Genomic DNA, 287,425 nt, shown 5'->3' with positions numbered 1-287,425 from the left:
ATTTATTTAATCACACTCTCGATCTCAACCTGCCCCTAAAATAACAATGACAGATCGGGATACGGGTGCATGCACACACTTGTAATGAATAGAAGAGGTAGGAGTAAAAACATTAACTTCTGTGCTTACAAAGTCCAGCCAAAATTATTCTGGCCTGTCCAAAATCAGCCTAGGATGAATGCCAAAGCATTTGGCTGTAGCCTTACCCCTGCTGACCAAATCACTGAACTTGACCTCTTGATTGCGTTTGTGCTACAATATGGATTTGCTATGGGTTTAATTATACTTTAATTATACTAATAAACCATCCAAAAAGTCTGTGCTGCAAATTTTGAGTACTTTAATAATATTTCCTATTTCCTATCGGAAGCACCTGCTAACCAAGCTGTCTAGGGTTACCAAATTACTAAGGTGAAAAAAGCAAACAAGGTGGCAACAGCCAAAATGTTAAAAGATCGAGGTTTCAGATTGGGTTTCCCTGGAAAAACAACCCATAGATCAATTTCCTGTTTTTTTTTCCTGACAAAAACAACTCCACCACATGCTGTAGCCTCTGCCAGGCTTCCACCACACACACTTTTCTGTTCAATTCAATTTTTTTTATATAGCACCAAATCAGTTGCTTCAGATGATCACCTACGAGCCAGGTTTTGGCAGAAATGGGAAGGAAAAACTCCCTTTTACAAGAAGAAACCAGACCCGAGGAGGGAGACAGGACTAAAGACACGTTGTAGAAGAGAACCACAGATGAATAATAACTGATGATTAAATGAAGGGTGGCGTACAAATACATAGAGAGTGAAAAAGGTGAGTGAAGGAGAAACACTCAGCCTAAGCCTATTGCAGGCAGTGTAGACCTATCGTAGCATAACCATGGAGAGCCATGGGAGGAATCGGGGTCACCTGATGCAGATCTACCTGCATGCTTTATCAAAAAGGAAAGTTTTAAGCCTCTTAAAAGTAGGGAGGGTGTCTGTCTCCCAAATCCAAACTGGTAGCTGGAGAAATACCGTCTCTCTTTCTAGTCCCTGTCAGTACTCTTGCTGGAGCATTTTAGGACAACCTGATGATAATGAATTCAAGTTCAAGTAATAGATGCGTGAATTATTTTTTAAACATCACTCTGAGACAGGATGTTTCTGATGTTAGAGATACTGCACAATTGAAGGAAAGCAGTCCTAAATGTATTTGATTAATATATGCATTGAAGGACATATTCTGGTTGTTAGAAATTGGTCTTGGATAGTTCAATCTTAGTTTCATCAGACAGATGAGGAATTTGCCTCCAATGATCTCAGCTCTTTAGTGAGGAATATCTGGCCACTCTGTCATCCCAGCTTGCTTGATGGGTGGAGGCAGACATGGTTCTTCTGTGTGCGCCAATCTCCATCAGAGGGACCATTTGGTTCTTGGCTACCTGTCTGACCAAAGCCGCTTGTCAGTGAGTATTTTGTTTTGGAAAAGCTCAGAAAATATTTATGAACTTTTACATTTAAGACCAATATCAGCTACTTTGCTCTTAGGCAGATATTTTCTTGTATGCTCCACCACATCAGTACCTTCAGAAAACCCTGTTTCACAGCTTGGTTCTCACTTTCAAAACCATCACCTATGACACAGGTATGCGTTTCTTTCACATGTGTAGTAAATGTTATGAGGGCACAGGCCCCAGTCAGGCTATAGTATCATCTCAAGAAGCCTTTGTAGGAATAGGATGTCTAAGAGCTTTGTTGTCATGACAGAATTATCTTATTGGGATATTTCATTATTTTAATTTTTAAAATAATTTTTCCAAACAGTTTGAAAACCTATTTTTGTAATTTCTGATTAAACGTATGACTTGATGATTTAGAAAAACGAGTCAAATACATTTTAAGGTGAACAGGGAGCATAGGAAAACTTAAAAAGGTGTGAAAACGTTCTCCACTTGCGCGGGCGCAACATATAAAAGTTTAAACACTTGTAGAGAAAGTTAGCCACCTGACTACTGCTCAATACACGAATGTGTGTGTATACGAACGTGGTTTTAAATGTCATTGTGTGGTGCTCCAGTTCAATGTCTTTGTGGTTTCCTGAACATTTAACATCTCAGGCTTTGCTGAGATCACACACATAGGCAGCACATGAAACACTGCCAATTAGATGAGGCACGTTAGATGAACAGGTTTGCGGATAAACCAAAATGCAAGTTTCATATTAAACTTTGCGACTAATTGTGCAATAGTGTGCGTGCACGCAGGATTTTCTGCAGTCGTACAGCAAAAGCATGACGCTTGTGTGCACATGTGTTTTACGCATTTATGAGTTGGCTGCGTCATTAGAGTGTAGGAATATCACAATGGTTATATTGTGTAATAGGTACTCATCTTCAGTCAGACAAAGTTTGTGTGTGTGTGTGTGTGAAGCGAGCAGCTCTTTAGCTCGAAGATGTGCCTTCACGCCTCTGCAGCGGGGCATTTTCTCAGTAAAAACCACAGACTTTCTGATCACAGCTGGAGGCAGGGGGACACCTGTCGTCCCCTCATCAGCCCTGTGGTCACCCTGCCCTACATACAGCAAGAGGCAGACAAAAAACATGTCTAACACAGCAGACAAAACTCTATAATACAGATAAGATCTGATTAGAAAGGTTCACATCAGGGATATGAGCTGCACTGCAGGTGCAGCAAATACTGACGCCACAGGCTTCATGTATTCAAATGTTTGCAGCACGTAAAGATTTTGTACTTGTTTTTTTTTGTTGTTTTTTTGCACGTGAACACAAAAACAAAGTCAAAACTATTAGATCTAGAGCCTCTGCAGGCCTCTCCTCTTCACTATCATCTGAAGTGTCTCAAGCACAAGCGCACAGTGATATTTTTATTTCAAGTTTTTATTGGGTGGACAGAGTATGAACATTAGCATGAACATCCATATGAAGAACCCGATAAGTTTACTCACCTATTTTGTTTGCTTTAGTGTCCATTTACTGCTGAGGTAAAGATCACTTGTCTGAAATGGCCAGACGCTAATGGCTAACTTAATTTGCAGTGTGTGTGGTGTTTCACGTGTGTCCCATACGTGTGTTTCGACTTATAGGGGTGGGTTTTCGGGCAGCTGTGGTGCAGGTGGTTTGAGTCCCCTGGCTCCTGCTGTCCGCATGTTGAAGTGCACGTAACCCCAAATTCCCTCAGATGTGTCCGCTGGTGTGGACCCGTGTGTCAGTGGGTGAATGTGGCAGAGTGGAAAAATGCTATAATTAAGACCAGTTCGTCTTAAAGCTTTTACTCATGTCTGAAAAAGGTGTGAACGAGATTGGTAAGTGGAATGGAATAAGATGGAATAAAACCATCTACGAGTAATTCTGACTCTATCAGATCCCATCTGAATACTCTCAAATCAATTAATCTGCATGTGAATACGCAGAATCTGTACCAAAAAGGACGGGATTTTTGGTATCTCTTTGTCTGATTGTAGTTTAAATCCAATTCACAAGTCGTCTTTGAGGTGGCTTTGGTTGCATGTAGGTAAACTGATCATTTAGCTTAGTGAGTTACACAGTCACCTAACAAGGAAAAGATTCCCAGGTTGATCACAAGAAGATTCACTAATCCCTTTGGGGTCCTTTCAAGAAAGACACTGGCCATGAAAACACTTTTATGGCCCTTTGTGAATCGAAGAAGAAGCCAAATTAGTTTTCATCGGCCCGTTTAAATCTATTTACAGCAGAGGGTAGACCCCATTCTTGAAGCCACTTTTTGTTTAAGATGCACAATAAAGTTCATGAACATAAAAAAATAAAGCTAATTTAACGTTCCAAAGTCCTACAACCACTTATCGCAATTACGGCGATGAAGAACTGGGATTATGTCCGAGTCTTATCACCTAGAACGTTCACACGATAAGCTTAATTAATGGAACAAAGATCTGGAACGTGAGATCTCTGCAGAGGACTGGAAATCAGCAAGTGTTGGAGTTCATACTCAGACGGTGAATGCATGCCTCAGATCGCCACGCCATTATTAGTAATGCGAACAACTGTATGTAACTTCTGCCAAGGGAAATTGTTCACTAATTGCACAGATGTTAAAAGAACAACATTTTAGGTGCAGAAACATATAAAAAAAACCGTATCAGAGCAGATTATTTAACAGCTATTTCTACTTGATCACAACTAGAATTAAAAAAGAAGTTCAGTCTTTTAAGAAAAAGAAACTTAAACATTTGTGAATTGGTTATGATTTGTCATATAATGAAAAAGAGCATTTGTGTATTTTTTATTTTTTTTTTACTTCAAAATGAACACACAGTTGAATAAAAAGACTTGACTGACTTTGCGCATGACAGCCACTGTGCTGTGGTGGCAAGCGACACAGTTGCAGACAAGTATTAAGGTTACGAGACATGCAGAACAAGTACAGGTGGCCAGTGTGCATTTTGTGTTTGTTTGCGTGTATGTGTGTATATTGTGGTGACAGTGGGAGCTGCATTTCCGCCGGTGCGCAGGTGCATTGTGACATGTAGCCCCGGCACAACCTTGATCTCACACACACACTTTCAGATGGTGCGATAGGTGTCATCTCCAACCACTGCGATGGTGGTATTTTCAGTAGAGATACGGGGAGGAGGGGATTTCACAAGAAGAGAAGCCTCAGAGGTAAAAAAGCTCTCTAAACGAAGTGTGCACATGTGATCCAGGTGTGCGTCGTCAGTAGGTGTCAATTTTTCTGGAACGGCACAAAGAAAAGAAATGAAAACGGAGGCTGATTGATCTCCCAAACTGACTGAAATACTCGCACGTTCCTCTGCGTGCATGAATGCTTGTATCTGCGACACATGCGCTGCTGCTGCGGTCTTCTGGCTATATCTCATTATGTTTGTGGTTTTTTCTTGCTATTTTTTTTTTTTATTTTTGCTATTTTCTCCCCCCTCCACTCACCGTGTGCACACTGAGTAAAATGTAGCTTGTCTTCTGAAAAATGGGAGTGCCACAGTAAACCACATGCAGATGCTTTCTAGCATTAAAAAAGACAAAACATAACGTACAGATGTATATCTTGGCCACATCTGCCTCCAAAATAAATGGCGACGGTGCATAAAAATACCAATTTATGTGAATGGGCGCATAGCAAATGAACAGAGCAGTGCCAAAACTGGAGCCCAGAGACAAAATTAAATGGCCAGTACCCTCTTAGTCATGGTGACTTCATGTTTTTTTCCACTGCCTCCCACCTCCTCCCACACAAGGGAATCTGCAGTTTGTTGTCCTTGTTCATTCAGCCCCTTTCAGCCATTCAAGTTCCCAAGGCTGTTTCATTACAGAGAGCCCACTTAATAGGAGGCACATCCACACAACTGTGGATCAGTTCTGCAACAGCTGAGTAAAACATCTGCTGGGATTCCAGCCAGGACGAACTGGAGTTGATTTAGACCGACGTTTGACATAAACCAATAAATCTGTTGATTCCACTTCCAGAAAAAGTCCACCCTCTCCACATACTATTACTCTCAGAAAGCCCCCCCCCCATCTCCCGCCCCTTTTTTTTCATCATCTCTTCTGCGGCCGTACCTCCACCAGCCTTCTATGAATCAAACCCCCCCCCCCCACACACACACACCCTCCTGCTCTATACAGCTGTTCCTTTGCTTCATGTTGCACATTCTTTCATTCTTCAGGGCTCAGGCTGTCAGGGACCCATTACAGCCCTTCCTGCTGGGTGTTTGTGTGTGAAAGAGAAAGAGGCGATGTAACAATTTGAGAGGAATCTAGAGGCTGAAAGACAGTACAGCTGCAAGCAGTACACAAACACGCACACACACCTCCAGCTGTTTGCCTCTCACCAATTACTGTGGTCCCTGCTTGTCCTGTCCCCTCAAGTACTTCCCCCAGTCCCATGAGCACCTTCCCACTCTTGCTATTTTTAGCTTTAGAGACGAAGAGACACAGGGGCCCCTTCACGGCCTAATTACAGCATCCATCACGCAACCGCCGTCCTTTACCTCCCCCTCCTTTGCTTCCCATGCTCAGAACTTACCCTCACTGTCCTCTTCATCTTTTGGGCACAGGTTCAGGTAATATACTTGGGAATGCTAAACAAAGGAAAAGCGCAACACAAAAACAGGCACCGAACCGACAAACAACAAAGCAATTAGCTGGTGTTTGGTCTGGCTGGAACAACCGTGACCTTTCAGGAAACTCCCCCTTCCTGTTAGAGACGGGTCGACTCGCCGCTCAGGCTGTTTGAAAGCTGAGAAGCACAACAGCCAGCATTCTTGGAAATACGTGAGCATGTTTGACACAGTTGGTTGATGCCTTTTTTTTCTCTCTCAAGCAGTCAGCACAACCTACATGCTAACCTTTGTGGTCTAGGCAGGAATGGCATTGTTTAATTTACTTGTTGTTTTTGGTAATGAACCTCGATACTTTTCTCAAACCAACCAAGCATCAGAAAAAATCTGAACGCTGTGAGATTTCTAATCTTGTTTGCTTAGAGGATGAGTCTGTATTCAGTCATTTTCCAGCCAGTCAATCAGCCAGAAAATCTCAGAAATGTTGATGCAGATCAGATCGCTGTCTGTAAATAAAAAGTTCAGTGATTTTCCCATAAAAAAGACATATTTAGTCTGACAGCTTTTCCTTTGTAATGTGTTGCACCAGTTCCAGCTGCTGCTACATTGTGACAGTGCTCTCTCTAGTCCAGTGTGCATATTTAAGATGCACACTGGCTCTCTTCCACTGCAGGAAGAGCCAACACTAATCGTGAGTATTGTCTCCAGTGCTTAAACTGTTCAAAAAATGTTATGAACATTCAGTGCCACAATTCAGTTGGGGCCTTCTGTAGTTCGAGAAAACATCTGACAAAGTTAGAGAAGCTATTTCTTTAGACGTTCATCACAACCTTTACACCGACCTTTACAGTTTAGACAGCAACATCAGTGTCAAATCTTTAATATAATCCTCCCAACTCCCCATTTAGTTGGTACTTAAGTTGTTACTAAACAAATCTAATCCAGGAACAGTGTCACCAAGTACTTGGTTGAATAGTTATGTTTCTGTAAAATCTGTCTTGACAAAATCATAGAAAAAGCCCACAGATTACTTTTGTTGTTGCACTACATACAGCAAATCAGATGGAACTTAGCTGAACTGAATTGAAACTTGTTAAGCTACATGCTTACACTGTATCCTCTGAATGATGGGTAATATATTCATTCATACTGTAACACTCACACACGTCTCTCAGTCCTCGCTAGCTCGTTTTCAGTTGGTTCAGAACAAAAACTAGCTAAAACTACCACATCATCTCTATCCCTATTCTTTCCAAGCTCCTTAGATCCATGTTCTTGCTGAGCTTCACTGGCTTCCAGTGAAATTCAGAATTAATTTTAATAATATATAAAGCCCTACATACCCAGCCTCCTGTGTATACAGCAGACTTGCTGAGACGTTATAACTGCAGATCATCTGATCAGGGTCTCTTAACTTTTTCACACTCTTATTGTGAAATCTGAGGTTATCATGCTTTTTAGGTTGCAGGTCCTAAACAGCCTTCCTCAGCCTATACAGTCGACTGAAAAGCAAACAGAAAGTGAATTTCCCTCCCTGAGCCTGGTTCTGCCGGATGCTCCTTCCAATACAGGGGGTCGTCTCGTTCTCTCTATTACAGCAGCGTCCTAACTATAAAATATGAAGTGCCCTGAGTTGACTGTTGTTGTGATTTGGTGAAAACTAAACATTAAAGTTATACAAACACTACATAAAATATCTTTGCTGCCATAACTACTCAGATTATCCAATGTCTCTTAATCCAAAGATGAATATAGTCCCCGATGTTTAGTCAGACCGTTAAATTATTAAATATTTTCAGCTTTTAGGCAAACGCTATTTAACATTAATGGGGGGAAATGGTTGTGTCAACAATGTTTATGTTTTCTTTGATAAAGGATAAACTTTCTGAGGCGAGTGAAGACGTTTTGAAACCCTGCTGCAAATGCCATGCGGTGCAGTCATAATGTAGACAGAGTTAAAACGGATAACGTGGAAAAGCGCAGGCCAGTCACAGGGTGATAAGACGAATCCAGTATTTTCCTCTTATGTGATCTGCCTCAACTGCACTGGCAGATAAAGTCGCCCCCCTCCCTTTCCTTCTGCTCCTCCACACACTGATCTTCAGGGACTTTTAACAGCCAGCGTGGACCTCATGTTTCCAGATATTGCAGATCCCATTGTATTACTCAAGGACTCCCAACCTGCTTCTTATCAGCCTTGACGTCTATTTTTTCTCCTTTTCCTTTTCTGTAATCCAAAAGGAACAGGTCGGCTATTTGTATCAACTCAACCACAAGTGCCCAACTTCCATCTGAGAGGGTCGTGTTTCTGCAGTGCACATATGAACACATAAACAGTGCACCGCTCTAATGGGAATGAAAGTTCTGGTAAACTTAAAAGGTCTTAAAATGTTGGAATAGACACAAGTATTCATCCACTGTAGTTTTTCTTACAAAAAAAGCATGCACAACCCGAAATGTGTTGCCTTTTTCTTTTCTGTTTGCTTTTTTGCATAGATTTAAAGTTTGCACATCATAACGTTTGTTTGAGGAGAAACTGAAACCAGAGGGAAAGCCAGCCTCAGAATGTCTCTCGCTTGACATGAGGACAGAAGGTCATAACCCCCAAACATGAGTTTCCTTTGGTCACTGTGTTTTCCCAAAGGATAAAGTTACATTTGAACCAGTAAGCTAATCCATAGCTGCTAGCGGCAAACCGGAGCGAGCCAGACCACACAACAGTTCAGGTCAGAAGACTTGTTGACCTTTTAACTGCATTTCTCTCCCTCAGACAGAAGAAATCACAGAGAGTGCACCGCCTAAAATCAACACAGGTTAATGTGAGTTGGCTTAGTTGCAGTGCACTGTCTGCTACTGTCTGTGGCATAGTTAAGGTTTGTGGAAGGCTAGATAGTGAGTGAAACTATACATTTGTAGCAGACTCACTTTTACATTTCTATAAAAATGTAATGGGATTAGGCCTCCTATGTAATTGAAAGGTTTTGTGTATATTTTCCCTTCTGTTTTTAACAGAGCAAGAAATTTTCAACACAGCATTTCTAAACGTTCTTGTTTTCTTTAGAAAACATAAATTATTTCCATTTGCACGCAATTGCAGAATTTTTTTCACTAAAAAACACCCCAATTTTCCAGAGTCATTATAATTAGCAAGCAGACCTTTTTATTGAGCCACAGCACAAACCACCGCGGTGAAATGACATGCTTTAACTTTGTAATGCTCAAAGCTTGTGAAATCAAGTTAAACCTGAGGGTTATCTTGCAGTTTACACACTGTATAAAAACTTCAGCAAGAGTTTGGCAGTCGCACAGAAAGCATCGTGCCAAAACATAAAATCCATTTAGACTTGATAAAAAAGGTTGTTGATGTTCACAAAGCAAGAGATGGACGTATAAAGTTATAACAATGTTTCCAAGTGTCAAGATCTGTATTGAAAACTATCATCAAGAAATGAACAGAGCCACACAGTACAGAACAAGACTGGTAGAAGTAAGAAGCAAAACATTTAAAAGACTTTGGAAAAAATAAAATAGTGAGAGATGTGTCTACAGACCCCAGAACAACTGCAGAGGACCCACCTTAAACCCAGACTCAAGTCTGCCAAGGACAACCCAGAGAAAGATTATCCATACTGGAAGTGCATCCTTTGGTCAGAAGAGTTGGAACTAGAGCTCTTTGGCCAGAGAGACGCTTCTTCACTAAACATACCTCACTGCACTCTATCAATTTTAATATACGCCAGAATGTATACTTGTACACATGTGCACTTATTTATACGACTGCTATATCCTTCTGGGATTCATAAAGTTTCTCTGATTCTGACTCTGATTCTTATGTTTGAAGAAAGAAGGGAGCGGCGTACAACCCAAAGAACACTGTCCCCACAGTGAAACGCAGTGGTGGGAGTGTTACGCTTCAGTGTGTCTCAAACTAGGAATCTTGTCAAGATGGAAGAAATTATGAAGACAGAAGGTTATGTGAAGATTTTTAAAGGAAACCTCAAGCAGTCACCACCAAAACTGGGTCTGGGTCACCGTTTTGCCTTCTGTCACGACAACAACCCAAAATTATCGTCGTTCCTGGTGAAGAACATTACTGGCTGACCTGCACAAAGCCCTGTCTTTAATCCCATTGAAAATCTATAGGGTGAACTGAAGACCAAGCTCCAGGCCTGAAGACCAACAAAGCTGGAGGAGCTGGAGAGATTTGCCAAAGAAGGATGGACCTGGCTTGGTCAGGAGTCACGAGCGAGACTTGTTGGAAACTACGATAAACGACTGCAGGCCGTCATCCAACAAAAAGGCTACATAGTTGACTATTAGCACTGGGGGGCTAATAATTTTGACTAGTTTTCAGTTTTTGTGAAATAATTTAATTTCTGTGTGCAAAGTAAAATAATGTAAGTATCCAAAATAAAACTAGAATCTTTGGAAACGCTTTACATTTCACAGGGGAGCAGTTTTATGTTTCACAAGATTTTTGTGGTTATATGTGTTGGAGAATCCTGTGTATCCAGATTATTTAAACCAAGACTACATGGGAATTATAGGCTCAAGCTATGAATATGCTAAATGCATGCACTCATCCCGTGGCCTTTGTTGCAAGTGTAGCTATGAAACATAGGTTTGGCTTTTTTACGCTCTCTGACGTTGCAGTGCTATATGAATGAATCAAGTGATCTCAGCGGTGACAAATCAGACAAAACCACATTCACTAACGTGTCTTTTCCGCTTATATTTCTGGGGAAATGCATATTTACTCAAATCACAGCGCCCATATAAATTTATATCATATGTACTTCCAGCCTGTATTACACGGACTCAGTTACTTAAATGAATGTGAAAGCATTAAATGTTTTAAGCGAGCTCGTGAGTATATTTGTGGCAACACTGAAACTGCTCTCCACATACACAGACCTCGTGGATGCTTTTTTCCCCCCTTGATAATTTTACTCAGACGGAAATGCAATTGCCGGTTTGAAATGTGTTGCCTTACGTAAGTAATCACACTGAATGCTCCACTTGTGTTTAAGCGCCGAAGTAGGAGCTTGACTGGGTCACTGCATTAGAAAAAAAAAATCTCAAATACAAAAGTCATGTGCCTTTGATAAGCATCCCAAGTCAACTGATCCCTTTGAGGAACTGGTAAAAACGTGTTGTTTTGCAAATTTCTAACAAGATCTGCTCTGAGGCATCAAAGTTCTGTGGATGACCTAAAATCATTTGCAATCTTAAAAAAAAACCCCCAAAAAACATCCAAACTAGTGTAAATTGTGCTATGCCATCGAATACAAAAAAGTCTGAGACTCTCCGAGTGATAATCGTGCTGTTATTCCTTCGGTGTTTGCTTCACTTTGAGAGATAAGCACCACTGTAATGTTTAAAAGTAAAAATCATTAAAGTTTCACGCTTGTCGCAGTTTTCTTATTTCATTCTTGTGTACTTTGTGCATCCAAAAGCAACACTTCCTGCTATTGTCTGTCAGACGCAAGTGACTACACAATCTGTCGCTCTCTCTTTCTTTTTGTCTGCATGCGTGCACACACACACACACAATGTCCACAAACCCCATCCCCTCCCTCCTCTCTGGAGCTTCTGGTGCAAGGGGAGCCCTGCCAAATAAGTTAGTTTGTGTGTGTGTGTGTGTGTGTGTGTGTGTGTGTGTGTGCGTGTGTGTGTGATAGGGCAGAGCAACTGTGTCTTCTCTGAAACAGAGAATTAAGGGTAGCGACTTCGAAAGGGTGAGAGAGAAAAAGAAAAAAAACTACAGCGAGATAGTTCAGCTCACATGAGAGGAAGTGCAAGACACAGAAAAGTCAGAGGGAGCTGCTTGTGTCAAGCAGTTGACTGTGACTCGCTTTGTGAGCGCACGGTTGGGCTCCGGCGCTGCAGCACCACCACTCCCCTGTCAGAGCAGGAGCTATCTTCTCCCTGAGCTTTCCACTCCGTCCCACCACTGCCTCCTGTGACTGACTGGACTCGCTGTGGGAACACAGAAGGACCACTCGCTGAATGTCAGCGCAGAAAGCCGGTGAGCTTTTGCACATTTTCTATTTTCTATCTATCTGTGAAGGAATAATTAACAGCTGTGTTAAAAAAAAAAAAAAAAAAAAAAAGAGTCTTCTTCAGGGACTGAACGTAAATGTATCACCAGGAAAGTATGTCAGCCTTTCATGAACTTAGGAGTGGATTTTTAGTTAAACTTGCAGATGTGGACGTGGTTTTTTTGGTCCAGTTGTTGGACAGTGGTTTTAAGTGCTAAGAGTTTTGGTTTGGCTGTGAGTTTTGAGAAGATTGGGTTTGTTCTTAATTTATTACATACACTGTAATGTATGCAAACACTTTAAGATCATACATGTTTATCAAATGCCCGGGAAGGACACTGCGGTTGGGTAACAAGGATAAATGATTTCTTACTCCATTTGTTTTGTTTTTTTCTGGCTTTATTTGTTTGGTTTTGGACGTGCTGTTTCTCGGGATTGGGAAGGGGAGAAAATTGGAAACAGAACCAGGCACCCTGGAGACTTAGTGTGTCCACGAAAAGTATAAGAGCGCCTAAAACGAGTAGACAGAAAACAACAGTCCCTCGCTGCGATGAACTGCTGGAGGAGACAGAGCGATAGAGAAGAGACGGCGAAAAGGTGGAAAGAGATTTGTTTGACAGTGAGAGTTGACTGGTGGCACAGCAACCAAGGATATCACGAGTAAAGGAACATTGGAAATGTGTTGACATGACAAATCTTGCTTTAACATGGCATGCTTTTTTTGGGGGGGGGGGGGGGCTCATTTGTAGAACGCAGGTAAAGTTAGGGGGGCGCACTGTACAGCAGGTTTAGCTTTTCACCACCTCTTCCTTGTTTTCGTGCACTGTGACTCTACATACAGTAAATCTTCCTGCATAAGATGATACGCTGGCTTCAGCCTTTGGCTCCTCTCTCGCTCAAAACACTAAACTTTGGCTCTATTTTTACTCCCTTGCGCTGCTACACATTTAGAGACTCAGCTACGTGTTTTTTTTAGGACTATAAATCAGACTTTAATTGCTCTGCTGTCCTTAAAGTAATGGGGGACATGACGGCTCTTTACATAGTTTTGTTTGGCTGAATTAAAAGAGAAATTTAAAACTTGTAAATTGAGGATTTATAGCAACATGTGGAAATTCATGGACAAAATGATTAATTAATAATAATGGATATTTGTGGCCATTTTGAAAGTATATTGGAACGTGACAACCTATTTGATTTGATTGGAGAAGAACAAAGTGCAAAATGTGAAAGCAAATTTGAGAAGACAAACAAGTAGATGAACTTGGTAGTTTGTGTTTCTGGTGCTGTGATAAATCATCAGAGTTCTGGTTTGTTTGGTTTGTAAAGGTCGGGGGGCAACAAGTTAAGAGGCCACGGTCTTCTAAAAGTGGCCTTCTGGGACGTCACTCTCCCTCTCGGTTTCAGACTTTGTGTCTGAGGCCAAAGGAAGGACTGCTAAAAACGTTTCATTTTGAGATCTGCGACATTAGTCTTGCGGTCTGCTGTGGCTTTCTCTAAAGGTTTCACCTGAGGTCATTGTTTATTTTTGGAAATCTCCACCAATAATTTTTGTTTTCTGATCAAACCCACAACACATCATTTGTTTTTGTGGATTTGCACCGGCCCATTACATTTTCCGAGCTGCTGATTGAGAGTACCGTAACTTGGCTTTACGGCAGGCCAGAAGTGCAGCAAATCAGAGCGGCTTTCATCAGGCCGGCTCTGGTCTAAAGAGGGTTCTTCATGACAGGAGAGGCTGCAAACTGGAGTGAAGTGAGCACTATAAAGCAATGAGGAAGGACGTGTAGAGAGCCTCTAGTGAGTGTCCTTTTGTAAGCTCAGGTCGTCTTCTTAGGCTGTTGTTTGTTTTGATTAATAAAAACAAATGACCCAGTCATTAATATTTATACTACCATCTTGTGGAAGTGTACTTTTACTGCAAGAGCCTGATCTGTGGCGGCGTTGAGCTGAACTGGAGGAAGTAGTTTCATTTAAGAGCTTCAAAAATTTCAAGACCAGATCCAAAAAGCTCTCATAGCAGGAAAGATTATATATCTTAAGGGTTTTGCTTTCCTCTCTGTTTAAATTTTTATGTAGGCAACAGCATGGGTTATAAGCAGGAGGATTTTCAGAAATGCACTGTGGCCGCTGCGAGCACAGTTCCACATCTTAAGACCTTTCTTTCAAGAGCAGCAAAGTTTACAGAACCTTCAGTAAAATCACCACCTCGTGGGTTTGTGCAGCCTGATATGCAAAATGCGTTAAAAGCCACATTGAACACATTGTCAGAGGTTTATACACTGCTCCAAACTTTGAAATGTTTTTCACACGCGCTCACAGAGGAGTGTGAAGGCGTCACAAAGCGACACTTTCCAGTGTCACAGACAGTTTCCCAAGAAACCAGGCGAGCGATGAGCGCCGTCGCTCCCCTCTGTGGCTTTCCTACGCTTTGCTGTCGGGAATGGAAAGGCTTTAGAGGCTGCACCCGCCACTGCGAGCGGCCTCCAGCAGCCTCCCTTGGTTCAAAGTTACCACACAGCTGCTAGCTCAAGCTTAGCGAGGCCCACCTGAACACGTGCTATGGTTTATGACACAAGTTTGAAAACCACAATTTTACAATGAATACACGATTTTTGTCTTTTTCATTTTTACTGGCTTTCATTTAACTCGGTTTTGCAAACCACATTAACAGCTTAAAGCACCATTAATTATGCTAAATTTATCTTTTTAGCCACTTTGAGGAAACAAAGCAAGCTATAAACACAACACTAATATATCACACTTTACACTGTGGGCCATAAACAGTCCACTTTGATTTTAAGTGGGCCAGACCAGTGAAACTCCTTCTGTCAGTGTAAAGAAGGTGAACTAAAATTTAGTCTATCAGATTTCTTAATACAAGAAAAATAAGTACAATTTGGACAGTATGTCAAATTTTGGGGCTTAAATTGTGAGACATAAATGTGTAGAATTAACATCACATTTCTGTAGCAGATAGTGAAAAAATAGGAGGTTTTCTGTCATTTAATTGTTTATCTATCTATTTTCCAGTGGGCCAGCCTGGAGTCTTTGCCAGACCGATTCTAGCCCCCGGGCCTTATGTTTGGCACCGCCCTGTAAAGTGTTGAAGCATCTTCATTGGCTAACTTTTATCTATCTGATGCTCCTGCATTTGTACCTAACAGTAGATCATGTTAGCTTTTATGATAACATACAGCTGCACATGAAAAAGAGGCTAATGAGAGTTAGCGTTAATCTAAACAGGAAAGTGGTGCAAAACCAAAACAATGAGCCTAAAGACTGCAGAGGTTGGAAGTGAGCACCTCATTTGAGGTGGCACACAGCAAATATTCAATCCTGTGCTGCTTGAGCGCGTCCTGTTTACCATCCCCTCATGCACGCTTTCTGTCAGTTTACTGCGTCTGCTAAAGTCTTTTTGTGGGAAAACTGGAATAACTGGCACAGTAGTGAGAAAAAAAGGAGCAAACATAAAAAATAAACATATCAGAATGAAAGAGAAAACTGGATAAGTAAAACAGACTGCACATAGCGCCATCTGTGCATGTTTCCCTTCATGTCGAAGCACGTTTCTGTCTGCACAGATGTGTCTCTAAGGTAGGATGACAAAAAAACAATCATTTATTGTTGTTTATGGATCCTCTGCTTCCATCCATTTTCAGGAAATCTGTCCGACTGATAACTCCACACATTCCAATCCCAATCCCAATAATGTACTGAGGTATTTCCGTGCCTGACCCCTCCAATATCATGCACATTATCCGCATCCTGTGGTCAGTATCAGACAAAGAAGTTACACTTGCACGGTGAGCAACAACAAATTGCCACTGGGCGTCTGTTTTTGGTAAATGAGACGTGCCATTTTTTTCACCCTTTAATCACTTTTCACTCTTCCTATCTTTTCCTTTTTCCGTTCTTTCTGGCAATCTGCCCTGCAACTGCTGCTCCCTCCATCACCGTATTGCCTGACTGCATTCCTCTCATTCCTACCGGCTTCCTGTGACTGAATGAGGAGCGAGCCCCACCGGCCACAAACCTCCACCTTGAAGTCCTTCCCATGTATCCCGTGTGCCATTTCACTCTATCGCTCCCTACCAGTGTTTTCCGTTTTAATATCCTTTTGGGAATTTGGGGGAAAATTGAGCCCCGATACCTCGCTGACATTATCACTTTATGCCAAGGTGAGGATATTTTTACTGGAGGGTCTAGTCAGACCCCACTGTCCAGAATCCAAAAGGTTTGCATGGTGAAATCTAAATACTCAGTGCTACCAGCAGCCAGAGTGCTCGTTGACTGCAAAGGCAATAAAGTGATGCTGTGAGGGTGGAAAGTAAGAAGGGAGAGCTCTACTGACATCTGTAGACAATGTATTAACATAAATATTAAAAAATAAAATCATTACCAACCTTATTAGGCTGCAAATTCCAGCTGACAGTGATCACTGCCAGCTGAAAGAAGCCTGTTTTTGCCCTCCTTAATATGAATAATGATGTTTTAATAACAGCTCATGGAATGATTTAATACATCCAAAATAAGCTAATTTATTGGCAAATGTAATTTTAGTAGCAACCGTTTCCAAATGACCTCTATATCTGTAAATAGGAGAAGCTCTGTCTGAAGCATGTGCTGTTCAAACTCGAATCAAATTCAATTTGCTCGAACGCATCTCAAATGATTCAGGCCACAGTCAGCCCCGTGACTCTGGGATGGACTGGTAAAACCTGCCAAGAGTACAAGGAAAAGCACAAAGTGCTGTTGATAGGAGGTTTTTTTTAATTCTCAGGCCACAATTTTCCCTTTAGGTACATAATTTAACAACCACAAATCTACTGACTCCATCATAGGACCAGTCTGAGTCACATGAAATGGAAAAAAAATAGAACTGACCTAGTTCGCTGACAGTTATCAGTTGTTCTCTCTGGGATTAGTTTATGTTAGGTTTTCCAGTTATGCTGACTTAATCTGGATGAGCATGGATGCAAAAGAACGTGTGAGTATTTTTAGCGATAAAATAGCATATTGCTGTCCAGGAGAGGAGAGAAAGAGACATAACGGCAGATATTTCAAGAAAATTCTCGATAGTATTTTTTATGATATAGAGAAAAAACTTGCTGAACAATGTTTTATTGATGCTTACAGCTCAGGGACAGCAGCATTTATGGGTGAATGTAAATACATAAACTATCAAAATGGGAATCTACTGAGAATTTCCCTGGAAACTTTAAGGAGAGTAAGAACATGGCTTTTTAGTTTAATCACTAAAGATACTTAACTTTATAAATCTTAGCCTACACAATACTGTCGCATGACAAAACTGAAGAATATTTTCTACCTGGGATGTTGTGTGGGTCGAGCTCTTTTAACCAGTTGCTTAAACACGGCAGTAATTTCCATCCACCATTTGCTCGTCCTGTATGGAGTGCAACTATCGAGTGCAGCTAGCGATGCTCGGCTGAGTCATTTGTGTACTTTTGGGTCACACATCACCAGCTGCTAGTACAGTACTAGGCAAACGTCTTTAGTCATCCCTCATTTCTTTATATTCTGAAAGGAACATTGGAGATAAGTGCAGTGATTCATTGAAACATGAGCAATCATACACGGAAATACAGCAAAAAGGCAAACACAGATTTTGTACAATTGTAATGAGCTTGAAAGTCGGTTTTTCAATAGGCCACCTTTAGTCTTCCACACTGTCTTCACTCTCCAATCTCTTACACAAAACTTCTTATAATTTCTTTAAGTACTCTTCAGGAATAGTTCTCCAGGCTCCTTCAAGGACATTCAAAGCTCTTATTTGGATGATTGCTGCCTTTCGTTCCGTTAGACTTGTTGCCACTGATTTTCAGTCCTGTTCTCTTGTAATTTAGCATACCTCAGCCTTCACTCCCTGTTTCTTATCTATAAGAATGGCTTACTGAAAGCTTCTGGTAAGACTTCAGTGAACAGCAAATGCATCAAGTGAAGGGCCAGGTGCATATCTCAAGTCTTTGCTGGATTTTTATTTTTAACTCTTTTTGTTTTACCTTCACTTTAAGGACACACTGCACAACATGCTGAGATGCGTTTTCAGCTAATAGTTCTTTGGGAATCACTTTGTTGGTGCAAAATTATTATTTTATGCCTGTTAAACTGTTGTCTTTGGCATTTTTCATCGATTCAGCTAAAGAAATTGGTACAGATTGTATATTTTTCCAACAGGCTGCTAGTAACAAATGCCTAAAAACACAATTTAAAACCAGTTCTTTGATAAGTTGTCTGCAATGCGTAGAAACAACACTGGTTCATCTCTTGTGAAAGCTGCCTTTTTATGCTTGAATGGGTCAGTGTTAAGCGGCTTAAGAAAAAAAAAAACCAAAACAAACATTCACCTGAAAATGATCAGGACTGGATTGAAAATGAGTGGAAAAATCCGCCAATGTCCAAAGAAAAATTCTGAAAGACCTTTGAAAGCCTGGAGAACTATTGCTCAAGACTCACTTTAAAAAATTAAATAAAATTTTGTCTCCTTGGAAACAAAATAAAAACATTTGAGGGGTGACATATGGTATTGACTTTTTCATGGCTTCACAGCTTGGTGTGTGTTTAGCAGGAGTAATTTTCTTGCATATTTTTCAGAGTCCTGTGCATTGTTCAAGTAGCTCCTTTTTTAGGTACTAAATCATCATCGGAGGCTTGGCTCTTGCTGTCAGAGATACCTGGGCTTGTCCCATTGTTGTGAGGACCGTGGAGCACAAACGCATGGTGTTGCTGTAGCAATGATATCACAGTCTATTACTTTTATATTATACAATGTGATATATCTACTGTCCAGTGAGGTTCACATGGTGGTCAGATGACAAATTAAAAAGTAAAATTAGCAGTTAGCAGTTAGCTAAACACAGACTTTCATGGCTTCCAGGTCATTTCTGTGGTCAGATTTACATGTGAGATAACATAAAACTCCAGATGTGCACGATGTATTTGCTATAAAACTGACACATTCAAAATATCTGTTTAACTATTTGCACAATATGATCATTAATAAGGCAAAAACAACATTTGACCTGCATTCTCGTCCTGCAGCAAATCAGCAACTGCTGTGTCTACATAACAGCACATCAAACACAGAAAGTTATTCATCTTTATAGATGTATTGTGAAAGTCGTTAAGGATCGTGTTAATCAACGTTACGGTAGTTTCACTTTACTCATTGTTAAATTATGCTGTTGCTGAGGGGATGTGTAGTGTGGCTTTTGTTATGTCACCAGTGGTGACTCATCCTATTGTATTTCAGTCAACTGTTACCTACTGCGATACCTGCATTCTTCTGTTTTTGGAAGTGGAACTTAGTAACAATGCATGTGTGTATTTTTTTTTTTTTTTCATTTTTAGCCTGATGACTGTAGCTACAAGTCTTTTTGACTGATGACATGTCACAGTAAGAAAAGCACGGGTGTCATTATTAAAATCAGTCACTGCAGTGTTCACGCTGTCAGACTCTCATGTCTCGCACACAAAAATGTAAGTAATTCCTTTGCTTTTCCTGCCATGACATCTTATATCTTAAATACAAGTTATATATTTTTTGGTGGTTGGAGGGGGAGCTATGAAAAACAAAGTTCACTCTGACATTTAGAAAATACTGAAGTCTGCTTAGCCTACAATAGAATAGAGACCAATTCTACCATTTCCACAGTTTCTGAACAAGATTGTCTACTTTGGCTTAACTAGCTTTCACTCAGTGTACAGTAGATACACTCGTTGACCGGTTTATTAGGTATACATGTTTAAATGCTCATTAACACAAATGTCTAATCAGCCATTTGAATGTGAAGTGGTTGCTGGTGCCAGACAGGCTTTTCTGAGTATTTCAGAAACTGCTGATCTATTCCACACCATCTCTAGGGTTTACAGGGAACAATCAACAAAAATAAAAATAGAGAAAAACCATCCAGTTAGTCTTTGACTGAAAATGCCTCGATGATGTCAGAAGTCAAAGGAAAAGTACCACAATGTAACTGAAATAACCAGAAGCAGAAGACCACACAGGGTGCCACGCCTGAAAGCTAAGAACAGGAAACTGTGTTTACACTTCAAATAGGCTCACTAAAAGTGAACAAAAATAGAACATTAGAAAAATATCGTGACTTCCGATTTCTGTTGTGTTAATCTGATGGTAGGGTCAGAATTTGTTGCAAACAGCATGAACGCATGGATCCATCATGCCATGTGTTAATGGTTGCGGCTGCTGTTGGTGGCATAATGATGTAGAGGATATTATCTTGGCAACTGGCAACAGCCTATCAGAGTATTGCTGCTGACCAGGTCAGTCCCTTTATGACTGCAGTGTAGCCATCTTCTGATGGCTGCCTCCTGCCCCGTGTCACAAACTTCAAATCATCTCAAACTGGTTTCTTGGATATGGCAATGAGTTCACTGGCCTCCACACTCAGCAAACCTGAATCCAACAGAGCACCTTTGGGATGTGGAGATTGCGTCACGGTTGAGCAGCTCACAAATCTGCTGTGTGACGCTGTCACGTCAGTACGGACCAGGGAAAGTTTCCAAAACCTTGCTGAATGTGTACCAAGAAGAATTAAGGAAGTCCTGAAGGTAAAACAGGGTCCAACTCAGTACTAGCAACGTGTACACAGTGAGTGTTTCTTACTTGTAGCACAACAGTTTGCAATATAGCATAAAGTACAGGGACAACAAAGTGATTCAAACTGATTATAAATCTATGTTGAAATGGTCTGTGGCTATATTGGTACGTTTTTTTCACGTTTATGCCAGATGTAGAGCAGAAGACACACACACAGACACACACACAGACACACACACACACACATATCCGCATCTCCCTTACCCCGCGGAGTTCAGCAGATGGAGCCCGCACACCAGCAGCACACACGCGGATGAAAGTGAGACTTCAAGCTGGTTTTATCAGCAGTTTCAACACCGACAGACGAACTCGGTGAGGAGGAGACAGATAAATAGAAAGCAGTGCGTGCACACTCGCTTTCTCTTACATAAGTTGATTACCGAGACATTTCGGAGCGCGGAGGTGATGTTATACTGTACGTACGGACGTACGGCTTAGACAGCGGCGCGCGCTCACGGCTGGAGCCGTCGCTTTTGATATTTTTACCTCGCGCAGTCAGATAACTGTCACAATAACGGAGGAAAACCCCGGCGAAGATGACGAGGATAGGCTGTTGGACTGTGCTTACGTTCGCCCGACTTGGTGTAGCTGCCTCGTAACAGGATTTTTACTCCCACCTGCCTTTGAAAGTTTCAAATAAGTCGCTTTTGAACTTCACCTCCAAAAGGTAGGCGGTGTTTACTTTCTTAAAGTGTTCTGCAAAAGTAGCTAGAAAACGTGGTAAATGTTCTAATTACTTAAAAAAAATAACCCACTGTCACTTTATTACTTTCTTGTGCACGTAGCCGAACTACTTACTGTGTCCACACTGTTGTATTGTGAAAATGTGAATTCAATTTCAGCTCCTCTGTTTAAAAAAACAAAAAAACACTACAACAAAAATCTTTTGACTTCAGTCCAAAATCTGCAGGTGTAAATCCTAACATGAAGTTATACACTTCAAAAATCGCTGGTGTACAACTGTTTAAAAACTAAACTACTATTATTATTATTTTAAATAAAGTGAGTTTCCATGTCTCGAGATCATGACCCTACTATGGAAGTATTTAACAAAGAACTGAATGTGTAACAAAAGGTGGCCCGGTAATCTAATCTGACAGACAACATGACTATTTTAGGGCATTAAATGGGGCAAATAAGTGTGCAATTATGGCGTTAAGGCCTCATTGTGAGTGGTAGTGTAGAATTTCCTGTTGGATCTATATCTGCCCATAGCTGACAAACTCCACTGCTCATTCACTACTAGGAAACAAATGTTTGCTTGTGTGATGGACTGTGGGCTGATGTGCTTTAATATGAGAGAAGTCGTGGAATAAGAAAACAGTTCAATCCCACCCAAGCCCCTTCAGTCCAGGGAAAATAAAAGCACACCCACATATACACACCCACAGCAGCCATGCTGGTGTAATGGTCTCATGTGTCCAGGTTTGCTCCCTCTCTCACCACGGGATGAGGTCATAGCCTTTAGTGCTGTTACAGAGATACAGTTACATTAGTTTAATGTGGGCCGTGCCAGAGGAATAGACACCACCTACACCCCGCGGCCCCTTTCTGTTGCCTTTTAGATTTCTCTGCTCGCATCTATGTCCCTTTGTGTTCACAAAAGTGTATCCCTGAATAAAGACTTTGATCATATTGTATTTACCAGGCCTTGCTGTTAGCTTATCACCTTACCTAAACTATTCCCTTTGGCCCACAGGCTGTGGCAGCACATGGGTTAGTCACTATGACTAGGCCTTCTATGGCAGAGAGAACAAAAAGAAAAGATGATTCACGCTTACAATGCTGATGTAGAAATTGTGTTACTGTCTGCCTATGGTAGACCAAGGCCTTTCTCAGTCAACTTAACTTTAGCTTTTTCTCACACAGCAAACATGAACTGACAGTGACACTTTGGTCTAAGTAGCTTCTCTGTGGTGGGGGCTGATATCAGTCAGTGTTGTTTTGTTTGGTTTTACAGCATGAAGCCTAGTTTCACTTTGCATTGGGGGTCATAGAAATAAATGGTGGTTTAAAACATACTAAATCACTGTATTTATTTATTTAACCTAGCGATTAACCAGTTGGTTTGGCTCATCTTATAGGGGACGCTAGTCGTCATAGACTTGATTCCCACAAACCCAGTGGGACATACAGTATAATAGGAACCATTGGTCTTAATGAAAGCCTGATTTGAAGATCATGTGTTTGATTATCAAAGTAGATGTGGATACATTTTCTCTTGAATTCCTAATTGGTTCATTCATTTTGAGATGATGCCATAGAGATCTATCACGCAGAACAAAGGAACTGTTGTTTTCCAGTTGTTTATTTTCTTTTCGTGAATTATACGCACTGGATAGATTATCATGGTAGTCGCCAGTTTATTTTCATTGTCAACCAGCAAATAATTTATGGTGTAAATGGGAGCTGTAGTATTGATTTTATCGAGCAGAGATCATAAACTGACCATGTAAATGTTTTATTTTCGCTTTGCATGCTGCATTGATGACTAAGCTGACCAGTTAGGGATCTTCCACCACCAGCATTAATCACGTCTTTCCAGTATATTTCGTCAGTGGTTTAAAAACAGTTGAGCAAACACTGATAGAGAACCTTTTTCTGACCCCTCTTGATTGGAAATAAACTCATACATTTATAGTAAGAGGCACAACAAAGACATATTTAGTGATAGGGTCATCATCCGGTATCCATTTTGGGTGTCTCTTTGTCCTTTGTAGGGTAGTTATGGAGGAGAATATTAACCTTTTCCCAGGACAGATAACCTTTAAAAGTCCCGAGTGTTTTCCCTGTGTGAGCTCTGACAATAGGGACAGTGTTCTGGGCTGGCCAGAGCCCCAGATCACATTTCCTGTTCCTGATTTAAAATCAGCTCAGCTGACTACTGATACACTCTGCTCCTCAAAAAAAAACAGTAACAGGACCATCACTCTGTTGTTTATCATGTGAACTCGTGTTTTTGTTTGTGAGAGAGAACGGGCATAAAATGAAGCGTAATAGGGAAATCAAAGTTCAATCAAAGACCGTGAGCAGAAGCAAAAAGCTAGATTGTACCAGAAGACAGTAAGCTTATTCTTACTAACTGCAGGGTGTATTTGAAACAAAGAAGCCCTTCAGCGTACATAGTCTTCTTATTAGTGTGCAATAACAGTCAGCGATACATAGTATACCACAGACACACGAGCGAATTAGAGTAGGAAGTCAATATGAGAACCTGTTTTCTCAGTCAAATCAGCCTTATGCCAGGTGCTGGCTTTTACAGGAAAAAAAAAGATGTTTGCCTATATTTCTGCATGTGTGGGCGTGTAAAGGCCACGATCCGTCACATAACATCTGGTAATATCTGGATTACAGAGTAGGATGAATGTCTGTGGGTGGAGATGGGTTGCGCAGACTATTGATCTGAATCAGACCATGCTCAGATGATCAGTCACTGAAGTACTTTCTTTTGAAGTACGTAAAGCAAGTCAGTTGGTGCTCCCATCAGGTCAAACGGTGGTTCATGCCTTCATTTGCATGATTAAGGGCAGAGTTATGTAAACATGTGTGGTATGTATAGGCAACACCTTTCAGAGCTTTAAAGCCTCATTGTTAGTCCTAAGAGTGAGAGGTACATCGTGCATGCGTGCATTTGTGTGTGTCCTGTGTGTGTCCTCAGGCAAATTTCGGACTCATCCCAATCATATGAATGCACTCTTGGCCAAAAGTTATCTCTTTTTTCCCCGTCTTCCAAAAAACAGTGACCTCTTGGAAGTCTTGGAAGAGAAATAATGAAACCATTTCAACAATTGTCTGTCTGTTTGTCTGTGAGACGTCGAGTTGGAGAATCACACTATGGGAGTTATATCCTCCCATTTGCAGCGAACTGCTGACCCCTCACCTTTTCCACCCCAGTTCAGCAACACATCATCACTAAGAAAAGTCTTATGTTATGGTGGAGTGTTGAAGAAACAGTCGCCAAAGCAGCACTGATGGCCATGACAGAAAGACGCGCTCACATATTTGCATTTGCTATTGTCCTGTTGAAGTTAAATGCAGGTATGCATGACTTGTGTTGTGGTGTTCTAAAGAGCTGTTCATACTGGTTTTGCCAGGGTTTAAAGAGCAAACCAAATCACAGTAAGAGGAGTTAAGCCTGTTCTGTTTCTCAATCAGTAGCTATGCCTTAGGGGTGCTTAAAAAGTGAGCACGGGCTGTTTAAAATATCTGTGTCGAGCCGCACAGCATGACAACGCTTGACAACCACACAACAATGGCATTAATCCCACCCATGATGCCAAATGGCTAATCGTCACTCCTTCTGCTGTACTACTGATTCCAGATGTTTCCACCAACTCAGTTTTGTGGGCATGTTTAAATAATTACACACATCTCATTATGAAACATATGCCAAAGACATACAGAAAATTCATTGCAGACATTTCAACATGTTTTCCTTGGATTGAGTTATTAAATGTATAGTTGTATGGTTCCAGTTTCCTACATTTTTCATCATTTTCTATCATAGTAGGACTGAATACCCTCATCTTTGGGATTTAATTTAAATTCACTGCTGTAGCTTCTTGGAAATCTCAATGTTGACATGACAGCTAACAAAAACCAAACAACTGATCAACTAATCTAGAAATACACACAACAGCAAATTTATTTACTGCAAGCAAACTTCATTCACTAATAAATACCAATTATTGAACTTAAATCACAATAAGAGATACCTGAACGTATTTCTGTCCTATAAGACATCTATTTATTTTGATATTTAGACGTTTGTCTTGCAAAAGCTGCCAACTGTTCATACAATGAACCAATATTTTCAATCTGCTGATAATGTTTGGACATTTACTCAGAAATCACATTAAATCTATCAATAGGACTGATATAATTCAAATTAGGTTGAAGCTACTGACAGCAGGGATGCATATTCTGGACTTTATAAATTTGTGCCGTCCAAACTTTTCTCCCCCTACATGAACTTAAAGTTTTATCAGTTATCACAGAGTTCAACTGGGAAAACTGCATGTGGTGGGTATAATTGATAGCTGATGAAAAATAGCAGTAGCCAGAAAGAAGCATCAACATTGTGCTTAGAAATCATCACCTGTGTATTTTGACTTTTGTTGCCATGATGCCAGGTCTCTCTTGGAAATGAGATTTTTAATTTCAATGAGATTTTTTTACCTGGATAAATAAAGGACTAATAAAATCTAGTCCGAACATTCACAATAAAATCAAAGATAAAACTAACCACAGAGATTTGTGGGTTCTGCCTTTAGCATTGAGTCGATGTTCCATGCGACAACGTCCACAGCTAATACTGTGATCACAATTTCGCCTATCTCTAAGGGGAAAATTCTTGATATTGCCCAAGACATATGCTCATGTGACAAATCATCTTTCGGCCTAACTGAGATCCAGACGCACGAACGCCACAGATACACAGAAACATTTGTGGGCAGATGAGAATGCTATTAATACACATATAAGCACACACAGCCTCTCTCACACACACATGACACACACTCATTAAAGCAAGTGGTGCGATGCTATTAATATGTGGAGAAACCGGCACTGTCCTCAATCACATGCACTTGCTTGATTACACACAATAACACAAGTGTTAAATGACAGGTGACACTAAAAATAAACTGGCACGGTTACATATGCTGAAACTTGCTCAGAGAGCCACAGTGTTCCTTCAGCAGAAACAAATGGGCACTATTAATACACTTAATACACCAACACAAGCACTATTAGCCGTGTATGCACCCTCAACTGTCACACAAGCAGACTCTTCTTATGCAAACACAAAGACCTGCTGTGTACACTCAAAAGAAACAACTGCAAGCTATTAATATCTTAGGGTGCATAGGATGGACAAACACACACACAATGAACACATAAGGAGATTGATACTCCAGCTGCTCGGAAGTGGGGGACAGAATGTGTGCAGCAGCTGTGGATTCCTATGAACGTAAGGAAGAGGAAGGGAGGCAGTGGAGGGTGGAGGGATAGGTGGCAGGAGTGGGGGCTGCTAAAGGTGTCCCGCTTGGTGGAGAAGATGTCATTTTCTTTCCATTGTGAGTGCACAGGCTGGCATATTTGAGGCTTCAGTGTTTTCATATATATATTTTTTTGTTTATTTTATTCCTTTCGACGTATTTTTCCTCTGAACTTCTGCTCTTTCTGCTTTGTTGCTCTTCTAACGAAGCACAAACCTCACGCCTGCTGCTAGTGTTTATGTATATAGTAACAGTAACTAGCACTTAACATGATGTGTGACATCCAGGCTTAACTCCATCCAATACCACTGTGGAGTTCAGGCTAAACCAGCAATAAACAAAGCACATTTTAGCCACAGCGTGAATATAAATACTACTGAACGATATCTGTAGCTCTCTTGAGCTGCAAAGAAGCCATTCAACCAAAATAGCAGTTTCTGCTTGCCTAAATGAACCAAGAGGATGTTATGGTGAAGACTAACTTTAGAAACAGGAAGTCACTGTTTCTTTGTGAGTGTGTGCCTGTGTGTGTGTGCGAGCGTGTGCTCCAGTAAATTGTATGCGTGTGTGCAGGTGCGCGTGTGTGTGTGTGTGTGTCAGTGCATCAGCATGTTGCTGCAGTAGGGCCCACAGAAAGAGGATGGTGGTTGTGAAACGAATATGCTATTACAGAAACCAGAAGTTTGTCCCCTGTCTATTTTTAGCAGCACAACGCTGAAAAGAGAGACAGCGAAGCACGCACACAGATCTTATCGGCATGCACTTCTCTTTATTATAAAGTGCTCCAGATTTTTGTCTTGTAATTATGCAGCTCTTGCATTGTTTTAGGGTGAGAAATAAAACATTGCGACAAATGACGATGGCTAAAAACACCGTTATTCTTGCTTTTGTCATGCCAAAACAAGTGTGTGCTGTGTATGTCTCCTCTTTTAGGCTCTGTTGGTAATATGATAGAAAGCAACCACGAGTTGCTGGAACCCTTCAGGGTCAGCATAGAAGAAACCTTAACTGTTTAGGTAACTCTTTAAATGTACATTGCGGTTACTGGGGTGTTTTTTTTTTCGTCGAGTCAGATAATGAGTCACGCTGTAACGCTGCCTAAAGGAACAGCTTCAGTGTCAGTACAAAAAAAAACCCCACATTTGTTTGGAAATTTGGCTTTTTTAAGTTGTAAATGTTGTAAATATAATATAAATAACATTGGGGTGATGTTGAAAGTGAGTTGAAGCCAGAGATGTATGGCTGTTGCGAAATGAAAAATGTGCCACAGGTGTTTGTTTTCTGTTTAGAAGAGAGATTGGCTTCCTGATCATTTCCTCTTTCTCAGGGGAGCTCACTCGTTTGATGAGCATGTGTGTGTGTGTGTGTGCGCGCGCGCATGTGAGCGTGGGTGTGTGTACGTGTGTGCAAGTTTGTCTGAGTCTCCACCACCACCGCCGGCCCGCTCCTCCAGTGATTGTCTGATTTCCTTTGAAAACACACAGCCATTCTTCTTGTAATACATACTGTGCTGCAGCTACTGGTACTTCCTGTTGCACCTTTTGCTTTATTATTACAGTAGAAGCTTAAGAAAATAAGCCCCTTGAATTTTAACAGTGTTGCATAATGTTCTATTGCAAAGGTATGAACCAGATGACAGTGGAGGGAGGCCCAGATATTTCTGATTGTCAGAGATGAAGTTTTGTCTGATGTGTCACAGATTACTTGAGTTAACTTGCAAGGTAGGATTCCAGTAAGGCACGGACGAGAAGCCTGTAAAAATGCAGGCTTCATTTTTTTTTCCTAGAGACCTTTTTGTCCCATCTTTATCTCTACTGCTGTTGTGGGTTTTAGCCGTGACACAAAAGCTCATCTGTGTTTGTGTTGTCCTCTGCGTTACAATACAGCAAATATTAAAACCCAAGGCTGTCCCTGTGAACAGAAAGTGTTATAGTGAGCTCAGAGTTCTGCTATCAAGCAGGGTAACAGAACTGAAACCATTTGGTTTAAACTGTAAAGTACTATATTGAACTTACTGAATATTAATTCCCACCCTGTATTTGTTTGTTTGTTTTTTCCTTTATGTGTTAATGAGCCACATAGCCTGCAGTCATAAGAGTGTGGGAGTGTTTCTTTCTTCAGAGGAATTCTGTCAACTCAAAATACTTTTCACACACATGATTATTTTATTCTGAGTCAGGATTGCTGTGAGGAATGACAGCCAAACCACATTGTCTGGGCTGTCTGCAGATGTAGGGCTGTGGCTGAGAATGGAGGCCAGTTGAGAAGAACTGTGTAGCCTGTAGTTTTGTTTTGGGCTGGTTGGAGCTAATAACTGCAGCTGCTGTGGATTCTAATAGCCTAATTTCAACACACGCTGGAGGTTAAGACAGAGAAATCAGTGTTTCTGAATCTTTTAGGGTGCGTTATCAGTGTAGTAGATTTCATTGTGTGATCCTATTTGTTAAATTGACAACTCCTATAACAACTGAATAGCTGCAGTGAAAGAAGATCTTCTCACATTTTGTGACATGAGAGAAATTTGTTACTCCCTCTACTGTGCTTTCCACAAAAGTTACTCTAATTTAACACAATATACCAGTAAAGAAAGAAGGGAGAAAAATGTCCACTTACAGGACTTATGTGAGTAATATTGTGTAATATTTTAGGTTACAGTCATTCAGACATACGGGTTCAGTAAATTTCCTCATTCTTACATCCCTCCCATTGCTCTTTACCCTGGAGGGAGCAAGGTGTCTCCTTCCATACTGTATCTCTCTATGCTTTTGTATCAGTACCGAAACATTCCTCATCACGTTCATTGGTTTCATGTGTCAGTTGTATTGAAACGTAAGAGCAGTATGAAGTTACCTGTGGCCATGCATTGTGAACGCTTTTGTTTGTAATCGCAAAATGTGAGACAAACTTCAGCTTGGTGCTTTCTCACTTGTAGCTATAATTAGCCTCCATGTGTGTTTTATCTTTTCCAGGTCATACCATCAGGCCCACATTGGGCCATGCATGCTATGGTTAAATGATTTGTGGTGAAAGTAAAATAAGACATGATATTTATGTTTTCGGTGGCCTTAAGAGTGCATAAATGGATCAAAACATTTTTGCGCCGCCCCCCACCACACACACACACCTTTAAAAAGACATCTGTTTTTCATTAGGACACCGAGACCCGATTCAGATGTCTCGCTCATGCTAATTTAGGCTTTTATTTCTTTCGCTTTTAGCAAAACCTGAAAGGGTGACGACAGATTCATGTGCCTGATCCAAACGCCTTAACCGCACAACGTTAAAATACAACTTCCCACCCTGTTTCTTTCACTTCTTTTATGCATCTCCAACCCCAGCATATACAAGAATCTTTCATTTTTTTGCTTTCTGAATGTAATGTCCTCGGTATAAACCGGGAGGAGACACAAATTTGGAGCCATCCGCTGTTGCAAACCCCTTGTGCTTAAGGGAGCAGACAGAAGAAGCTTTAGTTTTGGATAATGAGCAGTTTACTTGAAGCGGGAAAGCTTGAATGTGGTGATGATCTCTCTATGACAGGCAAACTTCAGAACAAGTGATGCAGATGAAGCAAGAAATGTTAAAGAGAAGCCTTCTGATTTTTCATCTGCTACCTACATAACAGTATCTATTTGCAAAGTCAGCAACATAATATGTTTCTCTCTCTCTCTCTCTCTGCCTCTCTTTCTCCATCTTTAGTGGATGTGATCATCAGTAAGCAGGTTTCTTTGCCCGTTAATGGGAATCCACCCATGGACCTAAGTGTGACCCGCAGGTTGTTACATCCAGGCCCAGATTCGGCCATGCTGGCCCCCCGCCCTCCTTTCTTCATGGGATCCCTCACCGCTCAACATTGTGCCCAATTCTCCCAGCAGCACTTGCAGGTGAGGTCAAACTCAGATGTCAGTTCTCACCTAGTTGAGCTGGACAGTGACATAATGAAGCTTCAGCATGAATTGGACATAGCATGGATCAGTGCACTGGCTGAAATCAGCCAGTTTAAATCGTTACATTGAAAGTTTCTGTTTCTTCAAAATTCAGTGCATGGAAACAGAGACCAAATACCCTCATGACATTTTGCCCCTGTTCCAAAATTGCTACATCTGGCATTTATTTATGAGACTATAAGATAATGACCGCCTGCCACATCAGCCACAGAAAAAAGCAGCTGCTTTCACCGCAGACCTTTAACCAGGTACTGTGCAGGACTCCTCAGAAATGAGTAAGAAGCAGATTTAGGTTACTATAAACAAACCATTTTCTCGGCATTTAATTTGTTATTGACACTTGTCACAGATTAACTGACTGATGCAACACTTCAGTATCCTGTTTTTTTTCTTCTATTTTTGTAAGCTATCTTATTCGAGATGTGTGTATTTATGTGCTTGTCAGAGACTGACAGTTGCAGATTTGTCCTTTGCTTGTGTAGATTTTAAAAATGCATTTCTCTGTGTTTTTTCCGTCAGTATAACATCGAACAAAGGCAAAGAGAGATGAGTGAAGAGAAAAGAGAAGAGCTACATCAGCTGATTCAAAAGAGTAAAAACGAGCAGAGTGAGTCCTGTGTTTTCTGTTTTCTCCACACTGTCATGTGTTTTCATCAGTTCTTTAAGCGACCATAAGGTGGTTTACGTGCTCTTCTTCTGAGTCATAGCACACTGTATGTTTTACTGAAAAAGAGGGGGATTTCCAGCAGTACTGTGAGGTATTCTCAGATTCCAGGGAAATTTGCACTCATATCAAACCAAAGTCAAACAAACAAGCTTGTTTTAGGAAAGCGTTTTTATTTTTACAATGTAAAGGAAATGAAGAGTGCAAAGAGGATCTTGGCTCTTACTTCTGAATTTTCTTGACTGCTTCATGGGAAGTTGTAATAGAAAACGGTTGTAATTAGACTATTTAAATACTAAATCACTATTATTTCTTATTGTCATCCACACTCTTGGACATATATCTACCTGCCCTTTGACTGTGTATGATCTTTTTTTTTCTTGACAGGTGCTATAGCCAGTCCCCTGGTAAAGCAGAAACTTCGGGAACACATAATTATGAAGAGCCAGCCAACCCATGATAGAGTGACTCCCAACCACAGCAGTCCTGTCCCAGGATTCGGGTGAGAGACATCAATGATTTTTCATTGATACAAACACAAAACAAATGCAAACACAGCACACGCTCAGCAAAAACTTTATTGTGGTTACTTAAAATTGACACAGTCTGTTGTTCTGTTTTGGTCACAAGGCTCCGGGTTCCTGATATGTCCCCGAAGCCTCAGCCTACACCCTGTGACCAGCGCGCCTTGAGAAGAACAGGTGAGACTCCTGCGGCTGTAGCCGTGTCCGAGATTGTGGTTCTCACCCTGAGGTTAAATTTGTAGAGGTCATGTGATTTTAAATTTTAAGTCTGCTAGACTGAAATCACCTGCAATGCTAACACTTAATGTTTAAACAACCTGTCTTCATTGTCACTGACCTGTCCAAATAATGGAAAAAGTGAGGGAGAAAAGGCGTGTCCTTTGCATTGAGATGAGAGAAACTCATTTTTACATCAGCCCTGCAGGGTCAAAGAGAGATTGAACAGCCATAAATAAAACAAACAAAAAAAAAACAATAGATACAGTGAGACACAAAGACCTGAGCGGTTATATAACTTGGTACGGTATGTGTAAAATGAACTGCGTGAGAGTCCAGAGCAGTTCTCCATCACTGTGTGAATGAAAGCGAGCGTGGTCACGCCTTCCTCTACATTTCTCTGAGTACACGTACCATTATTTATTTGCGTTACCCTAGAACCATCAGCGCGCACACACACACACCCTCCAGTGCTTTTGTTGGCTCTGTGACAACACAAATTTTTCTTTTATCCACTTTGAGTCAGCCACTGATTGATTACTTTATTCAGGTTTATTGGAGACTGACCAATGTATACAATGGACATTTTGATTCTCTTGTCCAGGGCTGAGGTATTTGTTTTGTGGGGTTATGGTACAGAAATTGAGCACGTCATTATAGTGTGTGCGTTGTTGAGTCGGTGCTTTCCTGCCGGTGTAGCCGATGTATAAAGCAATGATATAGTAATGTGAGTTTGAGAACTACAAATACCTTTCTTTACTCTTGATGAGAGCTTATGGATTTTTTTTGTGTGTGTTTGCGTGTGCCCATTGCTTCACGTGTATGTGTTTGTGTGTGTGTGTGTGTGTGCAGTGTCTGAGCCCACACTGAAGTGGAAGTTAAAGAAACTCATCACCACAAGGCCAAACCCGCTGCAGCGAAAGATCAGTGCCCCTCCTGCAGTCAAGCACAGGACCGAAACTCTGGGTAAACTATTTACATTCACTTGGATCTCTGTCAGAGTTTTATTCTTCGGCTCTGTTAGCTGTTTCTTGTTAAAGTTTCTTTGATCTCGCCTTTCTAACCTTCCAGAAGCGCTCACCATCAGATTTCAGCACAGCTTGATAAATTTTCCATTATGGCGTAAGCAACTGATACTGGTGGGCCTCATAGGTTTCTTTCCATTCTGTCGTGCAGACTCTTCCCAGAGTGGCAGCAGCAATCCAGCATCAGGGTGCAGCTCTCCAAATGACAGCCTCCATTCAGATAATGGGTCCCTACCACTGGCTCATGAGGTAAGCCCTTTTGTATATATATAAGTACATATAGCAGGTTTTCTTGTCCCCCTTAGCATATAATGAATGCACAGTGAATCCTCAGTGAACTATTTAACCATACACAAGGTTCTTTTAAACTTTTCATTATGCATTAATTTAAACAGTACATCCAACTTCTCTCTGTTCTGAGAAGTAGAAAAATATACACTTGAAGTACTGAAATGCTTAATTCTGATCTTTTCGGTGCTCCATCTATAGCCGAATAGCCGATGTCAAAATAAATTTGTGCAGTTTTCTTTTCACTATGTTGAACATATTTATCCTTGACTTGATAGTTTTGATAGTACTGTATATATAGTACTTTATTTAACACTTTTACTACAATCAGGTTCAGGTTTAGATGAATACATATATTTAGAGATCAATAATATGTTAAAATGTAACGAAAATAACCTTCCTCATTCAGTCACAGAGGCTGTTGCTGAAGGATGGTAATTTAGCTCGATTCACCGTGCCTTCCAATCCCCCTGCGATCCCCAACATCACTGCTGGACTTCCTGCACAGGTGAGCAGTGCTAGGATTTCCTCCAGAATCAATGCATACAATATTGAGGTTGTGCTGCTCCTGTTCCTGAAACTAGCACCACTTTAAAGGACACAGCTTGCATAGATAAACATTCATACTGTTGATCTATTTGTATTCAAGTGTGATATCGTTTCTGAAATAGTGCCTGCACACATGAACACTTATAGAAACTTGTGGTTTCACTTCCTTCTTGAACTGTGTGCGGCTTCTATATTTTGTGAGTCTCTCTTGGTAATTTACCACCTTTTTGACTACAATAACACAGTTCAGCAGTCCATCTATGCACTGTGACAGACTGTCAAACCCCTAAACTATCCATTAATACTCAGCTTTTCTCATTTTTAGACTACCATAAGAGGGAAATTAAATTAAAGTAAATTACTAGTGATTGCTTTAGAATTTCCTGTCATCTCCTCTCGTCTTTCATTCTCTTCTCTTTCCCCAGGCTGACTTGCGAGAAGCAAGGCCATTGGCAGTATCTGGTCTCCATCAGGTTTACTTGCCTCTGGAAGAAAGCAGTCCAGCTCTTTCTCAGCGGCTACAACCTGTGTTCATACTGGATCCACACACCAGGCTTCTGCGCCCCCAGCTTGTCTCTCGTGAGTTGTATTCCTGTTATACCTCAATGTGCATATTGAACACACTGACTTGCCATTGCTTACTCAATGGCAAGTCAGTGGGATGGTTGTTCACAGACTTTATGTTTTTTTTTTTTATATAATGTAAGTAAATGTATGTACATATGAATTCTAGATACAATACAACAGCAGTGCATTTTACTTTTTTGAAAAATAGCAGTCAGTAAAAATACGAAATAATGACGACGTAACACATAAATGAGTCCAGTTAAGCCTGAATATGGTGAACTTGGAAACAGAGATGAGTGGAATTTAACAAAACAACCACAGTAAGTCTTGTTAACAAATTTAGAATGACATTTGCTAAATATATATATATTGATTGATTGTGTTATTAAAACTGGAAAGTGGGGGCTCTATAAAGAACTACATAACAGTCTGCACTTCACACTTTTTCACATTGTTTATAGTCAAACTCTTTATTAATTAATTAATTTCAACCTCTGACAGGATCTTTTGCTCTAAGCACAGAGATTTAATTACCTCTTTCCATAGTTTTTCTTTTATCCATGATTTCTGAACTGAGCCCAACAAATAAGCATTTCCTTTTCTTCTATTCCTGTAGTGAATCTCTCAGTTTCACCCTGTGAGAAATTGTGCTTCTTCTTTACTGTTATCTTAACCCAAGGTTTGTTTTGTTTTTTGTTTTTAAAAAGAGCTATTTCATATGCTAATGCTGAAACAAGGCGCCGACTCCGTTCATTCATGACTGATAATGGAAGAGGAAGTCGGGCTCAAAGAATGAGATATATAAAGTAGGGTAGTGTAGGCGCACATCTCTAAAAATCTGAGTAAAAGAATATAAATAAATGTCTGCCATTCTAAGTATACATAGCTTTAGTTATGAATGGACGCTGACTTGCATCAGATCCATCCTGACTCGCTCTACTGATGCTAAAACAAGTTCAAATGACTGCATTTAAAAAGGTGTGTTTGTGAGAGGTCTCTAAGACTCTATCGAGAGAAGATCGATACCTTGTCTGTGTTGTGCTGTGTTTCTGTTGCATCATTTTTCAAAATGGCACGAGGGCGCTCTCTGCTGTAAATGCTGCTCTACATGCAAGCAATGCATGGCTCTCAATATTTTTCTTTTTGAGTGTTTTTAATATGAAATACAGCTGTGGAATATTTCATCCTTCTACAATTGAGTCCAATAACAATAATCGATTTAGATTGGATTTTTTTTTTCCTGCATTCTTGTTTTTCACCTCTTCTAAAACATTACGTTTCTTCTCTTCTCCACAGTTCCTGGTTTGAGCACCATCTCTCTGCAGCAGCACCCTCACCTGTCTACTCTGTCCAGAAGAGAAGGTCACAAACCTTTGGAACGAACACGTTCAGAACCGCCACCCTACAGCCACTCACAGTTATCTTTGCAAACCAGCCATCACCCGCACATCCAGCACTCGCTGAACCAGCAGTACCACAGGAGCGGGGTGGAGAGATTCAAGCAGAATTCACACCTGAGCAAGGTGAAAGGAGGCTCATTTCTTAAGAAGTATAATCTAGTACTAACAGATTGACTAATGACCACTGTGTGCACCTGCTTGGATTTCCTTTTTCATGATCAGTCTTACTGAAATATGTCTTAAAGAGAGTCCTTATTTTAAGAATTGAAAACTGTAAAAGTTCTAGCTTACGTGAGCTGGGAAAAAATATAGATAATAGGCTTCCTCTGACACAGATCCCATCAGAGGACATGGACCTAGAGGAGACTGGATCGGGATCAGGTTCGGGGACAGGTTCTGTGTGCGGCTCAGAGCCCGGATCAATTTGTGAGGATGACTATCGGCGGAGACAGAGCAACGCCAGCACAGACTCTGTGTACGACACAGAGTCTACTACCTCCTCCCGGGAGAGCTTGATCGAGCCTTCCTACTCTTACAATCAGGTAAAAGTCACTCTTACATGTGCACACATAGAAATTATTCTTATTTTTTTTATTGCCTACTGGCGCATGAATCAGTGAATCTCTTCTAATGACCTTAATCAGTAACATATCTTATCATGAGTGCCCCTTTCTGGTCCACTAATGATTAAGTATTAGTTAGCAGGTTAGCAGACAGTATTATGATTACCATTATCTTGCATCCGTAACATAAATGAATTCTTTCGAATGGAGCGTCTTTTTGCCATCAGGAGGCACTGTTGCCTTGCTAATACAAGCAGAAGACTTTGATTTACAGTATCACTTCAGTATTCTTGGAAGAGCTCACTTTTCTTTATCAACAGTCTGTTTTAGAGAAGGAGAAATAAACACACCAAATAATAAGTCTCTTATTCGAGTTTAGCATATTGTGTATGTGACAGGTTTCCTGCAGGGAGTCTTTACTATGTGCAGCTGCTGATAAATCCTTACATATTCTTGTCTATTGTCTGTTCTTTTTTTCACCCACTGTTCTTGCAGAGGCAGGTGATCCTTAGACCAAGTCTGCAGATAGATCCGATGGGTGTGCCATCCTTAATTTGGCCTCACCAGCCTGTCAGTCGGTCCCGGTCCTCCCCCGCCTCCACCTCCCTGCCTCCTGCTTCACATCAACCCACCACCATACCTTCCATGTCATTATCCAACCCTGCTACAGACACCCAGCTGCGCTTCACCACAGGTGAGTGACAGTTGATCAGCAACATTAAAAGAAGCATTCCAACTACCTGAGGATGTAATTTGATTACAAGATATGACGATGGTATTACAACATTATTGAAGAGGGACAATATGGTCAAATGATGTGTTTCCATGTGTGTGCATCAAGGTTTAGCATATGATGGTCAGATGCAGAAGCACCAGTGTATTTGTGGGGACAACAGCCGTCACGCTGAGCATGCAGGAAGGATCCAGAGCATCTGGTCTAGACTGCATGAAAGGGGCCTAAGGAGTCAGTGTGAGGTATGGTGCACACACATTATCCTACAGATGCATACCCCATGACCATAGCATGCAGTCTAAATGTATATATCTGTATACTTCTATTTCTAGCGCATCCGCAGTAGAAAAGCAACCCTAGAAGAGCTGCAGTCAGTCCATTCAGAAAAACACGTACTTTTATTTGGCACCAACCCGCTCAACCGCCTCAAGCTGGACAGCCGCAAACTCGCTGGTAAGATCAATAACAAACATGAAGAACACAATGACTATAGCGCAATTGTAATAGTAATAATGATAACAATATGTTCGTGTTATACATTATCCTCTGCAGGAATCCTGTCTCAACATGTTTTTTTGATGTTACCATGTGGAGGGGTTGGGGTAGGTGTTACACACACACACCTAAGCACACAAATTAAACAAGTCATTTTGGAATCTTTTCACTTATCTAATTGCAATGCTGAGCAACAAAAGCTGCATGAGTGGTTATGCCTCATTACACAGTTAAGCTAAGAAGACTACAAATTGCAATTGCTATTGTTTTTGGTTACTTTAAAATCTAAATTATACAAATGTAGGACATTGCATACATCGTTATTGCTCATGGCATATTCATCTACTATAGAGATGTGAGAAAAAGGAAAAGGAGAGGGAAAAAGATAACATAAAGACTGCATAAAAAGACTTCCAAGTGGCTGGATGTGGGGGAAACAGAGTATCAGGATAGAGAAAAGTCAAATTTAAGAGAAAAACAATGGTAGGAGAGCAGAACAGATTAAATGGAACAATGCACTATGGGAAAAGGAACAAAGCGGAGAATGACATGGGAACATTGATTATAATGCTATAAGAACTGTTGTTAGGAGAGGAGAAGACGAAAAGCTGAAGGGGGCTGGGTGTCAGTTGATAAGAGAACTGATCTGCCTGGATTTCCGGCTCTTGGCTACTCTGGTGAAGAGGGGTGATTGGAACAAGATGGCAAAGTCTGTGATAAAAGAAATTCCTCTGATTTCATTGTTCCCCAGCAGTATAGCATCATACCACCAATAAATGACTTCTGACAAACAAGTACCATAGAAATTTTTTTTTAACTTAGAGCAGAAACAACAAAGAAAGAGTCGATGTACAAAGAAAAGTCTCTAAACAATGGTTGGCATAATGCACACAGAAGTTTAAGGTTATTTTTAGCAGATGAGCAAAATCTAATAACAGATTAAAATCTGTAGCTGACTTTTAAACTGACTGCAAGCATCTCCCCTCGTTTTTCTGTCAGGTGGATATTGATACAGTCTGGAATGAACATCACACATCAGCAGCCTCCCGCATTGCTGCAGGATGTGTCACAGACCTGGCACTGAAGGTGGCACAAAGAGAGCTGAAGGTGTGTCTTTATAACCAAATACCTCGATGCCATGGGCTTTGTCAAGAATTTCAAAACTGCAGTCTATCACCATAATGTGCTGCAAACCTTGGCAAAGCACCCGCTATTGGTTATAACGACATAAAGACGTGAACCTTTTTCACGTGTGGAGATCTGGCGTTATAAAAGCAGCAAAGTGTTGAAGGTTTTTCTGCCCTTTTTTACAGAATGGCTTTGCAGTTGTGAGGCCCCCTGGACACCATGCAACCCATTCCTCCCCTCTGTAAGTACAGCAGTGTACACGCACACACCACACACACACACACGGACACATACCAGGAGCCAGCAGGCCTGCAAAGTGTTTCAAAGGATTTATTGCAAACCAGCTATACTTCTGAGCAAGAGAGAGAGACAGAGTGCCCGGCTCTCTCTACCTTAATGTATGTGTGTCTGAGTCTGTGCTGTGTGTTACCTGCTCGACGCCCGAGGCAAACTTCCTCCTCCACTCAGTTTCTTTTAAGCTTTCAAGGCACAAAGCAAAGCACCTCAGAAGAGCAGTGTACATGTGCGTGCACAGTAAATGTGGGTCTTTGTGTGGATGTGCATACTTGCGTGCATGAATTTGTGTCAGTCTTTGATTAGAGGCATTAGCCAAGTAACCACATTCAGCTGGGACTCTATGTGTGTGTGTCTGTATCTGTGTGTGTGCTCAGCATTGCTTGTCACTGGTTATTTATGGGCTGATAATGACTTTTCTTGATGAGCAAAGTTTAGACAGCTTATAATATATACCGTTCACGGAGACAGTCACACTTTACGACCCATGCTGACACTGCCACTTCCAACATTCCTCCATTGTTTTTCCTACATCAACACTTTTTTTTTTTTTTTGCATACCTTTATAGCGGATAGTGAGTGTTTAGGGATCGGCTGCACCGAGTTGTGAGTCCATTTCTCTAAAATGATCTCACACGTCCTGCCCGCTGCTCTCGCTGCACTATCATTTGGAATGAGGAGTGGGTTGTTTTTTTATTTTATTTTTGATAACCTTGGTTGTCTATTTGTCAGAGAATTTGTGGGTTCTGCATTTCTCAAGAGTGTGAGATTTTCTACTCAGCATAACGTTTTTTGTTTGTCAGCAGACGAAACAACTCGAACTGAAACGTCCTCATTTCTCAAATATTTGCTGTAAACATTAACGTGGCAGGATCATCCCTCTGTGACTTTCAAGCTGGAGTCAGCGTTGTGACTGTCGCAGCCTGGACTAAATAGCCACCATATGATAACTGGAGCCTTTCCTTAGAGGTTCCTAAGGTCCATATGGTGGTTCTGTGATATTAATTTAGTGAAGATGTCGTGATAAAGACATGTGGCTGCCACTCTTCCTGTCTGTTTGTCCACAGGGGCTTCTGTTTCTTCAACTCTGTGGCCATCGCTGCCAAGCAGCTCCAGCAGAAACTCAGCGTCAGCAAGATCCTCATTGTGGACTGGGTGAGGACCCACCGCATGACCAGCATCACTGGTCTCCACATGGACAGGAATAAACACACAAAAACACAGATGCAAAGGCACACAAATGTGTTGTAGGTACAAACAAGGTCCCAGATGCAGTAGCACTGCTATTTATCATTTAATTGAATTAGACACCGTTATCTCTGGTAGCCATGTGTGAGCTGAACGCTCTCACACCAGGGTTGAGGTCTTCACTCAAAAAATGTAAAATATTAGACTTTGTCTTAAAGACCAATCTTTTGCATAACACGACAGTTATATATCTTGTCATATAACTGCCAGTTATTTGACAATATAGCTATACCATAACAATGTATGTCCACAAATCCCTTTATTAATAAGAGACATAGGATGATGTGGACCTGATCGCCGCACATCTCCATCTCCAAGTTATACACTACTTCTGTCCGGTACTCCATAAAAAGACATGAAAGTCTACATTTAATTTTTTTTTTATTCCACCCATTATACAGTTCACATCTGCAGATATTGATCCACTATCACATGGTCACCTCTGTTCAGCATGTGTGTATAAGATCTTGCATGCTCTCTGTCATTGTTAGTTACTATTAGCACTGACTAATACCTGATTTATTAAATACAATTAAAATGCGTCTCCTGTTGACAGGGAAAAGCATGAATGCTTTACAGATTTTTCTTCCTGCGTTAGGGGTCATATGTTTAACACATGCTTTTGACTTAAAAAAAAAATACACTGCTCAATATAAAACATACAAGGATTTAAATTGTTTTGAATTGTTTTGAAAAGGTTAAAATTCTGTGTGAAATAACAGCGCGAGTCCTTGGCAGCTTCATAACTAATCATATAATCACTCTCCAGGATGTACACCATGGCAACGGCACCCAGGAAGCCTTCTACAGCGACCCAAGTGTGCTGTACATCTCTCTACATCGCTATGACGATGGCAACTTTTTTCCTGGTAGTGGACACCCCAGCGAGGTAAGTACAAAACACTCCTCCACAGCCATGCTGTGCTTTTCTGCTTTTGCTTATAATCCTGGTATCAGCTTTCTGATTGATGACAGTGAACACATTAGCCTAACAAGACCACAGGTTCTTCTTTTTGATTGTGGACATTCATGTGGCTATTTCTCATTACTAACTTGGCTGCCTGAGATAGTTTATAACAATATAATCAAAGACATCGTGAAGACAGATATGCTGGCACAGAAATGTTTGGTAATTATGTGATTCCTTTAGGATATTAGGGATCTCAAACGCTTATGTTTAACATTTACTTGCTAAAACAGGAAGAATTATTGGCCATTCAGTCAAGGAATTATCTGCATAATATAAACTTCCAACTGCAAAATCAGTTTGGTTGTGACTGACTTTTCACGATTGCAGTCTGCACTATAGATCTGTTCTCCAGCAGTGTATGGATGTGAGAGTCAAATATATGACCAGTCAGAGTCGATTACATCACAATTACATTACATTACATTACTAATACAACTGGATTCATGACGCTATAATTTGAGCAACGAAGGTTACGGTTCACTTTTGTTAACTGTCAGTCCGGCATCGTCATGACAACCTATTACGGATACCCCAGATGTCTTTTGAATTCACCATGTGCTCATCTCATTGTGTTTGTGAGTGGTTTACGTCGAATTTCGAATGTATTTAAGCAACTTCAGGTCTTTGGATGTTGAAGCTTCCCAGCAGGATGTGCACGGTTTTGCATGCCTATGTTTGCATACAGGATATTGAGATGCCTATGAATTCTGCCTGTGGTCTTACCAGAAACCAAGTGTGATGACAGCCCTCAGGCAGATGTACTGACCCGAACCCACGCTGGCATTCATCGCCCGCTCAGTCACTCGCATTCCCTCATATATTCTCCCATCTCCCCCAACAACAATGCGGATAAAATAGTCAGTGTTTTCTCATAAAATCCCACGAGGAGGGGACGCGGCATAAAATGCTTTTTTGGCTTGGATGTGGCTTTGCCTTAAGTGGCCTCTCAACCTCTGGTGAACAGTGCGGTAAACCTCTGGAGTCTCGCTGTCCCCCGTGTAGGTATATAACACACCATGGGGTAGGGGGTGTGATGTCATAGGCATAACAGAGAGTGCCGAGTACCTCACAGAAACCAGCACAGGCCTAATCCAGTCCAGCAATTCTTGAAACATGAAAGAGAGAAAGAGGACAGAGGGGAGTGCAAGAAACTTGGAGCTATAGAAGGAGTTGCGTGTGTGTGTGTGTGTCCACGAGCACGTGCAAGCGTGCATGCGGGTACATTACCAGTTGGCAGAGGACAGGAGGCCTCATGTGTTTTTCGTTTGCCCTGTGAACATCCCGTCCACTGAGAGAAGAATGGAGACAGACGCTCTGCGATGCTCATCAGCATTCTTTTCTCTTTCAAGCATCCTCTCACACCCATGCACACACACACACGTACGCACACACAAAGAAAATTACCACACATCTTTGCCAAGTGCATGTCAATCAACCGCCTCAATCTCTCTTCAAACTGACACATTGACTGATGGTGAAAGGCCTAGAGAGCAGCTAAATGGCTGCTAGCAGGACTACAAAGAGAGAGGCAGGAATCCTTAAACCTTCTTTCCAAAGACCCGGGACTCAGTTCACTTTCTGCCCCAAAATATTTGAGGTCAAACTGACAGGAGATCCACTCAACTTTGTGTACTCTGCTTGGCAATTTCAAGTACACGCCAAGTCCAATACAGCTTGAAAAAAATCACTAAAATATTTACAACATGTAAAATGACCAGTATAGCGCAGTATGTCATGTCTTTTCATTTGACATGTCATACACATGAAACTCTCTAAACATCCATATAAAAAAGCACATTATGCAGTCATTTCAATTACATAGCTTTTCAGTACATAAAACAGTATGCAACATGCGGTATGTGACTCTTATTTGTAGTTGTTTTTTTGTTTTTTTTTTATATAACATGCAACAGTTGCCAAATGAAAAGTACTTCCCAGTATAGCTGTAAGCCTAAATCTTGGGAACCGTAAACGGGTGTAACTCTGTTGTGGCTCCGGGTGATTTATAAGGCCATTTGACAAATTGTATCAAAATCAAAATGGAGGGACAGGGGTGTTGAATTAACAGCCATCCGTCTTTCATTTAGGAATCATAATCACTCCCTCGTGCTGCCTTAAAGAGATGCAGCCACTTCGCCTCGGTTGCTGCAATGCAAAAGTTTTGCAACAGCGGTGCTGATTTTGTGAACATTTGACACAAATCTGTCAACGTCACACAGTTTCTCAACTTTCACTGGGACTCATTAACTTTCTCGACATTGACGGAAACTCTTTCTCTCTGACACACGCACCCCCCTCTCTCCCCCCTCTGTGTTTGTCTTCATCCAGGTGGGTGCAGGTCCAGGTGAGGGCTTCAATGTCAATGTAGGATGGACCGGAGGACTGAACCCTCCAATGGGCGATGCTGAATACCTGGCTGCGTTCAGGTAAAGAAGTTCCTATAATACTGTAGTAATGAAGCATTTAAAGGTCTATACTGGTGTTTGAGATACTTGCCAAAATAAAATGAAGGTAGCATCGACCTCAAAACTTGAGATAGGTGTTCACCCCCCTAGAACATTATATTTACGTTTGACTTCTCTTACGGTTAGCAGCACGTAATTGCTTGCCGAATATTCAGTTTTGAATCCAAGGTACACTTATCTCCTCCTTCGTCATGTCAGTGCGCCTATCAACCTTCAGCAGTCAACACAACAGCTGCGCATGCAGCTCAGCTCGCTTGTGAAAGCACTTTAGTCATTTAGCATCCTCCACACACATCTCTAATACGCAAGCTGATCACTCCCAGGTAAAGCACATTCTGTTCAAATCACAGTACCACGAATACACATGTTGACTATGAGCCAGTTGCTACCCAGTGTCAGTATACTTTGTATGGGAAGGGCTAAACAATAATGATTTTTTTATATAACATGTGTAATTACACATTATCGATATCATTTTTGAACTAATTCCAGAGGCCTACGTAGGCGTGTTACCCAGACACACCTTTGGTCTTGCAGCACTTTTCGTTTCATTCAAGCTATTTTTCTTGAATGAATATGCTTTGATTCTGCACCACACTCTCAAACACACGTAATGAACTCAGAATGTTTCTGTCAGCAACACTGGCTCGCCACCAGATGATTAAGCTCTCTACATGGTGCTGCATGCACCAGACACAGTGGGTGGGCCCCTCGTCAACGGAAAGATGCTAATGAGCTAACCCATTCTGGTAAAATCCATACAGCCAATAGGCATCCTCAGAAACACTAAGTCCAGTGTTTACTGGAGCCCTGGATACTAATTAAGAAACAACTGGTCCTTTCCTGAGCAGCCGTCTGGTTTTGGTATTTTTTATCCAGTTTGGGGAAATGGCAAGCTTTTTCATGTGTAAAACTTCCTTAGTAAACCGCAGTATAGTACTGTACTGTATTGTGTGTTACACATAAAAGCTAATATCAAATCATAGCTCTGTAGCGCAGGAGTGTCGTGGTGGTCCGTGGCAGTTGGAGGCACATACCGTGTAGCCGTGTCCGGGGCAACCTTTATCATATGTCACCACAGAGAGACCAGAATTCCTCAGTTATAATTGGTTGGGTTTGGGGTTAGAAACAAAGAACAACTTATATTAAGTTTGAATCATTTTTCTGTGAACTTTGCCACCATTCTGTGAATTAACCAGTGCGAATAAATGCGTAGCATGCTTTACAGACAAAATTTAATGCATCATGAATTTGTGTTTATGCAATTAAGTCTACCTAACCTCGTGCCAGCTCTGTAATTCAATTTGATTTAGATGACAGGGTGTTCCAGACTCTCTGTGTTTCTGCTCGGGATGGAACAGAAAACTAGCCAGAGTGCGGTTACTGATGATGTGTGTCTCTGTTTTTGGGTGTGTATCGAAGGAATATTGTGGTCGGGAGTGGTGGTGGGACTCTAGTACAATCAAGAGAGAGCTCAGCTGCTTTGAGATTAAGCGTCATGATGCATTTCGTATTTGTGTGGAGGATTACTAATACGGTCAGAATTTAAGCTCGGCCGAATCACCAGTAGCACACCATGAATCAAACTTGCAGTTTCAAAGGAAGAGCATGCATATGCAGGTATTGCAATGTGTACATAGTGTGTATGTGCATGTAAATACATTTCCTGTGTATTTCCAAGTGGCTACTGACCAATGATGAACTGTGGAGGAGAGGAGAATAGAGCAGAAGAGAGGAGAAGAAGTGGGGGGTACATTGTTAGGGAATCCAAAGGCGGCGTAATTAGGCCCAATGGATCCCAGATGGCTGGCTGTCAGTGACGTGAGAAGAGGGACGAGCTCCTAATAGGAACCAGACGCACACAAACGTCTTTGAACTGCCGCTGAGAGGGGGTGGGGGTGGGTGGGGGGGGGGGAGTGAGAAAGAATCAAACGCGGCATGGGCCGTGTGCTCTTGCTAAAAAACTGGCAGCTAGAGACAAGAGGAAGTAAGAAGGAGAGCAAAGAAGCAAGAAAGCTGGGCTCCCATGAGTGGAGTTTACAGTCTGTGGACACCTCAGCCTATTTATGTCAAGGGTCTCCCTTTACCTGTTTGTAACATGCAGAGAAAAACTTTTAATTGTGTCCCACTTGTAGACCCATATCTATATAGATAGATAGATAGCCAAGTAAGGTATGCAGAGCACTCGTTCTTCTTTTTTAACGGCTTCACATTTAAACAGTTGCACACATTCACACCTGGGAGGTGCCCCACCTTCCACGGTTGGCTGCTTACCAAGAGTGGATCAAGAACAGAGATGAAGCACTTGGAGCACTGCCTTTGATAATTTCTCTTTTCATGATTTTCAAATAGGGGAGCTATTTGCAATCACTTACAATTAAGTAAGTGTTTGCAGTTAACAGTCCAGATAAAAGTTGTGAAGTATATGAATGCTCTTTGTGAAATCAGTCACTTCAACTCTTTTTTTTTGTTCAAACTCTCTTCATTACAATAATTAATCTGTTACAGCCTGCTCTGATGTTAATTTGATCACACATTATGTTCTACTCACCCCACCCCTCAGTTCTCATTTTCTCTCAAATCATGAACACCTGTTGAAAAAAAAATTACTTCTTAAATGTGCTGTCTAATTTCTGCCTGGCCGCACTGCTTGATGAATAGAACATAACACGCAGTGTTTGCTTTACGCCATTGCGTTTCCTTTTGTGGTCCTCAGAGCTGTGGTGATGCCCATCGCTCACGAGTTTTCCCCTGATGTCGTCCTCGTGTCAGCTGGCTTTGATGCTGTCGAAGGACATCCATCATCGCTCGGAGGATACAAGGTTACAGCCAAGTGTAAGGTTCACCCAGCCTCTCATTCAGCACACTTCCTGATCAACGTGCTCTTATGAGCCTTATGAGTTATAATAAATATTTGCATGTCCTGCATTTGTTAGATGTCTTATTATTACAGTTACAAAGGTTGGCTATCCTTCACAGACTGTTGTCAAACAGATAAACACTCTTATGCTGTGCAGACTTAGTGCTGATGTCAGATATCATCACTGATGTGTAACGCAGTTTTCAGAGTGCAGCTTTGTAGAGAAGTTAAAGTTTGTTTGTAGAACCTGTTTCTTTATATGAGCCAGTCTTTATGTTTAACTAAAACTCATCACCATAATAGACTGTATATAAAAATGCACATAGGCACTGTGATGTCATTCTTTGGTTTGTTAAGCCCCATTTTGAAGATTTTAGTATTATGGACAGTTCTTTTTTGAGTAGTTTCTCGAGCCAGATCATCTGCTCTGTTAGCAAGCTAAACCTGTAAATAGCCGCTATCCGGTGCTAATATGTGAATCAATTACTAGTAAACTAACTATAACTTGGACCCAGACTTCTTGGGATCTTCTTCAGTTGTTAGCACAGTTGTTAAAATAGTTAAAATGCTCCACATGTAACCACTGTCTACATGTGCAGTCCAGTTAGTGGAGGTGAAGCAGGCAGCTGTTACAGTAGCTGCGTCAGTGTACCTGCCACATCTCCAATTATATTCATTTTACACTTCAAAAAATGTAGTTTAACCAGTCCTAAAACAATCTGTAAAACTTTCATATAGATGGAAATGAGCTGTATAGACCAAACCCTTTTTTGTAGCAGGCTGTATACTCATATATATTTATTTCTGCTGCAATTATTTTAATATGAGAGTCTATGGAGATTGACTCGTTTTGCAGGCAGCCTCAAGTGGACATTAGTGGAACTGCAGTTTTCAGTGCTTCAGCATAGGCTTCATTTTTTAGGCTTCAGACCCCTGCATAATAAGAAATGATGTCACCAGTCAACATGATGTTGTGAAATTATTCTCAGTAATTTGTCAGAGTCCGGTGTGCAAAGTGTGGCTAACTTTCCACAGCACTGATATAATCCCATACAAACAATTTCTGGCTTAACCTTTGTGTATTCGGTTTTGTGCATGCTTTGTTCTCCACCAGGTTTTGGCTTCCTGACCCGTCAACTGATGTCACTGGCCGGCGGTAAGGTGGTCATGGCTCTGGAGGGTGGGCATGACCTCAAAGCTATCTGCGATGCTTCCGAAGCCTGTGTGAGCGCCTTGCTGGGCATGGAGGTTGGATGTGTTTTTGTGCATACAGAACATGTGTCTTTTCACAGATACCTACAGCATGTTTCCCTCTCTAACCTCTGACCACATGTGCCACAGGTGGAGCCTCTGTCCCAGTCGGTGTTGGACCAGAAGCCCTGTGAAAATGCGGTGCTTTCTCTGCAGAAAGTCATCCAGATTCATGGTGAGAATACAACATGCAGCATCAAAAACCATCACCAACATGACACTGAGCAGTCTTGTGAAACTTGTGGAAAATATTGATCTAAAAAAATAATCTTCGTTTCATTAGTTTGAAAGATTTTGTTGCTGTTTTTTTTTACTTCATTCTCCACTGTTTGCCTCAGTTGTCTTTAGTATCTTACTCTCTAAGGTTGGCCATAAGCTATTTGAGTCATAAACACCTTTAAACTGTCAAAAGAAATAGTAAATCAAAAACAAATGTCCATCATTATCTTGTGGAAGTGGAAGAGATGGCTAGCACTCACCGGATGTGCTTGCTTCCAGAATTGTTTCTCAAGAAAGTTGCTGTAATGGGAAAGTTAGTAATGGTCCTTGGGCTGAAATATGTGCTTTTATTTGAAAATGAGATCAAAGAAAGGGCTTGCTTGCAAAATTAATAATTATACCACTATGTTCACTTCCTTATACATGAAAGGATTTCAAGTCAAGTCAGATTGTTTTAATATTGGCCCAAAAATCACACCGTGCGGCTACAGCATCCTCTCTCCGCGGATCTTCCATTCATAATAAAAAGAAACACTTCAAGATGAGCAACAGAGGAGGAAGAGTGAAATTACATCAACGTTACTAATTCTAATGACTGTAGAGCAATTTAGCATTTTTATTTGAAAGGAATTTCATCAAAATATTTTTCGGCTCGATTAAAAACGTTTTCGTCAAGCTAAAATAAAACATGTCTATTTTTTTCCATCACTAAGTCTTCTCGCATCGCCCCTACTGTCCGACCACCTCTCCTCCTTTACATCCCTGTCTCCCCATCTCTCCCTCCAGCCGTCCCACACACAGACAGACAGACACACACACATACGCACACACACAGCCGCCCTGGCTCCAATTATCTTCAAACACTTCTCTGGCACACGACCTTCGCAACATCCCCTTCTGATTGCACACAAATGTTATCCCAACCAAATTAGATTAATTAAAAATATTTGAATAGCCACAAGAATGTTAAGCCCATAATTTAGGCCCGGGGTGAAATATATGTGAGTTGCATTCGCAGCCAGAACACACACGCTCAGAGATGAGCACATTTGCAAACTCTAATTTTTTTTCCTTTCGCTGTGTGACACGGGACTCGAGGCCCTGAGAGAACAGATTGAATTTGAGTTTACATTCGTGAAATTATCAACATGGATATTTAGACCACGGGCTGTTTATGTCACAGTCATTGCTTATATTCAGATCAAACGGCTACAACTAGCGGATCAAACACCGTGCAGTGCTCTTTAATAATGGAGACGCCTTCCCTCAAGGAACAATTCAGGATGAAAACAGCTCTGAAATACCAATGAATGCGGCCATTAATCTTTTCTCTCTCCTGTTTTCCTCCCTCCTCTCCATCTTTTTTCCATTCTTCGCTTCCCGCAGGTGAGTACTGGCAGAGTTTGAAGGATTCGACCTCCACAGTGGATATGTCCTACTTGCAGGCGCAGAGACGAAGACTGAGACGAGACTCGGACAGCGAGGCTGTCAGCGCCATCGCCTCTCTGTCGATGGGGTCTCTCGCATCTGACAGGTAAGGGCAGCTCTGTGTTTCATATCTTCTGCTTTAGCACTGCCATAATGTTGTACTTTATGCACGTTAAACCCTTATCTTTCTCTTTGTCATCAAGGAAACCCTCTGAGAAATGATGGAGAAAAGGTGATTCTCCCTGAAGAAAGACTCAAGCCTCTACATACTCCACACACACGCACACAAACACGCAAAGCAGCGCTTTGGATCGTCACTGGAAGCAGATGTCACCTCACAAAAACTCCACCTGTATTACTACTGGCTGAATTCTGACCCATCTGATCCAAACACACACACACACCGACGACCGGCAATCATCTGGGCCGCGTTCTCACTCTCATCCCTCGCTGCAATGAGAGCTAAAGCTAAAGGAGACACCCAGGTGCAGATTAATGAAGGGTTTTGCAACAACGTGATGTAGCATATACATCTTGAGAGAAAAACACATCTCTGCACATTTGCAGACTGAATTAAAATGACTCCAGCACGACTCTGAGCAAGAGCCCCAAGACTGTTAGAAGGAAGGGTCAAAGGTCGCCTCAGCTTATCGAAGCCACTCAGTTTGAGAAGAAGGAGTCGTCCCCAAAAGTACGTGCAGTGATGGAGCGCAGACGTATCCCTCGGCCGCGATGTCATTCGTCTGCGTGCGACCGCGATCGAGCGGGTTTTTCTGATCATCCTGCACTGCACGTTTGTTCTCATCATCAGTTCATCTGACCGGAGGAACACTTTTTTGGGGGGGGATGACATTGTTTTTTAAGAATCATGAGTGAAGCTACAATGAGGTCTGACATATTTTTTTTCAGCGTTTTCATCATTTCTTTCTTGGCGTACCCAGGGCGAGCGCGTGTAGCAAGACCTCGGATTGCTGCAGTTATTTGTATCGCTCCTCTGAAGTGCATCTTAAATATGTAGATATGCTGTAGTTAGTGTTGGTAGCATTAGTCACAATGAAGAGCTGATACCTCCAGTCGCTGTGGTATTGATATTCGGGGGAAGGGGGGATAATAAGCCTGTCAGATAAGACAGAATCACCCATGATGCCTCAATGCAGTGTAACCACTCAGTAATGATTGTACAAGTGACAATGCACATCAGTTTTTAACATTTTGGATGAGACTCGCATCCAAACACTCACTCACACAAAGTGCACTTATCTCGCCCTCGGAAACGAGGGTCAGAGCGACTCGGGTCTCAAAATCTGAACTTTGATGTTTCTACCTGTGGATGAGCATTCCTGCTGTATTTGTTACATGTTTTTTTTCTATTATTATTATTTTTTTTTAAAATCTGATCTGTCTTCTGTTCATCCCCTATGTAGCGCCAGTCTATTTACTGTCATCCTCAGAGATGTTACGCTCCCCGGACCAAACAATGGCATGATAGTGGTTTAGTTAGGATGAAGCAATACTGAGATAGTTAAATATCCACACAGTGCAATTGGACACAGGTTAAGTACAACCAAAGCTTATGAGAACAATGTGTTGTCCCTGGACTGGCATGGCCTGAAGAACTTCAAAGACTTTGAAGACTTTGCGAATGTTTCTTTTCTCAATCCAAACAGTCGAAAAGCACCAAAAAAAAACGCAGGACATTTATATACGCAAATCAATTCGACATGACTCCTATTTATATATTCAGATTCTGTGTCTTTGAAGTGCTCTTTGCATGTCTAACATGATTGTGATGGTGCTAATACAGTATGTCTGATTGTTTGTTTTTTATTTTTAGTTTGTTTGTATTTTACGTTGCACTCTGTATGTAACTCATGGCCTTTCCGACATTTGTTGATGTTACGAAAATGTGAAAAACGAAATACATCCTGTAGGACATCCTGACGGAGGAGCGTAGCTTTCAGTCGACAGCGACCTGACATATCACGTGTCTTAATCAGTGTAAATGATTTATTTTTTTATTTGAGCCCAAATAATGAACCCTGTGCATACTCAGAGACCAAATTATCAGTCGAACGATCGTTCTGACCAACCTGTGTAAAGGTAGCCTTAACAAACTGGAATTTTTACTTTAGGTCAAGTCCAGTTTTCTTTATAACTGACTGTCTTGATTTTTTTTCTGTACAGTGTACATAGCGACATTGGTTTTGTTGTCTTACTTTTGCCTTTTTCTACTATTTTCACCCAAAAAAACCTAATAAAGGTAAATTATGTACATTTTAAGAAAGATCAGTTGTTTCTTTTTTCCTATTTTACTTTTTTTTTCTCTTTGTTTGGTCATTTTCTTTTCCCAGCATTCTCCATTCTCCTTCAAAAATACAATATTGTACTTATGTACAGCCATGAGGAAAAAAATTTATTTCCACAGGATATCACACAAGAGAGATGATCATAAGCAAATTCAAAGCAGTACAAAAGCAACACTTTTAAACCGCATGGTTACAAATGAATCTGCTGTGGCTCAAATCACTTTGTCGCCACTTTGGCACATTTTATACGAAAATTTCCGCTGTTTTATTTTTGCGTTTTTTTCAATGAAAATAAGCTTGCAAAGATATTTTAAAGCTGCTGGAATTAAAACAAACAAAGAAAAAAACTACTTAAATGAGATTTTCTTGCAATACAAAATGCAGCTTTCTACTAGAAAAGAGTAAAATGAAAAACAGAGGGGGCTGAACTGGGATCAGTGGTGGTATCAAGACTTTTTCCTTTTTTTTTCCAATAAAGGCGAGAGCAAAGGATAAGCAGAGTTTAAAGTAATACAGTGTGCGTATACCGATTCACATACACTCTAAAACCCACAAAATACACAGAAAGCGATCCAGTTATTACAAAGTCGAAGATCTGCGCCAAATTCCTCGTGCTCTTCCTCTTCCCTCAAGACGGGGTCTTCAGAGCCAGAGCGATTAGCTTATTAGCATTTTAGCTGTAAACATTCATTGGCTGTGACCGCCCTCTAACCATCACTGTGCCATTATCATTAGTCATCTTAATGTCTGTCTGGCAGTGAGTCATCCACTGTGAAGACTTGGGTGGATCTCGCCGTGGTGGTTATCGCCGTGTAACCGAAGGCACTCGAACCAGCAGCCATTTTGTTTCATTGTCACCGCAGGCCAGCTGTTCGTTGATCTTTGTTTATTTTTTATTTTTTTAAAAAGTTCATTTCAGTTTCATCGTTCAAAGTGTTCAGCTCTTCGTCGGGCCATCGAGGGATCTTCACCAGAGTTTCGGGAACACTCGGTGAAGGCCGGGCGACCGCACGGAGGCCAGACTTGTCCAGAGAAAGAGAAAGTTTTCTTTTCCTTGTTTTTTTTGTTTTGTTTTTTTGTTTTTTAAAGTGGAGATATTTGTCAAGGCAGGAACCAATTTCTTCGAGTGTAGTGAAGTTTCCATTTGTCAGTTTTCTGCAGGGAGAAGAAACATAAAAGGCAAGTTAGCATTATGGGCATTTTATAGCATTTCACACAAATTAAAGACCGGGTGAATGTGTTGAGGATACAACATGTGAGCGCAGACAAGCAAAAACGGAAAAATCCCCACAGCTCTTCAGCTTCTCCTTTTAACAGGCAAACATTTCATCTGGATCATTTTCAGCTTTCCCTAATTATAGCGTGCCCTTCCGCAATACCACGAGAAGTCTTGCGAGCGGAAGCCGGATGTATGTGTGTGTTAGGGCTAGGGTCACATGACTTTGATCGTACCCCGAAAGCATGCCGCGCGCATATTCCCATCCAAAAGGTGCTTTGTTTTTCAAGTCACAGAGCGTGGGGCCACCTCTTTTGTGCTGGAAAGCCATTAAACACCCTGCCTCACATTTTCATGCCCGGTCAGTATTTAAATGCACACTTTTCTTGTATTTGATTAATTTGACTAATTACGTCTCTGGAAAATAGTTTTTATTGGTACACCTGCACTGGATTCAAGCCAAGTTTATTTGTTAAAGAAAGCACATGTAAAGGTTTTCGTGTGGGGGTCGGTCCTTATTAATGTTTTTAAATGATTGAACGATTTCTGTTTCGTTATATTGTGTAAGCGTGCAGATTCTGATACACTCTGGGCTTGTGTTATGTGGTTCTTTGCTGCCTACGTGTCAAACCAGAAGACCTTCCTCTATCCCTGCAGCTGTCTGACCAGCACACGTTCGAATGCACGCTCGAGCGCATATGCGTGGAGCAGTCAAATGTACACACACGCACACACACACACACACACACAATCCTCCCACCTGCACTCAGCTCTTAGTTTGGATCTCTAAAAATAAAGATGACTCTCAGAAGCCACGACTTCTGGATGAGGCTTTTAAAAACGCAGATGAGCCGCAGAGGACTTTACATCTGGTCCCAGATCAGCCAGCAGCGAAAGCCAGATATTTAATATGTGCAGAAGAGCGTCCAACAGCTGGTCAGTCCAAATTGTAAAACACCACACACACATACGCACACACACATATGTGCACAGATGCAGCAGAGCCAGGGGTTCCGGCACAGGAAAGCAGTGACAGGCATTGTGATTATAGTATAAACAGAGGGGAGAGTCTTGTTTGTTCCAACTCAGACTGAACAATCGCTTCATTCTGAACATCTCACGCTGAGCCAGACACCCACACATCTTCAAAATCGTGCTCATGAAAATGCACAAAAATGTCTGCGCCGATTCGTGTTCGTGTGTACATGCTGCGGGCTTCCAAATAAAATATAAAATGTTATTTTACACCAAAAGCAGTGAATTTTATAAACTTTTTGTTTTTTTATTTCTTTGCTTTTTTTTTTTTTTTTTGCTTTTGTTGCAATATACTCATCAATTGAACAAATAAATAAATAAACAACTATGTGATTTCTTTGAAAAAATCTGAGGTAGGAAAAAAAGCAGGAACACTATGCAGTCCTCTAGAATATTTTAAAGCCTTAAATGTACGTGTATGGAATTTTGAATTTCTGAATAATGTATGAATTACATATCTACTATCTGTTTATGTATTAACTGTCCGTCTACTCTCCAACTCTATAAACCATTTTTGTACACTGGTCATTCTTAAAGAAGAGGCACTGATGTTGTTCAACATCTTTAAATAAAGGATGTAACAATTATTCACTGATATCTGATACCACACCATAAACAGCCTTAAACAAGGGAACATTACAAGCACGTCATGTGATGTCAGTTGTTTGGGTTATTTTGTCCAACACCAAGTAAAACAAGTACACATGGCCTCATCAACACACACACACAGACTGTTTTAGGACCCATGCACGTATGCGTGCACGCTCCGCCTTTGAAGTGTCCTGACCCTTTCTAACCTCAGCTCTTTCCTAAAATTGCACATTTTGGTCGTGCAGGCGCAGGCCTTGAGTTTGCAGCACTTTCTGTGGCGGCCCCTGCAGAGCTGATGATAACAGGCAGAGCAGTCAAAGTGGTAGGTAATAACTACAACGATGCGTTCAAGGACAGTCGTGTCCACGAGCAGGGGCCTTGGCTTTCCGCTGATTGGAGCCCTCCCCAACCCCCCGCTCCACTCCACGATGTCTGGTGAGTTAGCTCAGAGTGGAACACCTGCGGTGTGCACATAGCAGCAGCTGCATGTGTGTGTCTGGACAGTGTAATATATATGTATATAAGCACGGGTTGTATGAAGCCCATGTGCAGCAGTACCTGTAGTATCATTTGTGATTCGGGATGAATGCTGCATATGTTTGTAATCATTTAAAGGCCTGATCAGAGAACTGTGTCTGTGCCTGTTTGCAGTGTGTGTGTTCACCTTGACCTGCGATCTAGCTGTTAGAAAAGCATGTTGCACTGAAACCCAGATTAATCTCTGCTCGGCCTTTGCTCCTCACAATGTCTTCACCCGCCTATCTTTTTTTTTTTAATAAATCCTTTGATGTTGTCAAAGACCTTCATGGCCTTTTTTTTTTTTGGAAGAAATATAACTAAGTCTGACCAAACTGAAACCAGAAGATGGGAGAGATAAAAATCACTGAAACAACATCTGCAAATGTATTCCTGTTTACTTATATGCACATGTTTGCACACAAACACACACACACACACACACTGCTGCACAGCTAATTAAAGCTCACTACAACCACACAGACACAGCAAGCACACACAAACATGTGCTGACATACACAGCCCCGTGCGGCTGACCCTAACCCTGGTAGACACACCTTCCTAATACCTCACAACTGTTTCCAATCTAAAGGTTCCTGCTTGTCTGGGCCCCAGCGAGGCCTGATTGCACGATATAAGATCCTGAGGAAAGAGGGCAAGGCTGCAAGGGAGAGAGAGAGAGAAAGAGAGAGAGAGTGATGTGCCTCCATTCCCCCCCTCACTCTCCCTTTCTCCCCCACCCCCTTGCTGTACCTGTGCAGGAATCTGGTGTCTGTTTAAAATGTTTTTTTTTGGGGGGGGGGTTGTCTTTTTTAAAAAAGCCCTGGAGACTGCAGAGGAAAACATTTGTCTTACATTCATCAGAGGAATGTCAAACACTGGAGTGTTGATGATGATGATAATGTGCTTTTAGCTGATTTTTGGTTTATAAAGCGAAGCAACCAGGATGCTCAAAGGACCTCTTTCTTTGAAATTAACGCTCTACCCCTGATTGTGTTTTATTTAAGTCTGTGCACTAATCGTCCTCACCTTATCTGCTGGAAAGTGTTTTTATGGTAATTTTGAAAATGCATGGAGGGTGGTTAATGACAACTACACTGAAAAGAGAAAAAAATTATAAAGAGGTGGGCAGACATTTTTGTTTGTGACTGAATGTGTTAGAAGAAGAAAATAGAAAATAAATTTTTAACCAATTAAACTATTTTTAAATTTAGAATTTTTTTTCCTTTTATCTACTTTCCTTTTTGCATAACTTTACCTTTACATACGTTTGTACTTTACATTATTTTAAATTTACATTTTGTCTATTATTAAATTAATGTATTTTTTTAAGAGTCCCACTCCAAAGTTTCTGATCCGTTTACACAAAACCAACATGGGATTGAGTTGTATTTGAATTTCTTGTGTGTGTGACAAATATTTATACACAAAACAACAGATCATAACTGACAGTGTATTACTCTTTTTAAAATATGAATTAAAAATGAAACAAACAAAGAAAAAATACTAACTGGTAAGTTGTTTTGATGACTAGCTAATAAAAATTAAGTTAAGATTTGAGGTTTAAAGAAAACACATGCACACTGAAATCAAAGACTGATATCACAGTTACATGAAAAATAATACTGCAGCTTATTTTGTCAGACATTTTTAAAGCATGCTCTTGAATTCATTTTTCTATGTTTTGATAGAAATTACGATTTAAAACAAGTAAAGCAAAGTTTTCTTCGCTTTTGGTCCTACTGTATTTTTTCACATGAAGGAAAATAAGTTTTCTGTCATGTTTTGACGTACACACATTTTAGCTCTTCACATTTGCACTGTAACATTTTGATTCATATATTAAAAGCCGTTTATTCAATTCCTGTCTTCCTGATTGCATTTACTATATGAAGCAAAAGTGTTAAATTCTCCGATAATAAAACTCCGAAAGAAGAGTTTTCGTCACCTTTGTGTGGCGTGCATCGCATTCTCAAATTTTAGATCATGTCCACATCATTTATTCCTTCTTTGATCAAATTAACAAACCATTTTTATTCATTTTGTTTTCATCGAGTTTGTGTTTTTCGATTGAAGAAAGCACACTTACACTGAAATCTTAGTCTAAATGTTGAGCCACAAACTGCCTGTACACATGTGTGTGTATATATATATGTTCGACACTATTCTCTGCACGAATGTGTGTGTGTGTGTGTGTGTGTGTGTGTGTGTGTGTGTATTTCATCCATACCTGAAGGGCTGCAGTGGAGCGAATCATAGCCCTGGGAAAAAACTGTGGGACAGATAAGGGAGAAAGAGGTGGAAAGAGTGGAGGGGAACGGGGTTAGGTTTTGGAGATTTCAGTAACTTAAAGCGTGTTCAACTATGGAGGTGGAGTGAGACGAGAAAGGACTGCAGAGGTTTATGAGAAGGTTAGACCATGAGGGGAGAAGGAGGCTTAAAGATCAGGAAATGAGTGCAGACACGGACAGAGCTGGGGAGGGAGGGAAGATGTGGACACGAGAGGGTGTACAAGAGAAGTTCAGTGGGGTCCTAGTGGCTGGTAGACATGGCCCAGGCCCCCTCCATCCTCCAGACGGAGAAGGCGTAGCTGAGTCTTTCATGGGCCAGGTAGTTGCAGCTGGCCAGCTTGGCGTCCATCTCATCGCTCTGCAGCACCTGGTAGAGGAAGTCGATGTAGCGTGAGGCCAGCTTCAGGATCTGGATCTTGCTCAGCTTGTCCGAAGGTAGTGTGGGAATGATCTTGCGCAGAGAGGCAAAAGCGTCGTTCAGGGATTGAGTGCGCTGACGCTCCCGCACGTTGGCGATGACACGCTGAGAGTGGAGCTCCTCGAAGGGCGCCTCGGGCCTGGGGCCCAAAGTCGTCGGGGCCAATGACACGACCGCTGAGGGGCTTTTCTTCATCCTCTTTGGCCCAGACGGTAGCAGGCTGCTGGAGCTGCCTGTGCTGCTCTCCTCTGCCTGACTGAGGCTGTCCTTTTTGGGATAAGGGGAGCGTTTTCGATTTCCTGGTTGAAGGGTCTTTTTTGATCCTCTCTCCAGCTCTTCCTCGCTGGCCCCCAGTCCTCCTTCAGGGGAGTTGGTGCAGGACACCTCTTCTCTCATTCTCCTGTCCACTAATAACCTTCCAGCCACCAACACAAAAACTGGATTTTGTGCGGTTCTTTATCGTTAGAGCTTACAGCTTCAAAAAAGAAAACAAAAAAAACCCTCAGCTTGACAAGCTTGTGTAAGTCACGACTGCTGAAGCTCCATCGGATTGGATGCCTTGTCGTCCTGTTTCCTGGTTACCTTGTTAAAATTCTCACTTTCACATTCCCCTCTCAACCTGCCAGACAGAACAACAACAAACCATCTGACAGGCAGGTCCACCTCCGCCTCTTTTATACCCAAACGCCAACCCGGAGCCTGCGGGCAGTTCTTATTGGCTCGAATGTTTTCCAGAGGGTGTGGCCGGGTATGAAACAGGCAGGAAAGCAGGAAGTGTGCATTAGCTGGGCGGGCGATAGAGAAAAGGGGGTAAGTGGGTCGCTTAGCCAATAAGAAGTGCTGTGTCTAATGTTGCAGAGATGTCTGAGGCTTTATGGGTTCCAGATTTGGGCTGGACCGTTAGAGCGCCTGCATCCTCGTGTCTACACAAACCTTGCATCTCTGACAGTCACCACGTGTAAGCTTTAACATTTTAATACTTTTATGATTATAGTGGCGCTTTAAGCTTAACTCTTTTTTTCCCTTTAAAACTCAAACGTGAGAGAGTTCACCTAAGCATGTGTCGGTCATGTTCTTTATCATCCTGACAATGAGACGCTCGCTAAAAAAACAAATGGATTAGAGAACCGCAGAGAATTTATCGGTATAATAATGTACTTTATGATGTGGAATTTATGTTTATAAATCACGCCCATTGCCATGACAGGCCAAAAGGTACAGCGGTATTTTTCAGAAAGATGTTTTTTGTCAGCCAGCGAGTTAAAATCTGCATACCAGCCTCTGCAAACTTCCTTTTCCCTCCAAATGTGACACATCGATGGAAAAGTTCTAAACAAATAAGCGCAGCTTATTAATATCGCTGCCGACATCAGTTGTCAGGTTGGGAAGGGAGGACTGCCAGGACCCTAAATAACCCCCTGACCTGAGTGGCCCAGCGACCTCAGTCTGCAGAGGTGAGGGAGCACCTAATTGTGCCATCCATGGCTTCGGGGCAGGGATCGACACATGTTCCTCCACAGCGCGAACCCATCTGGGTCTGCAGCCACTTAAAATGTATTTTCCACACGTTGGCAGTCGTGACACAGCAGGTAGGCCCCGCGTGAGAAAATGACAACAGGTTGTACACTGTGTGCAACCTACAATTTGGACACATCACTAAATCTTGCACAAGTCTACCTCTGAATCTCTGTCAGTTTCCCAACAACAGCCAAAACCATTTATACCTTCATGCGTCATGACTGGAGTGACTCATCTGTGGATCACTGCTGAGAAGTCTTGCGGGGAGTTTTCTGCCGCTCTGAGCTGTAGAAATGTTGTACTTTTTGATGACAGCATGCTCAGCGACAGCCTTTACATTTCAACACCTCCATCTCCATAAAGCTGGTTACATCTTTGATGTTTCTGAAGCTTCAGAAACTTTGCGTAAAGACACTCAGAAACTGGTATTATTTACAAACACTGGTTTTATGGATCGTAACTAAAACCTCGTATCAGTTTCTATATGCTGCCCGACAGCCTCGAGCCAACAATTTGGATGTGATTGGCGCGGTATTTAAAGGATCGAATGCGAAGAGAGTGGTTCAGAAGATTTTTGATGAGCCCCATGATTGCACTGGTTTACATTTCATTCACAGAGAGCGGAAAGTAGCTCAATCCCAGTTGGGTTCAATCAACTTGGAAGAGAGAGAGAGAAACAGAGAGAAAAACAAAAAAAACCCCTCATCTGGTCATCAAAGCAAAAGGCTGTGGACAGAAACGGGGAATTATATGAGGTTACATTTACATAAGCGGCCAAGTCAACTTAAGGATTAACTGGTATTAAAACTGAGGCCTGCTGGGACCTCTGGTGGAGCCAAAGGAAGGACAGGAAAGTCATCGTTGCTCAGGCTAATCTCGGAAGCTGCTGCTTACCTTTAGCGAAGCCGTGGCTCTGTGCCACCATCATGGAAAAAATGAGCAAACATAAGCGGGTAGGCCTACAAGAATGTCGTGGCGCATAGAAGAGGCGGAAAAAAGAAGGAGAGAATGGGAGAAGAATGAGAAAAGGGGGGAAAAGAAAAAGGAGAAGAAAGGAGAGGGACAAGGGGGGAAAAAAGTGAGGCTGTCCAAACAGAACCAGATGCAGGAGTGTGGAGGCTCGTTTGATCTCGATCCTCATAGGCTGATTGATGTTGCACATTTCATTTCCTTGTCAAAGTCCTGACATAATGTTTCACTAAACACTCAGACCTGCTCTCATCTTTGTTCTGTTTCCACAGGGGTCATAATTAAGCTTTTTTAGAGCTGAAAATAGATCATACACATATCAATATATCAACATACACTATATAGGCTTACATACACAGACACACACACACACACAGGGGGGTTTGGATATCCAAAAAGCCAGTATGTTGTCTGTTTCTGTCTCTCCACCATATGGTTTTAGCCTGACTGAAATACTGCACTGAAGAGTAGCCACGCTTACACTTTGAAGTTCAGGGGGAAATATCTTTATGTCCGTAATGCAGTCAATTCAATTACCATCATGTGACTCCGCGGTGACAAACTCAGCTGGTAGGAGCGCAGCGGCGTGACCGATCGTAAGTGATGTGTTTGGAAATCCATACTGGCCTAACAAAAGGAACCAATCATTGAATTCCTCCTCACCTTCACCCCTGAGAATTTCCTCACCCTCCTGCCCGCAGTTACTGAAGTTTGCACACAGCACACTACAACCATACCCATCCTTCAAGAGCTCCATCCCTCCCCAGGAGCTTATAGTGACACAAAGGCAGACATCTGGGACCCATTTCCCCTCCGTGGAGAAGCCCTTCCTGTGGGGTATCCACTTAGAGGGGTTCGGGAGGAGTAGGCTGCGGGGTGTGCGGTGGGGTGAAGGTGCATGGTAGGTGGGGGATGGTGGTGGTGGTGATGGTGGTGGGAGCCTGAAGACTACTAATGAGGAGGAGAGGTGTGGATGATCTAAACACAGAGTCAAACCTCCTGCCTTTCCTGGTTCGGGACCTTTTCGATTAAAGAAAGGCTTCGAAATGTATTCATTCATTTTCTTTATTTGTTTATTTGCAGAGTTACACATAGTTTAGCATAAAGACTGGAAACAGCTCATAAAATCCACCCGCCAACATCTCAAAAGCACAACAGGTTATTCAGCACTAAAAATACCTGCACAAGACCTAGCACATTAAAAAAAAAGACACTCCACTGCTTTAATGACTTTTTTATTTTATTTTGTTTTACAGAGACAACACGCAGTTAGTGGTAATTACATCAGAGTTTGCTCACTGCAAAATGGGCAACCATTTCCCCTGGGCAGGTAGACAAAATTTTAAAAAAAAGGAAAAACAACAACAACAGCCCATAGAAGTCTTATTATAATTATAATTCTCACCAGGCTCTTTGTTTCTCATAGTTTCCTGCCTCTTTGGTGTCTGTTCACCTAAATGTGATATTTATGATACAGACTCTTCTCATCTGTTTCCAGAAATCCAAACGAGAATATTTCTCCCGGGCTTTCATCTCTGATTTGAAATGACCAAATCCATCCGCCAGCACTGACAAGCCCTTAAAAACACTGATTTTCCACGTACAACTTTTGTTCATGCTTCATAATGCAGAAATAAATAAAATAAATAAAATGAAAACTTCTCACAACTGGTGAAATTCATTTGCTGCTGAAGTCTTACAATCAATGGTCCAGATATGCTCCTGAACAGACCTCGAGGTGAGCTTGATTGACACACTTTTTCTAGGTGTGTGTTTACCCCCGCTGCGCACAAGCATCTATTATTCTTGTTTAGCTGTGCCTTCTTCGTATTAGATTGTAATTTATCATAATATTTAGCACTCGGGCTTCCTTCAAATGTCCTTGCTTTCATGTGTAATTTAGCCAATATCCTGCTCTGGCCCTGATTACAGTGTTTAAGTGCTGGGGTCCATCCGTGGCACATTACAAACAGTCCCAGCGGAGCTCACAGCTGAGCTGGGGATAACACACACTGGGTTGGTGCAGGCGGAGCAGCAGGTTAGGCTGGAAAAAAAGAGTCGTGGGACTAATTCTGGCACATCCAGAGAAGAAGAAGCAGTGCATGATGGCTACAAGACAGAAGAAGGGGTGGGAATGTGTAGTGACATTATCACACATCCAGCTCCATCGGGTGTTCCAATGAAGCACTGTCTGCAAGGTGGAGGGAACTAAACTGATTAAATATGAGAGTTTGCTGAAAATAAATGGGCCTGCTTGTTTTGTTTAGTTTTTTAGTAATAACTGATACGTGGCAGATAAGTTTGTGAACCACTGAATTAAAAGTGTGTTATGTGAAAGTGGTATTTCTCTTTCTTGATCAAGTGTGTTGATTTATTTCAGACACAAAAAGACATGCGTTAAACATGCAGGTATAAACAAGTGGTAGGTGTGCATATGTGTTGCTTCACTGTTACATCATATCATCTCCATATGTGCGAGCAGGACGTCCTGTGATCTCCCTGTGAATCAGAAAATGAATTACAAGGGCAACACATTGCAAGTACATTTGGATTTGAACTTTATTGGAAGTAAACACAAATAAGGATATTTGGATTTCTATCAAAGCTGCCTCTGTAGTCAACATGACCCCCCGCCCCCCAAATGTTTTTTAATTTAAACTTAGTGCTGACTCTAGACAGCTAGGCAGAAAGACGCTGATGCGATCAAGCTCTATTTATAGAAAACCATCACATGAGAGTCATTTTCACTGCTGAGTCAGCCACACAACTTCACCATGTTAGGTTCACTTTTCTTGTAAGTAAGCCTGACAGTGAGTCAGCAGATCAGCGCTGACCATGTGGCCACTTCACTTGGAAAATCCTGTTTCAGTGTGAACTTCTTAAACGAGCTTATCAAGCCGCAAGTATTGTCTGGGAGGAAGAGACTCTTTCTACAGCACTTTTTCAACTGAATGTGAAACAGAAACACAATAATGACCTTTTACCATATGTGAAATGTAGTGTACATTCAACACCAAGCCAAAAGCTTGTGGCGTTAAGTCTACAATGTCTGAATATCTTGATATGAGATGAGAAGGCAATCAAACACCTTTCTGGCTTTCTATGGTCCTTTTTAGACCAAAAAAAACCCCCAAACAAAACATACACACATACCATGAATCAGTTTGAGCGATAGTTCTTCAGATAAAGATCCCTGTCAGGTCAAGTGTCTAAAAACTCACTCTTCAAATGCTAGTTCCTGGAAGCAGTGTGAACCTGGAAAATCCAGGATTAGACACTATCACGCATCCAGCTCTGTCTGGCGTTCCAGTGAAGCACTGTCTGCAAGGTGGAGGGAAATGTTGCGTTTCTGAAGCAGAGCTATTGCATTAGAAACATCAACAGAGCCAGCTTCAAAGGGGTCTGCCTTCACATTGAATCAGGCCCCACTTCCATTAGATTAGATGGCCTTACCAAAGTTACATTGCGTTAACGTTTCTTTATGGTTTCTCAAATCCCTCGCTCTGGTTTTGGTTCCCCCTGTGAAGCCACTTCAAACAGCCTCTGCCATGGCATATCCCTTTGTGCTCTAAAACAGCAAATATGTGTCTCTCTAAAATGTTTCAGATGCAAGCTCGCAGTGGTCCCAGAGGCGGAGAGAGCATCGCACACACAAACACATCAGAGGAGCAATGAACAATAGATGAGTGTAAAGGTAAGCCATCTAGCGTGCTGTCAACAGCCGGTTCAATTGACTGATGAGTGATGGTCGGTGCAGATGAAGACAGACAGATGAGGAGGAAAAAGGTCAAAAATAGAAAGAGAAAAGCGGAAAAACAGGGAGAAATCCTGCATCAGTAAATTAGTGTGTTAAAAGGAAGGGATTGGACGGAGGGGGGGCTGCAAAAGGTCTAGAAACATATGTTTCAGTTTGTAAATAAAACAGTAAATTGCTATGGATATTGCTTAAATATCTGTGGGCTTTGTACCATGCTTTGCGGAAGTTCCTCGGAAATCATTCTGGGACTGCCTTCTTAAAATGCCAAAGCGACTTCTTAATGTCAAAGCGGCCATCTGGTTCTCGACCAATTCAAGATGTTTTCTTTTCATTTCGGTTTTTTTTTTTCTTCCTGATGCTTCTTTTTTTAGATCAAATACTTCATTTTTGTATGATTAATTCCGCTTTTCATCAATCGCAGTGGAAAAGCCAGCAAACCCGTAAATCCCCGTTCACCTTCTATCTGGCACTCTAAAGTAAAAGAACTTTTACTTCATTCAAGAAATTGAACACTACAATACCAGTACAATATACATCTTCAACACTTTTACAGTTGTACTGCTTCTTCTATTATGGTAAAGGCCAAGCCTAGGCAACTAATTTTCCCAAGGAGCCACATGAGAAACTGGGACTGTTGTCCCAAGGGCCACGCCAATAAGCTTACTGGTGCTACCCTCCATAACAGTCCCACCAATAAGCCTATTGGTGTGGCGAATAAGCTTGTTGGTAGGACTATTGTGGATGGCCACAAAAAAAAAGATTATTGGTGGGACTGTTGTGGAGGGCCAGCAGTGTGGCCCTCCACAACAGTCCCAGTTTCTCATTTGGCCCATTGGGAAAAAAATTTGCCCACCCTGTTTTGTTTTGTTTTGTTTCCTTTCCTACAGTCACCTGGCTGTTTATATTTTACATACATTGCAAATATCAAGGTATGTAAAGGTCAAGGAGGTATCAAAATGTGAAATTCCAGCAATATATTTAAACACTCATTCTGCCCCCTAACAATTTTAATACCAGGGTTCTCAAGGTGCAGTCCATGGAGGCAGTCGCAGCCCTTGATAACATTTTATGTGGTCTATGAGCGCAGCAGGACAAGAATGCACTACTGTACATTTGATTTATCTGCAGGTCGAGTCATTCTATGAAACAGCTGTGCAGAATGAGACCAGAGAGTTTCTTCTCTTTCTCTTAGAGCAGACTAAACTTTCCTAACACTGATAAATACACCTGGTATTAAGGAAATGTTGCAGCCACAGGAGCCACAGTTTGATAGAAGATAGTATTTAGACAAAGGTGTTTCTCATTAAAATAAATTAGGGCTCCATGCTAAAATGGAACAGAAACTTTAATGCCATTACAAACACCTGTATTTGCTTACCATTTTATGTTAAATCAGGTATATGATTAAAAAAAACCCTCTAAAACAGTACAAATTATCAATATGAAGCGCTATCCTCTGAGCAGGCGTAAAAATATTGACTACACTTGATAAATGCAATTTTCTTGTGAGCCCTTCAGTTTCCCCAAAAATGTACTCAGTCATCAAAACTTTAAAAAACCACTGGTTTAATGCTTCAAATAAATGCTCAGAAGCAGACGATATATAAGCTGAAACAATGCTGTACACATATTTAAAGGCTAGTACAAGTAATTTCTGCACCTACATAATTTCTTGCACCACTTGAAAAATCGTAACTTTGATTTTTGATGCCAATTTTCTCCCAGGGTTGACAATTTTGCATTTCACCAACTGGCAGTGCCATCTTGTTCTCAATAAATTATGCAATGGTTTGCATATTTTTCAATTCAAATATTTAAATCAGCCACATCTGACATGTTTCGCAATATTTTTTGAGCTGTAGAATCATAATGCATAATATGTCTTAAACTGGATTAATATCACTGCTCAGGGAGCAGTTTTAACTTTTTTTTAAACATGGTTAGTTAAATACAAAAGAATACATCACACTTTGTGAAGTCACCTTATATTTTGCAGCCAAATAACAACAGTGGAGCAAACTGAAATGAAAAAGCAATGTAATTAAAAGTAAATATCGCATAATCTACTAATACTTTCACTTTGCAATAAAACATTTTAAAATGAGGACCAAGTTTCTCTTTCTCTCTATGCATTTTGATGCTAATGGTGTTATAATAATATATAAGTGTGAACAGACTGTTGACACATCTACAACTGCTGTAACTGTTCACTTTCATGTGCCAGTGTGAACACATGAACAGGTCCAAATTTGCTGTTCTATAACTGAAGTCAGACACTGAAATTCTGACTGTAAGTGTATGCTGAATGCAAAGGAACATCTTTACTTCTTGCCGGTTGCTTGCTATAGATTTAAATAGTCATCTTGTGTTTGCTCTGCAGTGCGTAATTATACAGGATGTTTAGGATATTTGGGTTATTTGAATGTCTAAAGTATTGTTTCCAGTCTCTCCACACTCTGCCAGACTGCCAGTCAAGACAACTTCCTCCCTTGATTTGGGTAGAGTCCTGTAATTGAATAAAAAGAGACCCCTCCCTCTCTTTACATACTACACACACACAAACACACACATGCACATTTTACAGGCTGGTGTATAAACTTAATAGGGTGCATTTGGTTCCAAAGCCCCCAGCCCGCTTGATGGAAAGTGAGCTGGATTGTTTTTCAGTTTCTTAATGTCGAAGTTTATAACAGCCAGATAAAAACAACGTTACCATGGTGATTTAACCACAACATCGCAATTACCTTGATGCTGCGAGACTCTCCGGGCTTACAAACAAACCAGTATAATGCAATTAAGATATAAGCACCACAAAAATGTTGGTAAAACGCAGAGGAAGGATGTAGGACAGCAACAAAGTGAAATAATCATGGTGGCTTTTCCAGGATCAAAGTTATTGATAAATATAGTAAATAACCAAGCACCATGCCAAAATTCACTTCTTTTAATCCTCAGCATAGCAGGAGTTCTTTCCTTAATGAGCACTGCAGGATGGAATTAAGGGGACACTTTTTTTTTCTTCCGCTAGATATTTTTCTCCTAACAAATAACTTAATGAGCGAAAGAACACCAAAAAATGATAGCACTGTAAAAATTTGCTAACATATTTTTCACATCAACTTCAAAGTGCTTCTATCAGGCAGCTGCTTTAACAAAATCATATAGCAAAAAAAAAAAAAAAACCCACCCTGCACCAGCCTCCCCCACCCCCCACCTTTCCTTTGAGGGACAAAATAAAAATGTGGATAAATGGAATAATTGCCCAACTTCAAAGTGCAGGTTATTGCCTGCGTTTACTGTTGCGATTGCAATGCAGTGGGGATGTTTTCTCTTCAGAGGGGTGGCTCGGCTTGGTGGGAGAAGTGCTTCATTCCTGTCAGGGTGCAAATCACATTTTAATGCCTAAAAACACTGACCCTTCTGCCCCGGGCTTAGTCAGAAGAGGAGTGCATGACACTTTCAAACTGATACCATGATAGTTTCTAATACTCACATTATAAGCTTTGTGATTTTTTTTATTTTAATTTAATATTTAATATTTTAATTTATTTATTTTTTGATTGGGGGGGGGGGGGGGGATGTTGTACTTTTTAAAGAACAGCAGACATTAAAAATTTTAGAGGAACAGAAAATGCAAAAGAAACAAAGAAATTCCTGGTCAGAAAAGAGGAAGAGCTCTTGGTCACAGCCATGCACATTTTCAGACTTTATTAACAGCACTCTTAGAGACACTCCTGCGCAAACACACACACCTACATTCAGTCAAATGATACATGCGGATGCACAAAGTGTACTTCATACACGGGAGTTTCCAGACTCACCTTACAATATAAATGTCCATAATCGGGTTTCACATGGATGATATAAAACAAAGTAACTTGATTACTTAAGTGTGCATAACAGTGTCATCACAGCCCAATGAATGCCCGTTTCGCCTTTTTGTCACACAGACAAAAAATTAAATCAAATAAAAAAAATCACTCATACAATAAAAATGCTGGTTCAAAGTTCAGAAACATACAGTACCAATACATTGGTGCTTATTTGGAATTTCACAGGAAAGCCTAAATGATGAAGGATTTCAGGCTTACCTGCCTTCAATAAGGCCTCGACGCACTTTTAAAGCAGTGTGTGAATGTATATCAGCTTTAAATCACTGTACATCAAGGGACCGGTGCTTTGTGATCCGATTTTGTCATTTGATTACTCAATGTACAACCTGTAAGCTAGTAAAAAAAACCCACCTTAAATAGAAATATCACACAGATGGAACGATAAGAAACGCCCATGAACTGTACATTTATATCTGGAAGAGGGATACCCCCTAGTGGCTGCAGCGTTGAACTGAAGGTTTTCACAGAAGAGTCGGTAAATTTGCAACAAGTTCTTTAACTGCGATGTGGTTAAAAATTTGATCATATTCTAGAAATGTTTTACCAAGAGGACACTGTGTAGATTCAGGGGTGAACGAAAAAGTAAGAAAATAAAATCTATCTGGGCTCGTATAAAACTGAGCTGGATTTATCAGAAAAGTTTAGAAGTCAGCGAAAAATCCTGCTCAGAATTAAAAATGAACCAGTACGTGGTGACGTGGAGACCCTGTTCAAGGTCATGATGCTCTGCATAAAGAAAAGAAAAAAAGCACTGCTGGTTTATTTTTTTACTCCTCCATCAGCTCCACACTGTGAGAGCAAAGTCTGTGCATCTTCTGTAAGATGCAGGACTTTCCCTCAGAAGTCACTGAGGATACCGATGTCCTCAAACTCAGTGCGGTATTGTTCAGCAGTGTGGGTGAGCATGAAGGACCATTTCAGGGTCATGACGCTCCACACACAGGACAGGTAGAAGCTCTGAGGGTCAGTGAAGGCTGTGAAAACAGAGACACACAATTCAATTCAATTTTATTTATATAGAACCAATCCACACAACAGCTCCCTCAGGGCGCTTTGACAATCAAATAACCCCTTGTGAGCAAGCACTTGGGGTTATTAGGAAAATCTCCCTTTAACAGGAAGACGCTGTTAGATAGATAGATAGATAGATAGATAGATAGATAGATAGATAGATAGATAGATAGATAGATAGATAGATAGATAGATAGATAGATAGATAGATAGATAGATAGATAGATAGATAGATAGATAGATAGACATACACTATACTACACTATGTTACTACACTATATGGATAATGGTTTATGGACCTAAACACATTAAATGTCCCACTCTACAACCATCTTTTAATTGAACCCTTTCTTCTGTAAAGTAAAAGATGCTGGCTGCAAAGTACTGGGTCAAATAATAAAACTATTTGAAATAAGTAATTGATAAACAATGATTTCACACAGCAACAAGTCTGAGTATGTACACCACAGAGCTGTTTTGTAATGAACAATATACATTTAAAAAATGAAGTGAGACCAGAAAGTGATGCCGAACAACTCACTGTCTTTGTATAGGGCGCCAATGCCCAGGAAAACAACGAAGCCTGCGAGTGCCAGCAGAGAGAAGAAAATCCCAATGAGCATGAAAAACCTGAGGCCTTTCAGCCAGGTCCGCCAGTAGTCCTGCAGGTACATGATGTGAGTGATCAGGGTCCAGAGTGCCAACACACCTGAGGGAAGAGACCAGGTACAGACAGCAAAGTTAGCTTTCAGCTTCATGAGTCTGTTTAAAAAGCACAGTACTACAGGTTTTACATGATATGATCCACCTTCTTGGCATTTTCTAATAATATGTAAATGCATCAACACATTTCTACATTATTACACTTTTTTAATTTTATTGTTGCACTGTAACAGAGCTGCAGTTGTTGTGCACATATTCAACTCCTCTCTGATTCAGATTTAATGCTAAAGCTCTTGTTTTACTAACCTTTAAGCCTTACGTCAGGACTGGTGCTGAAAACTAAGTCTGATTGGAGGAGGAAGTCTGAATATTACAGTGAGACTGGCTGAGAATCTGTATTTGGTGGTATCTATAAGAGTTCTGATTCTCAAGTGTTTGATTTCAGTTTCCTTGAGTTCATCAGTGGGGAAAAGATTAAAGATTAAACTTGTGTCAAGTACGTTTTAAACCCCCTTTGAGTTGATGGCAGCTTGGAAATTTGGAAAATACTCTGAGGGACCAATTTGTGTCCCAAAGAGGAAAACATCCTTTACAATAACAGCTCCTCACTTCTGGAACATTATTCTAACTTTGAATGTAATCTTAAAGCCATCATACCTAGCTGTTTTCCTTATATGCTCACATTTTCTTTTTGTTTGATTGATTTGTAATTCATACAAGCTAACTGTATGTTCTGTCTAACATCAACTGCTTGCCTAGTTTTTGCTCACGTTATCCTTTAATGACTTTTATGTTTTCAAAAAGTAGCTAGGAGGCAGATTCTGCCTCAGCCATTTGGCTAACGCTGGCACATTTATGGTAACCTTCATTAATGCAGACTGTCCCTGACAATTAACACTAACATTAAAAATGTGTAGTAAACAACACGCTTACAGCTGAACTGAACATACAGTCATGTGAAAGAGCCTGTGAAAAACTAAATACACCTCATGATTCAGACGCTTGTAGCACCACCCACAGCAGAGATAATTTAAAGTAATGGTTTTCATTATGAAGTTATTAGTCGCTAACATTATTTGGAAGGAATTCTGGCCCACTTTTCTTTGTTTGCTGAGTTCATTGAGGTTTTGGGGTATTTGTTTATGCGCAGCTTTCTTAAGGTCCTGCTACAGTATTTTAATCAAGCTGAGGTCTGGACTTTGACTGGACCATTGCAACACCTTAATTCTTTTCTCTTTCAGTCATTGCGTTATAGATTTGCTAGAGTGCTTGGGAACTTTGTTGTACTGCATAACCCACTTTTAGCTAAGTAACACACGAGCCTTCATATCTGACTCTAGAATACCTGGGTATACAGAGCAGTTCATGGTTGATATAGTGACTACAAGATGCTACTTCAGGAGCTCAGGTCCTATGGCTGAAAAACCCTAATCATCAACCTTCCAACTGCCATGCTCAACAGTCGGTAAGAGGTGTTTATGCAGTGCATTATAGCCAAACATCTGCATGTGCTTTTTAGTGAAAAGAGGCTTTCTCTTTGTATCCCTTCTAAATGAGCCATACTTGTTCAGAAACTCCTTTGAGTTTGAGTCTAACCTTATTGTAAATTTGCTGGAGTGTCACTTCCGGAAAGACTTGAAAGCTCGATCCTAGAAAATTAACAAAACATCTGCTTTTATACAGGTGCTCACACTTGCTGAATCATTTAATCAGGTGCACTATTTACCCTCTTAATTCATATGGAAGAAGTAAGAGTGTACTTAGCTTTCACAGTGAAAACTGTCTTTTTCACATGACTGCATATACCAGTCATTGAAATAAATTTGACTGGTCATGAACTTTTGTTTGTATGATCAATAAATGCTGGATCATGACACAGCATGCTGCCAAATGCTGAGTCAATAAATCACACTTCTCTTTTTGTCATTGCAACAGAAGGAAGTGCAACAACTTTTATATTAGTTGAAGATCAGTGAAGATGCACAGGATACACTTTTGCTCTTTCCTGTGGGATGACTCATCATCATGTAAACATGTTTGTGGTCTCACAGGATCAGATTCAGATTTACTTGTGGGTAAAAGAATTCAAAATCTTGATATTATATCAATATGTATTTTAAAAAGAATGAGGAAAACATGGTATGGTGCAAATGAACCTTTAACTGTTTACTGTGTGCTAGGTTTTTTATATATTTAAAAAAAAAAGAAGTTGGGATGGACAGTCTGTATGCAAGCATACAACAACAACCATGACTCTACTTCATGTGCTGGATTATTTCTGATATTGTGTTAATAAAATAACAGCTTTGATTAAAATCAATAGTCCAATTCTTTTCAACGCTGACTGACTGTGAAATAAATCAGGCACGTCAATTACGCCCCAGCCTGATGGACAAAGAAATTGCAGCTCTTCATTTTCAGTCCGATTAATGTGTGTAAACCTCGATAGAGTTTCAAAGGTCAAATTTCCAGATGCAACTCTTTTATCACCGTTGCACAGTTGTGCATGGGCGGAAGCATTTTTATCTTTTTGGCAAACCTAACAGGATCTAACATTGCAATTTGTGACATCCTGTCAAGTCCATTGTCCATATGTTCACACTGCATGATAATATCTGAACTCAAAGCAGCACAGTCGTAAAGGAAATGCTACTGCTCTAAAACAACAGCCTTTCTTTTGCAATGTTGACATATTTTCCTTTTATTGTGAGTTTGCACAGACATGCCCTTTAACCAGGTGTAAATCTGTACTCGGAGTATACTCGGATATACTTGGATTATACATCACGCTCCCTTATTCACCATCAATGTCCACAGTAAGTCATACAAAGTACTGGTGATTCAGGATTGGAAAGGTTTTAAAAATGTCCTTTAAAAACTGACATTGGAGAACGGAGACTCTAATGGTTGATCTAGTAGGTGTTCACCAGTGGGAACAGGTTAAAGTATAAACAACAGGAATGCTATTATACTTGTTAATAAATGATGCTGAAAAAGACTCTTCTACTGTGGATAGTGTTATTTGTCTAAATGTTCTGAGAATTAATTCATAATTCAGATGAACACAGAGCGACTTATTTTACTTAGATTTATAGGATTTGGGTCTTGAACATATTTAAACTTTCTATTTAAAAAAGACACTTGTGTAGAAGTTTATGAACATAAAGTGACATCTGATTATTTTAAGGTCTTTAAGACAAACAGTAAATTTAACAAAAACAATTTTTTTAAAAAAGTGCAATATTTACGCACACATTTGGTTGCCGCATGTGTCATAAAGTTAGATGACCTGGCCTTGAAATAGAAGTTATACCTGTGACACATCTCTAACTCTACGCTCCCATAAATGCCAATAAATCTCTCATTCACTGCTCCTCACACTCATCACATGTATCGCTGCAGAGAGTGTTTACTTCACCTGACAGTCCCCCCATGGCTCCAGTCCAAGGCTGATTGTACACGAAGTTCCACACCAGAAAGGCTGAAAAGCCCACGATCGTACCAAACGAAGCATAGGCGATCTTCATGTACGTCTTATTGATACCCATGATTGCAAATTTAAAGTTAATAATAAAAAAAATAAAATAAAAATAACAGGCTGTGTGGGGAGAAGCAGTCGCGGGCTGGGCTGGAGGAGAGCCGAGTGTCTGTGAGCTGCAGCAGCAGGAGGTAAGAGCTGGTAATAATAAAATATCTACCTGACAAAAAAAAGGTCCACGAGGACAAAGTGTGACTAAAAAAACGCGTGTGCTCTACTGGCTAATGGTTAATGTGGTTACTGTGAAACATGACAGCGCGTTTCTGATGAGGGATGTCCTATCCAGCTGCAAAAACACACAGCCTTGCGTTACGTCATCAAGAAATCTGATCATGGTGGGTGGACACAGCAACCCCTACAGGACCACAGAGGAAATGATCTACCTCAGAGCTCTCTCTCTCTGTGTGTGTGTGTGTGTGTGTGTGTGTGTGTGTGTGCAAAATAACAGCTGGACGGATTAAAACCCTTTTTAATTTGCATGTTGGATTCATAGGTGATGAATGACAAATGTGTTTTTATTTTATCTGGGCAGATCATAAGTGAAAAAAATAAGAAAATGATCCAGCATGATTTACAGGGAGGTTTTGAATAAAATAACGTGCTTCTTGGGGCTGTTATAATAAAATTTTATTTGATCTGTGTACTGCATTTGAAACAGATGGCCACATTGTCCATAGAAACTGCTGGTGTTGGTACAGAGGCTCCTGTCTTGTCTTCATAGGAGAATTCTCCCCATCCTCAGCCATCCTTCATGGGGTCTTTCCCATATTCTCAATCTAAATGCCATCCCTGGGTCAAGATAATCCATTTATACAGTCATGTGGAAAAGAAATTTGTCACTTTCTAAATCGTCTTGTAAAACACTCAGTAGGCTCTCATTGCTTTCATGGGAATTAAGTGGCTAAATAGGTGTTGCTCATCAAAATAAGACCATGCAATGGTTGCAAAAGCACCATGAGCTACATCTAAGATGCTACAGAAGTTAGCATGTTAAATGCTTAAGTTCATGACAGTACAATCAGAAAAACATTGAACAAGTATGGCTTCTTTTGAAGCTATACAAGGAAAAGGCCTCTCGTCTCTAAGAAAAGCACATGGCAGAACAGCTTAGGTTTGCAAAGCTGCATCAAAGGGATAAAACCATAAGACAGATAATGGTCATAATGCTGTGAGTTATGTACTGATGGGCTGTTTGGTTTTCTCCAAACAACTCATACTGACTGTCACAAAGCTAGAATAATTTTCCCAAAGTGAGGAGCTGTTATTCTAAAGGATGTTTTCATCTTTGGGACACAAATTCTCCTCTTAAAATATTCTCCAATTTTATGCTGCCATCAATTCAAAGAGTACCACAGGCACCTCTGACACAATGCTATCTTACATACAAAGCACTCCATTGATTGCAGCAGTGTTCTAAACCTGCACAATTAATGTTTTGGCAAAAGAGCACAACAACATTCAGAAGGGCAATGGTATATTTACATATATAAAAATATATTTATTTACAATATATTTATTGTAGAGTCCTAATTTCCACTGCTATGCAGACAATCAGCTCAGTGATCCTATGCCAGAGGTCCTTTCATCAGGCCCAAAAAAGGATCTTTTTTTTTTATTTATATATATTTTATTTTAAAAACACCACAAATGTCATCCATGCTTTCGCATCTTCATGTTTGGACTGCTATATTTCCTGCTTTCAGTGGCTGTAGCCCAGGAGCTAGAGCAGGTCAGCTACTAATCAGAGGGTTGGTGGTTTGATCCCCGGCTGCTCCAGTCTGCATGCAAAATATCCTTGGGCAAGGTACTAAGCCCAAGTTGCTCTCCGATACATCCACTGGAATATCAGCGTTAGAAAATGCTTGAGCATAGAAAAAAGTGCTTGCGTGAATGAGGCTATAAAGTGCTTCGAGTGCCCATGCCACTCTAAGTGGTTCACCAGCAACCTGGTGGATGCTAAGAGGTTTACACCAGAAATAGTTGCTCATTTGCACGATCAGCTTGGTAAGAACAGGTTTCGAAAAAGTTAAAACTTTCTGTTACAAACACAGCTTTGTGCCAACCTAGACCTTGCTGCTTCTTCATATCAACTGTATTTACAAAATGTGCAACTCTATAATATATACCAAATATGACCTGGGGTTGAAGTTAAAGGTACTAGTAAACACAATGAAGAGTTGTCTGTGAAGGTTCTCAGTCATCCAGGTCATTGTAGTCTAAGGAGCTTGCAAAGAAAAGCGTCTGGACTTCTTTAAGTTGCTTGAAGACGTTTCACCTCTCATCAGAGAAGCTTCTTCAGTTCTAAGGGTCAAAAGGTGGAGAGTCCCAGATTTAAACCCAGTGGGAGTTTCCCCCCCAAAGAGGGACAAAAGGACCCCCTGATGATCCTCTACCTAATCACATGAGCCAAGGTGTGAAAACGGGTGTGGGTCACAATCAGCCAGGGTTTCAGGTGAGCTCATTGTGAAACCTGGCCCCACCTTATCATGTGATTTCCTGAGTTCTGGAAGAGTTCTGGAAATCTGAAAGATAACAGGAGTTAGAGTCAGAACTGTAGAACTGAAGAACTGTAAGAATAAAAAATGACCTTTATACAAATCTTCCCCTTTTTGTATAAAGGGTTTTAGAAGACCTGGTACAGTTTTATTGTAGCTCAAAGATGAAGATTGATGACTTGAAATGGGTCAAAATGTCAAAGAATGAGCTTTGTAAGGGGTAATGTCAGTTGGACTGACACAGTCAAAAACAGCAGTTGACAATAGAGATTGACAGACCACGTGACTTTCGCGCATTGCATGCCGGTAACTCGTGGCAAAACAATCCAAGTACCTGCATCAAATGCAAGCATTTGCAGCACCGCAAAACGTTCATTCTTCGGTTCCAATAAATTCTTGCTTTTTCTTTGCCCCCCAAAAAGGTATGTACAAAACGAAGGAGAACAATGCCGGTCCGTACAAAGACAGACTTAATGAAAAGTCAAAGAAAAGATACGAGGAAAAAAATCAAACCAGAGAAAGTGTTAGATCCTTACGAGCACACAGAGGGACAAAATACGTTAGCGTGCTGCCCAACTTCACCACGCTCATATTTATAATTATACGGTTCTTGGAGTGAGTGCATACACTCGTGAAGTTTAGTAACTTCAGGTCACTGCAACAAGCCCAGGTACAGTTTACCGACGGATGGGTGCAGGACCTTGAAATGCACCGTGTAGAAAGTAAAGACCATCGTACGAACAAAGGTAAGTTTACCAGTCTCACAAATCGTCTTCATAAATACACATTCGTTAACCGTTTATTAATAGGACCTTTGAGCTCAATGGTAATTAATTAGTAGTAGAAATAATTTCTGGTACCCATCACAGAAATGTAGCAGTGACAATAATATTGTATGCTGTAATCGCACTGGGCCATTAGTGATACAAAACAACTGTTTTATCCTGTGAATAAAAGTATATGTTTTTGTCAGTGTACCATGGTAATAACAGAAGCGAAACACAATATTGTGTCAGGACAATTCACTATTTATGCACAATAAACAAAGGAGCGACAATTTCTGTTCAGCGCCAGACTTGCTTGTAACCTATATCACCAATTATGTTAAGAAAAATGACTCATTAACTACAACAGCAGACTGACCTTTGTGGAAATGCTTGGAGCAGACTAACCTGTGAGCTGGAGTGTTCTGGGACGTTATATTTGGTCTTTGAATGGCTGCAATCCAGTCGCCTCTTTGTTACTTCGGAAACATGGCTCGAACAATTTCTCTTCAACGACGTAATCCGATAACAACCGATCTCTTTACCCGTCGGCTTCCCGTGGCTGTCATGCGACCGGCTATTGCAGTTAATAATACAACAGCTTCTTGCCATTTTTTGTGTTTCTTTTTATCGCTGTATAACTGATTTCAATTGAAAGCCTGCGTGCGCTAGTACCTCTTGCCACGAGTTCCCAGAATTCTTTGCGGTTTTACCCCTGAGTGACGTCACATTTTCAATCTCAATAGTTAAAAGAACTTTAAACCAACACAGAAATATCTTTTTCTCTTTAAACCTTTTTATTTCAAAAACAGTCCAACTCTTTGTTTAACACTGTACAAAAAGTAATCAAAGAACTGTGCAAATTATTGGTAAACTGATTAGTTCAATAAAATAATCACAGTGTACGCAGGACTACAGCGTGGAATCATGCAGTAATAAGGAGGGGAAAGTGACAAATAATTGCATGTAAGGTCTGGCAGATTTTATTTTTTTAAAGAAACTAAACTAAAATGACACAAATTAAGAAGTTCAAAAAATACATAAATCTCCAATAAAAAGTAATGAGAAAGTTACATTTACAATAATGCCAGCAGAAAAGATGACTTTAAAACAAATGTTCAGAGAACATCATGCTAACATGCATTTTCCACATGAAGCCATAGCCTCCTATTTAGTTACTGTGTATTAATGATTTTAGACAAAAACCTGAGTGGAGTTAAGCTATTGATCATGTATACTGAACCTGGAAAGGTTCAGAACTCTTCTGCTCAAGAGTTAAACCAGCAGGATGCTTTTATTGTGAAAAAATTAAAGAAAGTGTTGCATGCTTCAGTAATGCAGTGGAGAAAAAAACTGCACTAACCCATCTTATGTTGGCCATTAATCTGGCCCATAGGGGAAAAACGGCATACAACACTACTTTGATGATGTCGATGACAACTTTACATTTGCTGGCAAGAAGTAATAGAAAAAGAACTCGTCCAATTTCTTCTTCATGATCTTGATAATGACGTTGTCACGGTATATACGCTGAACCAGCATGTCTTCTCTGGACAACACCAACAGATCACACCATGATGTGCCCGTAACCATCATCTCTCCCTGGATGTGCCAATAGTACGGGTGATTCTTATTCAACTGTAAGACTCCATTGCGACAGATCAGGAAAGCGCAATCAATGAAGCTCCGAAACTTGACGCATTTAGCATGGACCAGTCCAAAACTGTTGGTCTCATTGGAATCGTACACCAACCCATCAGGGTTCGCCCCCAGCCACGGAGCATTCGGATGAACGACAAAACCACAGGGGTACCAGTTGACGCACATTTGCCGACAATATTGCTGGAAAGCTTCGTTTTTTATTTCCTCCTCTATCTGTGCTGCTTTGCTCAGAGAAAATCCTTTCTGAATCTTAAATATCAGATGCTTGATATTGCTTTGTCCCGATTTGAGTTTGCAGATCTCTCTGAAACGGCTGGTCAAGCGCAGCTTCTGCAGTTTCTTTATGTTCTCCCTACAGCCACGAGTGGATTGCTCCAGAGTGTGTGCTTCTTCCCAGGTGACCTGCATGGCATTTACATGTTCCTGCTCCTTGGCGCTAAGTGTAGGAATGGCAGACACTGATTCAAGTTCATGGTGAGATAGAGGAAGCGGCAGCCGAGAGGGAGCATCACTGTTTATCGTATAACCCTGACTTGATGGCACAGGGCACTGGTAGGATAGGAGGGAACCTTTGGGAACTTTACCAGAAGCACAGTCCACCCATTCCACATCTGTTGTGAGGCCCATTTTGGTTATCAAAGGCTTCTGGTCATCAGGAAAGTCCCTGTAGGCTTCTTTGAGCCTTTCAATAAACGACTGGCATTCAGATGGGACAACAGTGGTGAATTTCATGGGCGTCAACCTGTATGACACATAATTATTATCATTATTATTATTATTATTATTTTTAGCAAGTTGGGAGGGTGATTATTGAGGTTCTTGCCATTCTTACCTTGGAAATTCTAGCATGGTTTTCTGCAGGGGGCACACTAGCTTCTTCCAAAGAGTTTCACCCAAGGAAAGAAAGAGAAAAGAATTTTAATTGCTAAAAAAATACAAACAAAAGACAAATAAAAGCATCTAAAAGCATAAAGAGTCATTTCTGCACATATTTGCAGATGACACCATTATGGAATCATGTATATTGAGAAAAAAGATTGGCCAACTAACCCTGCACTTTGGTGTGATGACACATTTTTCTCTAAACTTGTGTGAGAGCTGCTTTACCTTCAAAATGAGTGCCACTTATAGCTGTAAGCAAAGTCAGCATCAAGTTATCAAGTCATTGAATCATCAAGTTATTGAATAGATTAACCATTTATCTGGACAAAAAAGTAATTCCAAATGCTGTTTTGCAGTACAAAAGACTCCTTACATACACATTTTTACTAACCATCAGACTTGTACTATTTTTATTTATAAAAATTCTGAAGCACCAGAAACTCAGAATGCACTCGCCCGCATTTCATCAATAGAGGCTGTTCCTTTTTGAAACTTACGGCCAATTCATCGGTCAATATCCTAGATCCTTTATGGCAGTTAATTCAGCAGTAATTATTAAAATGGGAAACAAAAGGTTCTCACAGTTGAACAGGAATGGGATTTAATCGAACAAACAAACATGGTGGTCAGAGGGCCTGGTGGCACCAGTGTGGCACCAGCCTCGCCTCTGTCAGTGCGCCCCAGGGCAGCTGTGGCTACAATGTAGCTTGCCATCACCAGTCTGTGAATGTGTGTGTGAATGGGTGAATGACTGAATGTAGTGTAAAGCGCTTTGGGGTCCTTAGGGACTGAGTAAAGCGCTATACAAATGCAGGCCATTTGATCGCTGAATCATCAAATGTTTTGGGAACAACAGTGATTGTATCACTACTGATTCAAACTAGCTGTAAGGATGTTTGTAAGGACTTCAGAGCATTACTCAGGCTTAATTTTACATCATATCTTGAATAAGCATGCATCAATAAATTCCGGATGGTGGTGTTAAGCTGCATGTGCACTTGAAACATTTAATAAGTAGCGCTCTACTTCCAAGTCAAACCCATTAAGACTACTAAGAATGCAGACATTTTTAAAAAAAAATCCAGTTCTTCAAAAGCTAATTCACTGACACTTTTTATTTCTGTGAATTTGAGATGTCTCTTACCCTAAGTGAACTAAAGAAATGACAGCTAAGGGAAACTGGAAGTCAGCACAAAATGTGGATGGCCAATAAAACTTTCAGACGATGTAAATGCTGAGCAGACGAGCAAAGTAAAGCCTCCATAAAGCAAAAGACCCGCTGAAAGGTTTAGCTGACAGGGAGCTAGTGATGCAACATTTCACTGTAAAGCGCTGATGCGCAAACAGAGTCTAAAGGTAAAACTTGCATGGCACATTCTCGCAAACCTCAATGTCTGAGGTATGCAAAGCAACATGTCATACTGTAAACAAGTGGCATGGACAGATAAAGTTGAGTCAAAGGTTTACGAGATAAAAGGAGCAGCATTTGATGAAAGAAAGCCTTGGCAGTCGCTAAACATTGGAGTGGCAATATTCTTCTTTGGGGTTTTGCAGCAGTAACAGCAAAAGCACAGAGAGGCTTTCACTACATAGTAACAAAATCTCATTGGACAGCAGCCCTCAACCATCAGCTACTCAAAGAAACACAAGCTTAAGCATTTTTGATGGCACTTAAATTCATCTGCCTTAGTAATGCTGTGTAAGCAAAACAGCCTAAAAACATCAGAACGTAAAGTAATCTGCACAGAAAAGTGGCTGAAAATTCACAAGTTAGGAAGAGAAAGACTAAGGCTAAGTTCACACTACAGGCGAAAGCACATCAAATCGGACTTTTCTGACCCTACGCGACCCATATCCGATCATGGTATGACAGTGTGAACAGCACAAATCCGATACGCCAATTATCAGTGCCGGAGCAGCGCCCAAGAAGACATTGTGAACGCTTCCTGGCCATCCAGTGTAGATGTTAGTGAAACTGTTGGGAAGACAGCGTTGGAGAAACGTGAACATTTTATTTGTACTGTATAATCTGCAGATTCTGACAGAAATTTGCAACTATCCTTTGAAGCACCGCTCCTCTCTAAAACAACAATAAGTATAGTAGTAGTAGTAGTAGTAGTAGTAGTTGTTGTTATTAGGCTATATGTAAATAACAAAATAACTTTATAACTTAAAGCAAAATTGGGAAACGTAAAGTGCGAAACAAGTCTTTATATTAAGGGCCATCGGTCAAACAATATTGTTTGCTCTGGGTCTAAACAGAGCACGTTGTGTGTGACTAGGGCTGGGCCATATTATTCCGTTCACGGTAATACCGGTATAATGTTAGGCAACGATAGGAAAATGAAATATCGCGATAGAATATGAGTAAAACGCGCATGCGCAGTGCCTTTGTTTTCATACGCACATGGCCGATTGTTGAGTGAAACAGATGAACCAGAATTGGTTTGTAAAAATGGTGCAACTTCAGTGATGTGGAACTGGTTTGGTGTTTGTCCGTCAGATACACAACAAAGCACATTTTTTTGCAGAACATGCAAGCGGCCGTCGTTATTGTCGTACCGTATTTTCACGACCATAAGACGCACTGTACTAAAAGGCGCAGTCTCAGTTATGTGTGCCATTACTGTATTTAACACACACATAAGGCGCACTGGATTATAGGGCGCATACAAGTACCATATGCGTATTTAAAAATAAAGCGGGAGCAAACCTGAGTTCGGTACCTTACTCACATTTCTATTACCAGTAATCGTCATCATCAACAACACACAAGCATACAAGTGTGCGTATTTAAAAATAAAGCAGGAGCAAAACAAAGTTTGGTACTCACATTTTTATCATCAATCAAACCCATCGAAGTCCTCATCCTCTGTGTCTGAATTGAACAGCTGCGCTAAATCTCCATCAAACATTCGAGGTTCACTTTCTTCACCGTCAGAGTCACTTTCCGTGCCGTGCGGCTCCTCGGAAATGATGCCGGCTTTTGCGAAAGCTCGAACAACAGTGCCAGCAGACATGTTAGCCCAAGCATCTACAATCCATTGGCAAATTGTGGCGTAACTCGCCCGGCGCTGCCTTCCACTCTTGGTGAAACTGTGGTCTACATCGGTCATCCATCGCTCCCAGGCCGCTCGCAGCCTTACTTTGAACGGGCGGTTCACACCGATGTCCAGCGGTTGGAGTTCCTTTGTCAGGCCTCCCGGAATGACAGCAAGCTCACAGTTCATTTGTTTCACTAGTTTTTTCACATCGGCTGTGAGATGGGCACGCATAGAGTCACAGATTAAGAGCGATGGTGATGCGTGGAAAAAACCACCTGGTCTCCTTACATACACCTCCCTCAGCCACTCTTTCATCATTTCCTCATCCATCCAGCCCTTTTCATTTGCCTTAATGATGATTCCTGCTGGAAACTTCTCTTTAGGCAAAGTCTTTCGCTTAAAAATCACCATAGGCGGCAGTTTCTGTCCATTAGCATGGCAGCCAAGCACAACAGTAAAAGAAGACTTTTCATACCCCGTTGTGCGTATCGCTACCGTGCTGGTCCCCTTCTTCTCCACAGTGTGACTCACCGGGATGTCAAAAGTGAGCGGGACCTCGTCCATGTTTGTGATGTGGCTGGGCTGGATGTTTTTGTCGCCGATGTGTTTGCTGCAGTAGGAGCGGAAGATGGCCAGCTTTTCCTTATAATCCGCTGGAAGTTGCTGCGCTACCGTAGTCCTGGTCCGGATGGAAAAATGGCACCGTTTCATAAAACGAAAGCACCAAGACGGACCTCCTTGGAAATGTTCAATGTTCATCTCTTCAGCTAGTGAAACTGCTTTTAGCCGAATGGTGACCATCGAAACGCTTCTCCCGCTCATTCTTTGCTCGATGATCCACCGCTCGAGTCTTTCCTCCAACTCGGGCCACCTCGCCTTATGTCCGCGGAAACTCAGCTGCGTTTTCTTGACCTGCCGGAGCTTGTTTTCTAGCTTCCTCCATTTGCGAACCATCGATTCGTTAATCTTAAATTCTCTCGCCGCTGCTCGATTTCCATGTTCCTCCGCGTAGCTGATGGCCTTCAGTTTAAACTGTGCTTCGTAAGCGTGTCTCTTCGCCATTTTCAGGGTTGTTAAAACAACGATGTCCTGCATAACGCACATACCAGTTCTTTTATACAGGTATGTGCAATAAAGTCAACGCACACACTTCACCCTTTAGCGTTCGCATGGTGTTCTCTACTACGTCCTCATTACAACACACAGGGCGCACTGTGCTATAGGGCGCGCCGTACTTTTTGAAGAAAATCTAAGACTTTTAAGTGCGCCTTATGGTCGTGAAAATACGGTATTTGTTGGACTAAGATGCTCTTAAATCTGGGAGTAATCTGAGTCCTAAACTCTGTATGCTTCAGGTCAAACGAACACTGCAGCATCACTGAGAGTTAAAAACTGTCTAAATTCTTTCATCTTTAATAAAACGATCAGCATTGCTGCTTTACCAGGTGAAACTATGAAGTTTAACTTCCAGGCATCCATGAAAACAAAATTTATTACATTTAACGGAGTTAGAAGTTAGCAGGAAGCTAGCGGAAGTTAGCTCGCTAGTTTCGCTAGTTACCTAAGCATGATATAGCATGTTCTGACAGAGATTTCTGGAAAAATTCAAACGTACAGCTCCACTATCACTTCCAACATAAATGAAGACAGGAAACTAAACAGCAGTGACGTTTGTAGGGTTACTGAAGTTGGGCTAGCTGGTATATAATGATGTGCTACTTGATCACTAGCGACACAGCTATGTTAGCATAACATAAACAGTGAAGCTGGAGGACAAACACTAACACTTTTCCACTTATAAAAGTTAACCTTAAAGTTCCTGATAGTTAGAGACAAATGCAATCGCATGGCAGGATGCTGTAAACGGACAAAACTTCAGTCAGGAGAACAACTGAGATAATCCATCCACAATACGAGGTTAGTCATTAATATACTACAGCAACATGGGAATAGAGCAGCTGCCAGAGAATTCAACATTAATGAATCAATGGTACAGAAGTGGAGGAAGCAAGAAGAATGAGTTTAATAAATTTTGATTTATCTGACTGCTTTGTTTCGCTTAATGTGCCTTATAATCCCGTGCACCTTATGGTCCGAAAAATACGCACTGCACACTGCAGTTTAATGTTGCAAAGCACCTCTTTTTAACTTCAGTGGATATTATACATGGTTATGCTCAGGATGTGTCAGCCCATTTCTACTGGAAATGCCTTTTGGTTAAACTTTCAGCAAGGAATTTGCATTTGCACTGTTACATTTTTATAAAGCTTTAATGTACATAAAAACCAGCTTCTTGTATAAGTGAAAATAAATGAAAGGTTGTCTTTTTGCGCTAGTAATGTTGTGGAGTTGTATTTTGTCTCGCATCAATTATATCGTCAGTTACATCGTTATCGCAAATTTTCAAATATATATCGTGATAAATATTTTTGGCCATATCGCCCTGCTCTGTGTGTGACGTCTTCTTTTGCACATGCAGATCGCTTTGAGGGTTCACACTAGAGCGCGTTTGCTGTCACATTTTATATGTAGTGTGAACAAGAAGACAAAAAATTGGATTTGATCAAAAAATCGGAATTGAGCATTAAGACCTGCAGATCTCTAGGAACTCTCAGGTTGCTGATGTGTTGTCAATCTAATAAGTTGTAATCATTGATTTCTGTTTTTGTTTACTTATTTTATTGAGTGTCTGATTTAGGGGGGAAATGGTTGTAGTTCCAGGCTTGGCTATTTAGCATCAGAAAATAAAAGGAAAAAATAAATCCCAATAAAATAAACATTTAGACAATTGTCTACTTTTGGTGCACGTTTACTGAAAGGTGTGTGTGGGACCTTGGGAAGTTAGGAATAGCATTTTGGATTCTCAGCAAAGTTATTTTAGATTTAAGAAGCCAAAACTTACTTTTGTATTTGAAGTTTCTGAGCCTTTTTTAAATATGTGGCTCTCACTTGTCCCTTCTTCAATCTGGCAATCTGCTTCTGACTCATCTGAGGTACAGTCTCCATCTTCAGTTGCTTCATCAGTTGAGCTATTAGCTGAAGCCTCAAGTCTGGTACCTGCCACATGAATCTGGTTTGTGTCAGTGATGTCTTCTTCTTCCTCTTCTTTTGATCCGTTTTCAAAACAGTCTGATGTAAAATCGTTGTTGGCTTCACCCAGCCCCAGATGTTGCTCCAAACTTATGTCACACTCAATATGCTCTTCTTTAACACAGACTGGTGTAATGAAGTTGTCAGCTTCAGTCAGCACTTGTCGCTGATCCCAACTTAAGTCATATTCTATTTGCCCTGCTTTAGCTATCGTAGTGAGGCCCTCTGATATTTCAAGGTCCACCCTGGTGTTAGGCTCTGAGGGCTGTTCTCCAGCGTAGTTATTAACATCTGTCATAGGAAATAGAAAAAAAAAACCATTACTGAATACATTACATAGTAATCATATATGTTTTGCTTTAGTTTGAGTCATGGTACTTGCCCCTTAACCTGAGATTCTTTTAACATGTCAACGTGGACATGTCAGTGAACACATAAGAAATGGAAACAGTTTATCTCAACTATCTTTAGACTCTTACCATGTTTGGGAGGGGGGGGGGGGGGGGAATCAATAGTCACCATGCAGAACAGCTGTTATTGAGTTATTCACAATCACCAGCCACTCAGTTAGGTACACCTGATCAAAAGCTCTTCAACACAAGAGTTTCGGTATGCAGAAGAGTGTCTGTAAGCGCACAAGACATCAAACCCTGAAGCAGATGGACTAAAGCAGCAGAAGACCACACTAGATGCAACTCTAATCAGTCAATAATAGGAAACTGAGGCTAGCCAACAGTGGACAACAGAAGACTGGAAAAATTTATTTTTCTGTTCCAACATCCAAATACAAATCATGCTTTGTACTAGGGCTGCCACGATTAGTCAACTAGTCATTTCAGAGACATCAGTTCCCCACCAGCTCGATAGCTGGGGGGGGGTTCAAGGCTCACTAGAGCCGGTGAAAAAACCGGACATCCGGCAAATTGTTTTCAAACCCACCGCCATCTTTCGCTACTCAGGTTAAACATGATATATAAGTCACTTAGATAACTTAAAAATGTTATTGTTTGGCTTTTTTCAGTATTTTATTTGTTCCTCTTCCTACTTTGTACCAATGATTCAGGCTGCTGGTTGTGGTGTAACCGTGTGGGGATGTAACGGTTTCATGGCGTAGTTTTAGACATCTTAGTACTAAAACACAAATGATCTCAAACTAGTTTCTTGAACATCACAATTGCTTTACTCCACTTAAACGGCCTTTTAAGTCACTACATCTCAGTCGAGCAGAGCAGTTTTGAGATGCGGGGGAAGGGGGAACGTGGATGTGCAGCAGACAAACAACAGCACCTGTGTGATGCTATCGTATTTTTGTGGATCAATATCTCCAGCACTTGACTGAATCCGTGCCATGAAGAATTAAAGCAGTTCTGTTAAGGTTAAATGGGGTCCTACCTGGTACTGGTCATTTTGTATGTGTTAGACTGATGGGTTACTACCTATGAAACATGTCCGCAGTAGTTTAGTGGTAAAGGCCAATCGAGGTAAAGTTAATTTTAACAGCTTTATAATGTGAGAGGGCCCTTTAGTATTAGTCTTAACTAACTAAAGCATTAAATTACGCACCCATCACACACACGTCCTACAGTATTTACACACGGTGTCGCATTAAGCTTGCAATGCTTTAATTTAACAATTCCTCTTCAAGTGTAGCTAATACAGGTCAGTCAACTGGAAACGCAAGGATCCAAAAGCAACAAACCTATCCTGTGTAACTTTATCTCGGGGTTGAGGACCATGTGCAGAATGTCCCGCAGGCGCTTGTTTTCCTCACAGCACTCCACGACGATACTTTCAACTTCACCAAACACCTCCATGGCCACGGCGGTGAGGCGTTCAGTCAAAAAGCTCCGAAAGCCCTGGAGTCTAACGATCGACATTTTGGACTATTATTATCTACACAACGCCTGAGTTCATCCGCGTGAACACGCTCAAACAAAAGAAAACAAACGGAATTTCACAAAGGCGACTTCCTGTAGGAAAAGTCTTCTTCGGTGGATTTCGTGGGTCACATTAGCGCCCTCTTCTGACAGCGCGCAATCTACAAGGAGTATTAGAAGTACAGATTATAAAGACTAAAGAGGAAATAAAATTTTGAGATTAAAGTCGAAATAATATTTTGAAAAAAAGTTGAAATTTTGAGATTACAGTCGAAATGTTATTTTAAGAAATTTTAAGATTGAAGTCAAAATAATAATTTGAGAAAAAAAGTTGAAATGTTTCGGTTCTTGACAATGACAATGACACGCCTTGTGGAACTAGGTGTTCTTCAATGGGCTAAATGTTCTAAAGGGTTTCCCTTCTATAAAGCTCAGTGCATTCCTTCTTTTTAAGAGTGTTGCCAGATTGTTGATTTTGTCACTCCAAAAAAATGTATGCTTTGTCTGTGATCAGTTTATTTTGGCCCTAATGATGACATCCCATTACTTACATCAACATATCTGTAGATGACATACTGACAGTTCCAGTGATCGAAATGCAAGTCCAGCACTTGGAATCGACCCCTGAGCTTTTATCTGTTATGTTTCTCACTAAATAATGAAGCCTCGCTTTTATGAAACTGTTTGTCAGTATTGATCGATTAGTTTAGGGCCTTCGAGTTTCCATGCATATTTTCCAAAGCAGAGAATTTGTTAAAATGTAGGCCTGCTTTTATCCCTTCACACTACTGGCCAAAGATGGCGCTAATCCACAACGTCGTTCCCTTAAATAAATAACTTTGAATGAGCAGAAGAAGAAAAAGAAGCAGCAAGGGGCAGGCAGCTGGTGACAGCCGAAGTGTACCGTTCCCCCACCCCCCTCAGCACTCTGTTAACTGGATCAAACAGAGAAATTGCCGGACAGCTCGATGGAAATACAATAGTAACGTTTGCTGATAGTCGGCGATTACATTTTATAACTTTGAACGGATAGGACTAGCGTTTGTAGGCGAGTCCAAGTAGTGTTATCGTTGGTGCTTGTGGCAAACTGAGTTAACACTGTTGCTTCGAGTTTTAGCATAAGTAACGTTACCGTTAGCTGTCTAGCAAGCAACAGCTAAATAACTTCAGTGTTTACGGTCCCTTCGGATTGCCAGCTTCGACAGTCTGCCAGGTTATCGCCAAAGCCGTCAGGTTGTCGGCTACTCGGTAAAGATGGGTGACATAAACCCATCGACATCCCATGCATTTCAGTCGGAGGTGAGTGTTTTATATAATTGTTTGACAGTGAGTAGTTTGCAGTCACGGCTAGCGACGTTAGCAAATGTCAACTTATTTGAGGTTGTCACTGTGACTAGCAGCTGCTGATTAGTTAGCGTTAGCTTGCTGCTGCTAATGTTGACATATAATATTAGCCAGTGGAAAAATTTGACAAGTTATACACACCAAACATTCCCGCGGTATTAGAATAAGCTGTCAGCTTTCTATAAATAAAACTTTACATGTCGCATGAAAATGAGTCATTAATGCCACTTTAAACGGTACTTCACGAAACCCGCGAGTTAGCCTTACTGTATGCTTCATGGAGAATAAAACATTCCATCATCATTACGGAGCATGCTAACATTAAAGCTAGCTGACTAACCATCATATTCACGCCATCTGGATTTTTCGCAATGTAACAGCTGGCGGACAATGATGCTTTTGTTGCACTTTGTTATTCCTTGATAGTCTGTAATATGTATTACCGCGCGGCTTCGTTGTTTTGTCCGTTAATTGAACTATAGTGACACTAGCTGGTTAGCAGTAGCTAGTGAGTTATTTGCGGTCTACCGCTAGCCGACCAAGCTAACATTAGCTGTCGTTTTTAGTTGGGTTTGTCGGTGGGGGTTGGCAGGAAGGTTCACTTTCATGTCTATAGATAAATATATGTGTGCGTGGGCGTAGTGAATCAAACTTTTGCCTGTGTTAGTCGCCGTTTCTCCCACCGTGTACAATAGAGGATGTGTGGCGATCACTCGTCGTTCATATCAACGCCATATCTGGCAGTGCAGGTTTATTGCAGCTAATGCTTCGGTAACATGATTGTGTTTCAGGGTTTCAGTCCGCCGTACAGGAGGAGGAGGACAGTGGAGGATTTTAACAAGTTTTGCACTTTTGTTCTGGCATATGCCGGTTACATCCCATACCCCCAAGAGGTAAGAAAACCAGGCGGTCGGTGGCTGTGCACTCTTCTTCACATCAGCATCTGTCTAGTTGGGCTATAACGGTGTCTCTTAAATGTTTTAATCAGGAGCATCGCCTGTGTTATACATAGTTGCAGTATGTTTCCGCATGTAAACAAACAACCATACAAAGTAGGAAAATATTTAGTCTTGACCAGCAGAAGTGAAATCTACACAGAATCAAAATGTTTGTAAAAATGATAAATAACCAAGACCCAAAGCCTGTCACTGAGGCTGAGTGGGGGGGGGGGGGGGACTGTTTTAATCATGAGCTTTATTCTAAAACCGGAGCTACTCTTTGACAAAACTATTTGGATCAGTTACAGATGATCTTGCATATCCACTGTGGCTTCAAGTAACTTCAACTTCAAGTAATCTAAACCTGTGGTCTATTTGTCAGTTATAAAATGACTTAATGCAACTGCTGCCACTCATTATTGTTTTTTTTATTATTATTATCTTCTTGAATTTTATTCACTCGCTAAATTGGACATGAGACTTTATCGTCTTCTGCTAATCTTGGGGACCAAAAAGGAGATGACCAGACAGGGAGATTACTTTAACAGATTCTTTTGGCTTTATAGTTTCTCTGCCTGTGTTTATTTTAGTTTTACACATACTCAACTAAGAACTTTATCTTCTTTTTTTTCTTTTTGCACTTACATGGACTCTTGGCTTAATACATGGGTCTCTTTTGCCCTTGTCGGGTTTTTTTTTTATATATCTTTTTTTTTTTTTTATTCTCACACATACAGCCATCTGTGATGTTACTATGTACTAGGTTAACTGAATCGGTTGTATGGAAAGTAGCCTTGTTCATGCTGGTCATTCATTCACATTTATATGCATTTAACTTGTTGAAAACATTCATTTTAGTCTAATTACAGTTTGTTTGTTTGTTTGTTTTTTAACACATGCTCCTCCACTGTCTAGAACATGGAAGCCATGTCCTGTTATCAAAGGATGTAGAGCTGCATCCTTTGATAACAGTGTATCTTTTGTTACACAATGGGGGGGTTGTTGTTGTTTGTTTGTTTGTTTTTATTCAGACTAGATAAGAAGCACCAGGTGGTAGAGATGTTCCTGTAAAGTGACACACACCCTTGATAGCATCAAATGTTCTGTTATTCTCCACTGCTGCAACTAAAGTAGAGCATTGTTTTTAGTGCTATTTTCTGTAAAACCAAAATAAAATGTGACATCCCTCTCTCTGGTTTATGTGCAGTTTCTTTTATCATAACTAACGTTGGATGACTTTGTTTCCTTTTCTTCACCATCAACAGATGACTCGTTCGCTTTCCTTTCAGGGATTTATTTTTATGGTCATGTGATTGCAAATGTATTTATTTTTTACCTGTTAGTAGCCTACTTCATCTCCTTATGTTAGTGAACTAACCCCTGCACTTCCATTTATTATTTTAGGACTCTCCACTGCGCAGTAGCTCAAGCCCCCCAAACAGTACAGGCAGCACAGCCGACAGTGATGGCTGGACCCCAGGACCAGCATCTTCCTGCCCCCAACGCCCCCTGAAGGGCCCCCAGGATAGGAGCAGGAAGCGTCCACAGCCAGGATCCATTCTGTCCAGCCACGCCAAGAAAGATGTAAGACGGATTTATGTCACATCATCAACCTTATATAATCTGACCAGGTAAAAGTTTTGTTATAATTTTCAAATGGATATTAAATTTTCTCCTCTGCAGCACACAATCACTACCCTGCATCCAGATGATCGCAGGAAAGCTGACAAGCTGAAGAAGAAGAAGAGGAGGAAGGAGAGGGAGCATCAGTCTGTTGAAGAACGTGGGGCTCACTTAGCAGTCCCAGAGCTGCAGTGCCCGCTTTCCTTTGGCGGCCGAACAATCAAAGAAGAGCCAGAAGATGACATCAGCATTCCCCTCCACCCCCAGTGCGTGCCTAGCCCGTCCCTTTGCAAAGAGGAACCCAAGGAAGAGCGTCGATACTGGGACGGACGAGACCTTGAGGAAGGGGTGGTAAAGATACAGAAGGTGGAGGGCTTTTCAGGAAACAGAACTGTGTTCCGCCAGGGAAAGCAGGTGGTGTTCCGAGACGAAGATGGCTCAGGGGAGGATGAGGATATAATGGTAGACTCTGGTAAGAGATTTTGGGGTCAGAAATGCTTAAATGTTTTAAAAAACTGATGAATGAATAAAGTGGAAGCTCAGTGTATTCTGTCTCCTTTCTTTTCAGATGATGACTCGTGGGACCTGGTGACATGTTTCTGCATGAAGCCTTTCGCGGGACGCGCCATGATCGAATGTAACAAGTGCAACACCTGGATCCACCTGTCGTGCGCTAAGATCCGCAAGAGTCACGTGCCAGAGACATACGTGTGCCAAAGCTGCCGAGAGACACACGGACCTCCAGACACTCGACGTTCCCACCGCTCGCGTGTAGGCCCACGCAAACACATGCTGGACTGACCCCAGGCCACATCCTGAACTCTGACCCGTACCGCTCCTACTTTAACCCTCTACTGGACTGGCCCCTCCTCCTCAGATTCAGGTCTTGCACCCTTCAGTCTCTCTCCTTCAAGGTTCAACCATGAACCCATATTTTCTACAAACATTTTAGTGGACCTATCCCGAGCCCTTATCCCATTTGAGAACAATTTGAGTGCTATTTTAGATTTACTAAGGTTTGTTTCTGCTTCCTACAGACTCTGCGCGTAAGGCAATCACTGAATGGATGTCTGTCTGTAGATGACATTAGCATAGCAACAAACCGCTACTTTTGGGGCTTGGTGTCTCGTGAACACTGGAAGCATTTTGAACTGCCATATTGAGAGAATTCTCACAACTGCCACCCACTATGGTGCATGCTGGGATTTGTGGGAAAAATGGTTTGCACTTTTAAAAAAAAAAAAAAAAAAATCCACCTAACCTTTCTTTCAGAGACGGGTGTGTCTTTCTGATCTGGTTAAACTGGATTTAATTTCTCTATGATGCCTCTATTGATGTTACATAATTAACCATTTAAAACAGGAAAACAAGTTGAGGCTGGTGTCAATTGCTTCAGATGGTGCTATAGTATTAAGCTGAGGTATAATCGAATAGAACAAAGATGTAGGATAAGAGGCTAGAGTCTGCATCTGCATCATCAGTTTGTTGTTCTGCTTTTCTTGTTTAAGACATTTTCAAGAATATCATTGAGGCCATTAGCTCATACAGCTGAACCAAGATCTTGTCTTCCAGACACTGGTATTCCTCTGAATCAACACGTTACTCAGCCATACACAGAAGCTTTCACACTTTGTTTCTCAACGTGTTTAAACAGTGTTCTTCGCTGACCACATTTGTTCCTAATAAAGAAATTGTTATATAACAGTTTAGAAAAAAAGAAAAGTTCGGCAAATGACAAAAGTCAGGTTTTCAGTATATCCTGTTATATCTGGTCAGTATGATTTCAGTTAACCACTTGATGCGCTTGACTAAGTTTTCAGAGACAAATATATTTATAGAAGGGAACCACAGTCCTGTTTGCAGTACTGACAGGTGAAAAAAAGGTATCTGTAACTGGAATGGTGTCAGACCAGAAATCTTCAGTTTTCAATGAAGATTTCCGGTTGAAATTATGCACGCAAGCGTTTAAATAAGGGTGTTGGCGATGCATCTGCTGCTATGAGTTGTCTGAACCAATCTCCATGTTTTTGGTTTTTTTTGTTTTTTGGGGGGGGGTTTCAAGTCTTTTGCAAAGCATCAAGTAGGGATGCACTGATGTGTCAGCAACACACCGGTACTGGCCCATGTTGGCCCTGTTGAGTTGTTTTTACACTTTTAACTCTGCACAATGTTGTGAGAATCGGGGCTGTTGTCTACACTTGCCGTCTGACATGTAGCATACAGATTTTTTTTCTTCTTCCCCTGTTTATAAGGATTCATTTGTCACCCTGGCCCAAAGTGAGTAATGCATAATAATAATAATAATAATAACAATAATAATAATAATAATAAACATAAACAAATGGAAGTCAGATTTTTATTCTGTATTGATTCTGAATTTTCAAATCAGTGCACCCCTAGTACCATGGTAGTGGTGGTTTGTCTCTGGAAGGTCAGAGCAGAAGGTCAGATCTCAGTGAGTAATCGCCTCCCGTTAACTTTTGCATTGCAGTATTCGGTTCTATGTGGAGTACCATTGATGGAAAACTTGCTCCCATTTGGATTAAAAAAACTTTAAGCTTTGTTATTCATGTGCCATCTGCTGTTGGGACTTGTGTGTTTCTGAATATATATATATATATATATATATATATATATATATATATATATATAAATAAATGCATAAAAGCCATACTGTAGAGTGACAGATTTTAGACTCAGATTCTTGGATACTTGTCTGTGATGGGGTTTTATAATGCAGAATCAAAGAGTTGACCAGGGAACGACTAAAACAGACGAAGAATGTTTGTTTGGGGTTTTTTTTGTGTAAAGAACAAGAATTTCCAAGAGTTTGAACGATTAAACTCATCTGTGCACTCTCCTGGTATTTACAAATGTGGGTTAACTGGTTTGTACCCAGCAGTCGCCTAAGTTATGTTTTTAAGACATTTGAAGAACTAAAATCACTTTTGCTGTTTCTCAGGACATGCTTGTCTTGAAGAGAATCTGAAGACGCCTTCAGACACAAGCTCATAATTTTGAGTGTGCGTCTTAAAGACATTAGTGTAAATTAATGTTGGGGGGTGGAAAGCTCATTGTGATACAGCTTGTTTAATCTGAACCTGGGTTGTTCTATCCTCTTACGGAGAAAGCGTTTGTTCTGTGGTGCACACTGTTTCTGTGAAACTATTGTAAACTACTGTAAATAAAGAGTTACCATTTTAACTTGATTTTTTTTTTTTTTTTTTTTTTGGCGGGGTGAGGTATAAAACTTCAGTGTATTCTGTGACTCTGGAGGGTGTAATCAAATGCCAAACATCTTTTAATCATGTTTATTGTCTTTACAGGACACACAAACGGGCTCCTGAAACCATTCATAACATTTAAATACTACGGCCAGTCAGTTTGGATGATGGGTTGGAATGTAACAGCAGGGAGCACTCTTTCTGCAGGCCTCAGGGTGGCACCAGAGCAGAGGTGACAGATGACTTGACCAAGAAACCTTTACATCACACTTAAAACAACATAAGACAAATACTACAAACAATTAGTGCAAAATGGATGCTGAAAGAGTAATCCCAACCAAAGAGCAGTATAACAGCTCTCCCTTTCTCTACACCAAAACTTGATATCTCCTAACCCTGTCAGTGCTTGACCTATTATTGTTGTTATTATTATTTCAGGCCTACCCACAGCTTCTGGATGTGAATGCTATTCATAGAAATGGACTAATGAAAATCAAAAGGACACCATATGAAGTCACCTGCATTAATCAGTATTTCTTAATGCAAACTCCAGTTTAGTAAAAGTGTACCACAGTTAGAGGTTTGGTGACAATCATCCTCTGACATTTGTTCCAAATGCTGTGCATTTTCTGCACAACCCCCTGTAGTTATAGAACCTGCTTATTGTGATTACTGATAGAAATAACAGTTTAGGACAGGGAGTCTGATCAAAATAAACAGGAGCAGGGTGCAACTAATATTAAAATCTTTGGGACTTTTATGCTACATCACCTACCAATTTCTCAACAGTTAAGTGTATCATAGGATATTTTGCCTTTCCCTCACCATTAAGAGGAGCAAATAACAGCCAAGGAGAATTAGTGCATGTATGACCACATAAAGTGGCTTCAGAACACATTCGCCTTGCAAGCAAAAGATCCCGGGTTCAGTCCTAAGAGAAGACAAATCCCTTGGGGAATGTGTCGAAATTCCCCGAGGAATTGAGGTGGTGTGAAAATCTGCCAAATTAACTTTGTGGTGCTACCTGCAGTGGCGACGCTTTGTAAATAAGGGAGAAAAATATTATTTTTATCATCTAAAGGATAGTAATACAAGCCCTCTGCAACTATAGAGTGGCGTGTCGTTTAAAATGAGTGTGAGTCTGATTTGTTTTCAATGAAAGCTTCAGGGAGAATAGTATTAAATTAAAATATGACAAACTAACTAAAACACTGTAACACCTAATTTAGACAATATAGCTTTGTGGTTTTGGTGAGGCTATGGTTCAGTTGCCCAAAACCTCTAGAGTCAATGGAAACATGTGCCTCTGTTCTACGGTCTCTCCACCTCAGAGAGCAGCAGAAGGACCCCGACACAAAATAGAGTAGATATTATTGACAACTATATTGCCAAAAGTGTTCACTGACCCACTCAAATCATTGAATTTAGGTGTTCCAATCACTTCCATGACCACAGGCGTATAAAATCAAGCACCTAGGCATACAGACTTCTTCTACAAACATTTGTGAAAGTACAGGTCGCTCTCAGAAGCTCAGTGAATTCAAGCGTGGTACTGTCATAGTTGTTATTATAATAAAGTGGAAGCATTTGGCAATGACAGTAACTCGGCCAGAAAGTGGTAGGCTACATAAAAATCACAGATCAGGGTCAGTAGATGCTGAGGTGTGTAGTGCACAGAGACGGCCAACTTTCTGCAGAGTTAATCGCTACAGATCTGCAAATTTCACGACCTTCAGATTAGCTAGAGAATAGTGTGTAGAGAGCTTTACAGACTGCGTTTCCATGGTAGAGCAACTGCATCCAAACCTTACATCACCAAGTACAATACAAACCTTCAGATGCAGTGGTGTATAGTATGTTGCCACTGGACTCTAAAGCAGTGGAGGCGTGTTCTCTGGAATGATGAATCAGGCTTCTCTATGTGGCAATCCACTGGACGAGTCTGAGTTTGGCAGTTGCCAGGAAAACAGTACTTGTCTGACTGCATCAAGCCAAGTGTAAAGTTTGGTGGAGGGCTCTGTGGGAACAGTGTGGGGAGGGGAGGGCAAGGTCCATAAAGACACGGTTGAGCAAGTTTGGTGTGGAAGAACTTGACTGGCCTGCACAGAGTCCTGACCTCAACCTGACGGAACACTTTTGGGATGAATTTGAGCGGAGACTGTGAGCCAGGCCTTTTCATCCAACATCATGTCTGACCTCACAAATGTACAAATTCCCATAAACACACTCTTAAACCTTGTGGAAAGCCTTCCCAGAAGAGTTGAAGCGGTTATAGCTGCAAAGGGTGGACCGACATCATATTAAACTCTGTGGATTAAAAACGGGTTGTTCAAAAGTGAAGCCAGACAAGCAAATACTTTTGGCAATATAGTGTATAAGAATGATCAATTCAGATCAATACAAACCATGAAAGGTAGAGGTGGATTGTAAAGTGGCTTGCATATGCACAGCCCTATTACAGATATGGCAATTGTGGAGTGTAAAGGGGGAATCATCTGATCTGTGACTGCAGCTGGGCTTGATTTCATAGCCAGCGTGTTAAGCTCAATAAATTACATCAGCAGCAAATGAGCTACATGTGGCAAAAGTGCTGATCTTCTCCAATTTGCATCCAACCAATTACAAAATAATCCAAGTTCAAATGTTTCAAATCCATGCCAGTATTTTACTGCTACCACTGGATTTGTTCCAGATATACATCAGAGAAGTACAAACTATAACCTTCACTGTATTTAAAGTCCTTATAGAAAATTCTGTTTTGGCTGCAGCTGCACAGTCAATCAATAAACACTGACGCAAATCAAATCCAAGCTGAATTTCTGCCTTTAAATTGCAGTCTAGAATAGATATTAAAAATCAATATGTGGAATTTGAGCTTCTCTCCCTCTCTTCAGTTGGAACTCTACCATTAAAGGGCAACTGCCGCGTTCCCTCCCCGAGCAAGCCCTCCCCTTTCTTCCACATCTCAGCCTTCACAGATACAAGTTCAGAGCACCAGTTAGCACCTGCCGACCGGCACCGCAGTGAGCAGCAGATAGCGGCACTAAAATCATAAATAAATTAGGATGATTTTTTTTTTTTGAGCGGATGATGAGAAATTAAAAAAAAAAACAAAAAAAAAACTCGAGTTTAGTCATTCCTCAGTCGTGGCTAGCCTCGGGGTTAGTGAGACGTGATCTGCGACCAGAAACATTTACATGAATTATTGCAATGACTATGCCATACCAATATTAGATCAAAACTATCAATGTGATACACATATAGGACAAAGACTACAATGATATGGGGTAAAGTAGAGCCCCCACTTTTAGCTCATCACTGAGGGAGTGTCAGGCCCTCTTGTGTAGTGCATATATAAATCTATGTTGTAGGTCTGTAGGGTTGTAGGGTCTTCTCCCCTGCAGAAGGCAGGTATTTGAGCAGCTCTCTCAGGTGTGGGGACACAAAGGGCAACACCTTGTCAGTGCTGACTGAATTCTGCTGGCCCACAGGAAAACATGAGGAGTGGAGGAACTATCGGATTTGCTAACGTCACAACAGAAGAAGGCCAGAGGAGAGAGGCCAGCTTATTTTCAATGTAACCCCCTCCATTCTTGGGTTCTTCTGTTCACACAGTCCGTTTGCCTCGCCGTACTCCGACAGCGCTGCCCTCTAGGACTCGGACTCAATTCTGTGAGCTGATGAGACAAAAACACACTAGTAATCTGAACACGGATGCAAGCAGATGCTGTGCTGTTGAATACTATGGTAAATAATGTTACTCTTAATAGTCTCGCATACTAACATTGCTTGGGTATCCGTAGCGACTCTGTGTCTGCTGAGATGACTTGGTGCAAGACACCCCTGAACTGGTAGAGTAATTTTAGGCTCTTCTCTTCGCCTACACAAGGGTCGTAGAAACCGGGCAACCCTGACTGCACACAGAGAAACAGTTTAAAAGAAATGTATGCAGATGTACATCAGATGCAGAAAGAAACTTTCGTTTGGTTTGACGCACCTTAGAGGCCTCAGTGAGGATGAGTTTGGAGTCTTTGACGAGGCACTGTAGAGGCACGGTCACATCGATGACCTTGGCTTTCTCCTGCTTCTGGCTGGTGTCTGACACAAACGTCCCATACCAAGCATTCAGGATGATCAAGCCTAAAAGGTAATATACGTCCATCATTATTGGCTTCACAGCAATGATGTTATGGGAGTCAGACAGACAGGATCTAAAGTTACAGTGCATTATGTAGTGTGACAGCTACTTTGACATGTGTTTCAATTATATGGATTCTTACCAAGTTTTGAGTGGATACAAACTTAAAGAAATATCAGTTTTTCCACACTGTGCAATGATTTTATTGTGTGTGTGTGTGTGTGTGTGTGTGTGTGTGTGTGTGTGTGTGTGTGTGTGTGTGTGTGTGTGTGTGTGTGTGTGTATACACACTCTCACCCATCTTGGATTCTTCTGCTTCTATGATTCTCCTCACAGACTCCTGCATCAGCAGAACCTGCAGAGGAGCCGAGGGAGAAAAAAAAAATAGGGAAGGCAGGAGGGGAGAGGGGGGTTAGAAAGAGAGCAAAATCAGGATAGGATTGTAGCGAGCTTTTCTGGCGAGATTCAGTCATGAGTTCATAATGAGGAGAGCTGAACTCAGAAACAATGATCAATTATCCCCCACACACAATAAAGAACTGTGTTTCAGCATGCGAGTACTCACAGCAGACTCTGCCTCCTGCTTCTTCTTGGCGATGTCTGTGGCAGAGCTCTTCCTCTGCAGCTCCAGCTCTCTGAGAGGCACAGAGACAGACAACAATCACCCGCTGGGATTCACATTGGAGGCGTCTGTGATGACAGTGTAAGCATGAAAGAAATCCCTCTAGTATTAACAACACCCGCAATAGAAATGCTGCTCTTTTTTCCCCCCTACAGCAGAGTTGATCACCTTTATCTGATGTGTAAAGTTTGGCCATCATGCTATTCATTAAGTGTAAAAAAAAAAAAAAAAACATAGATCAAATACAGAAAAGTAGAGGAGAACCAGGTGATGATTAATATATTTTCTTATTTACGAGTTTTTGAGAACAAGCCTGGAACCAAGAGTTTCTTCTGCTGGGACAATGTGAGATGCTGTTTGAGGCAGAGGACATTTACTCACTGTTCTTTCTGTGCTTGTGTGTACGGGATAACGATCAGCCTGTGGACGGCCATGTAGACCAGCAGAGGTCCCACAGTGGCATAGAAGACGGCGCTGGGCAGCAGTTGATCAGTCAGATGGACTGGGAACAGGTATGTTTGATTTGCACGTGCCAGCCTACATAAGCCCAAATGTAAGCACACTCTTATAAGATAATCATGCAGTGAGGCAAAGACACACAGTAGAGTGAGACCACACTGTAGATGGCCCGTACTTGATCTTGAGTGTAACTCCCTGCGGGACCCCAATGCTGACAGTGGCTGACAGTATACTGTGTCGGCTGATCTTTCTCTCTGCTCCATATTCTACCACAGTGCCAAACCAGCCTGTCCTAGAAACACGGGGACACAAAAGTGAACAGGGAACATGAGATAAATGAAACTAGGCAGCTAGTAAAGAGAATAGCATGGCCACAATTGGACTTTTAGAGCTACTATAAGTGGTGATCACTGTTGTGAGAAAACAGCATGTTTTAAATGTTACATTACCTTTTAAAATAATGTCTCCATTAATGCAACAACTACAGATCATGTCTTAATCTGTATTAGCTCTGTGAATAAGCTATTGTTATGATATTGAATATGCTAACAAGAAGAAAAAGTAAAATTATAACTTTCATTATATGTTTGGATAAAACCAAACACAGCATATTAGCACAAACATGCAACTGGGCAATGACCCCAAACACAATATCAGCAAACTATTTTTTGCATGTATGCATGTTTAGGACACTTTTTACACACATACTTCACAGATCCTTTAACTTTGGTCTGGTCTTCATCCTGGAACTTGTACTGGTAGCTCATCATCAGATAGGAGTGTGGCACGCCCAGCTGGACAATGCAGGTTGGAAAGCCAGGAGAACAGCAATAAAGAATAGAAATAATAAGGAAAAAAATGATCAAATTAATAAAAGTAATGACGTAGTACTGCTGCAGCCTTTGTGTGCATGCTTATCTTTGAATGTACCTGCAGAGCTAGAGTAAAGTGGCTGCTCTTGGTGTCTCGGACAAGGCTGGTAGTCATGGCGCTGTTGGGCCCCCAGCGCCACTGAAGATAACCCATGGTGTTCTGATCCAGGTGCCGCGCTGTCATCAGAGAACAACTCGGTCGCAAACCTCGAGGTGAGAACTGTAAACCGCACTGGGCTGTCATGAAACTGAACAGAAAAAAAAAAAAATCATACAGAAAGGAGATATGAAAGGAGAATGCAGTTTTGCAGTTTGACGCATTATTGACAAAAAGTTGGGTCTTACCACCGTGGTGTGACATTGCGAAACACCTTTAACCCAATAAGAGGTCCCAGTATGTCTCCCGCACCAAACTCCACCTGCAACAAATGCAGATGCAAGTGCATGGAAAGAAGAGATTGTAGAAGGCTACAAAAACTGAACCTACCACCTTACGCATTACATACATCATGTCTGCAAGAATTACCAGCTTGCAGGTGTATGATTCCCAACTAGTTAAAGTGCAAGTTACATCAAAGTTTCCATTTGGTCTTCAACCAAGGAAGATCTGTACAATCACTTCAGCTTAAAGGTGCATGTATTTAAGGTCACAATGACCTTGATCATTGGCCACCAAATTCTACCCAGATTCTCCTCAAATCCAGGTGGACATCTGTGCTACATTTTTAAAAAATTCCTTTAAAGCATTCCTGAGACAATGTGCCCAAACACCTGGATAGACACACAGACTTCCTCAGAGGTATAATGAGATGGATGGACAAGTTCCTACTCATTAAAACAAAACGTTAATGTGCTTCTCTCTGTAAATGTGTCTGCTTGTGCGTACCTCCCCCCAGCCCTTGGCTGACATAACCCTGCGCACGGTCATGTTAATGTTTCCTCCTCCGTTCCCATTATGCGTGGAGAGCGAACCAGACAGCACTGCTGTGTCAGAGTTCGTCAAAGGAGCCTGCAGAAAGACAGACAGCACAGAATACCGATGTGATCTTGGCTCAGGCTAGCACGTGGGTGGACGGTAATGGCTAAGTGAATGTTTGTTGTACCTCTATAGACTGAGAAATATGCATCTTGTTGATTTCAATATGAGGAAAGCCTCCTCCTGGCATCTCTTCAAAGTCTTCATCATAGCGGTCAAACAGGTCCGTTGCATCCACACCAACGCTGATGGTGCCCTGAATAATGATGCCGTGACAAACAGATTGACAGGATTAATTAAGAAAAAAGGAAAAGAGTGGGAGACATAATGCAATGAACGTGGAAACAGGGCTGTTTCGTGCTGTTATGATGCTGCAAACCTTAGGGTTTGTTCTTTGCTGCAGTCTCCTCTCCTCTCTCTCTCTCTGTAGCCTTTCATATTCCTCTCGAATTTCTGCCGGTGTCCTCTTCCTCTCCACCACCTACACAGAATCACAAAGTGCAGGTGACGCAGACACACCACGTAGCAGCGAAAAACCACTCAAATGCAAGAAAAGTAGATTATGTTTGGAAACATACCTCCCAGCCTTCCACCTCCAGCCCTTTCTTCCCAAAGATGTCATAGATAGCTCTGGAATGAGCATCACTGAGCACTGAGCAGAGGGAAAGCAGATCCCGAAGACAGACAATTCATTTCACAAGTTCAACTATACCTACTAAATGCCTTACAACTATGAGATTCCTCACCTTCATAAGCTTGGTGAACCTGGTTGAAAAGTTGCTCAGCTTGTCTTTTCAGCTCTGGGTCTCTGTGTTTGTCTGGATGGTAGAGCATACATAGCCTCCGATATGATGCCTTTAGCTCCTCAGCTGTGGCCTGTGGCAGGAGACAGGACAAGAGTCACCCCTGAGAATGGCTGACTAATTAAACTGATTAAAACAGCAACTGTTGGGTATTTTTGCCTGAAAATAATTGCCACAACCTCCTGAATTAATGTCTGTTCAATCAATTAACTGACTAATCAGTTAATTGAGAGCTGAAACACCACTGCTGCATTAGTGCGTCCAAATTCAAGAGTGAAAAACAGTCAGCAGGCGTTTACATTAAAAAGCCATTAACAAAAAGCGTAATAATGCACTACGCGTTAAGCTAAGGAGTCTGCCCCTGTGTACCTAATGCTATCTAATGTTACTTAGATGAGCAACTACAATCCACACAGCTCATATTCGCCCCAGTTTTTAGGAAAACTCAGATTTCAGAGGATGTTCTTCAAGACGATCGTAGCATTTCTGCCAGCGCCTACTTCCATGTAAAGTAGATAGACAGCCTGCCGGACATGCATCTGCGGCATCGACCGGTCTCAACCTCTAACAACGATGGTGCCGACTGAGAGAAGCGTTATTCGGTTGGAGGATGAGAGCACACGGGCTGCAGAAGGCTTTCTCATTAAAACCCAACACAGAGGTCACAGCAAAAAGTCCGCTGACGTCGGACATCACTGATAAACACGAAGCTAACCTTACCTCTTTCCTAACGTTGAGCAGTGAATAGAAGTCCTGATTGTTAGACTCAATATCATCATCTAAGGGAGCCGCCATGTTTGCGTTTGGCCCGGTTCGGTCCCGCCCACTCGTTCAGTGTTCTGGGAGCTCATTGGTCAGTCACAGGAGGAGCCGCTGTCTTTCTGTCGTCCTCTGCTGGCTGTATACATACAAGGAGAAAAGGGCTTTTTATAAAATGTATGTTGTCAGTTTATGACTTTTTTTTTGTCATCCTTCAATTTGAATGTGCGCCAAACACTCAACTGTGATTGGCTATGACAGATTTCGGGGTGTTTAACAAATTATGTTATATCGAAAAAGAAGTACAGTGGAAGAAATAATAAATAAATAAACAAATAAGTAAATAAAATCTTGTTACTGGAATTGGTTCTTGGCCTTCTAGTAATTTAAACATTTCACAATCTGTGCATCGCTAATAATAGCCTCTTTGAGTCTACTACTTCCTTTCCTTGAACATTTCATTTTGCAGCCTTATATTTCTACACTATATTTAGAAGGAGAACTGAGTACTCTGTACTCCACTACATTTATCCTTAGATAAAAGACCAGAATCAGATTTTACAACCAAATCACTGTTGACACCCTCAGAGCTCAATGACTACAGACTAGTTGCCAACTAAGACATGGGTGAAGACATCTCTTGACCCTCTGCAGTTTGAATACAGATTAAATCTGCAGTCATCTACATACTAGAGAGCGACATGGTGAAGATCACCCTCTTTGATTTCCATAGTGCATATAACATGATTCAGCCGCTGCTGCTGAGAAAGAAACTACAGGAAATGTCAGTAAATGCACACATTCAACAACTCATGAATTACTGACAACCAAAAAGACCAGCTGCAGTATGTGAAAATGTGCAGTGCTCTTTGAGATCAGGTGATATGCGGTACAGGAGCTCCACAGGGGACAGTGCTGTCTTCATTCCTGTTCACCTTGTACACCTCAGACTCTCAGCACAACTCCAGGTCATGCCACCTACAGAAATACTCTGACAGTTCTGCAGTGGTTGGATGTATTAGTGATGGGCAGGACGAGGTTTGCAGAGCGCTAGTGGACGGTTTTGTAGAGTGGTCTAACAGGAATCCTCTGTTTCTGAATGTTAATAGCTCAGAAGAGAGATGGTGATCAATTTAAGAAGGAAACAGACAGTTACACGACCCGTGTGGGACAGGATGTTAATGTGGAGGAGTACAAGTACCTGGGCACCTGCATTGAGAAAAAGCTCAAATGGAAAGTCAACACAGACTGTTCAGGCTCTGTTTTGCTAAGGAAGCTGAGATCCTTCAATGTGTGCAGCAAAATCTTGGAGTTTTTTCTCACTCAGTTGTGGTGAGCACAGCGTGCTGCTGCGGGATGAGAAGCATCAGAGCTGGTGACACGGATAGACTGTATAATTGTTTAGGAAAGCTGGCTCTGTTATTGTCTGCAACCCGGAATATTTTTGAAGCTAAAATCACAGAAAAACCCTAACCACCCTCTGCACCACTCACTAGACAGGCAACAGAGCAACATCCTTAACCGAATGATTCAGCTGCCAGAAAGACCACACATTATTATTATTATTATTATTATTATTATTATTATTATTATTATTATTATTATTATTATTATTGATCAACTGGCCATGTAACAGACTGGCTACCTGTTCTGGCTGTACCCCACCTCTTGCCCTGTGAATTTCAACTGTTGCAATAAAAGAATTTCCCAAATATGGGATAACCTATTTCTCATCTCTTTTATAGAAGTGCGTATACACTTCCACACACCAATTAAAACATATATAAAACATTTACCCCCTGGATTAGCTCATGTTAATAAGTGAGTATATATTAACATGAAACAGGTGATATTACATGAAAAAAATCTAAGACCATCATGTGATTCACTCTCTAAACCAGGGCTGACAAATTCATTTTACTTCATGTCAGCCCAGTTTGATCTTAAGTAGGCTGGGACTACCAAAACCTTTGCATAATAACATATGAAAAAACAAACACCCCAGTTAATTTCTCTACAAAACACTTTGAAAACATTTATTTTTAAAAGTCGCATTTAACCAGCCATTGCTTTACAAAAAAGGTGAAAAGTCTGAAATTTCTTAAGAAAAGTAAGTCTGACATGGTCATTACACCGTCATTGCATGTGCATTACAATTTAAAGATCATAGTGAGGCTATAAACTCACAAAACCTCCACATGTGGTGGGACAACCTCCACATGTGGAGTTTTTGTGGGGAAATAAAAGTTTTTTGTGAGTGTTTTATGTCTTTATGATCCAAACAACCTACCGGGATCTAACATTTGTAATTTTCTGTACATTTTCACTGTTGTATAATAATGCTGGCATCACACCAGGAACAACAGAACTCCCTCATGAAAGAAAAAAACACACTGAGTTAATAATGACTTCATTACACTTTGCAAAGTCATCCAGTGGGCCAAATTGGACCCTCTAGTGGGCCGCTTCCAGGCCCCAGGCCGTATGTTTGACACCCCTGTTCTTCACCATAACACTGGACAAGTGCCAGTGATTACTCATGTATCCAGTACTCTTGAAGTACTATATATTTTTGATTAAAAAGTAAGCTCATCGTTGGCTGAATAGAAAGTGCCACACTGTGTTGGTATGAACAGTGAGCTCCACCCTGACATAAATAACATAAATGCAACATTAAACATTTGCTTTCTTTCTTATTACACGCTACACGTTTGTCGTTGTCGTTCACCATCTCTGAATTCCGCTGATCTCGAGTACCTAGTGTGTCTCTGCACCCCGAGGCTGCGCAAAGCACACGTAGCCGAGGACGAACCATTCAAAACCTCTGTTTTCCGTGAAGCGTGTCTGTGGAGAGGATTGTCTCTGTCAAACACAAGGCTTTGGTGCAAAGGCGATATTCTACCCCGAGGCACAGAGTGACAGTGTGGGCTGGAAACGAGAACATAATGATCCCAGTTAAGCCCTACTATTTAGAAAAGGATAGCATCGCATAAAACGGCAGAATTATAAATAGCCTGTCAGTGAGGATATTGTGATAGGCTCGTTATAAACTAAACTTTACGCAAAGATATCAGCAGCGACATTTCATCCCGCACGCTGAGCAGGAGGACGAGTATGGAGGAGGGCATGTTTTTTTTTCCTTCCACCCCACAAGTTTTCATCTGACCTGCCATGGCTCCCATTTAATAACATGGCTCAAAGAAAGCAGGTAGTGAGTGCACGCAGCTCTGTGTAGGCGCGTGTGGAGCTGTCCTTTCAGCACCGCGAGCTTCAGCACCACGGCGAATGACAGCACCCGGCAGCCCACGCGCGTCAAAAAACTCTCTTTCAGGCAGTTCTTTTCATTTAGATTCAAGAGGGGTTCATAATTTATGGCGAGACGCGACCTTACATCGCATTTTCTCAACAGTCCACTGGGTTTGCGTGTGAAGAAATGAGCGCGCGCTCGCTAGCGAGAGTTTCTGTGCGCGCGTAACGTATATGTGTGTAGGCCTGTTGTGCGCGTGCGAGTGTGTGTGTGCGCGTGTGTGTGTGAGGGAGAGAAGATGATGATGAGCATGATGATGATGCTGTGGGAGGCTGTCAAGGTGTCCTCGAATACAGACGTCGTTCAGTGACGTGAGAGGGGTAAGAGGGAGAGAGAGAGAGAAAGAGTGCGCGTGAACGGCGAGGAGGGGGCGTGGTCAAGGGGAACAAGCGGAGGGATGGTGAATTCCGCGAGTCACCATCACGGATCCCCGCTGTCAGTCCTCTCTGTTTGGACCAATAGCCGCGCTGAACGCGGCAGGCTCACCCTCCCCACCCCTTCTTCTCAGCCCCGCCCCCCTCCTTGAGCTGTCCTCCTTGTGCACGCGCGTGGTCCTCCCCCCCACCTCCCTCACCGGCACCACCACCATCACCACCCCCCCTCCCACTACCACTAGGTCGAGTCGAGGAGGAGGAGGAGGAGGAAGAGGAGGAGGAGGAGGGATGAGGCGCGCGGCGGAGGGGAAATGGCTGCCGAAAACAAGCCGGAAGGTAAGAGAGAAATAACGGTTTTTATTTAACGTGCCGGAGTCCCGCTCTTCGGGTTTCATGCGAGGCTATGAAGGGACGGGGGGATAGAGGAGGGCAGAGATAGCGGCGGGGCTTTCCCTCTCCTTTAGCCCGTCCCGAAAACACCGAGGCTGGTGCTGAACCAGCGACTGTGTGGAGCACGGTTAACCGAAAGCAAATAAATAACAGGAGGAGAGTTGTCCTGTCGGTGGGCTCTGGCTGATTCGGGATACGGTAGTTTTTCACCGTCCGATGCTTGCCAGCGTTTCCCCCTCGAGTAGCTGGCTTATGAATGCTTTTTAAGCATTTAGCATTAAGGGGATGGAGGATGAGAGGAAAAGAGAAGAGTGGTTCACGCTGAAGGAATTCAGATGCTGCTCTGTGTGTGTGTGTGTGTGTGTGTGTGTGTGTCCGTGTCTCTCTTTAAGCATAAAGTAGACCACTGAATTGCTAATTTCTTTCCTGACAGGCACGCAACCTCCCCGACCAGCTGTGTATTTATTTAATCACAATCGGTGTGTGTTTCGGTGTGTGTGTGTGTGTGTGTGTGTTTTGTTCCTTCAGTGTTAATGTGTCCTTATGGTTGCTAAGGCGCTGAAGGTGAGAATTTGGCTGCATATAGGTTTGGGAGGGGTTGGTGTGTATGTGTGTCAGTTTTAGGTCATAATGATTCCAGCCCCCACCCCATTTGTGGTCGTTGTTTGTTTGTGTTTTTATTCCCTTAAGTAAACTCTTGAGGTCGTTATCATCTCTCACACACAGTCACCATTTCATTCAGACTACTATTTATTCATTCATGAATTATTTAAGGGTTGCAATGTTATCTCTGTGTCAACTTGTGAGTTCTTTACTCATGGTGTTTGACATTTCTTTATAAATACCCCCTGGTTGTTACTCTGTTCACAGCACCTCTTTCGTTTTGTGTCTTTAAAGCACTGCTGATGCCACGAAGGGTTAAATTTACAAAAGAGGGCAGCAAACTTAGCAGCAGACTGTGTTGTAAATGATCAATGGCTCTCTAAACAGGGTCTGTCCCCCTCAGGTGTCCCAAATTAATTTATAGTAGATCATAAAATTGTGTTGTTTCATTAAAAAGTGGATATATATATACACAGATGGGGGACCATTTATGCCAACAAAACAAGCATATTGTGTACATTACTCCCTCCCTTTGTGTTGGCCCAATATAAACCCTGATATGGCTGTGACACATCCTGTCAATCTGTCATGAAATCAGTCATTTCTGTCAGTGTCTAACAGACAGTTCTTGCTGTTGCATACCTTTCATTATCAGCACGCTCTGAAAAGTGATGTTACACCTAAACCATCTAAATTGTTTTTAGTTTTTGTGAGGCAGTCCTGAGAATATCTTCTCCCTTGCCTCAAAAAGTTTGAGAACCCTTGTTACAGACACCACAGTTCCTTAGCAATTAAAATTAATTAATTAATTAATGGAAAACTCTTTTTTTGGGCAGGGGGGGGGGGGTTAAATAATCAAAGGTGTAGTAAAATTGTCAGTGAGAGCTTTCAGCACTCTCTCCACTAGGGAGCAACACTGAGCAAGATTTCTCAAAGGGGCAATTTTTGGCAACACTTGAACTACCGTCATGCATTTCTGCAGTACATCGTGTGTACAGCACTTAAAGTCAGGCACGCATATACATACATCCATGCGTGCAAGCAAGCATGCAGAGTGTTGCCAAAGGCGAAAGGAAGGCCGTGGGTTGAGAGTCCCGTTGCGTGAAAAGACTAGAACTGTTGATGAGACAAAAGGCCCATGGGCAGATCAGCAGGCAGTGTACCACATAAATATTAAACCTTCCCCCCTGCCCATACTATACCATACCTACTATACGCAAACAGATTCACAGTGTGTTGGAGTTTTATCCATTGCCCCTTCAGTGTTGCGTGTAGTCTGGGTATAATGATTTAAAAGTCTGAGCCTTGCTGAATGAAAGCCAAATGAATTGTGGCGACGAAGGCAGGAGACAGCCTTCCACTCTTCCCCCTGCCTGGTAGATGTGGATGGCACCAGTGGGCATCAGAACAACATCCACCATATAGCCTGGAAGACCATCTCCCTCTGTGCTGGTTGGTCTACTTTGTATCATAGCAACAGTGGTCAGGGAAACAGAGAAATGATGAGAGTGAAGAGAAACTAAAGCTGGGAACAAGTTAGTCACACACACAGAGGCAGTGTATCTTCTGTGGCCAATCGATCAGGGGACACGATGGATGCAAGTTAGTGGATCAGAAAATGGATCAGCCCACATGCATATCACTTGGAGTTTTGTTTCTGGGCTTTAGAGGAGAAAGATTGAGGTGAGGTGTACGACTGCCAAGGAAACCAAAGCCTGAAGTGTCTCCTAAATATGTCCCTGTTTTGTTTTTTGTTTTTTTCTTCTTCTTCTTCTTCTTCTTCTTCTTCTTCTTCTTCTTCTTTTTCTCTTTTTGTAGGACTGAAGAAGATAAGAAATCCAGAGCGAATGGTCAGGATTGCTGTTGGCTACACTGGACACACCCCTCCCAAGAGTGACGACACTGACGCCAACAGTAAGAGTCACACAAACACTCTTGACGCAGTTTGTGTGTGCATGTCTGTCTGTGAGGGTGTTTAAGTGCCACCCGCACATTTGTCTGTAGCACAGGGTGACTCTGGGAGCAAGCATAAAAGCCTTCTGGCAGAATGATGCGATGCGGGAACTGAGGTCTCCTCCTCATCTGCTCTGTAACTGATCACACTTATGCATACGCACAAACACACACACACACACTATCTCTATTTCTCTCTGCTGAGACGTCATTCCAATTCAGCCCTGTTACACATCATGTTTATTCATGCATGCCAGTACAGTATTAGTGGGCACACGCACACACTCCTGCACATAGCCATACAGAAGGCAGGGCTTACTTTGGCTGTCAGTAGTTTATTGTCACACCTAATCTGTACACATGGCATTATGTATCTATAATCCTCAATGGGCCTTGTTAAACTAGAAGTGAGATGGAGTGTGTAATCTAGGGTCGGTGCATGGCCGCGGATGTGTGTGAGTGTGTAGCAAGCATGTGTGCGATTGCTTTTGTCTGTTAGACAGACTATAAAGGCAATGATTGCTTTGATTGGCTATTGATTCCAGAGGACATGGAGCAAATGCATGTGTGTGCTTCTGTGTGCATGTGTGTTAGAGGGACAAATTGGAGGAAAATAAACAGATGCGAGGAGGAGCAGACGGACATTTAGTGAAGTGATGGCTAGCAGTGGAGGGGGTTAGGAGTGTGGTGGTTGTGGCGATGGTGTTGGGGGGATATATTTAAACACCACCCACCCCAACAACAACCCTGTCCACCCCTTACTTCAACCCCTTATTCATTTCTGCACCAGACCATGCTGAACAGGGAATGAAAGCTGGACTGAATAGAATAGAATAGAGGGTTCTATTTCTGATGACTGTTTAATAAAAACCAAGGCTTCCCGAGCCTATCCCTGTCTCCTATCTGTTCTCACGTCCCAGCTGGAGGATTACTGGAGGAAAAGTTTATCAGCAGAATGATAAAATTAGCATGCACGCCCATCTCTCTATCCCCCCCCCCCCCCCTCCGCCCCCTGCTCTCCCTCTTTTTCTCGTCTCTCCTCCCCTCTTCCTGCACTCTCACTCATCCCATGCCACCCCCACCCCCCCCCCCCCAAACCATCTTCTCCGTGCCCTGGCTCTCCCTGCTGCCCTCCTCTCACCCTCCTCCCTGCCATCCCTCTATCTAGCTGCTGTGCAATGAGCCTTTCTTTCTGTCACATTAATTTCATCCCGAAAAGGGGGAAAATGTGAAAATTTCCCCTGACGCCTCCTAATATCAGTAGGGGGAGAGTTAAGAGTTGCATTTGGAGCGTTTTTCTCTCTCTTTACTGAGGAGAGTTTTATAATTAACTGACAGCCATCTCACAAGGGCATTGGCTTGTTTCTGTGTTAAATATGGAGATGACAGTTTTATGAGGTAAAATATTCATCAGTCGGAGGCCGCTCTTCTGTGTGATTCCAGTCTAAATGGTGGCATTTGATAGCGTACCCAAAGCAATGTTTCACTTTGGTCGAACATTTTCGGTCTTTAGCTCACATACCTCTATATGACTTAATGAGCCATCAGTTTCACATTAGCATTCAGGCATTGTCACTCTTTTGGACTCGTTTTTACTAGATTAGCAAGTGAGTGAGTGATCTGTGTACACCCAGAATTTGTGGCGTGCTGCTGAGGGACTCGCACGAAGCAATGCAGGTATTGAAAGTGTTTTTATGATTTTAAATACAAATGTAAAGGCGAACAGCGTCGGATTTTCATATTTAGATGTGCATTCCTTGGGTCCCAGGATGCTTCATTTTCCTGGGTAGCCAGAAAACAAAAGACAAGTTTTTGCCCCATGTCACACAATAGTATGGCTCCACCGAGAGTCATTTGGAGCAGATGGAAAGGACGATTGCAACAGCACTGAGGCTGAATCTTTTCAAAACAGGGACGCATTCTCTAGTTCAGGATTGTTAGAAATACAAGATACAACTCTTTGGGGTGTAAAAGCTCATCAGCATTCAACAAATCTGCAAAGTTGGTCCTCCGTTCCTCGTTAGCAGGGAGAGTAAATGCGAGGACAGGTTAAGATGATGGTTGTGTCCATGAAGGTGTGCTTTGAAAGGGGTTTGGGCGCCAAGGTCACTCGTTTAAAAAAAAAAAGAAGAAGTCACTCTGGGACAAATACTGTGATGTGTGTTCTTTGATCAGCAGGCACTGCTGTATGTGTCTGTTTGTATGTATGAGCATGCATATGTGTATGCGTGCGTGCGTGTTTGTGTGTGTATGTGTGCCTGCGCATGTGCAGCGGGCTTGTTTGATGTGGTGGTTCTGGTACATTTCAAAGGCGAGGCTCTGATGAGAATTCTTCAGAACAGCAGAGGAAGGGAGGGGGTTATAGCCAGGAGGGGTGGGGTCTAAACGCTGATTGGCATTCATAGCAGAGAGGCTGGAGTGCTGCTAAAAAAGAAATTAGGCTTTAACTAAGCTGCACCATTCAGCTGTTTAACTAAGCTGCTGCACAGTTCAGCTGTTTGAAATTCTGTCTTCTCAGGCCTTCTATTAATAAATGCATAATTGATTAGGGGGAGCATACGTGCCTGAACACACTTCCTACTGACACAAACACACACACACATGCTCAGATAGCTACTTACACTCACACACACACACACACACACACATAGCCCCTTCCCCTGTCCTGCTACAGCAATTCTTCTTCTTCTTCTTTGCATCTTTGTGTTAGCTTGTTCCAGTCTCCCAAATTTCTTTTTTTTTTCTTCATTAACACCATCTTTCTGGCTTCTTGTCATCCTGCCTCTCTCTGTCTGCCATGCTGACCCTCCCACCTTACCTATCTGTCTTTTTCTCTTGCTCTGTCATCTTCCCTCAGGTAAAGTATAATTCCTATCTTCCCAGGGGAGTCATGAATGGACGCCCTCTACTCAAATGCTTATCAATAACCTTTGAGTGCTTGCTCGCTTTGACTTCTGAGAAGCACACCCGTTGGGAACACACTCACAAACACATAACAGGGGGTCTGTCTTTGTGTGGACACACTGGTGAGGTGGTATTTTCCTGAGGCTGAGGCTTGGTGGATTTTATTTTATTTATTTATTTTTTTACCTTCCCTGCACCTATTCGGTATTTTGGTGATTCTCCGCGCACAGCAGTAGGAGGAGAAGCACAGTAGGGGTAGTTTCACTGGTAATTCAACACCAACAATCAGCTTTGCTGTCAAGTATGACTATATTTCTGCCGTGGCGATCTCATATAGCGCCCTCCACAACATTAATTATACTGTATACTGCGTAAGGTATAACTGTCTGTGGCTCTCAGCCCTTTGGTTCCTCTGCTAATTACGTAAATGTTTGAAAACGAGCCACGATTATATTGTTATGTAAAAAAAAAAAAAAAGCAGAGCAATTTTCTAAAAAAAAAAAAGCTTGGCCCTGTAGTTTTTAGAAAACATTAGTCAGGAGAAAACAGTGAACATTTGGGGGCTATTTTTGCTCAGGAAAACAATGTATGTGGGACTGACTCAAAATAAACTACAGTGTCTATTTTGAATTCAGTAAAGATTCATCAGCCTAACACAAATATAGCCTGATATTCACCTCGTTGACTGCCATCCGCCAATCAGCAAAGAAGGTAGCATCCATAATTCCTTTAAAAAAGGCACTTGGGTTTAGAAGCTTTTATTTCTGAATTTTCACTCATGTAAGGGTGGTGGATGATGAATAAATAAACACACAACAAAATTAACCTGCAATGTTTTTTTGTCGAGAGTTTTTACACATTTTCTCTGGTTGTAACCAGAGGTGAAGAAATATGGCTGGCATTTTAATAAAATTCAATTTTGGCACCTTTTAACTAGTATATCCCAGTTCATACAATCACAGAGTATAGTAAACTTGACTTCAAAACTTACTGTTTCAGTTTATTGATACTGTCACAATTTGGCGATATTAGTAATGAATATATTCAATATTGATAAGGTAGAATTTATTGTGAAATTAAAATAATATAGTGGTTTTATTGTAATGACTAGCTGTTGGTTAGTGAACCCTTCAGGGACCTATATATGTCAAGTGTGATTGCTCATGTCCTGACTGTGTAGGAGTTTGCAGACAGACAGGCAGGGATTATGTGCACTATAGTAAAATAAGGTCTAAATTTCAATAGTGGGCATTTTGTTTATCTAGTGTTTAGTAACACTAGAAATACGGAGATTTCTATTGAACAGATTAACATAGACGCATTACCCTATGTGTATGTACATGGTCTGATCCTGCTTACTCGCGCGTCACTCTGCCTCCTGTACAAGAATATTAGTTAAATCACAGGGAGAGCTATTCTGGGTTCTCCACTTCATTACCAAACTGTGTGTGTAACACTGTGGGAAAAGCATTGCTTTTAATGGGGATAAGTAATGCCCCTGTGATTAGCTGTGATTGTTATCAACCCCAAATGCACTGATAATGTATGATAATGGATTCTTCTTTATCTAAATCTGTTTGTGGGTGGGCCCCAGGTGCATCTTCACTTGCGGTCCAAAAGTAACCCAGCCGCCACTCCCTCTGCACGCTTAGCTATTGTTAACTTGATTACCTCGACTGGAGGACTTCTGTTCTCCTTTTCATGTGTAGCACTTTGAATCACACATAGATAATAAGCTATATTAAGGCCCAGTGACATAAAGATGATGTGGAAATATTAAACCCAACTTCATCGGTTTCTCATTCAGACTTCCTTGCAGAAATCTCTTTCCACTGCTATGCCAAAAATATTCCTGATAAATCTCAAATATCCCAGTCAAGTACAAGATGGACAGAACACATCTCTCACATCAAACCTTTAAAATTGTACTTATAATTTTAACTCATAATTTTCCTTTGCCATATCCAAGAATTCTGCTATTCTGCTCAAGGTGTCTTTGTGTCTAATGTGCAATTAGTCCTCTCTTTCTACTCGTCTGTCATTTATCCTGTTTAATCTTCTTCTTTTTTTTCTTCCCTACCTCAGATGAGCCCGGCCAGTTGAAGATTTACCTTCCTAAGAAGCTGCTAGAGTGTCTACCCAAATGTTCCTCTCTGCCCAAGGAGCGCCATCGCTGGAACACCAACGAGGTGAGAATGAGACACACTCAAGAGGGAAATATCTGTGACAGAAAGATGAACAGTGTTTTTGTTTTTTTCCTGGCTGGTGACTCATCTCTAACTAATGTCACATTGAGAAATGAAGAGGAGGTAAACAAACACAATGGCAGCTTTTCATTATGGGATCCTAAAACTGTGACACTGGGAAGTAACAAAAAAAAAAGCCCAAAAAACAACCATCAGCAACCTGAACTCACAGCGAAAATCTGACAGAGTATAGATTCCATTTGGCATGTTGCTGTCTGTTTTTCTTTGTAACCCAAAACCATTCTGGGGTAGGGCATAGGAAACAGCGGATTTGAGGTCTGAAACAATAAGGCTTATAGGCTGAAAAAACAAGGAATGAGGGTACAGATATGATTGTTTCTAGTGCTGCGTTTTACTAGGTTCAAAGAAGGTCTGGTCAGTAAGATACATTTTTTGCTATGGAACCAGAGAAAGTTGATAAAACTGTTGTATGTTTTTGGCTCCAAAGCAAACACAGCTACCATTCATTCATAAAGAGCAGAGATCGCTTTGCTCTAGGCCAAAATTAGCATCATCTTTGCTGTGTGAACAATAGATAACTTAGCCAAGAATGTAAAATTGGGTCAAGTTAGGTTCGGGACAGCTATTTACTTGGGGCCAAGGATAACCCTGAGATGAACGTTTTGGGCGTGCGAAAAGCTTTTCAGAGTTGCATGTTGTTTCCAGACTTAAGCTGTTAGCTTAGAAAAGTGTCTGATGGGTGGAAATGGTTGCAGGCATTTATCGTCAATACCTCCTTGTTTATGCATCGCACAGCCCCTCCACTGGTGGTTTCCTCCATCCATTGTGATGTGGTTGGCCTCTGCTGAGACATTTTCTCCATGTGCAGACTGTGCACTCCATTATGGATGTGTGTTTGTGTTATTGATTACCAAGTCCAGCATTATTATGCAATGCAAAGCTGATTTGGCCTGTGGTTTTTCTCTCAGGAAAGTCATTACATTTTTCATGCAATCCATCTCAATGAAGGTCATACTGGGAGTTAAGCACGGTGCCTACTGAACAGTGTGTTTGTATGAATAAGCAGTGTGCATGTGCAGTGTGTGTGTGTTTGTGGTGTGTTTCAGAGCAACGTGACTGCTACCGGTTAGGGACTTCCACACATCAGCCAACCACAAGCAATTGTGGACAATGCTCTGAATTAGACGAGCACACCTTGTTTCTGCCCCTTTTCCTGGCCTTACTCCCTTCTTGTCTCCCTAAGTCTCCCTTCCAACTCTTCTCTCTCCATCTCTTTCTGTCTCTACACCCCCAGTACCACTGCCCCCCCTCCACACACACACCACTCCCCATGCCTCTCTCTCCCTCTCTGATGAGGAGGTGCAGGCTCAGTTCAGGGGGAGGTTGGTTGTCCCTCAGCGGATTTCTTCAAAGCTCCTCTTCCACCCAGGCATAAAGTTTTCCGCATACTTAAACAGTCCATTGTGTCTGCTGCTCCTCTTGCTTAGTGCTTTCTTAGTGGGAGACATGTGTATGCTCACTGTGCGTTTAGTGCATGTATGTATTTCAGCCTGTGCATCCGGCGTAAGGAACCCTAGATTATTGCCATTGATTATTTTGAAGCTGCTGCGACAAAAGAATTGATTTTTTCCCCTGTCTGTTGACTTTTTTTTTAATCTGTCTGAATTGCAGACATTCAAAGAAATCTACCAGTTTTTGTCATCAGCGTATAGGATATTAAATTAGCATTGTCCTGAAATTTTATCTGCGTGTACTGTTGAATGTCCACAATAGATTGTAATGCAAAACATTTTTAGATGCGGGGTTTCTGGACCAATCAGCTGTCAAGCCAGCTGTTAAATTTGGAGATTTTATTTACTTGGGCACATCTCTTCAATATTTGTATGCATGTGTGTGTGTAATTATTTACTATGTAGATCCATTTGTGTGTGTTTCTATATAATTCTTTGTTTCCATATGTCTATACATAAGCAAATCAAGAATTGGCTTTGGGTGTCCTCATCGTCAATGGCTTTTGGGTTTTTACATGCTGTTTATAAAAGCCATGCAGAATCAGGATTATCCTTAGTTTGTGTGTGTGTGTGTGCGTGCGTGTGTGTGTGTGTGAGGCTACGAAAAACGAGCGTGATAGATAAAGAGATTAAGACTTCGTTTGAGCGAGAATGCCTCTTATTAAGTCAGATTCAATCTTTACATGTCTTCATCTGATATGTCCTTAGTCTCACCTTTTTCTTGGCATGTGCATCACTTTGCAAGTGTGTGTGTGTGTGTGTGTGTGTGGCTGTGTGTGCGTGTGCGTTTGTTTCCCTGTGCGCAAAAGGATCTCTGTTTTGTCACGCATGGCTCCCCCTGACACCTTGGTCTCCCACAAGCACTGAGCTGTGACCCCATACATTTTTTACCCAGGCCGTTCCTCCTGCTCTCTGTCCTTTCCTCTCTTCCTTCCCTTTCCTCTCTCTCTCTCGCTCTCTCTCCCTCTTTTGTGTATCTACTGATGTGTGAAATTATTCTGGGATGGAGGGATGGATTCCTCCCTGAAGGGCTGAGCGGAGGCGTGAGCCTTTTGTTCAATAATAGATTGGGGGTGTATGTGTATCTGTCCATGGTAATAGACTATGGACTAGTTTTAGATAACAAACCACACTCAGGTGGGCAGACTGATGGTGAAGCCTGTGTTATCTATCCATCTGGAATTACTCGTTGTTTGGTTTCAGCAAATTCTTCGGAGCACCACCACGAGGAGGCTATCAAACTTTTGAAATGTAGACAAAGACCAACTTTAGAGTCTCATCGTGTGACTCAAGCTCATGAAAAGATATGATTACTCTTGTGGGGACCCTTGACATCCTGGCTCGTATATTAAGAAGCCAGACTGAGATGAATACTAAGTTAAAAAATTCTTTTTAATTCTTTTAAAGCTCCAGTTCAATATAAGACATGCACACACACGCTGTGCAAATGTGCATGTCATTGTGTGGTCTAATGTGCATTTTAAAGGCTTCTACTTCAGAGCTTCTCCCCCACTATGATTCAAATGATGCAACTGTCAAATGTGTTGGTACAGACTTCTGTGCATCACACAGATGACAGTTGCCTGTGCCACAACGCGTCTGTATGTGACTCTGCTCCACATGTCGCTCGACTGTACGAGTGGGGGAAAAAAGCAAATGTGAGAGCGGTACTATTTTGTCCTTAATGATATGAAACAAAATGCTCTGAAACAGGCAGTGTTTTTGCCGTAATGCGCTGTTCTCATCGTGCAGAGATGTGTACGTAGCTGTGTGGTGTGATGAGAGGCTCATTACCGGCGCTCACACGCCCGTTGTCTGGTTGTGTTGCTGCATGACAATAACGTGATAAGAAGTGGATCAAAAATCATATATGTTCCACACCATCATCTGCCTCCTGTGTGTGGGTGTGTATCTCTTTTTGTGCATAGTTGTTCTCATGGTAACCGATTGTGCATGAGTGTGCGAGTGTGTGTGTGTGTGTGTGTGCACGCACGCATTTATATTTGTGTTAATTATATGATTGATGATGCATGTGCACCATTCATGATTTTGCGGCACACTTAAGGTGATAGGAGAGGGATTGCAAGTGGTATCAATGAGTTGCCGATCATGTCAACCAGACATGATAATTAAAAAAAATAATAGCAACAACAATAATAATAGGTAAAGAGCAGACATCTCAGGGAAAACTGTCAGTAACCCACTCACACATGCGCACTGTTGTGTCTCAGCTTATGGGAGCTACAATTTCTAGACCAAACAAAGCTTGGGTTGCTGGTGTGTGAGTACGTGTGCATGTTTAATTTATTATTAATGCCATTACTGTTGTTTGTGAGCCATTAAACAGATACATTGGATTAAATATGCACATACACAGCACTCCGCTGTTTGTGGAGATATTTCCTGTTTTTCCAATGTGGCTAAAACATCAGGCAGGAGTGTGTGAAAAACAAGTTACACTTGGGGGAGATTGGCAGTTGTCAGTTACTAGACGATGAATCCATTATGGAAACCCTGAGTGATTATTGCAGGCCTCTCTGCTCCATTCAGACTGTGGTGTAGGGAAATAGGTGTTGTGAGTATTACAGCTGTTCATCCCTGCATTCATATTTGTGAATGTGTTGGAATGGTTAGATAAAATTAATTTAAATGTTTGAATAAGCACCAAATAGATCTAATATTTTAATTTGTTACATGCTGTGTGAAAAAGTACAAGAAAAAACAGATTTTCATAGTCGAATATTTGCATAAAGATTTGCAGTCATACGGTGCTCTTGTGGGTGGAAAAAAAAATTCACACAGAACTAAAATTTTACAGCTAAACCTAGAGTAAAATCCAAAAGTCCAAATTAAATATTCAAGTACTAATTTTGCATTAATTGAGAAGATCATATAGTCAAAATCAGCAGCTGTCCTAACAGATAAGTTGATTACACAGAGCCGCCTGAGCTCTTTACCATCCCTTCAGTTATTCCTGCAAGCTGCTTTGCAACCCACATTCACCCCAGCTCCTTCTTTTTGTGTCTGAACTGTCTGACCTCCCCACCCCACAGACCTATTCCACTAAATAAAAATTACTGCAGATGGCTACAATAGTCTTTATTTAACTAGAACGGTCCCAAGTGGCTGAAAGGTTATAGTTCCAGCTGAAGCTTGATTGGATCAGTCGGAGGCATGGTTATTACATCATTAGCCTTATATGAGCAGGCACGTACCGACCTCCCACCAGGGAGACAGGCGGTGTAGGGAAATATCCTTGAAAACACTTTTACAGTTCAGAAATATATATCCTATCAGCACATCATTTCACAGTGAGTTTCCCCTTTGTATGCACAATTTAAACATCACAATTTCGATGGTTTAGGCTCTTTCACTCCATGTTACTCTGACTTGGAGCTTTGGGTGTCTGAATAAATTTCCCCCAAACTGTCATACATAGTAGTAGAGCTGAAATATTTGTCAAAATGTTTTTTAATTAAATATTTTAATTTAAAATATGTAAATGTACGCATTTTTACTTTTCATTTAGGCGAGTACCACTCTGAGGATTTTGAACCAATAATTGACCCATTTTGTTGTTATGTAACCATCTCCAGGCCTCAGTGTCATCGTTGTCTGGCAACAAAAAAACAAAAACAATCATCCATCCATTATTCCATCTATCAATTTCTTCCATTTATCCAATTCCTGGTAGAGGTGGCTCTGGAGCCAATCCCAGCAGATCCATTCTAGCACACTTATTTTTGCCAGTGGGGGTACTCCAGCTGTCCAGTCATGCAAGCCACTGGGGTGGACAGTAAAATACAAAATAGTTTAATTCACTATAACAAAAAAAGATACTGATTTTCTGTTAGCCTGTCATCTTGTTTTCTATCCAGGAACAGCTGATGGGAATTATCCTGAACCTTTTGTATAAATCTGGCACGCTTGCATTATATATTATGGTGATATTGACTGATACTTTGTTATTAATTAATTAATGCAGCTATTAAATATACAAGTAGTAGTTTAGTCACTATTTAACTTTTTAAACTATTTATAATTGAAATCGTTCCATGTCAGTGTTGGAGCTTATCAGAATGATTTAATGTTGATTCTCTCCCCTCCAGAGAAATGTGTTCTTCTGACAGCTGTACCCACACAATACCACACATGTGTAACTCCAAACCTTTTTAAAAAAAATCAGGGACTATTTGTGCAAATCTTAGTCATTTGTTTTGAATTGTCAGGCACTGTTACAGGCACAGTCCTCAAAACAAAAAGCCCAAACTATTCTTTTTCATTTTCAGATTTGGTGATGCGCAGCTACAGTCCTTATGACCCCATTTTCTTTCCAAAGTTGTGCCCTTGATTTTTGACATTGATGTGCAAACTGCCAAAGTGCAACACAACCTGGCACAGGTCGTGAAAGGCTCAAACTCCTCCTTTCTTCCTTTTGGCCGTGTCAGTACATAGACAGAAGTATAAGGGTTTTGGAAACTTATAGAAAGTTTTATTTTTAAACAAAATGGGTGTGCTGCCTAAGTATTTGTTAGATAACATGTTGGTGAGAAACTTTATCCGTGTCAGTGTGTGTGTGTGTCCCAGAGCCTGCCTATGGCTGTAACCTCTCCAGTTGACATTGAGCTCTGTGCTGTTGCCGTTTACCAGAGTAAAGCATAGTTTAATGAGGGGGCAAAGAAGCCAGTACACACACTCACACATGCACACTCATGCATGCTACATACGTCTACACTCGCAGACATGCACACGCAGGACCAGAGGGGTGTTTCACAGCTCCTTGTGTTTGATTCCCATTCTTTTATTTTTAATCATTCCTCTGTCTTTTGGGTTGAGAAATATTTTATGTTTGGAGAGCGCCAAGTTATAATCACTAATTAGTCCTCCAGGCTCTCTCGCTTCATCCCCCCAACCCCCACCCCACCACCCTCCTATCTTCCCATCTCTCTCTGAGCCAAGCATAGCCCAATTACACCCAGCGTCACTTTGTGTCTGCTGTGACTTCCATTTTCCACTTCCATACTGTCCTGCTGACCCAACCGGAAAAATTAACCAAAATGTAAAGAAACACAAAGAAGTAATTGCATCCATTCTATGCAAAGATTAATATCCTTGTTGATAATGTAATTATTCAGCAAGCTTTTGCAAACAGGGACGTGCATGATAAATTCTGCAAGTTTTAGCCATGCTGGTATTTTAGCCCGCGCAAGTTCACGAGAAGACGAGATTAACTGGGTTTTACAGGTCAGGTGTCTGTGGTTGGAGTTAGAACTGTCCCTCCTTTCCTCTTTACATTGTGTGCTGGGAGTGATGGAGTGTAAGGTGGCCAGTGAGTGTGTGGAATTGGTTTTGTGGTGGTGGTTTTGGACTATTTCCCTAAAGCAGAATAAGGGTAGTTTCATTATTCATCATTTTCATTATTGGCATTTAAATATTCAGTTAATTCGTAAAAACGATCGTCTGTCAGTCATTTTCGAGTCATTTGGGTTTAAGAAAAAAAAATCACTTCCAATCAGTAACTCAATGGTGTGAATTGGGGAAAACTCAAACTGGAACCTTTTGTCAGCAGAACCGCCTATTTACAGGTATTAGAAAGCCAAATTTGATTATCTGAGGATACATTCATTAATTGGGAAGCAGAGCTACAGCAAAACTTGGGAGTAAAGCAAGAGCAAAAAAAAGGGGGACTTCAGTCAGAAATGGAATATCTTCCATTAATGTGCCAACAACAAGCTTTTTTAAATTAGAAAACAGAAGTTAGGTATCATAATTTGATGACACCTGAAGCTTCCTGACAGGACCACATCAGCTAATCTAGTGAACTTTTTGATGACAGTTGTGATCCTAGATGCATGGATATGGTAATGGAAGGACTGCCAACACTAGATACAGACAGAAAACTTCGACTGAGACGCCCCTTTCTTTTGACAAGTTGTCTACTGCCGTCCAGCAGCTTACATGTGGCTGAGCATCAGAAATCGATGGACTCCCTGCAGAGTCCTATAAACTGTTTTGGTTTGTGTTAGGAAAAGATTTGTATAAACATTTTAGAGACTTATTAGATTCTGCAACAATGCTGCTCAGCTGCTCCAGAGCAGTTTTGCCAACATTTACAAAAAAAGAGAGAGATCTAGGTTTGCTTAGAAACTTTAGTCCAGTGTTTCTCCTTTGCACAGATTATAAAATAATTACAAAATGTCTCTCAAATAGACTGAAGGACTGTTTGATACTTTGGTTTCTGTTATCAATAACAATCAGTCATATTACATTCTTGAAAGCACAAAAATAGACAATCTGTTTTTGAGTCATGAAATGACCTATCAAAATGTCAGGGTCTGGATGTACGCCTTTTTTCTATAAATCAAGAAAATCCTTTTGACATAGTGGATCATTTTTATTTGTTTAGGATGCTTGAAGCTTTTAGGTTTGGAATAAAAAGTATTTCATGAATTAAGTTTCCCTATTCAAATGTGTCTGTTTTGCTGAAGATACGAGGGGGACTCAGCAGACCAGTCCCTGTACAGAGAGGCATTAGGCTAATGTCTGCTATGTTGTATGCTCTCACCATTGAGCCCCTCTTGAACCAATTAAGACAGGATCTCACCGGGTTAAACTTTGATGCAGATGCCAGTTAGTTTGTCTGCTAGTCAAAAATGATGCTCACATATTGGAACAAAAGTTACCACTGTGTAAGTGTGTATCCTCTGTGAGAGTTAACTGGCAAAAGTGTGAAGGTTTACTGTTAGGAGAGTGGAAAAGCAAACAAGCAGCCATTACTTCCAGCTGGGCTGCAGTGGAGCAGACAGGGGATGAAATGCCTTGGGGTTTTTCTTGGCAATGATGATTTGCAGAGGAAAAACTGGGAGGGTGTAGTGGAGAAAATTAGTGCCCGATTGTTTAAATGAATGTGGGCCCAGTCACAGCTGTCTTAAAGCCCCCTATAGGACAGCTGTGACTGGTTGTGAATAATCTTCTTGAGCCTTCAAATGCACTGGTGCAGGACATTCAGAAGAGACTGATTAACTTAACTGAACTTACCAGTATGGACATATTAGGAACTTCATCATTCTACCTCTGTGCTAAAGACATGCTAAAGACCACTGGCTTAAGAGTGCTCAAAAATATATGGGAACATGAGGGAAGAGCCTCTGTTCTGTAGCCCACTTACTCAGTTTCCGGATGCTCAACTCTGCTGGCATACAAAGAATCCTTACAACAGCTGGCCTGACAAAGTTGGAAGGGTTGAGATCAGGAGAGCAGTGTAAAACTGTTGCCATCAGCTCTTAAACTGGTTTTGTGCTTTGCCCTTCCTGGTCTCCGTGAGCATTATTTGTAGGCTCCGCAGAAACGCAGCCATTGGTTTGAACTCCTTTGCCATCAACGCTGTAGTAGAGCAACATGAAGAAGATGTGGCTCTTGTATCTTTTGAAACACCGCAGCTCACTGATCTTCCTAAAGCCTCAAAGATATATGTATTTCCTGTATGCTGCGAGTATGAAAGCTCTCAACGGAGCTTCATTACTTCTTGTTCTAGTTTTCTTCTCCTATAGGCAGCTGGACAAACCTATAAAGAAACACAGTGCGGTTCTCCAGTGGAGAGTGGCACGTGGGGGCTGGGGCCACAAACAGACATGTGGCACATATAGACCACATAACAGAAGACCCTGCAAAATCTGTGGGTAACCTGTCCTAGGCTAGTTCCTCTGGCTGGGTTCGGACAGGTGAGGGACGACAACATTCTCATTTGTAAACCCAGACAGATAGTGCAGCATAGTGGAGACATATCTAGTCAATTTTCTTATAGGTCAGGCAAAAACTGGGATTGTGTTAACCAGGAGGAATAAAATGAAAGGAACAGGGTCTGCAGATGTTAAACTTCAAAAGTCTGGTGTCTGCTCGTATCAGAATAAAGTTCACCTACTATGAAATGGTTGCAGACTTGGATCATTTCATCTCTTTTTAGGGGGGGTGAAGGAAATGTTCTGTACACAGTGAATAATGAATTGCGTGGTCTCAGTTTCTTGGGTAATGGTTTACTGTGGGGTAGGGTAAGATTGTGAAAATGTGCAGTTATATTGTGTTTTTCTTTGTATGACTGTAAATAAGGAATTGATTCATTAAAGGCTTTGTTAAAAGTCAAAGGTCTCCTCTGCTCTCTTCTCTTTTCCTCTCTTCTTCTCTCCTCTCCTCTCCTCCTACCCATCTGGAAGCCCCACATTTTCCTCCTGTTCTATTTTCTCCATGTTGCACAGACCCACTATTTATCTTGCCCACTATAATTTGACACAAAATATTGTTAACTGGAGACACAGAAATATATTAAACAGTGGGAATGTGCGACTGTGAGTGTGGGGGTGTTGTGTATGTGCCCGAGTGCATTTGTGTGTGCTTCTGTGTGTGTGTGTGTGTGTGTGTGTGTGTGTGTGTGTGTGTGTGTGTGTGTGTGTGTGTGTGTGTGTGTGCCTTTGAGTTTTAACTTCCTGTTAGATTCCAAACCCGACCAAGTACGGAATGACCCAGAGTGTCTGCTGTAATAAGAAGCTGGGCTGTGCAGTGGAGACAATATTTTTTGTATCTTTAAATGTCCCCACATAAAACCTCTGTAATATCTGATTCTTGTGTAAATTAGATTGAATTCATTGGAGACAGATAAAGCATATAAATGTGTATGTGTGTTCATGTGCGTGCACAGACAGCTGGTCCTTCTGCTCCTATTTTGAGAACTGCATCTGTAGAGTTTTGTCTAGATAACTTTATTTAACTTTCATAACTATGTGCTTTGCTGGGCCTTTAGAAGTCAAATACTGCATATGTTAACAACAATTTGCCTTTTGTATATTGCTAAATAACTGTGACTTACACATGACATTAGAGTACAAATTAGGAACAACAAGTGTTGGAAGGCTTTCTTTTGTACAGAGCTTTTTCTTAAGCATCTTCTCTTCTTGACTTAGTAGCTGAAGCTTAGGGACTTGTAGAGAATATGCCTGGTTCAGGATTTCTGAAGTCAATGCATATTTCATACTCTCTGCTCATGTTTACAAAGGTAGGTTTCAGTCTAACATACTCTTAGCTTTGATGTAAATAGTGCTGCAAAGTCCAACAACGCATAAATAATAAAACAAATAAATAAATCATATAAAGATATGTGTAAATCTTGTACACTTGTTTATTCAATGTATGGGTGTAGAGTCATATCTATATGGTCTGCTGATCTGAAACACAGCTTACTTTTACTCAAGCCCAACCAGGTTGCAGTCTCCAGTTCCAAAGTATTTAGCAATATTGTTTGTAAATTCATATGACAAATATACACTGAGCATATTGATGGACATCTGGGTCTGCATGAGCATAACTTGAGTCATCAGAGAGGTTCTTATATTGACATTTCACACTGCTTTATCACTGTATAAGGATTATGGAGTTGTCTACTCAGCAGTATGAAGTGAATCTATGAAGTGAATTGGATTGAGATTTGGTGACTGTGGAGGCCATTTGAGTGCGGTAAACTCATTGTCATGTACAAGAAACCATTTTCAGATGATCTGAGCTTTTCGACATGGCGCGTTATTCTGCTCGAAGCAGCCATCAAAAGATGGATACATAAAGGTGTTCATAAAGGGATGCACATAGTCAGCAGCAGTACTCAGGCAGGTTGTCGCATTGCTCGGTACTAAAGGACCCAAAGTGTGCTGAGAAAATATCTTATACCATTACACTACCAGCAGCAGCCTGAACTGTTGATATAGTGCAGGGTGGTACCAGGTGTGGTCTTCTGCTGCTGTAGGCCATCTGCTTCAAGGTTCAATGTGTTGTGCCTTCAGAGATACTCTTCTGCATATCTTGATTGCAAACAGTGTCTATTTGAGTTACTTTTGCCTTCCTATCAGTTCAAAGCTTTCTGCCGATTCTCCTCTGACCTCTGTCATCAGCAAGACATTTTTGCTTGCTGGATATTTCCTCTTTTTTGGGCCATTCTCTGTAAGAAATATTTATTTAGTTATGTATTTATTTATTTTATTTAGAAAGAGGTGCAATACATATTAATGAACATTTTAACTAATGTAAATATGCCAGATTATAGCCTTGGGCTGGTTTCCATCTGCAGACCCTCTGGCAGGTTGGTGTTACACACAAGTTAGGAAAAACATACAGAGACACTATTTACAGATCATGTGACAAGGACAAAAACCGTGATCACATTATATTAGAACAAACAATTACAAGAAGAGTGGACAAAAGAGGACAGTATAGATAACAATAACGGAAACGCATCAGTTATATTGCACAAACCCCAGTGTTACACATGCCCTGACTGTCTTGATATTGCACTGACCCATTACACTAATAGTTATTTCCCTTTTTGTAATACACTAACTCTTTTTCATGTCCAATATAAAGCATGATTAATTAAACATGATCACATGTTTGTGTGTCCCTCAGCCACCCTTTTAAGTGACTCTTAAAGGGAGATTTGTACTTTCCCTCACTGACAGTGGAAGACTATTCCAGAAGCTCACTCCCTGATATGACAGAGCATTCTGTGAAAAGGTGGTGCGTCTAAATGCCTCTATCTAAATAGAGATAGTTGCATGGGAAAATCCCAATAGGACAGCGGTTTCAGAAATACTCAGACCATTCTAAATTAAGTCACTCTTCTTTTCCTCTCTGATGCTCATTTTGAACTGCATGTGATCATCTTGACTATGTCTACATGCCTAAATACACAGACAGCTGATGAAATATTTGTGTTAGCGAGCTGTTGAACAGGTGTACCTGACCAAGTGGCCTATGAGTACATATATTTATAACCTATTAATGGTAACCTAGTCTTTAATTTTATTCCCCTAGACATGATTGGAGTGTTTATGGTTTTTATTTCTGTGTCTGTCTGTCTACAAATTTGCAGTTTCTGGCATGATGCTAATTTGGTCTCTACAAATTCTTTTCTCGCTGCATTCATGGAAAGACACAGATTATGGTTGTGCCTGTCTTTTTTTAATACATCACCGAATATTTATTTTTCTGGAGTGAAGAGACCTCAATTTACTTTCCAGTTTGTTGTCTATTCCATCAAAGTTGCCTCAGTTAATTTTGTACATGGCACTATTAACTGCCTCTGTTGTAGCTAATCCAAGATGAATAGAATTGTCAATAAAAACATCCCAGCTCAAATATTTTTTACTAACGCAATCAAAGTTCATACGTATTTGCAAAGGGGATGCAAATTTATCCGACCACATTTGTTTTTGCTGCGTAAAGTTGCTGTGGGGTTAAATTGTCAGTTTTGTTACCGTAATGTGATATCGCACTGGATCTAAGTGTGTTGGCCTCATAAGCTTCCATCATCTAATGGCCACTTGGAGTCCGTAGGTTTATTTCTAATTAAAACTGGTAAGATCATGTCGTTAAATTGCATTTCCAGGGTTAGATCAACTGCATTCGCTCCAGACCAAAAATACAAGGTAATAATAAAGAAATGTCAGATTGCTGCGGTAGATTCAGAACACTCTAATTTATTTCCTCTTATCATCTGTTTGCTCATTACTTTATGATTTTATAAAGCAGATGCATGTTACGGTGGTAAATGTCTATAGCAGTGAATTGATTAACATTCATTGGTAGATGTTTTTATGGATGGTAATGTGTTTTTCACTTGTTAATTAGTTAAGAAGACAAACAGTTTAACACTCCTGCGGTGTGTACTACACTCTCACTGTGAGCAATGTTTCTCCTGGTGCAGAGTTGTTTCAGAAAACTCTTTAAAATCACAATTAAAAACTTAAACTGTAACACAAAAATTTCTATGATTTTTATGCATTAATGAAAGTGCACTGGATGGCTCTAACAAATGTGGAAAAAAGAGGCTTGATGCACAACATCTGCTTTTAAAACCGAATAATATTATGTTTCAATATCATGCAATGGCCCTAATGTGGTGTATTCCTCCATAGAGGAATCTATGGAGTCCTTTGAAAACCTGGACGAGGTGTTTGTGCTAATATGCTGTGTTTGGTGCATTATGGCCAGACATCTCCACTTTTGGTCTCGTCTTTCCAGAGCACATTGTTCCAGAAGTCTTGTGGTTTTTACAGATCCAACGTTACAACATTACAAAAAGTCCTGCTACCATGAGCTTTCTCCTGCCAGCCCTAGAAAACAAGCCATACTTGATCTTTTTCTAATTGCACTGTCGTGTACTTCAACCTTTAATGAGCTAACTGAGGCCTGTAAAGTCTGAGCTATAGATCTTGGGGGGTTTTTTTCCAGTTTTTCTGAGCATTCGCTGATCTGACCTTGAAGTGGATTTGCAGGGACATCTGCTGCTAGAAAGATTGTTGCACTGTGTTCACCCAAACCTGAATGCTCTGGACCAGCAAACTGCCAAAATCTGCTCACACTTGTTGATGATCAATTAATCAAGGGAACTTGATTACGAGCACCTTCCATATCTCTATGGAAGCAGCAAGACTTTACATCATTTTTCACAGGATTACAGAGAGACTTCTGAAAACTTTTTTTCACATGACTGTAGGTCAATTATGATTGCGTGTTTTAAAACCTACAAAGCATTAATTTCTGCTTTGTTTGTATTTATGTTTGTATGCTCAATTTATTTCTCGGTTTTTCAGAGGAGGTTGGCAAAAGGGGTTAATTGGCCGCCCACAACATCATATCCACAACAAAACATAGTGAGAGAGGTGTGAATCCCATGGTGTTGTGTCTAGCATTTTCCACTAACATTATTCTGGAAATGTAAACATTTACAAGAGTTACCCAGGGAAACATATACATTTACTGGTAAATATGCTGTTCCCAACATCTACCGTAATATATAGAGATTTTTTCAGTGTCTGTGTGTGTGTGTGTGTGTTTTGCACTTTCAGTGTGAGTTATGATATCTGAGCTGTTCCATTCAGGGGCTCACAGCAGGAGTCCAGTCTTTTCCTCTCCAACTGCACTTCGATCTAGCACTACATATTCCTCCATCTCCCCAATTCGGTCCGCTTCTTCCTCCCTCTCCTGCCTCGCCCCCCTCGCTGATGTATGGAATGTCTACTCTCATATGGAGTGTGTTTGTAAAAGTCATGGTAATCAAATTTCACTGATTCCCGGGGGATTAAACAAGGTGGCATTTGTGTGTATGTGTGTGCGAGTGCGTTCTGTCGCTCTGCATATACACTATTAGCTGTGCACTAAGTTGTGTATTGTAGTGCAGCTGTGTCATTACTCTAAGACCAGCTCAGCTGTAATATATCATCCATCATCTTGTACTCCAAGGAGACAACTATATATGGGATAGCAATGCTGCATTTGCATACCGGCAGAGCATATACTGTGTTTTAATTGATTCAATATGCAGTATAAAGCGGTTGAAGGGGGCATTATAAACACCTCAAGGCAGAGCATCTCACTTGTCTCAGCTGCATCTTGACCAAGTCACAGAGATTAAAAGTCTTGCTTTCTGGATTGTGTGTCTGACTCAGACACTCACAATAACAATATTGTTTGCTTATTTGAAATCAACCCTAACACTCGAGGCAAAATCTCTCTCTTACAAAAATGAGATGATTACAGAGTGGAAGTAATCGCTCATGACTGCTGCAAACATGGCGGCAGCAAGATTTCCCACCCACAAAACAGGTATTACTTAGCCTAGGTGCACAATTACCTATTGTTGGAAGTATATATGTTCTGGCAGTATGGCTATAGGTTTAGCAAGTTTTAACTATGTTCAACACACACTTCAGCCTCCTTTTTTTCTGTGAGACTCTAAGCTACAATTTCTGCCTGCTCTTAGGTGTTATTGCATGTTGAACTAGAAAGTCACACCCCATTACAGTTCATATGAGGTGGAAAGCTACCAGGACAGCCTGGAAGGCAATGACTGATGTCTGTGTGCCTTTGAATCTCTAAAAGTGCATTAAATTAGCAAATATTATATAGCTTTGGCAGAAGTATTTGCAACAAAGGCAACCAAACTTAAGTAAACTCAGTGTCTCCATAGACAAAAAAATATGCTTGCTGTCAGATATAAACCATAAAGTATTTATATATATATATATATGTGTGTGTGTGTGTGTGTATGTATATATATATATGTGTGTGTATATATATATGTTGTAGCGGTAAGAGTTAAAGATAGCACACCTTCTTTGGCGCCCACTGCATGAATCACAGTACTTGAAGAGAAGGTGATGACTCTGGGCTCTACCTTGCATTATGTATCTTTACTGTAAGTATAGTGTGAAGAGGAGCCCCTTTGAATCTAGTGTTACACTGTACTGCAAACTATTAACTTCTACAGCATTCTGCAGTTCACGTAATTTGTTCGAGATATGTATACTCTGTCCCTGGTGCTATAGTTTAATACAAATTGAAGTGCTGGAAAAAAATCAGGATGGATCGGTCCACATCAAGCTGAATTCACAATGATACAAATCCATACTTTTTACCACAAGACGCTGCCCAAATTCTGCTGACTCCAGATTTGTGTTTATACCTTTGCTCAGTTCAACAGGAAACTGATTCACTGTCTGAGATCTTTTTAAAAAGTAAGCAATAATAATTTATTTAGCCAAAGAAGAAAATGTTCATTTTATTAAATTGAAGTTGCAGTAAAAAATGAATTCTGTGGGGACGCTGGTTAAATTAAATTCTCCATCTTGATTCTATTGCTTGTGGTATTGCTTAATTGTGAGTAATCAAAGCAGTTGTCCAAGTGAAAGCACATAATTTGGTTACATTTGAAAAAAAGTTTGATTTCTTAGCAAGAAGTAAGTTTTGCTCTCTCTCTCCCTCACTCTTTGAAGCGCGAGCTGGCAATCATCAGAACTGGGAACACATTGGGGACTGTTTTATTAAACCATGTGAAAGGTACATTACATTTTGCAATACCCTGAAAGAGTGAGCGCAGGTCCACAGCCCAGGGCTTCGTCCTAGGCAGAGACAGATCAAACTGCACAACAATAGAAGCCAGTGAGCGGAGCTGGGTTGATAACCTTTCATGTTTACTTTTGCTTATGATTGTTATGACTCCACCTGCCCGTCTCCCAGATTGAAGCCTCCAGCTCTATTGTCAGTAGAAAAGATAAACTCGAGATTGCAAGCAATTTGTACATCTGTAAATTGATGCTTGTTTTTGGCAGCTTGTTTTTGAGGAGAGTTAAATATGCATGACTTCAACATGGGTGGCTCCCAAGTTTTCTTTTCTTCTTCTTCTCCAAAACAACAACCAAATGACATGAAATCTTTATTTGTTAGAAACAAACAGAATTCTGAATTGATTTAGATTTAGATTTTGATCTCCACATGAGCTCCAGGAGCTAACTAGATTTGTTTGTTTTTTCTGAAATGCAGCTACAGTCATATTTACCAAGCGTGCGTGCGCGCACACACACGTACTGAACAGGTGCGCAAACACACATGCATGCAGACACACATGCACACACGTATGCTCCCTGCTTTAGTCAGTTGAGAAGGAGACAAACCTAAAGATCGCCACAGAGACCCATCTTTCAAATTTATTCATTAAACTCCCAAATGCTCCCCTTAACGAATGTAATTAGAATATGGTAATGAGAGAGGGCTGAACCAGGGAGTGTTATAATACGCTTAGCAGCACAGAGGGAGAGAAGAGGAGAGGGGGGGGGGAGAGACAGGGAGGGAAATAGAGTAAGGGAGTAAGACGAAAGAGAAATAGAGAGGCTGACTGACAGGGTGCCAATTTATGTCTTGTTGTAAACAAGTATTTATGCCAATGAGAGGTGGCACACACTTTCTTTCACTCTCTCTCTCTCGCTCCCCGTCTCTCAGTTTCTCTCTCTGTCTCTCTTTCTCTCCTTCCTTATCATACTAAACCTCCTCAATAACAATAACATCAACAATAGCAGAGCAGAGATCACCCTCTGAGGGAAGAGTGACTCACAATGAGAAGAGGCATCAGGGGTTAACACAACCACTGGGGACTCCTTCAGTGAGGCACCCTCACCCCCCACCGAGCCACTGCTGCCACCAAGTCGCTTTCTCTTCTTAAAAAAAATAAAAAAAGCCACTGCTAAATGCGCTTTCATCATTTGAAATTTCAAATATCCTTCTGTGTGTGCAAGTGTGTATGTGTCTGAGCACCCTTTCCTGGTTAACTTTGCGGGAGTTTTTGAGGACTCTGACAAGCTTTATCCAAGACGCCCTAACGCGGCGGGGTTCCTGGCATTGTGTTTGACACCACACACCTGTTGCCGTCTTTGATGTGCTCACCCCCCTGCTGAGAGAGTGGGGGCCGTCTCCTCAAATGCAAATGCAAGGGAAGAGGAAGAGGACAGGTAAGGTGCACAAGAGAGGGGAAGTCTTAGAAAAATATGATTGATGTTCCCCCAGTGGATTGAGGCTGTCTCTTCTTCGCTCTCAGGTCTCCGCTAAGAGAGTTTGTGCTACTTTCAATACCGTCAGTGTGTGTGTGTGTGTGTCGCCACTTTCACCGTTTGGACCTCTGTAAATTTGGAAGGGAGGGTGATGAGAGGGAGATGAGAAAATCAGGGGGGGGAAAAGGCAGAAGAAGGTGAGCTGTGGGAATGGGAGAGGTGGGAGGAAAGTAAAGAGGTCAAACCAAAAAGGAGATGGAGTGAAGGAGAGGGCAGAGAGATTTTTTCATTACAAAGCCATCACTCACATGCGCAGCAGCCACTACATACTCTCAGACTCTTCAGAGACTAAGCCTCCGCGTTGTGTGTGTGTGTGTATACACTTGTTCATGCTTGTGCATCCTTCCATGTATATTTTTGACATGGGGGATATTTTTGGGTGCACGCATGTCTGAGTGTGAGCGTATGCGCCTGCGCGTGAATGCTGCGAGAGCTGGGGTGAGACAGAGATGAATGTGATGCACATGTCTCTTTCCCAACCAGGTGACAGAGGCGGGCCCCCACTGAAGGTCAGACCTTATCCCTCAATGATAGCCCAACATTAAATATGTATATATATGTGTGTGTGTGTGTGTGTGTGTGTGTGTGTGTGTGTGTGTGTGTGTGTGTGTGTGTGTGTGTGTGTGTGTGTGTGTGTGTGTGAGCACGTAGTTTTGTTCCATGTTTAGGACCTTTATCAGCATGCACACCAACCTTTTTGAAACTACTGGTCTTTTTGAGAACAGCATTTTATGGGATCCTGGTTACCTTTAGAGTTTGGGTTAGACTTTGAGGATAACGTGTGTGTGTGTGTGTGTGTGTGTGTGTGTGTGTGTGTGTGTGTGTGTGTGTGTGTGTGTGTGTGTGTGTGTGTGTGTGCACCCAGTTTGGTTCATCTTTATGACCTTCACCATTGTACACGCCAACCTTGTTGGCACCACTGTTCTTTTTTGGGAACAGGAGGCCAGCTTTTAATGGGATCGAGGTTAAGTTTAGGGTTTTGGTTAGACTTACAGGATAGCAGCATAAACTTGTGTGTCTGTGTGTGTATGTGTGCAGCTGTTTGTTTGTCTTGCAGTGTGTCACTGAGAGAACAGGAGGATAGGCAGACAAAGCCAGGACTAGTTTTGTTTTTATATATTTATTTTTGTATACAAGAGACTTTGTGTATTAACGGCCCATTTGTATGCATGTGTGTGCATAAGTCTTTTATGTCCATGGCCGTGCATGTGTTTGTTACTCAGTGTGTGATGAGGTGTTTATATGATAAACACAAGGCAAGCTTGAGAGGAATTCTGATCAGGGGCTTTGCAACAGTTGTTATGGAAACAGCATTAAGCAGTTGTATTAGCCAGTGGAGGTAATATAAAGGCTGTTGAAAGTAACACACTGTGGGGAGAGAGGCAGTTTGGGAATATAATACAAACTACACATTATTGCTCCGGTTTACAATAGACTTGATGAAATTTTATTGTGTGGCTAGAACAGAATAAAATTATCCTCGTCATAAGTCATTGTCTGTCTCTCTGTTCGAGCCACACATTTTAATTAGCCAGGTTAGAGAACACAGTGCAAACAAGACATTATTGGTCTGGTTTACAATAGACTTCACATCATTAATGTCAGCTTAAGGCAAAGCCTAACTTAGTCTGCATTCGGCTTTCTCTTTGCAACATGATCTTTGCTGCAGCTCGAGTCTGCTCAAAAAAGCCACCGTTGCTCCATGACATTGGTGATTTTTAGAGGTCAGCAACGAGCGTTACACAAAGGGATGCTGAGAGATGAGCCGTGTCACATTTCAGATCACAAATCAAATAGTGTTACGTGTGGATTTAGCGTGAGACAGCCACTGTAATGTGTGTTTTATACGGTGAAACAGACCAATAAATGATGTATAACATAAATAACAGAAATGCTTTATGCTTGCTAAAAGAAAGCAAAATGAACTCTATGAATAGAATGCTTGTGAACATCAGGCACTTGTAATACTAATGCGGTTTGTTTCACCCCCTTCATATGGTATGTATACAAGACTCAAGGAGCAAGGCAGAGACAAAATTCTGTAGTTGAAAAGGACCTTCAGTTTGTTACCTCCTGTACTGCCAAAATAAACTGCTCAATGCCAGATGATTGCTTTGGTGAGAACCAGCAGCAGCCTTCATTTGAGGCACTTCAAATGGATGTGACAGTTCCAGTTTATAGACAGCTCTGTTTTCCCCCGATCTCTGTCGGGGTGATGCTCATCATTAGACTTCAGACATGCGCACACACATGCTCTCACACATTCACACACACACACACACACACACACACACACACACACACACACACACACACACACACACACACACACACACGCTAGCCTGTAGCTAGACCCTATAACGGAATCTCCCTGGGGAAAGCTCCTGGATAAGTCTGTTGCTGTGTAGGCGACCCCCCCCCCCCCCCCCCAACTTCCCCATCCTCCCTCCTGTGGAAATCTCCCTGAGGTCTGTGAGTGTGTTTGAATGTGTGTGTGTGTGAGTGTGTTTGAATGTGTGTGTGTGTGTGTGTGTGTGTGTGTGTGTGTGTGTGTGTGTGTGTGTGTGTGTGTGTGTGTGTGTGTGTATGGTTGTCTGTCTGCTGTTCTGTACATGCCAGTTTCTTGGAGGGAGATGGTCTCAGTGATGCATGAGTGGGAGGCTGATTTCCCTAACTGCATCACTCGCTCCAATCTAACTTCCCACTTATGCTCTCTGCTTTGTTAGATACTTCTTAAGTAACTCTGTCTCTTTCTCAGTTTCTCTCACACGCAGACAGACAGGAATAGGTGTGTGTTGGGAATAGTGCGCGTGTGTGTGCATTCAGGCAGGCCTGTCGTGATGTATTATTACGTAGACTCACAGAGACATGCAGAATGTCTGGGTTTCTAGAGTAGATCCCTTGAGGAAGATACTCGTCCCTGTCCGTGTGTCTGGCATAGCTATTATGCACGCACGCGTGCGTGTGCATGTACACACACACACAGACACACACACACACACACATGCACACACAGTATTCCTAAAGGGTCAGTGTGTCACCATCACTAGGCATGCTCAAAGCACTCCATCACTGCTTTCTACTGGGACAATAACAGTGACTTCCTGAGGTTCGACCTTCACCGTCTCACTTCTGTCACTCCTCACACGGGTGAGCGTGAGTGCTGTTGAGGGAGTGAGCAGCAGTGTGTGTGTGTGTGGGTGTGTTTTAGAGTGTGTCAGGCGGCCGTTTCAGCTGACTCTTCTGTTTCTAGCTTTTTTAATGGCTCTTATGGGGCAGGCCTTTAATTGCAAGTCTCTCTCCCTCCTTCTTAATCCTCCCATCCTTCTGCCTCTCCCAGCCCCTCGTCTCCTCTCTTCTTCTCCTCTCTCCTCCCGCCTCCCACTGGCTGACAGTCACTAGGGGGGCACAAGTGCCTGGCCGGAGCTGTGGAGGCCGTATAGGATATTGACTTGCTGCGGAGTGGTTTGGGAGGAGGAGAGGTGGCTGCCTGTCACAGCTAATGAATAGATGCATAAATGAATGAGGCACTCCTTTTGCGTTTGTGTGTGTGTGTGTGCGCGCGTGTGTGCATGCGTGTGTGTGTGTCTGTTGTTTGTGCCGAGCTTTGGCTGAAAATGTGCCTGTGTGCATCCAACCCAACCATGACTCGGAGCAGTTTTATGTGCCCGAGACAGACAGACAGACATTAATAGTGGCCAGCTTGAGAGTGATAATTATTAAGGGTGTGATAACAGCCCAGCCTACACATACACACGCACACATAAACACACATAAATGTAGGATGAGGCAGTAAGGGGTTGGAATGAGAGGAACGAATGGAGGGTACATAAAAAAATAAAAACAATCCAGTTAAGTGCAAGCACCCTTCAGCTGTTCCCCCCATCCCCATCCCTACCCCACCCCCCACCCCTCCCTTCATCTCGTCTGATCGGTATGGAGCTGGAGTACTCTCTTGCCAAACTGGGACAAATACCTAAACACACACACACACACGGAGAAAGAGGCAGAGGAGGTCTGGAGAGGAGACTGTTGAGCTGAGGGGGCAGATGAAGGAGTGCTGGAGTGTTGATGTCTTCTTCACTATTGCTTTGTGCCACATTTCAAACACTGATTGCCTTAAGAGGACAATTTACATTTCACAGTCTTTCACAGCAAGTGGGTGAGATGGGAGTCGGGGAAAGAACAATGTTTCAAGGAGGAAGTCAGGGGTTACAGGGTTCACCGAGAGAAAGGAAAAGGCGATGCTGCGTGAGCGACTAAAAAGCAGGAGGTATAAACAAGAGTTTCTTTTGGCTGCATCTCTGTGTCTCTGTGTGTGTGTGTGTGTGTGTGTGTGTGTGTGTGTGTGTGTGTGTGTGTGTGTGTGTGTGTGTGTGTGTGTGTGTACGGGCGTTTTGTTTTTCCTTACTCTTGGTAGAATGCACCTGTACGATTTGAACTTTCTTTTTCCTTATTGGATTCATTTGAGTGTGGAAGAAGAATAGAAGTTATGTGGAGAGGAGAGCTGAGGAGATGAAAAGAGAGCCAGAGGAATTAAGAATCGAGTTAGGAGCGAGCTTTATCTGCCGGGAAACTGTGAAACTGCCAAGTACAAGAAAACTTTTCCTATCAGCGCACTCTCTCAGCTAGTGTATAGGTCTGCACACACACACACACACCCTGTGCATGTGTGTGTGTTTATGTAGCATGTGTGTGTGTTTAAGAGATAGCTTTTCCTCCCCAGTGGAGGGAAACATCAGTGTGTCAGTGAGTGTGATTGGTTGTTGGCCCTGAGGGTCTGTCCTCTATATCTGTCTTCTGACTGGTTGCACTGTGACCAATCAGACGCCCAGACCTCACCGTGGCAATCAAGATAGTGACACGCTCTCTGTGGGCATCAGCAGGTCATCTGGAAATACCTGTTATGTTTTATCTCTCTGTGACACACACACACACACACTGATACACACACGCACACATACCAATATAACCTTTCTGCCTTGTCTCTGTCTCTCTAGGAAATTGCTGCATATCTCATCACTTTTGAGAAACACGATGAGTGGCTGACGACGTCGCCGAAAACCAGGTGAGGGGAGAGAGAGCAGACAATGATTTCCACACACGTACAAAAACACAGTATCGCTCAATCAGTCAGTGGCTCACGTTGGTTTAATCTCAATGACTGAGCGCCTCTGTTTGATTAAAACATTAGTGATGTACGTCGACTGTCTCCAAAGGGTCCTTCTAGCCGACCTGCTCTACATGTAGAGAATGCTCCAGAACATGCTTGGACTGTAAAGCACCTAGTCAGCTGGAAATGGAGTATTAATGAATGTAAATGTATTAGGATAAGTGATGTATAATTCAGATGAGTGAGGGTGAGGGGGGTTTGTGTATATAAGATGGGGTGTGAACGGGGGATTCACATGCCAGAACTGAATATTCATCGATCCGAATGAGACATAAGCAGCTCTTTTCCTAGAATGGAGAGAGGTTATAGCTAGGAAAGTGGGTAGGAAAAAGAGGAAGAGAAAATAAAAGACTGAAGGAAAGGGCAGTGTGAATTATTGATAAATCACCTTATTGACATTTACTCTAGTTAATACAGATGTAAGTAGAGGACTGAAAGAGAATGAAAAATGACAGAGACAGGGAAGCAAGAAAGGAAAGAAGAAAGTAAAGTTAAGGAAGTGAAATGGTCACCCCCGTGGCCCCATTTCTGATTACTGACACCGCTGAAAGCCCCAGGATATGCCTCTGCGCTCCTATTGTGCCAGCTAAAGGACTCTTCTCGGGAGCAGCCGGAGGCCAGCAGCACAGTTTATGTTGTGGATGGATTTCTCATTGATTGGTTGTGCTGCCGTATAGCCTCAGTCTCCCAGCAGCAGCAGCAGCAGCAGTCATATTGGTGTTATTGAGCAGCAGTTAGATATAATCCCATTTACACATGACATGAGGCACGATTAGAACAGATTACACCTAATCCCATCAGATGGAAAGATCAGCTAACGGGGCCCGTGACATTTACATGCAGCGCATACGTTTTTGTGCATGCGTGCACGTGCACGCTTGTGCGTTTGCATTCATAAGTGTGCATGTGTTTGCACACTTGTGAGGGGTCGATATTAAGATAACAATCAATGACCTTCATTTCTTCCCCTTGACTGAAATACCTCATTTGTTCAGTGTAATGAACTCCTCCTTCTCTCCTCCCTTACCGGATTTACCCACTCTGTCTCTTTATTGTGGCGTTTTTGTTTTGTTTCTTTTTTTCCCACTTTCCTCGCAATCGCTGTTTTTGCTCTGCTACACCGTGGAACAGTGGAAAAGCTTTTTATATCCCACACATCACAGCCTAGTTACAATCAATAGCATTTATGTCTGCTTGAATCAGAGGGTTCGTGAGCAGTACGGGCACCATCCACGCGCCCCTGTCGCCACACACACACACACACACACACACACACACACACACATGCACACATACGTATGAACCCGTGCGCATGTGCCACCCACACACACACATGCACACACACATCTGAAATCATCCATCTTCTCCATAACATAATTAGAATCAGCAGCTCTAAGATGACTCACGCTGCTCGAGACAGAGACTAAACTCGGCTTTGATGGGAGGGTGGGGGTCTCCACTCCACTAAGAAACTGGCAGGCTCACCCCCCAAAACAGAACAGATTTAAGGTGTCAAAGAAAATCAGCTCAAAGTAAATTCAATTTCACTGCTCACAGTGTTCTGAGTAAATTGCAATCATCTAAATCCATATACATATATGAGAAGGAAAGGAAAGGAAAGGAAAGGAAAGGACAGGAAAGGAAAGGAAAGGAAAGGAAAGGAAAGGAAAGGAAAGGAAAGGAAAAGAGATTAGATGAAAGGAGAAGCACAGGTTAAGATAGCAGCAGAGGGAACAGATGAGATGAGCAGATCAGAAAAAGTGGAGGGGAGAATGGGGGAACCAAACAAGCCTTAAAAGAGAAAATGAAGAGATGGTGTGATAACAGGGATAAAGACTAGAGGTTGATGAAGACGAGTACAGTAAGAGGAGGTGTATGAACGTGTGTTTGTGTGCATGTGACTGCCAGAGAAAGAGCGAGAGAGCATTCGTGAGTATATGTTAGTTTATTGATTGTTAACGCGGCTGTTCTCTCTCTGTTGCAGTGAGATAAGGCAGAGAAAGCATTTTTCAGCGACCTACACACACACACACACACACACACACACACACACCTGTCCTTAATGTTTGAAAGTGTAATGATTGATTGCTGGGTAGCAGGTTTGACATTGAGCCCAAAGAACGCACGGCGGTGGGTCCTGCCACCTTTGATATCGCTATAGCCTCGGTGTCTCACGTGTACGTGTACATGCATGGCTCCTGGTGTGCGCCTGTGTGTTTGTGTGTGAGCATCCTGATAGGTGTATATGGAATGGGAGCTTAGAGGCCAATGTTCCTGCCGTGCCAATAAATCACCCTACTAAAATATTAACATGTAGGAGCCGGAGTCTATGTATGAGTGGGGAGGGAGCACATGAGACCAGCTCACTTGACTGTGGGAGAGTAACGCTGATGTCACTGTGTACACCAAGAACATGTTTTTTTTTTCTTGTTTGAGTTGAGCAATCCAGAAGTTTTTGGGTACTACGGGAAGTTTTAGGAATGCAGCACAAAACTCATGTTCTGTTCAGTATCCCAGAGAGCTGCATTGCTGCTAGCTTCAAAGACATTTATTCTGAATGACCAACCTAATACCTGACTACGTCTTTATCCTGTATCCCGTCAGACCTCAGAATGGCTCTATGATCCTCTACAACCGTAAAAAGGTGAAGTACAGGAAGGATGGGTACTGTTGGAAGAAAAGGAAAGACGGCAAGACCACCCGAGAGGATCACATGAAGCTGAAAGTCCAGGGAGTAGAGGTGAGAGGCTGCAGTGGAAAAACAAGTCGATGATCTTGTTTGCCGCTGAGTGTGGTTTCACTGCCAATCTTGTCTCTAACTCACTCTCCTTCACTTGGAGGGGCTGCATACGTGTAGCACAAACGAACACACATGCCGAAGCTACAGGCCACTTTGTGACCTGGGAGCAAGTGGTGCCAATCTTTCTTTCTCTCCCTTCCTCCTCCTGTCCCTGTCTCAATCCCTCCCTCTGTCTCCCCTCTCTCTCCCTCTCTCTCTCTCTGTGAAGGATAAGAGTGTGTTTGGCCTGAGGCCAGGAATGATGTCAATGCCTCCTTCAGCAGAACAGAGAGGGGTATCGATCCAGTCTCAAGGCAGCGTCTGTGTGTGTGCGAGTGAGTGTGTGTGTTTGAGTCACATCAGCTAGCTCAAAAATTGATTATTCAGCAGGAATATACCAAGAGGTGAGAGGAGTGAGCATGCATGTGTCAGAAACAGAAAGAATGATTTGGAATGGGGAGCGAAGGAGAAGGCACATGGATCCTTGTGGAGGGCTCAGTAGTTTTGCATTAAAGCAGAGCTGGAGACACAGACGTAAAAGGAATAATTGAGATCAAGTATTCCCTTTTGCAACTCACAGCTCCACGCTCACGTCCCATTTCACATGCATTTCCCTGCAAATGTTCATGGATGCACATGCTCAAACACATACACAAGGCAGCCGCTTCTCTCCCTGGTACTTGGTCAGTAATTGTTTATGTCACTGTTTCCCGTGACCCCTCAAGCAAGTAAGTAAGTAAGCAGTGTGTTGAGCACGGGAATGAGGGAACAAGGAAAGCAGCGAGATGAGCAGAGGTAGAGGAGCAGGAGGATGGGGAGCGGCAGGAAGCATGAGAGGAAAAACATAACCCTGGATGGAGAGCCTCCTCATATCGAATGGAAATATATGGAAATGCACTCTGCCTTTGGCAAAACACACTTTAGATAGAGGGCTGGCTACTTCTGAGAAGAGGCAAAATGGCGAGAAAATACAAGTGTGTGTGTATATGAGAAAGAAAACAGGGCAAGTTTTAACTGTGGATTATATACTGCCAGATTGCTGAGTATTTGCGTTTGTGTGCAATATTGTCTGCAAAAACAACCACTTTATGTGCTGCATGTGGGTGTGATCGTGTGGGTGTGTGATTCTTGATTGTACTGTGTGCGTTGACCTTGATAGAAGGCTTTTCTGCCATCATTTCATCCTTCTTCTGTCAAAAAGAAAAGCTCACTTCATTAAGGCCGGGTATTGATTCCTCGATACATTTTGAGTATTGACTAAAAAGTTTCCACTGCGCAGATGATCAAAAACTGTCAAAAGCTCCAAACTGGAGTTTGACTTAATCCACGGTCAGACTCTATATCTTGTTCACGTATTCTCTAAGATAAGATGTTTACTGGTGCAAGTCATATTTTTGTGACTGCTCTGTTGCAAAACAATTTCATATTCTTTAACTTCAGGTATTACAAAATCATATTGCAGTTTGTTTCGGGGGGTTTAAGAAATCTCAACTGTTTTACTGGCACCAGTTTGCACTATTTTGTACATGCACTATGTCAGCATCCCGCCCTGGAGGAAGTCCATACCAAACCCCGCTTTTCGTCATACTTTCCACGCTGAGGCTCCACTCACACTTTATGCTTTGCTCTCCTCCTCCTCCTCGTCTTCTTTGTCCCCTTTACTGTTGCTGATCTGTCTTGCAACGTCTGTAAGCCGACAACATTGTAACTTTTTGTGAATTCCAAGTGGGTTATGCCTAGTCTTGCAGAGGCAGTAAATTTCACAATCTCTTGTGCTATAATTGTCAGCATCAGATTTATGGTATTTTAGAAAAGACATTAGGAAAAAACGCATACAGCATGTTTGCAATTTAGTTTTAGCACCGCAATCAATACAACCTAAGTGGGTATAACCTAAGTTCTCCTCTCCTGTTCTGTCCTTCAATGTCTTCTCCCCCTCTCTTCTCCTTTTTTGTTTTTGTCTTGCTTCCGCCATCCCCCTTCTTCTCTCGTTAACCAATGTAATCTCTTTTCCTCTCCTCGCCTCTCCTCTCCTCTCTCTAGTGTCTGTATGGCTGCTACGTCCACTCCTCCATCATCCCCACCTTCCATCGTAGATGCTATTGGCTGCTGCAGGTAAGCCCACTGCCCTTTCCCACCTTTCCTTATTGCACAGCATTTATACACATTTAAAAAAAAGAAACCTTTAAAAAAAGATTTCATAGTGTTGTGATGACTTGTTATTACTTGTCATTTAAAGCACCATAGATTTGTCATTTTGGGGCTATTCCCCCTCCCATTATGGCCACTCCATGGCATTTATTTCAGCTGTGTTAGTTTTTATTTAACATTCTACCTAAAAAGGACTGCTAGAAATTATCTAGTATATCATTAGTTTTACACAGAGCTTCACCTGTTAAATTTTCAAAACAAAACACTAAGCTAAACCATAAAGCAGCAATAAAAGTCCTCCTCTTCTGAATTAATGAGGCAGACTCGGACTGCTGGAAATACTGTCACAAAACTGGGCTCCCAATAAAACTTAATGTTGTTTGGCCAAAAGGACTTTCCTGCACACACAATTAGACCGCTGGACTACACCTAGAATAGGCTCGGCATCTATAGCGGGTCATATACAATGCCATGCCTTGCAGAGCGGCAAAAACATTTCTTCTCCAGAAGTTGACTGTAACTTCCTCGAGCACAGTGTGATGCCTAACACTGAGATTCAATGCTCATGGCGAGCATGAAGGACTCAGCCACTAGTCTCCATGTGGTCCTCTCCAAGAAAACACCCCGAAGCTACAAACAACACACACACAACCTGCTCTCACGAACTCGCGCGCACACACAGACTCACGTACAGATGTCTACTGTGTATGAAAGCTTGTTGCTTTTCAACAGAGACGTTGGACTCACTCTGCTGCTCATGTGAGAGACAGCACAGAGCAGCATTTGTGTGCACGCTCCCCACACACACCCATACAGGTCTCACTCTCTCTTTTGGGACATATAGTCACCAGGACCTCATCATCTTCAGATGGCAGGCTACATGATTCATCATAACATGCCTGCATACATTTATATACTCATCCTCTGTCTTTCTGTCCATTTGAAAGAAAATAATGATTGAATACCAGGCTATGGAAATGTAAAATATGGAAATGTATACTTATTTATTCATTCATTTCCAGAATTTCTTGCATAATTTGTCACATTAAATTTACAAGAAAATTTCAGCCATCAGCATAAATTGAACATGCCCTTACCCAATACATTTTTTTGCAATACGCCCCACTAGTTAGACTCTCGTGGTCTCTGGCTTTGAAGGGAAATTTGACTTTTTTTATCTTTAATGTGCCATTTTCTGCTCTTTGCACATATATCAAAACACATCAGTGGAAATGGTCATAAATCAGTCTACGAATGCTGTTGCATTGCACAGTGAGGTGCTGTAGCAGCCTACTGTGCTATCCTCTTTCGGAGAGAAAAGTGTTCCACCTCAGCAGGTCCTCCCCTCACCTGAGTCTGTCTACTGAATCTTTCATCAAGAGGAGCTTCTCTCTCTCTCTCACTCTCTCACTCTCTCTCCAACACACACACACACACACACATACACACATGCAAGTGAATGCACTTGTTGAATCATTCATGGGGTAGAAATTCCATAGGTCTGCTGGTGACCTGCAGTATAGTGAGAATTGTTCTCTTCCTTTGTTTCTCTCTATATATAAATGTAATACACACATACATGCACAAACACACATGTAGGCACTGCAGGGTTAGAGAGAGTGATGAGTGGGCTCAGGCTGATAAATCTTTTATGGGCAGGTGAGAGAATCTTATCTGACACGCAATGTTCGACCTCCTCCGTATCCTCCGCTTTCTCTTTCACTTTCCTTATGCACTTCTCCTTCCATCAGTCCTGATGTTGATATCTTTTTTTAAGATTTTTTTCTTTTTCTCTCCCATAGGTGGGAAAACAGTGAAATCGCTGAAATGATGAGCTTATGCCACATGTGTGCATGTCTTTGTTTGTGTGTCCTTACTGTTTGCTAGAACCCAGACATTGTGCTGGTGCACTACCTGAATGTACCGGCGGTGGACGACAGCGGGAAGCCATGCGGCCCTGTCCTCTGCTCCATCAACACCGACAGGAAAGAGTGGGCAAAGTGGAGCAAGGAGGAGCTCATTGGACAACTCAAGCCCATGTGTGAGTTCTCTGTGCATCAGCACTTACACGACCTTCCTCCTACTCTCAAGCACTCAGGTTTTTAGCCCTCGCGCTTTTACTAAATTCGGGAGTGCGGCTAACCCCGGGTCAGTATCATTCCACTTGTCGTGTTCAAGTAACACCGGCAAAGATGCTGAAGAACCCAGACAAGCATGAAAATGAATCAGTAGACAGTTAGTGTGGAACATCTAAAGCAAAGATCGTTTGGTTCACTGGCTTGTTTTTATCTTTGGCAGCAGAATGGAGCCCCGTCTGGAGCTGTGCCATCATTTATCAAAAGAGACAACAGGTGTTGCAGTGGTTCATTGTTGATCCTATGAGGGGTTCGCTGTTGCACTGAAAAGAAATATGTGATGTAACTGCAGCAGCTCACTGTTTAGTTCCTCGTTGTAAGTCAGTGATCCGAAAAAGAAGAGTGGATGTGCCAAAACATAATTACCTTATGTTGATTAACATGTGAATAAATGATATGTACTGTCATTAAAAAGAATCTTGTTCTTTAAAAATCCATTGTAGTAAGAGATATCTGCTACATATTTTCAGGCTTTATGCAGTTATTTATATACATATATAGTTTTTGATGGCTCCAACAGTCAACGCCATGCTGCCACCTAGAGGCAGATACAAATTGCAACCACTAAATTGAGGGATTGAGGGAAAGAAGACAGGGATGCCTGAAATATCCATCATGTATTATTCATAAATGAGCATCAGGGAGTAGATAACTCCAGTACACACACTAGCGCACATATACACACACACAGATCTAATCGCACCCATCTTTTGATCTGCATTGGAGGGGCAAATAAGGACAGCTGCCCAAAACTAAGTGGCTTGTTGACTTAAGTACTGCTTCATTTCTTCTTCTCGCTTCTCCACATGTCCTAATTTGTTCACACAGCTCTCTGCCTTTTCCCCCCTCCCAGCACTTCTGGTTTGATCACTGACTTGATCCCTCAATGGTCAAAGGGGTTTTTATTGGCATTAGACCTCTGACACTTAGACTGGTGTTTGGCGTTTGTTATCCTCTCTGAAAAAATGAGCCGGCTACATACTGAACCTGTAAATGAATACAGCTAGTTTAAAGTTTAGAAATATCTTTGGGTAGTAAATATCTTGCAAAGTAAGCAAACTGTACATTCAAAGGGTATTTACTTAAAGTTTTTGCAGCAGTTGTATCAGACTCTTCATGAAGTCAGTTTTCAGTGTAGATTCTGAACACTAGAGGGTGCCATTACACACTCTTAGATGTATATGAGTTAATACTACAATATGTTACTGGAAAATTTGACCTGAAAGTATGAAAGGACAGAAAATGATGACAGATGTTTGGTTCTTTGTTGATGTTTTGTTTTGTTTTCTGCCAGGTGCTGGAAGCAGCCTGCATCAGAAATGTTCCAGTGTCAAGCAGCGCATCATCTCCTCCAAGCAGGAGTCAGGAGCAGCAGCAGGAGGGGGAACTGCAGTCAGTACCAATGTAGCAGCAGGCCAGAGAGCTGAGGAAGCAGATGGCACAGAGGTCCAGAACAGCGACGTGTCAGAGGGCCAGACAGAGCCCAATCCTGGAGGGGGGAGGAGCAGAGCAGGTGGAGGAGAGAGGAGGAATGGCAGGATAACCAAACCCTCCTTACTCCCACAGAGCAGCATGGAGGTGTCTTCTTCTACTTCCACCAACCAGGTAGAGGTCCCTGACACCACACAGAGCTCCCCGCTGTCAATCACCAGTGACATGGCTGACAGTCCTGCTCTTGCAATTGGAGCGGGCTTATCACAGAGCACAGCTGTGTTCATGTCTGAGGTCACCACGCTCACTGGGGATTCGGTTTATTCCGCCGGCCACACCCACCTGCTGGCAGCTACCCACGACAGTGCCACCGCTGGGATTCTGTTAGCTGTTGCCCCTGAAAACCAGAGATTTGCATCGTTTCCTGGTGGAGTAGGATTGGGCGAGGGAGGAGAGTTGGTTCTGTCCAGCTCTTTAGACTCTGGTGGAGCAGTCAGCCTTCCTGAAACCACCATGACCTTTGACCCCGATTGCTTCCTCAACAATCCCAAGCAGGGCCAGACATACGGAGGAGGTGGAGGGAAGACTGAGGGCTGTAACGGTGATGATGGAGGCCTCCACTGTTCCTCTAATGGCTTTGTCTACAGCCCAACCCTCGTCAACAACATCAAGACGGAAGCTACACCCCTAGAACAACCCCTGTCCACTCAGAGTAGCTACGTAGGAGAAGGAGCTGGCCTCAGCCCCAGCACCACGCTGGAGCAAATGGATTTCAGTGCCGTCATGTCATCAGCCTGTGTCCCAACCCTGACCCAGCCTTCACACCACCCTTCCCCGAGCCTCTTCCTCCAGGCCTCCCCTCAAACAAGCCAGCCCTCCCAGCTGCAGACCAACGGTACTGAGGCAACCCAGGAATCTGGCGAGGCCCAGGCTTACATAGGCCTGCCCACGGTGCCAACAGACTCTTCAGTTGCCAATGGAGACTCACATACACACCTCCATCAACCCAGGACAGACCAGCAGGCCCTGTGTGCAAGGAATGGGAAAGGATCAGCAGTGGGTTCCTTTCCCCTGACACCGCAGGATACCACTGTCGACCAGTCAGGCAGCAGAGGACACCAGGAGGTCGGAGGCCTAGACAAGCCTGCTGAGAATGGGGGAGCGTTACTCCTCAAGACCGGAGATCCTCGTGAAGCTTATGCCAGTGTTGACACAGAGCACTACCTCCAACCCACAGATGACAACGGAGGAGAGGAAGGCGGAGGAGGTGGCGGAGGAGGAGGAGGAGGGGAAAATGAGATCCTTTGTAATGGTGTGAGCTTGTCAGGGGCAAGCAGCTCAGTGGTGGCCAGTCCTCAGTCAATGGCTACAGGCGCAACCATTGAGGGGGCGCTCTACAGCTCTCCACTTCCTCAGCAAGGTGGGGGGGTGTCAGCTGCAACAGCTGGAGCAGGAACAGCCATCAGTCTGGAAGGCTTTGAGGCTTCTTTTGGAAGCCAGTTTTCTGATCTCATCAATGATTTTATTTCAGTTGAAGGGTCTGGGAATGGGGTCGGGGCAGCTGTTAATGGGGTTCTGATGCCCCAGGAGGGGGCAGCAGGAGAGGAGCAGGGCACAGCAGCAGGCCACTTGCAAGGCTCTGAGGTGGAGCAGGGAGCTTTGGGATTGCTCCAGGAGACTGGGAGGCTGTTTGGCGTGACAGACTACTCCCCAGAGTGGTCTTATCCAGAGGTTAGTAAACCCAACTTGATTGTCATTCATAATTATTCCCTACAGTGAAATTAGTCTTTGCAGCACATGACTGAAGGTGGCTCATATGAACGTTAAGCACTGAAATCATGCTGAGCACAATTTGTACCGCCAGCTTGCTTGTGTGGTCATTAAGGAGACAGAATATTTCAGACTCAGCTGACTGGATTTTGATGAAATTTCAATATTTAACTGATTCTTCAGGATAGCCTCATTAATTTACCCATGTACCATTTCTAATATTCCAGACACCAGTCTGTGATATAATTACCACAAATACTTAAGATAAGACTGCATCTTGCCGCCATCATTTCCAAAAGCTATGGTGTACCGAATTTTATGGCGGATTGAAACTGCCAAAATTTAAATTAAAGAAATATCAGAAATAAAGAAACTGAGTTAAGTACCACATAAACGACTTTGTAACATAAATTGATATTTTAGTTTTACCTTTATTTTCATCTCTCTATATTTGTATTTTTCTCATCTACTACAGACATCACAGTTTATTTATGTACATTTTAAAATTAGGAATTTTGTACAAAGGTAAATAAATACAAAAGGCAAAGCAAATCAATTCAGTTTACATTTTATTAATGACTTATTGTGTGCACTTTTAATATTACTTTTCATACATTTAAAAGCATATTTGTATTTATTTAATAACTCCTTTATTTAACTATTTATTATTTTGGCAGTTTTAATCATCCATAAAAGTCTGCTACTGTGTTTTTACAGCTTTCATTTGAATCATCACCAATACATCCTTTTCAGGTTTAGGTTTCCTAAAAAAACAACAACAGTTTTCTCCAAAGGCCAGTGATCCATTTTTGCACTAAATGCCTCCTTAATTTGCCGGCAATGATGATCTTTATGTATTGCATTATTTTTAGCTACACTGGCAGGAACACAGAACAGCTTCATTCAGACAGTTCAAGCTAATTTGCTTTGCTTTGATGTAAGGCGTAGCACAGCCTCTAGGGGCTGCTAGCAGTCACGGATCTGTCATTGCCAAAGTAGCAGGTAGCCTACTTTGTGAATGAAGAAGAATAAAGATGAAAGCAAATATTTAGGCGTCTGGGTCCCGGACATTTGTCTTAGTCACAGATGGGGGTTTTGATAGAAATAAGGCATTCTGCATACTAACACACATACACACATCAAGTGAAGTGTCTCATTTCTCTAAGACTGTTGTTTAAACTTATACTCTGTAGCAGTGTACTGTAAACACACGCACACAAAAAGCTACACTGTGTGATATTACTCTGAGACATTTACCTGTCTGCTGCAGGGTGGAGTGAAGGTGCTCATAACAGGTCCATGGTTGGAGTCAAGCAGTGAGTACAGCTGTCTTTTCGACCATATCAGCGTCCCCGCTGCCCTCATTCAGCCCGGGGTGCTGCGCTGCTATTGTCCAGGTAACACACTTGTGCTTGTGAAGACTCTGTTTTGTCTGTTTGTTTGTTTTTGTTTTGAATGCCTTGGTATTTCTTTGCGAAGCACTTTGTGAGCTTTACTTACTTTAGTCTCTCACAACTCACACTTTCCTTTATTTATAAATTCAAACCTTGGTCTGACCTTGATAATAAGCAACTTTTGAAGAAAGGAAGACCCTGACAGGGTTGCTTTTCAGGAGATGCAATCATTTTAATATTACAAGATGATACAAATGAACACAACGGGTTTTTTTTTATTTGTTCATTTTTTTAGGATTAAGTAAATGATACTTGACTATCAGGCTGTTTGATCAGTGTGATTGGGGTAAAGTTCAAGGAAATACTGACTTGCATAAGCATAACATTCACAATATATAATCTGTGATTGACTAACAAACTTTTCTTAAGTTAGCCTTTGACATTTACCACTGCAGTTCATCCACTGCAGACACGCTCCAACACCTTTTTGATATCCGTCTATTTCCAGCCCATGACACAGGACTAGTGATGCTGCAGGTAGCTATGGGCGGTGAGGTCATCTCTTCCTCTGTGGTGTTTGAATACAAGGCACGTGACCTTCCAGCCCTCCCATCGTCTCAGCATGACTGGCTGTCCCTGGATGGTGAGGACCACAATTTTCTGTGTACTGACGGCTGCACTTGTTTCAGTGACTTTAGCATGTAACTGGCTTATTGTATATACAGAGTGCTGATATAAACCTGAGTTTTGTAAAAACACACCCACACAAATCTGTGTGTGTGTGTGTGTGTATGATGCTGCCACTTTGCTACTCTGTTCTATTCCCTGATTCTCACATCCTGGTGTGAGATGCTTTTTGTTTGTTTGTTTTTCTGTACTCAGTGTAATCCTGACCAGTTTTTCGCTGCTTGTCTTTAGTGCGTCTCTTCTAGCAAGCAGCTGTTTTTTCCATAACCCTCCGCCTGCATGCAAATTGTATCTAGCAGTAAACTGTTTTGATGCCTGTTGTTTCAATAGCGCAGGCATGTACCAGGCTCTTTCATCTTCACTGACAGCATTCATAGAGATGTTCGGCTTTGCCTGGTTGGCTTTGTTTTGGGCAGAGTCGCTTATTACTGAGTCTTGTTTGCATAAAGGATTGTTTTGTTTGAGCTGTAGATGTTCTCTGTGAGTTTTAAAAAAACGTACTTTAAAGGTGATAGAGAAAAATTAAACTTTCTTTGAGTGATCTGGAGGAAGGGGGGGCGCTTTTGTGTGCAAAATATATCTCTTGATACAAATGCAGTTCGGAAACGCACGGGTCTCCTCGGTAAAGGCATGTCCTGGGTCTGCGTTCGCCCCCGTCTCTGCCTTGCGCAATGCGGCAATGCGGCTCCCCGCAGCAGGCTGGCTGATTTTTTTTTTTTTTTTTTTTGCTTTGCTAGAATGAAGGGCAAGGACATAAAGGCACAATCGCGGACCATTTGACAGTCGAAATGCTGGGCACCGCTGGCAGTGGCGCTGTGCAGCCCGTGCTATATTTAGACTCTGTGACTGACTGTGAGCGGAGATAGCGGGCTTGGCGCGTTTCCCCCTCTCTTGTCCTTTGTTTGGCAGAGGCTCAAAGTATGTGAAGCATACAGATAAATAACTACAATCAAACACCCGTAGCACCCGGCTTTGTCACACGCCGTTGCTCCAGTGTGTGCAGACATGCTGACGACCGAGCCTCCTGCAGCTCCGAGTCTGGCGGGCGGATTTGAAGCGCGCTGTTTTGCCAGACATAAAGTGGAGACTGCTCGCTCCCTCTCTCCTTCTCTCTTGCTCTGTCGCTCGCTCGCTCTCTTGCTCTCTCCCTGCACTTAGCTGTGTTTTTTTGCACGGCTGGAGTAGCAACGTGTGAGTCGCACACTTCAAACTAACGGGGTTGAAGCGGGAACAAGAACAAAGAGAGAAGCAGATAGAGAGAGACTCGCTGTTTGGGTTCGTAGCTTATTTGATTTGTTGATGTTTTTAACTGGTCTTTGTAGCTCAGCTGAGTTTTTTTTTTCTTGTGTTGTAGATGGACATAAACGTCCCAATTTTTCACTTTAATTCAGAGCTGTGGAGCCTTTGCTAGGTTTCCATCCCACGTTTTCTGTCAGTTTCTTTTTTTAATTTCAGTAGTTTCCATGTGGTTGCCCTGCCAGTCGATTTTAAACAAATGCAGGTGAAGCTGCCACACGATGCCGTCACGCTGGCTCCCAGCCTTTTTGAGTTGAGTTGTAGAATTGTGGATGAAGCTTGTCTGGGTGACCTGTTCGGTTTCAGCACCACCAGGAGTGGACAGAGCCTCTGAACACTAAGAAGCTCATGTAGAGAGGCCCTGATCAAAACAAGCATATAGAAGAGTGTGGGGATGCTGATGTGCAGATGTGTTGTTTGTGGAACATTTGGGCATGTTTGGATGTTCACGTTCATTTTTGAAAGTTCCTCTGTTTTCATAATTTCCCCAAAAATGGTGTGTTTAATTGATGACAAGAATTCTCAGTGACCTGTGTGTAACAATAAAAAACCCGAAAGCATTTTACTTTTTGGTAGAGTTTTGGCACAAGTTTGATCATCAAAAGCATATTTAGCGATGTGCTATAACACTGGAGACTTTCAAATTTGGTGTTTTTGTTTGTCACTTTGGCCAAATCTCAAAGGAAATCAGGAAGTCTGAACAGCACAGTAAATTCACAGGTACCAGGGATAATTATTGTCAAGCAAACTCTTAAAAATCAGAGAAGAAAAGAGTTCAACAGGTGAAAATGTGTCAATATAATGAAAATGCGGTTTCTTGCTGGTCAGTCAGAAAAAATTGCACACAAAATAAACAGTTTATAAGATAATGTAATAACTGTGCGAAATAAGACTAATATTAGCAGCAGTAATTATAAGGCCAAGTAGACAATTAATTACAAAATAATAAATTCAAGATTTTATTGAACAGTTAAAAAGGGGAATAAAATGACCCATTTACCTGCCTATTTTCAGTTAATATCTTCAATTATGGGATTTTATTGTATTAGCTTTTTCTATTAACCAGAAATTAATACTGTAGCAGATATCAGGGTCTATTCTTTTTCTCTGTGTGTGTGAGAGTGTTTACATGCTGATGCGTTGGTGATAATAGGTGAGGACAGGTGTTTCTGATGTGTTTGGCTGCTAAAACTATTGGAGTGTTTTTGCCTTGTAGTCAGCTGAGCTGTTTTGCTCTGGGATTGGCAGAGTGGAGTGGGAGGAGCCTGAGCCCTTCTGTCACTGTCATGGCCCCACCCACCTCTGGTTCAGTCTTTGTGCTTCAGGCAGCAGAAAGAAAAATAGGAGTGAAATGAGAGCAGAGCAGAAATAGAGACTCTGTGAGAGAGCAGCAGGTGGAATGACATAATGTGCACTGCAGCAAAAACCGCAGCAGCCCTGAAACAAAGGGTCACATGCAACCCTGCTACAGACATAAATCTGCATTGCATACATGCTTATTTACACTCTTACACTCTTGTTGATAATAATGGGAGTCATTAGATTTCAGCCAGTATTGAATCCCTTCTGCTTTTAAGCTTCTCTATAGCATTTATTGAACTCTCACATGGATTTCCCTAATGCCACAGCTTGGTGGTGCTTACAGCTTAAAATGTCCCACCTTCATTTCTGTAGATACCCAGTTCAGGATGTCTATCTTGGAGCGTTTGGAGCAGATGGAACAGAGGATGGCTGAGATAACCAATCAAAATCCCAGCTCAGAAGCCATGGCAACAAAGGGAGGAGGAGTGGAGGGAGGAGGAGCTACTGATCAGCAGTCTCAAGTAAGGCTGTTGTGCCTCTTACGATGAAAGTTCCCTTTAGAGCTTTAAAATGTGAAGGTGCACCATAAGAGAAGTGCTGAAAAACATGTGAAACCAAATTCAACTGTTTAAAAGCAGCACCATGTGAAGTCATCGTATGCACAAGCAACACATGTAAGCCAAAAGCTCAGACTCCTCTAACACACTGTTTCACATATATTTTTCTACTCTAGCTCTAGATGATGTCAAAGAGAGGGGATATCCCTAATATGTGGTCATCTTGGGGCAGCTGTGACAATTCGGAGTGCTCTTCAAACCTTCTGTTTGCAAGTGTCAGCCAATTAAAGGAACAAAAACAAGTTGTTTTTCCTTGACTGATAATGAGCTGAATTTACAAGACAAACTTACAAAGCCTACTTAACAGCACAAATACAAGAATCTGGCCCTGTCCACATACAAAACTGATCATTCTTTAGTGAAGTGCTCAAAAGCAGCATTAGTTGCAAGGCTTTTTACTGGTTTTCCTTATATTGCAAATGTGTTGCAGTATGGCAGAAAAGTTAGTGACACCTTGAAATATATTTTTAGCATTTGAAAAAGAGGTTGACCTAGTCTATTGTTTTATTTTACAATCTTCTAGATCTCTCCTGATCAGGGGTCATTCGAAGGTCGTGTGGTGGTGGTGTGTGAGAAGATGATGTCTCAGCCGTGCTGGGCTTCTTCTAATCAGCTCGTCCACAGTAAGAACTCCAGAGGAATGACTTTACTGCATCTGGCTGCAGCTCAGGGTTATGCGGGACTCATTCAGACACTCATTCGCTGGCGGTGAGGAACACACAATTACAACATGCCATCTTGACGGCACAAACTGGAATGCCAGTAATTTTAATGCTATTTGTGTTTCTTCGCAGCACAAAGCATGCTGACAGTATTGACCTCGAGCTGGAAGTAGATCCTCTGAACGTAGACCACTTCTCTTGCACTCCATTGGTGAGCAACCAGTGCTTTTTTTGTGCATATTGCTTTCTTTCCATTCCTCTGTGTGTGTGACAGTTGTTTTCCTTGGACTTCCATAGATGTGGGCTTGTGCTCTGGGCCATACTGAGGCGGCATTGGTGCTTTACCAGTGGGATCCAAGAGCTCTAGCTATTCCTGATTCACTGGGACGCTTGCCGCTAAACATTGCCCGATCCCGGGGCCACACTCGATTGGCTGAGCTCCTAGAGCAACTGCAACATAGTCCTCAAACTCAGGGCCAGCCTGCGGACACTTGGATGGATAGATGGAGAGGAGAGTCACAGACGGGTGGGATGAACAACAGCCCCAGCCCTAACCCAAACTCAGGTTTGTGGTTTCTCAACAACAGGAAAAGTTTTGTTTCACCCTCATAAATAACAAAGTTCTATTTATCCTCTGTCTTTTATTGTGGAGATTCTATTTACTAACTTCAGCCACCAACCTTTAATTATGAAAGTGTATGGATTTTCACTGATATATAGCTGGTTAGTTTAACTTAATATAGAGAGAATAGAAAATGTACCTAGATAACATGAGCCACCTCCCAGCATGACTTAAGCCCTCCTCATTAGCATTAGTGTTTAAAAATGTAGTGAGGTGTTTTTTGGATGGTAGTAACTTCCTCTTTACTGGTTTTGTAGAAATTGCACCAAGAATCATTTAAACATAACCCAAAAAATATGACTTCATAGTTTTTGTTTTACACGTTAGGTTTTTGTTCCGTTTGTATAGAGGGAGCTTTAAAGGTGTTGGTAGGCAGTCAGACTTTCTTTTCCTGAGCTAAGCTATCCTACTGCTGACTTTATTTATATACAAACTGATTCTGAAAATTTTGTTTGACAATCCAACAGTAAATCATTACACAGAAAACTGTAAATGATCACCACTATTTATGATTTTAGCTGTAAGTGTAAGTGTTATTGTCGCTGTTTTTCCACTGTCTTTGTTTCCCCAGAGCTGAGGAGAACCAGGGCAGGAAGCAAGCCAGACAACCAGAGCCAGAGCTGGAGCCAAACAGAACACAGACCCCACAAGGGAACCCAGGGAGAACAGGGAGCTCCACCCCCAGCCAAGAGGCTCAAACCCAACCCAGATTCACAGCAACAGCTAGCTAACTCGATCTCTGGTACCACCCCCCTCAACTCCTCTCCAGATCCTAATCCTCAACGATCTCCTCTCTCTAAGCCGCTACAGACGCAACCCACGAACCTCAGCTGTCAGAAGGCACCACTTACCAGGTCCAGCCCCAGCCAGCCTCAGCTTCCTAGTGCCCCATTCTCCCACCTGCAGGCCAGGATAGGGGGAGCTGGAGGGGGCAGCAGGTGGAGTCTGAGACAGACTCTGGGGCAGCGTAGCCTGGCCAGGAAGATTTTAGGAAAGGAGCGATTGGCCGTTCACCTGCGTCAAAGAGTGCTGTCTGACAGGGGAGAGGAAACAGAGCTGTTGACCTATCAGGATAACGCAGATGACTTGCAGGTACAGATTTTTATGTGCAGTGTTGAGTTCGATCTCTAACCAAGCATTCATGCATGAACTGAGTAGCTGATGCAAACTCAAAAAGTACTCAAAATGGAAGTGGTAAATCATGTATTACTGTGCAGGAGGAAGCTGTAAGTATAAGATTTCAAAGTCTTTGAGATGTGTCATTTAAGTATAGAGTGTTATGTGAGACTTTAAAGAGCTGTTCAAAAATTACCCAAAAAACTAAGAGGAAGTAGGTTTTGTAAATATTTAGGTAACCTTTCCTTTTCATGATTTGCAGATGGACATCACAATGCTAGCTGATCACATTGTGGAGGCTTCAACTGGCAGACTCAAGCAGGAGGTTATTGAAGCAGAAATTGAATCCAGGAAGGTTGGGATCAGCAGTGATGTCAGATTACTGTCTGGTTACCTTGGTGAGGTGGAAAGGTGAGGTTCACATATTTGCATAAGTTATTGCATTGCTTTTTTGTTTTTGTTTTTTTTAACAAACAACCATTCTCAATCTTATTATACTTTAAAAATAATATTTCTTTTCCTCAGGTTTCTAAACTCCAAACCTCAGACTCCCAGCCCCAAGCCAAATTCTCTCTCAGGGCCAGAGGATCAGCAAAGTCCTCAGGCTAAGCAAGCCCCATCCTCCCCCTCTGAGTGGACCTCCTTTCTTTGTGCAGCTATGAAGGAGGAGAGGTTGAAAACAGATTCCTCCTGTCTAGCCATGACTGAGGCAGAGCAGGGAGAGCTGTATGAGACCATCAGGCATGCTCTGCACTCCCTCAGAAAACACAAGGCGAGTGTAACCTAAACTCCTTTAGAAAAGAAAACTGAATTTGTCTTTATGCTCAGCCTACAGTGACTCAATGTATCATCCTCAGTTGTATAATCCACATTTGAAAAAAACAAGCTCAATATGATTGCAAACCATTTTACATATACAAAATTTAGACAAACTCTTGTCACTACCACAGGGTCCCATTCAGGAACAACGCAAAGAGATTGCAGCAGTGATTCAGCGCTGCTATAAGAGATACAAGCAGGTAAGAGTTAACAACATGTAGCCAAGATTAGCCTCTAACATGTCGCTCTGCAGTTCAATGGTGAAGTAGTGACACAGCAGTTGTAGTTGTGTTTCCTTCATAGATGTAAGCTAAATTATCAGGTGAATTTTCACTTTGATTCTCTCTCATACGTGGCTAAATCTGTAGTAAAAGAACAACAGATTTCAGTCCACTTGAAAAAGCAAATCTTGCATGTACACGTATGCACTTCTTGTGTTTTTTTTTACCTTGCTGTTCTAATATAGCAATCTGAGAGGAATATATATGTAACTTAATGCTGTCATGAACTGAAAGAAAAGATGTTCACATGATGGATTTTGTGTATTCTTGAGATTTTTATTCACTATTATTTTGCTTCCTGGTCATTATGTAATTTAGCAAAAAGTAAGCTCACAGGTCTGTAGTGCATCTGTGGGTCTTATCATGTGCAGACATGTTGCATATTGCAAAAGTGTGTCTTTTCTGATCCCAGTGAGTTTTACAGCACTGTTGTCCTCTCTCCCAGTATGCACTTTATAAGAGGATGACCCTGGCAGCCATCTTGATCCAGAGTCGTTTCCGGAGTTTCCATGAACAGAGGAAATTCCAGCAGAGTCGTAGAGCAGCGGTCCTCATCCAGCAATACTACCGCTCCTACAGACACTCTCTCAGGCACGTCTCACACATGCACACACACAAAGGGAATAATTATCTTATGTATAATCTCTTACCCCTCATCTTTGCCTGCAGCAGCCTCCTAACTAAAAAACAGAACCAGGCTGCTCGCAAGATCCTGAGGTTCCTGCTCCGATGCCGCCACAGGTAAGACCTAAAACTCTTAATGCTGATTCAAACACAAGCGCACGCACATCCAAAGACACATGCTTGACGCTTAACAAACCCACTGCCACACATACACACACTACACTATTGCTAATAGTTGGTGTTGTTTTACTGTTCACGTGAAGCCCCTTGATGGACCATAGGCCTCTGAAGCGGGTGAGTCTTCTCTTGCTCTCTTCTCTCACTCCCTCTCTCCTGGTGGCTGATGCCTGTTTGCATGTCAGCAGAGGGAGGGGGAGAGGAGATCCTGGATTATCATCCTTCCATCTCGCTCTCTCTCTCTCTTCTTCCCTCCCTATCACCTTGTCTCTCTCTCTCTCTCTGTCTCTCTCTCTCTCTCTGCCAAATAATGTCAGGACTTGTGCATGACTGACATAGTTAGAGGAGCGATCCCTGCGTATGGTTTTCCTAGGGGCATGTTCTGACTGTAATTGCAAGGGGACTTTAAGTGTATTGCTTGGCCTGCAAGTCTTATTTTTTGTGCCTTGATGGGTGGGGAGAGTAGCAGAAGGGAGAATGTGTGCGTCTGTCGGAAGGAGTTGCTGGGAATTTGCTGAATTACGTGTGGCCTTTGGATATGAAAATGAAAAAACAAGACATGCAGTTGCACGCACACTTACACAAATCTCCGACTCTGAGACTAATATGTGTTTGCTCTTCTTCAGGGCCAGAGAGCAGAGAAAGGCCAGGGGTCCTGAGAGCCCACCACCAGGCCCCGCACAGAGCCCCCTCAGCCTGTGAGCAATCTATGTCCCCCTCCATCTTCTCCTTTTTCTGTCTCTTCTCTTCTGCCCTCTCTAAACTCCCTTCCCTTTCCTGACCCTTTTCCCTTGCTTTCTTCTTTCCTCGTCTCCCTTCTTTTCTCTCACCCCCTCTCCCCTCTTCTCTCAAGATGAAAAAAAAAAAAACTTTTCCCAGACAGACTGAGGACAGGATAGGTGTCCATCATGGCAGCTCAGACAGACAGACTGCTGGGCAGAGCCCAGGGACCTGGCTCTGCCCACAGCACTGATCCTCCTCCCCAGTTTCACTGGGAGGCCATCACATTAACCTCATGGCATTCTTTGCACTCTTCATGGGTATGTTTCTTTGCAAGAGCAAGTCGACGAGTCAAACCAGAGAAAACGAGGAAGCGCCCGACAACGGGATACCGCTGTTCACGGCGGCGGCCGGATGCACCGAAAGGCTCCCGTAATGAACAGCTCGCTCGAGAGAAAGGCTACTTTGACATGCAGAAAACACACAAGGCTTGCTGCGTTTTGTGTCCGAACAAAAATCCATGAAAGAATAAGAAAAACATAAACCAAAAAACTCACTTCTGTGTTGCATTTGCATGCAAGGTTTTTCGCTTATTCCTCCTCTCCATCAATCCCGAAGAGCTACAGTCGCAAATCATTCTGCCGATTTAGTATACCACAGTATCACCAACCACTCTGACTCGCAGGCGTGCAAACCTATTACTCAGTCACCCAATCAAAAAGGGGAGGAACTGCACTTGAATGTAAGAGGGGCATTGTTAGATAAAGGGATGGGGTCTGAATAACGATGTCTTAATTTGTTACATGGACTTTGTATGGAGTCGTTCTCAGAGGCGGCATTTTGCCCGCCCGATGTGGTGTGTCCGTGTTTGTTCAATTCAATGCATGTGTTTGAGCTACGAGCTCCTGCATGCTTGCCAAAACTGCTTTAGTGTTGTTTCTTTTGTATTTCTGTGTAATTGTGTCTCACTTACGTCCTCATCAACTTATCCTTGCCCTGTGTAATGTGAACTGTGTAAGGACAACTTACTTATTTTGGGTGCTTTTGTTTTGTTTGTTTTTTTAAAGGGAAAAAAAAAACTTTATTTATTTAAGGGTCTGATTATTTATTTAATTGGCTCAAGAGTGGTTGTAGCTCGAGGCTGGTTTTTTTCCCCCCATGTGATGAAATGCGACATGTTCCAATGGTTAAATGTCTCTGTTAGTTTGTTCTTTGCGTGAACCTCTAAATCCTACCTGTGGTTTTGAGGAGAGAGTCACATACCATTGCCTTGACTTCTTCTTGAGTCTGAGAGGTCTCTATGCTTGCTCTGTACAGGACATGGGTCCTATACCTGCCCCTATACAGGGCACTGGTCCCCATATTAGCCCATACGGGCAATCAAATCCATATTTTGGACTATTGCATATTCCTGTATATAAACTGACGAGGTAAGGGGATATGAGGACCCTGAAACTTTTTCATAAGAGGACTGTATTTAAGATTATAAATTATTTTACTCCCATAATGAGAACTTAAGACAGAGACCTGGGTACACAGGATGGCTGTATTGCTTGTAAATAATGTAGATAATACAAACGGATTAACGTGCATGAGATTTAAGACAAAGAAACAGCAAAAAGAACATGTTAGTGGCTATGGACTGTGAGAGGATTTTAACTGCTTCACTTTAAGAGTATCCAGTTATAAGTGTTACTGAAAAGAACATTTTGTTAAAAAGCATGCAACTTGAAAACTCTAATGTTAGAATTATAAGTGGGAAAAACAAAGTTAGCTGAAACAACGATCTTTCAGACAAAACATTTACACTTTGTGCTTTTCGTTTCTTGGCTAGCAAAAATTAAACTCCTTTTGCCAGTAGTGCCAATTATTATGAATGCTATTTTGCCTAACAGTATGTTACGTTGGCGAAACCAACGCCCAAAAGATATCGGTAAGATCTACCGAGGCAACACGCAGACAATAAACCGCAGAAGAGATGTAGTGCCAGCGCAGCCGTAGACCTCCTACAAGTTCTGAAGTTTGCCCAAGGCAGGCTTACGTATAGGTGACGATGCACGTGGGGAAATGATGCCAATGGCGATGATGATCGTTTAAATGTGAGTGCAACGACTGACGATGCAAAAGAAAAGAAAAAAAAAAAGGGAAGAGGGCGCTACATTCTTCACAATGTGGTTGTGCTTCAGCAGCATACTAGCTTTTATTAAGATCATTTATCACACCTACAGCGGATCCAACCTGGCCTCCAGTCTAAGCTTTCCATCCTCAAACAGAATGTCCTTCCCCGTTTTGGTTTTGACATATCATTTTCTCCTCATTGTCACTGCCATAATTATACTACATGTACTTTAGACTTATGGAAAGCTCTGTTTAGAAAGTGCCTGCTCAATAACAGAAAAGTGCAAAATAATATCAGGAAGTATCTTATTGTGTGTCCTCTGAAAGGTTTCCAGTTAACCTGTTTGTTTTTTCCTAAATTGTGTGTTTTCAAATGAATCTGACAGTGTTAAACTTGACCTTAGTCTAAGCTGGAAGCTGTAATTGGGAATGTGGTGTGAATGAATGCTCATGGCCTGATTGACGCTGTGTGTCGCTTGCTCGGGCGATTAATTACACTATTGCCGTTAAGTCCTACTTTTTGTGTGCGTTTTTCAGTAATTAGAAGGGAGAAAACCGCTGAATTCAGCCTCCGTGTACTAAAGTATGAAAGGCACAGTCACGAGTATGTTCGCCCTCCAGGAGGAAGCTGTGTTTTCTTTCACTTTGTCTGCTTTTCCCCTACAAAAAAAATATTTTACAACATTTAAACAAAATCATAACTGGGCTTTTTTTCCCCTCATAGAGGACAAAAATATCTTTCACACACACTTCCTTTCTTTGTCTTTCTCCCTGTCTCACAAGGATGTGCATAGACACATAAATGCAAATGTACACACAGGTGCAAAAATAAAACGGCCACACGCTTTCTCTCTGTGCTTATGTCTTCGGGAACAATGAAATCTCTCCCTTAGATTTTACTCAGGGTTGAAGAACAGGGAGATGGTATGTGGAGTGCAATGACTGCTGGCACAGAGTTGTAACACTGCAGGTGACAGGTTGTGTACATTTGGGTGTGTATGTGTACATATTTGAATGTGTTGGGGATACGTCGTCCACTTGTATCCACACTCTTTATAATAGTCTAGAAGCAGCAAATGTGATCTGTTTGCCTTATCTGAGAAGAGAGTGAAAAACACACTTAAATATGAATTCCATTCAAAGCAAGTAATAGGGTAGGAAAAAAATACTTATGCATTTGCTGTAGTCTTAAACGCACAAGATTCTTAATATAAGAAATTCATAAGTGATACAAAAAATAGGTAATGGCCCCTGAACACCCGAAAAACAAAACAAAGTGAAAAGAGATAGCAGATTGTGAGATTAACAGCTGGAAGATATCGATTGTGTTCCATATGTTTTCTGAGGTTTCATCATACTGAGAGGCAGCCATGGTTTGGACAGTGCTGTTAGGAGCGTTCATACGGTATCACATGAATAACTTCTTAAACTGCCCTTCCTCTCACATCAGCACAACTAAAGGACACTGCTTTTATATAACAGACACACATGAACATACGCACATACACAACAACTTCTAAATGCTCAAGCTTACAGACCACACGCACACGCGAAACGGAACACACAGATTGCAGAAAATCCATCAATATGCTCACGTTTTTGGAGAGGATGGTGACTGTAAAAAGATTATGTAGAGTAGAAGAAGTAAAAAAAATAAAATAAAATAAAGAAATAAATACATAAATAAAAATAAGAAATGTTGCCATAGTAAACAGCTGGTTAACATGTGCAGAGATGGCCTCTGTTCTCTTAAGTCCGCCTAGAAATGAATGGTATATAACCTTTCAGGCCTTGTTTTGAGAGGGCGTGGCCAAACACCACATTGCATGCTAGAATGGTAGTCCCTCATAGATAATCGATGGCTAGACCTCTCCTTGCCTTCCTCTTCTTTCACTCCCCCCTGGCCCTCCCCGCTTTTCTCCCGCTCTCATCTCCTGCTGTATTCCCACCTTGCCTGCTGTTGTGTTCTCCATGCCTATCTCAGTCTCTCATTCCTTTTTATTTTGTAGCCTAGTTTTTAACTTCTTTTGTTTTACGAACATGCATGCACAAGCATCACTAAATTGTTGATGTTTTAAAAAGAATATTTTGTTGCTGAGGCCATGCAAAGTGTTTTGAATATTGCCCTTATATGTGGAAAATGTCTTCTGAATGCTTTACATAATTTCTGCTGTAAAATGATATCAGAATAAAAAAGAAAATTTGCACTTTAACACATTTCCTGGCTCGTATTTATCCCTCACTGGGTCCCTAATGAGAAACTTGCAGATTGCGATGCTCTACTGAAGGGATGTCAAACTCATTTTACACTGTGGGCGACATATAGCGGGCCAGACCAGTGAAACTCTCCTTTCTCTTCTATCAGTGTAAACAGGTTTACCTACACACTTGATCGCTGGGATAAGTATTAGAAAAAGAATTGATTTTAACATTCCAGCTCTTTGCCCAGATTGTCTTGTGATTAAAAAACAGAGTTTTTCGTTTATTTACAGAATATGTTCTTTCTTTTTTTTAATTACCGGGGACCTATTATAAAAAAAACAATCAAAAATAGAAGTTTATATAGTAGAAAAAGCAGGAAGGTTTCTGTCATTTAATTATCTGTTACTTTGGTGTAACATGAATGGCCATGGCTGAAATCCTCATCAGTCGGAAAAGCTGTAAAACTTATGAAAATACAGTTAAAAGTTCATGTTTATTCTATTGCTGTCAAACAATTAAAATTTTTTAATCGGATTAATCACAGGGTTGCTGTGGATTAATTTCGATTAATCACGATTAAAGATCATTCATTTTTAATCTATATTAATCACATTTCACTTCACATGAGCAAACAGACTCAAGAAAAAAGGGAATATATACACACCTAAAATGTTTATTGAGCACCTTGAACATTCATGTTAACAAAAAACTGTAAACATTTATCCACATTAATGTGGTCCTAAGACAAACTAACTTGTTGACATTGCCCGAGAGGAGAGCTGACCGCTTCTTATTTACAATGTTGCTTGCAACTGTGAACGGTCTCTTGCAGAGAACAGCGGTTGCAGGAGTGGGCAGATATTTGCAAGCCAGCAGTGCCAGCTTGTCATGAGCTCCTGAAGGACTGACCACCACTCCGAGGGACAGTCCTAATGATCGGCTCTGCTCTATACAGGCAGAAACTCCTCATCTGATTCTGAATCTGAGCCCATCTGTAACAGACTCACTCATTACAAGTCTGTTGAGGTGAGGACTCATCATGCAGCAGTCTTTCAAGTAATGCTTTGCATTAAAATGTGATATTTTAAGCTGGAAGTGCTTCGGTGAAAAGAAGATTCCTTCTTGCACAATTGCATAATACTTTGTGTCGGTCAACTGTTCCGTCTTGTTTTTGTTTTTTTATACTCAAATTTCCCATCGAGAGGACCAATCATCTTCCATATTTAGTTGACTAATTCTGCTGCCTGTCACTACCAGATCAACTGCCTGTTTGCTCATGTGCGAAGGTAACTCTCCTTGGACAAACTGCCCGAAATGCGTTGACAGAGACACGTCAGGGATTTTGAGTCATTCTGCACTTCAGATGGGTTAACTGCGTTAAAAATTTTAATCTGCTTATTCATGATGATGGATTTATCCGTCCTGAAGACTTTCTGTGACTCTGTAGTGGCATCAGTGATCTTTCATGATGTGGTCTGCTGCTAAGCATTCCTTAGCAATACAAATAATTATGAAAATAAAATGAACAAATATTTCCAAATTAATCTTAACACATAATGCTCTGGTCATAATTATATCAAGGTGTTTCACATCAATGAATGTCACACTTCAATGATCCAACGTCTAGTGCTTCTCAACCTAGATAGCCTAAATTTATTGCTAAGTAGCAGCCAATCAGAGTGCCCCAAAGGACCTGGCTGGTGGTTGGTGGTCAAAAGGAGCAGACACATATCCATACCTCTACAGGTATGTCATCTGGACCAACTACCTGTCCACTCTTCATCCTCTCTACTCTTCATGCTCTTCATAGCTGTCCTAACTCCCTTTTTACTAATTCACTAATTTCCTATATCCTCTTTCTATAATTTTCTTGACTCATCAGCTCATCAAAGTACTCTTTCCAACACTATATACTAACTGAACAAATATACTAACTGAAAACTTACATCTCTATATTTAATCACCCTAATCAATTTTAAATCATGCTTTTTATTTGTTTTTGTTTCTAATGTCTCTGTAAAGCACTTTGAATCACCTTGTTGTTGAATTGTGCTATACAAATAAATTTGCCTTGCCTAATCTGCTGCACATCCTTTCAGGCTCAGTCTCTCTGCCTAGTCGGTTGATACAAGTCCTTTCTTTCCTTCCTTAGTGCACATCACATTCACTATAAGGATTTTCCTTTGCCATCTCATTGCCCAGTCTCCCAGTAGTACTGTCGACTTTCTTCTTTTCCAGTCTTTCCTTTAAACCCTTTACTGTACTTCCACCACCAAGTTCCCTTCCCTTCTCTCCTCTGTCGAGAGAAATCAACAAACACCTTCTTGGCAGTTTCCCTCACCACTTCAGCTGTACTTTCCCAGCACACCACAGCCTTGTTGTCTTTTCCTACACGACTGCACGTCCTTAATAAGATGACAGGAGAACATAGTTACTTCAGCAAAACTATTAACAGTACATTAGGATAATACTAATGTAATAATTTTAATTAAGAATCTGACATATAAAATCCTACTTAAGTAAAATTTTGCGTATTATCACGAGTATTATATTTATCTTTATTATTTTATACTTTTTAAATATAAAGTATAAATACTTGTGAAAACTTTATGAGTACTTTACAACAAGGGACTTGCTATGCTGTCAAGTTGCTTGACCGTTACACAACTTAAAGTTAGTCACAACTTAACAAGTATGATTAGATATGATTGGATATTTATGAATCAATGCAAGGTGGTGACAGGTTCGTTTGCCTGCTGTGTTTGACATGACATAAGGGTACAGTCTGTTATTTAACAGCGTTTCTGGATCTGTGTCATCATGAGTTAAAAAAAAGGAAAGAAAAGAAAAAAGAAAGATTGATGCTTCTCTTCTGTGAAAAAAGTGAACCATGGCATTTCAGGACAAGACTTGGGGAAATTGTTTAATTTTATTTCATGCTTGTAAGCACACTTGAATTTGTGTCATCCATCACTAAAACAAAACAGACTGGCTTCTCTCTGCTGAAATACAGTGAGATTTGTGCCATCTCAGAGGCTCCTGGAAACTTGGGAAAATTTTATGTTACAAAAACATGACATTTTAAAATATAGAAACCAGATTGATTATTGCTACTCAACAGTAACTGGGGGCGGAGCTTAGCAAATGTGTCAAGGCCTTTAGAGTGCTTTATGTTCAAATGAATGTTGTCATAGCATTAACTGAAGAAAACATTTTGCAGAGTGCTGGCAGATTTTACACACACTTGCAGTGGATTACAGTTGAAAAAAGGAGAAGACAGAAAAGGAAGAAGAGATTATTTTCTAAGGTAAGAACCACCGGGCAAGTGACAGTTGCTAAAGTGGAAATTTAAAGGTGACATGCAGTGTTCACATTAATGTTTAACTTTTCTAAACACAGTATGGACCTGTACATGAGTTGCTCTTCTAAGGTACCTTCTTGCTGCATAGTGTGAAATGCTTTTAAGAGTACAACTGTGCATGCAATTTTTGCATTATGGTTACAAAAGAGAAGTTGAATCATGTATATACCACTTCAGTAAGTTTTTGCATTGCAATGGTGTATTATCTTATTGGATTATTGATCATTTTTACTGAAGTAAATAAATTCTCCTTTGGCTGCTCAAGGACATGAAAGACTGTTTCAGATGGGCATCCCTCTTTATTTGTTTTGTCAGACTAGGCTTAGGAGACAGAGGCATTTGTACATGGGTACTCACATTTTGTAATTCCTTTAGTGTGATATAACTATAACAAAGCAAGTACTTTCTTACAGCTCATTCTTACACCAACCATGTTTGAAAATCTTCCAGGCTAACTACTAAAATCTAACAAAGAGGAATGAAAATGTTTGAATTTAGGATCTGGTATCTTTTGCTGTTTAGCTAGGGAAACTATGTGTGTGTGTGTGTGTGTGTATGTGTGTGTGTGTGTGTGTGTGTGTGTGTGTGTGTGTGTGTGTGTGTGTGTGTGTGTGTGTGTGTTTTAATTTTATTTCATGCTTAAAAGCACACTTAAATCTATGGTCGTCCATCAGTAAAAGAAACAGACTGGCTGCTTAATGCTTCTTTTTCCTGGAAAAAAAAAAGAGATTTGTGGCTTTCCAGACACTCCTGGAAAATTTGTTATGTTACAAAAAGATGACATTTTAAAATATACAAGCCAGGTTGATTATTGCTACTCAACAGTAACCAGGGTGGAGCATAGCAAATGTGGCAGAGGCCTTTAGAATGCTTTTCGTTCAAATGAATGTTGTCATAACATTAATAGAAGAAAACATTTTGCAGGGTGCTGACAGATTTTACACACACTTGCAGTGGATTACAGCGGAAAAAAAGAGAAGACAGAAAAGGAAGAAGAGATTCATTTCTAAGGTAAGCATCACTGGGCAAGTGACAGTTGCTAAAGTGGACATTTTAAGGGTATATGTCCATGTTAAGTTTAACTTTTCTAAACACAGTGTGGACCTCTACATGTGTTGCTCTTCTAAGTTACTTGTTTGCTGAACAATGTGAAAGTGTGAAATGCTATTAACATGTAAAAACAACAACAACAATCATTTATTATTGAAGTTACATCCAGTAAATCTAATATCACTCATCAATCCTCTCACTTACTGCTTTATTCTGATAGTTAGTTGGACACAGTATTTCATTTTTCCCATTTGGACTTTATTTTGTTTTCTGAACTTTTTCCAAGCGTTTCAATAAACAGCTCACCTGTTTTCTTTGTCACATCTACAGACTGTGACATTTGAGTACATTTCAGAGCCTGTTAAGAAGTTTAATTAGGACTTCTTCTGGGTTCTGATTTTGAGTGTCCAGCCTCAGCGACACATATCAATACATAAAACACTGGTTAGACCTCATAGTCAAAGCCAATACAGACATTGGAAGAACTGATGCAGTGCAGGCACCAAAAACAAAATCACCTGGACAACATTTTGGAGAATGATGTACTTGAACCTTACCCAATACACAGTGTTGGGGAGTAACTGAATATATGTACCAGAATTACGTAATTAAAATACAAAATATGAGTATCTCTATTGCGTTACAGTTACCACATAAACATAGGTGATAATTAGAATATAGTTACTTTGCTGAAATAAATGAATTACACAGTAGTCTTTTCCTGTTTCATATGTTAGGCTATCTCCTCTTTAATTTTGGTAATTCCACACACTGCCGCAAACTCAAACAAAACATGCTTGCTGTCTTGTTCTCCATGCCTATCTCATTATCTCATTCCTTTTTATTTTGTAACATGAATGGTCATGGCCAAAATCATCATCAGTAGGAAAAGCTGTAAAACTTATGAAAGTAAAGTTATAAGTCAATGTTTATTCCTACCTTCACATTTTCCAAACCTGTCCTGTGGTCTGGGTTGGAGTGTTTGCCAGGGGAATTTTGGCCCAAAGCCCTATGTTTGACACCCCTGCTCTACTCTAGCTGGTTTAGGCCCTGTCATGTGCCCATAACACTCTTTGCCCTGTTACTACCACTGCTATTATTGTTGTTGTTATCAGTATTATCGTCATCATCATTTTTACTAACACCAAAACGGATCAAACTTTAATTTTCGTTTAACAAAGTTTAGCACAACAGCTGGAAAATTACTGGTATATTCTGGTTACGTCACGGCAATGTCTTTTTTCTTTCTTTTTTTTTTACCGTAACGTGTCTTTTTTCCCCTCTTGTTTCACTTGCTGTGTAACATGATTCCAAATATGGCTGATTATATTTTTGACAATAGAGAGATCATAACAGCGTTGGGTACGTTGTTGTCTGTACATGTTTTTTATTCATTCATATTGTTTAACAAATATATATATATATCATTAATGATAAAATATGAAGAATTCCTGCTAATTACGGTAATGCGCGGAAATGACGTCGGATTCGCGGCTGTATAAGGACGTGGTTAGTTCCGGTGAAAAGTGGTTTTCGCTGCTTCAAGGCAGTCGATTTTAGAGAAGGATAAATCATGTTATAACTAACTGCTGTATAAATTTTAAGATTAGATGAATTCATTTATTGATACCATGAGAACTTTTCCCCTCTGGGGGTTCTGCGCTGTAAGGCCTTCTCTCGCTGTCGGGCTCACCATTGACTGAAGACACAATGCAGGCCTAGCTAGCATTTAAGGTTAACTAGCGGAAGCTAATCGGATTGGCAGCAGACTGCAGTGGGATTTAAACCTCGGACGAAGCCTGTGTTTCCAAGCTGTCCTAACATCAAATCCGGTATGTTCCAAGTCACTCTACATTCACCATCTGTTCTGGGCACCTTGAGAATGATTTGACCCCGCTTGCTTGAATGAGATGTTTTTTAAGCACCATATTGTAAAAAAAAAAGTGGCTGCGTTAGCATGTTAGCATTAGCGAGTTAAGTATCGTTGCCTTGTTGATTTGATCTTAAGTCTCTTACTTTAGCAGGAAAAACAACTACCAGAAATATGAAGGATTTTAGTTTTTTTAGTAGCGATATGGAGATGTGTCATCAGTGGCTTGAACACAGCAGTTGTCTATAAACTTCAGTCGTGAATGGTAAACTGTAGCTAAAGAATTTGGTTGAGCCGATCCGTCGAAGATCTCCACCCTTAGCAGGGCAGTTCGAGGGTTTTTTGTTGTAACAAAGGGTCGACTGAAAAACGAGTGAGGGGTCAGTCAGATTTTTTAGGAGGTAAATGCAGCATTGAAAACTAGCTTCAGAACACGGGGACGAGTCGTGCAGGTTATTAATCGAGATTGCAGTAGAAGTGGGTCTGTGTAAGAGCCTGACAATAGGTTTGTGTTAAATACAGGTTTTCGTTTGCAAGACCAGTAGCTTAATTTAACCGACAAACACTTCTGATATCAAAGAACAGATCACTACTGCAGGGTGGTGTGTTTGTCATGTTCTCAGTGTTGTCTCTGCCTGTTAACGCCGTTATGAAACTTTTCCGTAAGCACGTCCGTCCTTTAATGTTGTCACTATGCTTGCTTGCTGTTTCGTTTCTTTTGTCGGTTTACCTAAACCAGCTTACTGACTTGCACAGAAACACACACACACAGCTCGCAGTTATTTACAGTGAAATTCACTCTCAAGTTGCCTACAGTTAGATGAGCAACACGCATGACTATATAAACTTAAATTAACACAAGCGTGTTCACTTTTTTCCCCCTCTCCACTAAGAAGTAGATCGTGGACATTATTTAAAAGCAGATCTGAAGCTATTTTATCGGATAATTTAGGCTTAAATCTTTATAATAATGTTTCTTCTATAAAATAAATAATTTTTATGGAAAGTTTTTAATTGAACAGAATAACTTAAATCAAAATACCTTATTAATCCCTGAGGAAATTATGTGGTTACCGTTGCTCCAAGAAAATAAGAACAGTAACAGACTGAAATAAATTATATAAGATACAACTTACAAATAAAAGATAAAAGAAATTAAAAAGTTATTTTATTATGTGGAATGGCTCTAATGTATACAAATAGGTCAATTTTAAAAATTGGGCCACTCAGAATATACATTTGGCCATTGCTACTGCTTTTACAGGTCCATTCATAAATTTAAAAAATGGAAAAAAAATAGAATTTTTATTTTTTTGGCTTATTCCCTTAAAAGTAAATGAAAATCAGAATTTGCTAAATTTAACTAAAGGTTTCACCACTAGGGCGCAGTGTTTTACCAGAAAGTTTTAATGTAGTTGTCCCCATATTAATAACAGTATTTGCCCTAAGTGGTGCAGTAGATTTGTTATAGGGCTTTTTCTCTCTCTCTCCTCTTTTAAAATCACTGGTTTGTTGTTGTTTTTTCACTTAAGATTTTTGTTTTTATTTTTATTTCTGGTGAGTAGCAGCAGATCCCCCAATTTTAATTACTTTATCAGACAAGTTCCCACCCCCTGCTTCAACATGACTTTTACCAGGTGCGTTTTACCACTTGTTAGTGGGGTTTTTTGTGCATCATATTTTAGTTATTGGGAAGTCTTCCATCAGCTCATTGTGGTGACAGTTCTACTGGCAGAAGCGAGGCCTGTAATCTTGGAGGAGCTACTGAGGAAACAATGGGTGTTTCAGAGCGGTCGTTGTTCTAGCGATCGCTTGTCATAACTGATTAAGACAGTGATTGGAGCTTGATGTGCTTCGTGGAGCATTGCAGCAACAAAGTGACACACTCGTACTTCCTGGACCACTGTCGGATGGTATCAGACTTCAGGATGTTTCGAGTCGATGGTGACATTAACCTGAGCTGCAGGAAGAAATATAGAGGGATGGAAAAGTTGTATGATTACGGACCCTTTACTCCAGGATAGTATTTCTGTGGCCTGAATATTGAACTGGCAGCTGCAAAATCCATCTATATTACTTGCTGAAGCAATTCATCATTGCTGTTGCTGTCTGAATCCAGTTTCGGTCAACATACTTTCCGGATTCTTCAATCAGCTGGAACAGGTCACGTAAATGGCTGTGGTTATTGAATGGATCCTGACTACCCTCTTCACCTCTTACTGGACATGCAGCTGAGCACTTCTGGCTCCATTCCCAGAATGACAGTTTGTTTTTTTTGTTTGTTAGCTTGCTTTGTTTTTGTTGTTTTTTTGCAAAACATCAAATATAAGTTGTTTTTCATATGTTCTGGATGCTGTAACACAAATTTTCCCAACTGTTCAGAATTTTTTTTTTTTTTTTTACTTTTATATCCGATATAATTTTCTTTTTTAAACTTTATTTTATTATTTTTAAACTGTCACGTGATCATGCCAGTGACATAATTTAAGGACTGCTGTGTAGATATTCCAGTCACAAAAACATCAAAAGTTTAGTCTGACCACATTGAGAATAGTACAAAGTACAGCACATGTATATTTTATTTTAGTAACTTCTGTAAGTGTATTAGATATAATGCTAAATTTTATTGTGCATCTGTAAAATCTTTTGCATAGCGTTCTCAGGTTGTTTGCACGTGCATCCTCGGAGTCTTGTAGCTGGGGCCTTTCTCTGGCGTTTGTTTTCCCACTGTTCAGTCATGTGGTTTTTTGGGCTACTGCCAACTGTATTTGCACAGAAGTAGCAAGAGCTGCTGCCTACACTTGCATGGGTATTTTCTTTATGCCACACATTTGGCATTATAGCAAATTAATAACAAACATTATTAAGATTGCATTACACTTAACATATCCATGAATCCACTAGCATTCCAGTAAATGTCATCATCAGGCAGTAAGCGTGAGGGTCTGCGCAGTTGTCGCAACCCTGTGTCCAAAGTATATGGTACAACCGGTCTGTAAGCTACTCTTATTTGTGCTGTCCGTCACCCAACCAAGAAGAAGAACAAAGTTGTGGCGTACAGAAGGTTAAAGTGGGAGAGTTAAAAACCAAAAGTTTTCATTGCTGCCACCACCTGTACCACTCAGATGTTTACTATTTTTGTTTTTTCTTTCTAAATTCCCTTTCTTTATAAGGGGAATGACTCTTTCTGGGTGCTTAAGGAACTGATTGCTGTATTGTTAGCTCCAATACACATCCTTTCACATTTGCCTCTTGAGCTACATTTCCTCTTCTTTCCACACTCGGCTCTTGCAGTCTGGACTCCATATTGACTCACTACACCACCATGTGATTCAAACTGGCATTACAGAAGTCTTATTGTTCAATTCACTTGGAATCTCAAAAACCCATTAGACACCCCCCGCCCTTTGTTTTTGTTTGATGATTTACCACTTTCCAAAAGAATATGATTTTAATCATGGGTGCCCCTCATGCCTCAATAGGTATGCATGGATTTGGAAATGCAGCTACCCCTTGCGCAAGATCCTGCCTAGTTGTAAAGCTAAATAAGTGTTTCATGCAGTTTTCATTCATCAGGCATACTTCCTGAAATTGCTTAATATGCAGGCATACAGTTATGGGTTGAATTTGATCAAACTGTGAGGTGTCGACTTATATTTAATATGCAGCCTGATGCACTTCTATCTCACTGCACCTAATAAACTTGCAACAAAACAGAACTGTGCAAAAGTCTTGAGGCAGCTCTCATTTCTTTGTGGGTTTTGGTGTTTTGTTTTTCTTTGTTTGTTTTTTTTGTTAAGCAATAGTTCTACAGGCTTGCTGAATGTCTTTCAGAGTTCTCCCTTGAAAATTGGCTTTTTCCAGCCATAAAAGGATGATGGGACATTGTCATAATGCTGCTAGACAGCATAGACACAAGTTTGTGAATGTGATGACTCGAGAACATGGCAGTGTAGGATTTTAAATTCATGCCATAGGTGAGTTTACTGAAAATCTCAGACGAGTTTGAATCTTGGTGACATTGACTTCAAGGTTAAGGTCAGAGGTAAATTTTTTCCTGACTTGTGAATGTGGTAACTCAAGAAGTCGTATTGACAGACCAAAACAAAGGGTAGTGAACATCCAAAGAACAACTTTGAATGTCCTTCAAGATGCCTGGAGAACTATCCCTGAAGGCTACTTAAAATGGCAAGAAGCTTGGCTAAGAGTTCAGGCTGTGCTGAGGAATAAATGCGGTCCTTTCAAATACTGACTGACTTCTTTTTGTTTTATATGCTTTATTTCTATTTATGTTTGTACATGCTTCATTAAGTTACTGCATCTATTTCCATTTTGGTACCAAAATATAAAGAAATGAGGTTTGGCTGGAGAAATGTACACAGTACAATAATGTATCACAGTTATTCTAAGATACACAACTGTATTTGTTTGGGTTGTTTTGTTTTGTTTGGTAGGCCATGTGGCTAACACTCTTCAATTTCTTTACAGCTATGAGTTCCCAGCAGCTGCAGGTGTTCTCCCCTCCGTCAATCTCCTCCAGTGCCTTTTGCCGCGTCAAGAAGCTCAAGGTGGAAAGCAACGTTTGGGACGTGTCCACCACTGAGGCTTACGGATCCATAGCGGGCCAGTCCGCATACACATTCACCCCAGCCATGGCTGTGCCACCATTTGCGCCATCTCTGGTCTTCCCCCCTACAGCGCCCGGCTCCAGGGGTCAAGTGGTGGTGCGAGCAGCTGATAGCACCGGCAGTCTTCCTCGTGGATCCAGTCGACGCGTCACTGAGCAGGCTACATCCTCCTCTTATGCTCACGAGACGTCCTCTGAAACTAGGGGGCACAGGCATGGGCAGAAGAGAAAGATGGAGGCGGCCAGCGACGGTAGCGGAAGCGGATGTGGAAGCGTCCAGATATTAGAAGAGCTCTCAGCTCCTGCGGCAACTTACTCCACGCGTACAGGCGGCGGTGGAGGCGGGGGCACAGGCCAGTCCATACCTCACTCTGCTCCAACCACCAAGAGCAGCAGCTCCAATGGTGAAGGGGATTATCAGCTTGTGCAGCATGAGATCCTCTGCTCCGTGTCCAGCGGCTATGAAGTGCTGGAGTTCCTGGGGAGGGGCACATTTGGACAAGTGGCTAAGTGCTGGAAGAGGGGAACCAATGAGATTGTAGCAATCAAAATTCTGAAAAACCACCCTTCATATGCTCGGCAGGGCCAAATTGAGGTAAGTAAACAGGATTTTGTTTGATGTACCAGTTTCTTCTAAAAGTTTACGCTACATACACAAATTGCTGTTCACTACACTTGCATTCCCTTCATAGGGGTGTACTAGCGTTTGTCTTTCTCATCATATTTGGTTGTTTTGTTTTTTTTTCCTTTCCTAATAGGTGGGCATTCTGAACCGGCTGAGTGCAGAGAACGCAGATGAGTACAACTTTGTGCGTTCGTACGAATGCTTCCAACACAAGGGTCACACCTGCTTGGTTTTTGAGATGCTTGAACAGAACTTGTACGACTTTCTCAAGCAGAGCAAGTTCAGCCCACTTCCCCTACGGCACATCCGCCCCATTTTGCAGCAGGTTGGCAAACTGTGAATGGAGAAAAAAAGTTGATTCCTCTTTTTTTCACCCAGACTAACTCTCATGTGCTCATGTCTTTAGGTGGCTACAGCACTAATGAAACTGAAGAGCCTGGGTTTAATTCATGCAGACTTGAAGCCTGAAAACATCATGTTGGTGGACCCCATTAGACAGCCCTACAGGGTGAAGGTCATCGACTTCGGCTCTGCAAGTCATGTGTCCAAAGCAGTGTGCTCAACCTACTTACAGTCTCGTTACTACAGGCAAGTGGAGCGTTTAAGTGCCTTTTAGTTTGCAGTGTTATGCGTAAGAGTTGTGTTAATGTGACTCAGTTGTGTAGCCCAGTTCTGTCCCCACATTAATGTATAAATCTCATCTTTCTTGTTTAGAGCTCCAGAGATCATTTTGGGGCTGCCCTTCTGTGAGGCCATTGACATGTGGTCTCTAGGGTGTGTGATTGCTGAGCTGTTTCTGGGTTGGCCTTTGTACCCTGGAGCCTCTGAGTATGACCAGGTCAGTCATGTTAATGGTCCCAAGGACTTACAAGTTAGCAAAAACAGTGCTCAAAGAAAGACTAGGCAAGTCTTCCTTTGAATAAAGGTCACATTTTGCTTCAAGTAAGCAAGACTACATGAATGTGCCACCACCCTGCTTTGTAAGAGAATGGTATTTAGTTTTTCTCACATCAGATTGAGTGTTTTTGGCAAATTATAATTGACCTATTAACCAAAATGCCATGCCGCTCTAAATCCAGGTATACGTATTTAATAAGTCAGTTATAGTACTCTTAACTACACAGTACTTGAAACATCGCAGTTCTGCAGTGATTGCTTAATCTGAATATTTTCTTCTGTGTCCAGATCCGTTACATTTCCCAGACTCAAGGCCTACCTGCTGAGTATCTTCTGAGTGCCGGCACAAAGACTAGCCGCTTCTTCAATCGAGGCCCTGACTCTAGCTACCCGCTCTGGAGGCTTAAGGTTAATATTACGAGTATCTTCTTGAATAAGCTGTAAAGAGACTTGATGCTCGTTTTGATTTGGTTCCTTCATTTTGGTTGTCCCCATTCAACTGATTTAATGTTTGTAAATGGTAGTGTTATGAAACATAAATGGATATTGTGCTTCTTTTTTTAGACCCCGTCAGAACATGAAATGGAGATGGGCATCAAATCTAAGGAGGCTAGAAAGTACATCTTTAACTGTCTGGATGACATGATGCAGGTATATCCAAATAAGTGCATAACCCAGGAAATGGCTTTAAATATGGCATGTAGTGATTGCCTGACCAGGTTTTTCCTTTTTTTCCTTTCCTTCTTATCATTAACGTACCAGGTCAACCTTTCCTCTCACTTGGAGGGAACTGACATGTTGGCTGAGAAAGCTGACAGGAGAGAGTTTATAGACCTCCTGAAGCGAATGCTTCGTCTGGATGCTGACAAAAGGATCACACCTACAAAAACTCTGGGTCACCCCTTTGTCACGATGAGCCACCTCATGGACTATCCCCATAGCTCCCAGTAAGTGTGTGTAGCAGGATGAAGAGTTATTGGTCTATTTAAATGCATTTGCTGATGCAATGGTATTAATTCCTCTTCAGTGTGAAGTCGTGCTTCCAGAATATGGAGATCTGCAAGCGCCGGAGCTCCTATGAAAGCAGCAAATCCCTCTACTCGACCAATGCAGTCCCCAGTGCTGCAGCGGGCAACCTCACCGTGACCTTCAGTAGCCAACTAAACCAGCATAACCAGGTATGATGCTAAATTTTTACTCTTCTGTCAACCTGTAGTCTTTGCTGGTATTAATGGGCTTTGTTGTTTTAACAGGTGCCTTCTGCAGCGGGTGCGGTGCCTTTGCTGAACTACCAGCCAGCTTTGTACCAGCAGGCAACCATCAACATTCCCGGGCTGACTCAACAGAGTGTCCCGATCCCAACGCGTCCTGCTGGGCTGTGTAGCCAGACGGAACCCTTCCAGCAGACACTCATCGTCTGTCCACCCTCCACTATCCAAGGTAAGTCATAAAGTTGATTACAAACATTCACTTTGATTTCAGTATTAAAGGTATGAATCCTCTGTGCTGGTTTGTTGGTACAGAAAGCCTGACACAAAGTCTTGTTTTTGTTTTTTTTACCATCTACTACAATATTTGTAGATGTTGTAGTAGATGGTAGATCCTTTTAATCCTTTAATAATTGAGATGTTTGTCATCGTTTGTTTTCTAGGGCTGCAGTCATCCAGTAAGAGTTCCAGTTTCCCTGTGAGGGTGGAGAACTCTGTACCGATAGTACCTCAGAACCAGTCTACTCAGTCCTTGCAGATACAGCCAAGTATGCTGACACAGGTAAGAGTTTGGAAGGTGCAGCGTTTGAAGGAATTCTTGAGTTTTGTGTTGTTGTTTTTTTTAATTTATGAATTTTCTATCAAGAGACACAGCATCTTGTTTTTTTTTTTTAACCTTTTCTGTTCCCTAGTTATTTTTGGGTGAGTTTGATTGTGGATTTACAGTGGGTGATGTTATGACTGTTTAAAAAAAAAAAAAAAAAAAAGAAAAAAAAAAAGCGTTGTTTGTGACTGTTTGCAACCTTTACCTGAGAACTTTTCCGCTTTTAGACGTGCAACACACTTGGCAAGAGAGTGGGAGTGCACACACGGGCAGGCAGAAAGAAGTGCCGCGGCTTTGACTGATTTGTTCACTTTTCACCGTTTTATTTGTAATTCTATGCTTCTGTGCCGTGAATGGATTCAGTCTTTATTGTGACCATTCGAGTGACAGCTGTGCATTCTGAATGGGTCCAACACTGAACATAGATGGAGGTTATATTCACATTTCCTGGAAGAAGAGATGAGGTTAAGTTGTAACTGGGGTCTGGTGTATTTGAGTTTTCTTTATTATCTGATGTAACTTAAACGTACATAAATACACCTTTTTTTCTTTCTTTTTTTCTGAATAATCTGTCATTCAATAATTTCAGCTCAGGGGTTACTGTAAAAAATCTGGAAACATCCCGCTGTTACTTGCACCAGTTTGTGGAGCACTGATGCCTTGTTTTGCTCCTTTGTGGATATATTGAGTGCATCTAAAAATTCTCCCTGCTTTTGTTGGTCTTACTGCCAGGAGGAAGGCAGCTCAGGTTCTTCAAAGGAATTTAGGGCATAAGATGTTAGCTACTTAAATGCGAGTGTTGAAATAAGTCGAGGGCCTGGGCTTTACTGTATTCTGTTTGTTTTTCTTTTTCTGTTGACTGTGTATTTGCTTTAAGAGCTGACTGGATCACCACTTTTGGCCAGGCCTCTTATTCCCAGTCTTTTTATGTGGGAGAAAGGCCACATGTGTAGTGAGACTCATCTGGCTCCAAAAGCTGGTTAATTGCTGTTTGCTAAATTGAGGAATAATTGCTGCACTCTGCAGAGGCCGGGTCTCCAGATGGCCAGCGGTGCCAGTGTGCATCTCTTGTGCAGCTGGGTGTATCTGCTCTGCCTGTTTTTATTTTAAAAAAGAGAAAAATCTGTATCAGTCTTGAAGGGCGCTACTTTTCGTCATGACTTAACACTGCCCCTCCCTCCTCCAGGGTTCCTGCACACCCCTGATGGTGGCCACCCTGCACCCACCCCCAGCAGGCCTAGCCCCGCAGTATTCTCTGCCCCTTGGGCTGGGCACTGGGGTGGGTCGGCCTACCCTCCTGGAACACACAGCCACAGTGCTGGTAAAGCAACGATGACATACCCGAAGAAAGACATGCACACTCCCTCTACCACTAACAATGCCATCTCTCTCCTGCCCTGCTCTCCTTTTTTTCTTTTCTTTTCTTTTTTTTGTTTTGTTTGCAAATGTTCAGCTCCCTCTCTGCCACGCGTTGTAAGGGGCCCATCTTTGTTTTACACATCGTATTTCAGCATCGTTCCTCTTCACATGTGGATTTGTCACCTTTCATAATTATGGTCGTTTGATGCAAATTTTTATAGGAAAATCAAACGTTTTTGTGTGTTCTGGCATCACATTTTATATTACTACTTTATTTTATAAACCCCCTCCACAGTGCAAAATTGACCAAATTTACACTGCGTTTTTACTCATAAGGACATGCTTGCCCCACACCATTCACACAGTTTCATTCCCCAGTCTTTCCCCATAGGTCTGCTGAGGGCATGGAGCGCATGTGTTGCTGAGTTGGTCTGCGCTTTGCTTGCAGCTTCTCTTGTCATGTCCTTCCTTGGTTTCAGCAGAGGGGGCTGCAGCAACAAAGTCTTCTAAACTGTCCTGACAGCCTGTCTGACTCCGACACATTTTTCTTTTTTGTGTTTGTTTGGTTTTTGTTTCAGCCAAGAACATGTGGCATGCCTTTTCCCAAGACATATCATCAGCAGACTGTTTAGCAGCAGGGAACTCAACTAATCTCTTAGTGTTTCTTCTTTAACAGGCACCATGGTTCTGTCTACTTGTCTTTATACCTGATCTGACATTTTACAGTGCTTCATTGTTTGTGCTTTGCATGATTATCATCTTGTGGATTTGTTGCAGGGCAATGTTATAATTAAGGAATGGCTTGGGAAAGGTTGCTCGCTTATCTAGCTTTGCGCTTTTGCCTGTAGAAGAGATTGGCCATTGGCTTGCCTCTTTGTATTCAGTCTTTGGAATTTATATGTCCGCATGGCTCAGTTTGTCTGGCCCATTCCAACAATCAGATAATTTGTTTTCATCCATACACAATTTGTCTTCCATATTACATGTACTCAAGTGTTGGTTGTTGTGTTTTTTTTTTTTTTTTTTCCTGTTTGTTTTTTCTCAGCAGGCCTGGCCCACTGGTACCCAGCAGATCCTCATACCATCATCATGGCAGCAGGTCCCAGGCGTGGCCATCCACGGCTCTGCCCATCAGTCAAATGTCACCGAATCACCTGTGGAAACGATTCCCTCAGATGCTGCCACGCAGCAGGGACACAGCTGGCGGTGGGTCAACCAACAACTGTTAAAGATGCATGTAGACTGATGGGCTTCTCAAATTTAAAGCTGAATCATTTTCAATGTTATTTCTTTCAGGTTAAATTAGAATAAAAATAATGAAATCGTTTAAATGTTAAATAACTTTTTATCGCTTTTCATAACTAGTATCTGAAATGCTATGTTATTGTTATTTCATACGCAAACACTTTGGCCTCCAATTAACTCATTTCAGATAAGTTAATAAGATGCTACAAATCTTTTGGGGGTTTTGTTTAGTTGAGTAGCAACACTAGAACTGGTTAATTTCATACTACATGAGAAATACTGCATTGAAAGGTGAAGTAAAATGGCAAATATGAAGGCTAAACTAGTCTGACCTTTGACCTTATAGGAGCATTACCAAGACTCAGCAGGAGAGGAAGAAGGTGAAAGCCAGACGTGGAGAGAACAGGAACAGGTTGGTACAGCTCTGCTCTTCTTCCAGTTTAATTTTAAGAGTCCTCATTGGGGTTTAAGCTACCATACCGAGGGAGAGATGGCTAAAGGGCCTGTGACGGTTGCCACACTGGTTCTTTCGCTTGCAAACAGTGACAGGACACTTTTTATACCTGCACTGAGGGCACAGCATCCACTGCTGTATTCTGCTAAACGATACGTGTTGCCACTCAGACAAAAAGCCTTCTTATGGGAGTAAAAACTAGTTGAAACTAGAAGCAAAGAAAATGGCTTTATTTTTAAATTTTTATTTAAAGTCTTCTTTGTGGTACCGCAGCTGATGGGTTGAACACACAGTCACTGGTTGGTGGTGGTGGTGTTTTTCTTTCCCATAGGGGTGTGTCTACTGCATCAGTGGTCAGTAGTGGCGTGACTCCACCCAGCTCCAGCGCAGCCTTGTCACAGCCGATCGTGATCTCGGACACGCCGAGCCCAGCGGTCAGCATCATTACGATTCACAGTGACACAGACACGGAGGATGAGCATAAGTTCCACCCTGCTAGGTGAGAACAGGATGCTCTTCTGCACTGAACAGTGGTGTGGTGTTTCTTTCTCAGATCACTTTCATTCCTAAGTTGAAATTTCAGAATGTCGAGGTAAATGAGAGAAATGCAAAGCAAGGCTTCTTTGAGCTCATAGACAGCACCGGGACTCAATTCATGTAGAATGAAAGCTGTTGACGTACTCGTTTGCCTGATATGACCCGGGAAATTACACTTACTTCCTCCACAGTCTTGAACTGAGCCAGCGCACCAACGTTATCAGCTGTGTGACCGTACACGACTCGGACTCCTCTACCGCCAGCCCCCTGACTCCCCTTCCACGCACTCTTAACCCAGCAAGCACTATGTCATCTCGCCAGGCCAAGTCTCTGGCAGTAGTGGCGCCTTCAGTCAAAACACAGGCATCTGAGAGAGGAGCAGAGTCCCGAGGACGCTTGGAGACTGGTGAGTCACCCGTGTGCTGCTGTAGTTTTAGCAGTGTATTTAACTGAAGTGTGAAAGCTGCATAATTAACCCCTGGAGGGTCTTAAGGACATTTATTGTCGTTAAGCACAAAGGTGGATGCATTTTTAAGACGCCTCCAGGTGTTAAGTATGTCTTACTGCTTTGAATTCTCAGTGAATTACATCAAGCCCAAGAGATCCTCTAACAGACAGCCGTGCAGTTCAGGGGAAAGTGTGGAGCGCCATGGACTGGTGCCAAGCCAGTCGCACCCTTTAAACCTCAGCCAGGTGAGGCTTGTTTTATCTTGTTGGTTTTACATTAAGTAATTAATGTGTGTTAATGGGACATTGTTTTGTGAGAATCCTTGTCCATAACCACGCAACTAATCAACTACAGGAGGCTGGGCCCTTATTTTGATTGTAGCAATATGAGGAGAGTAAAGGTTATAGGTAAGCTACATCAGAGTGCACCATGTCATCATGTGATTGAGTGAAAAGGTCAGGCGCTGTCATAAGTTATGACATTAGCACCTTTTACCAGCAAAGGTATAAAACATTTTTTCCCAAGGATTCTTAATATCCTGTTATTAAAGGCCTATGTGTATTTACTGCCCTCTGCTGGGGGAAACGTGTATTGAAACTTTTTCAGTGAGGTTTGCATTTGTACCATATGCAGCGATTGGACAGCTAAACATCTAAAAGTATCTAATTTTAGCATTAGTTTTGCTTTATATGCACATTATGTCAAGCACCAGGAGTTTCCCCTCGTTTTTTTCCTCTTAAGGCTCCGGCTGTTATTTTTACAACACAATTAGGGCTGCAGCTGTTTTTTGTTTTTTGTTTTTTTTTTTAGTAATTGAATTATTCCATCAATTGAGTAATCAGAATTACTTTTGTAAATAAAAAATATTAAATTAACAATTAATTTTAGAAATTGTAACAATTTTAAAAATAAAAATAATACATAGTGGATAGATTATATATATTTTTTGTTTTGTTCATTGTATTTACATGCCAAGTTAATCTTGTTTTCAGGCTTCTTGGAAGGCTTTCTTACATTAGAAGAGAGCAAAAGGGTTGTGACAGTATTCTATCTCCTGAGGTAGATTTAATGTGTTTTTATGTGTGTTTTGTGCATGTATTAGATTTTATATTAACGTAAATCTTAAAAATAATATTAGTAAAGTCAAATGTGCACTAGGGCACCCTATGCCCCCCTTTAGACCCACCCACTCAGACTATGTTAACAGGTCATCTGCACACGCATGCGTTTATTTTAACTTCTGTAGCTGTTAAGATTTTTCACTGTGCAAAACAAAGTGCGGTAGATGGGAGCAAATCCAGAGTTTGCTTTTCTTCATGTTGGAGCAAGTTCAGTAGGTGGTTTGACAGTTGTGGCAGTTACGGTAACGCTTTTTTTATAATTGAGTTACTCAATGAATAATTGCAGCCCTTTTAATAAGCCCAAAGCTGTCTGCGGTGTAGGTAACATTCAAGCGCGCATCTTCATCTGTTATCTGGCAGTTATATAACACAAAAAAAGGGAGGGGAAAAACAAGTGGGGTTTTGTTTGTTTGTTCCTCCCCATTTGGCACAAAAACTGACGATACCAAAGATGTAGATGCAGACTATAATCTTCTTGCATGTTGTACCCAGCGTCTGATTGAGTGTATGTATTTATTTTCAAAGGTTCACACAGTAGTTTCTTCATCTCAGGAGCGTTCGGGGCTCTCCCACAGCGACTCCTCGTTACGTCGCCAGCAGACGTTCCACCAGGCCGTCTCAGCCTCTCACTACAGCTTCCCCGAGGTGGCAGCCCTGGCGTCCGGCTCGGCCGCTGCTGCCGCCCCCCCCCAGCCTATATACCTACCCGGCCTCTACTGCCCTCTCCTCAGCCTCTCAGGCCACGGAGCAGCTGCTGGGCCGTGGTCACAGCACCCACGGACACTCCCCCTCCGCTTATGCAGCAACGTACACCTCATCCTCCTCCAGGAGAGACTCGGCCAGTCGCAAGGACTCGGTGAGCAGCCTGCTGCACGGCCTCCCTGCAGCCTACCAGCATCAGTTCGCCACTGGTTCTCCTTATGTTAGTGTGACGCCCCGAACCGAGGTTTACAGTGCCTACCAGCTAAGCCCTAGGCGCCTCGCGCAGTATCCATATTTGTAGGAAATCTCGCACAAAGAATTGGGGGGGGGTCACTTCCCCATATGATATCACAAAGGGACATTTTAAACTGTAGAGTAACTGTTGGTCACTTATTGTTTGCTGCTTTGAACTACAAGACAGCGTTTCACCTCTAGCACATTTATATGCTCTTACGGACTTTTAGTGTTATTGAAATGATCCTCTGTATTATTTATCTTTTTTTCCCTTTTAAATTGTTTATGGTCCACATTTTATCCCCATTGCATCCTGATGTATTAATATGGTGTTGTTGAAACATATTTTACAGCTGTTTTATCTCGAGGTTATCTGTGAAGAGAGATTTTCCTCCTGTCACAAGCTGCAACGAAACTTGAGGAGCTTCAAGACGCTGACTTGCCAGACTGATGAAGCTGACAGTTTTTAGTTTTATTTTAGTTTTTTTTTTTCTCTTGTTCCTTCCTGTGAACCTTATTATAAAGTTTTCACACTAATCCACTGAGGCCCTGTGTTTTTAGTGACATAATAATGACTGTACCTTACTTATGTTTGTTTACTCATATATGTCTTCTGTTTATTAAATTAAGTTTTAATGTCTGTGCGAGGTAGGAAGAGCGAGGTCCACGAAGATGTGGATTAAAAGAAGAGATACGGTGAAAACTGATGGATACGTGTTAATTTAAGTGCACATGTGATAGTCTGTTAATGTAGTGACAGTGTTTTTTAGCCAGGATTGATTGTCCTTATGCAATAGAGTCTCTTTAAAAACAACAACAAAAAAAACCTACAATAACTGAGTGCTGAATGTATTTATGAAATTCAGAGTGGGATGCCCAGTCTGAGAAATGATGTGAAAAACTGTTTTTAAATTGTAAGAGCGGGGAAATCAAATGTCCTTGAAATAAATATTTTTAAAAAAAAAACCTCACATGGGCTGGGGAAGGGGGGGGAAAAAAAAGATGAAACACACAAATTTCACCCCAAATTCCCATGCCTCTCCATAACAAAGGAGATTTTCCTTTTCTCCCTGTGACGCTCTGAAAATGCTTGCTAGGAAGTTGTAACTAACTTGCACACTGTGCTACACAAGGACTGACTGATTAAATGTATGCAAACTGTCTCAGTTTAGCGTTCTCATGAATTATCCCGTGTCTCAAAGAGAGATCTTTATACTGCTATGTCTCGCCCAACAGTCAAGACAGAGGTGCAGCTGTCCTTTACATGTACGGCTTACTTCGTCTCAGAAAGGTTTTCTATACTAAAGTTTGGAGAACAGCAGTCACTGTGTTTTTGAATTTTTAAAGGAGGTGAATCTTTGGTTTCTTTGGATTATCGGCTTTTTTTTTTTTTTTCCCCCCAAAGTAATTCCTTTCCCCTTGTTTGCATCAGTTTTGTGTTGTAACGTCTGTGTTTAATCCTAACATAGTATAGTAAAGAGGCTGTTAGATCTAATTCAGGGACAAAGGTTTCAGCTAAGTAATCCAATTTCATTGTTTTCCAATAAAATAACCTCGAATTCACAGCGACTCGTTTCCTCATTCATTCCCTTTTTTTTTTTTTTTTTCCTTAAGATAACTCTTTATTGTCATTGCGCAGTCATACATAGTACAATGAAATGGGAAAACTGTCCTATGTCAGCACTACATATAATATGACACAACACAACACCCTATATTAACTTAGTAATAAAAAAAGAATAAGTATATTTGTATTGCACATTAGTCATTATTGCACCTTGTTATAAATATAAATATTATTATTGTTATTGTTTTTACTGTTGTTACCTCCCCCCCCAAAAAAGTCCAGGGAGGTAGCCAATCAGGTCAGCTGTTTGCATTGATTAGGGCTGTTGCCCTGTTGTAAAAGCCGTCCTTGAGTCTATTTGTTCGGAACCTCAGCAGCCTGAACCTCCTGCCAGACGGCAGCAGCTTAAACACCCAGTGTCCTGGGTGTGTACCGTCCCGTAGGATGCTGCGTGCCCTCTTGAGACAGTGAGTGCTGTACAGGTCCTTCAAGGAGGGAAGTCTATGTCCAATGATTTTTTTGGGTCATATTGATGACCCTCTGGAGTGCCTTTCTGTGTGCTGTGGTGCAGCTGGAGAACCACACACTGATGCAATATGTCAGCACACTTTCAATGGAGCAGCGGTAGAAGACGGTCAGCAGCTCCTTCTTCAGGTCCATTCTTCTGAGGATTCTCAGAAAGTGGAGATGCTGTTGGGCCTTCATTAAAACCGCAGAAGTGTTAGAGCGCCATTGGAGGTCTGTGTCTATGTGCACACCCAGGAACTTGAAACTGGAGACCCTTTTAAAGCACTCCCCGTTGATGCTGACAGGCTGCAGCTCAGACTTCCTCCTTCTGAAGTCAACTACCAGTTCTTTTGTCTTGGTGGTATTGAGGTCCAGGTTGTTATCTGCACACCAATCTGACAGCCTCTGAACTTCAGCTCTGTACGCCGTCTCATCTCCCCCAGAGATGAGCCCCACCACGGTGGTATCATCTGCAAACTTGATGACTGCGTTGTCTGGGTGGGTACTAACACAGTCATGTGTGTACAGTAGGGGACTCAGTACACAGCCTTGTGGAGAGCCAGTGTTGAGGCTGAGGGCTGAGGAAAGATGAGGCCCACTCTAACTCTCTGTGCACGGTTTGAGAGGAAGTCTCTGATCCAGCGGCAGGTGGTAGAAGGAAGTCCGATTTCCAGCAGTTTAACTATTTGTCTGTCCGGGAGTATCGTATTGAAAGCAGAGCTAAAGTCAACAAAGAGCAGCCTGGCGTAACGGCCCTGCACTTCCAAGTGAGAGATGGTGGTGTGGAGCGTTGTAGCAATGGCATCTTCAGTTGATCTGTTAGCTCTGTATGTGAACTGGAGCGGGTCGAGTGTGGGTGGCAGGCAGGACATGATGTGATGTCGGACCAGTTTCTCGAAGCACTTCATTATAACAGGTGTTAGAGCAACTGGTCGGTAGTCGTTGAGGCTGCTAATGTTAGTACGCTTTGGCAGTGGGACAATTGTGGCTGACTTTAGGCACAGCAGGGATGCAGGACTGGGACAGTGAAGTGTTGAAGATCTTAGTGAAGACCCCAGCCAGCTGGTCTGCACACTCTTTTAGGACCCTTGCGGTTACCCCATCTGGTCCGGCGGCCTTCCTGGGGTTCACTGCCTTCAGTGTGTGCCTCACCTCATATTCCTGCACTATGAGGCTTGGGCTGCTGCTGCTGTTCGATGTTTTTGACGCTGCTGCCTCTGGTCCCGTCACCTCAAAGTACGCGAAGAGGTGGTTCAGCTCCTCCACAAGCGCCGCGTTATCCTCAGTCAACATGGTACTGCAAGGTTTGTAGTTGGTTAAGTGCTGAACTCCCTGCTATAACTGTCGTGAGTTGTTGTTGCTGAAGTGGTCTTTGATCCTTCTCTTGTACGCTGCCTTGGCCTCTCTGATGCCTCTTTTCAGCTCAGAGCTGGCTGCACTGTACTGCATACCATCACCGGATCTAAAAGCGGCGTCATGTTGCTTCAGCAGGACCTGGACCTCTTTAGTCATCCCGGGTTTCTGGTTGGAATACACCTGGAGACGTTTGTCCACAGTGACACTGTTGACACAGAAGTTAATATATGAGAGCACTGATGTTGTGTGCTCTCAAGGTCCTGATGTTCAAACACGCTCCAGTCCGTGTTTCAAAACAGTCCTGCAGCTGATGTGATGCACCTTCTGGCCAGGTTTTCACAGTTTTTGTGACTGGGGGGGCTCTTCTCCTAACGGGAGTGTATGCAGGGATCAACAGCATGGACATGTGGTCTGACAAACCTAGATGTGGTAGAGGTGTTGCTCTGTAGCCTTTTTGGATGTAGGCTGTAGGCTTTATCTAGTGTGTTTTTCCCCCTCGCTGCACATTTAATATGCTGTTCAAATCTGGGGAATACTGACCTTAAATCAGCATGGTTGAAGTCCCCAGCTATAATGTGCACTGCGTTTGGATGGGAGTTCTGCTGATTACTTATTGTCTTGCGCAGCTCCTCCATGGCCGAGTTAGCATTAGCATCGGGTGGTACATACACGGCCGTTACCACGACAACAGTAAACTCCCGAGGTATGTAGACGAGTCTGCACTTCACAGTCAACCTGGAGCTCTTATTATGTCCTCCGGAATCCTGTGAAAATGGTGGTAGTCCGACGTAATGCTCCTTGCACAGCGTAATACCAAACTCAGAAGGTCCTGACGACTGTAAGTGGACTCTACTCGATATATAATAATAAAAAAACACACACATCCACGCGTAGAAAAAGTAAAAAACAAAACATCGAACGTGAGAAGCAGTGAGCCGCTGCGTCTGTGCGCGCCGCCATATTCATGAATTTAACTACCTACATGTATCTAAATTCCTCCTAAACTGAAACTACTGAGGAGAAATTCATAGTAACTTGAAAAAATGGTAAAATGATCAGTAAATTCTTTCCCCATGTGTAAGTCTTATCAGGTCTGGATTGTTATTAGCAGTGTTGGTCAAGTTACTTGAAAAAAGTAATCAGTAACTAATTACTTCCCCAAAGAGTAATCCCATTACTTTACAGATTACTTAATTTCAAAAGTAATTAATTACTTAGTTACTTTTTAAAAACACGATTTACAACCTGAATAGGTGCTAAAGCTATAGATCTTTCAGCCTAATTCTTGGGCTAAAACTTGCTTTATCAGTTTTAATCTTTTAACTTTATGCATCAAGCAAAAATTTAATTATATGCTCTATTTTCACCTGTAAAGCAGGAGAGGGGTAGGCGGAGGTTTGCTACGTTTGTTACAAGTAACGCGTTACTGCCCATCTCTGGTTATTAGTAAGGAACTGACATGATCGGAGACAATAGGGGAGATGAGAGCTTTAATTTTAGCAGGAAGCTCACAAGCAGTGTGACCTGTACATGTGTAAAAGAATACAGCATAGAAGGGTGATACATTTTTACGATGGTTAACCCTTTATTGACCATGGGCCCACCCGCGGGCCCATTTTACAGGTAAATTTGAAGGGCCAGTCAATAAAGGGTTAATGATTTAAGGTTTTTATACGATTTTGAAATATAGTAACATATGTGCAGAGATAGCTGGCTCTTGGTGTCAATAAACACATCAGAGTACAGTAGAGACTCAAAGAAAACAATGAGCACTGGATACTTTTGAACATTTATTAAACAGTTCCCATATTTGAAAACTGAACATGTGCTCCTTCAGTTCCAAACACTTTATTCACAGATGATGTTCATTAACATGTTTGTATCACAGACAGCTGTTTATATACATAGTAGACAGTTTGCATTTCACTGTATTTAGTTAAAACCCTTCATTTTTGTGATTCTTATAATAGAAAAGAAATTAACAAACATGACACAGTTTTCTTACAAATGTATAAAACAGGCAAAGTGACAAAAAAGTTTCATTATAAAATAAATCATATTATTAAATCATGCTTTAAATCATCTTCGTTGTTCAGATAAACAGTGCTGATCTGATTTATTTTTTCATTAGTACATTTGCTGTTGCTGATATAAAACAACAAAAAGGTTCACAGTCACAACTTTAAATGGAGGCAGATTCAGTGCCTTCCAAATCACAGTCAAGTTCACACAAAGTCAAGTCGCACGGAAGACTTTCAGGCCTTCACTCTTCACAAGACGCAAACTCTCACTGAAGCCCTGTGTGCAGGTCCATTACGTGGAGCTCAGATCATGCAAACTTTACGGTCTTGCACACTTCAGTCTACGATTAAACAACATGTAAGAGGTACAAATCCTGCTGTTAATCACTTAGTGTCTGCTCTGCAGAGGCATGCAGCTGAAAACCCTCAGGAGTGTGGACTTCAAACGTGAATGCTGTGAAACGGGTCTAAAAGGAAAGAGGAGAAATTTTATTTATTGAGATTTCTAGGTAAGATACAGACTACAACTTCTCTCAAAAAAAAACCCCAAAAAAACCCCAGAGGAACTGGACCGCAGTTCTGAAGCTTATACTTACAGTGAGTGCTCGATGAGTAGCGACTTTGGGTCTTTTAAATCCTCCATTGAACGGTTCTCATTCTGATTTCGCTCCGTGGAAATCTGGTCCCAGATTTCTGTGTTGACCCACAGAGCCCCTGGCAAAGTCAAGCTGGCTCTGGTGCAGGTAATCCAACGACAGAGAGGGCAGGAGACGGTGTAGATGGCACCCTCCAGCTTGGACATTCTCTCCAGACAAGGGGCGCAGAAGGTGTGGTTGCAGTGGAGGACCCGCGGTATCCTGTTGCTGCGTGAATACTCGTAGCAGCACACGCAGCACTCGAGCTCCTCGGCGGTGACCATGCTCGTATCAGATATGCAGAATAAGCAATGCGTGGAAGGCTGCTTTTTCTGCGATACAGAAAAAACACAAAATAGGTGAATGGAGGGGGAAAATAGACACAATATAAAATATTCACAAATGTAAAACTGAAATGTGAAGAAATTCAGCTTTTCTTTAACAGATGCTCAGTAACAAAATCATCTAAGAATCATTTGAAATACTTACTTGCTTGTTTGCTGCTGAGCGTTGCGTCTCTGAGTGTAGAAGAGGTGTATTGTACCCGTTTGACTGGTTGAACGCTTTTTAAAGCCCTCCCTGATCACGAGGCCGTGTCATTTCCAAGGAAGTCTTGCCCTCAGGTAAATAATATTCTGTGGAACTTCACTCTATAGAAAGGGTGTGCGGGCATGCAAGTCCACGTATCTTTCATAGTTGTTTTATTAACCATTTGTTGACAATTAAAACTTTACGAGGATCTAAATTTGACTTCTTTTTTTAAAGAGAAAATAAACTTGAGTTTTGTTGAACTGTTAAGCTGTTTTTATCTGTGCAGCAGATAAAAACAGCATGTGATGTTGTCAGAGAATGGACTTCCACCTATGTATTATTTTTATAGTCTAAACCCTCAAAAAACTTTACATGGAAGTCACGTTTTTCACTCTACAAACTTTGAGGTCTTCATAAGCATTTACTTCCAATTTAAAAAAAAAAAAGAAAACCTGACATGCATGCGTTTGTTTATGCTGGCAGAAAAACCGAACCACTCAGGGGAAAACACAACAGGCACGTCCCACAGAAAGACACCAGGAAGTTGCAAAAACCCAGAAGCTTCTGGCTGTGAGGCGCTGACCACTGAACCACTGCGTCATCATTAAGCAAATGGAGATATTATTATTAAATGCCCCACTGAGCAGGGTAATTTATTTGCATTTTACTATGAAAACAGAGACAATGCCACACAAGATTAATTGAAGCATGGTAATTTGGGCATTTGCTGTATAATCACACAAACGCACTCTCATCATAATCATCATGTTGGTCTTATTTTGAGATGGCGCCGAGAAAAGAGCAACGAACAAGAGAATCTTCTGCTATCGGAGTTTTCTTCCTGTGGAAGGATTAGATGCAGTACAGTAGAACCAGCTTTTACTAAATGCAATGCACAACAGTAAATCATCAGCAATTGCGTGAGCCAGCACCACTAACACGACCGCGTGTTTGACTGCACAGCCCTAAGAAAAAACACTGGGTGTTTTCCTTAGAGCCACGACAGACAAGCTGGACATTTCTATAAATAAAAGCGAACAAAAACACAAAGAGAAAAAATGATTTAAAAAAAAAAAAAAAAAAAGGAAATAAAAGGAATATACAGAAACAAAAAAAAATGGTTCTCTGCATGGGTCTCCTCATTTAATCCTATGTAGATTGCTGCTATACTGATTGGCTAAGCCAAATTAAAAGGTCCTAGTCTCCGTTTATTTTTGTGCAGACAATGCTTGGCTCATGGGTTGACTGGAGAGACCATCTGCACTAACATCTAACTCTGACCGTGTAGCTTTAGCTGCTTCACAGGATTAAAGGCCAACTTTTGTTTTCTTCATGCTCTCTGCCTTCATATATGAATAGAAATCAAGGCTGGAGTTTTGTCTAGTCTCTCAGTCAGTGACGCATCACCGGTGCTTAATCTCAGACAGTGAGATAAACTGACAAGTACTGACAAGCATGAGCTTTCTTTTATAACACCCATTTTCATATAAGTGCACGTATAGTTTTGCTGCTATACGCTTCTTTATCATATTGTGTCTGATTATTAAAAGTTACTGATCTTACACTATTCACAGAATCTGCCTTTTATACTTCCCTGGATGGGAATTAATGGATTCATCATTATTTTGGCCACAGACTCATCTTGCAAGTCCTTATTATCATGTCCAACCTTTACTAAATTACACTAATGTATTCTCGGCATGTATCCCAGCACTGTAGCCTGGCAGCCTTTGAATGGTATACCAGGAATGCATTCAAACCCATTCATAGGAAACAGAAAGCAGAAGACGTAACACCCCTGACACAGAAAGTGGAAACCATAACTACTACTTTGAGATTTTTCCAAGGAAACTGATTACATGAAACTTGACTTGTATGTATTTGGTCTCTTCATGTCACTCTAAAAAAAAAATTAATAAAAAGTCTTGGAGCTGGATCAAATCATCTCTTCATCCCCTGAGGATTTTATTTCCTCTAATGAATTAGCAGGAAACAATGCAGATGGGAATGCTTTCTAAAGAAGTGATTGGCAGAGGCAAACAATTTAGAATCAACAAACAAGTTTTCCAGTTATGCAAAGTTCATTTTCACAAAGGAAATCAATATGTCTGCTGTGAAATCTGCAACAAAGTGACCCACAGAGCTACACTCTCCCACAACCCATGAGCCAAGTTTGTTTCTAGAAGTGATATAAACCACAGAAGCACAGAGTAGATCACAACCATTTTAATAAACCCCTCCAGTCTCCCCGGCCCCGGCTCTACAGCCACTCCCGTCCATCCCCCACCTCCTCCTCCTCCCCTCAGTCCTTCCTGGCTAGGTGGGCTTTGAGTTTTTTTCTTCCAAAGTCCATGTTGGTAGTGGTAGTAGTAGTGGTGGTGGAGGTTGTGGTTGTGGAGGGGTTTGATCGGGAATGAACATCCCTCCCCACCCCACGTAGTGTGTTTGTAGAATATCGAGTCCACTAGTTGGCTCACCTGCAGGGGGAGGGGAGCGCTGCCCTAAAACACCGGCTCCTCTCACTCCTGCGCTATGCTCCTCAGCACGTACTTCACTGTGTAGGCAAACGCTGCAAAGCCTACAATCACAAAGAGGTTGGCTAGAGCCCCACCTAGTAGTCCATGGTTACGATTGGCCTGCTGCTGGCCAGGGGCGGGGTTGGCACCCCCTAGTGGGGCAGGACCACCGTTGAGGGCTGGGAGGCCATAGTGGGCTTGCTGGGGGTCTCCATCAGGCACCACATCAGGTAAGGGGAGAGGCTGTGTACGGGCGTTAAGCTCCTCCTGGGCCTTCTGTTTCTGCTTCATCTCCTGGCAGAAAGGAGGAGGAGAAGGTTAGGATGGAATCAGTCCCTGATGAACGTCCCCCCTCCCCAAACCCCAAAAAAGGCCCTCATACTTACGTCAACTACATCAGGAAACAGCTCACAGAATACTTTGTCTTTGAGGTTGAAAGCCAGGCTTTGGGCTGATAGCTGTCTTTTCTAGAAAAAGAAAAGAAAAGAAAGAAGACATGAAATACCTGAGACATAACAGGTCATTTATGTCATTATGTTGCAAATAGGATAGTCTGTTTTAATTACTGTGTAATCAGAGGTCTCAATGCTGCCAAGAGTGGGTCCTTTTTCCACCATGAAGCTGAGCAAACCCGTGAGGATCGTCGAGACGGACCACGCTGGGTTCCACGTATCCGGGTGGAAGTCTGTGATGGACAAACATAACCTGTGGAGAAATGGGAACATTTATGACCAAGTTCTAAAAACGCAGCCTAAATCATTTTCAAAGCTTTAACGCTTAAATTAACTGCGCAATAAGAAGCTACAGTCCTACCTTGTGTTGCACTTAAATCTCCCGTTTGGCGTTATCATGTAGATACTTGGTGGTTTAAAGGGGAATTCTCTGGGAAATATAAGTTTTCCATGGTAATATCCACCTATAAATTAGACATTACATATATAAATATATGTTATACAACACTGTGATATATCAAAAGCAAAAAAACCCCAAAGGATTAGTCATACCTGTATGAAGCTAACCTGAGAAAGACTCACCTGATCATTCCGGTGATGTTATCAGTTATTAACTCATCTAAACTCACACATTACACAAGTTTTTTTCTAGTGTTTAGCATTACTTACCTTCATACGGGGTTTTCTCAGGACCTCTGACTACATAGTGCCTAAAAAAGAGGAACAAAAAAAGTTAATCACTTATTTCAGATTTGACTAAACAAGTCATCTCTAGACTTGCTGGCATGGCCCAGAATCAAACTCTGTTTCTCCTCCAATTTTTTTTTTTTTTTAATTTAGATCTTTCACATCCTGTGATCTAAGATCTAAATTTTTATATATATATATAATAACGTAATTACGTGTTAATTAGTGTGCCTGTGTTTCATACATGATGCAAGATACAAAAGAAACAAATTGCTGGGACTTTTTCCCCCTCCTAGCTCCCTTACTTGTTGTTGTCTTGTTTGTTTTTATTTTTTGAGCCAAATTAATTTTTTCCTCACGTTTCTACCTCTCCGCACCTTCCCTCACATCAATTCCAACAGTTTTGTCTCCCACCTGGAATTTGCTGACCTTTGTGAATCCTTATATTGAGGCTACTCTTATTACTCTTTATATCAGGTGGTGATTTTTATTCTCTCACTGTTCCATTCTAAAACTACAGTGAAGAAATGCACAGGAGGGCTCAACAATACACATTAACTGCAAGCTGCATTAACTCAGTGGTCTAACACAGCGGTCCCCAACCTTTTTTGCGCCACGGACCTGTTTATGCCCGACAATATTTTCACGGACCGGCCTTTAAGGTGTCGCGTATAAATACAACAAAATAAAACTAGTACCGGTACCAAAAAAAAGAAGATTTATTCATAACACACGTGAAAAGACCCAGGAAAACAGAGTTAACGATAAAAACGATAACAAAATAACGCTGAAAACCGATAAAAACCCTGAAAACCATACATTTCACACCTGAGCCTCAACTCTCGCTGCCCGGTACCAAACGACCCACGGACCGAGGCCCGGGGGTTGGGGACCGCTGGTCTAACACAAAGGCAAACAAGAAAACAAACAAAACAAAACAAAACAAAGAACAAGAACTGGACTGAAAATAAGTGAAAAAGCAACGAGTGTCCAAAGATTTTAAAATGTTCAGAAAGTCTTGAGAACTACTGCTCCAGACCACTTTGAAAATGTTAAGAAAGTCTGGCTGCTTGGAAGCAAAATATAAAAACCAAGAGGTGAATTTAGAGTTTTGCACAGTACTGCACTGATCATGTTAAACTCACGCTCAAATGTCTAAATAATTACAATAAAAATATCATATTTTTTTAATATCATTTTTTTTTTTTCTTTTAAGAGTTAAACACACTACTGAGGGCCATGTCACATTCCAGCGCTCATTATGACTATTTAAAACCATTATTTCTTTAATAAACATCCATTCAAGAAATGCTAATCAAATTATATGGCTAATATTTAGCTAAGTGCTAAAAGTGCTCAATTACATATTTCTTTCATTATTTAAATGTCATGTATTCAGAACATTTTTGGTCAATTGCACTTTTTCTCCAATATCTATACGTCTTTTTTGTACTGGTCTAGATTTTTAAGACATCTCCCAATAGAAAGAAAATGAGCATCAAACAAAATTAACAAAAACAAAAACCTGTTCATAGCTTTACAGGAAACGATACCTGATCATCATTAGGATAGTCTGTGGGATATATACAATTTGTACAGTGTCACTCTTCATATGGGTTTCCTTCTACCGCAGAAATAGAGCTGAGAGTATTATCATTCAAATCTAAGCCTGTATTTGCCACTATTGAGGTGCAGTAGTGTGCAGTCTTTACTCATCACTCATTTCTATACATTTTCCTTCTAAAAAATATAAATCTTTCCAAGGAACCAGTCTTTCTGACGTGACCAAAGTGGTCTTGACGCAATAGTTCTACAGACGTGTTTTTAAATCTTTGAACATTGGTTGCTTTTTCCACTCACTTTAACTTTTGCTTTCTTGTTTGTCAAGTTACTTAACACTGTCCTAGGATTCATTCCAGTATAAAAAGGGATGACTCAGTATTGTGTACACACATAAGAGACAATGGTTCAAAGAAATGACTTCGTTATTAGCAGCCTGTTGGAAAAACATATTTTGTTCCCACTTCTTTAGTTGACTCACTACTTTCTGTAGAAGCCTGTTGCAACAATGAACAATTTCTTCCAATTTCTTAAGTCAAATACACAAAAAACAACAATAACATAATTTAAAAGTCATAAAAATAGTAGTTTTGCACCATGTCCTTCAAGAAGCACTGAGAACTATTCCTAAAGAAAAAGAAAGCACATAAAAGCTTGCCTAAGAATTCAAGACATAGTGAAGGATAATGACTTTCAGCCTTTCAACTCAGAACTGTGCAAACTTTTGCCTTGTACACTGTATTTCCATTTAAGTTTGCACGTTTCAGAAATTGCTGCACCGATGTCACTTTTTTTAGCAAAATATAAAGAAATGAGGACTGCCTCCAGACTTTTACACAGCACTGTAAGTTTTTTAAAGCTCTGAAAACAGAATTAAAACTGCATCCACTGCTAAATACTCACTTGTATATAGCAGTGGATGCAGTTTTAATTCTGTTCATCTGTTCATCTTGGAAACCACGATTCAATTTTGTTGGTGTAAAACACTAGCCTGATTTTACACATGAAATGTTTAGTTTATTATTTTTCTACAGAATATTCACAGGTTTTAAACTTTGCCGATGGCCCTAAACACCCTTCCCTGGCCGGACCTCAAGAGTCAAAAAGTCCCAATATTTCCTGACTAATGAGGAACTTACCATTCTAGGATGTTGGAGGGAAGGGGCTCTGCACAAATGTAAGGCACGGGGTCTTTCTTTATCCTGAGGTAATCCTGCTTAAGTCTCTGAGTGGCTGTAGTTGGAGCTCTTTTGTTCCCGTTGTTGTTCATCTGATGATTGAGAGAACATAAACAGTGAGAAAACAAAAACAGTGAATTGCATAAATCTGGTTTTACACTGACATCACTGTCCAGATGTATTCCTTTACATTAGGAAATCAAAGCATATCCTGTTTTACTATGGATCTGAACTCTGGACTGCATAGATTTGAATGATTGAATGAATGAAGAACTCTGAATGAATGAATGAATCATTCTGGGTAGCGGAAAGCTTTAACCCTAATATGCCTGTGAAAGGTAACTGCAGCTTCAACTAGAGCAGATCAAAAAACATTGCATCCAGCACTGTCACCTGACCTATTAAATATCAATACTATTAAATATTTAATAAACTCTTAAACATATCACTGCAAATATTATTTATATAGTACATTTCATTACACGTAGGTTAAATGTGCTTGCCACAAAAGATAAAAATATTTTTAAAACTATGTAGCTCTACAATCTCTTAAGGCAATAAAAACAACATAAGAAAGATACGTTAACAGTCACACACAAACACAAAGTTATTAATCATATGCCTGCAAGAATAAAGAGGCTCCAAGTTTGTTTTTGAATGTAGACACAGTTGGAACTGACATCAGGTCAGTGGGAAGGTTGTTCCAAAGAAGAGAACCATTATAACAAAATGTACCCTCAGCAAACTTTCATCTCATTCTGGTAACAGTTTACAGACCTGCACCTGATGACCTGAGAGGTCTAGTTAGGTTATAGACCTAACTAGACCTCTCAGAGGTCTCAGAGTCCGAGATGTACTGGGGTCAAACCACTGAGTGCTTTAGGAACAAATAGAAGCATTTTAAAGGCATTTCTGTATTGCAGTGGCAGCCAATTAATTTCAAACAAGCTGAAGTTATCTAGCTGATGATTTGGATAATCTTGCAAATACACCAGTAACCTGGTTGATATGAATGGATGGACCATTTCCCAGTCAGTTCGAGATAAGAATTTTTTTTGACATATGGTTATACTGTTAGAAAGCTGCATATGCAGTTGTGTTGGCCTTATTAGTATGATTATGAATGCTAAGACCACTGTCCAAAATAAGGCCAAGGTTCCTAACATGTTCAATGTGTTTCAACTAGAGTGAAATCGGGTTGAAAAGACTAACAGTGTGTTAATTAACAACAACAAGAAAAGCAGAGAAGGGCAGTAAAATCTCACACTGAACAACACGTAACCAGTACAGGCTTCTGTTTATTTATTAGCAAATGCTAACGCTAACTGGAGAAACAGGCAGAAATAGCTCAACTCTGGCTGCAGAGTGAAGTTTAAATATCAAGTGATTACTTCGCCTCTGTTTTCCTAAAAGATGAAGTTGTCCAATTAGTACATCTTACAAAAAGCACCGAATTTTAAAAACAATTTATCCAATCTCTAATTGTTCTCTAATGGCGCTGTGACTGTTTGTTTTGTAACTCATGCACAGCACTGCTGTGGTGCTTTAATGCTATATGCATACAACACTGCCTCGCCAAGTGAAAAAGTAAGCATTTAGCAGAGAGTGGAGTATAGTATGTATTGCGTTCAAGTTAAAATACGCATCGTGTTCCAAATACTTACACAACGGATATAAATGTACTTTAAACTTTCTTCCCCTGTCAACCCATGTAACTGAAAATTACGACAATAACAAACACTGTCAACTGACCTGGTGTCACGGGGACAAACGCTGACATGTAATAAGCAGTACGTGGACCGCAACAGTGCTAGAATTGTGTCATTATCACTTCCTAATAAAGAGGAAGGCTTCTTAACGCAACTTATGTGACTGAGGCTAATCCGCTACTTAGCAGCTAACGTTATATTTCTGGCACATTCAGTGCCTGTCATAAAGCCTGATAATTAAATAATAAACAACTATTACGGACCAAGCTTCAGCTACAGAATGACTGCATGTGTCTGACCACTCTTTAATCACACCACACTTTAATCAGTAAAGCCAGTTCAGGAAAGCTAGCTTGGCACGGTGGCTTTGCTAATGCTAGCCGGTGTCGGTTCCTGTTTGAGTGCATTTTAGAACAAGTGGCTAACGTTAGCCAACGTAGGCCACTGCTAACCGGCTAATGTTAGCAGCTACTAGCACGAACAGTTGTATTGTATATTGTATAACGACAGCTGACCGCGACATCTCTCGCTTTTATTAGTAACTACGGGATGTGAAGTATACACATACCTCTCCAGAAACCCCAACGAAAATATGTATTCGTGGCTGGACACGAAATAAGGTTGTTGTTTCTGTTGCCAACCCCAATCCGATAAGACGATGACACCAAAGTAGCTTACGCTATCGCCAGCAGGAGGAAAAATTACACTTCCGGTTTTCTTCTTCATCGCTGCTGTAGCAGTCGAAACGTTACTTAGCAAGTGCTTTACTGTCGCTAGCTGCCCAATCGCGATCCTCCTGGAAGTCCAGTACCGTCTAACAAACATGGTCACCCTTCAGTAACTGTCTTTTAATCATAACATCCGTACTTACATTTATAGTCAATCGCCAAGTAGCACTTGACACACTACACAGCGGTCTGTCTGATGCCAGGGGCTCAGAGGGCCTCCCGGTACTTTATGCTGGTGCTTAAATTTGGATTTGCAACAAAACACCGACTAAACAACAACCATTGTTTAGTCCGCTAAAACATTCCACAAGACCTTTAATAATTTCAGTAGATTTTTTTATTTGACTTCTGCCATCAGTTACAAAACACTTAAAATCATTTTATCAGAAATTTCATCACAAATGCTGAAGAAATGTTAAAGGATTACTTCACTTAATTTAAAGGTCAAGTTTCATTTACTCATCATAGAGAGCGTCATTAAGAAATTGTACTTCCCGTTGACCGAAATAGGAACACAAAAAAACAAGCCAAGGCACTGATCGAACCTCCAGGCTCCCCAGATTCCAATCTGATGATGCATCTACATGATGTCCTATCCAACTCAAGCTCCAGGTCCCATTGTTCATGCTCAGACAGGTCCAAGGTTGAGTTTACTTTGTAATGGGGCCCTATGCAATATTAGTTGGACAGGTTGAGAATTGTTTTGTTGTTATATGTCTAAAGGTCATCAAATGTTAATGTCGGCTCTGCTGGATGACTAACATTATCAAAACTGGAGTAAGTCAGCTAAAACATCAGTGCAATAGAACTGTTTGTCTTTGACCAAGTTTATTTACGAGAGAATATTACAACTATTACAAGTCTGCTGTAGTTTTAACTTGTGCCTGCTGGAATTTGACTTTTCTTTTTTCATTCCCAGAGCATTCACTTCGGAGGACCAATGTGTCTTCTAATCGAACGCAGCAGTCTCCTGCCTGATTCCAAAGTGACTGAAGAGAGGTCGGATGAAGTGAGGGGTCAGCAGTGATCACTTTGGCTTCTTACAGCTGCTGAACTGTAAGCTCCTTCTTCTCAACTTTTCGGGCTGGAGAGACGCGAGGAGAGAAAACTCGCGAAAGACATCAGTGCAGGAGATGTCACCTGAAACAGTGGACACTGAAGTCAAGGATCTGTCCCACTGCAGGGCACCATGGAGAATTACCAACCTTCTTTTAGAATATGCGATACACTACTGTGAAAAAATCTTGAGACACCACTCATTTCTTTTTCTTTTGGTAACACCAATCTATGCCTAATACTGTTTCATTGTGAGTTTTTCTATCTAGCAATGCTTTGCCAGTGTGGTCGGGATCATTGTAATCATTAAAAATGAAGCTGTCATCATTACATGGTGGGTCAAAATCCAACCATGACAATGCTGTAGACACTCACTGACACCAACTAAAAATATAAAATTTGAATTCATTACTCCTTCAAAAATGTCACCACTGATTTTTAGTCCAATTCTTGTATATTTGGCGTATGTCATTCTTCTTTACCTGTTTCCCTTTCCTAAGAATCTAGCCACCCTTGCACTGAGACAATTTCTGTGAGGCTTCAGTCAACAGTAGAGGGATCAAATGAAGGGTCAGGTGCATATCTCAGAGCCTGTGCCAGGTCTATGCTGTATTTCTAACCTGTTTCTTAAGCACATGACTTTCAGATCCTGTTCATGTTTTTTTCAAATCCTTTCTTGTCCCCTTTCCTCAACATTTTAAGCGCATGCTGAAAGCCACGTGGACATATGTTAAGTTTTCAGCTAATATTTAGGAATCAACTCATTGGTACAAAAATAATGTTTTATCTACAACAAATGGTGTTGACCATTTATCAGAAAGTTAAGACGAGCCTGGCACATCCCTGAAGTCAGAAGCATTTTTATACTTGAATGAATCATCAGTGTTGATTGGAAATTGTGAGGCACAAAGACTGGAGTAAAGTTCAGTGAAAAAGCAGCTGATAAACTTTGAACTATTGACCACATTTTTTAAAATAACAAAAGTCTGGCTTATTAGAAGCAAATTAAGAAACAATTGGTGACTCAAGCCTTTTGTACAGTACTGTATATAAGCAAAATTATAAGGAAGAAAGATCAGATTAATGTTTGCTTTGCATACCCACGAAAGAGAAAAGTGCCCGCAGCCTCATATTTTTGCGTTGCTCCTAAGCCTAGCCCTGTGAATCATGGGACGTACAAGTAAAAAACCTTTATTTCCTCTTAAATGGGATTCCTGGATACTTAATAGCAAGTGTGGAATTTAAAGGGAAGTAGTGGTGAGCATCCTGTTCATTCATTTTTTTTAACTTACCAACTCTCATTGAATTCAGTCAAAATTACAGTTTAACTGTATAAATACTGTATTGTAGCCGTCTTGGCACATCCTCCTTAAGGCAATGTTCCTGTGCCTCATTTATAAGAAAGGGAAAAGACTGGCAGCATTATCACAGCAAATGTTTTCCAAGCTTATCCATAAAAATAGGAGGGGGGAGGGCCACAGAGCAAGAACCTCAAGTTAAAGCGCAACCACCAGAGCAGGAAAAATCATAGTATCACGCTAGTGTGCCACAGCAAGACAGCCCAGGATGCTTCACTCACTCTATCCCGAACATCCTTAGGTTTTACTCTCCTGCTGCTCGGGGTACGTCCTGTGGTAACAGAAGCAATGATATGTCAGTCAGTGGTTATTTCCTCAAGTGGACATGTGTCATTTGTCTTTAGTGTTAAATTAAAGGAATTAGAGAGGACATTTTATTCAGGGATGGTGTGACATACGCTTGTGAGAGCACATACATGTTTTACACACTGGAGACACTGAATTATTCAAGGCACGGTGTTGCTGCTGCGGGCAAGCAGATGAAGCACTGTTTTAATACCCATAAGACTCTGAATGCTTAAGTTATTCTTAAATAGTAGAGTCTGTGTACACCTCAGTGATATTTCACAACATGAGACTAATTGGTTTATTGCTTTGAATAAGCCAAGTGCTACCAAGAGTTTGTAAATCACCAAAGACACATCAGAGTATTCTGTAAAATAGCACTATCCCAGCATCTGGCTATATCTATGGATTACAACCACTGCCGTATTTATTATTATTCAATAATTAGAGCAGCTATCATCTGGAAAAAGAATGCTGGGAGAATGTTAGACAGAAAAGATGAGAGAGGGAACAGCAATGAGAATAAGAAGCAGGCAGCTGGGTTAACAGATCCATTTCAGTTTCTCAGTTTTATTGTATGTATTTTGTTTTTCCCCTTAGTGCTTCTAAAGACATGGAAGGGAGTATTCCAAAGATATCCAAATGCCAGTAAACAGAAGAACCCCCGCAAGTAATTCAGAACCGTGTCACAGTTCTACCCGACCGGCTGTTTTTCAAAGACAATGAAAAAACAAACATTAAACAGAATCTGTGACCGAATGCTGAGAGGCAGGAAGTTAGCATTAAGTTAAAATATGCAAGTGTACTATATACAGCATGTTTGCGCCTTTAACCACTCTTAAGCCAATACTACACACAAATGGACACAACATTTAATACTTCCGCGAGGGCGACAGCTCTTAACAGTTTGGTCACAGTAGCTTCACATCACCCCCCGAGACTGGTTCTACTTGCAGTACATTGAACTATTGCATCTATCAGGTAAGTCACATCTTCTGAACATGTGAGCACCAACAGTGTTTCTACCACTCTCACAACTCAGAAAGGATGGTAAGAGTATCCTGTATATACCCAAAACAATTCTTCTTTTTTTCCTTTTTTTAACATGATGTTATACAACAGTGTCAGACACTTTCCCTTTAAAAAAAAAAAGTCTTTGGCAGAGGAAAATAAAAGCACAGTATAAAAAAAATGAAAGAAATGAAAAGAAGAAAAGTCACCACAGATTCGTGTGTGGATGAAACAATGGCACAGAGGTGGAAAAAGGAAGAAACTTCTGACACCAGAGAGGTCATATCGGTACATGCTTTTTTTGACAGGACTGCACTGCACAAAGTGATCAAATTATAGAAAAAATATTCATCATGCTCAAGATGCAAAGGTCAAACTTCCCAAAAATCTAGCAAAGCATACAGAGGATATTCTTAGCACTGACGTAGATATGCTAGTCCTGTCACGACACGAGTTTTTAAAAGATTAAATATACTCCATAATTTCAACATAACACGAATACTTTCCTGTAATATTACCATTGCCAGGAAGCTGAAGAGCTTTTTAATTTCATGTTCTATAAATGGAAGTGAATAACATGATGCAATTTTACGTTTCTGCATGTTCTCACTGCTCTGAACTATTGGCAGTTATTGCTCAAATAATGAGTCACTGTCAATTCAGAATTTCCTCAGAGAAATCAGAAGTTCCATTGACGTGTTTGCATAACCTAATGAGAAGTGACACGTTTTACTGCCAAGACAAAAGTACTCTGTAATCTAAGGCCATTTGAAAGTTTTCTGACTGCTGTTAATGTAAAATATATCTAAAGACCTCCATCATAAATTCTGAATAAGGATTTTAGATTGAAATGACAATCATTAACAGAAATGCTGATATAAAACTGCATTCAATAATGCATTGCACTGGTCCTCTGGAAAGATAAATAAAAAAGACATCATTAAAATAGACAATAAATTGACAACAACTTGACTAGACAAGAACAATGTAAAAGCTAAATGATAATTCTGTATATGGGAAAAGTGCAGAGTCTTTTTTTTCCCTTTACATATTATTTAACTGTCTCTCAGTATTCTTTAACACATGCACTCTCCTGTTCACTCACTCACTCATGACGACACAAAGTATCTTACAAAGCAGGCGAGGGTCTCTTCCCCACAAGCCCTTCAACATTTTTGTCACAGTTTCACTTCTTCCTTCCCGACCCCCCTTTTTATACACAGTAAAACTATCCTGCCCACCTCTACTGCAGCTTGTCAGTTACTCTTTTTCTTTTAAGTTACTGGAACAAATACCATATTGTTTTACCTCATGCCACAGTACACAGTTTCTAAACTTCTAAATATGCATATTTACATCTCTGATGAAGGAGAGATGGGTACATTGGATGTCACACAGATGGTCTGGATAGATATAAAGTGTACAGGATTAATGCAGTGAGATTCTTCTGAGGTAAGAGCTGTTAGGCAACAAAAATAAAAACACCCACACCCTCATACAGGAGGTCACACCATGTAATGAAGTTAGAGCATAACCCTGTTAGCGAAACACCAAGAAAGCTGATGTCATTTTACTGGCTGTGTTGTGTAGCTAGGATTGGTAGTGCCAAGTAATGGCAAGCAGAAACATAGTGGCGAAGCAGGAAGATGGTGAAGGTGACTGGATAGTCAGTAGAGTTAGAAAGGTCCATCACGGGGATGCTCCCTATGACTCGAAGCATCCAATAGTCACTCTGTATTCAGACACCCAGCTTATCAGAAGTTGCCTGCAGGCTTAGATCTAGGGGAAGTAACGGACTTGTGATCAGGGTGTAGGGGCAGCTTTTACATGAATATGTTATTTTCTCAGTCAGGAGGAAGATTTATAAATAGAGCACACGCTTTGCTCCACGGTACAGAAGTGACCACTAGCATTCGTCTATGTTGAGACAGATGAATTCCTGGATGCACTTCCTATACTGCTGCTCAGTGGGACTGCTTGTGGGGTATTGACCTGGTTGACCCAGCGGAGCCGCCTCTGCCTCTCGCATCTCTTCATTCATCCGAGCTAGACGCAACCTGGAGGACAGGAGTGGGAAGGAGCGAGGCAGGACAAAGGGAGATGATAGAAGGTGAGAAAATAAGGTAAGGGTGAGAGGAGGGAGGAAGGTAAGAAAAGAACTGTTATGACTTTGCCACCAATGATGGATACACAAGCTTTCATAATAACATTATAAAGATTTAAACTATTTTTTAACTGTTTATCTGCAGTGCTTACAAGTGGAATAACAATCTGGTGCAAGTAATTCTTTTAGTCACATGGATTAAAGCATGGATCAATACCACAAAAGACAAACATACGGTCCACAGAGAGAAAAAATTCAGCTGACTGCATTTAAATTGTTAAAGTTTTGCCAGGTTAGTTGCTTGTTCAGCAAAACCATGAAGTAATACATGTTCTTCCAGATCAGCTACTATTACACAGAGTGTCTTACAGGGTGACGATGTCTGCATTGGCAGCCTGGACAGCGATGCTTAAAGGATCATGGCCCTGTTCATCCACCTCTGTTTGTGATGCTCCTCTTTTCAGGAACAGACACACCTGGCTGTACAAACAAAGATGGGAAGACAAACAAATTTCTTTACCCTACAGGGTCCCAGTTCTCCTCACTGGTTGACCACATGCTATAAGGCTAAAGTGTAGCAGCCTGGGTCCCAGTCTCACTTGTGGGCATTTGCTGCGCCCCATTCCCTCGTTTCCTGTCTGATTCTTATATAAGACATCACCAAAGGCTCTGAATGGTATCATAAAGTGGATATCCCCATTATGATCATGTCAAGCACATCATGTTAGGAATATCTCCACCTATTTGCTGTTCAAAACATCTGTTTATTAAGGGTAACCAATGACAAGAAGCTTGGCTTAAAAGAAGAGAAGCTATAACAGCTTGTTTCAGGCAGTACAATAAAGAAGGATTGTTTTTAATGCCACCCTAGCAGAGTCAAAAAATAAAATATGGTCCACAATAGCAATAGTGACATGGCAGATTTTGTGGAATGCACACATGATGACTTACTGATGTGGTATTCACTGATGCCTTTCATCATTTGTTTATCTCTGTGCTCCATACTTTAGTCTGAACGTATAGGTCCAGTTTAAGCAGTTTCAAATGTGAATACTTCAAATACTTTAAAGCGATGAGTTACTCGTGATGGCAAGTATCACGTGGGATTGTACTGCATACCAGAGGAAGACTTTTGTGTGCGTTTTTTTTTTTTTTTTTTAAAAACAGTGACACTTCCTGTAGTTTTTCCTGGTTAAAACAACATAGAGTGTCAAAGAATAATACGATTATCAAAACTGGTTAGGCAGTTTTGTTATAGGGAAAGATTACTTCATGCATTCCTTAACATTCAAAACAAAAGGTATTCACTGCTGTTGGTACATTAATATTAGGTGTACCAACAATGGTTTACACATTCGCCTGGCAAGAGAAAAGGTGGTTCAATTCTAGCTGGAGACATAAATCCCCTTTGGGACTACGTCTGGCGCAAAACTCAAACACAGGGAACCACCTGCTGTGGTAACCACTTTGTGGGAAGGGAGCAGCTGAAAGTAGCTTTTACCTAATAATTTCCACATTTCATGACATTATACACAGGCTAGAACACAATGATTATCAGACACAGCTTATTACTTCCATGTCTCTCTTACCCAGTGTGCCCCAGGTCGGTTGCATGGTGCAGTGGGCCTCTGCCTCTCATGTCCCTCTGGTTCACATCGGCCCCATTCTGTAGCAAGAACTCACAAGCTATCAAGGAGCCCTAACAAAGAGACAGATGGAGAATTTCAAGTCTACAGTGTTTATAATGGCAGACGATGCATTTACGTGGAGAGTCTTTCTTGTTTTTAATCGTTTATGACTGCAGATGTTTTTTTAATGTAGACAGTCCAGATAAAAAGATTTTCTTTATCCCAACAGAGAAATTATTGTGTTACAGCAGCAGGATAAAAAATTACAATAAAAGCACAATGCACAATCTATAATAAATACACAACATCGTAAAAGTGCCACTGCCGCATAGTGAGGGTCTTATATTGTGAGATAGAAAGTTTGCACTATATACACAGACCCAACAGTGATAAAAAAAACAACAACAACAACACAAATAAAAAAGTGAAATAAAAATGAGGTTAATTTAAAGAAGTGTTTTTTTTTTTTTTTAAAGAGTGTAATGGAGCAGTATAAATTGCATTAATAAATAATATGGATATTTTAAACTCAAGAAACACCTTCAAGAAGGTATAATGCAGAAATATGTGTGCAGTATCTTGTGCCTGACAAACATGTTCACCTGTCAAGAAGAGTTATTGTACAGTTTCACTGAGAACGGTAGGAATGATTGCCTGAAAAGGCGCGTATGAAGGGGTTGAATAAGTCTGAGGGAGAAGGAGCTGTGCTGCCTCTGTAGTGTGGAGGAGAGCTGATGACTCAAATGCCCTCCAGATTCTGGCCAATGATGTGAATCAACTCTCCACCCATGATGTTAATGGGCCTAGTTACAATTTTTCTTTCCTCCGGAAGTCAAACACCATTTCTTTTGTCTTGCTAACATTGAGAAGGAAGAGGTGATTTCCAACTACTGCAGTGTCAGAAAGCTTCTGCATGTGGCATGTTTCACTGTTGTACTAGAAACCTGCGGTGAACAAAGTAAACAGGAATGGAGACAGGACTGTCCCCTGTGATGCCTGAGTATTACAAACCACTGTGCAAACTGTGCAAACTAAAATTTGAATTTGAATTTGAAGCCACTCTGACAGAACAGTAGAAGTGGTGACACCCATTCTGAGCAGCTTCTCACTTAGAAGTGGTTGGATGGTATTAAAGATGTGGAGGGAAAAAAAACAAACCCCACAATTCTCTCATAATGCCAATAGTACCATCCATACTATCCAGGTGGGAGAGACATGCAGCAGCATGTAGATATCCACCCTCAACAGAAACTGGCTTAAAAGGGTGGAGAGCATGTGTCACCTGCAAGCAAAGCCGGCAAGAACCAGTTTCTCCAGCACCTTCATGACATTTGACATCAAGGGCACTGGTCTGAAGTCACTTAACAATTAAACAGATAAACTTAATTTAATAAACTAAATTATTCATTTACATCCACATCACTTTATCCAAACCAAAACACCCACACATGTTTATCACAGAGTGTCTCACCCCTATCACAGCCTGAATGAGTGGCGTTTTTCCCTCCTCTTCCTCGCAAGCGGCGTGTACGTCAGCACCGTGTGCCAAAGCCTCCGCCATGAGCGGCAAGTTGTGGAGTCGGGAGGATCGGTATAGGAGCGCGCCAGGGTGGAGTTCTCTTGGGTCTTCAGGGTCTGAGGATACTTCCTGTTCAATTTCCACCTCACCACTGGAGGACTCCTCTGACTCCTCTTCTGTGTGTGAATAATTTAACATGAGAATGAGCGACAATATAAGTACATGTAACACGATTTAATTTAAATTGTAGCTACTTACACTGGTGGCACACAGCCCACAAGCACACGTACCTTCCTCTGTTACACTGTCCACCACTGAGCCAAAGGCCAGGACGTCTGTGCTCCCGTCAGTACTTCCTCCCAGGCCGCTGTCGCTACTGAGACCTGCAGGGCCAAGCATTGCCAAGCCACGGACACGTTAATCATTACTTGGCACAAACTGCATTACATAAAGACACGTTATCGGTTGGATTGCTCAGGAAATCACAAATATGTGGAAAACTGCTATAAGAACTTCAGTTTCTGAGTTATTTTGTTTCACTGTGGAGCCTTTACCTAAAATCTTCTCTAATGTCTACAATAACAATGCACTGTATCAACACATTGTGTAGTGGACTTACTGCGAGGACCAGAGCCAGTGTCAAAGTAGGAAAATAATGAGTCCAACTCATCTGGACAGAACAGCGAGTCCCGGCGAAACTTTGCTGCAGCTGCTGCAGGAGAATAAAAGATCAGAACAAGAGCTCAGTCTGGGCTTCACAGTGTGTTTGGTTTTATCACCACATCACAAGTTCCCACACTGACCTGCTGAGAGGTTTGCCGGCGAGGCGCTGCCAGGTTCATATCGGTGATATTTCCTACGAGCCTTGTTGGGTGCCCGAACAGAGCTGTTGTGTCGCTGGCATTTCTTCACTGTCCAAGGGCGGGACTTCCTTTCACCTTGCACGAGCGCTTCGCTGCCACTCATCTTCTTCAGGAAGCGTTTCTCCACGTATTTAGATTTGATCCAGGCCTCTTTCTCCTGTCTGGAGGTAAATGATCATAAGAAAGAAGGTAAAAGGTATCTTTAGAGTCTTGGAAAAATTACTCTGCTGGATAGAAACTGACCTTGAAGTGGAGGGGCCTGGTTTTTTTGCTCCGAGTTCTTCACAGGATCCCTCATAAATCTGGTTGATCACAGTATTCCCCAATTCACACATCAGCTAAATATAAGATGAGAGAACAAACATGAGAGAGACAACACAGAAAGTGAACATTTTTTTTAAAAGGGCTAATTAAAATTGCATTAGCAATGAACTAAAGGAATAAGACGTGTAACTCTGCTGGGAGGAAAAAACATGGCAGAGGGAAGATGAGCTGTAGGCAAAGCGTTAAGAAGGCGCACCTTAAGTAATTCTGGCTCCCACGAGTCTAACGTCAGTGAACGCACTTTAGAGAAATGGACCCCTAAACTCCTGAAAGAAACAAGAAAAAGAGACTTTAAAAAGAGTTTTTATCCAACTGGAAGATCTTAGCACAATCTTACTTTTGCTACTTTTATTTAAACTGCTTGGGGCGGCAGATGTCTGAAGCTATGCTCATAAGACCCTGGAGTAAAAACAGTATTGTCTTATTACTTAAAATATACACAAACGCGACAAATCCAGTATGAAAAACCATAGATTTGTGCTTTTTTTCTTATTAGTATTACATATACATTTATTTAATTTTAATTCTAGTGCAGCCAGCCTTTTTATGGATACAGTTTTGACTGATAAGGCTACAGTACATGATGGAAAGTTTGACATATCAAAAAAGAACTGATACACTTGTGTGGACGTGAATGTAACGGGATGCTTGAATGCAGAAGATTAAACAGGCATGTGTTAAAAATAAGCAGAAGCAGGGCAAATGTCAGTCACACAGATATGTGACGTGTTGTTCTCTTCTCTGGAAAGGAACATCTTTTTTTTTTTTTTAATAAATAGCCTTACTAAACTAGGACAGTTTCATTTTAAGGTTGGGCAATCAAGAAAAGCTCACCAGAGACAACAGAGAAAACAAACTGACAAAGCAGGTTTAAAGTCCAGTTTGTTTGCCTGGTTTGTTCACTGCAGGCATTCAGTTTGATTTGACCACGTATGCATGTGGTATGATTGTCACCCATGCTCAAAACCGTTCTCCAACGCTTCCTCAATAACAAGTTAAGTAATCAAATAAATATGTGAGCAGACGTGTGTCACCACTTCTACAATGTAGTCACAAACTAGGAAAAAGTTATGAATGTAATGCTCTGTATAAGGTTATTGAGGGCTGTGTGAGTGCAACCTAGCAGGGGAATGAGGATGGGGTCAATCATTTAGATTGTGTTAGTATACTTCTGAGCTCCTAATTTCTTTTTAGACCTTCATTATATGTTTGAATTTCTGTTTACTTATAGCCTTAGTCTCATCTATGTTCTTTGTCATGCTGTCTGTGTATTCAGCTTGTTTGCTTGTGTGAGCTCCCCTTTGTGGCTTCACCTGTTGGAAGTCAGCCAAAATAAATGGCTCACTTCTTGTTAATTTTGACTGCCTCCTACATCATGTATTTCGGTGTCTTTAAAAGATTTACAGTCCACAGGGTCTGTGTGATTGTTGCACAATAACTGCAGCCCTTCGTGTACAGTCACCTGTGGATCCCTGAGCACTCAATGCAGAGCAGCACTCCCAGGTTGATAGAAGCCCAGCAGGGAGCCGTTTGGCCACAGTCACTGCACAGCTCATTGCCTGGCAGGCTCTGCACCCGCTGGAGGAGGCTTTCTCCTCCTCCCCGAACTCCCTTATCAGCCCTCTCTCCTCTCTCTCTGGGTTCACTGGCAGAGTCAATGCTGCTGGTGGAGGGTGAGGCAGTCCGGTCCAATCGCTGTGAAGATGGAGTTACAAGTTAGCGATGGAGACTTGATAAAATCTAAGGAAAAATAAAGGCTTGCATTACAGGATTGTGTAAGTGTTATTGTATTGGGTTATGTGTTTGTTTTCACCTCGATGTAATAGTTGTCGGTGATGTCCTTGTAAGCAGAAGCAATGCTTGCCTGGACGGCCTGGATCCATGCCTGCCTCAGCTTCTCAGACTCAGCCTGCAGCATGCAGCTCCTAAAGGTTTATAGAAACTAGTTATAAACATCTTTATCTGTTTAATATTTTAGCTTAAGTCTGTCGCAATCTGAAAAAAATAAAGTTGAGCTTATTCTGGAGTGAAATACACACACTTACTTAGTGGGTGAAACCACCTCAAAGCAGAACCGCCTCTCATTATCTTCACATGGTTTGACTGAGCACAACCTCAAATCCTCAACAACCACTGTCAAAGAATCCTGCCATTGAAAAAGGGGAGTGCCAGAAAAACAAAGCTTAGTGACAGGATCGACAGGAAAGACAAGACACTGGTTGACCTGCTATTATACAAATGGTGGCAAATAGAATTCAGAACTCTAAACTGTGTAGGTTAGCTAGAGTGGTGACAAAATCCTAGCATAAGGACCCCAAAACGGTAGATTTACATTTACAAAATTAGACTGTACCTTGAGTTTCTTTTGGTAGACCAGCTGGCTGTTTTGTATAGAAAACCACCGCCTGGAGGGGGTTGAAGGTATGAAATCAGATTGTTAGAGTGACAGAGATAGGCTGACTCAAATGCTGAAGTCTACTTTCAGTACTGAACCAATGGAATGAAATCAACTAACTTAGTAGAGCTCAACAAAGCACATTCCTTCTTCAGTTATTCTACATAGAAATCTGAGAGCTCAAAGGCAATAAAGTTAGAAAGATGAGCTTTTTACCCCCATCTTGTCACATTAGTGTATTTTCCATATGAACAGGTTATGGCTGATTTGTAAGCTAACCTCGATTCTATTTTGTTATATATCGTAACTTTCCATTTTACCTATTCCAGGTCTTGAATGCATTGCTGGCCCTCTTAAAGAGGTAGCCCTCCATAACCACACCATTGGGTGCATCCACATTGAATTCCAGCTTAGGGTCATCATAGGAAAAATCCTGTGAAGAGAACATATGAAGTAATTATTTGTGTGAAAAAATGAGCGTAAAGTCCACAACAAATGTCTGCCTAACCTTATCGGGGGCTCATACAATAGCCGTGCCTCCTCAATAATCAGTGTCCTCTCTACAACACAATTAGTTTACATTTAAAGATTGTGTCAGGATTTCTCGACCATTCAGCTAAACCTTTTGTACCTATTTGTATATCTAAGATTAGCCAAGAAGGGTCTCTAAAGTCAGATGCCACCTGGTCAGCGAAGTGAAGAACAAAAGCACACAGATTGTGAAATGAGAGCCGAGGCTCAGGTTTGCTTATCTTAGGTGACACTTTGATCTGAGGGAGTACTAAACATATGGCAGACTAGTAGGCACACATACTTTCTACTCAGGGAAACCCTGTAATTTTCCACTTTCCTTTAGCTTTGTTAAAAGCATAAAAGCCTTTTCACCGATTCCTTGCCACAAAGTCACCTCCCATTCACTGAAACGAACGGATTCAGACATAAGATAAGTAGGTGAACTGCCATGTGACACGGAGGTACTATAATAACACAAAATTCTTCAGCAACAATTCTTCCAAAACATGCAGGCCCTAGAAAGCAAAAACATGATGTGATGTGGTACAACAGCTTGGTTCTCCACCGGCCAAACACCTGGAGGTGTTTCCAAGTGATTCAAGAGCCACTTATGCGCAACATTTGCTGGAGAGCAGCAGGCTAGTTGTAGGCTCTCCAACTGGGCGTTTTTGCACCAACTTTACAGAATAAAAGACAGAAGAACATTTGGAGGAACACCCGTGTTGGCATTTCCCTTAACTCCAGTTTTCCCTCATGCAGCTAATTGTTGCATTTTAAACTTTTAAACCTGTTGTCTGTTCACCAATGGAAAAAGGAACACAGCGTACAAGGGTCGAACAGAAGCTCTCATCAAAACTTCAGGTTAAATAAATAAATAAAAGCTCACCAGCGTGTAGCTCAGCATGCCAAGTATCTTCATCTTTATCACACTGACATCCAGCAGCATTACGATGTCGACAGGAAAATAAAAGCTTAAATTCATAAATAAATGATGATAAAGGAGACAAATGTGCTCCTCACGCGAGTCCAGACACACACTGTCAAAGAGGAACAGCGACACGCTCGTGCCGCTCCTCCGGCCGCGTGGACCCGGCGCGGGCGCACATTAGCATACAGCTGTCACCGTGTCCTCGCGCCCCGCGGGGATGACCCCTGCAGCGCCTGCTGAAGATCAAACGTTTCATTTTCCTGCTGCATGTGAGGCCCTAAACGTAGCCATACCTCATCCCCGCCCCACCCGCGATTTAAGGCTGCCCTTTCAGCGTCTTCTGTGGGAGTTAGTTTTCCATCTGTCTGCAGCTCTAAAACTTTTTCCTGCTTAATCAAGCTGACATTATTGCTCCCCAAACACCAGCCCGGAGCACCCTCTTCCCACCTTAAATCAGCCGGGACCGCGCAAGAATGCAGCGACTAGCCCAAAGGCGCTGGAGGCTGCATAGCGCCACTGAGCCAAACTGCCCTATTAAGTCACTGTGAGCCCCGCAGCTGAATTCTACTGATACGCTTCAGTTATAAGTTACACTAATTGATACAATTTAGTAATGAAAAACTTAAACACACATTAAGCTTCTGCTGCTGGGGGCTTCCCATGATGCACTTGGTCACTCTGTCTTTTAACTACAGCATTTAATCATTAGCAATTCTTAAACTCTGACTCTCCAGTAGTTTGCCTTTTGTGCTGCCTCCCTCTGTGCTCTTCTCTTTCCTCTCACACCCAACCAGTCCCTGCTCCTGTGGTTCCATCAGTGGTTTCTTCCTGCTAAAAGGGAGCTTTTCCTTCCCAAGGTCGCCAAGTACTTGCTCATGGGGAATGTGTGATTGTTCTTTCTAATATTTTAGGGTTTTTACCTTACAGTATAAACTGAATTGAATCACTGATAAGTTATTGCAGCGCAAGCTCAGTTTTATTATTACATTCACAGTAGTTTAGTGATTCTGCAGCAATTGCGGCACCCAGCATGACTTAGGAGGACACTGAGCCCATGGGCCTGTGCTGGTCAGACTTTGTATGTTACTCCACGTGTCTCTTTGAAGACTAAAAAGAGCTCATTCATCAGCTTTTGCATTTAGTTTTAAATCATAAAACAACAGGAAATGTGCTGAGGATAATGGGTAATGCAAGAATGTAGCGCACAAGTAGCCCAAAGACGCATCGAGCTGCATAATGGCACTGAGTCAAACAGTGGGCCCAAAACATATCAGTGAGGCTGTATGAGACATGTTGAACCAGTTCCATATGTATATGTATATTACAAATACAAGTATTTGCATATAGTGAATTCCAGGCAAAGCCCTTTAATAAGGCACCCACTGAAGTGGAACGGCACCTGTCTAACAACAATTCCTACAAAGAAGTTTTTACTTTTTTTTAAAGGTGCCAAGCCTGAGCAGTCGCTATAAAAACTGAAGATGTGCAATAACAATAACAACACAGCTCTTTTTCCCCCTAAAAGCACCTTTTGTTTGGAAGCACTGCAGCTGTCACAAGTCACAAGTGTTACGAGTCAAAAGGAAGCCCTTAATTCTAACACACAGAATAATGCGTGGCTTTATACAAATATTTATGCCCCCTCCTGTCTTACAACCTTCAATTAGCCAGGACTGTTCAAGAATGCAGTGCACAAGTAGCTTAAAGGAACAGGAGGCTGCATAACAAAAGAGACCCTGAACATGCAATTTTGGCAACATACCAGTAAGGCTGTGTAAGACATGAAACATTTCCATACATTTGGAGGTAAACTGCATGTGATAATTTGCATATAGTGAATAACATTCCAGGCAATTGTCTTCATGTTATGTAATAACCCATCACACCACAGACACGCAACGCACACTGAGCTGAAACAACACTTGTGTAACGCAGCTCCTACAGAAAAGTACTGCTTTTACAGGTGCCCAGCCTGAGCAGTCACTAGATAAACGAAGTCTGAAGATATGTTTTTTTTAACTGCCTTTTCTGTCAGGAAGGTCGTGAGCCTGTTTGGGACCATCAACCACAGGGACACCTCGGCAGTTGTCACCAGTCAGCAGAAAATTATTACGAAAAAATACCTCATCCTAATACGCTGCAAGCAAACATGCGTTACAAATGGATATAGTTTGGGCAATTTATTGATAAAGGCGGTTAAGGAAATGTTTAGTAAACACCCTAGTTTTTTTCTGGTGTTTTTGCGTTTGCTTGATTTAAAAATGTTGTACAGTTAAAAGTGGTGACAATGAAGGAGGAGAGAGTTGAAGCCCTGGTTCCCCAGGGAGCCACAATGATGTTCTGCACACACACAAAAAAGAGCTGCTGTGAAAGAAAGGCGCGAGGCAGCGTGTGATCTGTGCAGGAGGACGGGCTGAGATGGGGAGGGAGCTGCCGGGGCAATCAAAGGAAGCGCGAGGTAATGAAGAAGAACCCACTGTGTAAGTATGCAATGGCTAAAATGGTCTCTCACTCATCACCTGATTACTGTTTCTGCTTCATCCTAATGCCAACAATGCCCCTTTCAGATAACCCCACACTAATATATTTATCTCATCCCTTATTAACTTCTCTGCAAATAAAGCAGGCAGGCTTAACTACTTCCATGAATCGGTCTTATTTTTATCCTGAGTGCTGAAGTTACTGTTAATAAAGAATGCATTGCATCTATAATTCACAGCTTCTGCCGTCTCATAGCGCCCCTTCCCACACTACTACATTTGCATATGGAAGGAATATCAGAAACAACAGACGTCAGTGTTCAGTGGGGAAAAAAATTGAAATGGCTTGTGGCAGTGTTTTCTCTTTAATCTCTTGATGCAGTGATGCTTTTTCTGTCTTCGTGTAACTACAGGTTTTTTTCTTGATAAAAGCACTTCCTGAGAAAGACCAGACATCTGATTTGAAAGACCTTTGAGTTTTTCCCTCTTTGAGAGAGACGGCCTCCGTCATCTGTCTCGCCCTGCTCTCTGGATCTTTCACTTTTTTTCTCTCTTCATCTTTTTGTAATCTATTTCCATTGCTTGCCTTCACATTCAAGACCCGGCTGTGCATCTTAATGCCATCTGTTGACTTTGGCTGTAAGCTGGCAGTTGTAACTTTTGGTTTTCTGACCTGTCAGAATGAGGATTGGTTCTGCAAAGATACCAAAAAGGCAGAGCTGGCTCCAAAAAACAGTGCTGGCACTGGCACTGTGTTGGTGATAGACAGATGTTTGATCATCAGATCATCACCACTTCGCTTCGATATTTTTACACACAGACTGTAATGATTTATTTAACAATTGAATATAATAATCTGTGTTGTTTTGGTGACTTATTTTAGAGTCTTACACTCCTATAAAAACTGTTTAAGAGGAAGTCTGTGCTAGAAATTTCAAGAAGGGCACATCGGTGTGACACGCGTCAGCGCCTTCAGACAAATACTGACGTTAACGTCTCTCCCACGCAAACACAGTCTCGCTTTATGCTTACAAAAAGGCACACTGATTTATGCATCAGTCGAGCTGGTGAAACAACTACTACCACTGCTACACATACACAATGACTGGTAGACAAAGATCTTCTGGGGCAGGAAAATTTACAGGTTTTCAGGAAAGTGAGATTACTTTCATTTTATTTTTAATTTCCAGACAATGTGCCCTTGAGAGCTAGAGTACAAACTTCAAGGATCAGCTGAAAACCTATACCAGTCGACACAAGAAACCTGACACCCAGAGCCAAACAGGCCCGGTCAAAATACGGGCTAACAATTGCAAAGCAGGTCTGTGTTTTTTGAACCGTCCATTACTGCAATGTTCCACACATTTTTTTCTTTTAAAACCCAAATCAAAAAAAAAAAATCTAACATATATGTGGTTCATTTTAATCAGTAAGCCAAGGTTAAGGTACAGACAGAGAGAGAAAAAAAAACAAAAAACAAACTCACCTGCATCAGAGTCTGTGAGGAAGAGGCCAAGCAAGGACACAGCGAAGAGAGAGAGTGAGAGAGGGGGAAGAAATGTATTAGAGGAGGAACATGACTGCGTTAATTTCACCAGAACAAACTAAATAAGAATAAATATGTGCAACTGATGAGTGTCACAAGCGGGCGACATCAGAGAGCTCCTGAGAAATACACATAAAACAGCTGTTCTTGATCTACTACAGCATGTTACACGTGAAGCGTTATTTTTCTAAAACCATCAGAAATGAAGCCCAATGGCACAATTCAATGCACGTTTTATGGATTAAAAAGGATGAGTTGCTGAAAGGTCATTAATCCATGCACAAAGCTGTTCGTCGAGTCTGGCAGGATGCCTTCCCTGGGCAACTAAATTGATCGGAGGGAAGGGCCTCTGGCAGAAAAACAGGCATGCTTTTGGCATTTCTTCTGGCAACAGATGGATGATTTTTTTATGCATCTGTGCATGTGTGTGGCTAATGAGGGGGATGGGGATGGTTAAAGAGTTGCTTTTCTTCAAGCGGAGTGAGCCGTGCATGTTTAGGGGACTTGTTCTTACTGTAACCCTGAACGCAAAAGGCAGAATGCCGTCTATCAGTGTCTCGCAAACCTTAGACAGTAAACAGGACAGTGGCATTTACTAAACAAACATAAATAGTTCAAGGCTTTGTTTTCCTCATGAAGGCATCTGTGGTCTCTGTAAGATCTGTTTCGCTTTGTTATTTTAATGCTGCCAGTTACATACCACTTTTAACTCCGGTGTTTTATTGAACTTCTACTGAATTAGGAGGAGACTGTCATGCTAAATGACAAAAAGAAATTCCTTTCAGCAACCTTTAGGGAAACTTATCTAACATTCTGGTCAGCATAGACAATATCTGATGAGCATTTCAGATTTCACTATCAGTGCAAGTCCTCCTATGCTGCTACAGGAGAATCTGCACAGACCTGTGCAGTGGCTGCAAAAAGAGAAGCTGGAAATAGTCGTGAAAAGACTGAGCTTTAGTATTTATGAAAATACAGATGATGTAGAGTCTCCACGCATTCTGTTTATTTTATATTCTGATCTATTAGCATCATTACGAATGATCTCTCTCCAGTAGTTTGTTTCTTGTCTCATCACCCTCAAGCGGTCTCGGTGGATGGCTGCTTGTCCCTGAGTCGGTGTATCTAACATCCCTGTGCTGGTGTTGCTCCTATTTCATCATAATGATGCTGGTACAGGGAAAAGTAAGCATAAGAAGTGGACGGTAAGGTTGCCCTAGTTTTCCTTGGAAGAAAACGACACAGGGATGAACTGTTATGGCAATGTGGGCTCAAAGATAGGAGCTGTGATGGTGTCTCACTCTCTGCTGGATGAGGGCGTGTTTGTGCTCCAGCTCCCTCTTCTCCACAGCCGAGTCAATGACCAGCTGATCTAGCTGCATAGAAGACAAGATCACATATGCAGCAGGAGCAGTGAGTGAAAAATAAAATATGTTTGTAAAATTAAAGGACAATGAAACTAGAAATCACATGGTATGGTTTCGTTATTATGTTTTGGGTTTGCTTGTTTTGTTTACCTGTGCAGCCAGTTTTTTCATATAGGGGTCAATCTCATCCAAGATGTTAAAGCCTTGTTGGAACAAAGTATACTGGGCTCGCATGAATGACAGCATCTGTAGCAGACAAAGGAAGTCAAATGACAAAGTTAAAACACACTGCACAGGTATACATATATGCTGTATATGTATAATTATGTGACGATACAGATGGATCCGAGTCACTCACTGCATCCAGGATTTCAAACTTCTTCTTGGCTTGAAGCACATTAATCTGCCAGAAACGAAGAGAAAAAGAAAATTCTACATTTTAGACTTCATGTTTGAGATGTACAGGAGAGATCTGAGAGCAGATCAAGAGTCTGTGCATGGGTTCAACAGAAGTTGACTCACAGTGCCACCTATTGGAAAACACTAGTAATAACAAGTAGAGTCTATGTTCTGTGTGCCTCACCTGTAGCACATAGTCCAGGGCCAGGTGCCGAAAAGCTTTGCGGCTGAGGATGAGAGCCTGCGTCGCCTCCTCCGCCTCATGCACCTTGTTCCTGGGTGCCTGCGCGTTCTTCACCTGCGCCAGCTCCATGTCCTCACGCACTCGATCAAACTGCTTCTTGGTATCCTTGAACTTCCGTATATCCCTGGTACAAGCACCATGAAGCACAAAGGTAAGAATTCACAGATTTTTGGCCAAATCAGAAATGGTGAGATCAAAATTCTTAATTTCTGTTATTACTGGGAGATTTCTGCATGTGAGTACAAAAATGCACACTTAAAACAATTAGGGGACTAGATAGAAATCTTAAAACATGAAGTTACTTATAAAAACAGACATCTAGTCTTCATATAGCTAGTGGTTTAACATCTTGTTCACTTGTCCTCACCTCTCCGAAGTGCTTAAATCTACTCAAATGTGATGTGATACTCACTCTTTAATGAAGGTGTGAAGCTGCTGTTTGATGGACCTCTGAGCCTGGTCAAACAAAATCTGCGAGCAGATGGAAGGAAGAGATATCATGTGAGATACAGTGCACAGCAGTTAAAGAGCAAGCAATGAATACATCTGAAAATCTGTAGTTCTCCGATCTGGGCACAAGATGGCATTATGATCCCTTTCATGTGATTACTTTAACGGCTTCAGCCACAAGCAGAGAGGAGCTGAAGGAAATGAGAAAAGCGAGCACACACGTGAACACACTCAGCTACCGCCTCAGTAGATTTTTAGCAATATTTGAGCCCACATTTTACTTCCTGTTAAGTATGGGATTCCCTTTCCTGACTGTCTCATCCTCTCTTTCCTCCACTTCTCATGCATTTTAACCAACTCTTCTCTCCACTATAGGAAGTGAGTTTGTTTCAATTTTTATATTCCAGCCACTGTTGTTGATATTATCCTAGACTATATTAAGGAAACCGTGTGCCTTGTTGATTTATCTTTGTGCAACACACGTGCACACAAGCTCACGCAGACGCAGAGACTTACAGTAATTGTGATTGCTTTATAATCACGCGCATGCGGACAGTGTACACAACAATCACTTTTGGTATCCTATGGATTAAACTTTCTATAGCAATCCCTAGTTTGCAAGCATACACATTGAGGATTATGGGCTTAGTGTACATGTAAGCCTCCGACCACATGACATCTCTGCAGGGCCTGATAACACACGGCGGATGAGACTCAGATTTTTTGCTTGAGGTGGCTTGTCATTCTGCAAATGTAGAGCACGCTCAGTGTGGAAATTTGAAGTGGACAACGTCAAGCAATAGAATGATTTATTCCTTCATAAGCATGTGTGAACTTCCCGCCTGTCTTTTAAGTGTTGTGCAATGGATTCTTAAAATAAGGAGGAAAGACTTTGCAACTCCTCCCATGTCTCCTTTCACTGGAAACACTTCAATCAATGTTTAATTAGTGCAACAATAAATAGCCACAATTAAATGACTACATTATTTTAGTCAGCAGATAATGTATAAAAGTATTACGTTTGTTCTAAGAATGTCGAGATATTTTGAGAATATTTACCTTAAACTCAGCTCAACTAACTAAACTGAAATCTAAACTGAAATGAATCTATTATCCTCTAGTTCCCCTCTGTGACTAATAAACAATTTAAAATAAATCATTAAGAAATTGTGAGGAAATAACCCATAATCCCAATAAAATGAAGTATAATCCTTTCACACCATGGATTCATGCTTAAGAAAGCTACTTTCACCTGCTCCCTTATTAACAAGAGGTCATCACTGCGGGGGCGCATGTTTGATTTGGCCGGATGCCCTTTCTGAAGCAATCCCAAAGGGGATTTGTGTCTCCTGCCCTTGACAGAACCAGGGATTGTTTGGAGGTACTACCATGCATTCATCATTAAAATGCTGAAAATGGAAAACTACCTGAGAAAATTTTTAATAAATGATGTGTCATCAGACTGCACTGGCACAACACTGACTTGTGTTGAGCAAAATAGTGACAGTCTCCAAAACGGGGTGTAAGAAATGAAACCCAAAACAATTTCTGTACATCTGATAGAAACTAATCCAAATGTTCCACTCAGGCCTGCACTTGATTATAATGCCTTGGGCTCGACCCAGCCCAACCTACATGTCAGCACTCAATTTCCTCATGCAATTCTCTTGAAATTCAGAGATCCTCCGTGTCTCCGTGCCCCATCAGCCATCCCTCTTGTACCTGGGATGGAAAGCCAAAGCTCTTTTTTGCTTGTGGCCAAATAAGAACAGTGATCATCAACAGAAATATATCACAGTATAGAAAATCGCACAATGCTGTCAACAGGTACTCAAACGACAATATATAAAAAAAAAAAGAAATCTGCTCAGTTTCACTTTTTTTAAGCTTCCTTATCTGTTGCTGAGACTGATCCATGTTTGAATGTAAACACATTTGCTTATATAATTTACTGAGAGATCCGTTTTTCTTTTGAATGCCCTTGTTTATGCTCGACAGCTGAAAAGCCTTAGGAACAGGCACTGATTGGTTAAGTAAAGACACTAAGGCTGCTTTTTATTAGGCTAACACATCTCCTTGATTCTCTTTCTCATATCTCTTCCTCACATCATCCTCATCATGATGGATGTGTAAGAGAGATGGATGTTGGTCCTCTTCTCATATTTCAGGGAACTGAAGCTTCTCCATGAGGGTGACGGCACAGCAAACCGTGGGACTATGTTAGTAGATAAGATGCAGGGAAGTGTAAGTTAGCAAAGGAATTCATCCTTTATTTTTTCCTTCTCTTGTTTATTCACAAAATCTGCTAAACAAACACTCTTTAGAAGGGTGAATGAAGGGAAAGCAAGAAAAAAGGCGTCACAGAGGATGCATTGAGATGGTGTGAAAGGGCAGCGGAAAAGAAACAGCGTTCATAAAATTGGTGCTCTATGTAATATAAGCAAGGACTGCAGACATTACATAACTTGTAATGGATAGAAAGGAAAAGAGTACACCGCGTCTATAAAAAAAAGAGGAAATTATTGGTCTGATGTGGCTAATGGATCCTATGTAATAAGCAGAGATTTGATTTGATTTGACTTTAAAAAGGTGAAGTTGGAGATCATAACAGAACCATGCAATTGAAGAAGATTTATCTAAGGGATAACTCACACTCTGTGGAATAAAAAACAGAAACCTTCAGATCTGTTACATTTGTGTCTCTTTGTCACTTCCTTTTTTATTCTGTGTTTATTTTCTTCCCCCACTTCCCTTCATTGTCAATACTCTCCTTTGTTCCTAATTTTGTCATGCATGCGTGCATAATGCATAAACATGGACTTGAGTGAGCATCTCAGAATATTACACACTGTCTTATATTGTCATGTCCTAATGATTACTGCTGATTACTTTAAAGTGCTGTAATATCTCTTTCTGCCTTGGGCTTTTTAAACCTGCATCATCATCTCAGCAGTGTGAGAAACCTTTCATAGAGTGAGAAATTTCGAGATCACACTTAGTCATGAGGAGAAATCACTCTGGAGTCATGTGGGGAAAACCTGTGAGTGTGTGAGTGTGCATGTGTGTGTTTATGCATTAACCTGCAATACACATCTGGTCCAGCATGTGGTTTGAATCAGACACACACATGATCACTGGCCAGTGTGGACAGATTCAAAGTCATTGAGTGATTTCACAGTTGAAGTGTTGTGTGTGTGTAAGGGTTGTGCATGCCTGAAAGATGTTAATATGTCAGAAGACCTGGGCTGTACCTCAACCTCTCACCTGTGGCTACAACATACAGTGTGTCTGTGCGCGTGTGTGTGTGCAGATGTGTCTTACCGTGTGGTAATTGACCATCTCTTGGAGGCTTTCGCCACACTTTTCAAGGCATTCCTGTGATGTAGAGTGCACAGTGTAAGCATGGATTTCCATATGAACGTCAAAATCTTTCTCACATAACAAGATTTTCTCAACTTATCTATACATGAGTACACATTACACAGGAAACAGAGACCAAATGCCTTCCTAAAAAACTATAAAGTCAGTTTCAGGTCTATATGCTTGCAGGCATGTAAAGTTTTAGTGTAAACGTCTCCTGTTCAAATCAGGTCACCTCTTCCATGCACACAACAACTGGAGGAATGCATGCAGGAACGTCCAAGTCAAAGACAGAGGAGAAGTCAGTTGCTAAGAAGCTGGCACTCAAATATTACTCAGTGAATCTGAACTCAGTGTTGAAGATATCCTCGCTTCTACTCACCGATATCATCTCCTCTTTCTTGCACTGCTGGGACAGGTCTCTGATGCCGTTAACAAAGAGCTTGTTAGCGCTGACATAGGCCCTGCCGGCCTCGATCATCCCGCTGCATAGCTTCACCAACTAATGGGAGGTGTAAAAACATCACTTTAATGCCCCAAAAACAAGAACACTTTCTATTTAAAGACTTTTTACACAATGAGATGTGAGGATATTAATAGTCAAAACGATGACGTAAATCAAACAAAGCCTATAAGAATCTTTTGCTCACATGCTGAATGCGAGAGGACGCTCAAATTTGGAATAATATTAATTTTGGAGGCCAGCGCAGGCCTTACTGAAGCTGCTGTGTCAGGAATCAACTGAGAAGCATGTATTTATTAAGAAAGTAACTAAATGAGCAAATGAAAAGATGGAAATGAAGAAGATGATCAAAGGCCACTGACTGTATTGCATAACTATGATTAAAGCGGCGTCCCAAATCCCACACACCAACTTACTCACAACTTGGTACATAATAAATAGAGGAAATTTCAAACACTTGCTAATTAGCTCTGTGTTGTGCAACTCTACTGACAGATGCAAGGTTGCGTGACTGCAATATTTTCCAAAAGTAGAGTGCAAGCTCTTGCAAAACACACTTGATGGCACTACACAGCATGAAGAGGTCATCATGGCATTCTGAGGTGCCTCAAGGAAAAAAATTGTTAATGTTTATTTATGGCTGGATCACCTTTTTGCTAAGCATTATGACAGAATTGGAGACAATTTAAATCTACTGCTGAAAAAAATAAGCAATAAACATTTTCCTGTGAAATATCTGAAATATACATTGTTGCAAAAAAAAAGCTTAATGCAAGCAATATAAAAACAGATGCAATTAGCAAACTTACTGCTCGTTAATGTTTTTACGGATGTTTTTACTAAAGTTTAAGTTGGCGCTAGAAGGGGAATCTCCAAAGACAAATGCATTCAAGTACCAAATTTCATAGAAATGTGACTAACCTCAGAGCCAAGGCACCTTGATAAGCAGACTTTAGGTATTAAAAAGCTTTGGGAGTCAATACACAACATTGAGAATTAAATAATATAGTATATTGTATAATATAGTATGCAGCCAAAGTCATGTCAGGGTAAACTGAAATTCTAAACATAAATGTAAATTAACAAGCGCAGACAGTAAAAGCATGTATGCCTTTAAATGCCACATCATGACTTTCACTGTGACTGCTTTCCTGTTTTGCAAGTAATATGATAAGGTGCAGAAAGTTACACTGTCATTACCAATGCACTTATGCCGAAACACAACATGTGTGTGTGTGTGTCTGCTGGAAAGGGGTGGGGTTGGGGGTTGCTTAAGAGAGAGTGTAGTAAACCTTTAATTATCACATTTGGTGCAAGCGTTCCCAAGGTTGTCTGTATGTGACTGTGGTTTACTGGGTGGCTGACAGTAAGGGCTGCAGCCGCGTGAACGCTGCTAAAACGGGCTGCTGGGATCAAAAGCATCAGTTGCCAAATGTTCACACTCATGTTCACACAGTATGTTTTCTAAGATGCATAATGCAGTCCAAATTTTAACAGCATTTTTAGGAATCTGTAGAAAATCCAAAGAAGCACGATGCTGCTGCTCTTCCCAGGCTGGTCTGACAACATATATGTCAACAAATTGGTTGATGTAGGGAATGTGATCTCATTGAGTGCAGGCCTGAACCCCCCAGGGGTCTGAGGATGGCCATTAGAGGGACAAGCTGTGTGTCTGGATATAATAAATGAGTTGGAGCCAAAATGCCACATCTGGTGCCACACGACAGACCTTGCTGTGTTAATTGACCGAAACAATAACAGTATATTTGCAACGTAACTGCAGAATTGCTGAGCAATGAGGTGAAGAATGTGAATTTTAATATTTTAACTAATTAGAAATGTTTCTGAGTACTGTTAGTGTTCTCTCAATAACAGCAACGTTTCAGTATTCCAGTTAGCCGACGGACAGCACTAAATGTTTTCACACTTGTCAGAGAGATTCAGCTTTCATCAGTCATGTCCGTGTCCTGTCCTGAAAGCCTTTGCTGTCACCACAGGCAGCTTCAGGGCAGGTGGAGGACTCCTGCTGAACAGAACAAACCTCCCTGGTGGAAATATATCTCCTCTGACGCTTTTCAGTTTTCAGTGAGGCTGAACTGGAGTTCAGAGTTCAGAGTTCATAAGGTCCTGCATTATCAGTTGGTGGCAGGAATGTTTATATGTGTAGAGAGCAAGGGGCTCTATTCACATTACTCCTTAATGATGAACTTTAATATTAAGTAAGTCAAAACCATCTAAATAACCACTTTATTATTTAAACAAACTTAGGTGTTCACACTGAGGTTTGCTAATCCACATTTCATTATGTCTGCAGGCTGTTTGATGTTTGAAGAACTGTCTCAGATTCACCTTCAGAGAGAAGAAGAAAGAAGCTGCAGTAACACTATCTCCCACTCTAAATTCTCTTTGACTTCCACGTCTATTAGTTTATCTGAAGAAGCCTTTCAGCTCACTTCCTCAAGACAGTCATCCGGTCCATCCAGAGTTATCTCTGTAGCTAATTATGTTTGATACAGCTATAAAATTTATTCCAGTCGTTCCATTTGCCTTTAAACCTTTAACCTCTCACTAATACCATAGAGAACAGAGCCTGATCACAGTGATGCTGATGCGAATGCCTACACTTATGGAGTTACCTTAAGCTTCTTTTTCTAAATTATTCTGTTATATACTATGTGGAGAAAAGTACTGGGCCACATACAGGAGCTGATACCTGTTTGGTATTAACATCAGTGTTTGTGCTGATGTTGATGCCAGAGGAGGTTTGAACTCTGCAGATCTTGAGTCAAAAGAGAGCTGGCAACTTTTATGCCTCACACTCGGTGGCCCTACCCTGTAAGTTGATGTGTTCTGCCACTTTTTTGAGTGTCTGTCATCCCTAAAGAGATCAACTTTGCAAGTAATACCACTTACAGCTGATTGTGGAATATCAAGGAGGGAAAATACTTGACTTGTTCCAGTAGTTGCCTCCTATTACAGTACCACACTCAAATACAGTGTACGTCCCATTCTTTCACTGGCTAGCTGACTGATTTTAGACACATGTGGCAATAGAACCGAAAACATCTGAATTCAGAGATTAAGAGGTGCAGCCCAGTACTTTTGTCCAAATAGTGTATGTTTGCTGGGCTCATTCTGGCAAACAAATATAGCTACCTGACTGATAGTACTATGAAATGCTGCATGAGTATGAACTGTAATATATGTATAAAATAAATATACCTCCTAGTTTTGGTCTCTATGGCAGCTTTAAAATTAACACCTCCTGTGTTCAGGCAAATTGCACTTCAGGGCAGAGTGATCCATCCATCCATTTTCTTCTGCTTGACCAATTCATAGTCACAGGGGGACTGGAGCCCATCTTTGTAGGCACCCTGTGACACGCTCACATTCACACCTACAGCTAATTTAGAATCTCCAGTTAACCTAATCCAAGCACGTCTTTGGTATGTGGGGAGAAGTCAGAGAGAGTACCCGGCGAGTACCCAGGCAGACATGGAGACAACATGCAAAATCCAAACAGAAAGGCCCCAGCCAGCGGGAGGATTCAAACCCAGGACCTTCTTGTTGTCAGGCATAAGCAACAAATGAGATGGAATAAAGTAAAGTGCTTTAATTCATGTCTCATAAATTGTTGTATAAAAAAAAGGAAAATTCAGCGCACACTAATGTAATAAACTGCACTATGTGAGCCTTTTCTACTCCCAAATACAAGCAGTATATTAAATGCCCGACCAGAGAGGTGAGGACATTAGACCACTGTTACAGCACGATCAGCGGGGCCTATCGCGCGGTGCCCCGCGCTTCACTCGGACTTTCTGACCACGTCATGATCCACCTAATCCCCGCGTACAGACAGAGGCTGAAGCTCTCCAAACCTGTCGTGAGGACTAAAAAACTGTGGAGCAACGAGGCTGTGGAGGAGCTTCGCACGTGTTTGGAGACCACAGACTGGGACACAATGAAGGCTGCTTCTAACAGCTTGGACGAGTTTACGGACACTGTCACCTCCTATATCCACTTCTGTGAGGACAGCATTGTGCCATCACGCACCAGGGTGAGTTATAACAATGACAAACCCTGGTTTACTCCTAAACTTAAAAAGCTGTGGCTGGAAAAGAGAAAGGCGTTCAGAAGTGGAGACAGGGACTGCTACAGAGAGGCCAAGTACAAGTTCACTAAAGAAGTGGACATTGCTAAACAACAGCACTCTGAGAAGATGCAGCAGCAGATCTCAGAGAATGACTCGGCCTCTGTGTGGAAAGGTTTTAGGAATATCACCAACTACAAGCCTAAAACCCCCCACTCCACTGATGACTTGCTCTTAGCCAACACCCTTAACGACTTCTACTGCCGTTTTGACGAGCCATCAGGCAGCCTTCACACCTCCAACGGCCCCAACAATAGAGGCACTTTGGACACTAATTCCCCCACCTCTCCCCCCTCCATAGAGCCATCACCACCTTCAAACTGTTCACCTACAACACCCCCCTCCTCACCCCACACAAAAGAGGATTTCACACCACCTCCTCCCACCACAACTCTTCATATTCATGAAGCAGATGTGAGGAAGCAGTTTAAGAACCTGAATGCTCGGAAAGCTCCTGGCCCAGACGGCGTGTCTCCTGCCACCCTCAGACACTGTGCAAACGAGCTGGCCCCAGTGTTTTCTGGCATTTTCAACTCCTCACTGCAGGCATGTCATGTGCCTGCCTGCTTCAAGTCCTCTACCATAATCCCTGTCCCCAAGAAACCTAGGATCACTGGACTAAATGACTACAGACCCGTGGCTCTGACATCTGTGGTCATGAAGTCTTTTGAGCGCCTGGTTCTCTCCCATCTCAAGACCCTCACGGCCCCCCTCCTGGACCCCCTACAGTTTGCATACAGAGCCAACAGGTCTGTAGATGACGCCATCAACATGGCCCTACACTTCATCCTGCAGCATCTGGACTCCCCAGGAACCTACGCCAGGATCCTGTTTGTGGACTTCAGCTCTGCCTTCAACACCATCCTTCCAGACCATCTCCGAGGCAAGCTTTCCCAGATGAATGTGCCTGATCCCATCTGCCGGTGGATCACTGACTTCCTGACGGACAGGAAGCAGCATGTGAGGCTGGGAAAGAATGTCTCGGACTCCCGGACCATCAGCACCGGCTCCCCTCAGGGCTGTGTTCTTTCTCCTCTGCTCTTCTCCCTGTACACCAACTGCTGCACCTCCACCCACCAGTCTGTCAAGCTAATCAAGTTTGCTGATGACACCACCGTTATTGGGCTCATCTTGGACGGGGATGAGTCTGCCTACAGGAGGGAGGTTGAACGTCTGGTGTCCTGGTGCAGCCACAACAACCTGGTGCTGAATGCCCAGAAGACAGTGGAGATTATTGTGGACTTCAGGAAGCACACAGCCCCACTCCCCCCCATCATCCTGACTGACACCCCCATCACCTCTGTGGACTCATTCCGCTTCCTGGGTACCACCATCACCCAGGACCTGAAATGGGAGCCCACCATCACCTCCGTCATCAAGAAAGCCCAGCAGAGGATGTACTTCCTGAGGCAGCTGAAGAAATTCAACCTGCCAACACGGACGATGATGCAATTCTACACTGCAATCATCGAGTCCATCCTCACCTCCTCCATCACCGTGTGGTACGCTGGAGCCACTATCAGGGACAAACAGAGACTGCAGCGTGTTGTGCGCTCTGCTGAGAAGGTGATTGGCTGCAGACTCCCATCTTTGCAGGACCTGTACACCTCCAGGACATTGCGGCGTGCAGCTCGGATCTCAGCTGACCCTTCTCACCCTGGACACAGTCTGTTTGACCTGCTACCCTCAGGCAGGAGGCTCCGGTCCATTCGCACCAGAACCTCTCGCCATAAGAACAGTTTCTTCCCCTCTGCTGTTGGACACATGAACAATAACCATATGACTGTCCCCGCCACTAACACATGACCCTACGCTGTGTCACTGCATCATTCCATGTTTGGCACTGATCACCACCTGCACTCATGTATATATCTATCTACGTAGCACTTTAATTCTTATTCTCATGTATATATCTCATGTATATCTCATGCACATATCTTTCTACGTAGCACTTTAATTCTTATTCCTACTTTTATTTTTTTTCATGTCTATTTAAGTGCTATTTATGACACTATGTTTGCACTGAAGCACCGCAGCAATTTCCTAATGTTGTAAACCTGCTCAACATTTGGCAATAAACCCCTTTCTGATTCTGATTCTGATTCTGACTTGCAACCTCGCTGGCATTAATCAGTCTTTTCTCCCTGTAAACGGGCAGCCTCTTGTTCGGTGCATGAACCCACTGCATTTAATTAACTGTCTGCAGCGTTTTCATTATTTAAATAGCTCTGACATTTAAATAACAAGTGTGTGAACTGCAGACATGCAGAGCGAGAAAGACAGTGATACAGAAAACTGATTACAGCGTAGACTCTAAAGTACTACTCATAGAAAACCTCCCCATCTGGTGGCGTTTAGCATTCAAACAAAGCCAATGAATTCCACTAATGCCCTGTTTAAAGTGTTCTAACCACTGAAAGAAATGGACATGTGATTTTTTTCCCTTATGGATCAGCTGACTTTATCTTTTAATGAGAAGCACAGTCCACATGTTAGAAGGATTCATACCTTATCGAGCTTCGCTTCAATTTCTACCACATCTGTCTCCACATCATCAATTCCAGCCCTGTAGAGAGAACACAAAGTCAGGCGGTTACTCAGAAATGATTTTCACTAATGCCATTTCTGAGAAAAGGAGCCACAGCTTAACCTAAAAACAAATATTACAGCCACAATCGGACGATTTAAACTCTTGTTTCAGAGAGATTCTTGGATTAGCGGTAAGCCACATTATCAGAGTGAATAATAAGAAAAAAACCCAAAAAACAGATATATCGGTGAAAAGTTTAAACTGGCTGTGGCTCTAAAAGAAAACACCTAAAAGAAACAGAACAGAGGAAGGTCAGATGTGAAGACATGGCTTAAAAATCACAGTGTAAAGCTGTACCATGCTGCAATTGGTCACCATATATCAGTCTCACACACTTAAACATTAATCCTGATAATCAGATTGACAAAGGCATCACTCTGGAAGATTAGTAACCACTGCTGAGCTGTAAAATCAATGAAAAAAGCCAAACTAAATCAATGTAAGATCACATATCGGCCCGCACTTAAGTATGAAAGAGGTGAGGTGATAAAAGAGGCAGCAACAAGCTTATATTTAGTACCAGCATTTTAGAATTACATGGTATTGGCCTAGATTTATAGGATAATATTTTTCAATTAATACTTTTAATCTCATTTTCCCATGTTCAGTCTTCAAAGATCATCAGGAGCATTTGCGCAGAAGCCTGCGCCCCACCCATCACGTGCTGAAACCATAAATCACAGGAGATGATGACCTCATCATATAATCTCAACCCCACCCGCTCCTTCAACCCTTTTACACCCTGCAGCTGGTTTTATACGTCACAGAAGAAGGGAAAAAAAGCACCAGCAGCTGCCCAGCTAGTTAATGTGATTAAGGTTTAGGCTTGCTCATGTGTGTTGTACAAGGGATGAAACGCAGTGGGAGGGACAGGACGAGTCGGTTTAGTCAGTTAGCAGCTGATCCAGAAAAAAAGCAATCCCAGGATTACTTTCTGGGAATATGCTGCTCCTGAAAGTTCCAAAAAATGCCACGAGCTGCCGATTCTTGACTTGCATCTGTCTTCCACTTGCCCATTTCTTTTTCTCTCACCCACGACCCATTCTGTTTAGACAGACTGAATTTTTCTCTACCACAACATCACACTGACAGAGCATGTGTGCATGTGTGTGGTCTGCAAGATGGCAGGTATTTATCGTGTCACAGAGAGAGCGATGAAAAAAAGGTGTTAGCACAGATCGTTCATTAAGCTGACTTTGTAATTTGTTGCATGTGCTCAGGAACGGGTCAATTTCTGCTTTTTTGTCTTCCAAGCTGTGTGTTTATCCAACAGTATCGTCTTCTCAATTAAGTCACTCTGTACTGAACACCACCAATGTCAAGCAGCTGTTCAGTTTAGAGGATAAGCTCATTACAAGGGTGCTGTGTCTCTGGTGGCGTGCAGCCTAATAAACATTGACTGGCATTTGATTCAAGGGTGACTCAGATGACATATAATACAACGGCAGCAGTCGATATGCTATTGATCAAAGCTTTCGAGTTCAGCACAACATCACTTGTGTGTGGCGAGACCGTTGTTTTATGTTACAGGTTTGATGCATGTAGAGGTTTTTGCAGCATGCATTTGGCATGCATGTTTTCTGCATCGATACACATGTCTGTAGGGTTATAATGGTGACGCGCTGAAAATCAGTTCACTGAGAAAGTTGTCAGCTCTGTGAAGGTTAAGTAAATAAACAGCATTAGCAAGCCAATTATGTGTGTATGCAAGAGACAGAGAGCAAGCATGTGTGTGTGTTAATGTAGGTTTGTCCTTATTTTTCCCTTTACCACAAGGGATTGTAGTGGAATCAAGTAAGACAGACTTCCATGGACGATTATGGGTAATCCTGCAATGGTGGATGCCTGCATGTCTATGACAGGAAGAGCAGACTGATGAAATGTAATGTATAATAATTTTTTTAAAAGAATGAAAAAAAAAAAAAAAAAAAAAAAAAAAAATATATATATATATATATATATATATATATATATATATATATATATATATATATATATATATATTTCCAATGTGCGTGTTCAGTTTGTGTAAACAGACAAAGTAGCAAAAACACCCCAAAGTAGCTCCAACAATAATGCAGGCCATTTAGAAGGGGGATGGGTTCATATGCACTGCCAGTTTTAGCATGGTGTACATGGGCTGACATCACTAGTGAAGGGGGCTCACATGCACTACCACCATGTGCACATCCATCAGCCTCAACTACAACCTACGAGTGTGCTGAGTCTATTCTTGTTCCCCATGCTGTTGGTGTACTGTAGCATGCAGCCTGCACGCTACGTCATCTCACATCTCTTCACATGCAACACACACACACACACACACACACACACACACACACACACACACACACACACACACACACACACACACACACACACACACACACACACACACACACACACACACACTTCAATGCCCTGAGCTTTCCCTCATGTCTTCCAGACTCAGCTTGTCACACAGCATCGCATTCACATCAGCATCACTTCAAGGACCTGGAGGACAGAAGTAAAGGAATCACGTCTGCTGATAGTAGGCAAGCCCAGACCTAAGAGCTAAAATACCTTAATTAAATGCCTTAATTTAGTAGAAAATAGTATGAAGGCAACACTGTTTTAATGTTGAAACCAAGTAACCAATCTCATTTTGAATTTCAATTAAATTTGCTTTACATCAGAACATGAACTTTACTGTGAGCAGGGTTGTAAATGCATGCATAGCGAGCATTTTTCTCACTGAACGAGCATGCTGTTCTTATAACAGTTTGTTGTATCACATTTATTATTGTTTACCAGATGACTCATCAAGCCGGGCAGCTGTGGGGACTGAATGGCATACTCCTGTTTTCACTACATATTCACTATTTCATGTGGAGAGTGCACTCCCACCCCTCACTGACACATACAGAAAAGTGTGACTCACCAAATGAATGAGGAGTTGATTACGCACCTGGACAGACACACAAAGACACAGGCAAACAAAGATACAAAAACAGACACACATTGACCCAGAAACCCATTAACAACAGGGTTTCATCAGAAGGCTCAAATTAGGCATAAAACCTACAATCTGCTAAATTTACTTCCATTAACATGCAGGTCGTTTCTGCCAACAATGAGGATGAATACATTATGGGGCTTTTACTGCTGTGTGAAGAAAAGCTTACTGATATCTGAAACAACAATCTAAAAGAACATTTTTTTGCCACACACACACAAAAAATAAGAATAAAAAAAGTAGAATGACTGAATGGATGCATGCCTGTACCAACGTTTCTGATATGAAATTCTGAAATTTTAAAGCTTGGCTGTTTTTGTCCAGATTTATGTCGAGTGCATTAATGGATTTATTTGCATATAAATCTAACTCTGATTGAATTTGACCAGTCAGTTTTTCAAATATATATATATATATATAAATGCTGCAAGTAAGGCATTACTATTGCAAAAAAAATAATTAGCTTACTGTTACTTTCCCATAAGCACGCTGCGTTACTGCGTTACTAAACTGTGATTTTGTTTGTCAGTGTCTCATGACAATGACGTACGAGTGTGCGACGCTGTGGTAGTAACAGAAATGTGTAGAACAACAATGGATAATATGGAGTGTGGGAGAAAGTACGACCGTGCAACGTTTAAAGCATTAAAGTACTGACATTACAAGTTTGAGTCCGTAAAAGCTGATAAAAACATTAGCGTCCGCTGTACACTCTGTGTGGAAAGAAAACTTCTTTCTACAGCGAAAAATTAAACTTCAAATCTGAGCAAGCACCTAGCACGCTGCCACGGGAATGTGAAAGTCACAGAGAAACCCCCGGATCCCCCCACTGACATGAGCGCTGCGGCACCGGGCAAACCTCCACCGGCCCCACTCCTCCTAAACTGTTGACAATAGATTTAAGAGCGACAGGACTTAGTGCTGCTGAGTCTTTGATTTTATTCATTTTTTGCTGTGTTTTACTTGCATCTATTTGAAAGAGTGAGTGTAAACACAAAAAATTATTTTATTTTATACGCTGGAATACGCAGAAAAAAGGTTTAAATTTTGAACAAATTTCTTCAAGTCAAAGACTGTTGCATATAATTTAATTTTTGCTTGATGCAAAGTGCATAAAGTTAGTGATGAAAACTAATAAAACATTTTTTTTTTCATTTGAATTTCATCTGATGGATTATGCAGAAAAAATTGAATTGTCTATTGCTTTAGAATGTATTCAGGTTGTGTAAGTAATCAGTAAAGTAATGGGATTACTTTCTTGGGAAGTAATCAGTAATTAGTAACTAATTAATATTTTCAAGTAAGTTGACCAACACTGGTCATAAATACCAAGTACATCCTTGAGTGAGGTCACAGTGACCTCTGACCTTTGATCACAAAGTCTCAAATATGCAGACCTTAGAGACTAAATCATCCTTACACAAAGTAATGACAGGTTACAGGCTGCACCGTTATCTTGATATTCTTTCTTTATTTTGAATTTTGAGCAGCACTGCGCCTGACTTACTGCAGCACACGTTACCACACTTGCTGTTATAAAGGTGCCCGTCCGTACACACAGACGCATGCTGCACATTCTCAGTTATATTGAATAAACGTCTCCCCTCATCCACACGCACACGCCAAAATATCCCTTCCCAGAATTCCAAGTAGCGATCACCATGGCAACCAGTCATTGACCCACATCACCATGGCAACAGGCATCAGCATTACTCTCCCCTTTTTCTTTTTTTCTTTTTCTGACCAATTTCCTCTTTGTCTAATGTGTCTGTCCCTGCGCGCCCCCCGCCACCGCTCCTCCATCACTCCTTTCAGCTTCTTCCTTTTCTAAAAAGCACATTATTCATCGACGTGTGCTCTTACACTGACTCCTCTCCTCCTGATGAAACATATCAACCCGCTGATACGATCTTTGTCACTGATGAGGCGGTGCATTACAGCGGTGAGCTCGTGGCTGTAGTGTGGCTTGTGATGCATCTGCAGCGCCCGCTGTGACAGGCAAAGTGCCCTTGAGTAGCACGCTGATCCCACAGGAGCTTTAAGCTGTGGTCAGTCCTGTTCAATACAAACACACCCATCACAGTGAGCTGAGCTCTGTTATTCAAGTCGTACGTGTTCGTGGAAAAAATAATTTTTTTTTTCCTGCTGAATCACAGCTTTCAGGATCATTTCCCAGTTAATGTTACATTTCTTTTATACTAATGAACTGCAAGGTATAGCTGTAAAAACGCAAGGAAATATAAAATGAGGTCACTTTGTTTGAGGAGGAAATGATGTAGGGTTTTTTTTTAAATCGTCCACACTAATGGAAATCATTGAGATCAGGAGCAGGTGGTTTTTGGGTGGAGACAGCAACAGCAGCCCCAGCCCTCATCTCTTTGTTCTTCCATGCTAGACCACATTCAGCTAATTAAAAAATCAATTTCAATCCCATCACACAAACATTTTATATTCACTGTTCAGTAACAGTAGTGTTTATAAATATTCCGAGATAATAATTATAATTTTTGTCGATTACTGATCCCCCAAATCACAGTCTCCTTACTCTCTTTGTTTCATTTGCGTACGCTTGCGTCTGTCCATCTGTCTGCTTCCTGTCTGCAACACTCCCGTGTTTGCTGATGGCACAAAGCCGAAGACAGCGTGTTTATTTTTTGTGTGTGTGTGCATAAGTCTGTGTGAGCATGCATAAAAAGATAAACCTGAAATGCATTTACAATCTGTGTAATTATATATGTATAAATCTCAAAATCTGCAGTTTCATGGCAGAAAGTGTTTAAAGATCCATACAGTCCAACATTCAACAAAATACAACACGATTCAAGGCTCTGTGCCACTAATTGCTCAAACACGTGTTCAGAGTCCATTAAAAGAGCCTCCAGTCAATGATCCTCACACATTTTCCTAAACAGGCTATCTTTTCACACCAATAACCAGCCAAGCCAAACACTACTATCTTATGTGCAGAGAACAAAGATGCCTTCACTGCTTCCCAAAACCCTCCCTCACTCCCAACACACAACAAACATCACACTCATTCCCTGAAAAAACATTTGACTGGTCCGATGGCTGTTCGGACAAAGAGACCAAACAGGATGCAGACAAAAAGGAGAAGCCTCGCGGGTAGCCTTGAGCCTCAGTTTAACTGGATTACAAATGATTTCAAGCAACACTCATAAAACAGCGGTAGCGAACATTTGGATACATTTTGTTAATGTTAATTTTAAATTTTGGAAGAGTTCAACATTTGGAAATATGCTTTAGTGGTCTCTTGCTGAGAGGTAGATGAAAAGACTGATACCTCTCTCATGTCTGTGCAGTGAACAAATCACCTTCTTAAATAATGATCATATCATAACTGCAGAAGATCTTTTACACTGCTCAAGACAACTAAAGGCAAAACACATCAAACCTATTGGCAAAGAATCATTCTGGATATCTATACTGATGTGGGCTGGGTAATGTGTTAGGAGTGAAAAGGATGCCACGTCGTTTGATGGAAATAAAAATTATCCGTCCATAGTTGGCTATTCAGACACCCCAAAAATCAAAGTGAATAAATGATGCAGCAGGTTAATCTATTTTGTTGAAACTCAAAATAGTACTCAGTGTTTTTATAGCCCCCACGTACTTGTATGCATGCCTGAGAATGTCAGGGCATGCTCCTAATGAGACGTATGGTGTCCTGGGGGATCTTCTTCCACATCCGGACCAGGCCATCACTGACTCACAGAGACTCTGAGGTGGAACTTGATGGACCAACAAATAATGTCCCAGAGGTGTGCTATTGGATTTAGTTCAGGCAAGCGTGGGGGCCAGTCAATGGTATCAATTTACCTCATCCTCCAGGAACTGGACACTGATGCAACATTAGGCTGGGCATTGTTGTGCACCAGGAGGAACCCAGGACTCACTACATCAGAGAGGGAACTGACATAAGTCCAAAGCACATAGCGGTCCGGCTGATAGAAGGACCTTCTGTGGACCTGTCCAGTAAATGCCTGTCTCCTGGAATCTCCTCCATGCTTAAATACAGCAAAACATCTGGCATCATATTGATGTGCTGTCCTGGTGGAGGATTTGGACTACCTGTGCAACCTCTGTACGGTCCAGTTACACTGACCCAAGCCAAATGCAAAACTAGTAAAAAAGAAAAAAGTCAGAAAAGTTGAAGTGCGAAAAAATGGCTAACACAGAAAATAACCCACTGCACCTATGGTGTCACAGCCGTCTAAATTACACGAGCAAATCACAAATTATAAATACACTGGAATAAACAAAGAGCAGGGTTATTAAGACAGAACATGACATTACAGCTACAATACAAGGCCAACCCCAGGGCTCATAGTAAAAAGATTTAAGAGCCTGTGGCATAAGTAGTGTTTCAAAAAAATCTCACACTTTCCTTTGAAACAGGAAACATTAACATTGTGGCTTTTATTATTCATTTAGTGTGATTTTCACCATCTGTCTCACCAGTATATCATTCATCTTTTGGATTATGCCTTTGAATTACTGGCAGGAATAGTTGTTAATGGAGAAGAACAATTCCTCTCGCAGTCATGCAGTAGCTGTATAACGCAACATAAAGACTTCCACAAATTCACTCAAGGAGAGAAGAGAAGTTTCCCTGTTTCCCACCAGCTGTCAGACCACCTCTGTGCTAACATCAATAAAAACAATTCCCCAAAAAGCATTCAACCAAATATAATGTATCGTTGTTATGATTATTCACAAGCCATCGTTCTGTACACCTCACACTATAAACACACTGCATTTCTAAATGTTTCTGCCGAAGCAGTCTGGGATGTGGAAACGTCATTATCTCATTCCAGAGTACATTCCAGCTAAAGGCCGGCAGGAAGTGTGCTGGAAAACCTCTTGTACCGAGTGTGAAGCAGACAAAAATCATTTTTCTCTAATGTCTTGTATCCAAGACTCGTGCCAGCTGGAACAGATTTTGCTTGGAAAGTGCAATTGTTCTTTTTTTTTCATTTCTTTTGTTGTCTTTCTTGCCAACAGAAGAGGAGAGCGGGTAAGAAACAGAAAACTGAGTTCCACAGGAAGCCATTCTGCTGAAAAATGCAGCCTGAATTACATCATCATCATCAAGTGACACTAATGGTTTCCACTGTTTCCAGAAAATCTCAAAGCCGAAAGCTAGAAAGAGTACACACCGTGATCTGCTCTACGAAACTACATTTCATATTTAAAGAGATGCAGGAAAGAAAGTCTCCCTTGAGCCTGCTGATCATAATATGCATCCACACTGTGCACAAAAGTGGTGCCAAACCTTCTGCACCTTCACCCTAACTCTTTCAGCAGGTTTCCCAAAGAGAGAGAATAAGGCTAGTCCTAGACTGAAAAAAAGATGAATGAAAACCTCCACTTAAAAAAGTTCATCATCCGTGACTAGGGTTAATCTATATCTGAGAGCCCGAGCCTTTATCAGTAAAAGTGGTCTAGATTTGGTAGTCAGTTATTTCTGTATTGCTGGCAAACAGGAAGAAAAGAAGAGGAAGAAACAATACAACACAAAGCTGATGACATGCAATCTAGGTATGACACATATATGGAAATGCATTTGCACACAGCACACACACACGCAAGCCAACCAAATTTAAATCCGACACACTTCCCGGTCACACGCACACCCATGTGCCCTTTGTCCAAGTGTAGGAGAGGTGTGCCCTGGGCCTGAAGAAAAAGTCTGATCATACTTTGTTAACACCCAGAAGAATCTGAACTCACAGTTTCGCTTTCCAGTAACATCACATGACAGACTTTCTATCACGTTTGGATTTGTCCAATAATTTAAATTGGTCTTTCTTTTCCATATCCAGTCACTGGAAAAACGAAATAAACATTTATTTCCATGCACTTTTAGCCTTGTCCTCTACCTGCCCTACATTCTGTTAATGTGTCTTTTATCTTATGTGTAAATCCCCTGCATGACAGGACATGTTAAACTACAGATTCTTCTCACATTATGGGGTTAGAGGAATACACGAGAGCTTCCCAAGAAATTTAGATACAGCACAGTCTAGGAAGTGCGGTATTGGAGTCGGAAAAACTATGATGCTACTGCTCTACAAAAAAAAAAAGTTAAAACATAAAAAGACACAGCAGAGCTCTCCAAACACAGACCGAAATCAGCAGGAAGCCTAAAAGGACAGTATAATAGCAGGACTGCACATTTATCCAAATCTCTAAACTCTTTAACCTTCGCTGACCTCGCAGCAGGGTGTTAGCAGCGGGCGACACGCACACGGATGCAGCTTACATGAGAAATGCAGAGGAGGAAGAAGACCCCTGTGGTTTAAAAGCACTTTGTTCCCAGGGCTCCTTTTGCTTCTGTGCTCTTTGCATCCATCCCACCCAGAGCCAGTTCACAGTGAGGGATGACAGAGGAAGTAGCAGACAGCAGAAATGGAGTCACACTTGAAGATAATACAGGAGCAGACAGATATTGGCTATCCTCTTTAGAGAAGAACGTGCAACAGACAGCAATGACCTGCAGAGCGTCTTTTGTTAAGGCCACAGCTAAATATTTACATCTGTGCATTTGTCCGGGAGGGAATGAATGCAGGCAAAGTGTGATAAATGTAAGGATGTCTCGGAAAGCCTCTTTTCTCAGACAGACACAAAAAACAGTATTCAGTGGATAACATGGCTCTCCATTAGTCACTGCAAAAAAACACACACAGTTCAGTTGGACTGCCATTCCTACAGAGGAACAGTGTCCATATAGAGCCGTCTCTCTTTCAAATGTGCCTCTATATATTGAATGCCTTGTATAGATATACCAGTCACAATATTTCTTTAGGACTTTTTTGACAGGATAGCACAGGGTGTAGTTATTATTGCTAATAGAGAGCGACTTGAATGAAACCCATGAAATGGCCTGGGGAGGACTTGAAACCAGGCACCTGCGTTAGCCTTACTGCTCAGCTACAACATTAAACCTACCTGTCTAATACAGCTTTCTGTTGCCTAAACACACTAATGAATTGTGAAACCCCAGTTTTTCTACTGTAAAACATATTTTCACTGCACAGTTACAGCATCAACTGATATCATGCTGCTGTGATGACTAACCAGTGACTAACCAAGATCTGTATCACATCCCCCACTTGCCTGGAGCTGAAGTCCAAAAAAAGAAACTAAATCAGAATGAAAGTGGACATTGACATTTAGAACTTTACTGTAAATCAAAACAGATGGAGTACATTAAGATGGTGGAAAAAGCCTCCACTCCTGTAAATGCAAGTTAATGCAAATGTAAAATATGCTTGATGTTTGTGTTATCAAATACACAGGATGTAGAAACTATTATGTTAAAAAGAAAAAAAGGCAGCCCTAACTGTGCTAATCTGGGTTGTATAATATTTATATTCAACGGTAGAAGAAACAATACAGATATTAACTGACGGATACAGAGAGGCTTACAGGTAAGCTAAGTGTGCATTCCTTCCTTGGGCTTTGTTAAACACAAAGAGTCTGTTTTTGTTCCACAGGGCAACAGATAATTCCATTCTTAATGAATGTTTGGCATTGATAAGGCTTGCTTTTTGTTCCACCCCAGAAATGCACACACACATGCTTGTAGGTATGTATGGATAAGCCACGCATAGCACAAAAGGCCTGCTAAAGGTCATGCCAAAGGATGTTGGATAGAATTCCAGTCCAGAATTTGACCTGGCCACTCCAAAACCTTTGGTTTTTTTGTTTCTTTGTTTCTTAAGCCATTTTTTAACGATCGTTGTCTTGCTGCATAAGCCAAGTGAGCTTTAGCATTACGGGACAAATGGATGGTCAGACAGGATTTTCTGGCAGAGAGCAGCTTTCATGGTTCCATCAATTATGGCAAGTCGTCAGGTCCTGAAGTAGCACAACAGCCCCAGACCGTCACACTACCACCACCATGTCTGACTGTTGGTACGATGCTCTTTTTATGAAATACTCTGTTAGTTTTACACCAGATGTAACAGAACTCAACCCTTTCAAAAAGTTTAGCTTTTGTCTCGTCAGTTCACAGAATTTTTCTCCAAAAGTCTTTATCATTAAGACGGTTTTTGGCAAATGTGAGACGAAACTTTGTCCTGTTTTTGGTCAGCAGTGGTTTTCTCCTTGGAGCTCTCCCATGGATGCCATCTCTTTCTTATTGTTCAATCATGAGCTCTGACCTTAACTGAGACAAGTGAGGTCTGCAGTACTTTAGATCTTGTTTTGGGTTCTTTTGTGACCTCCTGTGTGAGTCGTCAACGTGCTCTTGGAGTAATTTTGGTAGACCGGTCACTCCAGGGAAGGTTCAATGCTGATCCATATTTTCTCAATTTGTGGATAATGGCTCTCGCTGTGGTTCACTGAAGTCCCAAAGCCTTAGAAATGGCTTTATAACACTTTACAGGCTGTCAAAGGCTCATCAGTTGTTCAGTTTATTTTGATCATGGCATGATCTGTTGCTTTTTAAGATCTTTTAGCCAAGTCACTTTGTCAGACAGGTTCTGCTTGAGCGATTTCTTGATTGAAGAGGTCTGGCAGTAATCAGATCTGGGTGTGGCAATTGCAACTGAACTCAGCATTCAAAATATTTTGGTCTTAGCTGATATTTTTGTTTGCACTTATGCACTCTGTATCTATTGGCTAGTTCCAAAGAAATTTAGAGTGACATCATCACAACATACAGTGAGACATACAGTATCAGTCTTGGGCCTGAATCAACGAGCTCCAGCACACTTTTGCCAGAAAAGCTTACTTGTACATGAATTCCTTCAAGCACAATGTTTAGGTTTTCCCCCACTTGATCACCAGGTAAAGCACTGTCAGGTAAAGCAGTGTGATAACTTGTGGGAATATCTGATCACATCTTGCTTCCCACACTGACTTACAGAAACACATTTATGCTCTAAGCTAAGGTGTTTATTTATGGCTCTGCATGCACGTGTGTGCATTTTATTGAGACCATGTGTGAGAGAGAGGAGATGCCTCTTTGAAACAGTTGTGCAAAAGAGGAAATAACTCAGCTCTGCACAAGAGACTGCTTTCCCACTGTTATCTTTGGCAGTTCTGACCGAACATCAGCGGAATAAGGCTGCTGCTGACACAAAAGTCAGATGTGCCAAAGAGGAAACAACCACAGATTTACACTTTTATCCATTTAAGAACGGTCTGTCACTGCCAAACACCCCAAGAAGGTCGGCAATGATCATCTGACAATGTTCATCTCACTCAAGTCGATCTTTTCCAAAAAATACCGCCAGGTCTGGTTTTAGTTTCCTTGCTTTGGCTACAGCACATTGATGTACTCTGACTGGATATACCGGACTCCTGTGGTAGGTTACTGTATCCTAGTGTCATGCATAAAGATATTTTGGAAGAGAAAACATTTTAAAGTTATGCTGTTATCTTCGTGTTGTTACTCTACTCCACCTGCTTGCATTTTTAATTATTCCTAAAAAACAAAATCATCCATTTTCTTCTGCTTATCCAGTTCTTATCCAGGGCTGGAGCCCATCCCAGTTGGCATAGGGTGAAAGGCGCGGTTCACTCTGGACAGGTCGCCAGTCAGTTGCAGGGCTAACACAGAGAGACAAACAACCATCCCTTAATTTGCTTAAGGGCAATTTAGAATCACCAATTAACGGAACCGCACTGCATGTCTTTGGACTGTGGGAGAAAGCTCAAGAACCAACAGAGAAAAAACAAACATGCAAACTGAAAGGCCTTGAACAGATGGTGGATTCAAACTCAGGACCTTCTTGGTCTGAGCCAATAGTGCTAAAAAAACAAAACAAAAGCAGTTCAGTTAAATGGAAGGGGGTCACGCTCAGGAGTCAGACTTCCCCTACATGAACTCTGTGACACATTGGCTACCAGTCCAGGAAATATTATGCTTTTAAACCAATTTGTGCTGGGATGTCTTTCAGCATACTGTAATTATAAAGTGCGATTGGGCTCACAGAACATGCACAGATTAGAAGTTTATTTATGGCAAAAGTAACTGAATGACAGAGTTCTCATTCGTCTGCTGCAGTTTGAGTAGCTGCTGCTGCTATTCCAAGCACATCAGCATTTATTGTTTGGCTATATCTGATCGACCTTCAGCTTTCAAGCTGAATTGACTGTGAAACGACTTGTCAGAGTTTTGTTTACCTACAGAGATTATTATTTCTTACTTCACTGGAGCCTGTCAGCAAACACTGATGACCTCAGTCTTGACAAAGTCATGAGTTGGTTTCACACGTGCGCTGCAAGGAGCTGCATGTGAGACTGTAAATCTTAAAACATAGATCAGGTTAACCTGTCCAAACCTTCACACGCAATATCCAAATAAGCCCATATTACAATAGAGCTGGTACAGGGTATGTGTAGAAAATTTACCACTGGATGGTCCTGCACCCTCACCTAAAACAAGCGGCAGAAGATCCGTTATCATGCGCTAACATGTGAGAAAGCACCCACGGTTACCCACTCGGAAACTTGAATCAGTCATACTCTCCAAATTCCCAATGACCAGTCAACAAGCTGTTAAATAACTCTCTCACATGCACACAAACAATCGCGTGTGTGTATGTGCAACGTAAAGATGGGAATGGAATCTGCTGAAGGCACACCACAGACAAAGTGAGCTCACAGACCAGACAAATTTAGTTTGGGGTAAACATTTATGCATCTAATGAACACTGTTAAAAAATTCTGTCGCTGTAATTCCAAATGGCCAGCGTTTTTCTTTCACTCCAAATTATAGCCATTATCTCCAAATGAAGCAACAGCAAAACCACAAGGCCAGATTTTTGTTGTTGTTGTTGTTGCTAATACCGGACTACCAAAGCATTGTCCTTATCCAAGACTACGACGGCGGTCGAGAAAACAAGATTACAACACCTCACACGACTGCATTATTAAATCGTCGATTGCTGAAGTGCAGCAGGATATGAAGTGGAGGGAAAGTCCACTGGGTGAGACAGAATGAAGAGACAGGTTTACATTAACGCTCGGGGTGGTCTTACGCAAGAGCCTCGCTCATTGAGACAGCAAGAGAAACAAATCTGGGACAGACAGCGTGAGTACGCAAGTGAAGTGTTGTGGTTTCACCTATAAAGCTCAGTGCTAGAAAGATTTATGAATTATATTTTACAAATCAAATGTTAACATGTTGGTAATGAGGTAGTAAATACACATGAACTTCTGACGCAGCTGATGCTTCCAGTTCAGAGCTTAACATTTTACAATGAACAGATCAGCTAAGATCATCGCTTATCTGCTCCCATGTAGCTGACTTGTTGTGATGCGAGCATTTTGACTGCAGTAGGGTGACATAACATTTATGAAATTTAATTATATGACTGGCCCGAGTTAGACCTCAAAGATTGTCAGCAGTAATTATCGAACACTTTAAATTAACAAAGCTAGTTTTTATGTGATGTGGTTTCAGAAACTGTGGGAGAAAACAGTGCTTGGCTGCAGTCAAAGTGAAGCTTTTACTCTAATCTGGTTTTCTACACTCTAGTACAAAGTAGACTGCAAGTTGCAGTCACCATGAAACTTCTGGTTACGCTTGTTTCATATCGAGCTGAACCTTAATCTTCCTGCTCTCCAGGCCAGATCTCTCTGACAGAACCACCCTGTTCAGCTAGCTACATCTGTCTATGTGACATATGCACACACACACATACCCACCATATCCCTACACCCTCATACCAAAGCAATATATGACACGGTCTTCCTTCCTTCCTTCCTGCTTTAAGATCAATTGCCATTATAATTTGATGAATGTGGTTCAGCTGTTGTGATTTTTTTTCTTGACCCTTGTACGCGGTGGGCAAACCACTGAACGAATGGAAAGAACCACTCTGTTCGTGAAAGAGTGCATGCTTTATGTGACTTTGTAGGAGTGGGATTTATGAATCCAAGAAACTGTGGGACTGCTGACATGGCAGATGGGAATATTTTCATTTGGTTGCAAGGAATTCCTCAGGGATTTCAGGCACGGATGCAGGCTGAAGAATGTAAAGATGGGAAACATGACTAGGGAATCCATCAGTGTCCAAGAAAGAGCCAAAGGTGTTCCGGTTTCTTTTCATGTCCCTCAAGACTGGCTTGTCAATCACACTTGTGGTTTCAGCACTGCAGGGGTGTACGGATTCAGCGAGGATTGGGACTGGTGGGGCGCCAAACACACGGCAAGCCAGCATCAACAACCTGATAGAAATGGTCAGATATGCATGTCCCAACAGACTGTAGCTGAGATTGGAGAGTAAGAACAAGGAAAAAAAACAAAAAACCCCCCAAAAAATCGTAACTATGTGAATTGTGCTATTTACTAAAGGCACCGGAAATTTGTATCGGTGGTCTAAAATTTTGACACATTTGGTGTGAGGGACAGCAGGATTGTGGGTGGAGGAAGAGCGTGAGGGCTGAGTAAGACATGAGAGTAAACAGGAAGGACAAACAGCCTATCAAAGTATAAACTAATAATCTGACGCAAAAGAAAACTACTGTTCATAAAGCCAAGTGTGCACAATTAAAACCAAGGCAGAGAAAGTTGGGCCAAATCTGAACCAGCTGCTCAAGTGGACCCCAGATGTAAGAGCGAGACGTGCAAACACAAACACCTTCTATTCCAGTTTGAACAGGATGATTGTGAGACTGTTTCATTTGTCAGCCTAAGGAAGCTGTCCTCTGTGTCTTTAAGATACTTTTCTGGGAAATTTTACCACAGTGGGTTTTTATACACGGTTATGTGTCTGTATGCGCTGCCATTAATCTGTCTCCATTTTTTTTTGTCTTTCTTCCTCTGGGTGCACTCCATCCCTTTGGACCATCTTTCTTCCTCTATATTCCCCCTCTACTACAAACATCCGCCCATCAGTCATTGCCCCTGTATGTTTAGTCATCGATCATCCTTCCAGTCATGCTACATTCCCATCTTTTAACTAGAACCAGAGCAAAAACAGACTTAGGCAGCATACTGAAACTCAGTCAGTGTTGCTGCTGCTGCGCTGTCACTGATTCATATCCACTCCGCACACTGCCAATATAGGAGGCTGGAGGAGAGAGTACAGTGAGGAAAAAGGTGGATAAAGGTGAAGAAGAGGAGTGCAACCACAACAAGACGACTGGTGGGTGTGCACACAAAGATTTCCCAACTCTTTTCTCTCCCTTCCTGTCTTTTGGCCGCCACTTGGTTGAACCAGTTGGGCTGTTTATCGAAGGCACGGAGCCCTGCGACACCAGATAATTCCCACATTGCGTGTAGACGACAAACACGCACTTGTAGCTTAAATTTCTATTTTTAACACAAGCATTAGTCTTGCCGACGTCAGAGGCGTCGATTTCTTTGGCTAGCTACGATCCAGAATTATAGACAGATAAACATCGGAAGACCGACTGCGTCGACAGTCTTGTGGAACAGGCTCTTAGGTTTCGATGCGAGTCCCCTCAACAGGATGTAAACAGTGAAGACTAGCCTTTAAATCCTATGGAAGTTCTTAAGTGGTTTATCCTGGCTTAAAAAATGTTTTCAAGTTGAGGAAAAAAAAACATGTATGGCTATTTCAACTACAGTGTATTAAAAAAAAATGCAAAACCGTGTATAAAACCTCCTGGCACACAGAAAGCCACCACGAAGTCAAACGTTTTATTTCTTTCTGTACAAAAAACCACAATTTTAAGACCACTTTTATTATTTCAAGTATCTTGGAGACAAAATGTTGATTTGAAGTGTGAGAAACCACTGACCCTTTAACCCTGCAGAAAATCACCTTGTCGTGTCACATTGTGGTGCCAGATTCTGTCTTTAATGTGCATGTTTGTACAGCTACACGCGTCTGTCCAAACATATACAGTGCCCCAAGGTTTCATGTGTAGCTTTCTGCACAAAAAGTCTGGAAAACACAAATGCATTCCAGAAACTACACATAAGCGGTGAAGCTGGTTTCCCCCTTATGTGATTTAATGACTTCCTGCATTGTGAACTCTCTTCAAACATGGCTTCCAGTTAAACCAAAAGTCAGTCTGTGTGTTTGGTTAACAACTCCACCCCCCAAGTAACTACCATAACACATAAAACTAGCAAGCTGTGTTTTGATTCTGGAAGAGTCTAAAAAATACATCTCAAGTGAGGCAAAATATGTGTTTAAACTGCGGGGGATGCCAAAGGATAGACAAATGCTTCTTGCTGGGAAAACGACTTGTAATACCAACATGAAGAAAGAAACCCAGGAACAAGACGACGGCAATTTATTTAATAGTTTTGATTTGAGTTTCAAGAGGCCTTGGCAGCATTTGCACAAACTCCCAGACCAAATGCTGATCTTAGTGGGACTGAATGATTACACAGAGAGGTTACTCACAATAAACCATGACACAGCATGAAAGACGTGAGAAGGTCTGATTTGTGCCACATTTTTCACTCTTCTTACTCACGACAGGAGTGACCCTCGACTCCGATGAGACCAACACATCTGCCACAAATCAGACTTTGTCAAAAGGATGTTTTCAAATGATTCATTTTGTCTGTGCTGACGCTGTTGATCGCCACATCTTTAAATCAACCGCCTGTTAGACTTAGTCGCTCTATAAATGCAAAATTGAAACCTTAAAGTGGCACTTTATAGTCATCCAGATTAAATGAGAATCTGCTAAAGCTCTCCCATGAATCACGACTTGCTCAATCACAGCTGCCCAGGCTCTGATCTGGGTAATTACTCTCTGGACCAAAATAAACTGCAAGTCGCGGTCATTATGAAACTATGACTTTGATTGGCATTATTTTCCAAAGACAAAGAATTAATAATTACACTTTGGGATTCTAGTTTATAGAAAAAGCCTGTTTGACTGTCACGTCCACTGAGCTGGAATTAAGATGCAGCTTAATCAATGTGGGGGGTTACAATAGTTAGTGCCTGTGTTTCTCTGCGTTTTATCAGGATTAGAGTTCAGTTTGTAACTCAGTCAAATTTGTGTTTTAGACGAGAGACAGGAGGGCATTTAGAAAATGAAAGATGTCAGGAGCAGTAAGCTGGACCACGAAGAGATCTTAATGTGATCTTTTCTTTCTCCTGATATTTGTGTGCAGAGTTGTACTGTATGTTAAACACAGTTTAATAGCAATATTGTATCGGTACAGGGACAAATATCAATATTTTATTAAATAAATTAAAATACTCTGGGAATACTACAAACAAGAGGGTTCATCTCATGCGCCACCATGCTACGTTAGCCGAGCAAACTTGTAAAATCGCCTCAATCGAAAATCGATAACGTTATATTATGGGATAAAATACATAACTGACAAAGTTTAAAATTGAGGACGTTGAGCTAAAATGAGCTGCCTTGCGCCTGCTTGATTCGAATTGCGAATATTCAGGACTGCACTGCGGTTAAAGCATCCTCCTGTACAACATCCATTATGATCTCGGCAACCATGGAGACGCCTCTTAAAATGAAAGCCACTGCATTGTGAATTGGTTTTATAAAAACAGTTTTCAGTGGGACATAGAAGTACTCTGACCCAAGGCTTGCAAGTCCTTTAAACTGCAGTTTGTCAACAGCACTTGTGTAATTCTTCATCCTTCACACTACAGAAAGGAAAATTGTATTAAAGCTTCTCAGGGTATGAGGCTGATAGTGTGTGAGCTTTAACGGGGTCTGTAGGCTATCCAGCTGATTTAATCAGAGTGTGTTTACTGATAATCCTATTTCATATAGGTCCCCCAGCAGCACATGCACTCCGTGAATTCACTGGATGTGTCCACGTGACGGGCCTATGTTCTCATGAACATGCCCAACTTCTGTGTGCTTGGCACGGTGGCAGAAAGAGGAATATGAGATGATGTGATTTGCCAACATGCTGGCCGGGAGGCAGACACACACGTGCGACACAAATGCAAATCCGATAAGAAGAATGAAAACCACACAGTACAGAAGCCATTCAAGTGCCTATCATTATCATTATCGCTACTGATTTCCATCCTTCTATGCTCCTCTGAAATAAAGAATCAGATCCTGCACGTTTGCAAACACCGAGTCTCGTGTAAGAGCAAAACAGAGTGGGAATACCAGATTTGTGAGCAGAGCAGCAGCTGCAATCTGTGCACAGTATGTTTCCAAGCAAACAAACAAAATGCTGCAAGAGCAGAAACGCTGCTTCTAAGTCGATGGATGTCAACAACTCTGTTCCTAAAACAAAAACAGGAACAGTATTACTGGCTACAACATTTCTGAACACAGCAAACATCTGCAGGTGGCAGATGGGGGCATCGCCTTTTTCGCATCATATGCAATGCGCAGTGCGCTTTTTTAAAAAATCTGGAGTCACGTAAGGGCACCTATTCAAGGCGCACATGCAAAACAACTGAGGCGGGGTTGCCCTCTTCGTTCACCTGATGTCTTTCTATGCAATAAAAAGAGCACTTCATATCACTCTGTCAGAGGGTTAGACAATACATCGAGACCACGCTGCCACAAACTGCACTCCTCCTAAGTTGTAACAACAGTTTGTGAAGCTTCTGACAAGACCGGCCAGCTTTCTGCAGTTCACAGCCGACGCTACCTTTACACACTCAGGGGGAACTAAAATATTTATGTAAACTCACAGGGGTTACGAGATATTTTTATGGCCCTGCCAGTCTGCATGTTTTTTCTGTTAACACTTGCAGGTTAAAATAGTTTAATAGGTCAATATATAGCTAAGTGATTTCTTTCCGGTGAGGGTTTCCTGATCTAATCACTAACATCATTAGGAGTTTATCATCATGGCACCGTCTGCTTCATCCTCAACCTGCTGCGGTCGAACCTTTCAGAGCAAAGAAAGTATTAGCAAAGCTGCTATATCACGCAGTACGTGCGCAACAACACATGTACCTATTACACTTTCAGGGCTAATCAAATATTCAAAACTGTATTCAAATCAAAATACTCACATTTATTGTTCTAAACAACACTGCTTAACATCGCTATGTTAGTGACATCTGTCCAACTGTCAACACAAAAGTCTACTCCACCAATCACATTTCAGACAGTGCTGAGCTACTGGGATTTTCCCACTCATCTCTAGGGTTTACAGAGAATGCTCCAAAAACAAAAGCTATCCAGTGAGCGGCAGTTCTCTAGGCGAAAAGGCCTCGCTGAGGTCAGAGGTCAGAAGAGAGTCGAAGGAATGCTTCCAGCTGATAGGAAGGCAGGAATAACGCGAATAACCAGATGCAGAGGAACATCTCTGAATGCACAACATGTATAACTTTGAAGTCGACAGCAGCAGCAGACCACACCGGGTGCCACTCCTGTTAGTTTAGAACAGGAAACGGTGGATGCAGCTGACACGGGCTCACCAATTTGACATCAGAAGATTAAAAAACGTTGCCTGATGTGATGAGTCTCAATTTCCGCTGTAACCTTCAGATGCTCAGGTCAGAACTGGGCTTGAATAATATGGATTCATTGTGGCTTTTATCGTATCAAAGGATCAGGGCGGGGTGGTGTAATAGATATTTTGTCAAACTTTGTACCCCTTAGTACCAACTGAACATCACTTAAACACTACAGCTTACCTGAATATTGTTGCTGACCATCCGTTAATGACTGCAGTGTGCTCATCCTCTGGTGGCTGCCTAACTCTAGAGTAGATACATGTTCTGGACGCAGTGTATTAATAAAGTATCACAAGAAGAAGGAAAAGTATTTATTACCGCCTTGATATTCCTTCATACCTTTATCACAGTGGCAAAGATAACATAAACTGAAGCAGATTTAGCAGTTTTTAATATTTTTTGCATTTGACTCCATTGTACAGATTAAAAAGTGCTTTAGCTTTAACGTATGCTCACAGATTAGTGACAGGGGATATTTAAAATACATAAATTCCCAACACGTAGGACCAAGTCCAGCATTAGTAACTGCATGACCTTCCTATACCTTGTAAAAGACAAACTACCATCTTGGAGGGAAAATCCCTTTTATTATAGCTCAAATGCAACAGATTTGGTTGCAAACACTGCTGGAAAAGAAAAACGTTTAGATTTTAATATGAATGGAGAGCATGTGTATAATAGAATAGTGATTCAGGCCAGCCAGGCTGTTTCCTTTCTTCCTCTGCTCATCTCCCATGTACACGGATGCATTAGAGAAAGTGTTTGGGAACGAATGTCTAGACATCAGCTACTTAATGTAAGCGGTCTGGAGCCTTTTTAAACATTTTGCCAAAAGCTGAAAGTTGTAAAGAGGCTTTATTCCTGATGGTTCAAACGGTCACGGTGACTGTCAAAGATGTTTTTCTCCAAAATAGGTTACAAGCAGTTAGACAGGGTCCTTTTGGGCTTAGAACTAAAAACATGTACAAGCCTGGGACATTTTCCAGACAACATCACATCTGCACATGTGCATTTTACCAGTGAGACCCTACTTAGTCGACATGTAATCTTATTCAGCACTTTAATGCATTTTCTCATCCAGTCTGAAATCATCTGGGCTGTTAGTCACCATGTGATGTTCACCTCTGCAAATAACGCGACTGTTTTCTCTGCTGGCACACCCGCCCGCTGGCACACTCTTCAAACAACTACTGAGTATTTTCCCATTGATGGGGACAGATATGAATCTCTCCTGCCATCACGCATGATACCGAGATGAGAAGGGCATTGTCTACACCTGCCAATGCCTACTGGTCACTCTTGGCAACAGCAGAGCTATTTTCCCGCCTCTGACTAGCAAAGACAGCATGACGCATATTTACACATTTCACAGGCTCTTAACAATAAGCACCCAGTATCTCAAATAGACAGCAAAGTCAAGATGTGTCAGAAAAAAACAAGAGAGAGAGAGAGGATTAGAGGTAATGGTGATGCAGGTAGGGAATAAAAATCCAGACAGTTAAAGAAACCAGGGCACCAGACAGACAACTAGAGCATCAAAAAGCACTTTAATCTGCCAATAAATGGAGACATGCTTTTAAAAATAATTGTAGGAAATCACACATAAGAGCAGCTAAAAGCCTCTTTTTATACAGACACATCAAATCTTTTATCAAATCCACTTCACCATCAGGTTATATACAGTGGGGCAAAAAAGTATTTAGTCAGCCACCGATTGTGCAAGTTCCCCCACTTAAAATGATGACAGAGGTCAGTAATTTGCACCAGAGGTACACTTCAACTGTGAGAGACAGAATGTGAAAAAAAAAAATCCATGAATTCACATGGTAGGATTTGTAAAGAATTTATTCGTAAATTAGGGTGGAAAATAAGTATTTGGTCACCTCAAACAAGGAAAATCTCTGGCTCTCACAGACCTGTAATGTCTTCTGTAAGAAGCTTTTCTGTCCCCCACTCGTTACCTGTATGAATGGCACCTGTTTGAACTCATCATCTGTATAAAAGACACCTGTCCACAGCCTCAAACAGTCAGACTCCAAACTCCGCCATGGCCAAGACCAAAGAGCTTTCAAAGGACACCAGGAAAAGTATTGTAGACCTGCACCAGACTGGGGAGAGTGAATCTACAATAGGCAAGCAGCTTGGTGTGAAAAAAATCAACTGTGGGAGCAATCATCAGAAAATGGAAGACATAAAAGACCACTGATAATCTCCCTCGATCTGGGGCTCCACGCAAGATCTCATCCCGTGGGGTCAAAATGATCATGAGAACGGTGAGCAAAGATCCCAGAACCACACGGGGGGACCTGGTGAATGACCTGCAGAGAGCTGGGACCAAAGTAACAAAGGTCACCATCAGTAACACACTACAACGGCAGGGAATCAAATCCCGCAGTGCCAGACGTGTTCCGCTGCTGAAGCCAGTGCATGTCCAGGCCCGTCTGAAGTTTGCCAGAGAGCACATGGATGATACAGCAGAGGATTGGGAGAATGTCATGTGGTCAGATGAAACCAAAGTAGAACTTTTTGGTATAAACTCAACTCGTCGTGTTTGGAGGAAGAAGAATACTGAGTTGCATCCCAAGAACACCATACCTACTGTGAAGCATGGGGGTGGAAACATCATGCTATGGGGCTGTTTTTCTGCCAAGGGGACAGGACGACTGATCCGTGTTAAGGACAGAATGAATGGGGCCATGTAACGTGAGATTTTGAGCCAAAACCTCCTTCCATCAGTGAGAACTTTGAAGATGAAACGAGGCTGGGTCTTCCAACATGACAATGATCCAAAACACACCGCCCGGGCAACAAAGGAGTGGCTCCGTAAGAAGCATTTGAAAGTCCTGGAGTGGCCTAGCCAGTCTCCAGACCTCAACCCCGTAGAAAATCTGTGGCGGGAGTTGAAAGTCCGTGTTGCTCGGCGACAGCCCCAAAACATCACTGCTCTCGAGAAGATCTGCATGGAGGAATGGGCCAAAATACCAGCTACTGTGTGTGCAAACCTGGTAAAGACCTATAGTAGACGTTTGACCTCTGTTATTGCCAACAAAGGTTATGTTACAAAGTATTGAGTTGTATTTTTGTTATTGACCAAATACTTATTTTCCACCCTAATTTACGAATAAATTCTTTACAAATCCTACCACGTGGATTCATGGATTTTTTTTCCACATTCTGTCTCTCACAGTTGAAGTGTACCTCTGGTGCAAATTACTGACCTCTGTCATCATTTTAAGTGGGGGAACTTGCACAATCGGTGGCTGACTAAATACTTTTTTGCCCCACTGTAAACCTGAGATATTTTTGAACTTCCACGATTTTGCAATTTATTATCATGTGGGCTCTCTCTATACAGATTTAGAATAACATTCATTTCTGAATAAGACTCCAGCTCTAAACAGCCAGACATATAATAACGTAATGGCCATGGAGCTTAAAGCAAACATTCACACCCTTTTTCTCAGACTATGGGGTTTTCATGTTGTCTCAAAAACACACTTTTTTACTACCCATGTTAACTCTGAAACACTCAAAACTGTAGGTAATATCAACTTAACCAACTATAGAGCAGAAATAACACTGTTTAAAGCTTTCACATGTTCATAAAAAACTAGGGTATTTGTGTCTGACTTTGTGATTTTGGTGCCTTTTAGATCATTTTTTTATTGCAACTATCAGAAAAATAATATGACTCAGTGTGCAATTAATTTAAATAACAGATCCATAGAGTATGTGCATGCACTTTGTTAACCAAGTCACAAAGAGTGCAAGTTTTAACTGATGAAACTCAACCCTCTCATCTCAATGTCGACTCTTGTGGATCCAAAATACCAGGATGTCAGTGACTGTAACATGTAAACTCAAGGCTTTGAAAGAATACGCCACAAACCGATGGCTAGCCAAAGAACGACGTGCAAGACCACGAGAAGCCATCACCAAAATTAAGTTCTGAACATGCAACACTGCTGTTGAAATAAGGTTAAGAATGTGTGTAACAGCTGTTACGCTGGGATATGACATGCAGCTACCTGAAAGCTGAAGAGAGTATTTAAATATGAGGTAAAGTGGCACGCAGGTTTGGCAACAGTCTGTAGCACAATCCCTCCAGTCTTATGGGAAAATTATTATACATGGACCCTAGTTTTGTTTTAAACATTATAGACTGAGCAGCTTTGACGAGGTTTCGGTTTTTCCCTGTCCTAAAAATATTTTGTGTTTTGTGTAATAAAATATAAAGTTTCGGTCTGTGCGACACATTTGCAAAAAGAACATCTCAATCTGCTGCGTCCACTTTTCAAATGCCATTGACTCCCTCTCTCAACCTGTCTGGACAGCTTGATGCTGAGTATACGCTGTGCGTGGGATAGAAGTCGCTTCTCAGTACACAATGGCCTAAAACGTCCATTGCTGGAGTCAACAAACACTAGTCCATATTCAGTATTCTCATTTAGATTTACAGTTTACAAATGACACAGACAGACTTCCCGTGAGCTTAATATTATTCCTAAATGCGCTCTGACACTGGATTTAGGCATCCAACAGCAATTCCACTGTAATAAACTCAAGTACACCACTAATATTTGTTGTGTTTTTTTTACTTTCACACACACTTCTTTGATAGCAAAAATTCTCTGTGACTGAAAATCAAAATGAAGATGACGTCTTTCACGGTGCCCACTCGCCTCGTCCATTCTTAAATTTTCCGTCCTCATTTCTCCCAGATCTCAGCTGTCTGGCTTACAGCAGCTGTTGCTAGGCAACAGCTAACACCCACCCATATGAATATTAACACTTATATCACAACAACACTGTCAGAACAGTAAAATAAAGGACAAAATGTATGTTGTAAAAAGATCGAGTTATGCATCCTTTTTGCGACTGAACATGTAAAACAAGCGCCGATTTACGGTCATTTTAGCTGTTTCGAAACATTTATGTTTATGTCACTTGGTTTTAGCAACTGAACATCTGAATCAAATGAAACCACAAGCACAAGATGATGCTTCTCAGCTGTAGCAGGTTCTAAACTGTTCACCTCTAAGCTCATCAGCGTTTTTCTTTTTTAACACCGGCATGTTTTCTCAATGTTCTAACCTGCGATACAGTGACAACAAACACTTGGCAGTGGAGCTTTTGAACACCCGAGTCACATTTAGATCTTTTTCTATTCTTTTTCCGCGCTGTTCTCGGACTCACAGATAATAAATCTGTTGCAGTGACACTGAAAACCTGTGCAGGCCTACTTTTTTCTCCCCAATCAACCAATAAAAGAATCAGTAGTGGTGCTGGGATTAGAAATACTGAAACGAAGGCAAACAAACATGTAACAGGGCCGTGGCTCCAGGAAATCTGATTTAAAACAACCATTGCCACCAACTATAGGCAGATTTACACGCCACACATGCTTTGTTGAAGAATGAATGAAAGAGCAGGTGAATAGGAGGCAGGGCACTGGTGATGAGTTCAGTATACAGAGAGAGGCTGAACAAAAATATGTGTTACAAATACACCGGCACGAATACCTTTCCAAATTCTTTCCTGCTCACTCAGTGATGCTTACACAGAGACAGCGCTGGCACAAGTTAAGACCTGCAGCGAGAGGGTGTGTGTGAGCTGTTATAGGCCTGTGTGTGGGAAGATAGACAGGATTGCTCTGTTTCTACAGAATGACCCAACAAGGAGGGGGAGACAGGCAGCTGGATCACAACACGCTTCAATATAATGGAAATTTCTGCAGTGATGATCTTTAATTGGATGGCTTAGTCAGGCAACTCTGACCTGTCACTTTATTTTTCAAACAAATCAGTCTTTAGGATTAAGTTATGACACACTCAGTGAAACACCAGCACACATACATTGTTTTCATTCAAAACTTCTTACAGCAACACTGTCTCAACCTTGATGTCCTCAAGATGAGCCTCTCTCCCTCTCACTGTCACTCGGGTCACCCTCACTTTCACTGTTAGTTTTGTCACATGAATTTGCCCTTTGGGCACTGCTGCCCTTATCCAGTAGTTCTTTTAGTATCTATATGTTGCATCATTGTTATATAAAACTGAGCTCCACATGTGACTTAACTAACCGTGCTGAGTACAGCTGAAATTATCCTGATGAATGGATAATGAGAACAGGGACATGAAAGTGAAGGCATCCTATGGTCCAAACAGCACTTACAAAATAATGATCCCCATCTTCTTTATCACAATTACAGTCATACACATGACGTGTGTCCTATGATCTAAGGAAACAGCAGGTCTGGAACTCGTCCAGTGAACCGGGAGAGAGAAGGGGAAGTTTCTGAGTCTGTTCTGCTTCTCTTTCTCTTCCTGGCATTCTCTCTCAGCCATCTATCATCCATAAATCAGCGTGAGATTTATGGAGCCAACTGGATGTCCGTCTCCCCTCGCCCTCTTTCTTACATTTCCCTGCCTGCCTTCTCATTTGATTTACTAACTATTATTCTGAGGACATATACAACAGTGAAGAAACCAGATGAGCTGACTGTGAGAGGGAGACACAGGGGAAGAGCAAGAGGGAAGCAACAAAATGACAAACATAGAGAACTGCAACTAAACACGCAACCAATGCTGACATGGAGATACAGAGGGGATGACTTAATAACCGATCTGTGGCATTTTTTATTTCTCTACAAACTAAATAATTCATAATTTGGTCCTTTAAGTTGAAAACACTAAGTAGAAGGCATGCCCACATATCTGCAACGCCTCTAACTGGCATATTTAACAGGGGATTCCTGGCCTACATGTTGCTTGCTTTCTTTTATTCTCCCCCACTGGCCTGTACAGGAGTGCAGCCAGATTGGCACGTGGACCTAGTGAGGCTACAAACCTCCAGCTGGCTTTGTGCCCAGGATACAAACTCCCTTCTTGCAGAGAGTGTGTACTCCACTCCCTGCTGCTTCTCTGCAAGCCAGGGCCACTATTGTTGGTGCTGCTGCAGCTGCTGCAAGGGTCTCTCCTCTCCACTTTGCAAAATGACACACATTAGAGGACTGCATGCCCTTCTGTATGACTAAAGAAAAGACTGCACCCAAACTGTACTTCAGTGTTCCCCTTATACCCTCAAAATGTATGTGTGCCCCTTGTAAGAAGGTTAAGGGAATGATGTGATCACTAGAAAACCACTTGTAATTTTACATTTCGGCAATATGGATCCTCATTGTGCGTGGCAGTGGGTGTCCCTCCTCTCCTCATTTGCACTGGGCTGATACACAGCCCACGTTAAAAAAAAAAAAAAAAATCACACCATCCAGCTGATGTATCACAAAGATGCCATATGAAAATTACAATCAATGAATAAAAATGCAATAAAGAAAATATGGATAGAGAATCGCCATCCGGCTCTTTCAACGTCCTTTCATTTTACCCTGTTGATACCACTGTTACATTCCGCATGGGCGAAGCGTGCTATCCCCCCTTCAGAAAAAAGAAATCCCGTAGCCTAAAATAAGGTGTGCCATTTTTTGCGCAAAGCTACTATGTGCCCGAGAGGAGCTCCTACCTGAATCGGGGCGAATCTTTTATACATTCTTCAAAGTCCACAGTCATTTTTGCGTTTTCTCGTTAATTCCCACGTCAGGCTGCCAATGTCATTGCCCCCAACGGGATGTAGCTTGAACCGTGTGGATGATGACTGGTATCCCCTTGACGCGCAGCAGTCTGTCGCCCCTCTTCTGGTGGCACGGTGACACAAAATGCGAGCCGAGTGCGCGGCACGCAGATTACTACTACGCTACTGCCGCTGCTGCCCAGACAGGCGGGAGGCGTAGCTGCACCGTGAGCACCGGTGAAGGAGAGAAGAGCGCCGAGCAGACACAAGCTTCCGTAACAACCCAGGAGGAGCACAAGGAATCATGGGAGATAGATAGATAGATAGATAGATATATAGATAGATAGATAGATAGATAGATAGATAGATAGATAGATAGATAGATAGATAGATAGATAGATAGATAGATAGATAGATAGATATTAAATACCTCATAGTACCATTTTATCCTAACAGAGCACTTTGCTTTCAAACTGCATGCTTATTTGTGGTTGTAGCAGCTTTTTAAAGTAGAATGGGAGGCAGAGCCTTCAGCTTCCAGGCCCCTCTCCTGTGGATTCTCCCAGTTAGGATTCAGGAGACAGGTAATCTCTGTGATATTAAGATTAGTCTTAAAACTTCCCTTTTTGTATTAAACTTTTAGCTCGGACTGTATCGGGTGAACTCTGAACCTTGTATATGCTGCAATAGACTGTAGCAGCTGGTGGGGGCTTCCCATGATGCTTTGAAAGTTTTTCTTCACTGGCATGTTTTCATTCTCTGTATTTATACATCAATTTGTGTTTGATCATTAAAGTGTCTCTCTTTCTTTCTCTGTGCTCTTAGGCTGGTTGTTGGTTCTCCAGGAGGTTTCTTCCTGTTAAAAGTGAATTTTTCCTTTCCGTATGCCCATCATTGTTGGGATTTGTCTATATTATTGTAGAGTCTTTACCTTAACAGCGCGAATCACCTTGAGGCAACTGCTGTTGTGATTTTGCGCTATACAAATAAAACCGAATTGAACTGAATTAAAAGCTACTGTGGGTGTAATGTGTAGGTGGTCCTGTACTTTTGTCTATACAGTGTTTGTAAACACAAAAACTGGCTTAAGCATGTGATATTTCACTCATGATTAGCATCAGCTTAAACATCATCTATGTGGAAAATGTGTAAGCATGTGTATTCTCTGGGGGGCACAGAGAATAGACTTAAAGAAAATAGCAACAGTGGTTTGTAAACATGTGAGCCTTTGAATGAGCTTAAATTTACTAACCTTATTAACCTTATCATAAATTAGACACCTACAAATCACCTAAAAAAGTGGACAACTTCAAAAAATAATATTGTAGATTTGATATAACTAATTATGGCCAATCTATCTTAAACATTAAACTTTTTTCTTTTTTTGCTTGACTCGTCTGCTTATCCCTCCGCCCTGAACCGCTTGCTCTTGTTAGCGGTACATTGACTACTTGCTGTCGACCAATCCTAAACGTGAGTACAGTATCTGGCTTCAATGACTGGGAGCAAGAAGGCTCTGCGGCTGGAGCGACGTAATCAAAATGCGACGTACTACAATGTGGAAGGAGGCAAACATCCAGAAATGTTGCTGTGTAGTAACGTGCACTGAACATAGGTGTCACAGCTTGGATAGCGTCATACAGTGCACGTGCCGTCTCACTGCTAGTTATCACGCGGCGCTTGTAACAGCTCTTTTATCGGGTCTGCACTGTACTACAGCCTCGTGACACAGTAACGTGCGCTCTCATATGTCAACAGAAGAATTCTAACAGCTGTTGTCTCCAGTGTACTTCCGGACTACACTTCAGAGGGTTCTCGGTGGTACTTGGAGGTGAGGGGTCGTGTCTGGCTAGCACAGGAACGTTTCACCAGAGGTTCAGTCTGCAGGGACATCAGTCACAGCTGGATCCATGAAATGATTCTGCATTGCAGTTTTTCCACTCTCGTAAACGAGGAACATGCACAGTGACATTTCGAGTCAACATGCACAACCGGGCTCGTTACCTCATATTTTTTCAGTACATCGGAACAAAATACCGGTAGGTTACAGGGCACACTGAGATGTTATATTTTATTATTATTATTTTTGAATATACCACTACTGTTATCATTATTGCAGTGGAGCAGTGAAAGTCCCTCCACATCAGCTGGGGAAGAAAGGGGTCCAGGACCACTTGGAGGTATGTTTTAACTCACTTAAAGCTAATCAGGTGACAAGTTGCCTTTGAGCTGCTAGTATTAAATGTAGTTAGGCTTAAAAAGCTGTGTCATGACTTTATGAGTCTGCTTAGCTTAGTAATTCATTATAGGCCTTAAATCCTCTAGGTCTCTGATCCACTCATCAAAAGCAGCGTCGTGTGGTGTAATGCATAAGCATTTCATTAATCTATGACTTGGATCCTTTTTTCTGGGCTTGTTTGTCATATATATATATATAAAAAAAACTTTACAATCTCAACTTTATGTCGATGCCTTTTGAAAATCTAAAATGTGAGAATGATCAGACTGCTGTCTGATGATTAAAGGCAGTTTCAATAAATGATTCAAAGGCAGCAAGGATCCACATGAGAAAATGGGACTAATGTTAAGGTCCACACCAGTAAGCTTATAAAGAAATAAAACTAACTCTCTGAGGTCTAAGTCATGGACTGGTCCTTTTCTACTCTACCTGAGCAGTCAAAGCACTTTATACAACACGCCTCATTCTCCCTTTCACACCCTTTCTATGTAACATTCACACTCCGATGGATGCATCTAAGAGCAACTTAGGGTTAATATCTTGCAAAAGGTAAGGCAATTGGTAGATTGGTAGATGACCTGCTCTACCTCCTGAGCTACATCCACCCCTTGGGATCATAAGCGCAAACCCTAAATGCCTGAATCCCAAATATCTTTAGAGATGATCTAAAATATACCATTAAATGTGATTTAGAACATTTTTGCTTTTACATGTATTATTTTTCATAGTTATCACATCATTAAATATCTAAATAGATTCTGTGTTATTTACAGTAAGATGTGTTCACAACAGAAGCACTGTTAATTTGTTGGCTTTAATCTGTTTTTGTGGTGTAGGACTTATATGCATCAAACTGTCAATAAAATCCACATAACTGCACTGTTAGGAATAAAACCTGGCATACAGTTTGAAGTCTGTACTTTCTGCTCTTTCCAAACATGGACTAAGCGAGGCTCCATCGTGCTTCTAAGTTGTCAAAAATCAGTCATTTGTTTTGGGCGTGCCAACACGCCCATTGACTCCAGAGGGTGAATAATGAAGTTCAGCTTATTGGTGTGGCACTCCACACCTGGGTTGAGCACTACAATCACCAAACTTATGATATGACGCATAAACAAGGTTCCTGTTTCACATCCAGCTGCTTCGTGGATTGTTGCATGTCTTTCTTGATCACTGTCTGTTCCTTGTTTTCTTGTCAGCTCTCTACTGTCTACTGTTTCTAATAAAGGCATAAAAAGCCCAAAAATAAGCACAGAGAGAAGGAAACACAGATTACAGGGCAAAAAAAGATCAGTCTTTCTTGTCACATCATGCCTCTGTTCACAGCTCTGTTTGATAACTATTTGAGGCAGACAAGGCTGTGAGTGGCTTCAGAAGTTTGAAAGTGAGCTTTAAAAAAAAGTTATTTGTTTTCCAGGCTATCAACCCAAAGCTATTAATATCTAAAAAGATCTTTTTGTCTTTGTGTAGGATGCAATCCAGCGACTGAGGCCAGTCAATCCTGTATCCCTGTCAGTTTCCAGCAGGACAGACACGGGTGTCCACGCCCTCTCTAACTCCGCACACTTTGACCTGCAACGCAAGAATGACAAGCTGCCGTTCACTGAAGATGTTCTTGTTCAGGCGCTCAATTTCCACCTCGGGACAGAACAAATCAGGTGAGTAAAGGGTCTTGAAAATCTTGGTGAGTGCATGAGTGCTTTTATGACTTTGTAAGTCTCTGAGTTATGTAATTAAGCCACTTAAGCCAAATAAAAACACATTTCTCTGTCTCTGAGATCAGTTTTCTCTGAACACATTATAGAAACAGTGAGACATCAAAAGGTATGTGAACATAACCTGGATGAGTGCTAAAGTAGTTTCCTTTAGCACTATTTGATCTTGCCCCCCCCCCCAAGAAATTGACCTAAATGTAACTTTTCTTTTTTAATCCTCTCACACTGAGTGAATACAGTTTAGTCAGCTGGTGAAGCAGCTGCCTTGTGTTTTCTCTGATAGATGGTGTTGCCATCTTGTAACAACTGACCTGTCAAGTAGCTTGAAAAACAGTGTGCAAGTGCCAGTGTGTTCTCTGTTGTTGGCAATAGGTGGTCAAACCAAGCAGGATTTTTATTCATTAACTGCACTGTACTTTTTAATAAATAGAAACCATTCCTGGCATTATTTTTTGCCTGATCAAAATAGTTTTCAAAAAGCTATTATGAATTTTTATAATTGGCACAATTTAACCTGATTGACTGCTCCATAAATAACACCAATGAGAAATAAAAATAGAAATGTTTACTATGGAGACACACAGGATATGGCCAAACATATGCAGACGTACATTCACTGGTTGTTTCGTTAGGTACACCTTGCTAGTACCAGGTTAGAGTCCCTTTTGCCTTCAGAACTGCTTTAATTCTTCAAGCATAGATTCAACAAGGTGCTGGAAGCAATTTGGTCCATATTGATATGTAAACATCACACAGTTGTTGCAGAGTTTATCAGTTGCACATCCATGATGAGAGTTTCTCAGTCCATCACATCCCAAAGGTGCTCTATTGGATTGAGATCTGGGGACTGCGGGCCTTATTTGTGTACAGTGAACACATTGTCATGTTAAAGAAACCAGTTTGTGATGGTTTGAGGTTTGTGCCATCTGAAGAAGAGTTCACTGTGGTCATGAAAGCATAAAAGCAACGATACTCAGGTTGGCTGTGGTGTTTAAATGATGCCCAGATGGTATTAAAAGTCTGTCAAAAATATTCCCCACACCATTAAACCACCATAGAGGATCCACTCTTTCATGCTGTGTCTGGCTAATTCTGACCTTACCATCTGAATCAAAGCGGAAATCAGACCAGGCAATGTTTTTCAGTCACCTGTTGTCCAATTCAGAGGAGGCTGTTTGAGTTGTAGTCTCAGCTTCCTGTTCTTAGCTCAGAGTAGTAAGACCTGGTGTGGTCTTCTGCTGCTGTAGGCCATCTGCTGCAGGGTTCAAAGGGTTGTGCTCATACATTTTCTGCTTGTAGCAAGTGTTTATATTGGTTACTGTTGCTTTCCGGACAGTTTAAAGCAGTCTGGCAATGCTTTTCTGACATCACTGAGTCAATATTGCCCAGAGAACCTCTGCTTCCTGGATATTTGATCTTTTCTGAACCATTTACTGTAAACCCGAGAGATGGATGTGCAGGAAAATCTCAGCAGATCAGCAGTTTCATAAATATTCAGACCAGCCTGTCTGGCACCAACAACCATACTACCTTCAAAGTCACATAAATCACTTACCCTCCCAATTATGATGCTTGAACTTCAAAAGGTCATCTCAACCATGTCTGTATGCCTTTTGCTGCCATTTGATTGGCTGATTAGATATTTATGATAACGAGCAGGGAGCAGCAGTACCTGTTGAGCGTAGATACACAGATACATATCCTGAGGGGCATACAGTGGTAAATAAATCCCAGAAAGAAGTATGACTGACTTAAACATCTGCCTCAACAGTTGGGATATACATAGCTGTGGTGAAATGCCATAAGTTCACCTGTTGAATATGTAATGGAAAAGGGCATCTTTAAATACTGCTGCAAACGAGTATCTGCCGACTCGTTTTTTTCCTGTGTTTTCTTCATCTCCTCCCCTTGTAATCCCTTCATTACATACATTTACATTATTCAAAGCCATAGTTTGCTTAAGGCTGTTTTGGTTTAGGCTGCTGTGGCATTCTGTTCCTTAGTCAGGATTGGAGAGAAGAAGTACAGAACAAAGCAATAGATAAAGAGATGGTATTGGGTAAATGCAGTCAGTGCCAGTGAGAGAGGGCGTGGAAAAACGAGTCTGAATAAAGAGAGTGAGTTTGAACAGCGCACGCTGGGAGAAAGAAAGAGGGGAGAGAGAAACTGCTAATCCCCAAACCTGCAGAGAGAAGGTTAGAAAGGATTATCCTTGCTCTGCTTTTTTGGTGTATAGCATCTGTTTAGCACGCACATGCACACACGTGGATACACACTGCATCATTCGTCACTCTATATACACTTTTTGTTTTCAGCTGACACTTAAAATGTAAAAGTGTTTCATACACAAACACACTTCATATGTTTTAGATAGAACGTTTTACTGTTGATGTGAAAGAAAAGCAGTTTGTGGTGTCAGATCTGACATCCCAAACTATCTTTTCCCATCTTGCACAGCGGGAAGAGCTTTTGTTACAGCTACAATGACGATACGGCTCGTCTGCTGCTTCCAGAGACAGAGAGCCAAGGCGAGATTTGAGCACAGCCTGCACACTGTAAAAAATCTCTCTTCTCCTTCAGCTTCATTTGTCTTCTGAGCTGCTGTGAAAATTGGCCTCAATTAGCCTAAAACGAACGGCTCTTTTCACATAAAAGGAAACTGCTGAATAGCAAAATAGTGCCATGCTAAACAATGCCCCAGTTCCCAAATGTGTGACGCCATGCTTTGTACACTGTTAATGAAAATTTTACGTCTGTGTGTGTGTGTGTGTGTGTGTGTGTGTGTGTGTGTGTGTGTGTGTGTGTGTGTGTGTGTGTGGTTTGGAGGCCATCGAAAGGCTGTCACTTCACATTGGTGCGGCCGCTGAAGGCAGATGCAAGGGTTTCCTCTGCCACGTGTCACACCCAATCTCCTCCCCTGGAAACCTAACCTAGTTTCCCTGGTTGCGCACAAACACACGCTTACATAGACATACATATGTGCAGATACCAATTGCCATCGCACACATTCTCAAGCACATGCGTGACTGAATGCGTACTCTGTGTGCTGGCACAAACATGTGATCAAACACTATAGGGTGCTAATGTGCTTTGTGCAGTCCTTTTTACACTGATGCAGGTGAATGCAGCTCTTTGTTCTTGAAGGTTACAGAGACATGAATTAAGGAACCTCATCTGTCACAGTATTGTAATTATAAGTGTTTTATTATTAAAAGGGGTCGAGGGGGTCACCACAGCAGGTAGCTCCACATATTTGATTCAGCAGGTTTGTATGCCAGATGCCCTCCTTGAGATAAGCCCAGCGGGATCTGTGTCACCAGGATTGAACCAGGCAAATGTGTAAACCTTGTGCAATATGGAGCCACTTGTTTTATTGTCATTATTAGTGTAAATTATTACATCTTTGCCTTCTTATATGTTGTGGAACAAGATGAATTAACACGAATTAGAATACATTTGTTGTGCGGTGCTTTCGGTACATGAACAAAAGCTTGCAAGACGAACATTGACATCAGCTTTAGGTGTTATTTGGTTTTACATCTAAACCGCAAATTTTAGCACGCTGAACCGCTGTAACAGTTATAAATACTCATTGGGCACTTTGTTAGCCACACCTGTTTAGCTGCTTGTTTAATCAGTAACTGGCATAAACTCCGTGCAATTAAGCATATAAAGTGCTGTGAAAAAGTATTTGCCCTGGGATTTGCTAATTTTGCTTCAGATCATCAAATAAATTTAAATATTAGACAAAGATAACAGAGTAAACACAAAATGCAGTTTTTAGATGATGACCCTCGTTTGTTAATTTAAAAAAAAAATGGCCCTATGTGGGGAAAAAATTGGTTCCTAAACATAATAACTGGTTGGCTGGGAAAGTTGTTCCCATTTCTGGATAATGGCTCTCGCCGTGGTTTGCTGGACTTGTTTCTGCTTAGAGCCAGGTAGCTTTGGATAGCTTTTTTCCCTCAATAAATGAAATCATCATTTAAAAACTGCATTTACTCAGGTTAGCTTTGTCAAATAATAAAAGCTGTTTGATGATCTGAAACTTGTGTGTAAATCAGGAAGCAAGCATGAAATCAGGAACAAGGAGAAGTCGTTTTTCACAGCGCTGCTGACACTGTGAAGTTCAAACAGCATCAGAATGAAGAAGCTCTAAAGACAAAAGTGGGTCCACCTTGATGCTCGCAAGGTGTACTTAATAAAATGGCCAGTGGTTGCGAGTTAAGTATTACGTCTCTTAAATGGTAAAACATGGCTTTTTGAGTATGTGTCAGTGCAGATTATAAGCTTGGCTATTGATTAAATGTAATAGTATGCATAGCAGCTGTTGTTATAACTGACTGTAATACTGTGATGAGACAAAGGAGGAAAGATTTGCCCTGCATTGCATTAAATCAATAGAAATAGTGAATTTCTGTGCAATCTGACAATAAATTCTTGATCTTAATCAAAAATGATTTAGATATTTTCATTACTGCTGTAGCATCAATCAGGCACGAGGACAGCTTGAAACTACTAAAAGGGGGGGGGGGGAAATCCCCTTTTTGTTCAAACTCTCTGTAAATCTCAGTTTGGTTCATCGTTTTAGTAACGACACTGCACGCAGCAGAGTAATTCAATTGTACGTGCAGGACCTGTAGCCAGAAATGCCAGTGTCATTCTTCAGTCTACTTTAAGACGTCTCGCAGAATCAGGAATCGATCCAGTCTGTTACTTATTACATCAGTCCCTGCCTCTGCGCGCAAAAACACAGGAAGTGTCTCGTGTTATCCTGCTGGAATCGCATCAGAGAGGCTCAGCCTGAGATTCTGCTCTGATGTTAACTGTGTTAAAATAAGCTCTGGCTTTTCAGTGCTCTTGGCAGCCTTTTTAGCACTCTGTTGGTGTGTCTTTGTGTTAAAAGCTGCAATGCTGGCACTTTGGAGCATGGCTTGTACACAGTTTTTCTAGCTGGGAGTACAAAAAGGAGCATTGACACCATCTTTGCTATGGGACTGCCTCTACAAAGAAAGAATCAGAGATAGTTTTGTTCTCACTGAACAGCCAGACTGAATGTTTAAAGATCACCTCCAGGCTTCAGTGCAGATGTATAAGAATATGTATAAATGTGCAGGTTTCAAGTTTCTTCATCCTAAATCCTAGGTTTCACTTCTCTTTGTCCATTTTATTTCAGGATCACCCGTGCCCACCGTGTTCCTCATGACTTCCATGCCCGTTTCCGTGCCCAGTCTCGGACCTACGTCTACCGAATAGCGTTAGGAATCTCCCACCACTCTCTCCTTCCCCTCACAGACTGGGATCTGTGCTGGAGCCTCCGCAACACGTGAGTTATCCCAGTTTATGCACCACCCCTCCCTTTTCTCAGTCATGTCTTTTTCTTTTTCATGTGTTAGTGTGCATGCGCATGATGTCTGCCTTAAAAAAAATAAATAAATAAGGGCTCAGTCTGAAGCTGAATCTGACTGTGTATATGTGTAAAAGCAGAGACACACTCTTTCTGTGTAATGGAGACTCAGACCAGAAAAATGTCACATTGAACACTTGAATAGTCCACATGCGCCATGCAGGAGGTGCACATTAGAGACAGCCAAACGAAGTGTTTTATCTGAGCTGATGCGCAAAATACAAACAAAGGAGGAGGAAGGAGAGGAGAGAGGATGCATAGAGTGTAAAAAGTAGGAAAGAGATTAAATGGCGTGGGCTTCGAAGCTTACACAAGGTTCTTGTAGCTGTGATTGGAAAAACTGGCCACAAAGAGAAACATTTTAGTTTGTGTTTGAGCGTTTGTATCTTTTTTTTCTCCTCACTTTTTTGGGGAAAAGTAGGGCAAGATAAGCTGCGGGCTTTTATACGTGCAGAACAACACCCACGCATTTCACCCTTTCTTTCCCTTCTTTTCTGCTTCTGTCCATTTTTTTTTCTCTCAATCTTTCTTTTTCTCCTTCCTTCCTTCACTAACTTCTTTCTCTGGATCTTCTGCTTTGTTATCGCTCTCTCATGTTCAGCATTCATGTTGCTCTTCACACCCCTGAGCGTCTCAGCCTCAGCTGCGTCTCTCTTTTCCTCTCTTTGATGCGCCTCTCCAGCGTCATCACACTCGCTCCATTTCTCCCACTGCAATAAAAAAAAGTTACGTTTTTTAAACATTTTTTTAAGATCATTTGAATGTTGGACTTCAGTGACCACGTTATCATTGGTCATCAGTCAGTTCTGTCTTCCTTCCATTTTACCAACTGGTCACAGCTGCCCCCCTCCCAACATAGCGAAAAGTAAGGACTTAATGATTTGTTAATTAGACCGTTAAGATATTTTTTGCACATCTTCATTCATTCCTGATTCTTATGTTAAAAGTTTTATTACTCAGCACACTTCTCCCTTTTACCGCTCACTCTCTCTCCTCCCTCTCTCTTTGTCAGATCATATTTAAGCAGCAAATGAAGCGTGAGACTGGAGAGAATCTAATCACCGGCTCGCTCTGGTTCTCTGCCTTAAATGAGCTGGTCGTGGGCATGCTCTGCTCGCTCACGTGGCATTATCTTTCTGTTACATAAGTTTTCCACTAAATTATTCATGGAGTTCTGAAAGGATGTACTTCATGTGTACATTTGTGGCTGACCTCGCTGTTCAGCCAGGTCACTCTTGAGTGACACTGCAATATCAAGAGTTAGCTTTCAAATCTTGATTCAGGAGCTCTGATGACCTCAGAATCTTCACATTTTCCTGGTTTTCAAATGTAGTGTAATACTGTAAATGGTCACTTGTATAAAAAGCGTTTTTCTTTATTCTGTCTTTCATCAGAGAGCTAAACGTGGACACTATGCACGAGGCAGCTTCCCTACTGGTTGGGACTCACGATTTCAGCAGCTTTAGGGCCGTCAACTCTGATCTGCCTTTCAAAAATCCTGTGAAGACGATGGATGTGATCAGTATACAGCAGGGAAACTCCTTTGCATATGCTCACTTCCACAGGTAGGCCACAGTATGTATTGAGACCACAATACCTACGACCAAGTTATTGTGGAATTGGATACATTATGTAAGGCAAAAAACAAGGTTTGTACAATTTTATGCAGCTTTTTAACCACAAAGTCAATATTTGGTACAAACACCTTTACCTCTCTCAGGCAAACATCCCTGTAATTCCTTTAAGTAGTCTTCGGGAATAGTTCTCCTGGCATCTTGAAGGACATTCAAAGCTCTTCTTTGGATGTTGGTTGAATTGTGTTCTGTTCTCTGTCAAGATGATCCCACACTGCTTCAATAATGTTGAGGTCCAGGCTCTGGTCAGACTGTGTTTCATTGTGTATTTTTCTATTCAGGTACACTTTTATTGCATTGGCGGTGTGTTTGGGATAGTCCTGAGAAATGAAGCTGTCACCAGTCATTTGCTTTCCAGATGCTGTTACACGGTGGATCAAAGCCTGATGGCGCTTTTCTGCAGTCATGTTTCCATCAGTTCTGACAAATCTCCAACACTGCTGGCTGAAATGTTGACCCAAACCATGACAGAGCCTCCATTATATTTTGCAGATGGCTTTAGACACTCACTGTTGTACTTTACTTCTGACTTCCTCCTCCGTACATGTTGCCAACAATTTGAACAAGTAATGACAAATTTGGATTAAATTTCTGATGAGGCTTTGGTAAACAGTAGATGGATCAACTGACGGGCCAGATTCATCTCTCAGGTGCTGTGTCAGGTCTTTGCTGGATTTTTTTTTTCTATTTCTTGAGGATATGACTTTCAGATTCTGTTAATCTGCTATAGATACTTTTCTTTTTTGGCACGTCCTTTCTTCTTTTCTCCTCCACATGTCCAGTTTCACAAAGGACACACTGCACACCGTGCCAAGATATGCCAAGTTTTTGGCTAATTACTTTTAGGGAATCACCTGTTGGTGCAAAAATACATTACAAAGCTGATACTAGCTATGTGTTACAAACTAGTGTAGTTAGCTAAGTGTAAATAAGCAACTTAAAAAGCTAAAAATACTTACATAAAAAATAGATTTGAGAAACTTTATGTAAGATTTTACATTTTGAATACAGTTTCATGTTTTCTTGCATGGAGTTAGAAAAAACTAATGCAGTCCAGTTACGGTCAGCAAGCCAAAATGCATCTGTTAGCAGCTCTGCAGCTTTTGTAACTACTTCCAGACAAATTATGTATAACACATAACTGTAAAATATTTGCTTCTTATTACCAAAGCTCGAGCATGAGATGTGATTCAACCACAGAACAACTGTTAATGCCCTTTGACAAACCAGTAGGTGTGGCTGTTAGATCATACAGGTAGAGTTTCTGTTTGCTAATGTGCTGTCTGTGCTTGTATGTTAAGCAGGTTTGTGTGCTTTAGACAATAAGGATCCTTCATAAGTGGATATGGAGAAAGAGGGAGATAAGAGCGAGTGGGGGCCATGTGGGCTCTGGGAGGTTACACATCTATGGGGGTTACTCTGGCTGCCAAATTCCATTTTCATGGGCATTAATTATTTGCCTTGCAAATGAAGTACACAATATGGACCCTGATGGACTGCTTCAGAGTAATATCCCCAATGCACGAGGTGCACCAGGAGGCTGTGGGAACAAGGTTTCCACAGCTGTAATATATTTCACATTATATTTGCACGCAATTGTCTGCGGTTGCAGTTTTGCCAAACAAAACCATTTTCCCTTCTTCTACCCTCTGCAGAATTCCCATGAATGATCCAATGTGGGCCCACATTGGTCTCTGTCGGGTTTTGAAAGCCTACAGCTGAGCTGTGTTTATTTTTTCATGAGGGTCACTATTCTAAGAAACTGTGATAAAATGAAAAGAAACTGACTGATGAATTATTGAGGAGTCTAAGGTTCAACTAAATTTTTGATCCTAAAACGGGGAGATGTGGTCTGTGAGGCTGACTACTTTGGTCTCTATTCAAAGTGGAAAAAAAGGGCTTTTTTCTAACCTCCCGAAATATTTGATCTTATTTTCATGCATAAGTGAACAGAGATTTATTTTAGGGCCTTGTGTAGCTTTGATTCTGTTTTCACGTTAACATGCTAACATTTGGTAGGTGTGCATTTTAAAATAAGTCTTCACATTTTGAAATTAATATATGCAGAATTCAGCCGCAGCAGGAAGTGTGACATCCCTAATTTGTTTGTTTACCATTAGTTTAAGCCACACCAGCATCTAATCCAAACGAGAGGTGTTGCCACAATCCCATAAAATTTGGTAGGTGTACAAAAATTCATATGATTACATTAAGCACAGCTTAACAGAGCACCTAGCTGTTGTCCTGTTACAGTTATAATCATTAGCATGCTAGCGTTAAGGACAAAGCACCGTTGTTCATAAAGGACATCATAAAGCTAGCATAACGCTTACTGCTTGATTAAGTCAATTAATAAATAATAAAGTAGTTAACTGACTTATCATGTCAATGCTACCAGCTTGTCCGCCCATCTGAGCAAAATTAACAACTAAAAATTCAGACTGAGCAGAAAACCGCAGCATCACACAGTCGCTGCAGATTTCTTGACTGCACATCCGTGATGTGGATCTCCATTTCCAGCACATCCCAAAGGGTCTCTTTTGGGTTGAGATCTGGTGACTGTGGACATCATTTGAGTACACTCAACTCATTGTCATGTTCAGTAAACAGGGTGAAATGATCTGAGCTTTGATGATCTAAGACGCGTACACTGTTCTGGTAGTTGCAGTGCTGAGTTGGTACTAAGGGTCCCAAAGTGTACAAAGAAAATATCCCTCACACCATTACACCAATTTTATGTGGTTTGCTCCAATACCTGATTGTTGGAGTAGAAATAAAGATGCATCAGACCAGACAACATTTTTTTCCAATCTTGTCTTGTCCAGTTGTGGTTTAGCCTCTGTTTACTCTTCTTAGCTCACAGGAGGGGCACCTGGTGCGGTCTTCTGCTGCTGGAGCCCATCTGCTTCACAGTTCCACATGCTTTGTGCTCTTCTGCAAACTTTGGTTATAATGAGTGTTTCTTTGAGTTACTGTTGGCTTCCTACCAGCTTAAAGCAGCCTGGCTTTATAATAATAACACAGCGCTGCAAATGTGCAACAAGAGGCCCAGCAGTGCTTTATTCTCATCTGAAGATACTGACCTCCAAGTCCACGGGCTAAAAGCCCTGCTCTATAAATCTGTCTCTACATTTCCTACATGTCAAATGTAATCAGACAGCAAGCACTGAGTCAAATTTGCATTTGACCCAATTCTTCCCATGTGCCTGTTTCCTTAGTTCACCCTGTCCTTCCCAAAATAAGAATCAGGGAGAGTTTTTTTTCTTCCTTTCTTTTTTCCCTTTTGAGGGCAGGGGCAAAATAATAATAATAATAATATTTTATGTGGCATCACACATAATCCTGTTGGGCCTAAGCTGCAGTGCCATATTTAGTGTGTGACATTTAAACAAATCTGTGCATGATGACAAACCCAGGCTTCATTTGATGCCTGGCATGAATGTCACATCAGTTATATTCACACAGGCGGGAACAGCACTGCTGCACAAGAGTGACTTAAGATGTAAAGATATGAGGCTGGATTATTTTCTTTCTTTTTTTTTTTTTAAGTTTTTTTATTTTTGATTTAATTAGTAATATTTTTCACTCAGAGGAATAAATGAGTAGGTGTGCTTTGGATCCACACTCTTGCTTAGTGGTTTTTATCAGACTAAATAATATTACATTACATCTGACAACCATTCACAATGTGCTTTAGACAGCAGTGCGATGTTTCAACTCCTGTGGCAACATTTAACCTTTCTTTATCCTTACACATTTTCTCCGTGATTCCATGTAGACTTCATGCCTGCTGGCCTTGGTCTCATTAATCTAACATTTCATGTGTAGTGCTTTGAATGTGGCTAAGACACAAACTTTATTTCCTTTTTCCAGAGAGATACCATTCTGGGAGCTGACTTTCACAAGTAAATCTTTTCTATATAAGCAGGTTTGTTGATAATCTTCTTCAGATTTTCTTTCAAGTTATATTTCTATTTCTGTGCGTGTGAGATTACGAGCCAGTAGCGACATCTGCTGGTGGTGACTGAAACTTTATTTAGAATAAAGTAAACATTAAATCTCTTAAAGCAAGCTGTGCATGCTTCTGTGTAAAACCTCTTTATCTGGCCTTTTCCTCCAGGTGCGGAGGATGACGGGGGCAATGGTGGCAGTGGGCCAGGGGCTACTCTCAGTACCCCAGCTGAAGAAAATACTGGAAATGAGAGACTCTCTGGCCTACCCACAGGGTATGGCTGCTCCAGCCCACGGCCTTTTCCTCACCAGAGTGGACTACAGGGATACAGGTGAGAATAAAAACCAACTCCAGCAGGAAGGAGTTGGACGAGGTGTAAATCGGCAGCTTCCTGTTGTCTACATTCTCTGTTAAAAATGAAAACATATTCTGAGAAAGCTATAAAATTTAACAGAACATATGATCACTGCTTCAAATGATAAAGCAATCTTCCATCCATTGTCTTCCACTTATCCTTATCAGGACTGGGGGGGCACGCACTTGAAACTATTCCAGCTTATAAAGCAACATTTTTTCCATTATGTGTACTCTATGGTAACTAGGATACCCTCCAGCCTCCATGCAATGTTGGAATTGGATAAGCAGCAGAAAACTGATGGATAGGAAAAATATTTTTACTCATATTTTCATCTTTTGGGAAAAGAAAACAAAAAAGGAACATTTTTATGAATTCTTCCTGTCTCAAGTTCTGTTTGTCTCCTCAGACCTGCAGCTTTCGCCACAGCTGTCAGAGGAACTGCTCACCTCCACCAGGAAGGATTGATGCTAATTGAATATTCTATTTGTATGCATTTCCAAATGTCCTTATAAAACGAATATAATAAAGTTTGTGATTTAATGTATAATATGCTGTGTTCACTCGTGTACTAAAAACAGTGATTGTACTCTAGTTCGACCTATATGAATAAGCATTAAGGGGACATACATATGAACAGCTAGATGTTCTTTTAATTCAACATATTAAGAGTACATAACTGTGTCCATGAACGCAGCTCAGCTACAGAAGACCACACACCTTGAACCTGTCATTGTCTACATAGATCTTTAGGTTACAACAGGCTACTTGCCTTAAACCCGATTAGGCAACGTGTACAATTATGAGTTTTGTAGGTTATTGAAAATTATCTAACAAGGTATACATGTGGGCAAAAGTGTGACGTTCTATAGCCAAAACTGCTTTGTGTCCATGGGTCTCATACAGTGGTGTTACATTATGGATCAACAAAGTGCACACACTCACTGATAACGTATACATCCGAGTGTCCGATAAAACTGCATACACTTATTCTTTACCCAAAAGTCTTCACAGACCATTCCTACGGATTCTCACGCTTGAGGTCACTTCCTTCCAATTTGGCTGCATGTGTTCATTAAGTGATTTTTCATCAAGTTGTCCATAAATAGTCCATAAAATCCGCACTACCACCGACAGTCTTCTCTGTGCAGCTGGGAGCCAGATGAGGTTTGTAGAAGGTTTAGATTGACCAGTCACCAATCTTAATCTTCCAGTGCAGTGATCAAATACACCAAACATCACACATTTGTTTTTCTTGATTTTTGTACAGTCACCCAACTGTTGCAAGGTTAACTGATTTGAAGTGCTGCGTCTGTCAAAATCGAACCTCGTGAGGAATGTTTCTGCACTTCTTAGAAGTGACAATCTCAAAAATTCAGTAACTATTTTTTTAAACAATTTTTCTGTAAATATGTACACAAGTACACATTTCCTATCCAGGCGACCATGTCAGAGCAACATAGTAAATCTGATTAGCATAGGTCCTCAAGTCAATTCAGCATTTGGTTTCAAGAAGATAATTCACACATCCTAAAGACGCCCATAATTCAATATATAATCAAAATTTCAAGTGTCAGTCAGAAATGTAAGCCCAATAGCTTAAATATTAATAACAAAATCATATGTATATAATGCACTTGAGGAAGGCATTGCGTAATTTTTTTTTAAACTCACAATCCTTAATAACAGCACAGTCTGGGTGAAGAAATGTAGCTGAGCTAAAGTCAAACTTGAAACCCTGATTGTAACGATTGAGTGGGGACAGTGATACATAAAGGAAACATCACCGTAATGGTCACATTTTCAGTTAAAAATCTGATTTTTATGAGTGATGAAGGAAGAAGACTAATGATTAATGCTCAGCAGTGACGCCAAGCTCGTCCTCATGTTTAAATTTAAGAAAAAAAAAAAAAAAAAAAAAAAAAAAAGATATAAATAGCATGCGTGTGAGATGTGTGGTTGGCCGATGACAGACTAAACACAGAAACATCTAAATGTCCATGACTTGGAGTTAGTAATGCGTTATCACTCTAGGCAGCCTTTTTTTTGGCATTTGACTAGACTACACACCCTGATGCTAAAGCTGAGGTTATTTCAGGATTAATTTGTGTCACGTGAATACAGGTTGATAAGTGTTCGATAGTAGCTATCACAGGTTGATAAGTTTGCATAGACCCTTGAACCCCAACCATCACCATTTCAATGACACAATCAATTAAAACTACAACTCGGAGCAGCATACCCAACTTCACCCTTTGTACTGATTTTGGTAGTCATAACAAAGCACGATAAAAGCTGTAATAGTCCACATGATACGGTTACATTCAGTTATATTTTAAAACATTTGTGGCACATAAAATGAGTATTTTTGTTTTTCTCTTAGGGTTTTTGTGAATCTCTTTACAGAATAGCTTGTATCATGCCACCACTACAGCCACCAGTGGCTTAAAATTTAAAGAAAAAAAAAAAAAAGTCCCGCCCCCCCCCCCCCCCCCCCATTTAAAAATAATAATAAATGAGTCGACTATGCCTGCTTTTACAGCATCACAATACACATCATTAAACTCATACACTTTATTTAAAGGAGTACAAAGAGTGAAATAGGGTATGTATCAGAGACTTACAAAACACGTGTCTGAGAGGAGACATATCCACATGTAAACATATGCTGTGTGTGGTTTTGCTCTTTTCTCCGACAGCTAAAAAAAAAATAATAATAAAAGCAATAAAATTGTAGGAGCGTACAGTCCTTGGAGAGCAAAGACGTGGGGGAGGGAAGCGAGCGTCCGTCGCGTGAACACACCTTCTTAGCTGGCAATTTTCTCAATTTCATCCAGATCATCCGTGTCCAGTTTTTCAATTTTTTTATCTGCAGAGGAAGAGCACACAGAAGAGAGGGGTTCAGAGAGGGGCTGAGATTTGGCTGGAAGAAGGGGCAAGTACATGTTTTGTTTTTATTTTAAACAGATGCTTACTGAAGTGCTCCTGGATCCTGTAGAGGATGTCCATGCTCATCTTGCTGTCCACCATATTAATGGCCAGTCCCCTTTTCCCAAATCGACCTGTGCGGCCAATCCTGTGCAGGTATGTCTCGTTGTCAGGGTTACCATCCTTGTCAATTGGCAGGTCGAAGTTGATCACCACAGAAACCTGCTCTACATCAATACCTGTTTGTAAAGAAGATGGGAGGAATAAAGAGTTACTAGAAAACAATGTACATGTGGAGGACACCAATGTTTTAATTTGACTGTAGAAATCCAATTAATTTCATACAGTCTGACATCAAACACATTCACACTTGCACTGCTGTAAAAAGTGTCTTTGATTTTTATTTATTTATATTGAGCACAGAATGAAAGAGTACACGGCATATTCATGAAGCATAAACCTGTCAATCACAAAAAAAACCATCCATCCATCCATCCATTCACTTCCGCTTATCCTTTTCAGGGTCGCGGGGAGCGCTGGAGCCTATCCCAGCTGTCATAGGGCGAGAGGCAGGGTACACCCTGGACAGGTCGCCAGTCTGTTGCAGGGCTAACACACAAGGACAGACAACCATTCACACTCACATTCACACCTAGTGGCAATTTGGATTATCCAATTAACCTATCCCCACAAGCTGCATGTCTTTGGACGGTGCGAGGAAGCCGGAGTACCCAGAGAGAACCCACGCAAACACGGGGAGAACATGCAAACTCCACACAGAAAGACCCCGGCCTGATGGTGGAATTGAACTCAGGACCTTCTTGCTGTGAGGCAACAGTGCTAACCACCGTGCCACCCCACAAAAAAAAAAAAAAAAACCCACCTTAAATCAATCCAATAAAACTATCCACTGAGACTATATCATAACAAAAAGAGTCACATGGTCAGTAACTGACCTTTTTGTGCAGGTTTAAAGGCAGTAACACATTGACTCTGGAGGCTATTTCCATCTTTTACATACAGTGTATGATAATCTTTGGCGGTGGATTAAGGCTTCATCTAAATTGCATGTTAGGCCGTACAGTGTAGAATTAATTTAGAAAAACTGCTGAAAACTGAAATAAGTATGAAAACAATTTCAGGATATTGTGGGCAGAAACTAACCCCAAGCCTTTTTTATAATACCTAGGACAAAAAAATAAATAAATCTGCAATTCCTTCAAAAATCCATTAATTGCCTCCCTCTGATACAATGGGTCAGAGTGAGTAGATGCAAGTATGGTATCCTGGTGACCTATGGTTATCCTAAGTGGAGAGCCAAATTCATTAAAGCTGATCTCTAGCAGCTTGCATTCACACTGAGACAGCTTTTTAAACCAAACTTTACACCTCAAACATATTTTTTTTGCAGCTTACTTTGTAAACATATATATTGTGCTAACGTAACTGCAAAAGTAAAGAAAAAAAAGTGTTTTCAAATGTAAACAGATAAAACTCATATGACAAACATCTGAACATCATTACCTCGAGCGCAAACATTTGTGGTGACCAGGACCTTCTCCTTCCCATCTCTGAAGCGTTCAATGACTGCAGCCCTCTGCTCCACTTGCATTTCTCCACTAAGCAGCGCTACCTGGTGGCCTTCTCTGGACAGCTCCCCTGCCAGCCAGCCTGCTGTCTTCCTTGTCTGAATTGAACAGAGGAAAGCGTGCGCTTCAGTCAGTTAACCAGCATGCCAGGTGTGTATACAAAGAGTCCAAGTATAAAAGGATTTTGAGTTTGGCCCTTCCCTGGTTAAATAAAAAACGGACTATTCTGTTTAAGTTAGCTCATGCTGCAGAGCTCTCTTTTCACTTCTGGATTAAAGAGGAACAGCTTGGCAACAAATTATGACAAACAGCAAAAGAATGTGTAAGCTTATATAAGAAGAAATAAAATTCAGCCAGAGTCGCTGTTTGTGTTTATTAAAGATCAACTCACATGGCAGAAGATCATGGCCTGAGCGATGGTGATGGCGCCGTAGATGTTAGAGAGAGCCTGGAATTTTTCTTCTTTGCTGTTACACAACACATAGTACTGTTTAATAGTGTCCAGTGTTTCCTCCTCTCTCTTCAGCTTGATTATGTTGGGATCAGGCACAATGCGCTGAGCAAAGTTCCACACCGACTCTTCAAATGTGGCTGAGAACAGCAACATCTGGCAGTTTTTGGGCAGCATCCTGTGTGGCAAAGAAATGAGGCATGAAACATGCACAATTTTAATATTTTTAAAAAGCCACATGGTTCTCAAGTCTTATTTTAATTTGCTTCGGCTGACCTCTGGATGCGTATACTCTGGTCCTGGTGACCCTGCGTGGCGATCATAACATCAGCCTCGTCAAGCACAAACACCTTAATTTTCTTGGGATCAATAAACTTGAATTTACTGCACCAGTCCAACATGGTACCAGGTGTGCCAATAACTATCTGTTCCTGCAGTTTCATGCCCCGCTGCACTGGAAAAAAAGACAGACGTGCTCATACACGCACAAAAGGTTCTAACAACAATTCGGTACATAACAGTACACATGCAGCACAGCAGAAAGCACAAGCGCCTTACATTTATTTCCTCTAATGGCGTAGACTAGTTTGACTTCAGGGTAATATTTGCCCATCTGTTCAATCACTTTGCCAGTCTGAAGCGCCAGCTCATAGGTGGGTGACACGCACAAGCACTGACGACGAGAAAAGAGCAAACATTGAACATTAATACTGAGAGAGAACATGTCTGTCAATGAGAGACAAGAGGAATGTTTTTGTCCAAGACAAGTCATGCTTATCACTTGGATTTCAATGGTGACTTTATAGTACAGTAACGAAAGTTGACACCCACCTGGGGGTATTTGTTGTTGGGATCGACATGGCTGAGCATAGCCAAAACAAAGGCAGCCGTTTTCCCTGTTCCTGACTGAGACTGAGCAATCAGATTCTGTGGACTACAGGAAACAGGAAATTAGATGTACGGGTGGTAATAAATATGATGGATATCAGAGTGTTATTCAGGGTTAAGTGATTCAGTAAGTCTAATGTCTTCATATCATTATTTAAAGGACACTCACGGTTCAGCCAACATCATCGGTAAGGCAGTTTCCTGGATTTTTGATGGCCGATTGAAACCCATACCATACACTCCCTGAAGCAGCTGTGGTTTACTGTACAGAGAGGAAAAAATAAAAATAAATGCCAGGATTGTGAAGCACCAGTCACAATCAGTCTGTGTAAACTCACCGTGGTGAAAATGGGCATAAAAGAGACACCACAACTAGAGATGCACCGATTCACCAGCCGGGGACTGGAATCAGCCCGGACCAGTGACCGGCTGATCAGCCTCCTGTTTGACTGATTATGAGCCAGCCTGTTTCATGCAGCGCGGACAGTCGCGCATGACACTCACGACACGTGCTACGGTGTTAGTGTGGAAGTGAGTGAAGACAAAGTTCTCTGAGGTAAAGTGTGAGCAAAAAATTCCCTAAAAACAGGGCTACAGCTGAAGCTATCCAGTTCTCAGAGCGCCAGCAGCCTCTTATGAGCAAAGGATCAACGTAGTTAAGAGGTGAATTATGGAGATGAGTGAAAAAAATAAAAGGGTCTGTGTCACATTATCTGGCAACATTATAAACACAGGGGTAAATACCTGACAGTAGCTCTATTATATAAATCAGTTGCACCTGGTTTTGTTTGGTAAAAAAACAACAACTTATTTTCAGTTATTTTATCCTCTTTCCAGTATCAGAGGACTTTACTTTCAGTTATTTCAGATGAGAAGATCCTGAGACATACCGCAATAGTACCTTTACTGTGAAAATTTTTTTTTTACTATTTTGAATTGATGAATACTTGTATGTGCGGTCAGTTTTAGCTCTCAGAAAGAAAACTGCAATCTGCAAAAACAGGCAGGTCACACTTAAAGAGAAAAGTGAGAAATCTGAATCAGCCCAAAAGACTGGTGCATCGATGCATCTTTAAACACACGTGTGAGAATGGTACAGGTCCTTGCTGGGAACGCTCAACAGATACATGTGTCAATACTGTTAAACATGACATATTAAGTGATTAGGCTACCGAGACAGACAAACAGATCTCACTCACAGCCTTAATTCTTCAAAAGACTTGACGGAGTAAAGCGGAGAGTTCGGATCCTTCTGAAGAACTTCCACTTGATTTGTTGTATTGACCAGATTATTTCGAATCAGTTTGTTTAACAAAGACTGTGCCCCTACGTCCTCTGAAACAACAAGATAGGGGAGATGTCTCTTTTAGAACAAGAGCCAACCAAGCATCCAACTAAAAGACAATAATGAATGCACACATATTTTCAACACATGTAGATAATTTACCGCATACCAATTTCGTCATCATCTGCCGCCTTCTCTCCTTCTGACTTTGCAGGTGCGGAGTCTTTTGCGTTTGCGGTCGTGCCTGCAATAAATAATGCCAATATGTACATGCTTGGGTTTCCTTGTTTTATGGATACTGGCTCTTACCCCAATTCAGCTGCACATGGATGCTTACCATTTTCTTCTGGCTTCTCTTTTAATTGAAGTTTTCCCATCTGCGAGGAAAAACAAAATAAACTGAGTTCGTCTGGGGCTAAATAATTAGTCTGACTTTTCCAAAGCCCCCCTCCTTCATATGCCGGTTAGCCAGTTAGCTGCTAAAGCTATCAAACCGCTGAGCACGCAGCAGCTCTTCACGAGCTAATTCAACTTAGCTCTGACGCCAAGCCGGTAGTTTCGTTTTCGACCTAATGAAACTCTACAGAGACGGGCGTCACCGGGAGCCACTTTATTCACTGATGGCGCTCTCACTGAATAATTTCAGCTGTCCACGTTAAAAACAGACTACCGAATTTCTTCAACAGTGTGCCAGACCAGGCCAAAGCATTTACCAAGCAGGCTAACAACAGGTTAGCCCGTGTTGCGTAAGTTAAGCCTTACCGAGTCCAACGCAGCTTCTTGCTTGTCCACTGCCTCAGCCCAGGAGTCCGTAGCCATTGTGGGACAGTTTCTTCTTCAGTTATTATACTCGGGGAAGTCAACTAGGAATTCTAGCTCAGGCTTAAGAGTCAATAATGTGTAAGTAACTATTTTCCACAATGGCGTGCAGAACCTGAATCTGGACACATGCGCAACTGATTACGTCACCGGGTACAACACAAGCTCCAAGAAATAATAGTTCCCAGCTTCCTGAAATTTCATACACACCTCACTAAAGCCTCAGCTATGACGGGCTCTCATAGTTAAAATGTGAAGAAAAAACATTAAATGTTGGGAATAAAAAAAAAGTCATGAACTCTTGTTGAAAATCAGATGACTGGAATCGGATTTGCTAAAAGAAAAAAAGAAAATCACTATACTCTTCTTAGCCTCTAGAGGGTGCCACACTGCTCTCTATAGGCCCACAGCTACTATGTATTCACAGTAGGCCTTGTGTGCAACATCCTTATCTGTGTGAAAAATGACATTCTCAGGTAAAATATTCTTTGGTTAGCTTTATAAAGGTTAGGTCGACGTTACGATGGGGTTAGATTAAGGTCAGACTCAGGGTGCGTGCTGTTCAATTAAATGCATTATTAAGGAAAGTGGGTGTGTTTGTTTGTGAAGTTTACCAGACTTTACCAGCCTCCTCTGCCCAAGTTGCTCTTGAGAGACGTGCGCCTTCTTTTCTTTTAGACAGTTTTTAGCTTTCAATCACAGTTGGGTTCAGCTTAGGCAACACAAGTATTTGGTTAGGTGGAGGGAAAGATCATGGATTAAAATGCCTTAAAAACTTACCCAAATCTTAGACAGCCTTACAGAAAAACATGTAAAGCTAACTTTGTCCCATCTCTGTTCACTGGATTTCCAGTCTCATTGCATGTTGAATAATCCAAAATGAATGGGGCCTATAGACTGTATATAAAATATAGACATAGCTTCAAGACACTTTTCAAGGTCGGAAAGGTGAAAACTGTAGCCTGTCTGGAGGCCACCATAAGGCAAAAGCTGTGGCTGCACAAAGACTTCTGGATCTCCAGAAAGGTATGTGTGTGGTTTTCTAAGATGGTGACAGTGAAATGCTAATCTTCAATATGAGACTTAAGAAACCAACGGAGGACATCATGGTAGCTACTTTGACTTTGCTTCCAGGTCTGAACTTCCATTCTTTTGAAAGCCTACAGGGGCTGAAACGTCCAATATCTTGCAAAGACTTCCAGTTACACAGATCTGTATGAGAAAATATCAAATCACTACTTTCAAGTCATATTTGAATAACTTATGAAGTTAATTGTAGTTAGAATCACAAATGCGGTTTTGTCCAAAGTATGGTCATCTGCTAACAAACTGATAGTCACAAGTCATTGAGCCAATGAGCATTCAGTGTACCGATGGGAATAATAGGAAAATAGGTCAAGTGACCAACTGAGCACAGCTGGAAATTTTCTTTTTGTATGGTGGCTGGAAACCTCACCATTATTCAGAAGGAAACTGCTACTTGGCTGGGAAGTAAGATTAGTAACATTTATGAGCCTTAATTGTGATATTTTAATGACTAATGTTGGCTTGGGGAAAATAAATAAATAGAATTTAAAAAGACAAAGTGAAAACAGTAAAAATTAATAAACAGGCAAGCCCTATATCTGTGTTTTTCAGTAATAATAATAATAATAATACATTTTATTTAAATAGCGCCTTTCAAAGCACCCAAGGACACTGTACAACAGATAAAAAACTGGAAATATACACAATGATAAAAATAGAGATAAAAGTTAAAACATACAGAAATTTAAGAATAGGCAATTTTAAACAGATGAGTTTTAAGGGTGGACTTAAAAAGAGAGAATGAGCTAATATTTCTGAGGTCCGGGGGTAGAGAATTCCAAAGTCGAGGGGCAGTGCAACTAAAGGCCCTCCCTCCCATTGTGATCAGACGAGCAGAGGGAACAGAGAGAGAAAGAGAAGATGAAGATCTGAGGCAGCGGGATGGGAGCTTCATCTGTAATAAGTCAGAGAGGTACGGTGGAGAGAGAGAATGAATAGCCTTGAATGTATACAGAATTATTTTAAAATGGATGCGAAATTTGACCGGGAGCCAGTGAAGTTGCTTCAGGATTGGGGAGATGTGATGGGTAGAAGAAGTCCTAGTAATAATACGGGCAGCAGAGTTCTGGACACGTTGGAGCTTGTTGATAGATTTTTGTGTGAGGCCAAATAATAATGAGTTGCAGTAGTCAATCCTAGAAATAACAAGATTATGGATGAGAATGGCAGTGGCGTGAGGTGTGAGGAAGGGGCGGAGGCGATTAATGTTACGGAGTTGGAAATATGCTGCACGTGTAATATTATTGATATGCGAGTTAAAGGATAATGTGCTATCGAGAATGACACCCAAGCTTTTCACAGAAGGAGAGATAGGGACCAGCGAGTTATTGATGGTGAGAGAGAAATTGTTAATTCTGGATAGCAGTCGTTTGGTGCCAACCAGAAGAAGTTCTGATTTATTGCTGTTGAGTTTAAGACAGTACTGTCATAATCACTGTGGCCACATCCTAAAGTACATCTTAAGAATTTTTTAAACTGACAATTGAGATGAATAACCTTTTAGAATGATGTTTAAACTAAATTGAGAGTTAACTTCTGTTCAAACTGACTTGTTTCTGCAGCCTAACGTCTCCATATCGTTAGCTTCATAGCATAAGTGCCTAAGTCATTTTTTGGTCAAATTGAGATTTTTGCCTAACTTTACTCCCCTACCACTGCTGCATCATCCTGTCCGTCTGTTTTCCGAAAACACAAAAAAATGACTTAGGCACTTATGCTATGAAGCTAACGATATAGTGGAGTTGCCCCTGCTGGTCAGTAGAGAAAATGCAGTTTTTAGACTTAAACTATCATTAGTTATATTAGTGATTTCAGTGCTGTAAATCATGCATGCATATGTCAATATACCTGCTGTGGTTTGCTAATAAATATAGACATTCTCTTCCAAATTAGTGTCCGAGTGATTTTAAAATTCTAAAACACCGCTCATCTCCACTAATTTCACTTTGGTGCATCAAAACCGAGTCCAGGGTTGTTATTGACAGCCTCACTGAAGTAATCAAAGAGAAAGCCCCAGATACCAAGACCACCAAATTAAGAACCTCAGAAGCATGAACGAGCCTCTGCTGTGATGCAGTGACTGTACCAGTATCATTAAAGAGGAAGAAGCAGTACTGAGTGAGTGAGAGAGACTGGATTCCAAGATTAAACAAAATCCCTTTGAAAGTTTAAATCACTGCATTTCACAAGTTACTGTGCAATTCAAATTCCCAAAAAGTTGGCACGCTGTGTAGAATTTAAATAAAAACAGAAAGCGATGATTTGTAAAATCTCATAAGGCCAATTTTTATTCACAGTAGAACAAGAACACAAATAAAATGTTTTAACTGAGAAAATGTACAATCTTCTTTCTGTTTTTTTCCATTTTGGAAAAAAAATTAGGACAGGGCAATGTTCACAACTTAGTAGCATCAACAACAGTCTGAAATGTCTGCGAACTGAGGAGTCCATCTGCTGGACCTTTGAAAGATGAATTGACTGCAGGCCGGCCAGTTCAGCAAATCCTTCCTTAAAACAATGTCGTCAGGATGGGAGCAGATGTTACTCTAAAATCTGCATATATCTTTTAGGAATGATGGTGCCTTTCCAGATGTGCTAGTTCTATAGGCACTAATGTACCCCCATACAATCAGAGATGCAGCTTTTGAACTTGGACTTAATAAGCTGGATGTGGTCTCTCCCCTTTAGTTCAGAGATCCAGCGCTGGTGTTTTTCAAAAATAATTAAAAATTTTCTTTCATCTGACCACATAATAGTTTTCCACTTTATCTCAGTGTATTTTAAATGAGATTTGGCCAAGGACCATATTGGATCATACTCACTTACAACTACGTCTTTGCATGTAGGAGCCTTAACCTTCATTTGTGGATGGAGCTGAGCACAGGTCATCAACTGCGCTCATGACTAAGATTTCTGGAAGTGTTCCTGAGCCAGTGCAGTGATTTCCACGACTGATTCATGCCTGTTTTTAATGCAGTGCCACCCAAGACCCAGTATTGATTTTCGACCTTGTCCCGTGCGCACAGAGATATCTTCACATTTAATGATGACATGAAATGAAAATGACGAGATATTCAAAGTCCTTGCAATTTTACATTGAATAGACATATTTATGAACTTTTTCCATAATTTCAATTTGCGTGTCTCCATAGTGTCGTGCTTTACACATTTACCTAACAAGCAAAAGATCCCTTAATCAGTCCCACGAGGAGACGCAACTCCCTTTGGGAAGGACATCTAGCATAAAAATCTGCCAACTCAAACATATGGAGCTACCTGCTGCATAGACCCCTTGTGAATAAGAAAGCAGCCAAAAGTAGCTCTACCATAATTTGTAGATGCAGATTGGTGAACCTCTGCAAATCTTTACATCTGAAAGTAAAGATGTATACACCCAGTCACATTACAGACTTAGACTTACTCAAAGTGTGCATTTTCACAGCTTGAACATTTGATGTTTTCTATGCTCTTCTGTGAAGAAAATCTGGGTTTGTGAGATTTTTCAAATCAACTGCGTCCCAAATTTTTTACCCCTCAGCCCTAAAGAGCTGGCATGGTTGGTGTGGACACCTGAGTTTGTCAATGTGATAACTCAAGAACGAGGCAACGTAGGAGCTTCAAATTGAAAAAATCATGGATGAGTTTGAATCTCAGTGAAGTCAACCTCAAGGTTAGGATCAAAGGTAAAGTTTTATGCAAACAACTCTAGAAGGAAGTCAACCAGGATTTTCAAATTGATACCATAGGCACATCTATTAAAAATCTCAGAGGAGTTTGGATCTCAGTAACCTCAAGGTCAGAGTAAGTAAGTCTGAAAATCTTGTGATAACTTGAGAATAAGGTGACCTAGGACTAAGTGTCTCGACTAGGAGACGGAGTGGAAGCACTGGGGGTTGCCAGCATTTCTGGAACTGGCATTAACCAAAGCCTCTAAACTAGATTTGTTTAAAGTAGCAGGAACACAGTGAAGTGAAAGTGAGTCACTCAGTAAATCTGAACCTGAAATGCAAGTAAAGGTTTCTATCTAATGAGTGCCAGTGATCATTTAGTAATCATTTATGTATTATTGTAGGGTTTTTTTTTTTTTTTTACCAAATAACATAAAGCACAATAGGAAGACTGTTGTTAGAAAGAGTATTTCTGCTTTTCTTCTGGTCCTGCAGAGCCGACTTTTTGTTGTTGCACAATTAGTGCTGTGGCAAAGTTATCCCAGTTTAGTGCTTTAGTGGAAACTAGGCTATTAACCAGAGTTGAACTCCACTAAGGATCATTCAGGAGCACTGGGGGTCACATCTGGAGCAGGAGTGCTGTGGCTGACTGCTCCTTAATTGATTGCAGAATGGATTTCGCACATTTTGTCTTCTCCGCTGGGATAGCTAGATGATGACTGTGGCTTTGGACTTTGCTGGAGCAGATTGCACTGATCTCTGTTCTGTTCTGACACCCAGCACTTAAATCCCCTGCGTGTGCATCAGTTTGAGTTTATATGTATGTTAGTGGGCGTGTTAGCATGTGAGGAAAGGATACAGGGAGACTCTCAGATCTTCAGTTTGGAGACAAATTTTTGTCGGGGGCTTGATAGAGTAGAGTTTATTGTTGCCTCCAATCAGCTGCCTTACCAGAGGTATCCATGGCAACTGAAAGAGTAAAAGTAAGGTTTGAGGTCTCCAGAGGATTTGGAAGAGACAGAGAGAAGGACTTTGTATTTCCATGTAAGCACTCATTTCAAGAGCTGAATATGACAGAAGGGATATGAAAGTAGAAAAGTAGAGTGGTCGCGGTGCGAGCGATCTGAGGAGAGATAAACACGCAGCCCACAAATGCATAATGTAAGATCACTCAAACACTCCTCCATGCTCCCACATTGACAATGTGTCAGTGTTTATGTAGGAAGTATAATATATATGCTCCATAAAATTACACTTCAACACTTCAGCAAGGCGCAAGCTGGAACTTGTCTTCTAGTGTTAAACAGGGATCTGCCTCCTCCTCTTCCTTCGTTATTTAAAAATGCAAGTGATGCAAATGCAAAAGCATCGCCAGGCACAGGAAAATTCAAACCTCAGAGTTCCTTTTGCAAGAGGTGTTGTGTTTTACCGCTTCATCTGCAAACTGAACATTATGTCGATATTAAGATTGCTTTTTTTTCTTTCTCATTTTCTTTTGGGGTTTTTTGACAGGAGACTATATACTGCGTGGGTGTAGTGCTGGTAAGGTTAGCCAGTGTGTTTGCATATGTTTCCTTCCTTTACTTTCTTTGCTTTTTTTGGAAAATGCAAAGTGAGCAGGAAGTATTTACTTTTTTTTAGAACAAGCGTCGACCACTGGGAGTTTTTTTATGAATCGTGTATTTATATGTTGTGTTGTGTATCGTGGACTGTGAAGTGATAAACAGGCGGCTCGCGGGTGATCAGGCACCACTTCAGCTTTGAAAGCAAATGCAAAAATGTGACCCTGTTGGATAAAATGGAGCAAATATAACCACTAAGACGCTATTAGTAAACAAATGAAACAAAATGACTGATCTCTTTTTACATTGTCTTGTGATTGGCTGACCACAGCGGATGGTAGAGATCTATTATAACATACAACACATGAATACAGTGTAAAGAAGCAGAAAACGTGCGATAATACTGGTATTTTTGGGGTTTTTTGCTTCGCGTGGTAATCTTACAGGCGGCAAAGACAAAGATATCCTTTTACTGAG

The 287,425-nt window shown here is 41.5% G+C and overlaps 12 protein-coding genes across 29 annotated transcripts; 5 read left to right on the top strand and 7 right to left on the bottom strand.

Moving 5' to 3' along the window:
• Positions 1-11,640: 11,640 nt before the first annotated feature.
• LOC120731769 (histone deacetylase 7-like) lies at positions 11,641-51,466 on the top strand. Of its 2 annotated transcripts, none has more exons than XM_040028986.1 (25): positions 11,641-12,076; positions 30,432-30,616; positions 31,199-31,286; positions 31,731-31,845; positions 31,974-32,044; positions 32,936-33,049; positions 33,260-33,357; positions 33,806-33,904; positions 34,371-34,524; positions 35,809-36,035; positions 36,248-36,454; positions 36,971-37,169; positions 37,317-37,450; positions 37,541-37,661; positions 37,761-37,810; positions 38,703-38,810; positions 39,017-39,072; positions 40,193-40,280; positions 41,143-41,262; positions 43,672-43,769; positions 46,525-46,643; positions 47,783-47,916; positions 48,010-48,094; positions 49,525-49,672; positions 49,770-51,466. In XM_040028986.1, exons 1-25 carry the CDS (start codon positions 12,058-12,060, stop codon positions 49,786-49,788), a joined length of 2,856 nt encoding a protein of 951 aa, XP_039884920.1. In that variant the 5' UTR covers positions 11,641-12,057; the 3' UTR covers positions 49,789-51,466. The 2 variants fall into 2 exon arrangements, with proteins under 2 accessions (XP_039884920.1, XP_039884921.1); XM_040028987.1 differs by lacking the exon at positions 11,641-12,076 and adding an exon at positions 18,559-21,400.
• Positions 51,467-52,933: 1,467 nt separating this feature from the next.
• On the bottom strand, positions 52,934-58,604 carry LOC120731770 (twist-related protein 2-like). The gene is made up of 2 exons (XM_040028988.1): positions 57,461-58,604; positions 52,934-53,027 (listed from the first exon to the last, which is right to left on the bottom strand). The coding sequence occupies exon 1, from the start codon at positions 58,333-58,335 to the stop codon at positions 57,763-57,765; it is 573 nt and encodes a 190-aa protein (XP_039884922.1). The 5' UTR covers positions 58,336-58,604; the 3' UTR covers positions 52,934-53,027; positions 57,461-57,762.
• A 9,268-nt stretch (positions 58,605-67,872) lies between these two features.
• Positions 67,873-75,556, bottom strand: LOC120731768 (heme transporter hrg1-B-like). The gene is made up of 3 exons (XM_040028985.1): positions 73,169-75,556; positions 69,629-69,796; positions 67,873-69,050 (listed from the first exon to the last, which is right to left on the bottom strand). The coding sequence occupies exons 1-3, from the start codon at positions 73,296-73,298 to the stop codon at positions 68,914-68,916; spliced, it is 435 nt and encodes a 144-aa protein (XP_039884919.1). The 5' UTR covers positions 73,299-75,556; the 3' UTR covers positions 67,873-68,913.
• Positions 75,557-77,321: 1,765 nt separating this feature from the next.
• On the bottom strand, positions 77,322-87,221 carry LOC120731765. 3 transcript variants are annotated; one of them, XM_040028980.1, is made up of 4 exons: positions 86,925-87,221; positions 85,038-85,516; positions 79,042-79,082; positions 77,322-78,951 (listed from the first exon to the last, which is right to left on the bottom strand). In XM_040028980.1, exons 1-4 carry the CDS (start codon positions 87,100-87,102, stop codon positions 77,964-77,966), a joined length of 1,686 nt encoding a protein of 561 aa, XP_039884914.1. In that variant the 5' UTR covers positions 87,103-87,221; the 3' UTR covers positions 77,322-77,963. The 3 variants fall into 3 exon arrangements, with proteins under 3 accessions (XP_039884914.1, XP_039884913.1, XP_039884915.1); XM_040028979.1 differs by having other exon boundaries at positions 79,042-79,085; positions 86,925-87,220; XM_040028981.1 differs by lacking the exon at positions 86,925-87,221 and adding an exon at positions 85,705-86,164 and having other exon boundaries at positions 79,042-79,085.
• Positions 87,222-87,947: 726 nt separating this feature from the next.
• phf13 (PHD finger protein 13) lies at positions 87,948-94,211 on the top strand. The gene is made up of 5 exons (XM_040028984.1): positions 87,948-88,401; positions 89,238-89,339; positions 90,789-90,968; positions 91,068-91,479; positions 91,576-94,211. The coding sequence occupies exons 1-5, from the start codon at positions 88,357-88,359 to the stop codon at positions 91,806-91,808; spliced, it is 972 nt and encodes a 323-aa protein (XP_039884918.1). The 5' UTR covers positions 87,948-88,356; the 3' UTR covers positions 91,809-94,211.
• Positions 94,212-94,303: 92 nt separating this feature from the next.
• LOC120731766 (dnaJ homolog subfamily C member 11-like) lies at positions 94,304-103,349 on the bottom strand. Its single transcript, XM_040028983.1, has 16 exons — positions 102,822-103,349; positions 102,045-102,174; positions 101,877-101,950; positions 101,678-101,779; positions 101,426-101,554; positions 101,209-101,331; positions 100,668-100,741; positions 100,381-100,570; positions 100,159-100,244; positions 99,626-99,742; positions 99,373-99,528; positions 98,935-99,004; positions 98,667-98,724; positions 98,229-98,371; positions 98,016-98,145; positions 94,304-97,908 (listed from the first exon to the last, which is right to left on the bottom strand). Exons 1-16 carry the CDS (start codon positions 102,894-102,896, stop codon positions 97,883-97,885), a joined length of 1,683 nt encoding a protein of 560 aa, XP_039884917.1. The 5' UTR covers positions 102,897-103,349; the 3' UTR covers positions 94,304-97,882.
• A 3,389-nt stretch (positions 103,350-106,738) lies between these two features.
• LOC120731763 (calmodulin-binding transcription activator 1-like) lies at positions 106,739-160,678 on the top strand. Of its 6 annotated transcripts, none has more exons than XM_040028976.1 (22): positions 106,739-106,877; positions 109,353-109,448; positions 114,477-114,580; positions 137,531-137,598; positions 140,308-140,443; positions 142,526-142,597; positions 144,521-144,674; positions 146,063-147,930; positions 149,240-149,366; positions 149,872-150,006; positions 153,021-153,169; positions 153,789-153,973; positions 154,060-154,138; positions 154,225-154,492; positions 155,121-155,641; positions 155,928-156,076; positions 156,191-156,437; positions 156,616-156,684; positions 157,211-157,356; positions 157,435-157,506; positions 157,653-157,683; positions 158,193-160,678. In XM_040028976.1, exons 1-22 carry the CDS (start codon positions 106,853-106,855, stop codon positions 158,223-158,225), a joined length of 4,734 nt encoding a protein of 1,577 aa, XP_039884910.1. In that variant the 5' UTR covers positions 106,739-106,852; the 3' UTR covers positions 158,226-160,678. The 6 variants fall into 6 exon arrangements, with proteins under 6 accessions (XP_039884910.1, XP_039884909.1, XP_039884908.1 ...); XM_040028977.1 differs by having other exon boundaries at positions 106,740-106,877; positions 157,438-157,506; XM_040028975.1 differs by lacking the exon at positions 157,653-157,683 and having other exon boundaries at positions 157,438-157,506.
• A 7,846-nt stretch (positions 160,679-168,524) lies between these two features.
• On the top strand, positions 168,525-184,511 carry LOC120731764 (homeodomain-interacting protein kinase 1-like). The gene is given in 19 exon segments (XM_040028978.1): positions 168,525-168,849; positions 173,376-174,109; positions 174,273-174,464; positions 174,546-174,727; positions 174,854-174,977; positions 175,325-175,444; positions 175,601-175,687; positions 175,799-175,983; positions 176,064-176,214; positions 176,290-176,476; positions 176,688-176,806; positions 178,035-178,169; positions 179,253-179,413; positions 179,799-179,864; positions 180,238-180,405; positions 180,635-180,849; positions 181,024-181,136; positions 182,538-182,693; positions 182,695-184,511. Coding segments are annotated over 18 exon segments (3,414 nt in total). The 5' UTR covers positions 168,525-168,849; positions 173,376-173,377; the 3' UTR covers positions 183,016-184,511.
• A 5,675-nt stretch (positions 184,512-190,186) lies between these two features.
• ube2j2 (ubiquitin-conjugating enzyme E2, J2 (UBC6 homolog, yeast)) lies at positions 190,187-198,662 on the bottom strand. Of its 3 annotated transcripts, none has more exons than XM_040028969.1 (7): positions 198,539-198,662; positions 195,920-196,050; positions 193,203-193,243; positions 192,895-192,997; positions 192,648-192,786; positions 192,468-192,548; positions 190,187-192,375 (listed from the first exon to the last, which is right to left on the bottom strand). In XM_040028969.1, the coding sequence occupies exons 2-7, from the start codon at positions 196,048-196,050 to the stop codon at positions 192,085-192,087; spliced, it is 786 nt and encodes a 261-aa protein (XP_039884903.1). In that variant the 5' UTR covers positions 198,539-198,662; the 3' UTR covers positions 190,187-192,084. The 3 variants fall into 3 exon arrangements, with proteins under 3 accessions (XP_039884903.1, XP_039884902.1, XP_039884904.1); XM_040028968.1 differs by lacking the exon at positions 198,539-198,662 and adding an exon at positions 198,236-198,459; XM_040028970.1 differs by lacking the exon at positions 198,539-198,662 and adding an exon at positions 197,711-198,196.
• Positions 198,663-199,206: 544 nt separating this feature from the next.
• Positions 199,207-257,584, bottom strand: LOC120731759 (arf-GAP with coiled-coil, ANK repeat and PH domain-containing protein 3-like). 7 transcript variants are annotated; one of them, XR_005695411.1, is made up of 26 exons: positions 257,323-257,584; positions 229,347-229,404; positions 222,608-222,727; positions 222,187-222,240; positions 218,828-218,886; positions 218,356-218,539; positions 218,131-218,175; positions 217,923-218,018; positions 217,707-217,781; positions 216,346-216,357; positions 211,259-211,371; positions 210,897-210,948; positions 210,589-210,689; positions 210,357-210,468; positions 210,006-210,238; positions 208,740-208,809; positions 208,463-208,557; positions 208,160-208,380; positions 207,976-208,068; positions 207,647-207,748; positions 207,309-207,532; positions 205,799-205,908; positions 204,579-204,689; positions 204,098-204,162; positions 200,552-201,080; positions 199,207-199,535 (listed from the first exon to the last, which is right to left on the bottom strand). XR_005695411.1 is itself a non-coding variant. In XM_040028959.1 (26 exons), exons 1-26 carry the CDS (start codon positions 257,367-257,369, stop codon positions 199,467-199,469), a joined length of 2,568 nt encoding a protein of 855 aa, XP_039884893.1. In that variant the 5' UTR covers positions 257,370-257,584; the 3' UTR covers positions 199,207-199,466. The 7 variants fall into 7 exon arrangements, 6 of the variants coding, with proteins under 6 accessions (XP_039884893.1, XP_039884894.1, XP_039884896.1 ...); XM_040028959.1 differs by having other exon boundaries at positions 201,031-201,080; positions 207,309-207,529; XM_040028960.1 differs by having other exon boundaries at positions 201,031-201,080; positions 207,647-207,739.
• A 1,322-nt stretch (positions 257,585-258,906) lies between these two features.
• On the top strand, positions 258,907-273,222 carry pusl1 (pseudouridine synthase like 1). 2 transcript variants are annotated; one of them, XM_040028966.1, is made up of 8 exons: positions 258,908-259,409; positions 259,490-259,550; positions 261,080-261,267; positions 266,501-266,650; positions 268,126-268,296; positions 272,239-272,293; positions 272,486-272,648; positions 273,082-273,222. In XM_040028966.1, the coding sequence occupies exons 1-8, from the start codon at positions 259,354-259,356 to the stop codon at positions 273,138-273,140; spliced, it is 903 nt and encodes a 300-aa protein (XP_039884900.1). In that variant the 5' UTR covers positions 258,908-259,353; the 3' UTR covers positions 273,141-273,222. The 2 variants fall into 2 exon arrangements, with proteins under 2 accessions (XP_039884899.1, XP_039884900.1); XM_040028965.1 differs by lacking the exon at positions 273,082-273,222 and having other exon boundaries at positions 258,907-259,409; positions 272,486-273,048.
• A 1,357-nt stretch (positions 273,223-274,579) lies between these two features.
• LOC120731760 (ATP-dependent RNA helicase DDX19A) lies at positions 274,580-280,785 on the bottom strand. The gene is made up of 12 exons (XM_040028964.1): positions 280,576-280,785; positions 280,151-280,190; positions 279,983-280,057; positions 279,728-279,863; positions 278,698-278,790; positions 278,472-278,574; positions 278,199-278,313; positions 277,917-278,094; positions 277,581-277,818; positions 277,125-277,287; positions 275,648-275,839; positions 274,580-275,541 (listed from the first exon to the last, which is right to left on the bottom strand). Exons 1-12 carry the CDS (start codon positions 280,630-280,632, stop codon positions 275,480-275,482), a joined length of 1,452 nt encoding a protein of 483 aa, XP_039884898.1. The 5' UTR covers positions 280,633-280,785; the 3' UTR covers positions 274,580-275,479.
• Positions 280,786-287,425: the final 6,640 nt, after the last annotated feature.

Source organism: Simochromis diagramma, unplaced genomic scaffold, assembly GCF_900408965.1.
Source record: "Simochromis diagramma unplaced genomic scaffold, fSimDia1.1 OVJJ01000483.1, whole genome shotgun sequence".
Lineage (NCBI taxonomy): Eukaryota > Metazoa > Chordata > Actinopteri > Cichliformes > Cichlidae > Simochromis > Simochromis diagramma.
Note: the sequence above shows the minus strand (reverse complement) of the source record. Positions and strands in the feature narration are given on the sequence as shown.

What these genes read in the sequence shown, in the direction of transcription:
- LOC120731769 (XM_040028986.1), top strand. An exon ending in GCACAGGACCGAAACTCTGG is followed by an intron (nt 33,050 to 33,259) that starts GTAAACTATTTA and finishes TCTGTCGTGCAG; the next exon opens with ACTCTTCCCAGAGTGGCAGC. An exon ending in GCGCCTTGCTGGGCATGGAG is followed by an intron (nt 47,917 to 48,009) that starts GTTGGATGTGTT and finishes CATGTGCCACAG; the next exon opens with GTGGAGCCTCTGTCCCAGTC.
- LOC120731770 (XM_040028988.1), bottom strand. Translation starts at nt 58,335, where the DNA reads ATGAGAGAAGAGGTGTCCTGCACCAACTCCCCTGAAGGAGGACTGGGG.
- LOC120731768 (XM_040028985.1), bottom strand. Translation starts at nt 73,298, where the DNA reads ATGGGTATCAATAAGACGTACATGAAGATCGCCTATGCTTCGTTTGGT. An exon ending in AGCCATGGGGGGACTGTCAG is followed by an intron (nt 69,797 to 73,168) that starts GTGAAGTAAACA and finishes CTCTTCCCTCAG; the next exon opens with GTGTGTTGGCACTCTGGACC. An exon ending in TGGCGCCCTATACAAAGACA is followed by an intron (nt 69,051 to 69,628) that starts GTGAGTTGTTCG and finishes CTGTTTTCACAG; the next exon opens with CCTTCACTGACCCTCAGAGC.
- LOC120731765 (XM_040028979.1), bottom strand. Translation starts at nt 87,102, where the DNA reads ATGTCGATCGTTAGACTCCAGGGCTTTCGGAGCTTTTTGACTGAACGC. An exon ending in GATAAAGTTACACAGGATAG is followed by an intron (nt 85,517 to 86,924) that starts GTTTGTTGCTTT and finishes TTCCTATGACAG; the next exon opens with ATGTTAATAACTACGCTGGA. An exon ending in ACCATGCTAGAATTTCCAAG is followed by an intron (nt 78,952 to 79,041) that starts GTAAGAATGGCA and finishes TGTGTCATACAG; the next exon opens with GTTGACGCCCATGAAATTCA.
- phf13 (XM_040028984.1), top strand. Translation starts at nt 88,357, where the DNA reads ATGGGTGACATAAACCCATCGACATCCCATGCATTTCAGTCGGAG. An exon ending in CCCATGCATTTCAGTCGGAG is followed by an intron (nt 88,402 to 89,237) that starts GTGAGTGTTTTA and finishes ATTGTGTTTCAG; the next exon opens with GGTTTCAGTCCGCCGTACAG. An exon ending in CCAGCCACGCCAAGAAAGAT is followed by an intron (nt 90,969 to 91,067) that starts GTAAGACGGATT and finishes TCTCCTCTGCAG; the next exon opens with CACACAATCACTACCCTGCA.
- LOC120731766 (XM_040028983.1), bottom strand. Translation starts at nt 102,896, where the DNA reads ATGGCGGCTCCCTTAGATGATGATATTGAGTCTAACAATCAGGACTTC. An exon ending in ATATTTCTCAGTCTATAGAG is followed by an intron (nt 101,332 to 101,425) that starts GTACAACAAACA and finishes GTCTTTCTGCAG; the next exon opens with GCTCCTTTGACGAACTCTGA. An exon ending in AGCAGGAGGCAGAGTCTGCT is followed by an intron (nt 98,725 to 98,934) that starts GTGAGTACTCGC and finishes GCTCCTCTGCAG; the next exon opens with GTTCTGCTGATGCAGGAGTC.
- LOC120731763 (XM_040028971.1), top strand. Translation starts at nt 106,853, where the DNA reads ATGGCTGCCGAAAACAAGCCGGAAG. An exon ending in TGACGACACTGACGCCAACA is followed by an intron (nt 109,449 to 114,476) that starts GTAAGAGTCACA and finishes TCCCTACCTCAG; the next exon opens with ATGAGCCCGGCCAGTTGAAG. An exon ending in CTGCTCCGATGCCGCCACAG is followed by an intron (nt 157,507 to 157,652) that starts GTAAGACCTAAA and finishes GTTCACGTGAAG; the next exon opens with CCCCTTGATGGACCATAGGC.
- ube2j2 (XM_040028969.1), bottom strand. Translation starts at nt 196,050, where the DNA reads ATGAACAACAACGGGAACAAAAGAGCTCCAACTACAGCCACTCAGAGA. An exon ending in AGATTTAAGTGCAACACAAG is followed by an intron (nt 192,787 to 192,894) that starts GTAGGACTGTAG and finishes ATTTCTCCACAG; the next exon opens with GTTATGTTTGTCCATCACAG. An exon ending in TGTTTCCTGATGTAGTTGAC is followed by an intron (nt 192,376 to 192,467) that starts GTAAGTATGAGG and finishes CCTTTCTGCCAG; the next exon opens with GAGATGAAGCAGAAACAGAA.
- LOC120731759 (XM_040028957.1), bottom strand. Translation starts at nt 257,369, where the DNA reads ATGACTGTGGACTTTGAAGAATGTATAAAAGATTCGCCCCGATTCAG. An exon ending in CCCTGGACTATGTGCTACAG is followed by an intron (nt 218,176 to 218,355) that starts GTGAGGCACACA and finishes CGTTTCTGGCAG; the next exon opens with ATTAATGTGCTTCAAGCCAA. An exon ending in GGGAGCCAGAATTACTTAAG is followed by an intron (nt 208,558 to 208,739) that starts GTGCGCCTTCTT and finishes TCTTATATTTAG; the next exon opens with CTGATGTGTGAATTGGGGAA.
- pusl1 (XM_040028965.1), top strand. Translation starts at nt 259,354, where the DNA reads ATGCACAACCGGGCTCGTTACCTCATATTTTTTCAGTACATCGGAACA. An exon ending in GGGTCCAGGACCACTTGGAG is followed by an intron (nt 259,551 to 261,079) that starts GTATGTTTTAAC and finishes GTCTTTGTGTAG; the next exon opens with GATGCAATCCAGCGACTGAG. An exon ending in GCATATGCTCACTTCCACAG is followed by an intron (nt 268,297 to 272,238) that starts GTAGGCCACAGT and finishes TCCTTTTTCCAG; the next exon opens with AGAGATACCATTCTGGGAGC.
- LOC120731760 (XM_040028964.1), bottom strand. Translation starts at nt 280,632, where the DNA reads ATGGCTACGGACTCCTGGGCTGAGGCAGTGGACAAGCAAGAAGCTGCG. An exon ending in GGCAGATGATGACGAAATTG is followed by an intron (nt 279,864 to 279,982) that starts GTATGCGGTAAA and finishes TTGTTGTTTCAG; the next exon opens with AGGACGTAGGGGCACAGTCT. An exon ending in CCGATGATGTTGGCTGAACC is followed by an intron (nt 278,575 to 278,697) that starts GTGAGTGTCCTT and finishes TGTTTCCTGTAG; the next exon opens with TCCACAGAATCTGATTGCTC.